Genomic DNA, 288,358 nt, shown 5'->3' with positions numbered 1-288,358 from the left:
CAAATGAAAGTGGGCTCCGTCGCTAAACCAAACCATAATGAGCATACTAATTCTCATCACGTCCACCGGCCAACCGTGCAATTTGAATGTCCTAACGCAAACCATTCGGAAGTTATGACGATTTTATTTCATGTAGTTCAGAAATTGTGACCCTGTAATCGGAAAAGTTTATTGGCGGGCCTCCATTCATTCATGTATTAGTACAGTCTAAATAAGGATCGAAAGCCTCGTTTTCATCCGCGAGACAGGTTTCAGTTGTCACTACTCCTGTCTTCAGAAAGATTACGCAATCCGAGTAAGGGGCTGGAAAATGCGCACTGGCAGCATTTCATAAACCGCCTCCAGCCTGTTGCTAGCAGTTTCCGCCGACAGTGTCCACCAGAAGCAAAACAGGCATCCAGTTCAGAGTCAGTTCGACAAAAGACACACACGGAAATGAATGGAATTTACTGGCTTTAATTGCACGTCTACAAGTCCACGTCGTTCACTGAGCGTCGCTTGCAGCCGACTGCTTCGTTCCCCAACACAGTTTGGGGCCCGTACCTGCTCAGCACTTGCACACTCGCGTGACTTCAAGACTCGTGATATAATTCTCTTTCAATCACCGCGCTTTTCAGAAATTTGAAGTCGACTGCGACGAATTGACCTACCCCAAATCGATCGCTTCATATGGAAACTGCTGCCTCCGTCACAACCTAAATTCTGCGTAATAAAAGTTTACTCCCGTGTAACATGTCACATCTTTCGGCGAGTGCACAAAACTGCTTTAAATCGTCCGTTCATTTCCACATAAGTCCTTTTACTTGCATTTAGTTTATCATCTTTCTTCGTGTAGCTAAAGTTTTCGCTTTAGGTTCCTTTTTTATAAATGATCCCTAACTGTTCTACCATGGGTTGGAAGACGGAACCGTCTCTTATTCGCAGTGACGTTGTAAGTAGGCTGTTTAGGTTTTTCTATTGGTAACGCCACCTCTGTATGAAAATCACTCGCTGTGCTGTGTGCAGTCTGTGGCTGCATTGCATTGTTGTAATACTCGCCATTGTAGTGTTAGGCAGCTGGATGTGAACAGCGCGTAGCGTTGCACAGTTGGAGGTGAGCCGCCAGCAGTGGTGGATGTGGTGAGAGAGATGGCGGAGTTTTGAAATTTGTCATGAACTGCTATATATATTATGACTATTGAGGTAAATACATTGTTTGTTCTCTATCAAAATCTTTCATTTGCTAACTATGCCTATCAGTAGTTAGTGCCTTCAGTACTTTGAATCTTTTATTTAGCTGGCAGTAGTGGCGCTCGCTGTATTGCAGTAGCTTGAGTAGCGAAGATTTTTGTGAGGTAAGTGATTTGTGAAAGGTATAGTTTAATGTTAGTCAGGGCCCATTCTTTTGTAGGGATTATTGAAAGTCAGATTGCGTTGCGCTAAAAAAATATTGTGTGTCAGGTTAAGCACAGTCCCGTAAAATTGTTCAACAGGGGACGTTTCATATGTCGACCCTTAGCCGAGGATACCTCACTGGAATCTTCAGATTTTTTTTCTTGTAGTTTGTGTAATTAGTGTAGTTTTTGTTTATTGCCAGCGCGTAATTATAGAGAGAATTTCCATTGTAGTTGTAGTTTTTCATTGTTGTACAGTAAAACAGTTGTGGCATGCATGTAGATTTGCACCAAGTATTTCGCAGCTGCAATTAACTAGATATTATTTTCAGTGCTATGTTAATGTGTTCCCCTATTTTTGCTCTTCAAATTGTGTTTTTCTGTGTTGTCGTGTGAAATATTGTGACAATAATGGCGTGTGAAAAACGTAACACTAGGCTCCAAAGTAAATTGAGAAATGACAGCGAAGACGAAAGCAGTGTGTTAGCGCCACCGTGTAATGAATTAACTAATATTCAAAGTAGTAATTTGGTAACTGTGCATAGGGAAATGGAGCGGGCGGCAAACAATGGCGTGGACAGTGAAACAATTAGTGAAGAGGGAAGCATTATCGATCGATCGGTCGGCAACAGCTCGCCTCAGGAATCGGGAATGACAGGACACAATTTTGCAAATACTGTAGATTCAGGTTTTGGGTCCTCACCGTTTTCTCAAATAAGTCAAGACACATTTTCTGCTTGTCAAAATGTGAATGTTGCCGGTGCTACTTCACTGCCGAAAAGCACTGAGGAACGTGTTTCAGACACCAGTGCATTGTTATTACAGTTAATGCAACAAATGGGACAACGGCTACAAAAGTTAGACACAACGCTTGAACAAAATCAGAAACAAATGGAAAAAATCAGAGTCAAACACAGCAAAAGCTACAAAAGTTAGACACAATGAACAAAATCTTCAAAAGTTAGACACAATGGAACAAAATCTTAAAAAGTTAGACGCAATGGAACAAAATCTTCAAAAGTTAGACTCATTGGAGCAAACTCTTGAACAAACACGTGAGGATTTAACTACTGAGTTACATCACATTGAATCGAAATGTCAAAAAGTCTGTAATGACATAAAAACACAAATTTGTGAACATTTCCAACCTATTTTTTCGCGTCATGAAAATGCACTACAGAATCACGAAGCAGCCATAAAAGAACTGCAAACTACTGTTCATGAAAATCATGAGACCTTGCAAGCTAAATTTGACTCAGTTGCATCTACCGATTCGGTTACGCAACTTGCAAAAACTCAGGAAAACTTGAAGGACACAGTAGATTCGATTTCAACACAAATGGACACTCTGAAACTTGGTTCAGAAAAACACACTGAGGAAATGTGTTCACTATCGGAGAAAGTAGCCGAACTTTCGGATCAGGTCACTAACTTATCTACAAAGGTAGATGATGATCTGAATGACACAAGACCTGTAGCCTTCACTGACACAGAAGAGTATGAACAAATTAGAAAATTCAAACAAAATCAAAATCAAATCAATACACAGTACAAAAGAGAAATCCGGGAAGTACAAGATCATTTGGCACAAGTAATACAAGAATTACATATTTCAGAGGACACCCGCGCTCCAGTACGGGAAGAGGGACATAGAAATACGGAACAGACACAAAATAACAACACAGGGCACTTCGGAAATTATGAAAGAAATTGGCAAGGTACACCGAATTTTGAGATGGAACGGCCGACACGACCTAACAATGACCGATATGCGACTCGCCGACATGATGATTTTGACTATAAGCTGTTCATTACTACACGTAAATTCAAAACATTTAAGAATTCTGGCAACGACATTCATCCACAAGCATGGCTCCATCAATTCTCTCATTGTTTTCCTCCCAACTGGTCATTAGAACACAGATTAGAATTTATGTGTGGCTACTTAGAGAATGAACCTGCTGTAAGAATGCGATCGGTCATTCACGATTGTCACAGTGAAGGAGAATTTTACCATGCCTTCCTCTCAGCATATTGGTCTCAAGCTACACAAGACCGAGTAAAACATAGCATCATGATGATGAAACACTTTGAACAATCTGAATTTTCCAGTCTTGTCAAATATTTTGAAGACATGTTGCATAAGAATCAGTATCTTTCAAACCCATACAGCCCCTCAGAACTCATCCGCATTTGCTTAATCAAATTACCTGAACATTTACGACATATTATTTTGGCAGGACGTTGCAAAGACGACATTGAAGCTTTTCAGGGACTGTTACAAGAACTGGAAATTGACACTGACAATCGTGGAACGCAGGAGCACAACAATTACAGATCACATCCGTCGCAATTCCGCGATGAAAGAAATAATAACTGGACACGACAAGGCTATTCTCACAACACATATCGTGACCAAAACAGACACCACCCGTATGACAACCGTTGGCAGAGTAGTAATAATTACAGGGAAAGATCACCTCTCCGTGGTAGTGACTATCACAGAGACAATCAGAGAAACAGACAATTTGGGAACCAAAATAATTATTATCAAGGGAGACAGAATAACTTTAGACGCAACGGTCCAGCGCGCAGTTACGATTCAGGGAGAAATTCTCCACCACTTAACCGACAAGAAAGAAACTACAGGAACTACCGACATGACGACAGACGATGGGATCGTAACGACAGACCTGAATTGCATCAGAACTGGCGGGATTTAAACAGGGCAGGGCCCTCTCGTCACGGTGAATTTGTAGAAGTTAGGTCTCCAAATCCCAATAACGACGCGCGCCAACAAAGAGACAATAGGCAATGACTCATACTGCAGGCAGCCACAAAAAACACGTATGAAACTAACGACGCAGCTGCCGTAGCTAGTAATTACGTAAAAATGGAAGACATTAGGGACATCTTACTCCAAGAACACGGCGTAAAACATAACAACATTGCATATCCTGTGATTCACATTACAGTAAATGACGTAAAATTTACGGCAGTACTTGACTCTGGCAGTCCCGTTTCAGTAATTAGTGAAACAGCCTTTAGCAAATGCAACAAATCGAACGATTGCCCCACACTTCCGTTACGTAAGATTAAATTACAAGGTGCAATCTTTGGAAAAAGTGTAGATGTACGCCAACAAACCAATTTAGAATTCTTTTGCCAAGGCCACAGCTTTTCTATGAACTTTCTTATTGTTCCATTATTGTCGACGGAAATTATATTGGGAGTAGACTTTTTGAATGAATACAAAGCAATCTTAAACTTTCATGATGCTGAAATAAGTTTAGAGAAAGAAGGTAAGTCAATAGCTTTGAAATTTGAAGATTGGCTCTCAAACCATGACGAGGCAATTAATCGGCTTTACCTCCTGTTAGACAACAGTTCGGAGTTTTCTACGGAACTAGACACTAACAATCACTCTGCAAGTACTGACAGGGATGATATCGACGACATATTTGATATTAATGAGTTAATTCAAAATAAAATTCAAACAATTGAGAACTGTAATGACATTGATAGGCAGGACCTTTTTGAGATTTTACTAGCACATTCCACAGTTTTTACTCCCAAAACAGGAACAATCAAGGGATTTCACTACCAATTTCGTGTTCGTGAGCATACGAAATTTTGTGTTAGACCATATGTAATTCCAGCACATTATAGGGACCGTGTTAGAACAGAAATACAATCTATGCTTGACGAGGGCATTATTGAGCCTGCAGTAAGCTCATACAACAATCCATTACATGTTGTTGAGAAGAAAAATGGATCGATCAGGCTTGTCTTAGATTCGAGACAAATCAATACTATCATTATTCCTGAAACAGACAGGCCGCAAACATTGGAAGAACTTCTTCAAAATTTTAATGGTGTAAAAGTGTTATCTTCCATTGATCTCAGATCCAGCTTTTATCAGATCGAACTTCATCCAGAATGTAGAAAATACACAGCTTTCCTTTGTTTCGGTGTTTGTTATCAGTTTCGGAAACTTCCCTTTGGTTTGAACATTTCTTCAGCAGCATTCATTCGCGGGCTAAATTCCATATTACCTGAGTTCTTAAAACGTCACATCACCTTATATGTGGACGATATTCTAATAGCAGAAGCTTCATGGGAACAACATAATCGCATCCTCAACAGTTTGTTACGTATTTTTGCAGAATCTGGAATTACAGTTAACTTGGAAAAGTCTGAATTCGGTAGGTCAAAGGTGAGGTTTTTGGGACATATTATTTCTTCTGAAGGCATTCAGCCGGATCCTGAAAAGTTAGAAGCAATCAGAGCCATTCCAGTTCCATCCACAAAAAGACAAGTCCGCAGTTTTCTGGGTCTCGTAAATTTTTACCGTCGTTTTCTGAATATGCAAATTCTTGTTACACCAAAACTTTGTTCTCTCACTGGAAAAAACACTATTTGGAACTGGGACGAACAAGCACAATTGGAATTCAATTCTTTGAAAGAATCGCTTCTTAACGCGCCAATACTAGCTCATCCAGATCTATCACAAGATTTCTGCCTTAGCACAGATTCTTCTAAAGTCGGACTTGGTGCCCATTTATTTCAAGAAGCCATAGAAAATGACACTACTGTTCAGAAAACCATTGCTTTTGCTAGCCGAGTGCTAACAAAATCTGAAAAAAATTATTCCGTTACTGAATTAGAAGCTTTAGCTATCGTTTGGGCATTTAACAAATTCCGTTTCTTTCTTTCTGGTAAGCACGTAAAAGTATACAGTGATCATCGTGCATTACAATTTCTTATGTCTTCAAAATTAAATCATGACAGGTTAAAACGTTGGGCATTGTTTCTGCAAGAATTCCGCTTCACAATAGTCTACATTCCCGGCAAGGAGAACATTGTTGCGGACGCACTGTCACGCGCACCAGCTGGGCTTGAGAAAAGTAACATAGAAGGTAACCTCGAGAAAAATTTCAGTATTCTTTACATTCAGAAAGTCGCCTTTGAAAACTTCATCACCACATCTTTAAAGGACATTGCTCATGAACAAGATAAAGATCCGATTTGGAAAGACATCAAAAGCAAATGGCATGAAAAGACACACACACAGATTCGGCATTATTATCTGGTTAGAAACAACATACTGTTCAAACGCTGCACTGTTGATGACAAGCTATGGGTACTTTGCATTCCTGACGATTTTGTTAATAAGCTCGTTTGGTACATTCATTTCAGCTACGCACATTTTGGTCCACGAAAATGTTATCATATTCTTCGAACGACTTGTTATTTTAACAATATGGAAAAGAGAATTCGAAGAGTCTTGTCTATTTGTAAACTTTGTCAAAAGGCGAAACCATCTACTATCTCACATCGTGCTCCGTTGTTTCCTATCATTCCTTCTAAATTAAAAGAATTTGCTGCAGTTGATCTATTGGGACCCCTTGTCAGAACATCGAATGGATTTTCGTACGTTCTAGTCGCTGTTGAACTTACTTCCAAATTTGTTTCTTTCACTCCGTTACGTAAAGCCACTGGACGATCTGTATCCAACGCCTTTGTTAAAAATTTCTTACGTGAAGTTGGCCACGTTGCTAAAGTCATTTCAGATAACGGACCGCAATTCAGATCTGCTGTTTGGTCACGCATGCTTCGCAACCATAAAATCAAACCTGTTTTTAGTTCATTGTACTCACCACATTGTAACCCCTCCGAACGGATTATGAAAGAAATCAATAAGCTTTGCAGACTTTATTGTCACAGAAAGCATCAGCATTGGGACAGATATTTACACTTATTTCAAAACGTGCTGAATGAAATGCCTCATGATTCCACTGCTTTACCACCTACTTTTGTACTAAAGAATGAAGAACCACCGAACAGAATCAGAGAGCTTGTACCTTTCCCGAATACACGTAAACTTCGACACAAAGATATAATTGATTTGGCTCTTAAAAATATAAAATCTGCAGCAGACAAAAGGAGAAAACTACACGGTAAAGCAAATGCAAAGAAATTGTATATTGGTCAGAAAGTTCTCATTAAAGCTCATTCATTGTCACATAAGAAGAAACACTTGAGTCACAAATTCTTTCTAGTTTACAATGGACCTTACAGAATCCGACGTATACCACATGATAATTGCGTTGAAGTTGAAACTCTGCGTACTAGGAAGAGTAAAGGTTTACACCACATTTCACACGTAAAACCGTTTATTGAGAGATAATGTGCTTTTTTAACTTGAGATTTAATGCAACATTTTGGTTCACTTGAAAATACATTCTGGATTTAAAGTACTTTCTGTGAGATACCAGATGACACAGTGGTTAGTTTATGTGACAGCTACACGATTTTTATCACGACGCTACTAATGAGTGACAGTTTACAATGTTGCTGTTGCAGTGTTTCTGTTTTATATCTGCACAGTTTTTCTGTATTGTTCTGGAAAGTAAAACATGTTTTAGTAGTAACTTTTGTGGTATAGCAACAATGAGACAGCCTTTTTCGTGGCACAACAATACGTTACTGTACAGTACTTTCTTCATCACGCCAATAAGCGTAATAACTACGATATCTATACAAAAAGCATTTCACTTTTGTTTATCAGAAGTACATTGACTTCTGCAGAACTTAGCTTTCGGAGGACGATAACTACGACACTTCCACAGAATTATCTTACAGCAAGATGCACATTTAGCGCTACAGGACACGCATTTGAGAGATTAATTTTGTACTTATGCCATTTATTTTTCAAGATTTTTGAATTACAAAGAAAGTTTTCCATGATACATTTCATTCCATTGCTGTAATCTGTAACACCTGAGGGTATAATTACATTAATCCTCAGGGGGGTACACGCTTACTTTGTGTACCATGTGTGTGGCAACCACAAGGAACCCTAGCTAATATGGTATTTGCTTATACAACTTTACACATCGGTACCATATTTCTCTAACACACAAATTACACAGCTATCTGATCATGTAACTGAGAGATAAACATTTTTTTTTACTACATTAGTGACAGATGTTTACGTAATTACACAGTTGAATAACTTCACACGTTTGAAATTGCATTTTGTCAGTACTTTGTGAACTGTTCATATTTTTTTGGAACCATTGTGATACTATGAGAACTTTGAATGATGTATTTGGTATGGGATCATGATTTTAAAGTACGTTTGAGGCAGATGACACTTTTGACATGAGCAGAGAATTTTTTTAGGTTTTGAAATTATTGGAGGAAGCTACGACGATTTTGAGATTTGACTGAGGTGTTATGATGTTATTTTTACGACGACGATGTGTATTATGCTGCTGAGGTATGTTTATGGTCAAGAAGCTGATGCTATATGAGGAATTTGATTATGCTACATATTTCATATAATGAAATATTAAAGAAGCGTCGACGAATATATATATGTGTAATAAGGTAAGGAGTAATGAATAGAAGGTAGGGACTCTGACTGGTGAAAGAGGATGTTGTAAACCGAGAATCGTACTTTAAGATTTATGAAATGTGTGTAAATGCGTGAATGTATCACAATGCTGGCGAAAATTTTTGGACACTGTTATATTCATACGATTTTGTTTCTACAGATTTGTAATGCAAATTCTTGACCTATGAAATTTTTATATGAGACTGTCGCTGTAGCGAAAACTGCTGTCGTAAATATTTCGTTAAGAAAGGTAAGTGACCATGAAGTAATTTGTTGTGAGCGGGCAGGTGTGTCAGACGCCTGGAGAAAAAGCCATTATTGCGAGCCCTTTTCAGTGGCACAGGTAGAAAAAAAAAGGGAGGCCATTATCCTCGCTATTGACGTTCCTTTGTAGAGAGCATCGCAAAAACGACACGGTCGAACTTGAAAACATATGTTTACACTGTGGAGCTCTTAATTTATGATATTTACAGAAATGCCTAATGAAATGACGAGAAATATTTTTACACCTGCACACCTGATTATGACAAGCGTCTTTCTACGAGAGTTGAGAGAATTTCTACTAACTTATGAAATGTCACATGACTATTGAATGATATTTTTATGCTTTGGTTTGCGTAATTGCTTATTTCATTTAATATCTAGTTTCTAGCTGCACTGCAGCATTGGTAAAAATAAAATTTTATAGATGTATTAATGTAAATATTTTCTGTCTACAGATCGAGTAAATAATAATTTTTTCAAAAAAAATGAGGGGGCACAAAAAGACATTTACCTTCACAGGAACTGCATACATAATTTTCTTTTCTAGTACTTAGTAATCTTTTGTAGAATTAGTTTTTGTGGTGCACCACTTTAATTACTTAGACATTAAGATGTGATTATACATTTCCCTTATCTGCATTGTTATCTTTAGTGTACTATTTTGTTTGCTTGAGCTATGTCATGTTTAGGTATTTCATTTTCTGCTGCTGTTTGCCAGGCATAGTGTTGCTGAATTTGAATTTGTGTTACTCTGCTAAGCCAGATTTATTTTTCTTGTTTGCTGCACATTGCCTCATATTAGTTGTAATGTGAATTGCTTGGTAATTTAGATTTACTGTAGCTTGCTTTGCAAATTTCCATTTTTTTGTCATTGCTGTTTGTGTTAATTGATTTGTGCTGCTGCATTGCCTCGTCCCTTAGTTTAATATCTGAGCTCAGTAAATTTAAGTTAGCTTAAGAGGGGGTAGACTATATAAGACACTGAGCTGCGATGAATTTGAAGAAATGCACTGAGAGGTTATACGAGAAAAGTACAGAAAGCAGGTATAGATAGGACTTTTTGGAAATAATGAAGAACAAAGGGAGATCTCCGAGAAGTAAAGAAAGTTTTGTTTGCAAAATACTGCAGTAAAACAAACACTGTCCTTTCCTTGTGTTATCCCACTATGTGTTCGTGTACCCTTGTGTATTTGTGTTCTTCCTGTCTTTATATGTTTATCTGATAAGACTTATGTTGTAGAATTTTCTAATACTAAGCTACATTCACTATGATGAGGAATACTGTTATCCTCAAATATAATTTGCATTAATAATATGTTATTTACCTTGTAAATATGCTTAGACATTATTTATTCTGTTTTGTTTTAATGCTCATGTGTGAAGTTGATGTTTCGAAAATTTATTCTGATCTTTTATGTATCTACTTATCTCATTATTCCTGTAACACTGATGTATATGTTAATTTCTATTCTGTTGTAAAGCCTGTACTACAAATGTTATCTGTATTGTTATGTTCTTTAATGATGTATTTTGTACCTTTGTAATTGTATTCTTCTGTTATAAAATTGTAATTGACACCAGTTCATCATATTATTAACTTGTAAGTTACATTTCACTGCACACGTTTCTGTTGGTCATAGTATATGGACAATATGTGAGAAGTAGGGACTGTTAGTGTTTGCACGTGTGTTAATAATTCAGCAAGGGACTGGATAACAGCATTCCTGGTTCTAAGGACAATTAAAAAAAAAAAACTTTGTGAGTGCACAAGTGGTGGTTTATGGACTTGCTATATTGTCCGCAAGACTCTTCGATGGTGATTGTGCAACTGCACAGTTGCAACAGATGGCTGCTGGCCGTCTCTACAAGGACTACAGTGGGTCTGCATCTTTGATGGCCCACCAATACCGTTATCTCTACAAGGATTATAGTGGGTCTACATCTTTGATGGCCCACCAATACCGTAATCTCTACCAGGACTACAGTGGGTCTACCCTGTGATGACCTACCTACCACTATTCTTCGAAACTTCGACTGACTCTGCGGTGGGTTTGCCCTGTTGTGGCCCATTACCTGTCTGCATGTCAAGAGTCAGCACTGTCTTTCCGTTGGAAGGACAACACTACTTCTTCAAGACTGCATGGAAATCCACTACTTCCGTGTGCATTTTCTTTTACTGCTCAGACATTGAGAAAAACACTGCTATTTTTCTGTGATGAACGATCAGGACTGTCTTTATGGACTGTGAGAAAATTTTAGCTTTTGACCAACATTGTATTAATAAGTGTGTGCATTTGATATCTTTCTTGCTGTAATTATGAAAAATTTTTTCAAATCTGTTTTGGTCAGTGCCCAAAAAAATTTGTAAAATTTTTTGTGGGGAGCATGGGGGCTATGTAAGTAGGCTGTTTAGGTTTTTCTATTGGTAACGCCACCTCTGTATGAAAATCACTGGCTGTGCTGTGTGCAGTCTGTGGCTGCTTTGCGTTGTTGTAATACTCGCCATTGTAGTGTTAGGCAGCTGGATGTGAACAGCGCGTAGCGTTGCACAGTTGGAGGTGAGCCGCCAGCATTGGTGGATGTGGTGAGAGAGATGGCGGAGTTTTGAAATTTGTCATGAACTGCTATATATATTATGACTATTGAGGTAAATACATTGTTTGTTCTCTATCAAAATCTTTCATTTGCTAACTATGCCTATCAGTAGTTAGTGCCATCAGTACTTTGAATCTTTTATTTAGCTGGCAGTAGTGGCGCTCGCTGTATTGCAGTAGCTTGAGTAGCGAAGATTTTTGTGAGGTAAGTGATTTGTGAAAGGTATAGTTTAATGTTAGTCAGGGCCCATTCTTTTGTAGGGATTATTGAAAGTCAGATTGCGTTGCGCTAAAGAAATATTGTGTGTCAGGTTAAGCACAGTCCCGTAAAATTGTTCAACAGGGGACGTTTCAACGTAATAGATTTTGTGGGGGACTGCTACCAGCAAGTAATACTGCAGAGCCTGGGCTGGGAACAAATACTGCTCATCTTACACTATGTGATCAAAAGTATCCAAACACCCACAAAAACATACGTTTTTCATATTAGGTGCATTTTGCTGCAATCTACTGCCAGGTTCTCCACATCAACGACTTCAGTAGTCATTAGACGTGAGAGAGCAGAATGGGGCGCTCCGCGGAACTCACGGACTTCGAACGTGGTCATGCGATTGGTTGTCACTCGTGTCATACGTCTGTACGCGAGATTTTCACACTCCTAAAGACCCCCAGGTTCACTGTTTCCGATGTGACAGTGAAGTGGAAACGTGAAGGGATACGTACAGCACAAAAGCGTACAGGCCGACCTCGTCTGTTGACTGACAGAGACCGCCGGCAGTTGAAGAGGGTCGTAATATGTAATAGGCAGACATCTATCAAGCCATCACACAGGAATTCCAAACTGAATTAGGATCGACTGCAAGTACTATGACAGTTAGGCGGGAGGTGAGAGAACTTCGATTTCATGGTTGAGCGTCTGCTCGTAAGCCACACATCACGCCGGTAAATGCCAAACGACGCCTCGCTTGGTGTAAGGAGCGTAAAACACTGGACTATTGAACAGTGGAGAAACGTTGTGTGGAGTGACGAACCACAGTATACAATGTGGCGATCCGATGGCAGGGTGTGGGTATGGCGAATGGCGGGTGAACGCCACCTGCCAGCGTGTGTAGTGCCAACAGTAAAATTCGGAGGCGATGGTGTTCTGGTGTGGTCGTGTTTTTCATGGAGGGGGCTTGCATCCCTTGTTTCACGTGGCGCGATCACAGCACAGGCCTACATTAATGTTTTAAGCACATTCTTGCTTCCCATTGTTGAAGAGCAATTCGGGGATGGCGACTGCATCTTTCAACACGATCGAGTACCTTTTCATAATGCACGGCCTGTGGCAGAGTGGTTACACGACAATAATATCCCTGTAATGGACTGGCCTGCACAAAGGCCTGACGTGAATCCTATAGAATACCTTAGGGATGTTTTGGAACGCCCACTTCGTGCCAGGCCTCACCGACCGACATCGATATCTTTCCTCAGCGCAGCACTCAGTGGAGAATGAGCTGCCATTCACCAAGAAACCTTCCAGCATCTGTTTTGAACGTATGCGTGCGAGAGTGGAAGCTGTCGTCAAGGCTAAGGGTGGGCCAACACCATACCGAATACCAGCATTACCGATGGAGGGCGCCACGAACTTGTAAGTCATTTTCTGCCAGGTGTCCGAATACTTTTGATCACATAGTGTATTTATGACACTTAGTCAGAAAAGCCTTTTGAAGCAATTAATGTATTTCTTTCGAGAAACGACGTGGAAATACCTCGATTGTGGAAACTAATTTCGCTTAGAATACCTTTTTTTAATTATTTTTAATTAATTAATTAAAACATCGATAAAGATGTTTTGTAATACTTTCCCTAGACAGCATCCAATTTCAGTTTGGTAAGCCTATGATGAAACGGAATCGTTTGATATACATCACTATGCCGTTCTGTTTGATTTTTATCTCGGTACTTTTCTAGTTTTTTTCCTTGTAAGTTTTTATACCGCTACCCCTCCTTTTTCAGTATGGTGAAACAGTATATTACAAACACGATTTTCATGCGATCAGAACGGGTGATTTCTGAGGGACTTGGATGGACTCAGCTTTGTGTATAGATAGCCACCAAGATAAGTGAAATTCCATGATAGTTAACTTCAGTCATTATACACATCGTAATTCTAATGGATGGCTTTTCTGACGTCACTGGCCACTAGATTAAAAACATATCCTCAACTGCAGGGTGGTACTTTCTCGGCAGGAGCATTTGTGTAGACGCTTGTAGAGGGGAAGGTGGCAACACTGACTGAGGCAGGACGATATTTCACCGCATTGATCTTGTATCTGAGCCATCTACCAGATGCGGAAGTCTTCTACCCACGTCACAAACACCCAGAAGACAGTGGAACAGTGTTGGTGTGGGGGCTATTCATAAATTACTCTCTGGATGGCTATTAAAAATAGTCAAATGCTTGTAGCCTCCTGGCGCTTGCGTGACTGGAAATGGACACTGAACTGTCACTTTACGTCAGTCGGTTCTCTGTTTGTCAGCTTGTGAGCAGCAAGCGACTGAAATGGACGGGGTTATTGTGTCTGCCACCAGCCGCGAGGTACGCTCTCCCATTCGCTTCCTGCAGGTAGACGAACGAAGTCAGTGCCGCCGAGATTCATCGTCGATTACGTCTTGTGTAGGGGGGTGGGGTCATGAGTGAATGCCGAGGAATATTGAAAGCTGGTCGCACAGATGCACATGCTGAAAACGATCGAGGAAGACATTCAGATGTCCGAAAGTTTGAAGATGTGCCTCAGATTTCAAGTACAACCGTATTTAACAGTGTCCCTGAGTGGTTTTGTTAGCATAAGTTTTGCGCACGATGGGTACCAGAATACCTACCTGATATTCAGAACGCCTTTGGCGTTGACATTTCTTCAGAACTGCCATGAAAACAGGGAGGAATCTTTTTTTAGATTCAGGACTAGACATGGGCGGAATACACGAACTCAAAGTAAGGAACAGTCCAAACAGTGTATGCACGCTTATTCTTCCAATAAGCCCAAAAGATGCAATCAGACTCTATCGTAACGCAAAATGATAGTTGCACTTTTTTGGCATCAGAAAATAATTTTGGTAACAGATTTCATGAAAGTAACGTGTAGGAATAGTTTGGTATCAACGGTTTATTGTAAGACATTCCAAACTCCCAAGGTCCGTCCAAAACAAACGGTATGAGATGATTACAGAAGGAACGATTCTTCTTCACGACACTGCGCGATCCTGTACTCAGAAGGGAATTCTCAGACTTTTTGGCATGGAGGTTCTTCAACATCCTCAGTATACTGCTGATTTCGCACCAAGAGATTCTCATCTCTTCCGCAAGGCTGAGGCCTGGCTGGTTCCTCAGCACTTCACGACGGACGAAGACCTCAAGGATACTCCCAACAACAGGCTGAAGCACCAGGCGCACGATTCTTTGATGAAGGGATAAGGAAGCTGGTGACAGTATTTGGATGGCGGCTTTGTGAGGAAGTAATGGCAACATGTAAGTACAAATTGTACGTAGAGGGTGAGGTTGTATACACAGGATGACAGTTATTGAGCTATATGAAAAAAACGTAAATTAGTTACAAACTACGACGTGCACATCCTTTATTCAACAAGTAAACATCACTTACAGATATTTGGATTTAGGTCATGACATGTTCGATATGCCTGCAATCATTGCCGATGATGTGACGCAGACGAATAGCGAAATTCTACATTATTCGCTGAATTGTCGGAACATCGATGCTGTCGATGACGTCCAGAATGCTGTCTTCAACTCAGCAATGATTTTGGCGTTATTGCTGTACACCTTGTCTTCAATATAGCCCCACAAAAAGGAATCGCGTCCATTCAGATCCTGAGAATATGGCTACCAAACGAGGCCCATGCCAGTGGCCTCTGGGTACCCCACAGCCGGAAAGCGGTCCCGAAAGAGCTCCTTCAGGACATCAAACACTCTCCTGCTTCGATGAGATCGAGCTCCGTCTTGCATGAACCACTTCTTGTCGAAATCGGTGTCACTTTGGATAATGTGGATGAAATTCTAGCCCGCATCTCGTGGTCGTGCGGTAGCGTTCTCGCTTCCCACGCCCGGGTTTCCGGGTTCGATTCCCGGCGGGGTCAGGGATTTTCTCTGCCTCGTGATGGCTGGGTGTTGTGTGCTGTCCTTAGGTTAGTTAGGTTTAAGTAGTTCTAAGTTCTAGGGGACTTATGACCACAGCAGTTGAGTCCCATAGTGCTCAGAGCCATTTGAACCATTTTTTTTTATGAAATTCTCTTCCAAAACCTTCAAGCACCATTCGGTAGTCACCGAGCCATCAAGGAATATCGCACCGATTATTCCGTGACTGGGCATTGCACACCACACAGTCACCCTTTGAGGGCGAACAGAATTCTCAGCCCTCCAAATGCGCCAATTTTGTTTATTGACGAAACCATCCAAATGAAACTGGGTTCCGTCGCTAAACGAAACCGTGATGCGCATACAAATTCCCATCATGCCCCGCGACCAAGCGTGCAGTTCCAACGTCCTAACACAAACTGATCAGAAGTTATGACGATTTTATTTCATATATTTCAATAAATGTCAACCTGTAAATATTTTACCCGTCTTTTTTTCATTTTTAACGCCCAATAGGAGGTTAATTTTTGCATAACCGTCGTATCTGTAAGCGGACAGTTTTGGGGGCCGGAATGCCATAGACTCTCTTATGGACAGTTCTGTATAAAACATCAGTGTGGTACAAATCACTCCGTAGTACTCGCTCTAAAGCTACACGCCTGGTAGCAGTGGTGACGTGCTGCACTAATTCCTGCCTCGTGCAAAATCAACTGTTACCCATCAGCTGTGGTCCCAGCCAAGTCTGATCATCTTCGAAACACGAGAAGGGCGAGAATCACACAGAGACAGGTTGTTTGCGACCGTGGATAGATCCGGAGCGCAGCGCACTTGCGAAACCTGCCACTGACCTCAGAGGCAGGCGTCCTAACGCCTCCAGAGGCCGCAGCCCTTGTGTGGCCACTTGTGCGGATGACCGAACCTCCCATCTGCGCAGAGGTTGGCGTCTGCCCCGCCCGCGATGACGTAGACGGCCCGTCCGAGCCGCGACCTCTGTTCCAGCTTTTTAATTGTCCCTCTCTCAGCACCTCCCCCACATCGTCTTCACACGGCCGGCTTTGACGCGCTAATTCCCGCCAATTAAGGCAGCCGCTCTGTGCCCGGGACAAACAATACAGTCCGGGCCGAGACGCACTTAACGGCACGTGTTAGTGTGGCCAACCGGCACACACTCGTATCGCGTTGCCACCAGCCCCGTCCCACGCCGCGGTCCGTCCCAGCAAACTGCTCGTCTTTAATGAAACTTCCTGGCAGATTAAAACCGTGTGCCGGACCGATAGTCGAACTCGGAACCTTTGCCTTTCGCGGGCAAGTTCTCTACCATCTGAGCTACCCAAGCAAGACTCACGCCCCATTCTCACAGTTTTACTTCTGCCAGCACCTAGTGTCCTACCTTGCAAACTTCACAGAAGGTTCGCAGGAGAGTAGCATCTCGTGTCCTACCTTCCAAACTTCACAGAAGCTTCGCAGGAGAGCTTCTATGAAGTCTGGAAGGTAGGACACGAGGTGCTGGCAGAAGTAAAGCTGTGAGGGCGGGGCGTGAGCCGTGCTTGGGTAGCTCAGATGGCAGAGCACTTGCCCGCAAAAGGTAAAGGTCCCGAGTTTGACTGTCGGTCCGGCACACGGTTTTAATCTGCCAGGAAGTTTCATGTCAGCACACACTTCGCTGCAGAGAGAAAATTTCGTTCTCGAAACGTCCCCAAGGCTGAGGGTAAGCCGTATCTCCGCAATATCCTTTCTACCAGGAGGGCTAGTTCTGCAAGGTTCGCAAGAAAGCTTCTGTTAAGTTTGGAAGGTAGGAGACGAGGTACTGGTGGAAGTAAAGCTGTGAGGATGGGGAGTGAATCGTGTTTGGGTAGCCCAGATGGTAGAGCACTTGCCCGTGAAAGGCAAAGGTCCCGAGTTCGACCCTCGGACCGGTACACGGTTCTAATCTGCCAGGAAGTTTCATATCAGCACACACTCCGCTATAGTGTAAAAATTTCATTCTCATCATCTTTGTTCCTCCTTTAATTGTTATTTTCCTTCCTCTGCTGTCATGGCGAGGGTGCGCTGGTAGCGCTACAGCCCTGCTTTTCAACCGAGAGAATCTGAAAAATACTTTCTAAAAATAAATGAAAATTTACGTGTGTTAAAAATGATTAAAACAGGAGCTTGTATCGTTAAGATGTCAAGTAAAATATTGTAGACTTTTTGTTTTGTTTCTAAATACAGTTACTCGAAGACAGCCTTTATAAAAAAGGAGGATTTAACTTTACCGGAAGAACAGGAACAGCAGTTCAAGGGGTGTTAAGTTATTTATTGTTACTGCTGCGTACCCAAGATCTAATGAGTTTATACAAAGAAATCAAAAATACTGACCCATTAGAACATACGTTCCTTACTAACAGTAATTTTTCCACTTTGGACTTCTGGCTAGTTTGATGCGGCCCGCCACAAATTCCTCTCCTGTGCCAACCACTTCATCTGTGAGTAGCACTTGCAACTTTCGCTCCCAGTTATTTGATGGCTGCATGTCAATCACTGTCTTCCCCTACAGTTTTTTCTCTCCACAGCTCCCTCTAGTACGATGGAAGTTAATCCCTGCTCTCTTAACAAATGTCGTACCATCCTTCCCTTCTTCTTGTCAAGGTGCTCCATATACACTCCTGGAAATTGAAATAAGAACACCGTGAATTCATTGTCCCAGGAAGGGGAAACTTTATTGACACATTCCTGGGGTCAGATACATCACATGATCACACTGACAGAACCACAGGCACATAGACACAGGCAACAGAGCATGCACAATGTCGGCTCTAGTACAGTGTATATCAACCTTTCGCAGCAATGCAGGCTGCTATTCTCCCATGGAGACGATCGTAGAGATGCTGGATGTAGTCCTGTGGAACGGCTTGCCATGCCATTTCCACCTGGCGCCTCAGTTGGACCAGCGTTCGTGCTGGACGTGCAGACCGCGTGAGACGACGCTTCATCCAGTCCCAAACATGCTCAATGGGGGACAGATCCGGAGATCTTGCTGGCCAGGGTAGTTGACTTACACCCTCTAGAGCACGTTGGGTGGCACGGGATACATGCGGACGTGCATTGTCCTGTTGGAACAGCAAGTTCCCTTGCCGGTCTAGGAATGGTAGAACGATGGGTTCGATGACGGTTTGGATGTACCGTGCACTATTCAGTGTCCCCTCGACGATCACCAGTGGTGTACGGCCAGTGTAGGAGATCGCTCCCCACACCATGATGCCGGGTGTTGGCCCTGTGTGCCTCGGTCGTTTGCAGTCTTGATTGTGGCGCTCACCTGCACGGCGCCAAACACGCATACGACCATCATTGGCACCAAGGCAGAAGCGACTCTCATCGCTGAAGACGACACGTCTCCATTCGTCCCTCCATTCACGCCTGTCGCGACACCACTGGAGGCGGGCTGCACGATGTTGGGGCGTGAGCGGAAGACGGCCTAACGGTGTGCGGGACCGTAGCCCAGCTTCATGGAGACGGTTGCGAATGGTCCTCGCCGATACCCCAGGAGCAACAGTGTCCCTAATTTGCTGGGAAGTGGCGGTGCGGTCCCCTACGGCACTGCGTAGAATCCTACGGTCTTGGCGTGCATCCGTGCGTCGCTGCGGTCCGGTCCCAGGTCGACGGGCACGTGCACCTTCCGCCGACCACTGGCGACAACATCGATGTACTGTGGAGACCTCACGCCCCACGTGTTGAGCAATTCGGCGGTACGTCCACCCGGCCTCCCGCATGCCCACTATACGCCCTCGCTCAAAGTCCGTCAACTGCACATACTGTTCACGTCCACGCTGTCGCGGCATGCTACCAGTGTTAAAGACTGCGATGGAGCTCCGTATGCCACGGCAAACTGGCTGACACTGACGGCGGCGGTGCACAAATGCTGCGCAGCTAGCGCCATTCGACGGCCAACACCGCGGTTCCTGGTGTGTCCGCTGTGCCGTGCGTGTGATCATTGCTTGTACAGCCCTCTCGCAGTGTCCGGAGCAAGTATGGTGGGTCTGACACACCGGTGTCAATGTGTTCTTTTTTCCATTTCCAGGAGTGTATTCCGTTCCTCGTCCATTCTGTAGAGAACCTCATTCCTTACCTCATCAGTCCACCTAATTTTCAAAGACGTCTCAAAGGCTTCACTTCTTTTCTGCTCATCTCACTGTCCATTTTCTACTACCATACAACGTCGTGCTCCAACCGTACATTCTCAGAAATTTCTTCCTCATATTAAAGCCTATGTTTGATACTAGTAGACTTCCCTTGTCCAGGAATGCCCTTTTTGGCGGAGCTATTCTGATTTTTATGTCCTCCTAGCTCTATTCGCTATGGATTGTTTTGCTGCCTAGACAGTTTAACTCCTGAACTTCATCTACTTCCCTTTTCATCAACCGTGGTGTCAAGTTTCGCGCTGTTGTCATTTCTGCTACTTCTAATTGCTCTCATATTCCTTCGATTTACTCTCAGTCCATATTCTGTACTCATTAGACTATTCATTCCATTCAACAAGTTCTGTAATTCTTCTTCACTTCCACTAAGGATAGCAATGTCGTCAGCCAATCTTATGACTGATGTGATTTCACCTAGAATTTTAATTCCACTCTTTTTATTCCCGTCATCGCTTCTTCGACGTATAGATTGAACAGTAGGACTGAAAGACTACGTCCTTGTCTTATACCTTTTCAATGCGAGCACTTCGTCTTTCGCTCCTATTGTTCTCTCATGCCTCTTGTACACATTGTATAATATCCATCTTTCCCTACAGCTTACCTTTATTTTTCTCGGAATTTCGAACGTCCTGCATCATTGACGTTGTCGAGCGCTTTTTCCAGGTCGAAAAATCCTATGAACAGGTCTTGATTTTTCTTTAGTCTTACTTCTATTATCAACTGCAGCGTCCGAAATACCTCTCTAATGCCTTTATCTTTTCTAAAGCCAAAATGATCGTCATCTAACGCAATCTCAATTTTCTTTTTCATTGTTCTGTATATTATTCTTGTCAGCAATTTGGATGCATGAGCTGTTTAACATGATTGTGCGATAATTCTCGCACTTGTCAGCTCGTGCAGGATTCGGATTTGTGTTGATGATATTTTTCCGAAAATCAGATGGTATGTCGCCAGGCTCATGCATTCTATACACCAAAGTGAGTAGTCGTGTTCTTGCCACTTCCCCAGTGATTTTAGAAATTCTGTTGGAATGTTATCTATCCCTTCTGCCTTATTTGATCATAAGTCCTCCAAAGCTCTTTTGAGTTCTAATTCTAATACTGGATCCCCTATCGGCTCCTGTTTATTATGCTACCACGCCACCAGACAAGTCTTCTCGAGGCTTGCAATGTACTCCTCCCTCCTATCCGCTCTCTCCTCTGCATTTAACAGCGGAATTCCTGTTGCACTCATAATGTTACCACCCTTGTTTTTAATTTCACCCAAGGTCGTTTTGACTTTCCTAAATGCTGCGTCAATCCTTGCGACAATCCTTTCTTTTTGGATTTGTTCACGTTTTTTGCGCAGCCATTTCGCCCTAACTTCCATATACTTTCTGTTTATTTCATTCCTAAGTGACTTGTATTTCTGTATTCCTGAGTTTCCCTGAACATTTTTCTGCTTCCTTCTTTCGTCGATCAACCGCAGTATTTCTTCTGTTAGCCATTGTTCCTTTGCAGTTACCTTCCTTGTACCTATGTTTTTCTCTCCAGCTCTTTGCGACTCATCATTTTTTAAAGATGTCCATTCGTCTTCAAGTGAACTACCTACTGAGCTATTCATTATCGAGTATCTATAGCCCCAGAGAACTTCAAGAGTATACCACTTTTTTGCGCACTGATTCTTCCTGACTACTCTCTTAAACTTCAGCCTACTCTTAATAATTACTAAATTGTGATCTGAGTTTATATCTGCCCCTGGGTATGCCTCACAATCCAATATTTGATTTCGGAACCTCTGCCTGACCGTGATGCAATCTAACTGAATCTTTACTGTGCCTCCCGGCCTTTTCCAAGTGTACCTCCTCCTCTCGTAATTCTTGAACAGAATATTCTCTATCACCATTTGAAACGTATTGCAGAACTCAATTACTTTTCTTCCTCTCTCATTCTTGCTACGAACCTCAATTCTCTCGCAACCGTTTCTTCTACTCCTTCCACTGCAAACTTATTTCAATCCCCCTGAGTATTGGATTTTCATCTCCCTTTACGAAATGAATTACCCGTTCAATATCTTCATATACTTTCTCTGTTTCTTCATCTTCTGCTTGCGACGTCAGCGTGTATACTGGAACAAATGTTGTCAGCGTTATTTTGCTGTCGTTTCTGATGAGAATAACCCTATCACTGAACTGTTCACAAAGACTCACTCTCTGTCCTACATTTCTGTTCATAACCTGATAGGTAATAAAAGAGGAACATACCCGTGTAGGTTGTCGTTGCTAAAAAACGCCAGTGTACTACATAAAAGCCTCGTCCACATACTGGGACAAAATTACTAACCGGATTTGATAATACTGAGCACTGTATGTTGTTGGAATACAAACACGTCCACAATAATTCCGAGTACCACTAGGAAACAGTTTAAAAGACTTTTGCATGTTAGGAAGAAGACTAAAACTAAACTAAACGCCGTGTGAACAGGCCTTGGAAGGCCCAACGGTACCGATCGGCCGCCGTGTCATCCTCAGCTCACAGGCGTCACTGGATGCTGATGTGGAGGGGCATGTGGTCAACACACCACTCTCCCGGCAGTATGTCAGTGTACGTATCGGAGCCGCTCTTCTCAATCAAGAAGCTCCTCAGTTTGCCTCTCAAGGGCTGAGTGTATCCCGCTTGCCAACAGCGCTCGGCAGACTGGATGGTCACCCATCCAAGTGCTGGCCCAGCCCGAGAGCGTTTAACTTCGGTGACCTGACGGGAACCGATGTTACCACTGCGGCAAGGCCGCTGGTCAGGGACAAGATTAATTGTAGTAAATTTTATTTGCGCTGCATTCTCTAGAAATTCTCACAATGTCCTTTGTGGACAGTGTAGGGTATAATTATAACAAAATCACAGCTTACGCTTTTGTTTTCATGAAGTTTGCATCAGTCGCACGCAGAAGATGTCATTTGTAAAAATAAAACACATATTTTAACCAAGATGACCGTCGAAGAGTCTCTTGTGTTCTATGTAAGCGCCACAGTATTTTCTGATTTCCTGTATGTATTTTAAAAAAGGGTTGTATCACGAAGGAGGCCAAAATGAAATTATCAAATAATTACAGTACTAATCAGTTGGCATGAAACTGTTAATCTCCCTACGCCATTAACAGCTGACAGATAATTCAAGAACATCAACTGACTATACACTGAGGTGACAAAAGTCGTGCGACACCTCCTAATAGCGTGTCGGACCTCCTTTTGCCCGGCGTAGCGCATCAGTTCGACATGGTGTGGACTCAGCAAGTCGTTGGAAGTCCCTTGCAGAAATACTGAGTCATGCTTTCTCTACAGCCGTCCATAGTTGCGAAACTGTTGCCGGTGCAAGATTTCGTGCACGAATTAATGTCCAATAAATGTTCGATGGGATTCATGTCGGGCGATCAGAATAGCCAAACAATTTGCTCGATTTGTCCAAAATGCTCTTCAAATCAGTCGCAAACAGTTGTGGTCTGGTGACGCGGCACTTCGTCGTTCATAAAAATTCCATTCTTGCGAACATGAACGGCTGCAAATGGTCCGCAAGTAGCCATATATAACCACATCCAGTCATTATTCTGTTCACTTGGACCAGAAGAACATGTCTGTTCCATATAAACATAGCTCACACCATTATGGGGCCACCAACAGCTTGCACAGTGTCTTGTTGACAACTTGGGTCCATGGCTTCGTGGGCTCTGAACCATGATTGGACCCTACCACCAGCTCTTACAAATTGAAATCGGGACTCATCTGACCACGCCAAGGTTTTCCAGTCGTCTAGGATCCAACGAGTACAGGAGAGGCACTGCAGGCAACATCGTGCTTTTAGCAAAGGCACTCGCGTCAGTCGTCAGCCCCCACAGCCCATTAACGCCAAATTTCGCCGCACTGTCCTAACGGATACGTTCGTCTCACGTCCCACATTGATTTCTGCGGTTATTTCACGTAGTGTTGCTTGTGTGTTAGCACTGACAGCTCTACGCAATCGCCGTTGCTCTCGGTCGTTAGGTGAAGGCCACTGCGTTGTCTGTGGTGAGAGGTAATGCGTGAAATCTGGTATTCTCGGAGCACTTTCGACACTGTGGATCTCAAAATACTGAATACCCTAAAGATTTCCGAAATGGAATTCCCCACCACGCATCTAGCTCTAACTACCATTCCGTTGAAAGTCTCTTAATACCCATCGTGCGGCCATAATCACAGAGAGAACCTTTTCACACGAATCACCTGAGTACAAATGACGGCTCCGCCAACGCACTGCCCTTTTGCACCGTGTGCACGCAATACCGTCGTCTGTATATGTCCATATTGCAATCCCAAATCTTTTGTCACCTCAGTCTACTTGGTAACTGCACAAACGGCTTAAGGCAAAATAATAAGTATATTTCACGGCGAAGCCTAAGGTAATTTGAAGTTTTAAGGAGCAACGGTACAAATAGTTGTCAAAGACTCACACGTCAAGAAGAATCAAAAACTAATTTTTAGTGTCTGCACAAATGTCTTGAGGCCCAATGGTAAGTGTCATCCAGCGAGAAGCCAAAACAATTTGAAGTTTTAAGCAGTTGCTGCGCTACTGGTAACAAGTGGTTACAGGTCAAGACTGTTATGATCTGACGAAACTACAATCGTCCGGTTATAACTGTGAGTTCTTTGATTGTTTTGGGAGATGGCTCATCGGAAGTACAACATATGAAACGTTAGTTCACTCTATTACATGAATGATTAAATGATTTGCTGAACTTTCTACAAACCATTGCGACAGGAATGAGTCGTTGTTTACAGCTGTGTTTGAACAGAAAATCATTTCTTGCTGCACACAATTACAAAATCTTCTGTCGAAGTACAAGTCCGACAAAAAAATTTTCAGATGTGTGTGAATTCCCAAAGGACCAAACTGCTGAAGTCATCGGTCCCTAGACTTACACACTACTTAGCCCAACTTAAACTAACTTATGCTAAGAACAACACACACACACCTACGCCCGAGAGAGGACTCGAACCTCCGACGGGAGGGTCCGCGCAATCCGTGATATGGCGCCCTAAACAGCGCGATAGCTCCGAGTGGCACAAGTTCAACATTTACAGAAGTATAGTCCTATATGAGACTTGAATAGCATTGGTGCAATAACTAGATGATGTTGACTGCGTGATTGGAGGCAGTGTGCGATTTGTGCTTTTACCAGTGGGGGGGGGGGGGGGGGGGGGAATGTCTTAGGGGGTTAGTATAATTACATATGTTACTAGCTTGGACCGTGGCGTTACCCATGGTTAAACAGTTATTTATAAATAGATGTTAATGCCGAAACTCACTATTCACACGTATGCACTATCAGAAAAGCCATCCATTGTTATATCTTTCAAAGTACATTATAGGTAAAGCTTATTTACAAAATCATCTACATACAGGTATACGACGGGAATTCAAAAAGTAAAGGCACATTTGTGAAAAGCTGTACTTATTCTGATGATAGAAAACTGAAACATGCGTTATTTTCCTATGTAACCTCCCTGGACTTCAATGCAGTTTTCCCGACTTTTTACGAGTTTTTTATTTCTTCAGAAAATACGTTTATCGGTTGCATCTGTAACCAATTTTGCACCGCAGCAATGACGTCTTCATCACTTTCAAATCTTCTTCCCTGTAGTGCTTCCGTTAAGGGTCCAAACATGGGAAAATCATTTGGAGCCAGGTCTGGACTGTATGATGGTTGTTCCAGCACCTCGAATCTCAACTACTTTATTGCGTCGGCTGTCCGTTTAGCAGAATATGGGCGAGTGTTATCTTGCTGCAGGATGACACCTCTTCACAGTCTTCCACGACGTTTGGATCTGATTGCAGGTTTTAGTTTCGTACGCAGCACATCACATCCACCATACAATACAGACCTGGCTCTAAAGCCTCGTTTACGCTGGGGCGGCGTCTTGCAACTTTGTGGCATGCTACGGAAATGTGGCGTGCTATAAAGGCACATTTGCATGCCGTGCGTGAGTTTCCTCGGAAACGCGAAATCTTAATTAAATAATTAATCTCTGACAAATAAATAAAGCCTATGGCACAGAACTGCAGCGCTATGTCGCTGATAAAACAGAAACACAATTACGATACTCTTATGTTTGATTAAGAAGGAAGAGGTCTTGGACAAGTGGTGCGGGAAGCACGTATATTTTATTGACTGGCACACCGCCATATTTGATGTTGTATAAGAACACTGCGAGTTGCAATCCTACTAGGCACTCGTTTCTGTAAAGAATTTATATTTATGAAAGTAAGTAGAATTATTTAACTGTAGGCTTATTCGTTGAATATATCTGATTTAACTAACTGTGTAAACTTTTTATGTTTAGTAGACAGTCACCTCTGTACGACGTATTGACATGGCTGGCAAATTATTCTGATATTGAGATTTAGATTTTGAGTCCGCACCTACCGCAGCAGTCTTTGGAAACGATTTAAATACGAAGTCCGATTATTTGAGTCTTATTTCACGGTCGACTACGAATAACATTGCATTTACGAAAAAGCCATTGTCAAGCGTCTGATACCAAATAATTAAACGTCCACGTTCCAGATAAGCAAATATTAATTACAACCAATCACTATCATACATAATTAATAATTAATATTTATATTTATTTTATTTTATTTATTTTATATTGGCGACCGTGACAGGACTTGTTATTTTGTCATTTGTTACATTGTTCTCTTTGTTTCATGTGAAAAATCAACTTTCTGGACCTGGACTTGACTATATGAGAAATAACAAAAATCTGAAGATATTTGCCAATTATAAAATTTTGCGGGAAGACGAAATGAAGCTTCCAGCAAAATAAAGTAAGACGCAGCATCTTTACATTGGCAGGCTTGACCAGACGCATAATTCAGTGTATTAGCTCTTCAGTAGATTCTGTAGTATTTCTTTCGCGCGTAGCAGTTTTCAATGATAAATTTCATTCTCAGTACTTTTCCTTAAACAATAACTTCTGCAACAATACCAATACACGAGTGTACAATATGGCCGACTTCAGTACGATACGTTGTAACATGGACAGCAGCCATTAACAATAATCCCATATTCAGTTTACATTTCTAAATTAACAAACAGCCATTGTTGCTACGAGCGATTCATGCTCAACTGCATTTTATTTTAAAACCAGTGCCAAACATTATTTTCTTGAAACATATATCACGTGTGGCATGGTCATAACTAGAAAACAATACGCAAAGATGGAACAGCAAAGACATACTATTCAGACGCAATCCGACTCGGACGAGAGACAAGTGTTAGAAAATGACTTTACGACAGCAACCGGTAGTGATGATTCATCAAATATTGACGCAAGTGTTAACGGAAATTTTGACAATAGGCCGTCCACCACAAAAATTTCAAAGTCTCAGTCAGAGCCCATGTTAATACATGACGTCACGTCTAATGACGCGGCGGGGGCAGAGACCTTGCAAACAGTAAACATTGCCAACATGTTACAAATGCTAATGAAACAAAACGCAGAAAATATGGCAACCTTAAGGATGCAGAACGCGGAAAACATGGCAACCTTAAAGACACAGTTAAAGACACAAAATGACGAAATTAAATCTGATCTCATAGCAATCAAGACAGGTAATGACACTTTATGTAAACGTGTGGAACTTATAGACGCCACACTGACCAAACAGATGACTGAACTCAGTACGAAATTTTCCAAGCTTAATACGAGACAAGAAAAGACTACAAATGACGTAGCACTTTTACAGACACAAGTAAAAAACCTTAATGTCACGTGTGAAGCTCTTACTGAACAAATTCAAACATATCCTTCAGTACACGACAACCTTGAAAAACGAATTACTGACGTGCAGAATAAATTTGACGATGTTGAACAACACCTGACTGACATCTTACAATCTGATGCCACAGCTCATTTTCAAAATATTAATAAAGAATTTCATGATTGGGTAGAGAACAAAGACAAACATTTTGATAGATGCATACGTGAAAATTTACCAACAATTGTGCACGACTCCGTAGCGGAATACATCAGTAATAACAAACAGCTGATTAGTGACGCAGTACAATCCGTCACTGCACCCATGAGACAATTCACCGATCAACCACAGTCTGAATGTAACGAAAATATCAGTCAAAATGTACAGTTCAGAAACCAATATACATACGAGTATGACGCACACATACCGCACACAACAAACACACAAGAACAAAACACACCACAACAACACATACCACGTCGTGCAAAGACAAACACAAGCTATTATCATGCTAAACCACAGCAACATTATCGTAATTACTCGCCATCTGAACATTACAGTAATTATAGTGGAACAAATCCATATCATAATGCAAAGGAAGAAGAAAGCTTAATAAAACACAGGCAGTTTCAGACTTTTATCCCAGAAAAACGAACCATTCATCCGGTGATTTTTCTTAAATCTTTTAGTAACGCATTTCCACGCACTTGGAGTGACCGGAAAAAGATTTCATATATTGTCGGTTACATCCAAGGCGATGCAGCTGTCTGGGCATACAGTCAAGCTGACGTATGTACCACGTACAGTGAGTTTGAGCGTGCCTTTCTGAACAAATTCTGGTCGCAATCCGTCCAGGAGCGACTCAGGAGACAAATTTTAGAACCTGAAACTTTTAATAGTAAAAATGGTAACTTACGCAGATATTTTGAAAAATACTTGAACATGGGACATTTTTTAGACGAACCAGTCGCAACACGTGATATACTCCGTGCGTTGAAGGCCAAATTGCCTTTCAACATTAAAGAAAAACTCTTACATATTCCGGATGACGATCCAGATTATTTTTTAACAGCTTTAGATTCGGTCGACATGTTACTAGAAGATCAGCGCTTCGCGCGGCAAAACAGCAGCCACAATGTTTATACTAGTGGTATGCAAAACATGCAGGCTTGCCAACTCAATTCTGGCGCGCCCACAGTTGGATACGCGGTACAGCAAAAACAGCAAACTCACATGCCGTCTCAATACGGAAATCAAAATCAACACGCGTATTCCAATACAAACAACAGTTACAACAGTAATAACACTCCATGCGGCAATCCATACAAAAGGCACCGCGGTAATAACAACGGTAACAACGGATACAAATGTAACAACAAAAACACAAACAGAAATAGAAATAATAATAACTACGAGCCAAGACAGCATCAAGGCTGGACTCGTAGCGATCAATACTTTCATTCAAACACTGCTTTACCACAGCAGCCACCAGGACAAAATTGGAGCATACCTTACGACCGACAGGTAAGTTATAATGCGCAACAGCAACAACAACCGCAAAAGTTTGGAGATCACAACAGGCAATATCCGAATGTGAATATAATAGAAATGACACCTGATACACAACCTCAATCTGTGTCAGTACCTAATACAAATGCTAATCCAACAAACTAGAAACAGTCACTTCTATGCCCCGGGTCGTGGCTGAAGAATTCTTGGGGGGCGACTTCAATGTTAATCAGTTATTTGACACCACAATTGAACAACAAAATAATGATATGCCTAATAATTCTAAACAAAAACTACCTGTTTTATTTATAAGATACAACCACAATGACAATATATCAGATGAACTTTTGCAAGACAGTACACAATGTCGTTCAAACACAAATGAAATTGTTTTAGCATCTACTACTGGTGTAGTAGGTGGGATTCCAACTACTATTATCTTAGATACAGGTGCAGCTGTGAGCGTTTTGTCTTTTAATTTCTATAAAAAGATGTGTGAATTGGAGCCTGTGCCTGAGTTTCCTGCCCAAAACTGTAAAATAACTACTGCTCTAGGTAATAAGTCATGTAGGGTTACGAAGCAAGTTTTTGTAAACATTAAAATAGGGAATGGAACCGTACAATGGCCATTCCTGGTTGTACAAAACCTTGTGACAAATTGCATATTAGGAATAGATATTATGAGCGAGAAGGACTGCATTATAGACTTCTCCAAAGGTAAATGTATTTTAAATGATAAAGGCAGTGTAATTATTATTGATTTGGACAGGAGAACTCTAAAGCATGACAAACACTGTACAGGATACAAGGTTCAGTTAGTACTTGACAATGACATTCAAGGCATGCAAACACACTCATCTGACACAGAGCTTATGGACTTGAAAACATTGCTTGATCATAAGATAAATGAAGCTACAGCTCTCAGTGTACATGAATCTATAAAACTACAGGAAGTGTTATCCAAATATTTACAAGTTTTTACCAAACGATTAGGTGTTATCAACACGTATGTGTACAAGATTGAAGTTAAGCCTCACAAGATCTTCTACCACAAGACATATAACGTACCGTTATCTCAACGACCTGCTGTGTGGCAAGAACTAAAACAAATCACAACATAGATAATAAGTAGTATAGAAATTTTCATTTCAGCTGTACCAGTGACGCAGTTGAAGACAGAAGAACTTTTCTTTCAACGCCGCGGCATCACCACTGAGAAGACGGAATATTAAAGTAAAATTTATGATTACGTAGCAGTGAATGATATATTAATTTTTCACGGAACATTTGTGACTGTAGGTACCACTGACTTGGTATGACACCTGACGAACCGACAGACGTCATCTGTGAAGCGTTCTTTTACTTCGAGAAATAGATTAGACGCACATCTCTCAGCAAGAAAAGCATCTACCAGTAGCCAAGGCCACACAGACACTATACACACACGCACAAAACGCGAGGAATCGAACAGTTTTCCGTCTCTTATTATTTTGAATATTTATTGAGTAGTGAAAACGCCTGGTCTTGCCTACTGATGTAATGAATGTTGTGTCTAACCTATATTAATTTCAGATGACATCACAAAAAACATCGATAAAATCCCAGCAAAACCGTTAAAAACATCGATAAAATCCCAGCAAAACCGTTAAAGAGGACGTAATTATCTGCAATTCATGTAATCAAATGTGACACAATGTAATAATTTATAGCTATGTAATGATGATGTAAACATGTTTATGTGTAACTGTATTATGTTTATGCTAAGAAAATATGTGACGTGTATATGTATGATTACTTATGTTTTTTTTAACTGATGTATAATTTAACTGTTACTATGTGAAAATTTGAACAATAACGAGTGCCAAAAAACATTGCATAGTGAACCACTGTTCACGGACATTAACGTACATTACTAAGTCTGCAACTACGCAGAAACCTATGTGAAAGAAACTGTTAATGACATTCAACATGCATCGTACCTTTGTAAACGCGATGAACGATTTCTTTGATAAGTAACCACGAACATTTAGGTGAGCTACATTTAGCAAAAAAAAAAAAAAACTGAAAATGTGAAGTGCGTAATTGGTGCATCGTCTAGTGACATTACTACAGTATCTAACTTCAAGATGTTAACTGGATTAAATGGTCACAACGTGCCTGTCCAGAAAACAACACGACGAGTGGAAGAATTTTGGTTGGAACTTCAGGGAATGGAATGTTCTCGAAATGTGACGGACACACACACCTGGACTGTCCAAGGATCGACGCCAGCTATGTGCCGTCCAAGGTTCTGCAACCAAGCTTCCACGGAATATCGAAAACGAACTGCATATGGACCAATTACTCGACGGGTCACGTCTGATCTGTAATAAACAATGCTTTTTGTCACAACGAACTGCATCACAACGACTATAATGGAAATAGGAAATGGACATGCTTATGTATCAATCACGTTGTTATACAGCGATGTTACTGTGATCAAAAAAAAAAAAAAACTTTACCACGACGACACTAACCTGTGAAAAATTATTGTGCAGCAGATGAATATAAACTGTAATAACGACACGATGTGTATAGGTCAACGCACCTGAAACAAAAAGACATTTTTCTTTGAAGCATTTCATTGCAATACTATGTAACTAAGAACATTCAACAATCTAAAGTTGTATTGTATTATAACAAATATTGTAATTTTAAAACTAAGTTACCTGTCATAGAATGTAGTCTTCATATGTAATCTTGGTGGAATATTTTCTTTGTGCAACGACTAAGAAATACGCGCGCACACGAACAATATGAACTGCAATACTGTGCCGCGTGATCTAAATTTACGATATAACGGCAGTGCCGGAGTCACACAGACGCTTCTGTGCATGCGCGCACTTTATTTTGCCAACATAAGAACTTTTACGGCGCACGCGCGTCATTCAAATTTTCTATATAATATACAGTATAATGTAAGTCATGTAAATAGTTGTAGATAACTTAGATTTTCTTGTGCCTTTAGGTGAATTGCTCGCCTGCAGGTGTGTCCTTTCGCCTCGCAATTCAGGGGGCAATATAAAGGCACATTTGCATGCCGTGCGTGAGTTTCCTCGGAAACGCGAAATCTTAATTAAATAATTAATCTCTGACAAATAAATAAAGCCTATGGCACAGAATTGCAGCGCTATGTCGCTGATAAAACAAAAACACAATTACGATACTCTTATGTTTGATTAAGAAGGAAGAGGTCTTGGACAAGTGGTGCGGGAAGCACGTATATTTTATTGACTGGCACACCGCCATATTTGATGTTGTATAAGAACACTGCGAGTTGCAATCTTACTAGGCACTCGTTTCTGTAAAGAATTTATATTTATGAAAGTAAGTAGAATTATTTAACTGTAGGCTTATTCGTTGAATATATCTGATTTAACTAACTGTGTAAACTTTTTATGTTTAGTAGACAGTCACCTCTGTACGACCTATTGACATGGCTGGCAAATTATTCTGATATTGAGATTTAGATTTTGAGTCCGCACCTACCGCAGCAGTCTTTGGAAACGATTTAAATACGAAGTCCGATTATTTGAGTCTTATTTCACGGTCGACTACGAATAACATTGCATTTACGAAAAAGCCATTGTCAAGTGTCTGATACCAAATAATTAAACGTCCACGTTCCAGATAAGCAAATATTAATTACAACCAATCACTATCATACATAATTAATAATTAATATTTATATTTATTTTATTTTATTTATTTTATAGTGCGTCGTCTTGTAGCATGCTACAACAGGCAACATCTTGCGGCGTATGTTGCATGCGGCAGGTTAATTTACACCAAAGCAACAGAATTTGTGCCACACGTGTGTCGGTCTTGCAATATAAAGGATGATAAAGTATCGCAGCGGCGGCCTACTTGGTACTCGCACATGCAGCTAACAACGGAATTGAAAGCCAAAGGAAAAGAAAAGGATGGTGGAAGAGAAGAGTATTTAAAGAAGGTCCACGAAATAGTATCCTAGGAACTAGAAGCAGACGATGGTGCGTTATTTAGTAATGTGTGCTTTCGTCCCAGGCGCGTTAGTCCGCGCCATACCGTTGCCAAAAGGTGGCCTAACGGTAACTGTTCGCACAGGTACCGGGCCGGTCACCACCCTGTGTCAGGGCCCGGGGTGGGACTTTCAGCCCCCAGCTCACCCAACTCTGCGGTACGACTGCTCCGGTATGACTGCCACACTACTTCCCTCGCAAGCTCGCAAGTAAACGGATGACGCACCTTAGACGAAAGCAACAATGACAACATGAGAATGATGATTTAGTTCTAAATGTTTTGAAATGCTTAACTACTACATAACACTTTTTCAAAATTAATAAGAAAATATATTAATAGTATTAATAGTAAGACCGTATTAAAAACTTTCGGTGTTTGGCACCACAAATTTAAATTATATGTCAAGTTTTACTCCAGTGCGTGGGAAATAAACATCCCAGGTTGGGATGCATAAACTACAGCCAGAGGAGGGGATGGTCTGATGCAGAGGGGGGGGGGGGGGGAATCCCCCCCCTGCAAATCGCACACTGATTGGAGGTCTCCAGCTGGGGCTGAGCGAGACCATGCTTGGCTCATCATCGACCTCCGTGTGATGGTGCTGCTGCGGCGCTAGAAGAGAGTGTGTGGCTTTAGGAGTGCCTCCAATTCGTCACTGCGGACTGCAGCGACTGCTGCGTGGCACCACCATCTTTGGACGATACCACGAACACCTATCAAATAATTATTCTTACCAACTATACAAATGGCTTAAGGCCCAGTGACAAATATCTACCACAGCAAAACCATTCCAAGTAATACATTTCTGCGTATAATTTTCGTTAAGGGATATGATGCCTTAGCCATAAAGTCCACTTTGCCAAAAAAAATCCGACCAAACTTACGTGGGCAGAGTTACACTACAAGATATCTTAAGTTGTACCTCCAGAGTATAACACATTAGATACGACAAAATCCGAAAAATTATAGGAGAAATGACACTATTCTCGCTGCGATAGATAGCAAAATACAATATATGACCATCTCCAACTAATGGGTGATAACCGATGCCTAAAAAGAGTCTATGAACGGACACTATCTGAGCGAAGTAAAGCTGACGTCCAAACTTTTGTTTTTGCACGACAATTCCCAACTTCATACAGCAAACCGCACTAAAGAACTCCTTAATTCATTCAAATGGTAAATTTTCCCTCATCCGCCCTACAGCCCGATCTTGCACCAAGCGACTTCCACTCGGCCGGCCGCGGTGGCCGAGCGGTTCTAGGCACTTCAGTCCAGAACCGCGCGATTGCTACGGTCGCAGGTTCGAATCCTGCCTCGGGCATGGATGTGTGTGATGTCCTTAGGTTAGTTAGGTTTAAGTAGTTCTAAGTTCTAAGCGACTGATGACCTCCGATGTTAAGTCCCATAGTGCTCAGAGCCATTTTTTTCGACTTCCACTTGTTCCCCAAGATGAAGAACTAGCTTGCAACGCAGCGCTTTGATGACGACGCGGAACTCCAGGCGGGCGTGACTCACTGGCTGCAGTCTCAGGCGGCAGAATTTTACGACGAAGGTCTTTCAAAGCTTGTCCACCGCTATGGTAAGTGCCGCAATGTGTTTTGTGACTATGAGGAAAAGTAGTATGTCAGTCGCTCTTCCAGATGTATGTAGTAAAATGTATTTCTCGTACTTAGTATTTTTTTAATGCCGAAACGTTCCCACTTTCTCAATAGCCCTCAAACTACTCTGAGAAACTTCACAACAAAACAATAAGCATCCTCCTATCTCCGGCAGGAAAACGAGAGATGACACAAAATGCAACATAAGCTTTGTTTACTTACATTGCCAACGTCTAAATCGATAGGTAATTTTTCAGTCAAAATTATAATTTTAAAACACCAATTAACGTCACTACCTAGGCGACTGTTCATATTTTGACATCCCCAGTAGGAGATGAACGACCAAAAAGCTTATTGCACCACTTAGTCAGAACTCTATAGAAGAGTTGCAGGTACGTCGTCAATCAACATCTGTCACGTTAAGCTTCGAACAATGCCCTGCCACCCCTACACAGGGTGAACTCCGTGGAAAATGGTGTGTTAGGAGCCTGCGACACTTGTACGCCTTCAGTGTCCTGTCAACGAAAAATGGGACTTTGAGCTGATGTTTCACTGTCCCACACCACACGTTTAGGCCGTGTCCTACGTGAGCGACAGAAGCGCGCGACAGCTTCAGGCGACAAAACACAACCGCAGGTGTAGTTACGGAAGTGTCCTACGTGAGCGACATCTGTGTCGCTGCCTGCCTCCCGCTGAAAAATGGCGACGTTTGAATTCAAACCTGTTTGAATCTTGTCGCTGCAGCACGCGCACCACACAGCGACAACCACGTGTCTTCTCGGCAAAACAGTGGAGCGCACGCGATGGCAGCTATGAATTACTTAACATCCGATTTTAAGAAAACTATTCGGTGAAAAAATTTGATTCTTCCGCAACCTACAGCTTGATATTTTTAAACGATAAAGGTCTGAATTTATTTTCGCTATTCGTTATAGTTACTGTGCTGCACGAAATTGAGTACATGGCTGCACGAAATTTTTAAGACTTTACAGAGGTAAAATCATATTGCGTAGTCTTTCCGTATAGTTCATTTAAGGCCATACATTATTGCGTATGAAATGAAACCAATATATCCAAATTGTATTTAAAGTTGAAACCTGAAAGATATCTCTGTTCATTCTTGAGATATTGGTTGCTATAACCGCGGACGGGTCGCTCGCGGCGCGTCCGAACCTTTCCTGCGCGTTCGGGAATCAAGTGGTCGTAAAAATCGTCGAATCTCATAAAAGATTCAAGATATCGAAACGACGAATTTTGGAAATTGTAGCACGCAGAAAGAACTATTTTACCATATGATTAACACACAATACGTTTTTGTAAACGCGTGAGCAGAGCGAAAATAAGACTCCCTATAACTCACACCATGAGATTTTGTCCAAGTTTTCATAGCCAAACAAAGGGAGAGAAACAGGTAAACGGGGTATCAAAGTGACCAGCATGACGTCTAGTTTGGCACGAAAATATTTAACTGCTTGAAAGTAATCAGGTTAATTAACGACAACTTTATTAATAAGCTGAGGAAAAATTGAAATATTTCACGAAAAGCTGCTGTAAATGAAGTGTCAAAATTTCATATGTGCAAGACATAAAAACGTACATTGGTGCGGTATTTAAATGTCAAAAAGGCTTCCTTAGAATCAAGTACGTTAGGAAGGCAAATAAGGAGTCAGTAAGATCATGCTTTCTGAATAAAACTTTAAATTGGTTCAAAACGGCTCTGAGCACTTTGGGACTTAATTTCTGAGGTCATCAGTCCCCTACTACTTAGAACTACTTAAACCTAACTAACCTAAGGACATCACACACATCCACGCCCGAGGCAGGATTCGAACCTGCGACCTAGCGGTCGCGCGGTTCCAGACTGTAGCGCCTAGAATCGCTCGGCCACTCCAGTTGGCAACTTGAAATTAAAAAATGAAAGAAATCAGTTAAATATTGTATGAAATGATTTATGTAAAAGAAATAAGTAGATTAGAGAAACGTTCTACGTGCCTTTTAATGATGCTCGAAATCATGAACAGAAAATGAGGTGCACCAAATGTTTCCCTAATATTTTTTTATTTCAGATTTTTAGACAAATCATTACACAAAACGTTTGACTTTCTTATCAGAAATTTTGTAAGCTTTACTTTTACAGAGTATTTAGAGTAATTGAAACGCTTGGCCTTAACACTGACTGCTGATGAATTACGTTCCCAACATCAAATATCTGTAAACTTTTGTGATTCATTGTAATTTATTAGGAATTGAATTTTTGTGATATACTGGGACAGGTGTTAAGATGAAGCTCTTTGGCAAGCCCTTAAAACATACTTAACGATGCAGTGTTAACAGTATACATACAATTTAGTGTACAGAATTGTAATTGAGTCAGAAAAAAATGTAAGAACAACATGGGATCGAACCCTAGACCTTCATCCAACACGCAATGACGAACTGTACATTACCCCTGCACCACAACTATTTTTTGGCTGTCACTTTATGTAATTTTGTTTGTATTTAGCGTACTTATTCATGTAGTAATCATTCCTCCACAGTTATTGGCTGTTAAAAGTTCTTGATCATGTAAAAAACATTCGTATTTAATTTATTGATGAGATATTCGAATGGTCCTCTGTTCATTCACGAGTATTCGAAGAGTTTGATGATCTTCGTAGTTGACGATATTTGCGAAATTCTCCATGGCGATTCCTCCCTTTGTAAATTTCATGCACAGCATTCCTTTTCGCTTTATTTTCTTAAGTAAACCTAATTCTGTAGCCTTACTCTCCAGCTACAGTATTCTACAGGTTAGGGACGCCGTTTTATAGATACAGCTGGTTGGCTCTAAGCAGCCATATTGTAGCGCAACATGGTCGCTCGCACGCAGGACACCCAAGCTTTTTGCCCGATGCTGCTGCTTGTCGCAGGAGCGTCGCGTATCCAGAAGTCGCTCGCTGTCGCTCCTTCTGACGCTCACGTAGGACACGGCCTTACACTCCATGGACACTGACGTTCCACCTGACAAAGCCAACTGAGATTGTCAATAGATCAATGGTGCATGTTTCGGCGGTTTACCTGGCTGCGACTGGTAAACGTGGCTTCATCACTAAACAAAACGTATCATATATCTGGAGTATCCTGTCTTAATGCCCACGTAAAGCAGTTAACACGATGCCCATAATGGTATGCAAGCAGCTCTTGATGGAGAGAGATTTGATAGGGATGAAACCTACATTGATGAAGAATGTGTGGGATATGACTCACGCCACTTTCTCGTGCGACTACGCGGGAGTTAGGGTGCAGATCAATTGCAATAGCAGCAAGAAAATTAATTCCCCCTCTTCTGTCGTCATTTTTTTCCTTCTATTACATTGTCTAGGTGTTACACTGCCAGTTTGCCGTTGATAAATCACTTCCGAGATGGCTGACGTCTATTGGGATATCTTGCTGCATACACCGTACAAGAACGAACTGCGTTCTCCATACACTCTCCATACACTGTGACCAAGTCGGCCTTTTCTGTATTTTTAAATCTCATAGTCCACTCACCAGTTGTACTGTCACACACTGACTAGCAAGCATGAAGAGCACATAAGGTACACACACGCACTCTGTAAGCAAACGTAACTAAATCGACCCTAGCAACTACAAAGGCTGAATGGCAACGAACAAGTTCTGGTGTGAAAACTTTTCAAAATACGACATCTCGTAAACGACTCGCACTAGTATCCTGCAATAAACACCACTGACTTCCTAATTTACCCTAGTTTTAGTCTGTTAATGTCAACAGCGATTGTTCCGTTTAAAAAACTGTATGTTTTCACAAAATATACACTTTCTATGCATTATTATTAACTGTTTATTGGCTAACAATACGAGCTCCTGACTACCAAACCACTCTGTGAAATGACACTTTCCGTTTCCGCAATATTTGTTGTGTAAGTCTTAGGTGATTCGCCACGTATATGACTTTCTAGCCGACTGCGCAGTCAGACATGTTTTTTTTCCTAAAATTAGGATATTTATATTACGCATTCCAATCCACCGCCTATATTCGACGTTAGCGAGCAATAACCACTCACAGACGGCAGGTGTCTTGAGATGTCGAGAAGCATCGAAATGGGAAGCTGACACGGAAAGGTTGGCGCCTTGCTATGTCGCAGTACTGCCTATTCTTCACATTTTACTGTCCCTCTTAGTACATACTGACTAAACAAATATCGAATGACTATGTAAAATCCCATTTTAAAATCAGTTTGTTTGTAATGGGACAGAAAACGATGCTTTCTATCACATTAAAGACGTAATGAGCATCATTTGCTTTCGGTCCACACTAGTACGAAGTTGTGAATATATACCAAAACACATTATTACTATTTTAAGACGGGCACACAGTATCTCCGTTCGCTAAGACAATCGTAGGTGCCTGGTTACTTTTAATCAGATAGTGCTTGCTATCACCAAATGATGAGTTTTAGTGTATATTACAGTCAACGTAAAGATGTTTACTGTACAGGAGAACTCCTCTATCAGTAGTAGTATGTCAGGGTGATTGAAAGTTAATAACAGCTCCTATCATCGGGAGTTAGAGAGACATGTAAAGCCTATACGGTACCCCAAGCTATGCTCAAATTACATGCGGAAATCACATGACAATTCGTCTAGTAGTTTTCGACATTGGCTTGTTCAAAGACCGATAGACACAACAGTTTTACAGATTTAAAAATTAGTTTAGATTTATGTAGACTGTAGCTTCGAGCGGAAGTTAGAAGTGGCAGATAAAACATTCAGAGAAGAGAGGAGCAGAACTATTTGAATGCTGCAGAAGAATTCTGAAGATTAGATGTGTTTATCGGGTTACTAATGAGGAGGATCTGAATTGCATCTGCGAGAAAAAAATTGTGACACAACTAGAGTAAGAGAAGGAATCATTGTTTTAGTACTTGAACTAAGGGTAAGGAGGCAAAAACTACAGGCAGAGACCTAGTCTCCAGTACAGTCATGGAATATAGATATTTATGGAGTGAGCATTCGGATGCGCAGAACAAGAAATCTGTCCGCAACATCTCCTGCTGCTCAAATCACGTGGTATTGGGACGGTGCATGTTAGTCAGTATAGCGCTTAGCGTATTTTGCGTGTTATCACTTCGCTAGAACTGATAGACCACCTTCAGAAGTATCCTGAGTCTTTGTTTATGCGTTTTATAGACATCTTAATAATTTTATACCTGGACCTGAAATAGATTTAAAGGTGTGAAGAGCAAGGGTGTTGTGCTTTTTCGTCACAGTATCATAGCACAGTTCCACTTTACTTACGTCTTTTCAGGTGCGGGAAAAGAACCGACAGCCAATAATACCTTTTTATGTTTTCTATTGCACTTATTCATGTTTTCGAATCTCATTTCTAATTAATTACGTCACAATGACACTGTATTGGGGACCAATTCATCACAGGAAAAGGGGGGGGGGAGAGAGAAACGCATTTGAAGCAATGAAATAGTTACTGTAAATAAGCAATTTTTGTGTTTTGACTCTCTGTTCATCTTTCGGGAAACTAGAATACAAAAATTATAAAATGTAGGAAACAGTCTCATGCAGAAGTACTTAGGTACGCACAAGGGTTTGAGGACCTGAATAAACTGGAGGAAGTTAATCACAATGTCTTATATAAAGTTTATCTGCAAATGAACATAGCACGAATACGTAAAGACTGACTGACAGCTTAAACGCACTTGCAAATTTATCTAGCATTTCTCTCGTAAGCCGATGGGCAATGCACAATGGCTGTTATTATTACTAAAACGTGTAGAAACGTATGTAAAAACAGGTGAATACGTGTAATATTAAAGTTTCGTTGTTACGTTTTGTATTATCGCGAAATATGGGAGAGAGTGTCACTACAATGATACAGGATTTGGGCTGGACATCATTAACAGAAAGGTGTTTTTCGTTGCGAAGGAATTCCAATCACCAACTTTCTCCTCCGAATGCGAAAATATTTTTTTGACACCGACCTACAAAGTGAGAAACGATCACTAAGTTTATTGTAATAGAGCTCGGACGGAGAGACATAGGTGTTCGTTCTGTCCGCGCGCTATACGAGACTGGAATAATTGAGAATTGTGAAGGTGGTTCGATGAATCCTCTGCCAGGCACTTAAATGTGATTTGCATAGTATCCATGTAGATGCAGATGTAGAAACTCACTTAAATGTCGATAACCTGCCATTGTAGCAGCAGTAACCGATCTAACAACTGCGCCAGACACTTGTTGTCTTATGTAGGCCTTGTCGACCGCAACGCCGTATTCTGCCTGTTTACGTTTGTCTGTATTTGAATACGCATGCCTATAGCAGTTTCTTTGGCGCTTCGGTGTACTTGCTAACACTATTGTGTCTACGTTTATTGTAACACGCAAAGTAGCAGCAAGTAATTTCGTTTGCGACTGCGAAATAAGTTGGTTTATTTTGCATTGTAACGAACTTCAGCCTAGTGCTCGGTGTCGCCAATATCTTGCGTTGTAACGAATTTCAGCTCAGCGCTCGGTGTTGCCAAGACGCAAGCAGCGGGTTGCGGATCGTCGCGGAATCGCTATTCCTTCCCGGCGTTGTCACTCGATCCGGCATAACGGGGGTGGGGGCCGTATCTCGCTCGTGTGGCGACCGTCATCTGAGACTCGGGTCTGTCTCAGGTAGGCCTACCTGTTCGATCCTGTGCGGAGCACTGCTACAGTAGCCCTTCCTTCAGCCAGTTCTGTGTATCGCTCGGAAGTTCTGCACCCTGGATGGAGATTAGTCTACATTCATTCAACAGAGGTATCGGACGTTCCTCAGAAAACTGCAGATCACCAGCACCGCCCGTGTTACATATTATTTTACTGAGTATAGGATCCACCGAAAACTTCACTCTACATCTACATCTACATCCATACTCCGCAAGCCACCTGACGGTGTGTGGCGGAGGGTACCTTGAGTACCGCTATCGGTTCTCCCTTCTATTACAGTCTCGTATTGTTCGTGGAAAGAAGGATAGTCGGTATGCCTCTGTGTGGGCTCTAATCTCTCTGATTTTATCCTCATGGTCTCTTCGCGAGATATACGCAGCAGGGAGCAATATACTGCTTGACTCTTCGGTGAAGGTATGTTCTCGAAACTTTGACAAAAGCCCGTACCGAGCTACTGAGCGTCTCTCCTGCAGAGTCTTCCACTGGAGTTTATCTATCATCTCCGTAACGCTTTCGCGATTACTAAATGATCCTGTAACGAAGCGCGCTGCTCTCCGTTGGATCTTCTCTATATCTTCTATCAACCCTATCTGGTACGGATCCCACACTGCTGAGCAGTATTCAAGCAGTGGGCGAACAAGCGTACTGTAACCTACTTCCTTTGTTTTCGGATTGCATTTCCTTAGGATACTTCCAATGAGTCTCAGTCTGGCATCTGCTTTACCGACGATCAACTTTATATGATCATTCCATTTTAAATCACTCCTAATGCGTACTCCCAGATAATTTATGGAATTAACTGCTTCCAGTTACTGACCTGCTATTTTGTAGCTAAATGATAAGGGATCTATCTTTCTATATATTCGCAGCACATTACACTTGTCTACATTGAGATTCAATTGCCATTCCCTGCACCATGCGTCAATTCGCTGCAGATCCTCCTGCATTTCAGTACAATTTTCCATTGTTACAACCTCTCGATACCAGGTCATTTATGTATATTGTGAATAGCAACGGTCCTATGACACTCCCCTAAGGCACACCTGAAATCACTCTTACTTCGGAAGACTTCTCTCCATTGAGAATGACATGCTGCGTCCTGTTATCTAGGAACTCCTCAATCCAATCACACAATTGGACTGATAGTCCATATGCTCTTACTTTGTTCATTAAACGACTGTGTGGAACTGTATCGAACGCCTTGCGGAAGTCAAGAAACACGGCATCTACCTGTGAACCCGTGTCTATGGCCCTCTGAGTCTCGTGGACGAATAGCGCGAGCTGGGTTTCACATGACCGTCTTTTTCGAAACCCATGCTGATTCCTACAGAGTAGATTTCTAGTCTCCAGAAACGTCATTATACTCGAACACAATACATGTTCCAAAATTCTACAACTGATCGACGTTAGAGATATAGGTCTATAGTTCTGCACATCTATTCGACGTCCCTTCTTGAAAACGGGGATGACCTGTGCCCTTTTCCAATCCTTTTGAACGCTACGCTCTTCTAGAGACCTACGGTACTTCTCGGGAGAAAGAAAAAAAAATGACAGTCGTATGGTATTGTTGGCTAGGAAACCGCGGGGGCTTTTATCGTCGCCCAACTGGAAGACTCTTCCTTGCTCCGTCCAATAGCCCCTTTCCTTGCGTTGTGTGGGACTTTGAAATGGATCGCCATCGGTCAAAAACGTAGTCACCCAAGTGTGCACGTGCAGATGATTCGTTAAGTCTTCACAGCTGGCGCAGCAATCGAGTCACGTGTTCAGTCGCCAGCACACTGCCTATACGTAAGCATAAGGCAGTAGCGATCGGTGAGACTTTCCTTCCGGCCTGTGTGGCCGAGCGGTTCTAGGCGCTTCAGTGTGGAACCGCGCGACCGCTCCGGTCGCAGGTTCGAATCCTGCCTCGGGCATGGATATGTGTGATGTCCTTAGGTTAGTTAGGTTTACTAAGTTCTAAGGGACTGATGACCTCCGATGTTAAGTCCCATAGTGCTCAGAGCCATTTGAACCATTTAGACTCATGTTTCACATGAACACTGTACGTAAACATGGGTGAATATATGCACGTGACAGTGCGGCAAAAAGGTGCAGTCTGTTTCTTATAACATTTCATAGCATGTAACACTATCTGAATATGAATCATTTCTTCTTCTTTTCGCTGCATCACGTGTGACTGGTTCGAACTTTTACCGAACCCTCGAACCTGATGCAGCTGATTATGACTTTTAAATCAGCTCCCAATCTCCACTATTACCTTAAGTTCGGAAACACATTATAACGTAACTAATCAATACATTAAATTAGTATTATCACTGTCAAGACAACACATTTTTAACAGACGTAACTATACACCCAGAAGGTATGGGGAAGAACTGTCACATCTTAGCTAAGTCAAATTTCCATCTCTTGTTTCTTCCATTAAATACACTTTTCAACTTAAATTAAAATACATTCACAACCTATTATGTATGTCATTACTGTCATTACCTAAGTTAGCAACAAGTTTAAACACAATTGCTTATCTGTGTATATATATTATTTGTTTTGTTTTTTAATGTTTTGTAAAATTTTCAACAAAAAAGTATCTGTACAACGGAACATGTAAAATCACACAATGTATGATCTGCTATGTAATAACAGGCAGCAGGTCTTTACTTAAGAAATAAATAAGTGCATAAATAATAGGCGTGTTTGACCCTGTCCACGGCTATAGGGCGTGTCAAATTGCTGGATGCGTTGGTGTTTCGCGGCGGACTGTTCAACGGTCTACCAGCCAGCAGTGGTGTAACACATGTTGCCACGAAACATGACGTCAGAATTGTGGTTGGACGACGATCCTGACTGAAAGGAACCGGAGACACGTTTCAGGCTCGTAATTCAAAATCGCATCCAAATTCCACAGGAATTGCTCCAGTCAGTGACTTCATATCCATCCCAACCTGTTAGGGTGGGAAAATGCATGCAGTGAACATTTCGAGTCGGTCACCTGACAGCCATTGTTCACACGGGCAAAGTTCATCGGACAGCGAAGTTCAACGCACTGGAGGAATATGAAACTGGTTTTCTGAACACTCTTCCCACCCTACTGCATCTCGATTGGCCTCTAAAATCACTTGACTTGAGACCCATAGAAAATCTATGGGACATGTAGGAACTGCGGGTAAAACGCCTCATCATCATCCTCACAATTCGTTGGAATTGCGCGACCAAATCCTCAGCGAGTGGCTTAACCTGATTGCGACGTACCTGTACTGCCTTGAGGACTGACTTCGTAACCGAATCTAGACGGCTGTCAAGTGCAGGGTCGGAATTGCACGGTATTACACGATACTTGCAATTATTTTTCCAGAGATGACTAATTTTTTGTCCTCTGAGCTCACCTATTGACTGTAGGTGACTGTAACGGCTATGGTACAGTGTCAACGTCATGTCTGTGCCGCTTGATGGGAGACAAGCGAGGGGGTAAAACCCGGAGCCAGCCCTCAGCCTACACCTCTCGAACAACATCGAGGGGGTCGCCGAGCTTCACGTCCCCATTCTACGGACAGATCACCACCAACAGTGTCACGTGACCTCACTTCATAAGACAGAGCCAGAGATTTGGAATTTTGAACAAAATGTTAGCTCAAAATCTTATCCCACCATTTCTCCTGCCCTTGCCGGTTAAATACCGGCAGGTACAGTTTCTCCACCATTAGTATTCGAACCGACTTAGCTCCGACTCGAACGCCATGGCACAGGCGTGCATTATCGACCTCAGCGACGGTGGCCAGTATGTAGGAAAGAGTGCTATGTGCTCAAAGAAAGTTACTGGTATCTATTGGATCTCGGCAAAAGATCTGCATGGTGATAGTACGTACTACTATTCCTTCTCTGACTAGAATCTTTCGTTGCTTGGTGGCAGAACAATTGCATAGCCAAGGAAAAAATGCACGGAAAAAAATGCGATTGCTCTACAAATATTGGATTATTATGAAACTTATGAAATTATTTTCAAATTGTCAGGTATCTAATGATAAACTAATTAGCAGAAAGCAACTAAAAAACCGCTATTTTGTTGGTTTTCCCCCTGTAACTTGCTAGGTATGTAGTAAAATATAATGTTGTGCACTACATGCAACTAAAAATTTAATATCCTTTGACTTCATGATTACGAGTAATTAGTTTCATGGGAACAGGAATTTGTGGATATAAGACGTTGAAAATTCACCTTCACTGGGTTGGGGTTAGAAACAATCACAGGATTGATTTATTGCTGGGATGACTGGATACTTCACTTTATGTACGAAATAGATTACTTGCCATGGCCCATATGTGAGTAATGCTCGATAGTATGAAAGTCATGTAAAGTCGAATTAGCATGGAACGGTGCGAATCTTACAAATCTGAGTGGCTGGAGAGCTACGCAGATGTCCTGACAAATCCCAGATGTCTGATTTTTAACATTTTGCGAAAGACTGTTTAGAAAGTCGGAAGAGGTGGTTATCAGGGAGGAACTTGTCAGACTTCTTTGGTCCCCTAAGTGTTGATTTGATAAAGATCCTAAAAACAGAATAAGACAAATCCCATATCGGTTAAAAGCTTCCCGTTCCACTCATGAATGGAACGCAGTGAAGCACGAAAATTAAAAAGTACGTCCCGAACACGCTTCGTACTAATTCTCAGAATTTAAAAACAGATCTTTTCAGTTTTTAAATTAATTTTATCGTGTTCCGTCCGGCCATCTGTGCTAATACTGTTTAGTTACTACGCACATGAAATCTGACACAAAAACAAAGACTAATACCGAACTTTTAAGATAGTATCACAGGGAGAGCCTCCAATTATTACGAAGATATTTTTGCGCAAAGTGAAAGAAGTGTGTGCCAAGGGAACCTTAAAGTTTGAATTTGCGGGTCGCGGAGCTTTCACTCACAGTTTTCAGTTCCCCTGGAGGTCGCCTGGAAATACAACTTGTAAAATATTATACGCCTTCCAGCAAATGGTCAATGAAGCGTTATATGAGTCAAATTGTATTCCTACCTAGCGTTCAATGAACGAATAATTTTAAAGCGGTCAATATTCTGAACCTGACTTACGGGGCGGCTTCAACAGCGGCCCACACGAAGTTCCCGAACTGACACTGCAGAACCTTCTGCTCTACCTTTGACATTGCTCTAAGTCTCCCTGAAACGCAGAAACAACTGCAGGTATACATCATTGCAATGCGTGGAGTGTGATACTCCGAGGAGAACGATGTGCGACGGCGGCAGGAAACTGGAATGTCCACCGCTGCGCCGCCCGTTGTGGCCGAGCGGTTCTAAGCGCTTCAGTCCGGAACCGCGCTGCTGCTACGGTCGCAGGTTCGAATCCTGCCTCGGGCATGGTTGTGTGCGATGTCCTTGGGTTAGTTAGGTTTAAGTAGTTCTAAGTCTAGGGGACTGATGATCGCAGATGTTAAGACCCATAGTGCTTAGAGCCATTTGAACCATTTTTGTCTACCGCTGCACCTACACAGATAGTGCGGGTAGGCACGAGCTCTTATGTAACACACAGCCCCAGAATGCGAGGTGAAATGCGCTCTCTCCGGGCCGTCTCTAGTATCGACCCGTGATCGTTGTGCAGCTCTGCCGAAGGATAACGCCGGAGATTCCGTCCTCCGACCCAGAGGAGATGTGGAACATGGCCGCCCGGGGAGGTAGCTTGTGGTGAACTGGCAATGAAGCGGAGGGCTGTGAAGGGACAAGTTGCGGGTGGAGATTTCTGGCTGTGTGCCAGATTTACACATGCTCATCCGATCGCCTCACAATCCAGCTCAACAGTACAACAAGCTGCAGTGGCTACAAGTGCTAGAGACAGGATGCGCGTCACTTGGGCAGCAAGTGACACTGACAAGGGGATAACCCAGTCACACTCTGAAATTTTTCGTTTAGGAAGAATACACCGAAACAAATGCACTGACATAATTTTACCTGCTAAGGCGTGCTGTAACTATTTTAAAAAAAAAAGTGCCACAGGAAGAACCGTTTATAACAGGGGTTTGTACAGCCCTTTCTGTCTAGCGCACCAATCAGGGATTAAGCAGAGGCAGCCGTGACAAGATGACGTAGCGCCGCCAAGTCCAAAGTGCACACACACGCGAGAATTTTTGGCACCTCAGTCATACCACAAAGTCTCAAATCATGAATTTTTTGAATAGCTTCTACTTCACATAGACAGCTAAACTCTTGGAGCTGTGATTGTTACATAAGTGACTAGCGGAGGAAAGAAAATCGAGGCAGCGTATGATGTTCCATTAACGACGACTTCCATCAATCGGGACTTTAATTTCTTGCCAATTTTTTTATAACAATTCCTGCAGCACAGTTCTTACGGCAGTATTTGAATCGTGTATATTTTGCTAACAATGAAACAGTTCCTTGCTTATTCACCGAAGTCATCACAAAAATGCGAAGTGACTAGCGGATGACGTAAACAAACATTTTGCATTCACCAGGCACCCCTGATAAAAGACAGATTAATGCATTCAGGCACTTCACTGTCACTGCAAGTTTTATGTAGACGTAGCTGGAATGTTGTACAAAATGGTCGCATTCGTTGTTCAGCTTACTGTGCTACGTATCAGGCATAGTTGACCAAATTCGTAAAATGTGATGATACAAACTGACAATACAGAAATGACTGAAGTTTAAGGTTACTGTTCCGACCAGGCCAACAAAAGCGATGAATTATTTTCTGCAAGAAGACCTTACGGGTGTAACATTGAACATCATTCTCTACAGATTTTCCATATTTCATTTTCTTTACTTTTTGGTCCTAATACGCCTTGATGTTCTTGAACACAGATATAAATCTGCGGAAACACTAATCGACTGATGTGTGCCATGGTAAAAGCGACTCTGCCTTTTTTTTTCGCTCGAAATTCGGTTGCACGACACCAACTGCCTGGCTTTATACGCGACATTTTAGGGGGTGACATGAACTTCCGTCTTCATGTTGTAAGTAGGCTGTTTAGGTTTTTATATTGGTAACGCCACGTAGCGCTCTGTATGAAAATCGCTGGCTGTGCTGTGTGCAGTCTGTGGCGGGGTGGCATTGTTGGAATTTGCTATTGTAGTGTTGGGCAGCTGGCTGTTAACAGCGCGTAGCGTTGGGCAGTTGGAGGTGAGCCGCCAGCATTGGTGGATGTGGGGAGAGAGATGACGGAATTTTGAGAGCGGACGATCTGGACGTGTGTCCATCAGAGACAGTAAATTTGTAAGACTGGATGCCATGAACTGCTATATATATTATGACTTTTGAACACTATTAAAGTAAATACATTGTTTGTTCTCTATCAAAATCTTTCATTTGCTAACTATGCCTATCAGTAGTTAGTGCCTTCAGTAGTTCGAATCTTTTATTTAGCTGGCAGTAGTGGCGCTCGCTGTATTGCAGTAGTTCGAGTAACGAAGATTTTTGTGAGGTAAGTGATTTGTGAAACGTATAGGTTAATTTAGTCAGGGCCATTCTCTTGTAGGGATTATTGAAAGTTAGATTGCGTTGCGCTAAAAAATATTGTGTGTCAGTTTAAGCACAGTCATGTACAATTTTTCTAAGGGGACGTTTCAATGTCAGCTACGAATTTGTCAACAGGGTGATTCAAAATTCATATCACCGGCAGCTAGGAGTAGTAGAGGGGACTTTGTAGATAAGTTTTGATAAGGAACCCATGCCCGGATATGAAATAGGTCTGAAGATTGGGTCACTTTCTAATCTTCCACCTGGCGGTAGGCACACGAGCAGAGAAGAGGATGGCATCGTCAGTTTCGGGCGTAGTTTTGATGTCACGCGACACCTTCATCCGACTACGGCAATGGCTGCGAGGAATTGGTGTGTCCAAAACTAGGAGGGTTAGCTATGGTGGCCCATGCACGCGCTGCACTTTTGACTGTGGGCATCCTTCGTCTCGTAGAACAGGACTCGAGGTCGAGTATTCAAAACATTGTCCGTGCCACGTGCTCCTACAGCACGCAGGTCAGAGGGCATTGTCTCTGCTGTGTGCGTACCGTGAAGCGGGAGATTTCAACGTGATACGACCTTCAAACTGATTTTACAATCAAATGGTACATTTCTGATCATAGGTTCTCATCTACTAAGCCTCCTCTAAAACCTAGAGGACTTAAATGGAGTTCTGAGCCACCCTGTATAGCTTTATCTCTTAATGACATCTCCTCTACACATTTACTTGAAGTACGACGCGTAATTTTGCTTCCTCCGTATAATTTCCTGAATCTGTTTAACCAGGTCGAAGAAGACTTGCAATTCAGAGCTCCAGCCTTGCAGATTCGCCTCGGTATCAGTGTATTGACTCTCACGAGCAGTTCCGAATCTTTCAAATAGCTTTTCTTTCACATTTCTTAGAGTTTCATTTTGGCACATATTTCGCGCGCCATGTAAATTTTTCTTCCAGTTACACAATTCATTTTCAGATTTTACTAAATGAAACCGGCTTTGCACACAACTTAAGTTTAATTGTTTTCTCTTTCCTTCGTTTAACCAGGTCTACAGTCTTACTTTGTCACTGAAAGTTCTTACTGTACTTGTTTTCTTTTGGCTTGGTTCAAATGGCTCTGAGCACTTTGGGACTTAACATCTGAGGTCAGCAGTCCCCCAGAACTTAGAACTACTTAAACCTAACTAACCTAAGGACATCACACACATCCATGCCCGAGGCAGGATTCGAACCTGCGACCGTAGCGATCGCGCGGTTCCAGACTGTAGCGCCTAGAACCGCTCGGCCACCCCGGCCGGCCTTTTGGCTTGGTAGGAACCACATTTTTGTTCTGGTCTTTAATGGGCTAAACAATCATCGTTCGAACCACAATCCATTGAATCGTCAGAGTTATTTAACGCTTATTCTAATGTTTCCAGAGTTCCTAATGGAATGCCAACATCATTCAAATGAATTTCCAGGAAATTAACTAATATATAACACACATGTAGGTATTCAGGATAAGTAGGTGATTTCGACTGCATAGGATGCTCTTCATATTTCATTTTGCAAAGTTGAAAACATTAATTGGATATCACATCACTGTTAAACTCTGGAAACTGCACAAAGACAGATCCTGTTAGTAAGTATATATGAAGAAAATGACAAAGGAAATTAATTGAATTTTATCACCATTGTTAACATTTAGGCATAACACAAAGGTGACTGCTAATTATTATGGATATCAAAGGAGTTACTGATTCGAGTGAATAGTAAGTGTGAACAATCAGAGTAACTATCAAGGGAAACTGGAGTTCTCTTGACAAACAACGAATGAAGTGTGCCGTGCTATCTGTTTATCCATGTGCTATCAACCAAGGACATGTGCCCACCGAATTGGACATGCGCTCTCTATGTACATTACATTACACGGCACGCGTGTACATTACTCCAGCTCCCTGGCGAGCTACGAAATTGACAAGTTTCAATTTTTTTTTTTTTTTTTTTTTTTTTTGAGAGGGCTTGAAGTGTGTCTTAGCAGCTAAAATTCTGCATTGTGTTTCTTTCGGTATATTCTTCCTGTACAAAAATTTTTAGGATAGGTTTCGACTTGTGAGCGCCAGGTATTGAAACATATAACTCTTCAGACCCCTCACGTGTGGGAGACATGGTCTTATAAAGGGAATGACTGCATATCACGATGCTAGATGGTGAATACTACAGAATTATTAAAATGTGATTTCTGACGTTCCACAAGGTAGTGATCTTTATCTGTTCCTGCTGTTTCTAATCTATGTAAACGATTTAGGAGACAATCTGAGCAGCCGTCTTAGGTTGTTTGCAGATGAGCGTATCGTCTAGTAAATTGCAAAACGAGTTAGAAAAGATATCTGTATGATGCAAAAATTGGCAATTGACCCTAAATAACGAAAAGTGTGAAGTCGTCCACATGAGTGCTACAAGGAATCTGTTAAACTTATGTTATGCGATAAACTAGTCAATTCTAAAGGCCGTAAATTCAACTTCAAATTACAATTACGAACAACTTAAATTAGAAACAACACAGATAATATTGTGTGGAAGGCGAACCAAAGACTGCGTTCTGTTGGGAGGACTCTTAGAAAGTGTAACAGATCTATTAAAGCAACTACCTACACTTCGCTCGTTCGTCGTCTTTTGGTATACTTCTGCGAGGTATGGCGTCCTTGTCTCATAGGATTAACGGAGCACATCGAGAAAATTCAAAGAAGGGCAGCACGTTTTGTATTATCGCGAAATAGGGGAGAGAGTGTCACTGACATGATACAGAATTTGGGGTGGACATCATTAAAACAAAGGCGTTTTTCGTTGTGGCGGAATCTTCTCACAAAATTTCAATCGCCAACTTTCACCTCCGAATGCGAAAATATTTTGTTGCCACTGACCTACATAGGAAGAAACAATAGTCGTAATAAATTAAGGGAAATCAGAGCTCGCACGGAAAAATATAGGTGTTCGTTTCTTCCGCGCGCTGTTCGACATTGAAATAACAGAGAATTATTGTGAAGGTGATTCGATGAACCCTCTGTCAAACACTTAAGTGTGATTTACAGAGTATCCATGAAAATCTTGATGTAGATATAGATATACAATAGAGAATACACCACCCCCACAAAAACACTAGGTACCCCCACCGTGTAACACTGCGTCTAGCATCGATAATGGCTTCACTTTAGCAATGAAGAGAGTCCCCAAGTTTCTGCAGATATTCCACACCCAGCTGAATCCACCCATTAATGACACATGCTGTTCCAAAATAATAGTCCCAGATACACTGAAGAGCCAAAGAAACTGGTATAGGCATCCATATTCAAATACAGACATATGTAAACAGGCAGGAAACGGCGCTGCGGTTGACAACGCCTCTATAAGACAAGTGTGTGGCGCAGTTACTAGATCGTTTACTGTTGCTACAATGGCAGGTTATCAAGATTTAAGTAAGTTTGAACGTAGTGTTACAATCGGCGCAAGAGCGATGGGACACAGCATCTCCGAGGTAGCGATGAAGTGGGCATTTTCCCGTACGACCATTTCACGAATGTGACGTGAATATCAAGAATCCAGTAAAACATCAAATCTCCGACATCGTGCGGCCGGAAAAAGATCCTGCAAGAACGGGACCAACGACGACTGAAGAGAATCGTACAGGGTGACAAAAGTGCAGGCCTTCCGCAACTTGCTGCAGATTTCAGTGCAGGGCCATCAACAAGTGTCCGCCGGCCGGAGTGGCTGAGCGGTTCTCGGCGCTACAGTATGGAACCGCGCGACCGCTACGGTCGCAGGTTCGAATCCTGCCTCGGGCATGGATGTGTGTGATGTCCTTAAGTTAGTTAGGTTTAAGTAGTTCTAAGTTCTAGGGGACTGATGACCTCAGAAGTTAAGTCCCATAGTGCTCAGAGGCATTTGAACCATTCTTAAACAAGTGTCGGCGTGCGAACCATTCAACGAAACACTGTCGATGTGAGATTACTCGTGTACCCTTAATGACTGCACGACACAAAGCTTTACACCTCTCCTGGACCCGTCAACACCGACACTGGACTGTTGATGACTGAAAACATGTTCCCTGGTAGGACGAGTCTCGTTTCAAATTGTATCGTGCGGATGAACGTGTACGAGTATGGAGACAACTTCATGAACCAATGGACCCTGCATGTCAGCAGGGGACTGTCCGAGCTGGTGGAGGCCCTGTAATGGTTTGGGGCGTTTGCAGTTGGCGTGATATGCAACCCATGATACGTCTCGATGCGACTGTTGGCAGGTGACACGTACGAAATCATCCTGTCGGATCATCTGCATCCATTCATGTCCATTGTTCGTTCCGAGGGATTTGGAAATTCCAGCACGACACGTCCAGAGTGGCTCCAGGAACACTCTTCTGAGTTTAAAGATTTCCGCAAGGCACCAGACTCCCCAGTCATGGACATTATTAGGCCTTGCAACGTGCTGTTCAGAAGAGATCTCCACCCTCTCATTATCTTACGGATTTATGGACAGCCCTGCATGATTCATGGTGTCAATTTCTCTCCAGCACTACTTCAGACAATCGATTCCAATCCAAGTCTTGTTGCGGCACTTCTGTGGGCTCGCGGCGGTCTTACACGAAATTAGGCAGGTATACTAGTTTCTTTGACTCTTCGGTGTATGTTCTGTGGGGTTGTGCCAAGATAGCTAGGCGCATTAACGGTCCATTTCCGTGATTCGGGGAGGCGAATTTGCCCCGGACAGAACCTGCCTCCTGTGTTAGTGACGAGGGCTGCTGAGCCGCACAGTGTGAATCTGGTTTTTAGACGGTTTTCCACATCCAGCTAACTGAATACCGGGCAGGTACCCACGCACTGCGTCAGATCACGCTACGTGAACATTTACAATCCTTTTTCACAATTGTACGAGGATTGGAGCGTTAATAGTGACAACTATTTTTTTACAAATTATACAAAAGAGACACATGTTTCGGAGTTTTCCTGTTCTTCAGAGTGGTCAGCAGCACTATGTATAAACCATGGCCAGTGACGTGGAATTCGTAGGATACTGTTAGCAGCGCCAGTTGTGTTGGTAGTCCGAGTGGTTTGCTGCCCGAGGAATTTCTTTGACATTTCTGAAGCGAACGCTATTAAGTGTTTTTTTCTGTCTAGGAAAGAGGTTGAAGTCACAAGGTCATAAAGCTGGGGAATTTGATGGGTGGTACAGCACTTCCCAGTCCCATCGATGGAACAAATCAGTCACAATTTACGCCATGTGCGCCCTAGCATTATCTTACAAAGCTATGGACGGGCGCTGCAGGAAGTGTCACCGCTTTTTTCTCTAAGATGTTTATTTTTTTGGAATACTGCAGCTTGATTCTTAATATGAAAGAAAGAGTTTATGGCATGCGCTTGAGAACTGTTACAGAGATCCGTCGGGAGAAACAGACCGCTCAACCCGAAGTATCAACACAAGTGTCGCTGCTAAGGATATCCTACGAGTAGCACATCGGTCTCAACTGATTATACACAATGCTAGTGACACTACTTTGAAAGACAATAAAACTTTGAAACAATTCTCTACCTTGTATAAGTTGTAAGTAAACAGTTGGCACTATTAAAGTTCCAATCCTCATACATAGGATGTACTCTAGATGCAGACTGACGGAGTACACGAATTCCGTCCCAGAGGTAGTGGTGGCATCGAGAAGGGTATCCGACCACCAACTGCCACTAACATCGGCCGGTCCATATAACAACGCCGAGCCCGCAGAGAAATGCGAAAAGGCGAAAGAAAAAGATTTTTTAAGGGATTAAGTGCGGAAAATTTGTCGAACCAGACGATGTGCTATAGGGCACTAGAGGATACGTCTGACCAGGAATGTGTGAGTGCTGCCCTGTAAACAAAGCTGTTATCATCTTCCAAGCCGTGAATCACCACAGTATACTCATCACGAAGATTTAGAACATAGGGAAAGAGTTACCCATCGACAATGTTGACGTAAACACCCTTGTTTCTGTTTGATGGTGACTCGAATGAGTCGGGTCAAGTCATGATACGAAAAACACTTCCAGAACATGACAGGACCACCTCCGGCATGAAGAAAAGCTTCCACATATTGCAGGTCAATCGCTTCATTGGGTTCGCTAGTGTACTCGACACTTCGCGCCGTGGGAAAATTGCGATTCGTCGGTCATACCACACTCCTCCGTTCAACTGCTGCTCAATTTCCGTGTGTTTGGTCTACCAAAGGCGCGCAGCTACGTGTACCGCTGTGAGCAATGGCCTCTAGCAAGGTACCAGGCTCAAAAAAACGTTCAGTGCACGCAGTTCCTATTGCATTGTATGCTAGGAATCTGGTTGTGGCAGACGTGCATTCATTGACACCAGCAATTGCTGTTGGGCTTGAAATCGACTGTTCATGACAAAGTGTGACACTGGTCTGCGGTCCCTGTCGGTCAGGATTTTCTTACGCATTGTTCTTACGTCATGTTACATGGCTCTGACTGATACTCTACTCTTCGCAGACAAGTTGGACAGTAAGCGTCGAAACTCCAAGAAAACTGGAGAGCTACACCGTCCAGGCACATTAAGCTGACCACCTGTCAGAAGCCTGAATAACCATCTTTTGCAGTGCGGAGCGCTGCGAGACGTGTGGGAAGTGAGTCATCGAGGTTCTCGAAGGCAGCGGCAGGGACGTAGAGCCATGTCGACTCCAGTGTCGAGGCCAGCTACTCCAGGTTTCTCAGTCGAGGCTCCATGGCGCGAACAGCCTGATCGAGGTGGTCGTACAGATTCTCGATTACGTATAAATCCGTCGAGTTTGGTGGTCGGGGGAGTACCGTGAACCAATCCTGGTGCGCTTCGAACTACACACGTACGCTACACGCTGTGCAACACGGTGCTTTGTCCTGCTGGTAGATGCCATCGTGGCGAGAAGAAACAAACTGCATGTATGGATACATGCACACTTGTGACGATCCACTGTGCCTTCCAGAATGAAGAAATCAACCACGTAACGCCACGAAAACATTCTCCAGGCCATAACGCTCCCTCCTCGTTAGCCTTCAGACATTTAACATCAAGGGTACACGAGCGAACTTTCGGTTTCGAAAGCCCGTATCGACTATGTTTCATTGAATGGTTCACACGCTGACACTTGTTGATGGTCCAGCATTGAAATCTGCAGCAATTTGAGGAAGGGTTGTACTTCTGTCACACTGAATGAGTCTCTTCAGCCGTCGTCGGCCCTGTTCTTGCAGGATCTATTTCCGGTCCCATCGATATCGGGAGATTCGATGTTTTACCGGATTCCTGATAGTCACGGTACGCTCGTGAAATGGCCGTGTGGGAAAATCCTCACTTCAGCTCTACCTCGGAGATGCTGTGTCCCATCGCCCGTTCAAACTCACTTAAATCTTGATAACCAGTGACCGATCTAACAACTGCGCCAGATACTTGTTGTCTTACGTAGGCGTTGCCGACCGCAGCGCCGTATTCTGCCTGTTTACATATCTCTGCACTGGAACACGCATGCCTATACCAGTTTCCTTGGCGCTTCAGTGTACAGATGATATGCAGCCAGTCGCTTTTTTAGAAATTTCTCTATCGTGTTAGCGTGTGGCGGGAGTTTAGAGCGGCCGTTTGCCGCCGCAGATCACTTGACTGGCGGTTGCTACGGGGCCGTGGCGAGCGGCTAGCGTCTATGCAGCATTGGAAAAACCTGAGCACTTGGCAGGACGCGTATGGCCGTGCTTGGAGAAATTTATATGCCAGAGTATAAGTTGATCGGGGTGCACTCAGCCTCGTGATGCCAATTGAGGAGCTACTCGACCGAATAGTAGCGGCTCCGGTCAAAGAAAACCGTCATAACGACCGGGAGAGCGGTGTGCTGACCCCATGCCCCTCCTATCCGCATCCTCACCTGAGGATGATACGGCGGTCGGATGGTCCCGATGGGTCGCTTGCGGCCTGTAGACGGAGTTAGTTTTTAGTTTTAGTTTAGAGTATAAGTTGATAAAAACAGAACTAAGAGTGACAGGGAGGTGCGAATTGGCACTCATGGACAGAAAAATATGTAAAACTAAACTATCTATACGAGCCACAAAAATATATAAGAGTTTAAAAGTTATTGTTGTCTTAAAAATTGTATATTTATGGAAGTTCAAAAGCTTTGGCCGATTAATATAAACGAAGTGTGTACAGATGCGGCTAGTAGAGCTGCATCGAGCAATCATAGCCGATTTAGCACAGTGTGTACCATTTTTGAATGAGAGGTCGGAATATGGGATTCGACAGAGAGAAACTGTGTTCTTTTGTAATAAATAAATGTAAAGAGACGAAACTAGCGGCAGCATTCTAAAAGTTTAAAGAGATAGATGAGTAATTAAGTATGTATTTTTATTTGTTTATTTATGTTTAGTATCAAACATCTGGGAAAAGCAAAATCATCCCACAAGAACATTATTTGTGAAAAAACTGTGGCAGATACAAAAAATTGGACTTTAAATTGCTATTGCCTGGAAAATTTCCATATTTTTCAATATGTCATACATGTTTTTGTGTTTAGTTTTAGAATATTCACAATCTTAGTCAAACAATGTTTTGTGTTCGGCAGTCGTTTCGAGGGTGCATAGAACGGCCATCTTTGAGGACAGTTGGTTCTGAGCAACGCTAAGAGCAGGACGTACCCCGAATCTGGTGGGGGTAGTAGTGGGTTGGTAGTCACGTTAGAAAGCAATCAAGTGGAGCGCAATATAGTGGTTTAGGACAGCAGACAAGAGTGTATTTTGTGAATTGTGAACAGACCGTCGAGTGCCGTGATCGCGACATATGAATTTTATAGTGAAGTGTTGTAGCATCAGTTGTTAAAGGCCGCCCTTACGTAAAAGCCCCTCAGACTGCATTTTAAGTGTTTAGTGAGTATACTGAAGAAAAATAAACTACTTGTTCAAATTATAAATCAACGTCAGTGACTCAATATTTCAAATTTCATTGCAATACCTGCCTGCATTGTTTTTTTTATATATTTTACTTCAGCTTAAAAACTGAGTTTACGACAGGCGTGAGCTGGCACCCTACGGCGAAAAACGTAGCCAAACATTGAGACAAGCCACATCTCTGGGACACTCAATTAAGCTGAGTGTAACAAATATATTTTTTTTTTGTGCCATAGCATTTGGGGGCTCAAGCAAAACTATTCAAACTGCAATGTTAGTGCCCAGTACCGTCGTAACCGTTAATTAGTTTTATAGCCCCTGCAGACCTATCATCAGTTGCAGATGTTACAGGAACATCATTACAAATCGAAAACATCGTTACGTTTTATGTTTCTTACACGACATTACCTCGTAGTATCGGGGACAAACAGTCTGACGGTGCACATATTGCCGGCGCGTTGCCAGCGGTGGGACTGCGACGGCATTCACCTTGCCCGCTGGAGCAGCAAGGACGGTTTCTCCAGCTCCAGCTCGCTTGGATCAGCTGATCTCATGGCCGCAGCTCGCCTCACACACCTGCACCTGCCGCCAGATGCTGGCTAACGGCAACTCCAGCGCCGAAGTCCTGCGATGAAAAAGAGTACCCTCGAAACCGGCGGGAGCTACTTAGACAACGAAGACAATGCAAGCTGGAATCCCACAAGGTTATGTACCAACTGCGACTATGTACAGCAGAACTGTGACTATGTACAACATTTACATCAGTGTGTAGTTTGCACAGAATGCAGTTGACGCTGCATTATTCGTGCATTTATGGTATCACGTAACAGCATCACTCCTTTTGCGCAGATTTGGTGAAGTTTATTCCGTGTCCCACAAATAATAACATACCACGAATGTAGCCCAGTTACAGAAACAAGTAAACATTATCACCACAAAGCATAGAAAAAAAGGGAACACTAAACAGTGAAATCACTGAACCTTCATGACAATACAAAAAGTAACAATCTGAATATTCCGTGGTCACTTAATATCAAATATCTCGCTATCATGCTAAATCGTCTAAACTTCTTGAAACACAATATTAACTGACAAAGAGAAAATGGCTCCAAATGACAAAAGCACTTCCTCTTTAGTACAGAACTGGAAATTTAAACAAAACTACGGCTGTTACTGTGCCTCGCCTTTCTTTATATTACTATTTAAACACACATCATCAGTAAACTTTGTACTTAACACCTAGTTGACGAAGACTTTCAGTCAGGTACGTACAGCAGTTCGGCTTGACCGTTTGAGTGTTCCCTTCCAGAGCCGTGAGACTCTACGAATTTGAATTATGTTAAAAAAGTAGTTACATTAACTTTCTGCGAGCTCGGAAGTAGAAGGAGACAAAATTTCAATTGTTTTACCTATTACCAGTTCCAAAAAAGTTCCTTGCCTTCACAAGAATTAACAACTGGTTTATTATCTCTACCAGTGCTTTTAACTATCGATCGGCTATTCATTTTATAGTGACCCTGCTTAGTCTTATTCCACATAGAGATGAAAGAACAGCCTTCAGAAGACTATAATTATTTATTTTTCGCCGGCCGAAGTGGCCGTGCGGTTAAAGGCGCTGCAGTCTGGAACCGCAAGACCGCTACGGTCGCAGGTTCGAATCCTGCCTCGGGCATGGATGTTTGTGATGTCCTTAGGTTAGTTAGGTTTAACTAGTTCTAAGTTCTAGGGGACTAATGACCTCAGCAGTTGAGTCCCATAGTGCTCAGAGCCATTTGAACCAATTTATTTGTTTTTCTGATCGCAAATACAAGACTGAAGGCAGAACGTCTAACTCAATAAACAGAACGATAATCGAACTCTCAAAGAATAATATAACTGTCACAGCAGAAGCTCCGAGGAATAAACTGGCGACGTTCACTGTGTGCTTTTAACTCGCGTGACAGCAACTCCCACAAGTTCAAACATCAATAACTCCAAAATTCTCAACAATATTTATAAATTTATAAATTATAGAGCGCAGCAACCAGTCGTCCTTTTTTTTTGCAGGTTTTCTTTGGCAAATCCAGAACTTGGCTAGTGCCTATCCATTATCAATGCACTATTTCCTAGTCTCGGTGCATGACAGAACCCTGTTGTGTGGGCGTCAGTCACAGTTCTTTGAACAATACTCGATCATTTAAAAAAATCAATCTTCTCATTATAAAATTAGATTCAGATTCAAATTACTATTCCAGATATGCGTTAACTTTAGAAAATCTTGATGGATAAACAAATAACTTCTCACTTCCACCGTTGCATTTTCAGACAGCGTAATTTTTACATGAACATCGATGTTAGTTGTATGAGGTCAAACGAGAACTAATTAGTCATCATTACATTTTCCATTCACAACACTGAACGTCCATTATTATGTTTATCACAGGCAATTAATTCCATTTCATTTTATGTAAAGCAGAGGGCGACAACAAGCCCACAGAATTCTCTTCCGCGCAATGGCCTTCACTTTGTGAACAATACCGAGCTGCCAACGACTGATACGGTGTCTCTCTCGACGTGAAACAGGCACAAAAAGACATTTAAATACACAGTTCAGACTTTGCACCCACACAAATAACATTAACAATAATGTTAGTAGATATTTGACGTCATATAAGTATAATGCAGAGTGACAATTATTGAGCTATATGAAATAAAGTCGTCATAACATGTGCACAGTTTGCGCTAGGACGTCCAAACTGCACGGTTGGCCGGCGGGCATCTTGGGAATTAGTACGTGCATGCATTGTTTAGTTTAGCGACGAACGCCAGTTTCATTTGGATGGGTTCGTCACTTAACAAAATTGGCTCATTCGGAGTACTGAGAATCCCCATTTCGCGATCGAAAAGTCTCTTCGCCCTCAATGGGTGACTGTGTGGCACGCAATGTCCAGTCACTACTGAACGGTACGTGAAAGTTTTGGAAGATGATTTCATTCCCATTATTCAAAATGACCCTGATGTGATTCATGCAAGACGCAGCTCGACCCCATCTAACAAGGGAACCTCCCCATCGCACCCCCCTCAGATTTAGTTATAATTTGGCACAGTGGATAGGCCTTGAAAAACTGAACACAGATCAATCGAGAAAACAGGAAGAAGTTGTGTGGAACTATGAAAAAATAAGCAAAATATACAAACTGGGTAGTCCATCGGCAACATAAGCAATATAAAGGAAGATGTAAGCACACGAGCGCCGTGGTCCCGTGGTCAGCGTGAGCAGCTGCGGAGCGAGAGGTCCTTGGTTCAAGTCTTCCCTCGAGCGAAAAGTTTACGTTCATTATTTTTGCAAAGTTATGATCTGTCCGTTCGTTCATTGACGTCTCTGTTCACTTTAACAATTTTAGTGTCTGTGTTTTGCGACCGCACCGCAAAACCGTGCGATTAGTAGACGAATGGACGTGCCTCTCCAATGGGAACCGAAAACATTTGATCCAGTAAAACACGTCTTATATATTCCATACGACACTGGTGACGGCATGTGCGTCACATGACAGAAATATGTTGTCGACCCACCTAACTTGCACACTTGGCGAATGGGTAAAAAGATTCTTGTACCTTGCCCGATTTAGGTTTTCTTGTGGATGTAATAATCACTCCCAAAAAAGTGATGAAAACATAAGAGTGTGTCACATAAACTGCAACAAATGAATGCAACAGTTTCACAGTCGCACAGTTTCCTCTGTGCTCTCTCAAAACATATGTTTTTAACGTTTTCAAATTTTTCCGTGTGTAGACCGTCAGATCCTGTATATGTCCAAGGAAATCTGAACATGTCCTGGAATTTTGGAGAGCGAAGTTGATTATGTTTGAGTGCCTGAACTCTGATAATTGTCTGAAAATAAAAGTTTTCACTCAATGGAAGACTTGAACCAAGGACCTCTCGTTCCGCAGCTGCTGACGCTAACCAAGGGACCACGGCGCTCCTGAGCTCGCATCATTCTAAAAGTTGCCTATCTCGCACATGGACTACTCAGTTTGTATATTTTGATTATTTTTTCATAGTTACACACCACTTCTTCCTGTTTTCTCGATTGACCTGTGTTCAGTTTTTCAAGGCCTATCCACTGTGCCAACTTATAACTAAATCTGAGGGGGCTGCGATGGGAAGGTTCCCTTGTAAGCATTAGAGCGTCTGATGTTCTGGGGACCGTTTTCTGGCTCTGAGGTACCCAGAGGCCAGTGGCATGGGCCTCGATTGGCCGCCATACTCTCCGGATCGGAACACATGCGACTCACTTTTGTGGGGCTATATTAAAGACAAGGTGTACAGCAATAACCCCAAAACCATTGCTGAGCTGAATACAGCCATTCAGGAGGTCATCGACAGCATCGATGTTTCGACGATCAGTGGGTCATGCAGAATTTCGCTATCCCTCTGCGCCACATCGGCAATAACGGCAGGCATATCGAACATGTCATAACCTAAATCCGAGGATCTGTACTGGCGAATACATGTTGAATAAAGTGTGTGCACGCCGTAGTTTGTAATTAATTTGCGTTTTTTCATGTAGTTCAATAACTGTCACCCTGCATATGACTCCTCAGTGAGAGGCATTTCCTCGACAACTCAACTAAATAAACAGTCTGACGAAAGAAGTGAAACACCCAAAAGAGACGGTTGGGTGTCAATGTAGCTTACACACCACTGGCAGGCAATAAAATGATTAGAGTTGCAATTCTGTATGGCAGGTGTAAAGAGGAACAGCATTAGTGTTGTTGCCGTTTAGCGTTGTTGCCATGCCTGGAAGGGCATATAAGGGGGAGTACAGCGTCACATGCTGAGTGATCACTGTAGACGACACGGCGATGCCGTGTAAACGTGCGAAACAGCATTACCAACAGGTCACAGAGTTTGAGACGCACGTTGTAGCCACGCGGTCTAGGACGCCTTGCCACGGACTGCGCGGCTCCTATCGTCGGAGGTTCGAGTCCTGTCTCGGGCATGGATGTGTGTTTGTTTATAAATGAATCTTCTATTAGTGTGATGATTTTTCTTTATTTTACTTTTCGCACGACGCGTTTCGGGAAATGATTCCTATTTTCAAGTGCGTGTTTTGTGTGTATTAAGCCATTTCTATTGATGTTGTCAATGTGTGAGAGTCTGATTCATTTCGTTGACTTTTACTGCAATATATAAGAAACACGCGATTTCGTAGTTGGGTATCAATTCTTTTGGTGATATTAGTGGCGAAATTTAGAAGAATTTGTACTTACAGATAAATAACCTCTGTACAAAAGCATATCATAATCTATGGAAGACCTATAATGTTATCTCTGTGGACTACCTGTAAGAAGATCTTTGTAACTGTTTTGTTTATATAAGATATTTTCGATGTGTTAAGTGTACAAGAAGTTGTGTGTGATGTTTAGTGTGTGTGAGACTCTGCACAAATGGACTGTAAGTACATATTCTTCTAAATTTCGCCACTAACTTCATCAAAAGAATCGATAGCCAACTAAAAAATCGCGTGTTTCTTATATATTACAGTAAAAGTTAACGAAATGAATCAGACTCTCATATCGTGTAGGGTCCCCGTGAGCATGCAGAAGTGCCGCAACACGACGTGGCATGGACTCGACTAATGTCTGAAGTAGTCGGAATTTGATGCTTTACCGGATTCTTGATATTCGCGGTACACTCGTGAAATAGTCGTACGGAAAAATCTCCACTTCATCACTACGTCGGAGATGCTGCGTTCCATCGCTCGAGCGCCGGCTGTAACACCACGTTCAAACGCACTTAAATCTTGATAACCTGCCATTGTAGCACCAGTGACCGATCTAACAACTGCGCCAGACAATTGTTGTCTTATGCGCCGACCGTAGCGCCGTATTCTTTCTATCTACATGTCCCTGTATTTGAATATATCAGTTTCTTTGGCGCTTCAGTGAGTCTGGAATGGGTAATTACGGTTTTGAATGGCGTAACTGGGGAGTAAGCGATGAGGATCTTCAAAATTTCCTCTGGAAAGCTAAAAATCATGACTGTACCATTTCACTTGTCACAGCAGCTGTTGAATACAATCCGCTAGGTACAGTAAGAACTGACCATGCTCTTTCAGGAGCAACACACCTGGAAGCTTTGAAACATAACGAGAAGGTTGATCGAAACAGAAGTATATTGAAGAGACTTACTTCGACCATTTGCTTTTTAGCATGGCAATAGTAACCCCTTCGTGGTAATGACGAATCTGAGGTGTCAGTAAATAAAGGAAGTTATTTAGAACTTCTGGATTTCTTGGCAGAAGAAGAACCATACATTAAACTTCATTTAGCATCCGATGGAGTATTTAAAGGCATTTCCTCTGACACACAGAATGAATTAACAGCTTGTATTACCGATGTCGTTAAAGAACAAATTTGAGGTGAATTTAAAAATAGTCCTTTTATTTCAGTACAACCCGACGAAACAACGGATGTCTCAACTACAACTCAAATGAGTGTAATTCTTCGGTTTGCAGCAAACCAATCAGAAGAAATACAAGAGAGATTCGTAGGGTTTTATGATGTATCCAAACGCCGGAGTGCACTTCTTACAAGTGCTAAGCAGCTGGAATGTTGATGAAAACAAATTAGTATTGCAAACATACGACGGTTGCAGTGTAATAGCATCATATGGTGCCCATTCTATTGTGAAACAAGTATATCCTCATGCTCTCTCTATACACAGCTATGCACATCAGTTGAACCTAGTCCCCCTTCATACTTGCCAAAAAAAAAGAATACACAAGTAAAAATTTTTGTGACAGATCTGTCAGGATTTACCGTATTTTTTAGCCGTTCCAGTAAAAGAAATGAACTTCTGAGGGAAAGGGTATTGAAACAACCAAGTCCTTGTGAAATGAGGAGGACTTTTCATTCCCGAGCATACAAATCATTGCCGGCCGCGGTGGCCGTGCGGTTCTGGCGCTGCAGTCCGGAACCGCGGGACTGCTACGGTCGCAGGTTCGACTCCTGCCTCGGGCATGGGTGTGTGTGATGTCCTTAGGTTACTTAGGTTTAAGTAGTTCTAAGTTCTAGGGGACTTATGACCTAAGATGTTGAGTCCCATAGTGCTCAGAGCCATTTGAACCATTTGAACCATTTGAACCATACAAATCATTATTCTTCACTATACACACCTGAGAGCAGAATTTAATGATATGATAAACAATGAAAGGTGAGATGATAATTTTTGGTCAAGCAATTCGATACCGGAAGATCAAACTCTACTTTTTCTACTGCAGCCACACAATTCGATTTTCCGTCATATAAGTTTCATGTTTGACATCTTGCAAAGAAAAACTGTGGAAATAAGACCCCTAAGTTCGAAGTTGGAAAGTGCATTAAGGCTACTGAAAGATTAAGATGTGAGGAAATTATTCTGAAATGCTTAGTGGAAAATAAGAGCCTTATAAATTCAGCAGGAGTATCTAAAATTAATTTTAACGGAACTCAAGCAGGTGTTCATAAATTGAGAATGCTAGTATTCGATATAATTGACACAACAGAAGTAAACGTGGAAACTAGAGTCCAAGACTTTCATGAAACAGATTTCACAGAATTTGTAAATGAGAGAATTTTTTCAGGTTATAGTAAGCCAAACAATTTGTCTATACAAGAAGTTCAAAAAACACTTAGAATGTGTATTTTCTTTAACCGTGAAAAACTGAAACAAGAACTTACGTTTGCTTGCAGCAGTGACAATTAATAGTTCAGGACGTCATTAGATCCATTATAAACTATGGATTAAAAAACGTGTTCTGTGAATGTGTGAAATTACTCTCGTTGATTTTTGCAATTCCAGCAACCACAGCGTCTTGCGAAAGAAACATGTGTATATTAAAACGCATTAAAACCAACTTTCGCAACATAATGACAGACTGTCCAATTTGGCGATTTTGGCTATAGAGAGTGGACTGTGAAAATCTTCAACCAAACGGCTGGTGTTAATATCTCGTTTTATCAATGTTTACGCCTAGAAAAAGGACAGGGGGATAGACATAACTTATAAAAAGATGTAACGGTGAGTTACTATGTGTTAATTATTAATGTGTAGCTGTTTGATATTTTTATGCAGTTGTTTATCACTGAAAGAGGTGGCGCAGTGGTTAAGACACTAGATTCGCATTCGGGAGGGCGACGGTTCAAACCGCGTCTGGCCATCCTGATATAGGTTTTCCGTGATTTCCCTAAATTGCTTCAGCAAATTCCGGACTGGTTCCATTGAAAGAGCACGGCCGACTTCCTTCCCCATCTTTCCCTAATCCGATGAGACCGATGACCTCTCTGTTTGGTACTCTCCTCAAATCAACCAACCAACCTTATTTATAACAATTTCTGTAGTAGTTTTAGTTTTAGTGGTGGTGGTGGTTAGTGTTTAACGTCCCGTCGACAACGAGGTCATTAGAGACGGAGCGCAAGCTCGGCTTAGGGAAGGATTGGGAAGGAAATCGGCCGTGCCCTTTCAAAGGAACCATCCCGGCATTTGCCTGAAACGATTTAGGGAAATCACGGAAAACCTAAATCAGGATGGCCGGAGACGGGATTGAACCGTCGTCCTCCCGAATGCGAGTCCAGTGTGCTAACCACTGCGCCACCTCGCTCGGTTTAGTTTTAGTAGAAGTATGTAACTAAGTTACTTTTTCGGCATTTCTATTTTACAAGCTTTTGTTTTTAGATTTTTTTTCTCTTTTGAAATTCGTAATTCTCAGCGTACCAAAGCCGAGCTTCGCCTCTGGTGGCAATAGAGATGGGACTCCGACACAGACACATTGCTTCTCGCCATATGTCAGGGAGAGACTGTAAATGGGTCACGTTCAACCGAGCGCTGATCCAGTGCACTGTCTGACAGCACGTGCTCCATACCCATATTAACTGAATTGAATCCAGAAAAGACAGCAACCCATTTGTGATTGCGGAGCTAATAGGTAAGTACTGTTCGAAGAAAGCGGCGCTGTTGTAGCGACTAGAGCATCTGGCTGGGGAGAGGAATAACTGTGTTCGATTCCTAAATGCGTTTTCGTTTTTTGTTTTCATTATTTTGTATTTTACCATATCGAAATTGGTACGAATGGAGTGGGGCGGCGGGTAATACTCAAACGGCCTGAATTTTTCGTTATGTCATTATGAAAAGACTCTCAAATTGTCTGTGCATGCTATCCACCTACCTTTGTGGTCGGCCAGCCAGGAAGCAATGGGGAGCATACCGACCATAATTTACAGTCTGCAAGTCCACATTACACTTTCTGCCCACTCGAAGAAAATGTTCCTACTTGAAACTTCCTGGCAGATTAGAACTCGGGACCTTTGCCTTTCGCGGGCAAGTGCTCTACCAACTGAGCTACCCAAGCACGACTCACCCCCCGTCCTCATGGCTAAGCAATGTCGCCGCAATATCCTTTTTTTCAGGAGTGCTAGTTCTGCAAGGTTCGCGGGGGAGCTTCTGTAAAGTTTGGAAAGTAGGACACGAGGTACTGGCAGAAGTAAAGCTGTGAGGACGGGGCATGAGTCTTGCTTGGGTAGCTCAGGTGGTAGAGCACTTGTCCGCGAAAGGCAAAGGTCCCGAGTTCGAGTCTCGGTCCGGCACATAGTTTTAATCTGCCAGGAACTTTCATATCAGCGCACACTCCGCTGCAGAGTGAAATCTCATTCTGGATGTTCCTACTTTCACACAGCGGGCCCAGGAACTAAAAGCCGGCACGGTAGCTCAGCGTGTTCGGTCAGAGGGTTAAGTGCCCTCTGGAATAAAAAAAACTGAGTTAATCGATCAATAACGAACTTAAACGTATGTCTTACGACGTCCGCCTCGAGCAGATGCAACGAACAAAAGCGAACAAAATGAGATTTAAAAAAAAAAAAAACTTTACCGGCAAGGTAGCTCAGCGTGTTCGGTCAGATGATTAGCTGCCCCCTCTGTAATAAAAAATCTGAGTGAATGGGTCAATAACGAACTTAACAGGCGTCAGAGGACGTCCGACACGAACAATTGCAACAAACTATAACGAACAAAATGAGATTACAAAAAAAAAAAGACTACAAATGAAAGTTTTGAGTTTTAACTGACTGAGATATTCTGTGAAAGTTCACATGTACAAAATATGAGTCTTCGTATTGTAACTGATATGCCTATGGGAAACAGCGCTATTAACAGTTCAGAGCCGACCTCTATGGGAAGTCCCAAGTAAAATGGTCTTTCGTCCTGACTTCGAGTCACCAAAAGTTAATGGCTGGCCTTAAAACTGGAAAATAATCTAGCCACTTGCCACTCTTTTTAAGTGTGAACTACAAGTTCTCAAATCATTGCAGGTTAGTTGGACCAGCTGGCCGTCCAAGTTTAACGCGCCGATAAAGCAGTTGTGCCGCATTATCGCTGAGTCTATGTGCTTGTAACGCAACATAAAACGTATCCTTATGAGCGTATTTAACCGTACTGGACACAGCTTGACTTCCGCTCCACGTAAATCGAAATCCAAGGAGATTCAAGAAAACGCGGAAGAATACATGGTGTAGTGTTAACACCAGGTTTATTCTTATGACGAACACAGTATAGCATGGAACACCAAAACCCTCGCTCTTCTTCGATGCAAGGCAATTGTATCGTCCGCGGTGCGTCCGCAGCTGGAGAGCACAGGACGTCAGAGGAGCTTCCGCAACGCCAGCTGCTGCTGTTAGGCCAGGGGTTGCGAGGAGGCCGAACGTCAGCGCCTGAAGACGCAGCTGCGCCTGGTGCCCTGCACCGCGGAGTACAGTTAGTTATCAGTTGTTACTCCGGCGCCCGTGTTTACGCATCGGCCGCCGTGTTGTGTCTGTGTGGCACGCACGCATCAGGAATGCCAGGCACGCGCACGTCACGCGTCACGCACCCGGGTGCGCCCTGCTCCGGACAGCACCAGTTTGCTACGGCTGCGGCTACGGCTGTGACGTCACGGCGCCCACCTGCTGAATGAACCAAGCGCGACGGTTATTCAGCTCAAGTGTGCTGCTTTCTCCCACATCCACATATACGGAGCTGCAAGGCGAAAAGTTCTCCAAAATTAATGTCGATATGTCGATGGAGCTATGTGTTGCTGTTGTTGCTACATACTGAGCACTTTCTCACTTTTTTTTTTTTTTTTTTTTTTTTTTTTTTTTGTTCCGGCCGAAGTAGCCCTGCGGTTCTAGGTGCTGCAGTCTGGAACCGCGAGACCGCTACGGTCGCAGGTTCGAAACCTGCCTCGGGCATGGATGTGTGTGATGTCCTTAGGTTAGTTAGGTTTAACTAGTTCTAAGTCCTAGGGGACTAATGACCTCAGAAGTTAAGTCCCATAGTGCTCAGAGCAATTTGAACCATTTTTTAACTATTTTTTTTATTTCGTCTACTATCATTACTAGACCGCGGATTTTAGGTAAAAACCTATTTTGTACCTGAGTTCCTATTTGCATAAAAATTTGTACTTATGCGTTTCATGACTATTTACACTTAATGGCGTTAATTCTATAGGACCTAAAAAAAGCCTATTTCGACGTTAGTGCCTATTTTTGCCTATTTCGGCTTTAATATTCTAAAAAGTGCCTATTTCATCATATAAGACAGCGGCTCCAAGTTTTTTCACACTATACGACAGATGGAAAAAAATATTTTCCTGCCCAGCGTGCAGCAAGGTGGCTCATGCTTTGTATTTGCCAAACACTTCGGTCTTTTTTTATTTTTTTATATTGCTATCCCTGTTAATACCAAATACTCTTTATAGGTGTTTTATTATTCATATATAAAAAATAGATCACGGATCTTTAGGTTAAAACCTATCTTTTTTCCTAAGCTCCAATTTGCATATAAGTTGGTTGGTTGGTTATGAGCACTATGGGACTTAACATCTACGGTCATTAGTCCCCTAGAACTTAGAACTATTTAAACCTAACTAACCTAAGGACATCACACAACACCCAGTCATCACGAGGCAGAGAAAATCCCTGACCCCGCCGGGAATCGAACCCGGGAACCCAGGCGTGGGAAGCGAGAACGCTACCGCACGACCTATAAGTTGGTACTTATGCGTTTCATGACTAACTAAACTGAATACCGTTAGCTCTATAGGACCTAAAATTGCGTATTTCGACGTTAGTGCCTAATTTTGCCTATTTCGGCATCAAAATCCTAAAAAGTACCCATTTCGTTAATCTGACATAGAGTTCTTGTGTTTTCAGAGATTAGAAAAAGGAAGTAAACTTAGGGCTTTACGTCTCGTCAAAGGCGAAGCTCCTTAGAGACTGTTTACAATTCCTTTGCTTGCCTTACTACCAACAGCACTCGGCACGGTTGAATGGTCATCCATCCAAGTACGCGCCGAGCGCGAAAGTGCTTAACTTCGGTGAGCGAATGGGAACCCGTCAAAGATTTGAGTTACACATTAGAATCGAACATGGGAGTACTAAATGTTATATTTGAAAATATTTCTTTCGTAGGATTCTGGTCAGCTGTGTATTTTCGCAAAGAAACGGTTTCATAGGCCTTAAGCTGAGCACGGATTAAAAAATCACAATGTTAATCGTAGACGCCCTCTATAGCTAAATTACTGCCCTTCGCGCATTTTCTCGCTGCTGTTTACAGGCAGTCCTATCAAACTACTCTGTTTCGTGATTTTCCGCTTCGAAAAATAATTTGCCAGATGTTTTCATCTGAAGCACCGGTAGATTCCATTCGCTTGTTCAGAAGGGGCGGCCATATGTCCAGCAACGAGTACGGTACTTCCCCTACCGCTCCCATGCACAGCTGTAAAAAATAAAAAAAAACAGGTCATCGTTCACTTTTTCCCAGCGAAAACAAATCACTACATTGTGTAGCGACCGACGTGTTAAGTGTTACTGACGTTCTAAGTGCAAAGTAAATTCTAGTTTCTGTGTGAGAATACTACGCCATGCCGAAAACAGCTAGTTCAAAGTCTACTCATATAAGGCAGTGGATGCAAGATTTTCCGCATTATGCAATAGATGGGAAAATTATTTTCTGCCAAGCATGCAACAAGGAGGTTAGGTGATGTTTTTGTTAGACTTCTTATTTTCCTGTTACTTAGGATTCTTTTTTATCGCTATCCTTTAGTAATACGAAATACTCTTTATATGCGATTCTAAACTGCATTTCCCTTTTCTCTCGTGTTATGTTTCGAGAGTTAAGAACTCTCACTTAACTCAGCATGCAGATGGAATCGCACATAAAGCTAATGTTGAACGAAAGTCAAAATTGAAGCAAACTCTTTTAACCAATAAATCTGGTGAATCCTCCGAAAAAAACAAGTTCTGCAGTGATTTGTGTCATGCACTTGTGGCAGCAAACATCCCCTTTCGGAAACTAGAAAACCCCATTTTCAGGAGTTTTCTTGAGAAGTACTGCCGTCAGTCTATTCCTGCAGAGTCAACTTTACGTAAGAATTATGTGGATTCAGCTGACAATGCTGCACTGCACAGAATCCGAGAAGATGTTGGAGAATCTTGTATATGGATTTCTGTGGATGAAACTACTGACAGTCTTGGCCGTTACATTGCAAACCTGATTACTGGCAAGCTAGATCCAGATGCTCCATCCAGGGCTCATTTGATTTACTCAAAACGGCTTGCAAAAACTAACCAACAAACAATAGCATAGTTTGTGAACAATGGTCTTAAGGTGCTATACCCAAACGGAGTGGATGAGAATAAGGTGCTTCTGGTCGTCACTGATGCTGCTGCACATATGATAGCGGCGTTCCAGCTATTAAAAGTATTCTACCCATTGCTGCTGCACGTAACTTGTAGTGCATGGGATCAACCGTATAGCAGAGCAAGTAAGGCTACTATTTCCTGAAGTAAATAAAGTAATATATATGGTGAAGAAAATTTTTGTTAAGGCACCATCAAGAATACAGGCATTCAAAGAACAGCTTCTAGATGTCCCATTGCCGCCAGAGCCTGTTGTCACACGCTGGGGCACGTGGCTGATAGCAGCAGAATACTATAGTTCGCATCTCTCAGCTGTCCAGAAGGTGGTTGAAAATATACAGAAGGATGCTGCATCCGTAACTGCAGCAATGGAGTTACTCAAAGATTCTTCTTTAAAACGGTACTATCTTACATTAGGGCCCACTACACATTTATGGCAAGAATACTTTCACAATTAGAAGGTTCAGGGAGACCTATCTACGACAGTATTTCTTTGCTTGAAGAAGTCAAAATGAAAATTAACGAAGCGCCAGGTGAAGTAGGGGAAAAAGTACGGGCAAATATGCAAACGGATTTGTAGAAGAACACTGGCCTGAAGGAGCTGTGTGCAGCTATCGACATACTTAGTGGAAAATCCAGCACTCCTGACTGCAGCATTCCTGTCCAACATGTGCTGAAAATTAAGTACGCCCCTGTCACATCTGTTGATGTAGAACGTTCTTTTTCAGCGTACAAATTGATTCTCACTGACAAGCGCCACAGTTTTTCACTAGAAAACCTAAAAAAGATTTTGGTTATTTATTGTGAAGCTAACTATGGTCAGAATATGTGAAACTACGAATGTATTAATTAAACCATTGCCACATCTTTTTCATGGAGATCTTTATCTTGCAGGAACTCAAAAATATTTGGAGTTACGTTCAACATTAATGTTGTAGATTGCTGTGCTCTGTAACTGTGTAAATATTCATTCTCCTTGTTTTAATGACTAATAAGATGTTCATACTGTCAACACTGTGTATTTTAATTTATTTTTATTTTCTCTGCATCATTTTTATTACAGCCTATTTTAGGTTTTATATAGCCTAAATGAACTACTGAAGGAGCCTATTTTAGGTGCCTAAAACACACTTTTTTACGACCTAAAAATCCGTGGTCTAATCATTACTTGTATTTTTCTTGAATGCAACCCACTATTTCTTCATCTTTTCTCTGAATGGTCGCCGCGCGGAGTGACCGCACGGTTTGAGGCGTCATGTCACGGATTGCGCGGCCCCTCCCGCCGGAGGTTCGAGTCCTCCCTCGAGCATGGGTGTGTGTGTGTGTGTGTTTTGTTCTTAGCATAAGTTAGTTAAAGTAGTGTGTAAGTCTAGGGACCGATGACCTCAGCAGTATGATACCTTAGGAATTCACACACACATCTGCGTGGTCTTTGTGACCGATTAGTTCCCGTTCACCATTTTTTAATTTTTTTTATTTTAGTTGAAACAAAGCACATGGAGCAGACATTTACTCAGAATAGCTGAGACTGAGGGAGAACAAGCCACATCCATGACAAACTGGTGTGCAACATATGTGAGGCAGATGAAATGACCTCCGACTTCAAGAAAACTGCAATAATGGCAATCCCAAAGAAGGCATGTGTTGACTGGTGCAAATATCACCGCGCCATACGTTTAATACCTGTACGTCTTGACTGCAACATACTGCATAGAATTACCTGGACAAGTCAGGCAGAAGCCGACCCTGAGTAAGATCAGTTTGTTTCCCGAATAAATGTAGGGACACGCACCACTTTTCGCAGTGTTCACTAGAGCAAAGCCTTTGATATTCTGAGCGCTGATAAAATAGTGGGAGCGACACATTATTTACAAGTACTATGGAAATCGGACTACACTTCAAGGAGTTGATGAACAATTTAAGGTTGGGTTGTTTGGGGGGAGGAGACCAGGCAGCGAGGTCATCGGTCTCGTCGGGGAAGGAAGTCGGCCGTGCCCTTTCACAGTCACCATCCCGGCATTTGCCTGGAACGATTTAGGGAAATCACAGAAAACCTAACTCAGGATGGCAAGACGCGGGATAGAACCGCCGTCCTCCAGAATGCGAGTCCAGTGTGCTAGCCACTGCGCCACCTCACTCGGTGGACATGGAAGATAAGCAGGAGCTGATACGGGAGTGAGACGGAACCTCAACCTAGCCCCCAAATTATCGTGTCGTGAAACCAAAAAATTTGCAAAAGTAATTAAAGTTTATGTAGAAGAAATAAAGAGTTTGAGATTTGTCAGTGACATCCTAATCCTGTCGGAAAAGTATTTGGAAGATCAGTCGAACGGAATGGATTCCTCAAAAGAAGTTGTAAAATTAACGTCAACAACAGAAGAGCAAGATTAATGGAATGTAGTTGAAGAGTTAAAGTGAATCAGATGATGCTTTAGGAGTTAGATTAGGAAATGAGACACTGAAATAAGTAGATGAGTTTTGCTATTTCGGCAGCAAAATAAGCGACGATTGTCGAAGTGGAGAGGACGTACACGGTCATGTAACATTAATGTAAGCACCGTCTATGTTCGACATCAACGTGCAATAATCACTCACTAGGCGGCACCACTATCTGTGGGGGGTATATAAAACGTGTCTGGGGAACGCGGAAAACAGTGTAATCGTTGTCGCAAAGTGGAGCGATTTATCTGTCCTCCAAAAGGGGGTGATCATTGGCTTTCGGGCTTAGGTTGGAAACATTATTGAAACGGCTAAGCTTGTAAACTGTTCAGGTGCCGCCGTGGTTAAACTACACCGCGCATGGCGGAATGGCACTATCCAAAACCGGCACTGAAGCAACTGTTGTGCACCATGGGCCAAATACGACAGGCGTGAACAAAGGCTCTGCAGGAATGTATGGGCGAATAGGCGTGCAACTGTTGAGCAAGTAACCGACCAGATAAACCAAGGGGCTACCAACAGTGTCTTCAAAAATGGTTCAAATGGCTCTGAGAACTATGGGACTTAACATCTGAGGTCATCAGTCCCCTAGACTTAGAACTACTTAAACCTAACTAACCTAAGGACATCACACACATCCATGCCCGAGGCAGGATTCGAACCTGCGACCGTAGCGGTCGCGCGGTTCCATACTGTAGCGCCGAGAACCGCTCGGCCACAACGGCCAGCTCACCAGTGTCTCCTCAACTGCTGGTCAGCTGGTGTTGCTGCGTGTGGGCCTCCGCAGCCGGTGTCTGGTTCATGAACCCACGCTAATCACTGTTCATCTACGACGAAGGCTGGTATTTGCACGCCAATACCACAGACGGGGCCAATAAGTAGCGACAGGTGGCATTTTAAGATGAATCACTTTTCTATGTTCGTACGGACAGATGCTCGTTAACGGGTACAGCATGAAACATATGACAGCAATTTTCCTGTAACATTCGTGGGATGGGTCCAGGCCGGGACCGTTGGTCTGGGGAATGATTTCGTGGCATTCCCTGCGTGATCTCGTCATTCTGCGAGGTACAATGGATCAACACAAGTATGCATCTATCGTGGAGGATCATTTCCACGCCTACATGCAGTTTGTTTTTCCTCGTCACAATAAAATCTACCAGCAGGACAGTGCAGAATGAGTTTACCGTACTGCTCTGGTCACCAGACTCCCCGGAGTCTCTGGGATTACCTCGATCGTGCTGTTCGCGCCATGGATCCTCAATCAAGAAATCTGGCGCAGCTGGCCAGGGCACTGGAGTCGGCGCGGTATCACATCCAGAGGGGGCAGGGGAGGGGAGACGTTGTCCGACCTCGAGATGAACGGTCGCTCTTTCCGTATTCTGTCTAAGATGGCTTGTGGTTCGACTCCTTGCTTAAAGATTTGTGACTTTTCCTCTAATTTAGGTGGTTCCCATGACGTGTTGTAAAGGAATTTTTAAAATACCCTGGCACTAAACAGCAGAACACGGAGGAGCAGTTAGCGGGAGTAGCGATTGGAATATCTGAATTCTGGTCCTCAAGCTTGAGAGGCACCCGCATGCCTTGCTCATACTGTGGCATCAAGCAGTCAGGCCTGCAAGATGAGTGGTCTGCCAAGCGAGTGGATTCATTTTTTATTTATCAAGTAACATAAGCTCTAGTACTCACAATTAAGTTACAAATTATTCTCCTGTTTGAATATTAACCAACGGAAACGGATAACGCACATCTGACTATTAAAAATTTACACAACTCTGATTGTTCACTACGCACTGACAATACCACATTTTCTTTCTTATTCAACGGCTTTGATCAACACGTGGCCATCGCACTGAATATGAATGGCGCACACATTATAAATTCTGGGTATCATTGACAACATACTATTCCAAGGAAAAGGCCACCAATCTTTTTCTTTTCACTATCTTATTTGTTCCGCTAAATTCTATAACCTAAACACACAAATTCTATAACCTACAACAATAACACATGAGTTATTCCGCCCAGTGGCATGGCTTTACATTGGTGATTCTCTGTCTTATGGTCTCGTAATTATTTAACGCTACAGTGCACTTTCTGGATAGGATGGTGGATCTTTTGCTATATCTCACACTCCGACTCTCACACCCATCATCACGAAACTTTCCTCCAGACCGAGTGGTACAAAAAGGAACATTCATAACCCACTGCCTCTGAAACTATCTTGTTACTCTCCCATGCCAACCACACATACCTAAATTTCATTAAATACATCACACTGGCAACATACAATACAAAACAAGGAATAGTCACAGCCCTATAATCATATCACTTTCAACTTTCCCACTTCAATTAAAATTCATCCCAGTTTCACGCGACACTGCCCCACTTCGTAACTTTTCTTCCCAACTACGAACTCTGGAGGATATATGCACGTCTTCCTGTGCAATGCAAGCCAAGTGGCGTTGCTGGATAGACGGCTGACTCACCTTGCTTCACTCTCAGAGTATTATAGTTTGAATCAAGCGTCACACGGAAACACAACACGCAAAGTAATATTAAGAACATATTCATCACACACGCGAGTCCTCAACTGATACCATGGACGAGTACTTTTCTTTATCCTTTGTCTCATACACAGATTGAGACTCACACAGTACTCACCACGTGGAAGTACTCGTCTCTAATTTCAAGTCCTGCACACGCCATTTCTTAAATATTTCCAACTTATAGTACACACGCTAGTAATTCAGCTTAACTTAAGCACTCGGAAGTATTTCAACTTATTGCTACAGGTGGTTTCATTGTGACCGTTGGTCACTTCCGAAGATTACTACGATCCCCTTAATATTACCTGCCTGACATTTAATTCTCCCCACAAAAGTTCCTGAAATAGAGAAATTATTATTCCAAACTACTCTTAAGTATTTCACATGCATACCATGTCTCCACTCTTTTGTCTTTACGGAGCACACCTAAGACAGGTCTTACCAACACTAGATCCAGCGGCAGAGTGCTGAACCATGGCCGATCTCGCACCTCCGCCAAGGTGGGGGAGCACCATGCTACCGTATTGGTCAGCCACATTTCAGGCAGCTCAAAGCTCAGGTAAATTTCATCTCTTTGGTTCCACCGAAGGTGACCAAAAGACCGTCTCAAAGAGGATCATATATTGCACATTCACTATCTGCAGTTAGCAGACGACCATACATTCATTAATTCATTTCACAAATCTCACCAAATTGGATGTAGGGATTTATTTTGTGGGAGTGCACATGTAATCAATTAAATAAATAAATTGTCATTCCTTCCTACACTGGTATCCGGCTTCGCTGTATTAATTGAAATTGAGTTATTATTAGAAAAAAATATGTTGTTCTGACAAGAATAACGAAGAATGTTGAGCTCACTTGCTCAAAGGTCTGAAGGCGGTTTTGCGGAGCTGCTTGGAGCTCGCAGGACTTTGAGTTGTTCCGTAGCCATCGACTGCGTAGGAGCCAACTGAAGCTGCAAACCTGGCTAAGTCTAACTGAAGCCAGTAATTGACCACAGCGTGCTGAAAATTTATGTGAAGACTCTTTAAAAAAAGCTTTTTTAAATAAAACAATCTTGACTACATCTTTATTCTTCATGTCTATGTATTTACTTCTCAAAATAGTCATCCTGGCGACGAACACGTTTCTCCCAACGAGAGTTCAGTTTGTTGATACCGTCACTGTAGGATCTTCGCTTCATTGACTGAGCCACAACCCACCTCTGCTCCCACCACTTCATCATTATCGAAGTGAAGCTCCCAAAGTTGTTCTTTAAGTTTGGTCTAGGGGTAGCGTCTTTGATTCATAATCAAAACGTCTCCGGTCCCGGGTTCGATCCCCGCCACTGCCTAAATTTTGATAAATAATCAGCATTGGCGGCCGAAGACTTCCGGCATAAGAAGTCAGCCTCATTCTGCCAACGGCCTTGTCAAAGAGGGCGGACGAGCGGATAGAGGTTCAGGGCACTCTCTTGTCCTACGGGTGGGAAATTGCCCCTAAAGGCGGAAGAATCAGCAATGATCAACGACATGAGGATGCAGAAGGCAATGGAAACCACTGCATTAAAGACACGTAACGTGTATCCACAGGACATGTGGCCTGTAATTGAAGTAAGTGTCATGATGATCTCTCCATTGGCAAAAGATTCCGGAATAGTCCCCCATTCGGATCTCCGGGAGGGGACTGCCAAGGGGGAGGTTACCATGAGAAAAAGATTGAATAATCAACGAAAGGATAACGTTCTACGAGTCGGGGCGTGGAATGTCAGAAGCTTGAACGTGGTAGGGAAACTAGAAAATCTGAAAAGGGAAATGCAAAGGCTCAACCTAGATATAGTAGGGGTCAGTGAAGTGAAGTGGAAGGAAGACAAGGATTTCTGGTCAGATGAGTATCGGGTAATATCAACAGCAGCAGAAAATGGTATAACAGGTGTAGGATTCGTTATGAATAGGAAGGTAGGGCAGAGGGTGTGTTACTGTGAACAGTTCAATGACCGGGTTGTTCTAATCAGAATCGACAGTAGACCAACACCGACAACGATAGTTCAGGTATACATGCCGACGTCGCAAGCTGAAGATGAAGAGATAGAGAAAGTGTATGAGGATATTGAAAGGGTAATGCAGTATGTAAAGGGGGACGAAAATCTAATAGTCATGGGCGACTGGAATGCAGTTGTAGGGGAAGGAGTAGAAGAAAAGGTTACAGGAGAATATGGGCTTGGGACAAGGAATGAAAGAGGAGAAAGACTAATTGAGTTCTGTAACAAGTTTCGGCTAGTAATAGCGAATACCCTGTTCAAGAATCACAAGAGGGGGAGGTATACTTGGAAAAGGCCGGGAGATACGGGAAGATTTCAATTAGATTACATCATGGTCAGACAGAGATTTCGAAATCAGATACTGGATTGTAAGGCGTACCCAGGAGCAGATATAGACTCAGATCACAATATAGTAGTGATGAAGAGTAGGCTGAAGTTCAAGACATTAGTCAGGAAGAATCAATACGCAAAGAAGTGGGATACGGAAGTACTAAGGAATGACGAGATACGTTTGAAGTTCTCTAACGCTATAGATACAGCAATAAGAAATAGCGCAGTAGGCAGTACAGTTGAAGAGGAATGGACATCTCTAAAAAGGACCATCACAGAAGTTGGGAAGGAAAACGTAGGTACAAAGAAGGTAGCTGCGAAGAAATCATGGGTAACAGAAGAAATACTTCAGTTGATTGATGAAAGGAGGAAGTACAAACATGTTCCGGGAAAATCAGGAATACAGAAATACAAGTCGCTGAGGAATGAAATAAATAGGAAGTGCAGGGAAGCTAAGACGAAATGGCTGCAGGAAAAATGTGAAGACATCGAAAAAGATATGATTGTCGGAAGGACAGACTCAGCATACAGGAAAGTCAAAAAAACCTTTGGTGACATTAAAAGGAACGGTGGTAACATTAAGAGTGCAACGGGAATTCCACTGCTAAATGCAGAGGAGAGAGCAGATAGGTGGAAAGAATACATTGAAAGCCTCTATGAGGGTGAAGAGTTGTCTGATGTGATAGAAGAAGAAAAAGGAGTCGATTTAGAAGAGATAGGGGATCCAGTATTAGAATCGGAATTTAAAAGAGCTTTGGAGGACTTACGGTCAAATAAGGCAGAAGGGATAGATAACATTCCATCAGAATTTCTAAAATCATTGGGGGAAGTGGCAACAAAACGACTATTCACGTTGGTGTGTAGAATATATGAGTCTGGCGATATACCATCTGACTTTCGGAAAAGCATTATCCACACAATTCCGAAGACGGCAAGAGCTGACAAGTGCGAGAATTATCGCACAATCAGCTTAACAGCTCATGCATCGAAGCTGCTAACAAGAATAATATACAGAAGAATGGAAAAGAAAATTGAGAATGCGCTAGGTGACGATCAGTTTGGCTTTAGGAAAAGTAAAGGGACGAGAGAGGCCATTCTGACGTTACGGTTAATAATGGAAGCAAGGCTAAAGAAAAATCAAGACACTTTCATAGGATTTGTCGACCTGGAAAAAGCGTTCGACAATATAAAATGGTGTAAGCTGTTCGAGATTATGAAAAAAGTAGGGGTAAGCTATAGGGAGAGACGGGTCATATACAATATGTACAACAACCAAGAGGGAATAATAAGAGTGGACGATCAAGAACGAAGTGCTCGTATTAAGAAGGGTGTAAGACAAGGCTGTAGCCTTTCGCCCCTACTCTTCAATCTGTACATCGAGGAAGCAATGAAGGAAATAAAAGAAAGGTTCAGGAGTGGAATTAAAATACAAGGTGAAAGGATATCAATGATACGATTCGCTGATGACATTGCTATCCTGAGTGAAAGTGAAGAAGAATTAAATGATCTGCTGAACGGAATGAACAGTCTAATGAGTACACAGTATGGTTTGAGAGTAAATCGGAGAAAGACGAAGGTAATGAGAAGTAGTAGAAATGAGAACAGCGAGAAACTTAACATCAAGATTGATGGTCACGAAGTCAATGAAGTTAAGGAATTCTGCTACCTAGGCAGTAACATAACCAATGACGGACGGAGCAAGGAGGACATCAAAAGCAGACTCGCTACGGCAAAAAAGGCATTTCTGGCCAAGAGAAGTCTACTAATATCAAATACCGACCTTAATTTGAGGAAGAAATTTCTGAGGATGTACGTCTGGAGTACAGCATTGCATGGTAGTGAAACATGGACTGTGGGAAAACCGGAACAGAAGAGAATCGAAGCATTTGAGATGTGGTGCTATAGACGAATGTTGAAAATTAGGTGGACTGATAAGGTAAGGAATGAGGAGGTTCTACGCAGAATCGGAGAGGAAAGGAATATGTGGAAAACACTGATAAGGAGAAGGGACAGGATGATAGGACATCTGCTACGACATGAGGGAATGACTTCCATGGTACTAGAGGGAGCTGTAGAGGGCAAAAACTGTAGAGGAAGACAGAGATTGGAATACGTCAAGCAAATAATTGAGGACTTAGGTTGCAAGTGCTACTCTGAGATGAAGAGATTAGCACAGGAAAGGAATTTGTGGCGGGCTGCATCAAACCAGTCAGTAGACTGATGACAAAAAAAAAAAGTTTGGAAACAGCTGGAAATCGGCTGGGGCCAAGTCGATACTGTACAGAGGATTATCGATGAGAGTGAACCCAAGGCGTCGGATTGTTGCTGATGCCGCAGCGCTCGTGCGTGGTCTGGCATTGTTGTGCTCAAGGAGAGGATGCTCCACGTGCGAACGAACGTTTTCTGCGGTTAGAAGCTCTATTATAGCTCGCTGTTTCTCACGCACCGTCATATTTACGTTACACACCGTCATGTAATGCGCTACAATTCGGATCTCTCTAGCGACAGAGGGCTGTAACTTTCGTCACAGAAACGGGAAAGTCGACTGAGAAATACACATGACGTGTAATACCTCAACGGACATTGAGAACAGAACAAAAAGCCCTGAGACAAGCCCTCGTACATTTCTTTTCGTGCACATAAAAACTGTCCGGTTTTTTCTGTGTCTTTGATCTACTGACTTGAAGTGCAATCCTATTTTCTTTTTATGAAAATTATTCAGCATAAGTCTCTCTGTAGCAACCGACTAGAGGTGCTGTACTAATTTTCGTAGTGTACGTTTATCAGTCCATTGTTCAGATCTTGGAATCTTTCTGAATGCACTTGGGGCATTAATCGTTGTTATTGTGGCACTGGTAAATTTAACCCTGTCTCGCCGATGAAATCTGACGATACTTAGTACTACAGTGTCAAGAATTAATTTGATTGACGCGACGGCGCAGGGTGGCCATGGGGCGATGCGGTTGTAAGCGACTTCTTTCGCTGATGCATTAAATTGCCGCAAGATGCTTCCAATGAATCTTCCCCTGGAAGATTACTTCTGAATGGGCTGGCCTACATTATCTAACAGTTGTGACCAGTATTGGCGCTTGACGTGCTTCGCGTCCGCGTAAGTTCCGTTTCTTCTTCTAATATTCATATATGTTGACGACACGTTAGTAGTGTCGCATCACGGTGAAGATGATAACCCATCTGAATAGTCCATGGACATCGAAAAGGAGGGATGCCTTCCATTTATGGGCGTTTTCGTTCGGCACAAAGATGATGGCACTTTGAGACATGTAGTATATCGAAAACACGTAGAAATAGCTGCCACCACCCTTCCCATATGATGAATGTTCTCAGAGCTTTGGTTCACGGAGCAGACGTCATTGCTGACTAGAGCATTCTGCAGGACGAGCTCCAACACTTAGAGAGAGTTCCTGAAGCCAACGGATTTCCTCCACAGCACGTAGGTAAGGAGCCGTGAATGAAACCAAAGTTGAACATAAAAAACACAGAAGAAGACGAAGAAGACACAGAAATATTTAAATCCATGGTTTTCTTGCCATATGTGGGAAGCCTATCCTCAAAAATAGGATGAAACCTCAGCAAACACAAAGTATAAGTTATTTTTCGCTCTCCACCGAAGACAGCAGCACTCTTAGGTTCCGTTAAAGATGGTTTGATGCTCCGGAAGGTTGGGATTTAGAACAACCCCCGCGAGCGAGGCCTTTCATGCACCGGGCAGTCGACTCGTACCGTCTGTGATAGACGTGCCGAACACCATACGTATTTCCGGCTCCTGCAGCACAATAAGAAGGCGGTGGCAGAGCGCTGTACTGATCACTGTACTCGTATGTTGTCCGACAATGTCAGATTTCCAGCGTCGACTTCATCGCTCTGGGACTCGGTGGTGAAAGAAGCAGCTGAAATTCATTTGGCGACGAATTTAATTAATGGAGAAAGATTTCAGGGCTTCCTTTAATAAACTTGTAACGACGTCGCCATAGTGCAGCTCATAGTCATACATCGTCTTCCCAGCGTGTATCGACTGCGTAGCCACAGATCTAATTTCACGCAAATGTGTGCTTCTTTCTCGCCGATCAGTGTCTATGGCGCTTGTGTATCTGTGGCCGCATGTGCAGTGGCATGGTCCTCGATTTTAAAAGAACGGAACGATCACTGGAGCGTCAGTCATTCAGCTCACTCTGAAGATGGTTGAACGATATACGTCCAACATATTCGAAGAAGAAGCGGTGCAATTTATGCGGCTGCACGTCCGAAGTTCAAAGCAACAACACTTGCGCTTGACTGCCCATGGCGTTGTCAATCAAGGTTGTCAATCTAGATCGTTTCGTTGTAGGTGTTCGAGGTTAACATTGCTTCCACTGAAGTCTCCCCATTTAGAACAACCTTGTGATTAATAATCAAAATAGGTACAACCTAGCTTTCGTAAAACAAGCTACAATGATCAATCGAAATACAGGATGTATCAAAAAGAATCATCCGATTTGGCATGTCTATAAACATATACAATTAATTTTATTTTTTGATGAACGGGAAACTCAAAAAGTTTTTTCATACCTTTTCATGGGTGTTGAATATTCCTCCATCGAGATGCACGGCATATGTCAATGTGGTATTCAAATTGTTCCCACACTATAGCTAGCTTACAGCTTCGACAGGCGTTGTTATGCGATGTCCCACTTCATTCATTATTGTTGGTAACGGCAGCACTTAAACAGAGTGTTTTGTAAACCCCCACAAGAAATAATCACCTACGGTCAGGTCCGGTGACCTTGGAGGCCAGTAATGTAAGGCTGAATCATTTGGTCCACTGCGACGGATCCATCGTTCAGTAATCCTTTGACTTAAAAATTCCTGCACTTCCAGATACCATAGTCCTTTTCCCGTGAAACTGCACAAAACACATTAAATTTTGGAAAGTCCCTCTGATGTTGTACAACTTCATGTGGTTGTTCCGTACACAATATTTTCAAATTATGACTGTTCACCTTTCCATTTAAATGGGATGTTGCTTCGTCACTAAGCACTAAATGTGGAAGAAAACTGTCATTCTCCATCTTGACAAGAACGAAATTACAGAACTCCACACGCTGTTGTTTGTCACCTTCTGGAAGAGCTTGCAGTATCTGAATTTTGTGTGGTTTCACGTGTAAACGTCGACACACACGCCAGACTGACATCGGGAGAATGTTGAGCTGTCGAGCTGCACGGCAAACGGATTTCTGCGGACTCCTTGTGGAAACTATAGGGGATTCGTTCGACATCTGTGTCAGTCACTCGGGGACGGCCCGGCGATTTGCCTTTACTCAAACAACCTGTTTCTCGGACTTGTTCATGCCACCGTCTAGTGCACTGTGCTGTAGGAGGATCCACACCATACCTAGTACAAAAGTCGCGCTGAGCAGTTATTATTGACCCGCAATGCGCAAAACGTAGAACACAAAACGCTTTCTGTTGTCCCGACACCATTTTCCATGCGGGAAGCATGGAAAACTCGAGAGTTTATTCTTCCCAACAGCACGTTGTTCAGGCGCATATCTCAGATAACATAATAGTTATGATTTTTTTTAATCGGATGATTCTTTTTGATACACCATGTATTACGACATCCTGATTCACACTGTGGTGGCCCATCTTCAGAACCCAGTAAAGCCGCAGTTCTGCGTGGCATGGATTCGACAAGTCTTTGACAGGTTTCTAGAGGTACGTGGCACCGAATGTCTATGCGCAGGTCATGCAATTCCCTTAAATTACCATCCGACGGTTTGCGGACGAGGCGCCCCATACTATACCAGGTGTATTCCATTGAGTCCAGATCAGTCGGCCTTTATGGCCAAAGTAAGTTCACTATCATGCTCCTCAAAACAATATAGCATCACTCTTGCCTCGTGACATGGACAACCACTCCGCTGGAAGGTGCCATCACTACTGGGAAAGGCGTCAAGCATCAAGGGCTGTAGGTGGTCCGCAGTAATATTAATTCAGTCAATGCCTGTCACGGTGCTTTCGACTACTACCACAGGTCCGTTGGAAGCCCAGGTGAACGTACCCCGGACCATAATACTGCCTACATCCGTGGAGCGGTACATTTTTCGAGCAACCGTTTCTTTGGATGAAGGCGTATCCGCACCTGACCATCGACCTGGTGTAACAAGAAACACGATGAATATGACAAGGCGACACGTTTCTATCCATCCATGGTACAATAAAAATGGTACAGTGTCTACTGTAGTCATAATTGACGATGACGTTGGGTCAGCAACGGAATACATACGGGTCGTTTGCTGTGGAGAAACAGTGTTCAGCAACATTCTCTGAGCGGTGTGCTGTGAGACGGTTGTGCAAGCACTAACACTGAACTCTGTCGGGAGATCGTCGTCTATCCTGCTTTACAGAGCGTTCGAGCCCCCGACACCCGCGTTCCATGATGATCTGTAGACACCCACCACCTGGTCATCTGTTCGTGCTTTCACCGGCCTTCAATCACCTTACATAGATGTTCGCGACTGCAGCACGCAAATAGCCGGCCATGTACGCAGTCTCCGAACTGTTCGTCTCCGGACGCCGAACCCTAAAAATCTGCATTTTGTCAAAGTCTCTCGTGCCATTAGATTTCCCCATTTGCGAGCTGTTGTCAGCGAATTTCGCCATTTGCGGCCCATATCGTCTCCAGACTGATTCCACACTCGTCTCTGCTCCACTCCCACGCTTTCCTCACAGAGTTAAGTGCCCTCAACAGCAGCAGGTGGCATTCAATCTCGAGGTGGACAGTCGTCATAATGCATACCGGCTCATGTGGATCTACGTAAACACACATATACATATCGAACGATGACAGGCCCTGCATACCATGCGCTGCTTCCACGAACTGCCTCTATACCTTTCGGTTTTGTGCTCGGTTCCTCCAGGCGTCTTCAACCCTCAGGGTTGCCATGTCCTTCGCCAGATCATCCATTCAGCGCTTTATTCGTCGTCCCGTGGTGGATCGGTTGTTTGGTTTCCCGTCAAGTGCTTTCTACACCTGTCTGCCTTCTGGAATACCGACTACATGGCCCACCCATTGGATTCTTTTGTGCTACAGCCTCTGTAGGATTGTTGCTTGTTGCATCAAGAGGTGATTTCCTCATTCTTCCTCCTCCTCCGTTCTTCCTTATCTAAAATGGGTCCCCATACGTTCCTCATTGCCCTTCTTTCAAATATTAATAACGAAGTGAACTTTGAAACGTCTGCCAAAGGACGATACCTGTATAAAGGGGGTAGAAAGTAGGGTGGGCAGTGCAAGGTAGAAAGGATCGTTAGGATTTAACTTCCCGTCGACATCAAGAACATTAGAGACCTTCAAGGATGGGGAATGAAACTGGCCGTGTTCTTTCAAAGCAACCATCCTGGCATTTGCCTGGGGCAATTTATGGAAATAACTGAAAGCCTAAATTCGTATGGCCGGACGCGGGTCTGAACCGGCGTCGTCCCGAAGGCGAGTCCAGTGTGCTGCCCACTGCCCTAGCTGGCCACATCGCTCGGTGTGGGGAGTTCAGTGGTAATGGCGACGAAAGATTGGATGGAGACAACGTGAGGGGGGGGGGGGGGGGGGAGTCCGTGATTGCTGTTACACGATCTGTCAGCGCCTATCGATTGTCCGTGGTCGACCACAACCTGACCTCACGATTGGTGCCAAGGGCCTTTTCAGTTCGCCTCGCGGAAGAGTCGTCTGCCGACGAACCTTCAGTTGTCTCTTTAGTGCAGGAAATGCAGTTTCCTACCAGCTTTTACACGAAATTTGCAATTAATGACTTTACAAATGATTGTACTTAGTGATATTACAACAAAAAATTAAAATTTAGAAATAACATTTATAAATATTGCATTGTGATATATCTGGGGTTTCTTCCAACATGTGAATGAAAGCTTATAACGGCGGAACATTTCAGTCGTAACGGAGCACTGTTGTAGCTCCTTTTCTTTCGTTCTTCTTCTTCTTTTTTCCCTTCTTCTTCTAACTTACGGTGATCTTATCATGTTTTCAGTCAACTGCCAAATAATTCTCCATAACTGTTATAGAATCTTACTGTCTGACGTTCTAATTCTGTCAGTAATACCAACTGAAAACGGCAGAACGGCTGTGAATCATGTGAGTAGCTGTGTGTCTGATCGTCCAGTTGCTGCGTTGTTATTGAATCGTGGTGATCGCAGCTTTCGCGGCCTTATCATTTCGATTATGTCAGTTCAGTTTGGAGTAGCACGGTCTATGATCGCAAGTTTCCGGATGTAAGACCAGATCTGTGGGTTACAGTAATAATGGGATCAAATTATTTACATATGAAAGCTGTGGTGAGGTGGATGTTGCATTATTTTTCGTCGACTGCTATTCTTTCTTTAACGTCCATTTCCTTTACCTATGTTTCAGTTCCACTCCATTTCTTTACGCGTTATGAGTCCCACAAATTACTGTTACCACAATGGCCTCAGTTGTGATTCACTGATCCTGTACGCAATGGCTACTACATCTTTACGTTGTGTGAAGTGTCCAGCCTTTCATTATTCTACATAAAGACTTAATTAACAATCTCCGAACCAAGTGGATAATTTCTTTCGACATAAATGTTGTTGTTGCCATGTTCAGCCCGAAGACTGCTACTCGATCCTGCGCAAGCCTCTTCATCTCCGAGTAACTACTCCAACCTACATCCTTCTTAATCTGCTTACTATATTCGTCTCATGGTCTCCCTCTACGATTTTTATTCCCCACACTTCTCTCCAATACTAATCTGGTGATTTATGGATCTCTCAGAATGTGTACTGTCCCTTCTTTTAGTTGATTTATGCCGCAGATTTCTTGACTCCCCAATTCTGTTCAGTAACTCCTCATTAGTTAAGTGATCTATCCAAAAAATCTTCAGCATTCTTCTGTAGCATCACATTTCAAAAGCTTCTATTCTCTTCTTGTTTAAATTATTTGTCGTCCACGTTTCACTTTCATACATTGCTACATTCCTTCAGAAAATGTTCCTAACACTTAAGTCTATATTCGAAGTTAACAAATTTGTCTTCGTCAGAAATGCTTTTCTTGCCATTGCCAGTCTACATTTTACATCCTCGCTACTTCAGCCATCATTTATTTTACTGCCCAAATAGCAAAACTCACCTACTGGTTGAAGTGTCTCGTTTCCTAATCTAATTGCCTCAGCATCACCTGATTTAATTCTATTACATTCCATTATCCTCGTTTTGCTTTTGGTGATGTTCATCTTATACCCTTCTTTCAAGACGCTGTCAATTCCTTTCATCTGGTCTTCCGAGTCCCTGGCTTACAAAATTACAATGTCGTTGGCAAACCTCTTACTGTATATGCAGTAACATTTGCTCGTATTTAACGGTCTTAGCTTCAAAAACATCTTATTGGTTGTAAGACAATTACTCGTGGGAGTTGCTTATCTCCTACCGAGCGCCTCCACGGATGGCGGATAGGGGGATGCTCACCAGATATGGTGGGTACCGGGGAAGCACAGTAACCATGGTGGACCAGAACCAGTACCAGGGACACAACAGTTCTTTATGTCAGTGGCAGCTGATTAATTTGCTTTGTGGTTAACAACCACAGTTGTAACACGGAGCTTGGTCCACTCGATACTGATAGCGTCTGACAGTCAGATATGAAAAGGTGTTTTAGAAAAAAAATTCCATCGTCCAACCTAGGAGAGAAGGAGAAGGCTACATCGGATTCTGCACGTAGTCAACTAGGCAACTCAAATGAATCGGAGCATCTGAAATCACCCAACTCTCATCAAGCGCATAATGCCAAATTAAACATAAACAAGTTAACTACGTTGCAACACATAACATAAAGTCTTTACTGAAAACTGCAAAACTCAAAAACTTCACTAATGAATTGGACAGACAAACGTCATAATAGCAGGAATCCAAGAAATGAGAAATATAAGAGGTGATCCATTTGAATCTCAAGGTTATAAAACTTATAATGGAAAACCAAGACAAAGAGTTTTGAGACGGTGCTCACAATTCAGGGCAGGATTTATAGTAAATTTGAAAAGCTTAGGTTCAATAACGTATTTTAAAGCTATTTATCCACGAATTACAACTTTAACTCTGAAAACCACAAACAAGATATAAACTATCATAAACGCCAATGCCCCTATCAATGAGAAAAATTTGCTAACAAGAACTACGGTAGAAGTTGAAAAATTCTGGGATCTTTTGGATCAGACAAAAAATCAAGTCAGTAAAAGCAAGGTAAAGATCTTAATACAGGATTTTAATGCCCAACTGGGAAAGGAAAATAATTACAGAGAAATAATTGGAAAATGGGCTCCACATAAACAAACTAATAGAAACGGACAAAGGCTTATGGAAATTTGCATAACTATGCGCTCATCACTAAGTCTAGATATTTTAAAAGAAAACCAAGCAAACTTATGACGTGGAAACATCCTGACTGGACAAGAGAAGAGTGGCAGCTGGACCATGTCTGCATGGACAAATTCTTTCATAAAGAAATTCGAAATGTTAAAGTAGTGAGAGGAACAGACACAAGTTCATATCGTTAATCGGTAAAATCAAAATCAAATTCACCCCATCAAGGAAAAAACGACAAAGAACAGTCGGAGAGGAAAGAAAGTATGACCCACATAAATTAATGAAAAATGACAAGTATCAACAAAACACACAAAATATAATAGTAACGGATAATCTTGAGGTACTAATACCAATTTTAAAACAACATACTGAAAATCGGCCCCAGTAAATCAACGTAAAAGACATGCATGATGGACTACAGAATGTGACGAAATTCATGATGAAAGACATCAAGCTTGGGCAAAATCAAACTCACAAAGTAAAAGAGAATGCAGCTAACCTCAAAACCATCGGCAAAAATTGTCTCGAATTATCAGCAAAACAAATCGATAATATCAAAAGGATTTTGAATTCCATTGAAGAAAACTACTCCAAAACCAAGTACAGAGATTATTTTAAGGCCTCTGATAAACAATTACGTAATTACAATCCTCCCACACTATTGCAGAGAAATAAAGATGGAAGACTAGCCCATAATAACAAGCAAAACGCAGAAATCATGGCAGAAGTAATCAACAAGCTCTTGAACTGTGATGAACCCGAAAACCTTTTAACAATGGACACAGGCACCATCGTAAAAACCATACTAGAAAACATAAACCTACCTACAGTATAAAAAATAGAAATTGCACTTACATAAATGAGAATCTACAAAGCTGGTGGGGAAAATCAAGTGTTTGCGGAAATTTGGAAATATGCTGATAAAACAAATCAGACATCTTTACATATTAGTTTACAAAAAATTTGGGCAACAGCAAAATTCCCAGAATACTGAACCTCAGCTATATTTAACCCACTTCATAAGAAAGGAGACAAATGAGATCCAGACAACTATAGACGAATCTCGCTCTTGGACTGAACCATCAAGATTTTTTTCCAAGATTTTACACAATAGGATCAAAGAACAACTGGGTAAGGAAGTGGGGAATACCAAGGAGGCTTCAGACCTTGGAGAAATAATTACTCTGAAATTAATCAAGGCTTATTACCGCAAACGAAACAAGCCTCTCACTAATAACATTTATAGTTTTCTGGATCATTATGGGTATAAACTGGTTTAAGGCAGGGAGACGGTCTGTCACCACTTCTATTCAATTGTGCCCTTGAGTACATAGTGAGGAAATGGTACAAGGACAATCTGAAGAACATTAAGTTTGGAACACAAAAAGATGACATAAAGTTTAACTGTTTAGGATTTGCTGATGACCTCGCTCTTCTCGCCAACAACATTCAAAAAACCAAGCAACAAATACTATCACTACGGGAAATAGCCAAGAGTATTGGCCTTAAAATATCATTTGAAAAAACAGAAATAATGCTAATGGAACCGTCACCGCAAGCAAAATTAGAATTGGAGAACATAAGAACTGATGAAGAATTTAAATACTTGAGCGAAATAATAACGCACAACCTGAATGAGAAACCATCATGGCAGAGTAGAATAAACAAATTGATTATGATACCGAGAGCACATATAACAAAAGGTGCCTCTGAATAGCCAAAAAACTGAAACACTACATACAGTCACACAGCCGCAAATAACATATAGTAGTGAAACTGTACTTAAAACAACCAACACGATCTCAAGGAATGAAAAAGTATTGGGCCAACAAAAAAAAACAGAAAAACCTTATTCATAATATTGACTAAAGTGGTCCAATGTCCAATGTTGGCCACAAAATAAAAAAATAACACTAATAACTAAACATTAATGTTCTAACAGCTGGGGCGCCTTTTTTTCTAGATTTAAGTTATTTTTCATATTTTTATTCGTGTTTGCGTTCTTACAAATCATAAACTGTGACTAACAAAGAGGCAACGTGCCAAAGATAAAGTACCACAGCAAAGAACTGTAAGTTAACCAGAGACATGACGCAGAATAGGCCATAACGTCCTTAAACTATTTCCTTTGTAGAAATATAAATGTGACGGAACAAAGTAAAATCATTCACTTCTCCTCTAGCGATTCCTAAGAAAATTGGCGTTTTTATCATTCATTGTTGATTCATGTAAGCGTATTCAAGCTGAAAATATAATTTCAAAGACAAGTAATACTTAGATTCGTATGCGTTTTTTTAGTGATCCTGAGTCATATTTCATTTTCAAATAATTAGTAAAAGTAGCCTTCAGCATTGTAACAACTGAAGCTATCGCGGGAAAAAGTTTTGGTCACTCTCGCCGAAAATTAGTGAGTCATCTTTTCTGATCAGCTACATCGACAATTAGTGAGTGCATCTTTTTCAAATTACATTAAAGAAGACCGATCATTTTCTGTTGGCGACACGGCGATTACTGATTTCATAATTTTAGAAGGTATCCCATACGCCGAGGTTACTCGAACTTTGGCTTAGAGTGGACCTGTCACAAAAGACAATAACTTTTATAATGCAATATAAGAACATGTAGTGTACAAGAGTCTAATAGTATTCAGACTTGATAAATATTTTTACTGCACTACGTCTTAAAATATCCAGAGATCATACACTGAGGTGACAAAAGTCATGGGATACCTACTAATAACGTGTCGGACCTCCTTTCGCCCGACGTAGTGCAACAACTCGACGTAATATGGACTCAACAAGTCGTTGAAAGTCCCCTGCAGAAATATTGAGCCGTGCTCCGTCTATAGCCATCCATAATTTGAAAAGTGTTGCAGGTGCAGGAGTTTTTTCATGAACAGACCTCTCGATTATGTCTCATAAATGTTCGATGGAATTCATATCGAGCGATCTGGGTGGCCAGATCATTTGCTCCTAATGTCCAGAATGTTCTGACAAGGCACACTGTCACCCACAATACTTCCATCGTCGTTTGGTACCAACACGTCCAAGTAGCCGAACACAACCATTTTCAGCCGGTGATCGGACCAGAAGACCCATCCCACTCCGTTATGTAGCCACCACCAGCATGAGCAGTGCCTTGTTGACAACTTGGGTTCATGGCATCGTGAGCGCCACGTTAGAAGCCTAGCATCAGCTCTTACCAACTGAAATTGGGACTTATCCCACCAGACCACGGTTTGTCAGTAGTCTAGAGTCCAACTCACATGGTCACGAGCCCAGCAGGGGCGCTGCAGGCGACGCAGTTGTTTTCTTACGAGTAGAGCAGTAATTTTTTTTTCATATTCCAAGTCTCGCACTGTATTTCATATCACGTAACGTTTGTAATGTACTTCGGTACTGAGTTTTAGTTTTACGCTTTTCATTAAGCACACGATCAGTTTCCTTCGGCATTTAATGGATTCCTTTTCTTTACTTCAAATTTTGCATTCCGTGAAGTTTTATGTTTTACATCGCGACACTCTTCACGTGCACAAAACAGCGCCAACCGACACTCGGTTTCACTCAGCAAATGAATACGTTACCTAAAGTACACGTTACACGAGAAGAAAGTTTTTGAAGTCAGTCTATTCAGCTCTATCATACAGACAATATTTTATAGAAAGCTTAATACACACTGAAATGCCAAAGAAACTGGTACAGGCGTGCGTATTCAAATACAGAGTTATGTGAACAGGCCGAATACGGCGCTGCGGTCGGCAACGCCTATATAAGACAACAAATGCTTGGCGCAGTTGTTAGATCGGTTAGTGCTTCTACAATGGCAGGTTATCAAGATTTAAGTGAGTTTCAACGTGGTGTTAGAGCCGGTGCACGAGGCACGGGACACAGCATCTCCGACGTAGTGATGAAGTGGCGATTTTCCGGTACGAACATTTAACGAATGTAACGTGAATGTCAGGAATCCGGTAAAACATCAAACCTCCCGACATCATTGCGGCCAGAAAAAGATCCTGCAAGAACGGGACCAAAGACGACAGAAGAGAATCGTTCAACCCTTCCACAAATTGCCGCAGATTTCAGTGCTGGGCCATCAACAAGTGTCAGCGTGCGAACCATTCAACGAAGCATCATCGATATCGGGTTTCGGAGCGAAGGCCGACTCGTGTACTCTTGATGACTGCACGACACAAAACTTTACCCCACGCCTGGGCCCGTCAACACCGACATTGGATTTGTGATGACTGGAAACATGCTGACTGGTCGGACGAGTCTCATTTCAAATTGTATCGAGCAGATGGACGTTTACGGCTATGGTAACAACCTCATGAATCCACAGACCCTGCATGTCAACAGGGGACTGTTCAAGCTGGTGGAGCCTCTGTAATGGCGTGGTTCAAATGTTCAAATGGCTCTGAGCACTATGGGACTTAACATCTGAGGTCATCAGTCCCCTAGAACTTAGAACTACTTAAACCTAACTAACCTAAGGACATCACACACATCCATGCCCGAGGCAGTATTCGAACCTGCGACCGTAGCGGTCGCGCGGTTCCAGACTGAAGCGCCTAGAACCGCGTAATGGTGTGGGGCGTGTGCAGTTGGAGTGGTACGGGTCCCCTGATACGTCTAGATACTACTCTGACAGGTGACACATACGTAAGCATGGTGTCTGATTACCTGCGTCCATTCATTTTCACTGTGCATTCCAACTGGCAATTCCAGCAGGACAATACGACACCCCACACGACCAGAGTTCCTACAGAGTGGCCCGAGAAAGAAGCGCCAAAGAAAGTGTATAGGCATGCGTATTCAATTACAGAGACATGGAAACAGGCAGAATATGGTGCTGCGGTCGGCAGTTATCAGGTTTTAAGTGAGTTTGAACGTGGTGTTATAATCGGCGCACAAACTATGGGACACATCATCTCCGAGGTACACAAAGCCTTACGCCTCGCCTGGGCCCGTCAACACTGAAACTGAACCGTTGATGACTAGAAACCTGTTGCCTGGTCAGACGAGTCTCGTTTCAAATTGTATCGATCTGTTGGACGTGTATCGATGAGGAGACGATCTCGTGAATCCATGGACCCTGCATGTCAGCAGGGGACTGTTCAAGCTGACGGAGGCTCTATAATGGTGTGGGACGTGTGCAGTTGGATATGGGACCCCTGATATGTCTAGATACGACTCTGACAGGTGTCACGTACGTAAGCATCCTGTCTGATCACTTGCATCCATTCATGTCCATTGTGCCTTCCGACAGACTTGGGCAATTCCAGCAGGACAATGCGACACCCCACACATCCAGAACTGCTACGGAGTGTCTCCAGGAACATTCTTCTGAGTTTAAACACTTCCGATGCCCACCAAACTCCCCAGACATGAACATTATTGAGCATATCTTGGATGCCTTGCTACTGCTATTCAAAAGAGATCTCCACTCCATCGTATTCTTACGGATTTATGGACAGCCCTGCAGGATTCATGGTGTCGATTCCCTCTAGCACTACTTCAGACTTTAGTTGAGTCCATGCCATATCGTGCTCGCGCTGCCCCTACACGATATTATGAAGAGCCAAAGAAACTGGTACACCTGCCTAATATAGTGTAAGGGTCCCGCGAGGACGAGGTAGCATAGACTCGACTAAGGTCTGAAGTAGACACACACCCACCCACACACACACACACACACACACACACACACACACACACACACATATATATATATATATATATATATATATATATATATATATATATATATGTGTGTGTGTGTGTGTGTGTGTGTGTGTGTGTGTGTGTGTGTGTGTGTGTGTATGTGTGTGTTACGCGATAATCGATAAACAGTGTAAAAAAGTTGTTCTGTCGGGTAATGCTGTTAGCAGTCGTCTGCTACTGGTTGAGCTTTTCGTTTCGAGCCCTCGTCTGCCGGCAGATGCCACTCAGAAACGCTGCGCCTCCGTCCATTGGCCGGCTGTTTGACGGGGTCAAGACGGCTCTGCACCGAGGCATCCTCGTCCAGGAGGCCAGCAGAAGGATGCGTGACGTCGGCTCGTTAACGGTCGCCGCATCAGGGAGCAAGTGTTTCCGGACCTATCTGGATCGTTCCTCTTACGAGAGATGCGCGCCTTCCGTCCAGCGCCGCCGCAGGCGTTCCAGTTGCTGCCATTGTCCCTGTTCTGGAGGCTAAAGTAGACCGGCGTCGCTGCAGCCTCTAGTGCAGCGCCGAATCTTCAGGGGTTAAGAATCCTCGCTTCCACAATGAACTTAACTGTCTCTGAACTAATGCGTGCAAACTCGTTAACTTCACAATCTTTGACTTCATTATGTACTGTGCCGTCATATTTTGGAGCACCTTCGCGCATATTCGTAGCTTTAAAAAGAGCAACCGGAACGACGAACAGTATCAGTTCGCGAACCTCGTGCATGCTGTTGTCCAAGCGAATCGGAATTGTGACTGATACCCCTGCACACACCGACCGTCCAAGTCTTTGTAGATAACAACGTGGACGCATTTAAAACGGGCTGCCACATTCACTCTGTGAACACTGGACGACAAAATTACTTACACTTGGAAAACACTTCTATAAGCAATGTACAGAGTTATGTACGCTGTTGTGTAAGCTCTTCATTAGCAAGTTACATTAATGGAACCGAAATCTAAGAGCTGGACCGAGTGCCTACAACATCTCCAATTGCCACGTTCCGATTTGAAGCTTGATTTCAATTTTGTTAGATAACAATAATTCGCACACTTTTTAGAGGTTGTCTGGAAATTCCTGTCACAAACTTATAGGACTTGTTGAGGGGGAGGGGGGGGGGAGTACATAACATTTTGATCAGGAACCCAGGTCGGGAAATGTACCGTTTTCGTGATACAGCCATTTCAAAATATGTTAGGTAGGTTCACAATAGGGTAGTCATGGTGGTAGTGCTGTTCGCTCTGAATATCATGGTGTTCGTAAATTCCCGTTACAGATGGTTCAATGGCTCTGAGCACTATGGGACTTAACATCTGAGGTCATCAGTCCCCTAGAACTTAGAACTACTTAAACCTAACTAATCTAAGGACATCACACACATCCATGCCCGAGGCAGGATTCGAACCTGCGACCGTAGCAGTCGCGCGGTTCCGGACTGAAGCGCCTAGAACCGCCTAGCCACCGCGGCCGGCTACCGTTACAGAATTCTAGGACTTGTAGACGGGAGTGATTACATAACATTTTAAATAGTAATCCATGTCCGGAAACAAAACGTTTCTGTGCAACACACGTTTGAAAACATGTTTGCTAGATAGGTTTGCAACACGGTAATTATGGCACCAGAAGGTGCTGGTTGTGATACCCAACGCACGTGCAATTGCTCGTGTGCACATTGATTGGTTCCCTTCGACATGATGGAGTGCGGTCTTTTCCAAATCGGATATGTAGCATCTTCTTGGGGCACCACAAAAGCTTTTCATAACGATCTTGATCAAGGCGACGAGCAGCTATTCCGTTAACCGTGAACTTTGCCGTTCAGAAAGATCGTGCCGGTGTGATCTGCAAACGTGTAGTGAACCATGTTGCTCTAACACTCCCAATCACGTGAATGAGGCTCGATCCAGATGAGAGAGGTAGGATGGATGTCAAATGACATCAGCCAGGCCGACGTAAGCACCCCCCCCCCCCCCCCATAATTAACCTGTTGCAATCCTACCTAGCAAACAGGTTTGCAAACGAGAGTTGCACAGAAAGGTTACGTTCCGGACATGGATTTCTATTCAAAATGTTATGTTATGTAATGACTCCTCTCTACAAATCATAGAATTTTGTAACGGTAGTTTACGAACACCATGTATTCAGTCAATCAGAGCGAACAGTATACGTAAATATATTTGCTGTTTGTTCGACAAGCATTTTACCGTCAACAGTTTCAGTTAGAACTCGCATTTGTCACTATTGCTACAATACCATTTTCACTATCGTCAATGTCATTTTGGATTTTCCCCCATACAACCAACAAAACTTTAGATGAAACGTTTTACTGGGGGTCAGATATTGAACTATATGAAATGAAATTGTCATAACTGCACTGTTGACCGCGGGGCATGATGGGAATTAGTAATGTGGATATGGTTTGGTTTAGCGACGAACCTTCACTTTAATTTGGATGGGTTCGTCAATAAACAAAATTGACAATGGTACGTGAAGATTTTGTAAGATGATTTCATTCCCATTATCCGAAGTGACCCTGATTTCGACAAGATGTGATTCATACAAGACGGAGTTCGCCCCCACCGAAGCAGGAGAGTGTTTGATGTCCTGGGAGACCACTTTGGGAACCGCATTCTGTGGCTCCGGGGGAAACCAGAGGCCACTGGCAAGGGCCTGTATTGGCCGCCATATTCTCCGGTTCTGAACGCATGCCACTCGTTTTTGTGGGCCCATGTTAAAGACAAGGTGTACAGCAATAACCCAAAAACCACTGCTGAGCTGAAAACAGCCACTCAGGAGGTCATCGACAGCACTGATATTCCGACACTTTAGCGAGTAATGCGGAATTCCGTTATTCATCTGCGCCACATCACCTCCATTGATGGCAGGCACATCGAACATGGATAACCTAAATTCGAATGTCTGCAATAACGTTTTCATGTTGAATAAAATGTGTGCACGCCGTAGTTTGTTACTAATTTACGTTTTCATTCATATAGTTCAATAATTCTCACCCTGTTTATGACAGCCACTATTTCGCTCCACTCACACGCGTTTGTTAACTTTAACCACATAAGTCGCTTTAAAGCAGACCTCTTCTTTTCATCTATACTACCAGATGTCTTTCTTTCATCACGTCCCCATGGTTTACTTATCATCTACATCAATTGCACATTGTGCTTTCATTAATATCTCGTGTAAAGTCGTTCGTGAAGGTTCTGACCGCCTCCGCTAGTCTCCAGCGACCGACTGACAACATGGAAACTCATAAGCGCTCCAATCAAAAACAAGAACGAGCAGTTCGCATCGCCCTACCAAATCACTTGGTCCCCATAGATACAGTACGCTCACAAGGTTCCATTTGCAGTAGGCTTGCAACATAAACCCCAGATTTCCAAATCTAAGTTGAAATTCAAACTTGTGGCACACTACTTCTATTCTGTATTTTCGCACAGTACTTTACAGCCTTGCACTGTAACGTATTATTTGATCTTTTACATACCCGCGTCCAGGATTCTGGGTGGCGTGCCGGCCCTGGATCCAGTCAGGCCGATGGATTAACGACGAGGGTCGGTGTGCCGGCCAGCCAGCCTGGATGTGGATTTTAGGCGGTTTCCGATATCCCATTAGGGGAATAAAGGACTGGTACCCACGTCCCGCCTCTATTGCACGATTCGCAAACATTTCGAATATATTCTCACACTTTCCCAAGGGATAACACTAGAGGCAGACAGATGGAGGACACACACTCCATCCCAGGGAAAGGGTGAGGAGAGAAGGGAGGGGGGGGGGTGAGGAACGAAGTGTATGCGACCATGCTGTGTCAAAACAAACATTAGTAAATCCAGAAAACAACATGCTGATCCCCTGAAGATACGGAGTAAGTCCAGGAAAAAAGGAAAAAGGAGTCTCTTGTATACTGTTGTAAACCTTTGTAGTGTTTTCAATTTCTATAGCCTTCTTGTTTCGGTTTTTAAATTTTTTATCAGGCTTCTATGAATTACACTGCTATTTCCCCGTCCTGTGTCTAATTCACGATATAATCGTACAAACTGTCAACGGATGTCGTTACGATCGTGTTCTGCACGGAAGATGGCATTTCGATCAATGGACCACGACGCCAGCAATATCAGGGCAATTATCAAGCGGGATAGGGTTTGCACGGTAGTCCCATATCCACAGTCGCTGTGTGCAGACGGTGCATTATGGCACAGAGAAGGCGCTTGCAGACTCTCTGCTGTGGAGGGTAATGGGAAAAATAGATCAAGAGAGTCACAAAGTGATGTAACCCGATGGCTTAATGTGCATCGTTCTGTTGTTTCTCGAATGAGGTGACAGTTTATAAGGACCGAAACTGTATCCCAGAGACCAGGACAGGGCCAACCACATGTGACATCAGAAAGAGTGGCCCGCTTTTGGCTGCACGGGCACGACGGTGTGGCCTTAGTACTGTACTGCAACTGGCATATGACCTCGCAGCATCCCCTGGACGTGTTCTGGCGAGGCAAACGGTGTACAGAAGACTTCAGCAGATTGGACTTTATTGTTGGAGATCTGCTGTCTGTGTACCTCTGGCGTGTCTTCACAGAAGGGAAAGTCTAAAGTGGTGCCGTCTACATACCACCTGCACAGTCGAACGATGGGCCAATGTTCTTAGCACGGATGGGTCCCGATTTGGTCTTGAGAGTGGTTCTCGACGGAACAGGAACACGATTCCGGGAACCAAACATTGTACAAAGAGACCGATATCGAGGAGGATCCATAATGGTGTGGACAGGGATTATGTTGACCAGACGAACACTTCTTCATGAAATTGTGCGGGTGAATCAGCAGGATTTAACTGCTGTCAGGTATCTTGAGCAGATCTTGGAATCTCAAGCGCGATTGTTGCGAGGTGCTGTAGGCCCAGATTTCGTATTGATGGACGATACTGCTGGACCTCAAAGAGCAGAACATGTCTGAGATGCACTAGGAAGATGGGTTACATCACGTCAGCATCCACCAACCACTCTCCAAGACTTTTGAGATGCTCTGCAGGAAGAATGGGCGTTATTGCCTCAACATGAGATTGAAGACATCATTCGCAGCATGTCCCGTCGTTGTCAGGCCTCTATTGGTGCCAGGGGTGGTTACTCCCCATGCGGAGAGCATTAACCACTTGTCGAAATGCGTGTAAATCCGTTAAGTCGGAAAAAATTAAGGACATTTTTGTCCACCGTTATGCATGTTGCAGTTCATAACGTTCTGTATTCCTTACGTTGTTTCCACTTTAGTACCACCTGTTTAAACTGTTCTGAAGCAAAATAAATTTCCGTTTGATGCTTTAATTTTGGACACCACTGTATGTACTGATTCGTCTCATGATTAAGTAGCTTTGGCTAACATGAACTGAGGGAACTTGACGATCAATGAATTAAACTGAGCAGAAGAGACCTGGCAGATCCGGGTAAAGTCGTCACGTGCAGTGGTTTGAAAGCGGCTTAGGGTCTCAGTACGAAGTTCCTAGCAAATGGCCAAGTATTTGGCCATAGTTTACATTCGTAACATTTCTGCCTGTCACGAAATAGAAGCAACTGCGGTTACTTTGAAAGGTATCAGAAACTCCCTTGGAATACGCAAAATGGCAGTATCTACAGTTACTGCGGTGCATGCCTTTTCTATCTACATTACTATGTAAATAACGATTAACAGAGCAATAACTGTACCATTAAAACACACACACCGTTGGATTTTGTGCTAGACAACTAAGAATGGTGATGTCTGTGCACAGTGCTTCAAAAGTCTGCAAATACATGATTATTCCAAGTGATGGGAATAACCCCACCACTTCTGCTGACAGCATTGACATGTACTATAGATGGCACATTGTTTAACATATCAGAAATAGTTATAGATGAGCTAATTTTTTCCCAGGGGAAGTGTTTAAACTCAGAAGAGTGTTTCTGGAGCCACTCTGTACAATTCTAAACGTCTGGGGTGTCGCATTGTCGTGCTGGAATTGCCCAAGTTCGCCTGAATGCACAATGGACATCAATGGATGCAGGTGATCAGGCAGGATGCTTACGTACGTGTCAGCTGTCAGAGTCATATCTAGGTGTATCAGTGGTCCCATATCACTCCAACTGCACACGCTCCACATCATTACAGAGCCTCTGCCAGCTTGAAGAGTCCCCTGAAGACATGCAGGGTCCATGGATTCATGAGGTCGTCTCCTTATCCATACACGTCCATCCGCTCGATACAATTTGAAACGATACTCGTCCGACCAGGCAACAGGTTTCCAGTCATCAACGGTCCAGTGTCGGTGTTGACGGACCCAGGCGAGGCGTAAAGCTTTGTGTCATACAGTCATCAGGGTTACACGAGTGGGTCTTCGGCTCCGAAAGCCCAAATTCGTAACGTTTCGTTGAATGGTTCGCACGCAGCATTGAAATCTGCAGCAATGTGCGGAACTGTTGCACTACTATCAAGTTGAACGGTTCTCTTCAGTCGACATTGGTCCCGTTCTTGCACGATTTTTTTCCGACCGCAGCTATGTCGGAACTTTGATGTTTTACCGGATTCCTGATATTCACGGTACACTCCCCTACTTCATCGCTACCTCGGGAATGCTGTGTCCCATCGCTCGTGCGGCGACTATAACACCACGTTCAAACTCGCTTAAATCTTGATAACCTGCCATTGCAGCAGTAGTAACCGAGCTAACATCTGCGCCAGACACTTGTTCTCATACATACACGTAGCCGACCGCAGCTCCGTAGTCTACCAGTTTACATATCTCTGTATTTGGTTGAAATGGTTCAAATGGCTCTGAGCACTATGGGACTTAACATCTGTGGTCATCAGTCCCCTAGAACTTAGAACTACTTAAACCTAACTAACTAACCTAAGGACATCACACACACAAACACACCCATGCCCGAGGCAGGATTCGAACCTGCGACCGCAGCAGTCGCGCTCTCTGTTTTTGAATACGCTCGCCTATACCAGTTTCTTTCTTGTGGTAGACTATGGAGTGTGTATCTGGCCAACGAGTTTTCAGTAGACGTTGCGCTTCCGACTTACACCACTTACAACAACTGATCAAAATGTAGTGGACATTAGTATGGAGTGTTCCAGTCTTCACCTTTATGAGTGCCTGATACCTGATGGAGACACTTTCAGTGGGGAGTCTGAATGTCTGTGGAGAAGTGGCAGCCCATTCTTCCTCACGAACCGAAATCAGAGAAGGTCGTGATGATATTCGATGCTGGAGTGCGTGGCAAAGTTATCGTTCTGACTCGTCTCAAAGGTGTTCCCTTGGGTTTAGGTCGGGGCTCAGGGCAGGTCAGTCCATATCAGGCATTTTATTATTCACAAACCATTGTCTCATGGTTGCTGCTTGATGAAAGGTGCATTGTCATCCTGACACAATCATCGTCTATGAACTGTTCTTCTGCTGCACACAATACACAATGCTGGTAAATGTGTTCATATCATTCCAACTTCATTCCTTTCTTAAGCTCAGTAAGCGGGCCACATCCTGACCACGAAAAGTACCCCCAATACTATAACACCACATCCTCCGTATTTCGCTGTTGGCACTAAACATGATAGCAGGCATCGTTCTCGAGACACTAGCCAGATCCAAAGACCTCCATCGGATAGCGTGATTCATCTATCCAAACGAGTGATCCAATGTCCAGCGACGTCGCTCTTCACATCGTCTCAGGCTTCGCTTGGCCCCGATTACAAAAATGTGCTTTCTTAGAAGATAGATTAAGGAAAGGCAATCCTACGTTACTAGCATTTGTAACTAAGGGAAGGCTTTGGACAGTGATGACTGGAATACTCTCTTTCATGTTCTGAAGGTGGCAGGTGTAACCTACAGGGAGCGAAAGGCTATTTACAATTTCTACAGAAACCAAATGGCAGTTATAAGAGTCGAGGGGCATGAAATGGAAGCAATGGTTGGAAACGGAGTGAGACAGGGCTGTAGCCTATCCGTGATGTTATTCAATCTGTATATTATACATCTACATCTACATTTATACTCCGCAAGCCACCCAACGGTGTGTGGCGGAGGGCACTTTACGTGCCACTGTCATTACCTCCCTTTCCTGTTCCAGACGCGTATGGTTCGCGGGAAGAACGACTGTCTGAAAGCCTCCGTGCGCGCTCTAATCTCTCTAATTTTACATTCGTGATCTCCTCGGGAGGTATAAGTAGGGCGAAGCAATATATTCGATACTTCATCCAGAAACGCACCCTCTCGAAACCTGGCGAGCAAGCTACACCGCGATGCAGAGCGCCTCTCGTGCAGTGTCTGCCACTTGAGTTTATTAAACATCTCCGTAACGCTATCACGGTTACCAAATAACCCTGTGACGAAACGCGCCGCTCTTCTTTGGATCTTCTCTATCTCCTCCGTCAACCCGATCTGGTACGGATCCCACACTGATGAGCAATACTCAAGTATAGGTCGAACGAGTGTTTTGTAAGCCACCTCCTTTGTTGATGGACTACATTTTCTAAGCACTCTCCCAATGAATCTCAACCTGGTACCCGCCTTACCAACAATTAATTTTATATGATCATTCCACTTCAAATCGTTCCGCACGCATACTCCCAGATATTTTACAGAAGTAACTGCTACCAGTATTTGTTTCGCTATCATATAATCATACAATAAAGGATCCTTCTTTCTATGTATTCGCAGTACATTACATTTGTCTATGTTAAGGGACAGTTGCCACTCCCTGCACCAAGTGCCTATCCGCTGCAGATCTTCCTGCATTTCGCCACAATTTTCTAATGCTGCAACTTCTCTGTATACTACAGCATCATCCGCGAAAAGCCGCATGGAACTTCCGACACTATCTACTAGGTCATTTATATATATTGTGAAAAGCAATGGTCCCATAACACTCCCCTGTGGCACGCCAGAGGTTACTTTAACGTCTGTAGACGTCTCTCCATTGAGAACAACATGCTGTGTTCTGTTTGCTAAAAACTCTTCAATCCAGCCACACAGCTGGTCTGATATTCGGTAGGCTCTTACTTTGTTTATCAGGCGACAGTGCGGAACTGTATCGAATGCCTTCCGGAAGTCAAGAAAAATAGCATCTACCTGGGAGCCTGTATCTAATATTTTCTGGGTCTCATGAACAAATAAAGCGAGTTGGGTCTCACACGATCGCTGTTTCCGGAATCCATGTTGATTCTTACATAGTAGATTCTGGGTTTCCAAAAACGACATGATACTCGAGCAAAAAACATGTTCTAAAATTCTACAACAGATCGACGTCAGAGATATAGGTCTATAGTTTTGCGCATCTGCTCGACGACCCTTCTTGAAGTCCCACTACCTGTGCTCTTTTCCAATCATTTGGAACCCTCCGTTCCTCTAGAGACTTGCGGTACACGGCTGTTAGAAGGGGGGCAAGTTCTTTCGCGTACTCTGTGTAGAATCGAATTGGTATCCCGTCAGGTCCAGTGGACTTTCCTCTATTGAGTGATTCCAGTTGCTTTTCTATTCCTTGGACACTTATTTCGATGTCAGCCATTTTTTCGTTTGTGCGAGGATTTAGAGAAGGAACTGCAGTGCGGTCTTCCTCTGTGAAACAGCTTTGGAAAAAGGTGTTTAGTATTTCAGCTTTACGCGTGTCATCCTCTGTTTCAATGCCATCATCATCCCGGAGTGTCTGGATATGCTGTTTCGAGCCACTTACTGATTTAACGTAAGACCAGAACTTCCTAGGATTTTCTGTCAATTCGGTACATAGAATTTTACTTTCGAATTCACTGAACGCTTCACGCATAGCCCTCCTTACGCTAACTTTGACATCGTTTAGCTTCTGTTTGTCTGAGAGGTTTTGGCTGCGTTTAAACTTGGAGTGAAGATCTCTTTGCTTTCGCAGTAGTTTCCTAACTTTGTTGTTGTACCACGTTGGGTTTTTCCCGTCCCTCACAGTTTTACTCGTCACGTACCTGTCTAAAACGCATTTTACGATTGCCTTGAACTTTTTCCATAAACACTCAACATTGTCAGTGTCGGAACAGAAATTTTCGTTTTGATCTGTTAGGTAGTCTGAAATCTGCGCTCTATTACTCTTGCTAAACAGATAAACCTTCCTCCCTTTTTTTGTATTCCTATTAACTTCCATATTCAGGGATGCTGCAACGGCCTTATGATCACTGATTCCCTGTTCTGCACAACAGAGTCGAAAAGTTCGGGTCTGTTTGTTATCAGTAGGTCCAAGATGTTATCTCCACGGGTCGGTTCTCTGTTTAATTGCTCGAGGTAATTTTCGGATAGTGCACTCAGTATAATGTCACTCGATGCTCTGTCCCTACCACCCGTCCTAAACATCTGAGTGTCCCAGTCTATATCTGGTAAATTGAAATCTCCACCTAAGACTATAACATGCTGAGAAAATTTATGTGAAATGTATTCCAAATTTTCTCTCAGTTGTTCTGCCACTAATGCTGCTGAGTCGGGAGGTCGGTAAAAGCAGCCAATTATTAACCTAGCTCGGTTGTTGAGTGTAACCTCCACCCATAATAATTCACAGGAACTATCCACTTCTACTTCACTACAGGATAAATTACTACTAACAGCGACGAACACTCCACCACCAGTTGCATGCACTCTATCCTTTCTAAACACCGTCTGTACCTTTGTAAAAATTACGGCAGGATTTATCTCTGGCTTCAGCCAGCTTTCTGTACCTATAACGATTTCAGCTTCGGTGCTTTCTACCAGCGCTTGAAGTTCCGGTACTTTACCAACGCAGCTTCGACAGTTGACAATTACAATACCGATTGCTGCTTGGTCCCCGCATGTCCTGACTTTGCCCCGCACCCGTTGAGGCTGTTGCCCTTTCTGTACTTGCGCAAGGCCATCTAACCTAAAAAAACGCCCAGCCCACGCCACACAACTCCTGCTACCCGTGTAGCCGCTTGTTGCGTGTAGTGGACTCCTGACCTATCCAGCGGAACCCGAAACCCCACCACCCTATGGCGCAAGGGAGTAAAGGAAACAAAAGAAAAATTCGGAGTAGGAATTAAAATCTGTGGAGAAGAAATTCTGTCAGAGACAGCAAAGATCTGGAAGAGCAGTTGTACGGAATGGAGTGTGTCTTGAAAGGAGGATATAAGATGACTATCAACAAAAGCAAAACGAGGATAATGGAATGTTGTCGAATTAAATCAGGTGATGCTGAGGGAATTAGATTAGGAAATGAGACACTTAAAGTAGTAGACGAGTTTTGCTGTTTGGGGTGATGGTCGAAGTAGAGAGGATATAAATTGTAGACTGGCTATGGCAAAGAAATCGTTTCTGTAGAAGACAAATTTGTTAAGATCGAATATAGATTTAAGTGTCACGAAGTCTTTTCTGAAAGTATTTGTATGGAGTGTAGCTATGTATGGGAGTGAAACATGGACGATAAATAGTTTAGAGAAGAAGAGAATAGAAGCTTTCGAAAAGTGGTGCTACAGAATGATGAAGATTAGATGGGTCGATCAGGTAATTAGTGAGGAGGTACTAAACAGAATTGGGGAGAAGAGGGATTTGTGGCACAATTGGAATAGAAGATGGGATCGGTCGATAGGACATGTTATGAGGCGTCAAGGGATCACCAATTTAGTATTGGAGGACAGCGTGGAAGGTAAAAATCTAAGAGGGAGACCAAGAGATGAATACACTAAGCAGATTCAGAAGGATGTAGGTTGCAGATGAAGAAGCTTGCACAGGATAGAGTAGCACGGAGAGCTGCATCAAACCAGTCTCAGGACTGAAGACCACAACAACAACAACATGAGTAGCTGCTCGACAATTGTACTCCATTCTTTTCAACTCCCTACGCACAGTCACTGTGGTAGTTGGATTAGTGGTAGATCTTTGGAACTAACGAGTCGTTGCTTCCGCTGATTCTACGTCATAGTAGCCGAAAGCGGGACTTCCAGTCACACAAATAACATCGTCGCCACTCCTGAAATGTATCTGCGGCGCTGAACTAATGTAGCATTAACACCCCGACGGCGCTCTACGAACTCGATAAGGGCCGGCCTCGTCTTTACGCGATGAAAAATGGTTCAAATGGCTCTGAGCACTACGGGACTTAACATCTGAGGTCATCAGTCCCCTAGAACTTATAACTTCTTAAACCTAACTAACCTAAGGACATCATACACATCCATGCCGGAGGCAAGATTCAAACCTACGACCGTAGCGGTCGCGCGGTTCCAGATTGAAGCGCCCTGAACAGCTCGGCCACTCTGGCCGGCTTATCAAAATTTAAGTGAGTTTGAACGTGTTGTTATAATCGGCGCAAGAGCTATGGGACACACCGTCCCCGAGGTAGCGATGAAGTGGGGATTTTCCCGTACGACCATTTCAGGAATATCAGGAACCCGCTAAAACATCAAATCTGCCACGTCGCTTCGGTCGGAAAATGATCCTGCAAGAACGGGACCAATGACAACTGAAGAGAAAAGTTCAACGTGACAAAAGGGTAACCCTTCCGCAAATTGTTGCAGATTTCAGTTCTGGGCTATCAACAAGTGTCAGCGTGCGAACCATTCATCGAAACTTCATGAATTTGGGCTTTCGGAGCCGAAGACCCGCTCATATACCCTTGATGACTGCATGACACAGAGCTTTACGCCTCGCCTGGACCCGTCGACACCGACACTGGACCGTTGATGACTAGAGATCTGTTGCCTGGTCGTACGAGTCTCGTTTCAAATTGTATCGAGTGGATGGACGTGTATGGATAAGGAGACTATCTCGTGAATCCGTGGACCCTGTGTGTCAGCAGGGGACTGTGGAAGCTGGCGAAGGCACTATAATGTTGTGGGACGTGTGCAGCTGGATATCGGACCCCTGACACGTCTAGGTACGACTCTGACAGGTGACACGTTTGTAAGCACCCTTTCTGATCACCTGCATCCATTCATGTTCATTGTGCCTTCCGACGGATTTGGGCAATTCCAGCAGGACAATGTGACACGCCACACGTCATGAATTGCTACGGAGTGGGTCCAGGAACACTCTTCTGAGTTTAAACACTTCCGATGGCCACCAGACTCCCCAGACATGAACATTATTGAGCATATCTGGGATGCCTTGTAACGTGCTGTTCAGAAGAGATCTCCACTTCCTCGTACTCTTACGGATCTATAGACAGGAATGCAGAATTCATGGTGTCAATTCCCTCCAGCACTACTGCAGACATTAGCCGAGTATATGCCACATCGTGTTGCGGTACTTCTGCGTGGTCTCGGGGGCCCGACATGAAATTAGGCAGGTGTACTAGTTTCTTTGATTCTTCAGTGTATATGAGGAATTCAGGACCTCATTTGGATCGAGAGATGATAACGATCTTATCATTCAGTATGTTCTTGACATATAGTAGTGGCCACTGTGTAGCAATACAGGTAAAGGGTGGTCTGGAACCAGATACCCGGTAGGTAGTATTTATGTCTGTCACCTACCAGTTCTGTCGTCTCTGTCTATGTCTGTTAATGTGAGAAATGGCGAGTTGCACAGTGTTTCGGAGCCGAAGTTAAACTATAGGTCTTCCTCCTACTGGCTGGTAAATCACGCCACAAGTCGGAAGAAGACACGGCTTACCACCTCCTACACCACAAAGTCTAGTAAAGTACTGTGGCGTCAAACCATTCTTCGGATTAAGGAGAGCTGTACCTTAAGCACAGGAGGCGCAGATGTTATTTTACTAGACAACGTGATTTTCCTTAGAAACGTGACCGCTGGCTTTCCAGTAAGCACACCCACGTCCATTTCCGGTGTGGACGAGATTTGCGTTTCCGTCATTGCACAGGACTCCCTGCTAACTGACTGCGTCACTTTTGCCGCTGCTCAGCTCCCGGAACTGCGCGGCAGGTTCGGTCCAGTTCGCGGCAGACGGTCGTCGTGCACAGTGGCTGCACTGACGCAGGCGGGCGCTGGCTGCTGGGCAGAAGGGCGCAATAAACACAGACAGCCGGGGCGCCGCTCGTTGCCTCACCACTGCTGCCTGCTGCCGGGGCGGAAGCTACAGCTGTCACTCGTCCAGCAGCACTTGGCAAAGTGTGGCTATTAATGGGGATATGAAACGCAATAATCGCACGGGTAACAGACTTCCTTTAATTTGTAGGATACTTGGAAAATACAAATAGTCTACAAAGGAGACAAGTTACCAAAAAGCGGATAAAAATTCACTTGACGCCTTCCTGAGAGACAATCTCCACTCATTCCAAATTAACAATGTAAGTGTAGACCAGATGTGGCTTCAATACAAAGAAGTAGTATCGACAGCAGTTGAAAAATTTATACCAAATAAATTAACAAAGCGCGGAGCTGATACCCTTTGGTACACAAAACGTGTTATAACACTTGTAAGAGGCATGCGCTGCCTGCGATATGCAAGGTATAATAGAATCGCTGACCAGAGAGCAGTGTTGACTGAGTACGAACTGTGAAGCTGTAGCAGTAAGCTGTTGCTTGTCGCTAGTCTGCGCTTGTCTGCTGTCTGCTCTGCTCTGGTGTATCGTGTTGGCTGGGCCGGTCGCGGTGCAGCGATGCCGGAGCCTGAGTATTATTGTATAAGGTAAAAAGCAGCCTCGCGCATATGTAGTAATGTATGTGAATTCCCATGTAAATCTTTTAAAAAATGTCCTAATAATATTCTTTGTGATATAAAGAATTTAAAGAATTTACTAATTTCTCCAATCCATGATTATTCCGACTGTTGCAAAAGAAAAATCAGTTGCTTCCTTTCATAAATCACAAATGTATTGGCCAGCATTGCACAAAGCTGTGCCGGAAAAATTTTAGGTAAGAGCAGATATATTCGCCGTTTTTTATTGAGGTAAGAATTTTTTTTTCTTTTTTATTCAGAATCATCTTACAGGTCCATGACGCAGCACTGCTGTCGTCCTAAAATTTACCAGGTTACTGAAATATTTTTTTTTATTTCGGGGTTTAGGAATTTTTCTGTTTCGTATTTACATTAAATGAGAAAAGAATTTTGTGGGTACATTAAATGTGAATGCATTTCTGCACGGAGATTATAAATGGGAACCAATTTTGTTCTGAGGTTACACTAAATTAGAATCACATTCATTATTCATATTAATATTTATTATTCATATTTAATTTATTTAAACATTTTTTGTGGGGAGGTTACACACTGTTACAGAAACAAAGAAAAAGCATGCCAAATTTAAACGTACCAAAAATCCCCAAGATTGGCGATCTTTTACAGAAGCTCGAAATTTAGCGCGGACATCAATGCAAGATGCTTATAATAGTTTCCACAACGAAACTTTATCTCGAAATCTGGCAGAAAATCCAAAGTGATTCTGGTCGTATGTAAAGTATGCTGCAGCAAGACATAATCGATGCCTTCTCTGTGCGATAAAATGTAAATACTATCGACGACAGTGCTGCTACTAAACACATCCTTCACCAAAGAAGACGAAGTAAATATTCCAGAATTCGAACCAAGAACAGTTGACAACATGAGTAACTTAGAGAGAGATTTCCTCAGAGTAGTGAAGCAACTTAAATCAGTAAAACCAAGTCTTCTGGTACAGAGTGGATACCAATTAAGTTCCTTTGAGAGTACGATGATGCATTATCTCCATACATAACAATCCTATAAAACCGCTCGCTCGACAAAAGATCCGTATCCAAAGACTGGAAAGTTGCCCAGGTCACACCAATATTCAAGAAAGGTACTAGGAGTAATCCACTAAACTACAGGCCCATATCATTAACGTCCATATGTAGCAGGATTTTAGGACATTTATTGTGTTCGAATATTATCAATCACCTCGAAGAGAATGGTCTGTTGACACAGAGTCCCCACGCCCGGGTTCCCAGGTTCGATTCCCGGCGGGGTCAGGGATTTTCTCTGCCTCGTGATGGCTGGGTGTTGTGTGATGTCCTTAGGTTAGTTAGGTTTAAGTAGTTCTAAGTTCTAGGGGACTGATGACCATAGCTGTTAAGTCCCATAGTGCTCAGAGCCATTTGAACCATTTGACACAGAGTCAACACAGATTTAGGAAACATCGTTATTGTGAAACACAATTAGCTCTTTGCTCACTCGAAGTGTTGAGTGCTATTGACAAGGGATTTCAAATTGCTTCCGTATTTCCAAATTTCCAGAAGGCTTTTGACACTCTACCAGACAAGCGGCTTGGAGTGAAATTGCGTGCTCATGGAATATCGTCTCAGCTATGTGACTGGATTCGTGATTTCCTATCAGAGAAAAATAATGGTTCAAGTGGCTCTGAGCATTATGGGACTTAACATCTGAGGTCATCAGTCCCCTAGAACTTAGAAATACTTAAACCTAACTAACCTAAGGACATCACACACATCCATGCCCGAGGCAGGAGTCGAACCTGCGACCGCCGGCCGCGGTGGTCTAGCGGTTCTAGGCGCTCAGTCCGTAACCGCGCGACTGCTACGGTCGCAGGTTCGAATCCTGCCTCGGGCATGGATGTGTGTGATGTCCTTAGGTTAGTTAGGTTTAAGTAGTTCTAAGTTCTAGAGGACTGATGACCACAGATGTTAAGTCCCATTGTGCTCAGAGCCATTTGAACCATTTTTTGAACCTGCGACCGTGGCGGTCGCGCGGTTCCGGACTGAAGCGCCTAGAACCGCTCGGCCACTCCGGCCGGCCCTATCAGAGAGGTCACGGTTCGTAGTAATTGAAGGAAAGTCATCGAGTACAACAGAAGTGATTTCTGGCGTTCCCGAACGTAGTGTTATAGGCCCTCTACTATTCCTTGTCTGTATAAACGATTTAGGAAACAATCTGAGTAGTCCTCTTAAGATGTTTTTGCAGATGATGCTGTCGTTTATTGTCTTGTAAGCTCATCAGAAGATCAAAACAAATTCCAAACCGATTTAGAAAAGATATCTGTATGGTGCGAAAATGGGCAGTTGGCAGTGAGTAATGGAAAGTGTGAGGCCATCCACATGAGTGCTAAAAGGAATCCGTTAAACTTCGGTTACACGATAAATCAGTCAAATCTAAAGGCCGTAAATTCAACTAAATGCCCAGGAATTACAATTACGAACAACTTAAATTGGAAAGAAGACGTAGAAAAGTGTGAGGAAGACAAAGACTGCGTTTTATTGGTGGGACACTTAGAAAATGTGATAGATCTACTAGAGGCTGCCTACACTGCGCTTGTCCGTCCTCTTTCGGAGTACTGCTGCGTGGTCTGGGATCCTTACAGATAGGATTAACAGAGGACATCGAGGAAGTTCAAATAAGAGCAGCAAGTTTTGTAGTACCGCAAAATAGGGGAGAGAGTGTCACCGACATAATACAGGATTTGTCATGGACGCCATTAACACAAAGGCGTTTTTCATTGGGACTCAGTCTTCTCACGAAATTTCAATCACCAACTTTCTCCTCAAAATGCGAAAATATTTAGTTGATGCCGTCCTACATAGAGGGAAACGATCGTCACAATAAATTAATGAAATCCAGAGCTCGCACGGAAAGACGCAGGTGTTCGTTTCTTTCGCACGCTGTTAGAGTGTGGAATAATAGAGAATTATTGTGATGGTTCTTCGATGAACCCTCTGCCAGGCACTTAAGTGTGATTTGCAGAGTATCCATGTAGATGTAGATACGAACCATCCTCAATTATTGTCCAGACCCAGACAAATAGGACTAAATGAGGATATTGAACTTATACAGAGTCGGGCGGTATGTATAGTCAGACGTCTCTTTGGTCCGTGTCATAGAGATGGAGATGCTGAAAACATTGAACTGACAGATGCCTGAAGATAGACAACTATTCGCGAAAGCCTATTTACAAAGATTCAAGAACCAACCTTAGCGAAGCATTATCCCTACAGAAGCCGCGAAGACGGCATTAGACTGACTACAGCTCCCACAGAGACATTTAATAAATGAGACTATCCACGTTCCATACGCGAACAGAACGCCAAGAGGCCTTACTTAGCTATACAGTCACAACTACCCTCTACCATGCACTTCACATGCTTTGAAGTGTATGGATGAAGATATAGATGTAGTTGTAGAACCAATGAGATGCATCTCACGAAAACTGTAAGTGGCGGAGGCGAACAACAGCGTTCCTCATAAAATTATGAAGAAATAAATTGGATGCAGCCTCATATGTAGGGTGAAAACCCTCATAACATAGGTTGCATATCACCCTCAGTCCCACATGGATCGATGCATCGAAATAGTGTTGCTCAGTATAGTTAGGATTCCTAGCGAATGACGAATGAACTGCTGGGGGTGGGTAACGGGCCACAATCATAGTTCCAGTACAAAGTGCATTGACTCTACAGTTTTAAAATCTCGCTATTTTTTAAACTCGGAGAGAGCTGACGTTTCGTCGAAATGCTCAACAAATCGCTGTAGAGCAATCCTAGTGGTGCAAGGTGAGGCATTATCGTCACCGAAAATGTAACTTCAAAAAGAAAGAAACAATTAGAGTTTAACAACTTGTTGATGAAGTGGTCATTAGAGATGGAAAAAAGCTCACATTGCTGAAGGTAACCCTTTCCAGAGGTACCATCCGGACATTTCCTTTAAATGGAGATCTTCATAGATCGAACAGCAGCAGATTAATCAAGAAATATTTTACCGTGCGTTAAAAAAAAAGTAAAGGAGCGTTAAAAAAAGAGGCTCATCTTCCAGGAAACGGCGAACGTAGAAACAGATAAGACGACCGGCGTCGGCTCTATTCTGAGGAATTCCGAATCCGACAAATGCCACACACTGAGAGAAATGTCTCGAGTAAATAGCCAACTCAACTAATTTTGGCAAGAAAATGAGAAAAATAGTGTTCCGCAGTCTTAGATTTTTAGCTGTCGTAATTGACCAATTTCTCAAGTCGCAGATAGGTCTTCTACCTATATGTCAGACGTAGTTCCCGGGGAAAACCTTTCAGCTCGGTGCTGCAGGGAGTAAGAAAGCATCTATACTTCGTTCAACATAAGAATAAACCTGATGTAAACAAACACAAACGCGATGATTCGTCAGCAGCCGTAACTCTCGTACACTGTTGTTGTTCCGCTCTTGGAAGTAGGGACAACTTATGTATTAGTTATCATATTACTGTATCACTCTAAATGAAACTTTCAGACACTCTGATGTATTAAAAGCCAGCAACGTTTTACTTAATCATACGTTAGCTACGGTATTTTTATTTAAAAATCGTGACCGTCACGGTTTCTGTAAACGTCACTTGTGCTCTGTTCTCGCTGTTCAAAGGGGGGTTCAAAGGGTTCTGAGCACTATGGGACTCAACTGCTGAGGTCATTAGTCCCCTAGAACTTAGAACTAGTTAAACCTAACTAACCTAATGACATCACAAACATCCATGCCCGAGGCAGGATTCGAACCTGCGACCGTAGCGGTCTCGCGGTTCCAGGCTGCAGCGCCTTTAACCGCACGGCCACTTCGGCCGGCGTTCTCGCTGTTCATACGTACCGTGAAAAATGGAGCACGCTTCTTCCTGTTTCGTAGTGAAACACACAAGCGGAACACCGTTAATGGCGAGAAACAAGTTGTTAACGTTTTTCACAAGATTACAGCGTTGACGTTTTTTGAGAAACACCATATAATAAAAATAAGGGAGGGAATTTTAACTCCATGCATGGCGTAGTCGGCAGCGCCGTGTGTGCTAGCGGGCGACTGCTCGAAACTGGTTGTGGTCTATAACCTTTTTTGTTCCTTTTGAATACCTAAATCATTTAAATATTAAATCCATCAAATATATGATGACTAACTCATAATTAAACATCATTATTAAAGAAAAATGCACCTTAATTATCGATATTTTATAAAACATTGTTAAAGATTCTTGAATTTAAGAAACATTACACAATTTATTTTTTTGGAGATAAATGAAAAATTATATACTCTATGTTTGAATACGCCCATAGTTTTGTAGTACAGATGTGGTCTCACACGAGCCAGAGTGATAAGCCTCGTAGAAACATGGAAAACAGTAATTTTTACTGCGTCAAGCACACTGTACAAATGCTGCAGTTTTATAGTTGTCACCTTATCACTGCAATCTGAAGCCAACGGAAATTATCTGGAACCAAGTTAAGGTATTTGTCACGAGAAATAACAAGACATTTAAGCTTCCAGACGTACTGGAACTAATGCACGAAGTTTTGTGAGACGTCACTGCCGAAAGATGGCGAAATGCAAAATGGTTCAAATGGCTCTGAGCACTATAGGACTTAACATCTATGGTCATCAGTCCCCAACACTTAGAACTACTTAAACCTAACTAACCTAAGGACGTCACACAACATCCAGTCATCACGAGGCAGAGAAAATGCCTGACCCCTCCGGGAATCGAACCCGGGAACCCGGGCGCGGGAAGCGAGAACGCTACCGCACGACCACGAGCTGTGGACGGCGAAAAGCAGACAGCACTTCTTAAAAGGGGAGGAGGAAATGTGGATATTTTGGTGGCTTGGGATTCTGTTGCTGATCTCCTCGTCATCAAGGTAGCAGTACAGAAATGTATTTCTCGGAGTCGCATATGGAAGGAGTTCAGAGATTACCACACGACTGACCGTAATATCTTCAGTGGCTTCAATACTTAACTACATGGTGAAATCCCAGCAGTGCGCTTTTATGTCTCACATACCTCATGCAGAAAAATTACCCCTGTTAAAGTCAAAATTTTCATTACTCTTTTTTTTTTATTACGATACCACGTTGGCTAAGATGGATAGCATGTTATGATTGCCGGCCGAATTGGCCGTGCGGTTCTAGGCGCTTCAGTCTGGAACCGCGTGACAGCTACGGTCGCAGGTTCGAATCCTGCCTCGAGCATGGATGTGTGTGATGTCCTTAGGTTAGTTAGGTTTAAGTAGTTCTAAGTTCTAGGGGACTGATGACCACTGATGTTAAGTCCCATAGTGCTCAGAGCCATTTTTTGTTATGTTTTCCGCCCGGTCACCTAGGAAGCGTATGGCCTGAGTTCTACCATATACAGTTTCCTTCTGTTTAAAAATTGAATGACAGTCAGAGCTACATTGTTCTCTGCTCTTCTCTTTTTACGTCCGTATTGCAATTGTTCACATCATTGTAGTTTAGTTGGATCACTTGCCTGGCAAGTGCTGTCCAAGTTAAATGCGTTGGGAAAGCTGTTGCCCCATACTATCGCTCAGTCAACGTACGCGTAATGCACAGCACAAAACGTATCCTCGTAATCGTACTTGACTGTACTCGAGACAGTTTGGCTTCCGTGAAACGAAGTCCAGTGAGGCTGTGTAACCCCAGTTCGTCTAAGCACCTCTGCTTAGCCCTGAACTGGTAAGTGTTACTCCGTGTACCCTGTCCAAGCTCACAGAACCTTTTAAGAGCGTAGTTAAGCCAGCTAAGATTGCAAACCTCAACGAGAAGAAACAGGGTCGGCACCAGTATTGCTCTTCCTAGATTTTCAACAGCGAACTGGAACTGGTCAGCCAATCTGACTGCTGATTGAATACTTAATACATTTTAGTGAAGATCAATTATTGAACTTTTATTGAACAATTATTGAAAAATGTAATATTGCATAAATGGGACTGGTGAAAATAAATAGGCGGGAGACGAAAGATTACAATTGACATGATTTATTTCTAAGTTCATACGTAAATGGGGAGTACATGTGCGGTTTACACGCTGGTGCCTGCTCACTACTAGCGTGAAGTGCAACTAACATTTATTGAAGTCAGATTCGAATAAAGGAACGGAAATTAGGACACGTTCACACACTTTCATACAACAGGACAATTACAACAATTTAATACATAATCCTGAGCACAAGTCATGGTAGCTCTCTTTAGTCTCAATAAGTCTGCACAACACGCTCCTACTATTTGATCGAGGGCCCCCAGGAAAGTGGCACAAGGACATGAAAATTAGGTGCGGTCAGTTAATCATGAGGAAAGCAGTTTGTTTAAATCGAATCACACCCCCAATTTAATGAAAGATATCAGACTCTGATACGCTACATAACACGAGGGGAAACAGGTATTTCAGTAACACCGAATTTTCTACAAGTATTCACCGGGACAAGGCAAGGTAATACACGTACAAGAATTCATTCACACCACACTTTCGTCTAATCCGGATAACTACTAATACACCAAGCCCGCCTAGCACCAACTACTCCTTTCCGCCTCTTTGTCTGGACCTGTAAAGTTTCGTTCGGTGGGGTAGCTCTAAAACAATTCATCTCGAGCTACGAATTTCAACTATTCGGTATTTGAATAATAAATCTTCAGTTAATCTGAAGTGACTTTAATATTTCACTATGTATTTACATTATGATCAATCGCGCCTAACACAATGCTCTAAGCAGAGCGTTCCCTCAACATAAGTACTCACCAGCCTCAAGACAGACAACGACAACTGATCACGGTCTCGTTCTGCCCAAAACCTACGTTGCCACCACCCAACGCCGGAACCAGTCAAATGCACAGCTTCCTCGACCAACCTGACAATAGCACCTGAAGCTTGAAGGGGGTAGACCTCTCTGTCAGGAACGCAGAGACTGAGACACTGAAAGTTGGCCATCCTACACCAGAGCAGAAGACAAGCAGCTTCCCGTCTGCTCTGGGCAGACGACTCTGTATCCACGACTACTAATTACGGCTACCAATAACTTCAAAATGGTTCAAATGGCTCTAAGCACAATGGGACTTAACATCTGAGTTCATCAGTCCCCTAGAACTTAGAATTAACCTAAGGACATCACACACATCCATGCCCGACGCAGGATTCATACCTGCGACCGGAGCAGCCGCGTGGTTCCGGACTGTAGCACCTAGAACCGCTCGGCCGCAACTGCCGCCACCAATGACATCAAAACACACAATAAACTAATTATTCATTCTCAGCGCATACATACCTACTAACACTGAGAGAGGAGGGTGTTGTGTTGGCATAAGAGCCAACACCGTGTTACGAAGGGAGGCCGCAATGCACGCGTTTTAGCTCACGCAGGCTGGTGTGAGGAGGGAAGAACTATACTGACGTGAGGTCTGGAACATGACAAGGAATTAGAATTCAGAAAGCGGACGTAATTAGTTTGATACTTAATTTTAATCCATTAACGATGAACGTCGCTCTTGACGGTACATGATTCACAATGTCAATATCAATAGTAACTGAATATGGCGCCTTGCAGGTCGCAGCAAATGACGTAGCTGAAGGCTATGCTAAACTGTCGTCTCGGCAAATGAGAGTGTATGTAGACAGTGAACCATCGTTAGCAAGTCGGCTGTACAACTGGGGCGAGTGCTAGGGAGTCTCTCTAGACTAGACCTGCCGTGTGGCGGCGCTCGGTCTCCAATCACTGATAGCGGCGACACACGGGTCCGACGTATACTAACGGATCGCGGCCGATTTAAAGGCTACCACCTAGCAAGTGTGGTGTCTGACGGTGACACCCCACAGGGAACATATATCTACATAATGTAATTATGATACGAAATTTCAACTCGATCATTGGGTAACGTTCACAAACGACATCCTATACTGGCGTCAAACATGTACAGTCTCATCTATTGCGTCCTGCTCAGCCTCCTCGAGGGAGTGCGGGAAACATTCAGTGAAATAAGACATGGAAGGTTTCCGTGACACATCGTCACAAGCAACAGCTTTATGGAGCGAGTCCATTGAGTCGTTTCAAGGTTCCAGCAAACGCGGAAGAAAATATACTGTTAATGTTAAATGAGGTTCATTCTTATGATGAACGGAGTATAGTGAATGCTGGTCTATCCGTTTTATTACGTCTACGTTGTTCTTGACACTGCGCGGTCGAGAAACAGTTGTCGAGATCGCTTATCTTGTGTGCCGATGGCGATTGTCCTCGCACTTGTTTCCTCACGCAAAGGCGCCGCCGCCGCCGCAGGAGCCAGATAGCCATCAGCAGGAGATCATCCGGAGCAGAACCGCCATCGGCAGTCGCGCGCGTGCCAGACCAGCCGTGAGAAAGGAGCGGTCGCCTTTCTTTGCGTCACTGCGCGTTAACCTCCGGAAATTGTTTCGACCTAGGCTCGCAGACGTGGCGTGCGCTCTATTGTGGGACCGCGGCGAAACAAGACGCCCTGTGAGTCGTAAGCCTGTTGAAGTGGAGACGCCGAAGCTCCGGGACTCAGAGTTGACAAATATGGTGGTGCTCTCTCGCGAAACAGAGCTTCCCCAGTACAAAATACAACAGGGATCGTAAGATGGCCCTAGTTTTAACTAAAGTGGTCGCAGAATATAGGTTGGAAACGTATCTAAAACTCAAGCAAGCTTAGTCCCTCACAAAAAACTTATTGCTCTTCGTTGCAAAAACTCTCCTTCACCCTTAATCGTAAAGGGCACAGAAAAAACTTCTTCCTCTGTAAGGAACCTACTGATAATTCTGCTCCAACGCTTGCACACAACCGCCAGAGCCACTTCATTGAATACAGAAATACACTGCTGGCCATTAAAATTGCTTCACCACTAATATGACGTGCTACAGACGCGAAACTTAACCGACAGGAAGAAGATGCTGTGACATGCAAATGATTAGCTTTTCAGAGCATTCACACAAGGTTGGCGCCTACAACGTGCTGACATGACGAAAGTTTCCAACCGATTTCTCAAACACAAACAGCAGTTGACAGGCGTTGCCTGGTGAAACGTTGTTGTGATGCCTCGTGTGAGGAGGAGAAATGCGTACCATCACGTTTCTGACTTTGATAAAGGTCGGATTGTAGCCTATCACGATTGCGGTTTATCGTATCGTGACATTGCTGGTCGCGCTGGTCGAGATCCAATGACTGTTAGCAAAATATGGCATCGGTGGGTTCAGGAGTGTAATACGGAACGCCGTGCTGGATCCCAACGGCCTTGTATCACTAGCAGCCGAGATGACTCGCATCTTATCCGCATGGCTGTAACGAATCGTGTAGCCACGTCTCGATCCCTGCGTCAACAGACGGGGACGTTTGCAAGACAACAACCATCTGCACGAACAGTTCGACGACGTTTGCAGCAGTATGGACTATCAGCTCGGAGACCATGGCTGCGGTTACCCTTGACGCTGCATATCAGACAGGAGCGCCTGCGATGGTGTACTCAACGACGAACCTGGGTGCACGAATGGCAAAACGTCATTTTCTCGGATGAATCCAGGTTCTGTTTACAGCATCATGATGGTCGCATCCGTGTTTGGCGACGTCGCGGCGAACGCACATTGGAAGCGTGTATTCGTCATTGCCATACCGGCGTATCACCCGGCGTGACGGTATGGGGTGCCATTGGTTACACGTCTCGGTCACCTCTTGTTCACATTGACGGCACTTTGAACAGTGGACGTTACATTTCAGATGTGTTACGACCCGTGGCTCTACCCTTCATTCGATCCCTGCGAAACCCTACATTTCAGCTGGATAATGCACGACCGCATGTTGCAGGTTGTAACCTCCCCCTCACTTATCGACTTTAATGACAGTGAAAAATTAAACCGCGTGTACCCAATGGAAATTTGGGAAAAGCAATCGTCACCGAAGTTAATCTGTCGGTAAAGAGGGAGGAAAGGGTTACATCTAGTTGAAAGGAAAAATGCAAATGAAACTGGTGGAAATTAATTTTGAAAAGGGGTAAAGTTAATAAAGAAAGTAAATGTGCGGCCGTTACGTTAACAATTAACTAGCGGTAATTAGATATTTGAGATTTGGGGGAAATTACGGTCGCCAGTCCTATGGACAATTACTATAGTAACTGAAAAAGAAAGGTTATTACACATATGATTAGCACTAGAAGCGTGGCAACTGGAGGTTGACATGTGTAGTGTGAAAACTGAAAGTTTGTCAGAAGTAATAAATTTCGCTACACTCTGACTTAATTTAGCAAAATAATTAATAAAATCGGAAAATTCTAAGTTAATTTAGTGACTGAAATTAATAGTGAGCTTTGTTTCTGAAGCACATCGAAATTCAGTAAAATACGGTTAGTCTTGGGCTACCTCAACAATCATCTCGAAAGCTACTTGAATCTACGTAATTTAGAAATAAGAGATTTAACTTTGAACTTGAATTAAATGATTCTGAACAATTGACAACAGTAAAATTTAGTACGTACCAAGCTGAGCTGCAGTCACAGGTAAGCTAAAATATGGTAACAAAACTCGCACTCTTAATTTGTGCTTGTGTAATCTAAATATTGTAGCCAGCTATGAATACTTTAACTGAACTTTGAAATTAAAGCAGCGAAATCGAATGATATTGCTTTAATGCTGGCGTTTGAATTTCAACGACACTCAGGTTCATTCCGGAAAAGGAAGGGACCCTGCTTGGTAATGCAATTGGGACAATGAGCAACAAAGGTTCATGCTACATTGCTGTAATATGGTGAGAAAAATTTAACAGTTTGAAAAGCTGAGGTCTGCCATACAGTTCCAAAACTTTACGTGCTACCAGTCTTCCTTGTTGGTTGATTGAAGGTTTGAAGTCGTCGATCGAAGAGGTGGCGACAGTCACTCATTGTCGGCCGCCGCTGTTGCAGAAGCTGGATGTTGACGCGCCTTTTTCTCGACACGGTCACCAGGCGAAACGGGCTCCTGATGTGCGCCAGCTAATGCTTCCCGTCCGCGACACCGTGTCAGAAACTATCATAGCAAGTCGAGCGCAATTACGTACTGCCAAACCCCGAAAGCGCGGCAGCTCGCGGGAGCGTCACACAATACACCTGCTCCACTGCACTACTCCAGCCCGACTCCCTCTCTGCCCGCGCTCCACGCGGCAGAGTTAACACTACCAAAGATCCTAAACAACTTGGTTCTCTACACGACCTATCGATGTAATCGTTCGATAGCATAGTTTTCCCTAGGCCAGACCCAGCGTAAAAATACAAATAATCTTTACACAACAAACCAATTATACATCGACATAAATGCATATATATACAAATAGTAAAACAATTACAATATACAAAGACACAGAAACGTCATATCTTCAGGTAACAAAATAAGGAAAAAAATTTATAGTACAATAGATGGAAATACGAGGATATGCATTTCCGGCGTTACAAGGTCCTTTACGGGCCTTTCTGGATACAGAAAATGTTCGACTTCTGCCCTAGCCAGCACATTCTCCATATCTCTCACCGATTGAAAACGTCTGGTCAACGGTGGCTGAGCAACTGGCTCGTCACAATACGCCAGTCACTACTCTTGATGAACTGTGGTATCCTGCTGAAGCTGCATGAGCAGCTGTACCTGTACACGCCATCCAAGCTCTGTTTGACTCAATGCCCAGGCGTATCAAGGCCGTTATTACGGCCAGAGTTGGTTGTTCTGGGTACTGATTTCTCAGGATCTATGCATCCAAATTGCGTAAAAATGTAATCACATGTCAGTTCTAGTATAACATATTTGTCCAATGAATACCCGTTGATCATCTGCATTTCCTCTTGGTGTAGCAGTTTTAATGGCCAGTAGTGTATAAAAATATATTTCGCCTCGAACTTAAAATAAGCTCGTAGAGACATTAATACTCCCCATCCTTGATTGTAGGGACCTTGTAATCAAAGGACTTTCGTATGAGACCTCACGACGGCTGCAACTGGGGATGAATGCTTGTTTGCGGTACATTGCTGATGTTCGCTATTTCGACCACACACTGAGGTCACAAAAGCCACGGGATACCTCCTAATATCATGTCGGACCTCCTTTCTCCTCAGCGTAGTACAGCAACGCCACGTGGCTTGGAATCAACAAGTCGTTCGAAGTCATCTCCATAAATATTGAGCCATATTGCCTCTGTAGGCGTCCATAACTGCAAAAGTGTTGTCCGTGCAAGATTTTGTGCACAAACTGACCTCTCCGTTACATCCCATAAATGTTCGAAATGATTCGTGTCGCGCGATCTGGTTGGCCAAATCATTCGCTCACATTGTCCAGAATATTCTGGCACGACGCATTGTCACCCACCAAAGTTCCATCGTTGTTTGGGAAGACGAAGTAAATTAATGGCTGCAGATGATCTCCAAGTAGCCGAACGTAACCATATCCAGTCAATGATCGATCAGTTGGGCCAGTGGATCCAGTCCGTTCCATGGAGACACAGCCCACATCATTATGGAGCCACCACCAGGTTGCACAGCGCCTTGTTGACAACTTGGCTCTGTGGCCTCGTGGGGTCTGCACCACACTCGAATCCCGCCATCAGCTCTTACCAACTGAAATCGGGACTCACCTGACCAGGCCACGGTTTTCCAGTCGTCTACGGTCCAACTGATATGGTCACGGTCCCAGGAGAGGCGCTTGCATACTTTGCCTACTTTCATTCCATAATGTCATATGGTATAATATTTTGGGGTAACTCTTCAAGTCAAACAAAAGTTTTTAGAGTCCAAAAGCGTGTAATACGTATTATTTGTGGAGTAAATTCACGGACGTCCAGTAGAAACCTCTTCAAAGGGCTGGGTATACTAACTACTGCCTCTCAGTATATTTACTCCTTAATGAAATTTGTCCTAAATAATATATCTCTTTTTCCAACAAACAGCTCAGTTCATACATACGATACCAGGAACAAAAGTGATCTGCACAAGGACTTAAAAGCACTTACTTTAGTTCAAAAAGGGGTCCACTACTCAGGAACACTCATCTTCAATAATTCGCCAGCAAACATAAAAAAATTTAGTTACAAACAAAGATCAGTTTAAAAGGAGCCTGAAAGACTTACTAGTGGCCAACTCCTTCTACTCCATTGACGAATTTTTTAATAGAAACAAATGATGTATTGTATGTACTCATACTATTTGTATTCTTGTTTCAGCTTAAAAAAATGATGTACTGTATATACTCATACTATTAGTATTGTTATTTCAGCTTTAAAAAAAATTGACATGTTCCACATCCACGAGGATCTCCTCACCACGAATCTATGGAACGAAAAACTAATCTAATCTAATATCGTGCAGTTAGCAAAGGTACTCGCGTCTCTCGTCTGGTGCCATAGCCCATGAACGCCAAATTTCGCCGCACTGTCCTAACGGACGCGTTCGTTCTACAACCCACTTTGATTTCTGTTATTTCATGCAGTCTTGCTTCTCTGTTACAACTAACAACTCTACTCATAGACCGCTGGTCTCGCTCGCTTAAGTGAAGCTTGTCGGCCAATGCGTTGTCCGTGGTGACAGGTAATACCTGAAATTTGGTATTCTCGGCAAGCTCTTGACACTGTAGATCTCGGATTATTCAATTAGCTATTTCCAGAATAGAAGGTCCTATGCGTCTAGACCCAACTACCATACCGCTTTCAAAGTCTGTTAACTGCTGTTGTGCGGCCATAATTATGTCGGAAACCTTTTCACATGACTCATTTGAATACAAATGACAGCTCCGCCAACGCACTGCCCTTCTATACATTGTGTAAATGCTGCTACAGCCATCCCGTAACTTTTCTAACTTCAGTGTACTTAACTATAGAGAACCTACTCCACTTTCGTACGAGAGCTTACGACAGCTGGAACGTTCGCTGTCCTACCAACGAACAACTATCACGAGTACGTGTCACTATGCGCAGAGATTATCATAACAAGATTTTGCTCTATCGTCGTCTTAGTCATTAGACTCTCTCTAATTTATCTTCAACTCTTACACTGCTACCTGAACAGCACAGCAGAATGTTCTCAGAAAAGTAGAATTCTCTCTGTACCACTACACAATACAGTCATCTTCTCAAAATAACTTTCTGTATTAAGAAACCGACTTTGGAAGGACCTGCCTAAAAATGTAAGAGAAATTAAAATATTTCCAATCTTCAAAAGACAGCGAAATGCCCACTCTCTATCACAAGAGCTTGTTCTTCCATGTACTTGTCTGCGGCCCACTCTCGTTAACCCTCCCTCCCACTCTTCCTCCCCCCTCTACTTCTCGTGTTATCTACAGAGTCCTCTAATGAAACTCTGTTTCTTATTAACCGCTGTCGTCACTGTCATTTCAGCCTTCTCCTTTTTAATTATCCTTCTGTTTCTGATAATATTTAAGACGGCTTTAAATATGGTAAACTAACCAATAAAGTGGGCAACTTTGTTACTTGAGTATCAGTTCCTGATAACAGCTTGTTGTGGCTTTCTACTCCTAAATACTGTCGGGTCAACGTTGAAGACATGGTTCTGTTGCAGTTTGTTTTGGCATGATGCTGACATTAATGGTGGAAGCTACAAGTGCATGTATCACACTTGAGCTGCCCACAGAGCCATTTCTCTCGCACGTGGAAAACCCAGATTAATCGGAAACCTTCTGCTACTGCTGAACAAATTTGAAGAGCTAACGGAAGATAAGTTGATATAAATAAGTTATATGCGCAGACAAGTCTACATAAGAGTTAAACTTAAAAAAAAATTTCTTGGACCATTGGAAAGCAAAAAAATCATTTCCGTATATTATTAGGATAACTTTGTTACAACACACATAACTGCAGAAGCAAGAGTGGCAATTCAAACTGTATAAAAAAGTCTCATTAATAAAATTAGGAACATCTGTGGATACTTTGGTAAAAACAACCAAGTTTTATTTCGTTTTATAAGTTTGTTTTCAAATGTAACGTACAGTTTCTCACAATACTGTATTAAATGTGTTATGACTTCGGTTTTCTCTTACGACTGAACTTATAAGTTACCTTCCTCACACGATGTTGTGTTAAAAGTAAGTGTTGTGACCTGTTTTTTCTGACGCGGTTCCGCTGAACAGGTGCGTAAATATGTCTATAAAAGTTTTATTTAACTACCTTTCTTAATGCAGTTTAGTTTTTCTCATTCTCATTTTGTTTCAGTGAAGACAGGTCTGTAATTACTTCCGTTTTAAGAAAAGTACAAAAATAAATCTCAACAAATTGGTTAAGTTTGTGACAAATGTTTTTCTGTTTATTGATAAAACAAAACTCAGAAAACTGCCAAATGTTTAACGAAGCTATAAGTCTGTGTCATAAGGGAACACTAGGTGACCCCATGGCTTTGAAGATGACCTTAACCCCACTTTCAGTGTCTTGGGAGTCATGACACAATGTTGTCTTGCGCTGGGTGTAACTTTTTGACAGTCCGTATTCCATATTCCGAACACGTCACGCCTAATAATTTTATGCCATAAAAATTAAAGCATGAAGGTTATAAAATTCCGTGTCGTTGAAAGTTAAATGCTGCAGTACATATCTTATAACGTTACGTTGCAAAGAGCGCTAAAAGTATCACAATATTGAAGCTTTGAACATGGCTGCGTTGTCAGCGACCGTAACAAGGTAAAATTAAAACAATTGCAGTCCTCGGTCGCGAAAATGAAGTCTTTTTTACTTCGGTTTCGGCAACTTCTAAGAGTGTCTTCATCAGAAATAAAACATTTAAAACTGGCATGTCACGTATAAAATAAATATGGAGCGATAACGCTTTAGCCACAAAATATTAAAATAGAAAACATAGAGGCAAGCCTCTAAGGGCTGCACCACATGTCAAGCTGCGGTAAGAGTCTGATGCCACCGCAGCTCGACATGGGGTGCAGCCCTTAGTGGCCTGCCTCTATGTTTTCTATTTTAATATTTTGTGACATTGAATCTAACCAAAAAAAATTTTCTATTCCTTTCTTGGGGCCCATCTCCTGTCAGATCCAACGCCTTCTTCGTAATAAATACAACTGCAACGTTGCTTTTCTACCAATAATAATCTAAAAGAAAACTTCATTTATAATTTAAAATTGGCTCGCTCTCATTTAGAAAGTTCTGGCGTCTATAAAATTTTCTGCGACACCTGCTCTTCTTACTACATAGGACAAACAGGACGTGCCTTTACAACCAGATATAAAGAACACCTTTTACGAAAAAATGGCATTAACACGCAAAATTCGTCTTTTGCCGACCATCTTCTGATTACAGGTCATCCGCCTAAAGCTATTTACGATATCAACATTTTGCACACCGAGAAGAAAGGGCGTAGATTAGATATTCTTGAAGAATTAGAGATTTTTAAGCACCTTTCTCGAAATGATAGCCTCATTCTCAATGAGCAGCTGCAGTTCCGTAACAAAAATTTCTTCAACAGTATAAAGCCGTTACTTGACATTTAATTTCAGGTTTCCTCGTGCAGTTACCGAAATGTTTTTTTTTTCATCTAAGTCAACTCTTTTTTTCCCCTTTACTGTCATTTCCATTCCCCATCAGGGGCGGGCTGGCAGCAGCATAAGCGCTGCTCTTCAGGCAAGAGACATAAATGGACAGGAAGACATTTAAAAACAATGTAAAGGAGATAACATGGCAGAATATAGAAACAAAAAAGACGGAACAGAAGAAAAGAAGGCATATAAAGCGGTGACTGTAAATCGGAGACAAAAATCTAAAATAGCATGTTACACAAAAAAAAAAACGCACACACTACATTAAAAGGCACCAGGCAAAGTACGGCTGGAGCATGAAAGTTCGTAGAACGAGTAAAACAGCCACGTGACGGACGGTGTAGCAAGGAACTGTCATGGACGAAAAACAGGTCGAGCACACAATTAAACCCACATCACTAGATGACACTGTATAACGGCACCGAAACACAACACTAATGCAGCACACTGATAATGAATAAAAACCTGGGAGGATCGGCAAGGGGGAGGGACAAGGGAAATGGGAAGAAGGGAAAAGAAGGCAAGGAGGTGGGGAGAGAAATGGGGATGAGGGTGGCGCGCCGAAGGAGGGCTGGGGAGGGAAGGGACGAGAGAGGAACACAGCCAAGGAGGGGATGCAGGGACTCAGGGAGGGAAAGAGGAAAATCCGCTCTGGGAGAGGAAAAAGGGGGGCCTGGGGAGGGGGGGAACAAGGCCAGGTCACAGTTGGAAGGAAGGGTAGAAGTCACAGCGAAGTTCAACATCCTGGAGGGGGAGGTGCTGGAAATCGCCCTGATGAAGGAGATGGAGGGTGTGGAGGTGAAGAGAGGGAGAGAAACAGCGGTAGAGGCGAGGCACCGGGTGGGGGTGAAGAGGAAGGAGGAAACCAGGGGGTGGGGGGGAATCAAGCCTGCAGACAGTATAAAGGATGCGGAGATGTTGGAGGAAAAGGAGGAGATGGGGGAAGGGGACGAGGTCATACAGGAGTTATGTGGGGGAAGGAAGGTGCATATGGAAGGCAAGGTGCAGTGCATGGCGTTCAAGGATTTGGAGGGCCTTGTAAAAGCGGGGGAGGGGGGGGGCAGAGATCCAGGCATACAGGAGTTTCAGGAGGAGGCGGCGGATAAGTCAACGAATAATTTTTCATTTATTAAGTGGTTTATTGGCTGTATTTCATTTTATATCGTTTTCTACAGGCTGTGTCACTCAGCCCTTTTTGTATTTTCTATAGTGATGTTTTTATACTTCAAACTGTACTTCTAAACTCTGATGTAGACAAAATGTTACATTATCTGTCACTGTTAAACAAAATATTGCCTTTTACATAATGTAGCGAATAATGTCCGTCATAATATTCGTCTGTCCACATTTGAATGTTAAATAGCCAAGTTGTACTTGCGGCTACCAGATGGCACTCTCGGTGCAATGTTCACTTGCCCACAGTTGTTAACGCGGGCGCCTCAGTCTGAAGCACGACATATGTGAGCAGCCAGCAGTGGCTCGCCTTCCAAACATTTTACTTTAAATTGTGACTAAAGCTGTTTCGCTTTATATTTATTTCATATGTGACTTTAAGTACTGCTTCTTTTTGTACAGTTAATCAGTTTTCAAACTGTATTTCTATGCTTTTACCATGTTACCATGTCTGCTGTTGTCATATAAAACTTTGCCTTTGAGTTCAGGTACTAAGTACTGTCTATATTTTAAATGTTGAGTAGCCTACTTATATTTACGGCTACCAGATGGCATTCTTGGTGTCATGTTCACCTGCCCGCACTTGTTAACGCGGGCGCCTCAGTCCGTTGCTACCTGTGGCTTTATAAATATGAGCAGTTCATAGTGGCTCGCCTACATACATTCTTTTTTTTTTTAATTGTAACTAAAGCTCTTCTGGCCTGTTATTTATTTTATACGTGACATGTAAGTAATCTCTCTTCCTTGTATTGTTAGTCAGTACCTACACTTTTATATAAAAAAAATTATTTTCCCATAAATTTGTAATTCTGATGAAGGCACTCTAAGAAGTGTTGAAACCTGGCTAAAAATACTAAAAATTGTGACCGAGCGGTCATTTGTTTCAGCTTTAATGAAATATTATCTTTCACAGCTCACCGTGCCGCTTGTAAGGCAGTTGTCGCAGCCATGAGTTGCCGGCGAGAGGGTGATCTGTTGAGCGACAGATGCCGCAGACTGTTGGCTTGGGGGCTGCGACCGACGCTGGGATTTATCGCGCCACCGTAGCCGACAACTGGCGTGATGATTCGTAGCGGTGAGGCGGCAGCTCATGCCTTGTAGACATTCCGTATGCGTCCATGGATTTTACCTACAAATTATGACAGCCTCGACCAATGGGACATTCCCACCTACTATTAAACGACTTATGCTTTTACACGATCATCTTTTTCTTCAACACGGAGATGTACCTCTCTGCACGAGCTACACGTTACACCTCACACGCCACACTTTAATTTGCTCCACATTAAATTTATAATAGTCATATACTGAATAACAAACTCGAATTTCTGCTATAATGTGCGTGTCAAACCAATGTGTTGTGGTAGTCAACAGGCGACAGTATTTCCCGCACGAATTCTCGCAAAAAATGGCGACTCCTTTGCATGTTATCTATGACCTAAGCAGCATTGGCCACTGTATGTATATAGACTTTCTAATGTGACCAGTAAATGTCGCTGTGCAACATCTGAAGAGTGAAAGTGGAAAGCGTCCCAAGTTCATCAATCTATATCCACATCTACGTAGATATTCTGCAAATCACACTTAAGTGCCTGGCAGAGGGTTCATCCAACCACCTTCACAATAATTCTCTATAATTCCAACCTCTAACAGTGTGCGGGAAAAACTAACACCTATACCTTCCCGTACGAGCTCTAATTCCCCTTATTTTGTTGTGATGATCGTTTCTCCCTTTCTAGGTCGGCGTCAACAAAATATATTCGCATTCGGAGGGGAAATTTGGTGATCGAAATTTCGTGAGAAGATTCAGCCGCAACGAGAAACGCCTTTGTTTTAATGATGTCCATCCCAAATCCTGTACCATGTCGGTGACACTCTCACCCCTATTTTGCAGTACTACAAAACTTGCTGCTCTTATTTGAACTTTCTCATTGTACTCCGTTAATCCTATCTGGTAAGGATCCCACAGAGCGCAGCAGTATTCGAAAAGAGGACGGACAAGCGTAGTGTAGGCAGTCTCTTCAGTGTATCTGTTACCTTTTCTAAGAGCTCTTTGAGTAAAACGCAGTCTTCGGTTTGCCTTCCCCGCAACATTTTCTATGCGTTCTTTCCAACTTAAGTCGTTATAATTTCTAGTTATTTAGTTGAATTTACGGGTTTTAGATATGATTGATTTATCGTCTAACGGAAGTTTGATGGATTCCTTGTAGCGCTGATGTGGATGACCTCACACTTTTCGTTATTTACTGTTAATTGCCAATTTTCGCACCATACACATATATTTTCTAAATCGTTTGGCAATTGTTGTGATCTTCTGATGAATTTACTAGACGATCAACGACAGCATCATCTGCAAACAACCTAAGATGGTTGCTCAGATTGTCTCCTACAGCGTTTATATAAATTAGGAACAGCAGAGGGCCTATAACACTACAATGCGAAACGCCAGAAATCACTTCTATTTTACTCGATGACTTTCCATCAGTTACTACGAACTGCGCCCACTCTGACAGGAAATCACGAATCCAGTCAAATAACTGAGACGATATTCCATGAGCATGCAATTTTACTACAAGCAGCTTGTGTGGTACAATGTCAAAAGCCGTCTGGAAATCTAGAAATACGGAATCAATTTGAAATCCCTTGTCAATAACACTTCGTTTGAGTAAAGGGCTAGCTGTGTTTAACAAGAACGATATTTTCTAAATTCCAGTGTTTTCTTATCCAGGAGTATATTTTTTACATCTTTTTACAAGAAAACAACAAAATTAAGTCCATGAGGAAGTCCATCATTATTGACTTACGCTTCTTACACAATTCCATTCTTGGGATCAAATGTGGCAAAGGTTATTGTAAAATTCCTTTTGCTGTTGAATACGTGGCAGCATCATCTACAGATTTCTCTGTTTTGCAACTGATGCACACGACTGGCCTTTCAAATGAAGTACGACACAGCACACATCTGCCACTATCTTTCCCCTTTTAAATAGTTGACATTTTTCGCGGGATCTCATTCACTTAGGTCACACTGATCACAGTGCCCTAGACACGCAGCAACTGTGACTTGTGATTGTACCCAATAGCATCCCACACCATAAGGCCTAGAGTTGGCGCTGAATGTCTTGTTCGAATTCAGTCACTGTGATCCAGCTCCTCCTGCCTGCGGTGAAGCAAAATGCGGCCATCATTTTCAAACAAACAGAAGCCGGAATGTTCCGAAAACACTCTCTGATGCCGTTCCTGACCCCAGTGATGTCGTTCCATACACCATCGCTGCGGGCCGGTGTGGCCGAGCGGTTCTAGGCGCTGCAGTCTGGAACCGCGCGACCACTACGGTCGCAGGTTCGAATCCTGCCTCGGGCATGTATGTGTGTGATGTCCTTAGGTTAGTTAGGTTTAAATAGTTCTAAGTTCTAGGGGACTGATGACCTCAGATGTTAAGTCCCGTAGTGGTCAGAGCCATTTGAACCATTTGAACAACATCGCTGTCTAGCATGTTTCTGCAGGCCGGCCGTTGTGGCCGAGCGGTTCTAGGCGCTTCAGTCTGGAACCGCACGACCGCTACGGTCGCAGGTTCGAATCCTGCTTTTGGCATGGATGTGTGTGATGTCCTTAGGTTAGTTAGGTTTAAGTAGTTCTAAGTTCTAGGGGACTGATGACCTCAGATGTTAAGTCCAATAGTGCTCAGAGCCATTTGAACCATTTGAACACCATCGCTGTCTAGCATGTTTCTGCACACTCGTTAAAGGTAGGCGAATAAGCGGACGATGTGCACGTAACCCCTGCCGTAATAAACGACGACGGATTGTCACCCCTGATGTGTACCACGTGTTACACTGTTCCACTGTTGCGAGCTGTAACACCCCAAATATGGAACCCCTAATGAAAGCCCTTTGGTAGCAAAAGAAATAGCAAAATTAGTTATCCTGACATTGACGGGAGCTACTGACAACAAAATTAACACTATTGCAAGTTTGACTAACAGGAATACTATGTAACTACCAACGTTTATTATAAAGAAAGGACTAAATGAAAGACTATCAGATGATACAAAGCCTGAAACTTTAAATAAATAATTCGAAATATATTCTTTACCAATGTTAAAGCCCGGACCATAAACAGATCAGAGATAACATTTATCCAAGAAGAGAGTTGTAGCCGCGTCGAGCTGTAAGTTGGCTGCGACTACAATGTAACACTGCAATGGATATGTTAATTCAGTCTCTCTTGTAGATGTCGCAATATTGAACGCTACTAGATTGTTTCAAACCGATCTAAAGTTTTAAATGTCTTCCAGTACCGACTTGAAGCACTAGTCAGAATTTCGAACTGAAGTAAAATAACATTCTCGGTTTAGCCAGGCAACGGAGCAGCTATTGTATGTGAAAGAAAAGTAAATCCTGTGATACCTGATTAACGCTGGGACTTAGCCTTCGTCATAATTGATTGTCATGAACATCAAAGGACGCAGCAATACAGCAACCGCCGACATAAACTCTATTATTAACCTTGAGTAGGAAACAGCTACACGTGATCACGAACAACTTACTGTTACGCCGTGTTGTCGGAAACTGAGGTCAATGTCAGAATCGCTGATGCAAATAGTTTCAAGGCCGTGAATGACAGACCGGCGAGTTTTCAGTGCAGGTTTAAATAATTACGAAGTTCAAAAACGGTTCAAATGGCTCTGAGCACTAAGGGACTCAACATCTGAGGTCATCAGTCCCCTAGAGCTGAGAACTACTTAAACCTAAGTAACCTAAGGACATCACACACATCCATGCCCGAGGCAGGATTCGAACCTGCGACCGTAGCGGTCGCGCAGTTCCAGACTGTAGCGCCTAGAACCGCTCGGCCACTCCGGCGGGCAATTACGAAGTTCAATAGACTCCAATATAACCTTAATGCTTCGTGTCGGCTACGTCATTTAATGGAAATTCACAGTGTAATTATGAAATTAACTATTTCTTGAGAGAACGCAGAAGTTAAAGGTGATTTAGTGATTTTATTAACAGTGAACAGCAAGTTTACACCAAAATACGACGGTTTCTGTACGATGTCCGAAGAGTATTTTATCTCTGGAATTACGTCGTATTAGCTGTTGACGATGCTATATTAATTAATAAATCAACATCCTCGCGAAAACTATGATGTCGCATTGGCTTGAGTGATGGACTTTATAATTCAAGATATCCTATTATCTGCGTTTGAACACGCATTCGCAAACCGGGCAGTTATTAAGTTCGCGTAAGCTTATCAGCCTGTTGAGAAAACACGAAGCATATTTGGTTAATTGTTTCAGGAGTTGCGGCGGTACCGTGTGGTGCAGTCGCTGTGGGTTCGAAGTATAGAAGACCGACTGACTTCGAACCCCAGTGCTTCAATTTTAAACAAGGGATGCTTACACATTCCGGCGTGCTGCAACATCGATACGTTGATATCAGTCTAAGGGAGATAGTGTCTGAAACTAATCAACCAAGGGAGGCGTTTGTTTTTAACAGTTACAGATCGGAGTCTTGGCGATCGATGAACATTGTTCCATGTCAACCAGACTGGGACAACCAACACCATCGAGCAGACACAAATAAAAACGCCACAGAGCCGAGGAGACGCAGATCAGTCTCGGGGGGTGGTCTGGGTGATGCTATCTGACCCATCGGCCTTTCGTGAACCATTCTGCACTCACCCGTTGCACTGCCAACACACTTGGTCCTACACGAGCAGCAATTTCCCGGACTGATGCATCACATTCCCGTAAGCCAATATGCGCCCTCTTTCAAACTCACTTATCTGATGGTACGGTTCGCGCATACGTCTGCGAGGCCTCCTGCAGGCCTGCTCAACTCACACTGACCCATTACCTTCGGTTTATAGCGACAACGAGAGCGCCAGGCACATATTACCGGTAGGTGGTGTTGCGCTGCGATATCGATGTTGATCTTGAACCCGCAGGCTACATGGTTCAAACACTAATCATTTGTGCAGAGCATGCTAATGTACTTGTCCTGTGACTGGAATGGATTGGATTGTTTGGGGGAAGAGACCAAACAGCGAGGTCATCGGTCTCATCGGATTAGAGAACGACGGGGAAGGAAGTCGGCCGTGCCCTTTGAAAGGAACCATCCCGGCATTTGCCTGGAATGTTTTAGGGATATCACGGAAAACCTAAATCAGGATGGTCGGATGTGGCATTGAACCGTCGTCCTCCCGAATGCGAATCCAGTGTGGTAACCACTGCGCCACCTCGCTCGTTTTGTCCTGTGAATATGAACATCCTGTCTGTAGTCGCTGAACGTATTCTGTTTTTTTTTTTTTCTGAACGGCATTGTACAAGTAAAATTACATTTCTGGTGTTATGTGTACATCATCTGCATCTACTTCTATACTCCACAAGCCACCTTGCGGTGTGTGGGGAGAGTACGTTGTGTACCACTGTCAATGCCCCCCTTTCCAGTTCCAGTCGCGTGTTGTTTGCGGGAAGAACGACTGCCGGTAATCCTAACTTTATTTTCGTGGTCTTTTCGCGAGAAACATGTACGACGAAGCAGTATATTGGTTTACACTTCTGGGAAAGTGCGCTCTCGGAACTTTACCAGTGAACCACACTGCGATGCAGAACGCCTCTCTTGCAGCGTCTGCCACTGGTTGGTTACCATCTCTGTGACGTTTTCGTGTTAACTATATGAACCAGCAACGAAGCGCGCTGCTCTTCTTTGGCTCGTTTCTATTTCCTCTGTCAGTCCTACCTGTTACGGATCCCAAACTGGCGAGCAGTATTAGAATATTGATCGAACAAAGTTTTTTTAAGCTACCATCTTTCTTGGTGGACTACGTTTCCTGAGGATTCTTCCAGTGAATCTCTCAGCCTGGCATCCGCCTTTTCTGTGGTCACTTTAATGTGGACTGAGCCATGCATGGCTCGTGTTCCCTCCATCGTGTATTTTACACCCTGTTTTTAATGTACTTCCACCTCACTACGTTAATTTAAATTACTACTGTCTCTGAGTTGCTGCTTTGCCTGACCGTGGCTCTGAGCAGTATGGGACTTAACTTCTAAGGTCATCAGTCCCCTAGAACTTAGAACTACTTAAACCTAACTAACCTAAGAACATCACACACATCCATGCCCGAGGCAGGATTCGAACCAGCGACCGTAGCGGTCGCGCGGTTCCAAATTGTAGCGCCTACAACCGCTCGGCCACCTCGGCCGGCTTTTGCTTGACCGTGAGCGACGTTAGCAGCGCGTATTGATATATCCCCTCTCGTAGTATCTTTACTCGACTGCTATGACTTCCCGGTCGTTGTCTGTCGTAAACCAGTTCGGGTCGCGAGTTCGGGTCTGCCAGTCAGTTGGAACCCGTCTAGAGCACAGTCAGGACCTGCCAATCGGGGAGTTCCAATGCGGCACTAGTGCAGTTGGGTTGGAGCAGCAGTGAGGTCTGCGTCGACATGGTTCGCTCGACCATTGCCGCCACGCATCACTTGAGGCGGGCCGCGGTGTTGGTGGATCGTCGGTCGGTCGTACTGGAGACGCGTTTTGGTTCGCCGATCGTTCATGGGTTGACTGTGTGTATGTGTCCATCGACTCCCGATTTGTCTCCATGCGTGCTTAGTTACTGTCGTGTATCATTCAGGTCTTCGTGCAAGTGTTTTCCAGGTTGCGTGTGTCGCTGGCGTTATTTCCACTGACGACGATTTTAGATGTCGACATTCGGGAGTGAGTCGGTCGGTTGCTGCGGGCCAGGGAAGTTATCTCCGCTCGGTGCAGTTGGCTGGCTCAGCTGGCGGTCCCTGCGCAGTGTCGGAGCGTGTGTGGGGCTGTCCGATCGCTACGAACTTCATGGTTCACCGAACCAGGATGTCAAAATTGAGCAGTGGTTTCAACTACCCAAGCCACGTCCATTCATGTTGTGGTGGTTAGTGTAGGTGGTTCGCTGCTGGGGAGGTTTTCCTGTGAGCAACACCGAGTGTTTCTATTGCTGAAATTTAGCCGCCATGCTGTACATTTAACTATTTTGGGTGACTACAATTTGAGTGCACCAGCGGAATTTTCTGCCTTGTGGCCGTTAGTGTTCCGGTTACCTACCGTGGCCACTAACGTAATTTCAGGCAGCGTATTCCTCACCTGTTGTCACTGTCCAACAAGGTGTGTAATTTTGACAGCTCATACATACTTCATTGTGGATTATCAACTTCGTAACCTTTTACGTTTGAGTTCTCATGTGCTGATTGATGGCAAGCAAGTCGTTGTGTCGGTCGGTCCGTGGCTGTCCCCTGGTTGGGTTCCGACGGATCAAGTGTAGTTGCGCTCACTACCTGTCTCACCTAAGTGAACCAGGGCAGACCGACCTCCCTGGAGGCACTGAGTGTTGTCTTTATTGTCTTTCCCACCGGTGTTTAATTATCTGTTTTCAGCTACTTAAAATTTAAGGCTTATGGTTATAATTTTTTAAAAATGTTGGAAAATTAATTGTGGGCTTTCAGTCTTGCAACTTATTCTTAAAATTATCTTTCAAGCTTAAATACTGCGGCCTTCTGCCTTTAAAGGATTACGGTAATATTTTTTAAAATTTTGAAAATTAATTGTGGCCTTCATCCATTGGGATTGCACCTTGCATATGTTTGTTCTGTCTACTTGCCTTGAGGCTTTCCACCTACCTGTGATATATGTTTTTTTTAATTATTTTATTTGCTATTTCAACTGCATTTTTATCTTGTTGATTTTTAAGATTTCTTGTTTGGAGGCCTTCAGCCGTGAAAGAGTTGCATTTGATAAAGGTTCGGTTATGTGCCGCTTTGGTTTAAAGGTGTTATTAAATTACAATAAATTGCAATTTTGAGTGAACCTGACCGACACCTTATTTGGCCCTTTCCACAATCCTAATTAACTGTTCTGCCCTGCGGGATTAGCGGGCGTCTCATGGACGTTCCACTGCAAATAGCTCAGTAGACCTGCTCCTTTATATCCTATGGAAGTAACTGCTTCCAGCGGTTGCTCTGCAATTCTGTAACCATACAGTAAAGGGTCTCTCTGTCCGTGTAGTCCAGATACGCTACATTTGTTCATGTTGGAGGTCAGTTGCCACTCCCTGCACCAAGCGTCGATCCTCTGATCCTCCACAGGTCTTCCTGCATTTCACTACAATGCTCTAACGTTGCGACTTCTCTGTATACAACAGCGACATTTGCGAAAAGCCTCAGGTAACTTCCGACGTTATATACTAGGTCAGTTACTGGTCCTATAGCACTTCGCTCGACCACGTCCGAAGTCACTTTTGTGTCTGAAGACTTCTCTGCGTTCGGAATGTCATCCCGTATTGTGTTTGCTAGAAATTCTTCAACTCAGTCACAGTTGATCTGATATTCCGTACGCTCGTATTTTGTTCGTTAAGAGGCAGTCGGGAACAACTATATCGAACGCCTTTCAGATGTCAAGGAGTGCGGCATCTGCCTGGGTGCATGTACCTACCGCTTTTTGTGTCTCGTAGACGAACAGAGGGAGCTGGATTCCAAACGATCGTTGTTTTAGGAACCGACGTTGGTTCCTACACAGGACATATTCGACCTCCAAAAATGTCATAATTCGCGAGCATAAAATAGGTTCAAAAATTTTATTTAAACTAATATATTATAGAGATTGATATAGATACAATCACATGGTTTTCCGCTCTATCAGATTTTAACTCAACTGCGAAGTTAAATGACGATGAATTGAAAATCTTCAGTTCGCAAGGAAATATAATGTGTTTTGGGAATAACTGGCTTGGCTTCATATTTTCGCGGCCGTGTAAGTTCGAAACATTTCGAGTGCAATAACTTTAATTCGCATTAGACAATCGGAGTTTTTAATTAAATGACGAGCAAGTTCTAAATAATTACTACAGTTCATAGTTGTTTCGCTGAGATGGTCGCAATGAGAGCTGTGAAACTTCGCCCAAGCCGTTTATTGCGATTTGCACAACACTTACTCAGTTTTCCACTTCTTAATCTCCTAATAACATAAGAGAGAGATTAATGTTAAGAAATAATAAAACGATAGTCATTTCTCATGTCAAAGAGATAATTGTTTGCACTTTTACAACGATATAGACATCTTAACAGAACAAGGCCAGGAGGAGGAAATATGAAGAGAGAAGTGAAAGGTGAAGGACGCCAGATAAAAGGTTAATATTAATTTTACAATGGCGGTTCTGTCACTCACTCTCTTCCTCCGAAGTTTAACTGAAGCGATTTTTATGATTTTATGTTCTAAACCCGTAATTTCTTTTCTTATCATAGGTAGCATATTTTGTAGTCAATTATAACTGTTCTAAAAAGAAATAAATTTCATTTAAACAAGAAAGAAAAAATACTGCTTTGTTTCTATGTCACTGGCGGCGGTTTCTATATCCGAACACCGGTCTGGAAATTAAATACTTCATATGCAGCTCATGATATTAACAAGACGTCTTTTAACAGAAACGGAATATGACAGAGAGAAGGCCGAAATAATGAATTCCGACTTCCGAAATACCTCACCGCAGAATACCGTAATACGGCTTCTCCTTTCAGTCATCGCACGAACGCCGAATAGGCAGATATTGAGACAGTGATCGCGGAATAGGAAAGCAACCGCAAGCACTTAATGGTGGAACGGCATCTGGACCGGTTGACTTACCTACGAGATCCTACAGAGATTATGCGAAATCATTTGCCGCTCTAGTAGCAGTTACCGTAGGTTACGAGAGTGGCGAAGGGCACCAGGAAAAAAGCGCAGAACACCCACGTTTTCAAGAAGGGTCATAGGTCAGACGCACATAACTATAGGCCTATGTCGTTGACGTCAGTCTCTCCTAGGATTATAGAACATGTTTTATGCTCACATATTATGACGGTTCTTCTTCTCTGTAAACTTCGACATAGAGTCCAGAAACAGAGATATTCAGAAACGTATCTCGCCCTGTTCGTCCATGAGATCCAGAGTGTCGCAGACAATGGCGCCCAGGTTGATACCGTGTTCCTTGACTTTAGGAAAGCATTTGATAGTAATAGACCTCTCGTCCTGACTACAATATTCATTTTGTTTCTTTCATCCTTACCCCTTTCGGTATTACGCCATTTTTAAAGGAGTAAAATCCTGTTAAAACGAAGTACTGCTTCCGATTTAATCGTATTGAGCGTAAGTGCAGAAACCCTTACGAGTGTAAGAAATAAAATTAATACTGTGGTGAAGACGACAGTTTTATTACGACCACTGTTCAAAAAATTCCGGAACTTTGTCCACAAAATTTTTCTATTCTTACCTTTCACTTATTGTGTATGGCCCCTTCGAAATACTCTCCCTCACAGCTGATAACCGCTCCCAACGCCGTTTCCACTTTCGAAAGCAGTCTTGGTTCGCCTCTTGCTGGATCGCGCGAAGCGCCGTCTGCGAATTTTCTTTTATCTCGTCTATCGTAGCAAATCTTCGCCCTTTCAACGGGGTTTTCAACTTTGGAAATAAAAAAAGTCCGCAGGGGCCACGTCTGGAGAGTAGGGAGAATGAGGCTGCACAGTGATCAAACAAAACCATCAGCATGGCTTTGACATTTGACCTGCCCTGCTTTTTTTTTTTTTTTTTTTTTTTTTTTTTTTTTTTTTTTTTTTTTTTTTTTTGTCTTGGAGAATCGTTCCCGGCGCATTGTGAAGATTGAAGCTTGGCCTCAACATCACAACCGTAGACCCACGTCTCATCACCAGTTATGATTCTCGTAATGGGAGCCGGAGGTGCCTACGCTGCCCATGTTAAAATCACTAAGTTTGAGGAACATTTATGAATAAACTAACAAATAGAAAAAATTGAATTTTTTTTTACATATAGAGTGGTTTAGTATTGCAGTTATGACAGAGGCATTTTGGAGTATCTTTTCTAGTTTCCTTCCAATTATTTTTTTTATTAATGACCCAAGTTTTTTTTACAAATAATTGCTTTATAATTAAACTGAAATGAAACTACTGAACATATTGCCAAATGGCTGTGTTACAACGTAAGTTTGACCACTAGGAGTGCTGTATAAAAATTTCATCTCTCTAGCTAGAGTGGATTTTGAGAAAATGTTCCTTATATTCGAAAAATTCTAATTTACGGGAAATGGCTATCAAAGTTTCTCAATACATTCCTGCACTATAGGATGGATTATCAGGGTCTTCTTCTTCGTCCTCCAAAAGCTTCCTCTTCTGTCTTCTTTTCTGGCCTGTTGTTCCATCATACTTCATATGCCTTTCTCTTCTTTCTGCCTTTCTCTGTCAATATTTCTTAGTGCTCGTACAGTGTTCAACCCAGCGGTAAATCCTAATGCCTTCAGAACTTCACACTTCACACTGTTCCCATGGTTGTAGATTGCTATTGCATCATAAATGCCAAAGTGCTGTGTTTTTATGCTTACAAACACCCTTTTAGGAATCACTTTCCAAATCAAACTGTTTACGCTCTCATTAGGATTCTGCGTCTTTCCGTGTAGACATTTGTGTAACAATTCTGGCTGTGCTAAGTCATGAAAAGTTGGTTTTATTGTTCCCTCCTGATTCTTGTACATACTGCATATTACCCGCTTTACACAAGAAGTATAATACTACCAACAACAGGCGCAACACTGAACTAATTCGAAATGGTAAACAGCAAAGAGACGATGTTCCGCGCTCTTATTCATTGTAGTATCGCAACTTGGTATTAGTGTTAATTTTCTTTTCCCTACTTTCTTCCTCTTCTTATATACACGGTTACTAAAACGTGGCATCGTAACCAGAATAAAAGTGTACGACAATATTAAATGGAGCAAGATGTTCGAAATTCTGAGGGAAATGGGAGTAAGCTGTAAGGAAATACGGGTAATATTTGTCACAGAAAACAATGTAGCCAACCCTTGCACACTCGCTGTATGCGTAACATAAGGCGCTGTATGCGTAACAGGCCGAGAAAATCCCAAGCAGTTCGCCAGGAAGTCACGAGAGGGTGTTAGATGCATTCAGCGGCCGCCATTTCCTCTGCAGGCGTGGGGGAAAATGGTAATAACTCCACTTCTAGGGTGAGTAGAACAATAATTCAAAGTTTACATTAAAGAGGAATGTTCCAATTAATTTTCGGTAGCAAAAAAAAACCGTAATTTTTTGGATTTGACCACCTCCGACTCCCCTTAAGGAACATCTCGTTCTCATTTTCACAGTCCAAAATCTCTTCATAGACTGCGAGGCGAAGGTCTTTCTAGTCTTGACTCATATATCGCGGGACGAACTTGGTAACAAAACCATGGATTCCAAGATGCTGTGTCAGGATTTTATCCGGCTGAAATTTTACATTCTTCTGCAATCTCTCGGAGAATCAGTCTTCGATTGGCGAACACAATTTTGTTGACGTTCCTGACATCAGCGTAGGCTTTCTGCATAATTTGGTATGTGTCTGTAAAGGTTTTCTTGAGTGTAACGCAAAATTAAATGCAGACGAGTTGCTCCTCTAACTCTGCCATTTGGAAGATCGCGAGCCGGCTGGGATGGCCGAGCGGTTCTAGGCGCTACAGTCTGGAACCGCGCGACCGCTACGGTCACAGGTTCGAATCCTGCCTCGGGCATGTATGTGTGCGATGTCCTTAGGTTAGTTAGGTTTAAGTAGTTACAAGTTCTAGGGGACCGATGACCTCAGAAGTTAAGTCCCATAGTGCTCAGAGCCATTTGAACCATTTTTGAAGATCACGAACTGTGCGGCACAATGTTCTACTCAATACAGCACTGAACAATAACTAGCAGGCATACAACAATGAAACTTCCCGCAGCTACACATCAAACACAGGCATGTGCAGAGATGCCAACCACATTTCATTCCAGCACACCACTGGAGCGAGATAAAGAATGTTCCGGAATTCTTTGAACGGACGTCGTATAACTGAAGAATATGACCGCCACGTTTCGTAAAGTGTGTGTGTTGGGGTTTGTGGGCGCTCAACATCGAGGTCACCAGCGCCCTACGTTTCGTAAAGCTATTCTGCAATATGCAAGTAGCATTTGATATAAGAATCATCTGCAAACAACCAAGGCATGGAGATTAAATTTTGTTTCGATGGAAGTCTCTTTAATCTGACAAGACTTAGTTCGGAAAGACGTACCAAGGTTACCGGGTGACAGAATTCATCTCCTGCTCTACCACTTGCAGGTTGAGCACTTCTATATTTTGGAAGTATCTTCAGAATGAGACTTTCACCCTGCAGTGGAGTGTGCGCTGATATGAAACTTCCTGGCAGATTAAAACTGTGTGCCGGACCGAGTTTCAGACGTAGATTTTTGTTGTCTCGGGCGACGACTCATCCATAGAGCACTTGCCCGCGAAAGGCAAAGGTCCCGAGTTCGAGTCTCGGTCCGGCACACAGTTTTAATCTGCCAGGAAGTTTCAGATGTAGATTTTTGTTGTCTCGGGCAACTGTGCGGTGTGTTGGTACTGCCGGTCTCTGGAATCGTGCCCAAGCTGTCTATCAGCTCCAAGAACCGAGTGTGACTGTTGTACTCGGAGGAGTGCATTAGCCCTGACCGAATTGATATTGCTTATTCGATGGGGCACTCTGTCCCCCTTCAGACTTATCAGTGGTGGACGTAAGTCATAGTGGAAACACAAGACGTGTCGGCAGTTGTCTGGCTTCCGTGTGGCACGACTGGTACTGACATGTTGTGATTGTGTAGTTGTGAGATTAACTAGGCCTCTTATCACCGCGCAGAGAATAAGAGAAGATAAGCTTTGTCTTTTAAATCTTAGGGTACTGTTTTAGTGTACTCTTGTTGTGCAAGGTCTAATGCGTGAAGTACTCAAGGTGGCGATGTATTTGACAGAATCATTTTAACGCGCCCGTGTTATTTGCATGTCATGGATTCTTGAAGGCAGTACATTTCAACGTGTTGGTAGCAATGTACGAATATTTGTCTGAGGCTGATTTGCTGAGTAATTGACATGATGATTTTCCTGTCAGATTGATTCTAATGCATTGATGTTAATTATTAGTTTTACACACTGAGAATTGTTACATTTCAAATGTTTCGTTAATCTATTTCTCATGCTTATGAGATTAATGCTGACACGAGGAATGAGCAGTGAGCCGTGCTGCGGCTCGCGTTGCTGCTATTTGTAGGTTTCCGCCCTCTGGTGGAGGCCAGACGATATCGTTTAGTTGGCATGGTTGCGGTTGTTTGTCTTCTTCTCGTCTTGACCGGCGCCATTCGTTTCGCAAGCGTTGCCCGTCCGCTAGTGGCAGCAGTGGCGGATATCGATATGTAGTAACTGTTGCCCTATCTTTGGGGCGACGTCGTTGATTTTCCGGGTCATGTGAGTGGCCAGTTCGGTCGGGTACTCAAGAGGAGCCAGGTTCGCGCAGTGCCAAAACACGTCGGGATCACTGGCAGCAGGCATGGACTGCCGGATGGAAGGGCTGTGGTCACGAGGGTGCACGACCTCGTCGTAAACCGGATCCAGCAAGCTTTAAGATGAGTGCATTTCAATCCAAGTAGAGAAACCCCAACCATTGTGATATCTCGCAATTCTCCAATGACTTGGGTTCGTGTTGCTGCTCGTAGTGTCGCCGAGGCGAAGAGCAGCGAGTGGAGTGCTTGGGGAAGACGGATCTGATTTGCTTTCCTCGACTTCTTATTACTATTTACTGCGTTCAACTTGTTACAATTTATTAAGTTCAACCAGCGGCAATTTTTCTTGCCTGTTGGTCGCTAACGCCCCAGTGACCTGCCCTGGGGGCCAGTTGGTGATTCTTCTACTCTGGTGGTAGTGATTCTTTCTCGTTCTGGGCGCTCTAAGCACAGTATTCTGGGGACGTAGTGCAGACCGCCGGTTCCGGCTTTGGCGTATTGTTCCATCGTTGCATTTGGTTTATAGGACGTCATGTAGCTTCAGCAAGATTATCATTAGTCATTCGTTAGACTGCCACTAGTCTGAGTTACCATCTTGTGAAGTGAATGCAACTCTTGGCTGCCTATCTCATCGCTTGCGAAAGTGTCAGTTGCCGGACCTTCTCAGAGGTCGATTCCTGGAGCATCGTCTGTGGCCCTTTGGTTCTTGTAAGACATGTGTGTTCTAGAAGGAGGTCTGATGGCCAGTAGTTCAGTGTAATGCTCCATCAGTGATGCCTTCTGCCGTGTTTGTGGCGACTTACCTTAATAATTCAATACCTGTAAGTTATAAATTGCAGCGAGTTCTTAAACAATTCTTAATTTATTGCCATTATTGGCGTGTAAGGCCTTCAGCCGTGATTGTGGTCATTTGCCTTAAAATTCTAATTTGGTTTTTGTATTTACGCAGTAAGCGTTTCAAACCTTATTTACTGCCATTCCTGGCGTCTGATGACTTCTGCTGTGTTTGTGGCGACTTGCCTTTAATATTTCAATACCTGTAATTGGTAAGCTGCAGCGAGTTTTAAACAATTCTTAATTTATTGCCATTCCTGGCGTGTAAGGCCTTCTGCCCAGATCACAGTGGCTTGCTTTTAAAACATTATCTGCTGTATCTGTATTTAATGGTGATTTGACAAATTGTAACTCACTGAAAACACTGTTATTTACACAGTTGTTTATTCCTCCATTAATAACCTGTGGTATTTTTATTTATTGTTGAGTCTGGAATTACTGGTTTAAAATAAATTGTGTGTAGCTGTAAAAGGCAACCAACAGTAATTGATTACGGCCCCGTCCAAAATCGTAACCGAATCCTGCCTTCCCTTGAGTACAGGTTTCAACGAACTTTATGGCCTGTTGGCTAGTTTCTTGTTATTGCCAGTTAATGTTTAATTGTCTGCTGCTGCTGGCGTTACTCAGAGAGTTTATGATTGATACATTGACAGATCGTTTGGATCTGCTATATCGGTGGTTATTACGAGGGAAAATTAGAGTCTTTGGCCTTATTTTGCATTAGCCAAAGTAAGGTATATGCAGCTAATGACAAATATACATCCTATTCTACGTACCTTACACTACTTTTCCACATAGTTCCCACACCGGTTCACACATTTGTCCCACTGCAGCACTAAATATGAGATGCCCCCGAAGTAAAACTCGTACGGCTGACCATGGAAACACCATCAGACTGCTGTTTTGGCTTCATAGTTACTAAGCCGTGGCGCCATTAAGTTAGTAGGCTGTTCTGTATGGCGCGACTAGCTGAAGGGTAATATCAACTATCTCTCTTGCGGCCCCTTTGCCAATATCTATGAGGAAGAGTTGGTATCTGTGGGTTGTGTCCTCATAAGCTCTTTGCTTATATATAAAGTGGTCCAACTAAAACATTCATATTTCTTTACGTACTACACGAATATGTAATAAAAAATGGGGGTTCCTATTTAAAAAAAAAACGCAGTTGATATCCGTTTGACCTATAGCAGCGCCATCTAGCGGGCCAACCATGGCGCCATCTGGTTTCCCCCTTCAAGCTAGACAAGTTTCGTTCTTTGTAGTTTTTTCGTTTGACGCTTATGTCGTGAGATATTTGGCCCGGTCACGATAAATGGACCACCCTATATAGGATGGCTGGCTTGAGGGAGGAAGCACCAAGTTGTTTGGGGATTGGCGGTAGCGTCGCGACAAGAGGTGGTCACGGGGTCAGAGAGGCCGAAGCCACGAGCTGCGCAAGGAGGGCCTTTGAAGAGGAAGGATACCGGAGTACTTCACCGGGGTCAGCGTCGACCACAAGCAGCAGGCCGACATCCCGTCTGGTAGTTGACAGCATTTGTGTCGGACGACCGCTCGTGGCTGGCTGCCCCCTTCTACCTGGTTGTCATCGGCACCACTCAGCAACCGCCACGACGCACCGTGGATCCATGGAACTGATAGCTAATAAAAGGGAGTAACGCTCTGTAATCCTCGTGGTGATTGGTGTCATTGTTTACCCGACATCCAAATTATTTTCTAGTTTGTACCCGACCCTCAGAGTTTTACTCGGCCGGCTCTTTGGTCGTAAATACAGACCGTAGTATTGTGCTAGACGCTATTTGTCGTTTGAAAATTTGTTCTGATATTATATTGCCCTTCCTTTATAGTTCATACCCGATCATTAATGTCTTAATAAATCAGCTCCTGGTCGGAAATACAGTCGGAACAATTGTACCAAGCCACAGGTTGCCGTTAAACAAACAGGTGTCTTGTGGTTAGATTTAGATGTTAACTGGTTCAATTCCTTGAGATAATTGTATTTGAGATAATCTGAACTACCTGTTGTACTAAGCTGTGCGTTCCTGCCTTTGAAATACCGGGTCATTTTTAACTGAAACTTGTGGTTCCGCCCAGTGAGTTCTCTTGTAATAAGTGCTAATACGTAATGTTTTAAAACGTTCCTTCAGAGCAGCCTTCATAACCGAGAAGCAATTTAACTTTTGACATATTAACAGCCAACTGTCACCAGGGCTTTAGTTAGAATAAGACTGTCAAAATCGACGGGTTGGGATCCAGTCGCACCGTGTTGCTGATTGAACTGAAAAGGTTGCTCGCTTTGACGCAAGCCTTATCATTGTCACAATTGTTTCCTAATTTGTTTAATCTTTAAGCATAGGTGTGCATATTAACCCGGTAGCTTTCGACATAGTTTCCAAATGAAAAAAAATTTCGTCATTTGTTTGAGTAATTGAAACACTCTTGTCATCAAGATTATTTATGTTTTCATGTGTTGCAGAAGGGCATTTAATAAGAGAAACTGTGTCCATCGCGGTAGTAAACACCGCTGTTTCACCCGATAATGGGCAAGCTGCAGGTCCGAGCCCATGTAATTATTGTCATGTTGTACTTGTTTTGGTTTCTCTTGTAAAAGCGTATTTATTTCACAAATTTGTTAATTAGTAAAGAAAACAAATTTATGATTATATATATTGTTAAATAAACGGATTGTGTGAAAGAAAGTTACTTTGGTGGGTCCTCCCTTCCATGTTTTCCTTAATGCCAGTAGATACCACGTTTCAGTTACTTGTGAACTGCTGGCCCACCAGGAACTTCTCCAGCAGTCTGAAATCACTAGGAGCGAGATCTAGACTGTATGGATACGTTTCCGGAGCTCACAGTGAAATTTCCGGAGCTTTTCGGCAGTTCTGATGACCGCGTGTGGTCTCTCATTGTCGTTGAGCAAATCACATTGTCCACATCGAGAGTCCCTCAGCGCCTTCTCCAGATGGCATCCCTCAGACTTGACAGTGTGGGACAATAACTATCTGCATTAATGGTTACACCCTGCGGCACGAAATCCAGCAAGAGGGGTCCACGTCTATCTCAAAAGGCCATTAACATCACTTTCCCACCAGATGGCACTGAATGGAATTTTTTTTTTTTTGTCACAGATGAACCTGTATGTTTCCACACCATGGAAATTTGTGGTAAGTTCTTATGGGACCAAACTGCTGAGGCCATCAGTCCCTAATCCTACGCACTACTTAATCTAACTTAAACGAACTTACACTAAGGACAACACACACACACCCATGCCTGAGGGAGGACTCGAACTTCCGACGGGGGGAGCGGCGGGAACCGTGACAAGGCGCCCTAGACCGCTCGGCTACCCCGCGTGGCAAACACACCATGCTCTGCTGCTTGGATTCCGGGGTGAAATGCAGAATCCACGTTTCACCGCCAGTAACAATGCGGTCCAGGAACCATTCCAGATGGTTATGTGAAGACATCATTCGCTTGCCTTTCATCATGTTATCCAACTGCTTAGGCACCCACTGACATGAAAGCTTCCGGTGTCATAAGGACCTGTGAACGATGTCGTAAGCACTCCCATGCCATATGCCAAGTTCCGGGAAATTGCCGTGATGTGCACACACCGATCTGCTTTCACCATTGCATCCACGCGGGATATGTCGTCAGTCAGCGACGAACACACCCCGACCGCTATTGTCATGCAAGACTTCATGTCCTTAGTCGAACTGACAACACCAAAACCTCACAGTTCTTAAATCGTGACAGTTTTCCCCGTATGAGGGCTGAATTTCCCTGTAGATCTCGATGGGCTTTCGTCCCGTGCTCCTTGGAAAACTAATCACACTTCGTTGCTCTAACGCCGTGGACGTGTGAATCACAACCGCCGTCTTTAACAACTGACAGCAGCGCCGTGTGGCGGAGCTACCGGAAGATACGGCCAGCAAGGACCAAGAAACGTTCAACGCTGGGAATGGATATGTTGACTTCGCATTTACAGCCATAGTTTGGCTAAGAAATTAGGGGCAAAGACATTGTAATTTGCCTTCGCAGTTACCGTATTTTTATATCGGCTCGGGTATTCATTCTGATCCATTAGTCTTCTCGGGTCCATTCTGTTTTTATAAAATGTGGCATTTTATTGGTGTTTTCCTAAGGTTGTATCAACTTGGAATATGTAATAAACTTATTCCAAAATGGTATTCCATCTCAATCAATCACTCCGCGCCTTTACATCCACCTTCCTGTTACAAAATGATGTAGTGGATCACGTCCGATGCCTCATGAGGGTGTCCACAAATGATGCAGTTGTCTAAAAGGCAGCAGCCCCAGAAGATTGTAGCGAACTCTAGAAAGACTTGAAGAGGATCCATTATTCGTGCCCCGATTGGCATTATACCTTGGCCGCAAATAAGTGTAACGTACTGCGTATAAATAGGCGAAGACGTATATAAATGTTGGACTGCACGCAGTAACTACCGTAAAATATCCAGAACTAACCATTTGCAGCTACCTAAAGAGTACTGAATGTAGAAAAAGCAGATTTGATGTTCGTTGTAGGAATCTTAAGGAATTATAATTCATCCTTGAAAGAAGAGTTACAAAACACTTGTTCGATCGATTCTCGAGTATGACTGAGGAGCGGTACGTCTCGTAACTGGATCATTTAGTCGAAGTGAAAACGTTAAGGCATGATCAACAAAATCCACTGTCAGATGCTAAGAAAGAGCCGTTGAGTATCACGGAGAGGTTTACTCTTCAAATTACGAGAAAGCAAGTTCCGGAAAAAGTCAGTCAATATATAAGTTTCCTGTCACATATGCCTCGGGAAATGATTACGAGGAGAAATTACAATGCGGAGGTTTACCGACGCGCCATTCGTGAACGGAGCAAGGTAGGAAGATCAGTGTTCAATGTTCTGTCGACATCGAGGTCATTAGAGACGGCGCACAAGCTATGAACGTTTCATAGACAGGGAAGGAAATCGACCGTGCCCTTTCGAAGGAAGCACTCCTGCATTTGCGTGGAGTGATTTAGAGAAATCACGGAAAACCTACACCTGGATGGCCGGACGCAGATTTGGACCTTCGTCAACTGCTTCAAATGGTTCTAAGCACTATGGGACTTAACATCTGAGGTCATCAGTCCCCTAGAATTACAACTACTTAAACTTAACTAACCTAAGGACATCATGCACATCCATGCCCGAGGCAGGATTCGAACCTGCTACCATAGCAGCATCGTGGTTCCGGACTGAAGCGCCTAGAACCGCTCGGCCACAGCAGCCGGCGGGCCTTCGTCCTTTCGTTTGCGGGTCCAATGAGCTAACCACTGCGCCACCTCGCTCGGTGTCAATGGAGCAGGGAAGTGGGGAAACGATCGTGCTAACACAAGTACCCTCTGCCACACACTGTCTAGTACAGATGTACATGTATGTATACAGACTGAACCAACTAAAATTTTCATCGCAAATATTGCGGAAATGGAAAGTGCTATTGATGTGCGGGTTTCACAGCATGGATTGGTAGTTAGGGGCTCGTATTGTTAACCAATAAACAGATTGTAGTAATCCTTAGAAAGTGTATTTTCTGTGCAAACATACACTTTTAAATGGAACACCGACTATTGACGTTAACAAACTGAAAGTAGGGAATGTCCGTGGTTTTTGTCACAGGATTCTAGTGCGAGTCTTTCACGAAATAAGGTATTTTAAGAAGTTCCTACACAGACACTTGTACAGTACGTGTGGCAGAACAACAGAAAAGGGTACACTAGTTATTTCGATTCTGACCAGTAACGAGACATCTAATCATCACACGTTGTGTTCAGAATGACCACCGGCTGCGACAATACACGCTTCTAGTATGTTAAGGAACGACTGCTTTACACGTGGTAGTATTTGATCGGAGATGTGCGAGCAGGCTGCAGTAGTACGTCGGTGCATATCGTCGGGTGTAGTTGGTATGTCCTTATAGACATCGTCTTCCCCACAGAAAAAAGTTCTACGAGCGTCAGATCCGGGGAACTGGCCGGGCAAAGTACGGGTCCTCTGCGACCAATCCAACGATTTGGAAACAGTCCGTGAAGACACGCTGTAGTACTTCGTGTACTATGATCTGCACAGCCATCAAGGTGATACCACAGTTTCCCCCGAGTCTGCAGAGGAACGCCTTCTAGAAAATGGTTCTGAACACTACGGGACTTAACCTCTAGAGGTCATCAGTCCCCTAGGACTTAGAACTACTTAAACCTAACTAACGTAAGGACATCACACACATCCATGCCCGAGGCAGGATTCGAACCTGCGACCGTAGCGTTCGCGCGGTACCAGACTGTAGCGGCTAGAACCGCTCGGCCACTCGGGCCGGCGAACGTCTTCTAGCATCCGTGGAAGCCGGTCTGTTAGAAGGCTGCGATACTTGTGCGCATTCCCGTCTATGAAATACGCGCCTTTGAGCTGATGGTTCACTGTCCCACACCACACGTTTACACTCCATGGATGCTGACGTTCCACCTGACGAAGCCAACTGGGATTGTCAGCAGACCAATATCGGATGTTTCAGCGGTTCACCTGGCCATGATTGGTAAATGTGGCTTCATCACTAAACAAAATGTATGATATATCTGCAGTATCCTCTTTTATGCACACGTAAAGAAGTAAACACGATGCCCATAATCGTATCCATGCAGGTCTTGATGCAGAGAGATGTGATAGGGCTGGAACCTATTTCGAAGTATGAAACATGGGACACTTGGCTGACTCACGCCACTTCCTCGTGCCACTGCGCGGGAACTAACGTGCGGATCAACTGCAACAGCAGCAAGAACATTAATTTCCCTCTTTTCTGTCGTCACTTGCATCCTTCTGTTACGTTGTCTAGATACTACACTGCCACTTTCACTTACTGGTTAAAGTGGATGATAAATAATTGTTAAGATGGCTGACGTTTATTGGGATAGCTTCCCGCATGCACCGTACAAGAAAGCTCTGCATTTTTCCCATACTCTCCATACACCATGAGCATGTCAGCTTTTTTTCTGCATTGTTAAACCCCATCTGCAGCGTTTCTCAATAAAAATAAGGTATTTTATATTATTATTGGTTATATAGATATGAATTAATTAAAATTGAATGTTAATAGCTTTTATCTCTGCTAATAAACATGACTTTTGAGAAAGCATTGAATAATTGGTAAGTACTGGTTGAGAGCGCTACATGAATGTTTCTCGCTTTGCTGGAGGCAGTACTGTTGAAATGATAAAACGTGTCACAGAAAAATTTTTACTCCCTTTTATAATTAAGCTGAACTCTACCTCCAGCATCGTCATTACGTCAGACCGGCGAGTGCGTTGGTAGACTATGTTATTTGGAGGCCAATGACCGATCTGAATATTACATGGTTCGTGTAATAACATTGCCTGGATTTTGAAAGCAAAAGATCGATGCAACCTGAAACTAGACTATAAAAATACACACTACAATCATATATAACGTGAATAGTAAGGGAAGGGATCTTCAAATGAAACACGGCTACTTAACATCAAATTAACATAGTTATTCAACAAAAGCGTACAAGTGACACACAGCTTATCTCCATAGCGGAGGACGAAACAGAGAGAGCGCGAACGAGTCGCGTTACTCTTTTTTATATCGTTTGACAAACGAATGTACCTACAACATTTTGTTTCATAATCTCCTTTACACTTTTTAATCCAAAGATACTTCTTTACAAAATAAGTCATAAATAATTAAAAATACGTCATGTTATTGGTAGATCGTTTCTTTCAGTTAATAGAGAAATTTATTTATACATGGTTAAAACGATTTATAATATTTTCAAGCATTAATACAAACTGGGGCTACTTTGTTGTACATTTGTAATGTAACATTCCACATCGACCACTTACGATGTACTGCTTGGATTGTCAGGCAGTAACTAAGGCATTGCTCCATTTGAAAAAGTGTATGTTTGCACCAAAAATACACATTATAAGCGTTATTATAATCTGTTTAATGGCTAATAGTACGAGCCCCTGACTACCAATCCATTCTGTGAAAACCGCACATCAATAGCACTTTCCATTTCTGCAATATTTTCGCTGCGAGCCTCAGGTGATTAACTCTGTACATATTTTGTGTTAGCGTGCGGTGAGTGTCATAATGACTCAAAACTCATTCGTAGGATTCAACATACAGTCCTCCACCTTCGATTATCCGTAAGATTTCGATACAGATCTGCAAAAGGCTCCTAGTAATTAAAAAAATAGTTTACAGAATTTCGAAACAGGTAAGCAATTGATCTGAGGACTTCGATACAACAGAATACAGCTCTTTATGAAGAGACACCATCAGAAACAAAAATAACGTCCAGTATAGATCAAGCAATGTCACAGGATTGTTACTGCTAACCATTCTACAGCATGTACAGTGAAAACATTGCTCAACCTAGCTGCTTCCGTAATGCTGGCAGAATCAATTATCAAGATGGTTCAAATGGCTCTGAGCACTATGGGACTTAACTTCTAAGATCATCAGTCCCCTAGAACATAGAACTACTTAAACCTAACTAACCTAAGGACAGCACACACATCCATGCCCGAGGCAGGATTCGAACCTGCGACCGTAGCGGTCGCGCGGTTCCAGACCGTAGCGCCTAGAACCGCTCGGCCACTCCGGCCGGCAATCAATTATCACTCCGCAGCATAGTGTGCACCGATTTGGAATTTTCTGGCTAATTACAACTGTGTGCCGCCTCGGGCTTCTAAGGTAGGACCTTCGTCTTTCAGAGGCAAGTGCTCTGCCGGCTGAGGTATCCAAGCACGTCTCACGACCCGCCATCCAAAGGTCCTGGCCTACCACACGATTGTAATCAGCCAGAAAGTTTCACTAAAACTATATATTAAGGCGGAGAATAAAACTATAACAGAAAATAAATAGCTCATAAATGACCAGACCAGACTGGCAAATCACACGAGCACGCACGCATACAAGCGCACACACAGGCACACACGACGACGAAAGTATACTTAAAACATCCCATCGCGAGGTTGGCAGCACTCTGAATCCACACGAAAAAGAAATTAACAGACAAAAATATAGTGCTGAGTACAAAGCAGATCAAGCCGCTGCGAAATTTGAGCGAAGATAACTTGGGTGTGAAGTTTTACGAGTAGTGAAACGCAGAGAACACAGATTCGGAAAAAGAAAAAGCGGGTGTCTAAGAACCAGAAAAAGCACAATGTATGAAAGTTCAACCAAGTTTTTTTCGATATTAACTTCTGCTAACAAGAAGTGGATAAACCTGGCGATCTCAGAAAACGCAAAAAGGAATATTAAGTATCATTTGTAAAATCACAAGGAAAATCTGTTTTAATGTATACGTAGCAAATTGTAGAAACGTATTGTGTGAGCTATTATATATAATTACAAAGGCACTACTAAAGATGCTTTGCAAAATAAAAGCGAGACGCGCCTGGTGTAAAACTCTCAAATTGCAGAACACTTAGGGGGAGTTGGAATGCCATATGTCAACCATGTTAAATTTTGTTAATTTCTGCATGTATTTCAGCAACCAGTGTAGCAATGGACATAAAAGTTTTACTGGACATCACATGTTATGTTCTTAGTGCACTGTACCAAAATTGTGACATTTCAGGCTCTGAGTTGGGAAACAAACTTTTTTAACCACACATTTAAAATTTTATATAATTCAACGTAATTTCTCAAAACAAAAACGTTCAAAATGTTCAAATGTATGTGAAATCTTATGGGACTTAACTGCTAAGGTCATCAGTCCCTAAGCTTACACACTGCTTAACCTAAATCATCCTATGGACAAACACACACACCCATGCCCGAGGGAGGACTCGAACCTCCTCCGGGACCAGCCGCACAGTCCATGACTGCAGCGCCTGAGACCGCAGGGCTAATCCCGCGCTGCCGTAATTTCTCCAAAATAAGTTTAGTTACACTTTACATTACGTTTTTAAATACAGAAGACTCTGCGTATGTATGTTGTAACTTCCTAAAAATCTGAATACTCTCCTCTAATTAGTTTCTAAAATTAAGGGAAAAATACTATTGAAAACGCAAATTTTCAGAAACAGCTACCAATGTTTGAAATGGCTAATACTTACTTAATATATGTTTCATTTTCTATTTTCTCTCATTCAGAATCACCCTACACCATACTCTGTATCATCCTCTTGATCATTTTCCAAGGATCTCTTTTGTCCTGTCTGGACTCCTTAGTGGCTGGGTACTGTGCTCCGTCACATTTGTCCATCCGTTGAAGTTCACTGATGCAATTTGCTCCAGTATTAATTCCCGTACCAGTGTTGCTCTACCAGTGTTGTTATAATTAAAAGCAATAACATCAACACAGACCAACATTTTAGTGTCTTCATAAAAAAAATTCGAGTAGATAAGAGACTGTTGAAAGACTGATTTGGATTCTAAGTCTGTCCATGTAGACACTTCCTAAACAAGTCAGAATGTGTCAGGTCTCTGTAAATGGCCTTTGTGAGTTTTATGACTACTGTTGGGACCAAATGTTTATGACTCTATGAAATTGCTATACATGTACCATGGCAAAGTTGATTTATTGCTTTGACATCTGTTGACGGTTTGTGGAAGGAGGTAGCCCGTACTGCCTACTTCACTCTGAACAAATCATCGGCGTTATTTCTAATGGCCATCCCGCAGCGTTGTTGTAACTCATCAATAATTTCGTCTGTCAGCTTTCCCTTTATGGTTTTACCACCAGACACATCTTCAATCTGGTGTCCATCTTCTGGACGAGGCCCAGAAATTACAGATTTTTGATACTCGTATCACCATAATGTCGAACAGCTACTATGCTGTTTTATGCTTTCGAGTCCCCATCACCTAAGAAAGTGAAGAACCAAAAAATTTCAACAGCTTCAGAGACCTCCATTTCAACACTTGTTGCTTCATACTTCATATCACAGGTATGTTCTGCTTTGTGTTTTAACATATCTATGTACGTGTGTTTATAATGCGAAACTCTACGATGTTTTCGACAGTGGTACCAACAGAAAGAAGGTAATTTCGTCTTTGAAATACTGCAATCGACAAACGTCTTCATGCAAAGTTGCCGACTTTATTTGGTCTTAAAGTGATGCAAGTAAAATATTTAACATTTGACACTCATGCAGACAATGCTTTTAGAAACTCAGTGCTAATTTATAAATAATTTACGTACTGTTTTATTAAGAAAACTGCACATTTTATAATGGGATAAAATGCAAGTGCAAAAAATTTTTTTGGTTTAACTCCCCGTAAAACTGAAAAATACAAACAGAAACTGTAAGGGGCAGTCAAATGAAAACCGCACACCCGCCACAACAGGACGATGGAAAACTAATCATCACACGTGTTAAGACACTTATCCCACTGGGAAACGAGACGATCAGTTTCTGTTTCGCAGAAAGTGGTCGGCTGCTGACGGATCTACTCTTGCACTTCCTTGTCTGTCTGAAACCGACGTCCACGCATGTCTTTCTTCAGGTCGCCAAAGATGTCAAAATAACACGTCGGAAGATCCAGGATAAAGGAAGGATGTAATAGTGTTTCCCAACCAAATCGCCGAAGCGTAGCCTCCGTCCGATCGACAGTGTGGGGGCGGTCGTTATCGTGCAACACGACGATTCAGGCCGACGGAATTTCGACACCCCGAGGGTAGATGGCACGCCCAACACTGGAAACACTCAATTTCTACCGCCAGTGAAATCTAGAGCTGTTCATATAATCTCCAGTAACATCGTGATGACCTCCTCCTTCGACAGCAAGAGCTCTCTGCTCGTCGAGTTCCTCGATAGCGGAACCACAATCAATGCGCAGCGCTGGGAAGACACTTTGCAGAAACTGTGACGTGCCTTGAATCCAAACATTCAGGAACGCTGTCGGATGGAATCATTTGTCGCACGATAACGCCCGCCTCCACAATGCCAATCAGATGAAGGTTATGCTTAAGCGATTTGGTTGGGAAACACTGCTACATCCTCCTTACAGCTTATTTATTTTTATTTTATTATCCATCTTTAGGCATTAAAAAATGCAATTGATGTCGTCATTTGTGTACATATACAGTTTACATAACTAACAGAAATGGTGTAATATATTGTAGATCATTACTGTCTAATAAGATACAAAAATTTGTCCTTGATGCTGCACAAGGTATTTGCATTATATTTACATGTATAAGTTTAATCTAAGTGAAACTATATTAGTACCGGTACTTAAGATCATCTTTAGTTCACATTATAAACTCTTCTATTGTATAAAAAGCTTTTTCTCCAAGCCATTTCTTTGTGACACTTTTAAACCCATTCAGTGACACATTATGTGCCTCTATTGTCAACATGTTAAATAGTTTTACTCCCATATACCTGTAACTATCTTGAGTTTTCTTTAGTCTAGCAACTGGGATGTCAATTTGCTGTTTTATACGTGTGTCATGGTGATGGATAGATTGTCGTAGTTTGTGACTGTGTTGGTTTTCTTTTGTGTGTATCAGACAACTTAGTATAAAGAGAGCCGCAACTGTTAGTATTTTTAGATTTTTGAAATATGGTCTACAAGACTCGTTATTTCTGACTATGTGGATGCATCTGACTGCCTTCTTTTGCCAAATGAAGACTTGTTTTGCTCCGGGTGAGTTTCCCCACAACAAAGTGGCATATGTTAAATGGGTGTGGAAAAAGGCATAGTATGCATTGAGTAATAGCTTACCACTAACACATGACCTTAGTTTACCTAACAAATATGTCACACGTGCTAACTTAGTACAAATATAATCGGTATGACTCTTCCACGTTAATTTTGAGTCAAGATGGATCCCAAGTAGTTTAGCTGAGACACAATCAATCTTATCACTCTTAACACACAAGCTAAAGAGAATATTTACAGTTTTATCATGATTTGTATGCAAGTCATTGAGTTGGAACCACTTGATGGCTGCTCTGAGATGAGCCTCACTTTCCTCGTTTAATTTTTGTATATCTTCCCCTACTGTAACAAAAGTTGTGTCATCTGCATAGAGTGTGGATTTACATAACATGGTGCTGGGCAAGTCATTTACATATATTACAAAAAGTAAAGGTCCAAACACAGAGCCATGTGGCACACCCTGCATGATATCCAAGACATTTGACCTCATATTGTTAAAATGCACAATTTGTTTTCTGTCGCTCAGATAGGATCTGATCAGAGATAGTTCTGAGCCTCTAATACCATAGCAGTGCAATTTTTCTAGCAGTATCCTGTGACTGACGGAGTCAAATGCCTTGCTGAGGTCCACAAGAGTGGCATTAACTGATAATCCTGATTCGAATGATGACAATATATATGAAACAACATCTTCAACTGCTTTTGCCGTTGACAGGCCGGACCTGAAGCCATACTGAGAGTCACTAAGAATATTATTCATGTCCGCAGCTTGTGGTCGTGCGGTAGCGTTCTCGCTTCCCGGCGGGGTCAGGGATTTTCTCTGCCTCGTGATGACTGGGTGTTGTGTGATGTCCTTAGGTTAGTTAGGTTTAAGTAGTTCTAAGTTCTAGGGGACTGATGACCATAGATGTTAAGTCCCATAGTGCTCAGAGCCAGAGCCAATATTATTCACAGACATATGTTGACTGATTTGGAGCTGTATGCAATATTTTACTACTTTTGATATGATGGGTACAAGGGAGATTGGACGGTAATTATTAGGACAAGACTTGTTACCTTTCTTGTGCAGTGGAGTAACGACTGCCATTTTTAAGGATGAAGGGAAACAGCCACTGACAAACATCCGGTTCATAAGAGAACAGAGTGGATGTGCCATTCATCTGCTATTTTTTTATTACAAAATGTCTTCTGATTTTCAGTAACTTAATTTTGCTATTGCAGTTTTAATATCTGTTACTTTTACTTCTTTCCATTTAAACACAGGAACCATTTCCTCAAAATTTTGTAGAAATGAATTTCTATTATTTGAGATATGGTTGTTGTCACATTTATGAATATGTTCATTTGCAGCACTGTTATTCATACTGGCAGCATTAATGAAGAAGGTGTTGAAATCATCCGGTGTGATACAAGCATCACATTAATTATTTTTGTTAACATCTTTATTTCTAACCAGATGAGTCTTGATAACAGTCCAGGCTGCTTTGCATTTATTTTGGTACTTATTAATATAATCATCATTTGCCTTGTACTTGCTTAACCTAATTTCTGCCTTGTATTTATTCCTCAAACTTATGTAGTTTGCTTTTTCGGCTTCACTATTTTTTGATTTGTCATAGGAAATCATTAACAGAGTTCTGAGCCTTTGTAGGTCAGGTGTGAACCAGTTATGCACTGATGTGAGACCATGTTTCCTCATAGTTCCCTTATTTTTTGTCATTACTTTAGGGCAGCAAGTTTTAAATGTATCTGACAATGCACTAATGAATAATGTAAACGCTTTTTCAATATGATTACATTCCAGCAGAATGTAATTCCAATTCGTCATCTTTATTTGTGTTCTGTAGCTATCAACGTTCTCTTCATTCAAAAGCCTAATGTACTTAATTTTATTGGAGACATATGCTGGCTCTTTTGTTATCAATTTTAACCAAATACCTTTATAGTCTGATAAAAAATGAGTATTGAATAGCCCTAGTTCATACCGATTTGTCTCAACATTTGTGATTACATTATTAAGGCAGGCAGACTGTCTTGTTGGGTTTTCATTAATGCAGTGCAGGTCATGTGATCTTAGCATATTCAGAAGATTAAGTTGTTTAGGTGTGTTCTGCCTTATATCAATATTTATGTCACCAAAAATTAAAATCCTATATTTAGGCCACTTATCGAGGTGTAGTATCAGTTTCTGTAAGGCCTGTGCAAATACTTCAACATCATTATCAGGTGTGCGGTATACAGACACAATTATGAGTTTTAACATGGGCAGTAACATTGCTGCTATTACCAGTACATTTTCTATACAGTAATCATTAACACTAAGGTCGCTGTAATCCAAGTCTATACCACTACTAACATATATAGAGACTCCCAAATAGTTGTGTGTTGGTCTACAATAACCTGTTACTAAATCAAAACCTGGCGGTACATATAACTGCAGTTGGTCTTCACTTAACCAGTGTTCATTGATACATAATATAATATTCTTGTTCACTCCTAACAAAAAAAACTCAGGTCCTCAGTTTTGTTTCTTAATGACCTGATATTTATATGTCACTAAGAATATTATTCACGGACAGATGTTGACTGATTTGGAGCTCGGATCTTTCACCGTTTGATTTTCACATCCTTGACGACCTGACGAAAGAGATGTGTGGAAGTCGGCTTCAGTCGGTCGTGGAAGTGTGCGAGAGTCATGGGTCCGTCAGCAGTGTACCGCGTGCTGCGAAACAGGAACTGATCGTCTCGTCTCCCAGTGGGATAAACGTCTTAACGTGAGTGGTGATTACTTTCGAATGGAACCATTCCACGGTCCCGTGGTGGCGGGTGTTCGGTTTTCAGTTGACTACCCACCGTAGGTAAGACTGTTTATTCATATTTATTAATATTTTATCCTCAGTCACCTGTGGTTATTGCTTTTTGACCGTTTGGAATCGATTTCAGACCGCAAAGGCTTCACCTTCAGACACATAGCGTAATAATCGATGTCTTATTCAACATAAAGTTCATTTGGTATGGCCACGCTATGACTCAATATCAGTTAAAAGATTAACGAAAGCCGCGGAGTAGCCATGCCGTATGATACTATCTCAGTATGACCTGATGCACTTGTTGATGGGTAAGATATCAACTACTAGCTACAGTCATCGTATGTTTTTGACAGAACGGAAATACTGAACTATGGTTAAGTGTGGCAAATTTTTCAATACCACACAATACTACAGTTCATACAGGAAAATGTAACAACGGCAGAAAATATACTATGCCGTAAATACACACAACAGTGGTGACAAAATTCAAAGACGAGAATTCGGTACCTGCTTTCCACTTTCAGATCTGCTTTAGTCTTCTTTCAGTTGCTGCGAATGCCGCACGGTGTGCAGTATTTATTGTCAGGAAATTCTTCGACTTTTAGTTGAGCAGCAGCTCAGCTATTGTCAACTTAGCCCTATGGAAGGAAACAGCACGTCGTTAGTCGTGTACTTGCAGATCTTGTAACGCTATCGAGAACGGTACTGCACTGGTACACAACGCAACTATCAAATGATGGCGAGAATAAGCGACTTTCTGTAGCCGTAGCACATGCGAAGGAATGCGGAAGTGCAGCCTATGTCTCTTCCTTGCACTGGTGGCTGATGGACTGCATTACTGCTGTATTTATGGTAACAAGCACAATCCGAAGAAACTCTGACGTCACAGCTCGTAAGCGCCGACACGTGGCAGCGCCTAAAATATGCATTTCCAGAGAAAAATTCCTTCTCAAAAAATGGCGAATTTGCGTCCCTCACAACATATTTAGCGTGGTTTTTAATACGCCATATATGTACATGATCTAGTTATGACTGTTTCGGATGACCTATTGGTATACTGGGAGGTCGCGTCGTTAAGAAATACAAAAAGAAACTTTATGACCACCTCTTTGTGCAAACATTGCTACCTAGTTCTGAATATGAGTACAATTAAACTACGAGCTTAAGAAGTGAGGAGGAGTCATATTGTTTGATTACGCAATCAGCGATTAGCTGCTTGAGTCAATCGCAGTCGTCAAGGAGTTTTTGTCTGCAGCGATTTAAAATGGAACTACGACATAGATGTAGCCGTGAGCAAGGGCTTTATGCCAGCATAGGATTTATCGGGGAAAAGAAATTTTGAATCAAAACGGTTAAATTTTTTGTGAAATAATTCTTCTAAAAGTAAGGAATAAAACAGATTAGAGAAACATTTGGAGTGCCTTTGAATGATGCTCGAAATCGTGTACAGCAAATTAGGTGCACCTTACGTTTCTCTATTTTATTTCTCACTTTTAGACAAATCATGTCAAAAATATTTGACTGGTTTCTTCCGTTTTTTTTTATTTTCAAGTTTTTTTCAGAAAGTATGAAATGCAATATATTTAAGTATAGATCAGTATTTATTATTATTAGGAATATACATATCAAGAGAAAGCAGAGAAGTTTCAATTTATTCTGTAGTTTAATATTTATTTCATTTTTTCAATTTCAAATAAAAATTTCACAATTTCTAACCAAAGTAAATTTTTCCGCGCAAAATAGTTTGGCCTTTGAAGAGATGAACTTTTTGACACTTCATTTACATAGCGAGCAGCAGTTGTTTGTGTAATATATAAATTTCCCCTCAAATCGCTAATTAAGTTTTTCTTGATTACTTTACTTGTTTTCGAGCAGTTATATGTTTCTTTGCAAAAATAGACCTCACGCTGGTCAATTTGATACCTCATTTATCCATTTACCACTCTTCGCTATGAAAATTCGGAGAAAAATCCATTATGTAATTCCTGGGCAGTCTTGCTTGAGCGCAGCGACTATAAACAAGAATGTGCAATTCACATAAGAAGTAAGTAACCTGCGAAACCACCATTAGACCAGTTACTTAATATTATGTGTTTGGTACACTTACCAACTCAGATTAGTTTAAGCTCAAAGAAGAACCAGCACAAGTTGTTACGAGTTTTAAGTCGGCGCGAGTACCTCCCACAGATGCTCAACAATTTACGCAGACGTTGTGTTGCGTTAACGCACAAAATACCCACAGACCACATTCAGATGCAATGGATGGAACACATGACTTTCTCTAACTTACATGTTACGTACTGAACATGAAAAAAGACGTATGCAGCGGGTACCGACTATGGGGAGAAAATAATCCTGGTGCACCATCCATCCTCTTTTTCATTCTGCACAATTCCTTGGATATTACAAATGTGACATAAATTCCCATAACATCTCTTGCTTCTAAACGCATTCCTGGCATGGACTCGACTAATGTCTGAAGTAGTGCTGGAGGGAATTCATGAATCCTGCAGGGCTGTCCATAAACCCGTAAGAATAAGAGGGAGTGAAGATTTCTTCTGAACAGCACGTTGCAAGGCATCCCAGATATGCTCAGTAATGTTAATGTCTGGGGAGTTTGGTGGCCATCGGAAGTGTTTAAACTCAGAAGAGTGTTCTTGGAGCCACTCTGTGGCAATTCTGGAAGTGTTGGTGTCGCACTGGCTGGCTCTGAGCACTATGGGACTTAACATCTGTGGTCATCAGTCCCCTAGAAATTAGAACTACTTAAACCTAACGAACCTAAGGACATCACACACATCCATGCCCGAGGCAGGATTCGAACCTGCGACCGTAGCGGTTACGCGGTTCCAGACTGAAACGCCTAGAACCGCTCGGCCACACCGGCCGGCTGATGTCGCACTGTCCTGCTGGAATTACTCAGGTCCGTCGGAATGTACAATGGACGCGAATGGATGCAGGTGATCAGACAGGATGCTTACATACGTGTCACGTGTCAGAGTCGTATCTAGACGTATCAGGGGTCCCATATCGCTGCAGCTGCACACGCCCCACACCATTACAGAGCCTCCATTTGATTAAACAGTCCCCTGCTTACATGGAGGGTCCATGGGTTGTCTCCATACCCGTCCACGACCATCCGCTCGATACAATTTGAAACGAGACTCGTCCGACCAGGCAACATGTTCCCAGTCATCAACAGTCCAATGTCGTTGTTCACGGTCCGACGCGAGGCGTAAAGCTTCGTGTCGTACAGTCATCAGGGATACACGAGTGGGCCTTCGACTCCGAAAGCTCATATCGATGATGTTTCGTTGAATGATTTCCACCCTGCACTTGCTGATGGCCCAACACTGAAATCTGTAGCAATTTGCGGAAGGGTTGCACATCTGTCACGTTGAACGTTTCTCTTCAGTCGCCGTTGGTCCCGATTTTGCAGGATTTTTTTCCGGCCGCAGCGATGTCGAAGATTTTGTTTTACCAGATTCCTGATATTCACTGTATACTCGTGAAATGGCCGTACGGGGAAATCGCTGCTTCATAACTACCTCGGAGATGCTGTGGCCCATCGCTCGTGGGCCGACGATAACACCGAGTTCAAACTCACTTAAATCTTGATAACCTGCCATTGTAGCAGCAGTAACCGACCTAACAACTGCGCCAAACATTTGTTGTCTCATATAGGCGTTGCCGACTGCAGGTCGTATTCTGCCTGTTTACATATCTCTGTATTTGAATACGCATGCCTATACCAGTTTCTTCGGCGCTTCAGTGTATAATCATTCCACTTTAAGTCGCTAGGTACGCATACTCCTAGATACTTTATGGAAATAACTTCTTCCGATGTTCCTCCTACAATCGTGTAATCATACGATAATCACTCTTTCTGTCTGTTTACGCGCAATACGTTACATGTGTTTGTGTTGACGGTCAACTGCCACTCTTTATACGATGCACCGATCCTCTGCACGTCTTCCTGCACTTCGTTACAATTTTCTACCGTTGCGACTTCTCTGTATACAACAGCGTCACCCGCGAAAAGCCTCGCGATCTTCGGATGTTGTCTGCTATGGTGAAAAGCGTGCGTCCTGTAACACTCCCTTGAGGTACGTCCGAAGTCATTCTTACGTGTGAAGACTTTTCTCCTTTGAGAATGACATGCTGTCTTTTGTTTGCTACAAACTCTTCACTTCAATCACACAGTTGGGCTGATATTCTGGACGCTCTTGTTACGTGCTGTGCTCTTACTGTTGTTACATTCATGTTTTCAATTTTTTCTGCTTGCTTAAGCCGCTATTATGACGTTAAGTATCTTTTTCTAACGTTTGCAAATCAGCCATAGCGTTTCTTTTCAGGTTAAGTAACGTGTATGACATGTGAAGTTGTCACAATAGATACTTTTCAACTGTGAAGATGATCAATGAACGGAACCGGTTGTGAATAAATACATTGTAAGACAGCGAAGTGTGTACCATGCATTTCTCCAAATGCATCGATGCTGTTGATAATCGTCTGAAAAAAAGTTTGATACTGCAGCATGACCAAGAAACTGACATGAAATGTCCTTCGAGTTTCTCCTCAAATGTTGCGCCGCTACTACACCTGAGGCAGAGGCTAAAAGTATCCGTTAGCCGTTACGATCTACCTTCAACTAGCAGTGTTTTTAGCGATTTCAAATCTGCAGCAATATTTACACTATGTTTACATTTTACTACTAATAATTCTTGGAAGCACGTAAAAAACTGTTTTCTTTCGAAATATCAACCTTGTCAAATTTTCTGTACGCACAAAATTCTTGAAATTTGTCTTATATTGTAGAAAATAATACGCAAGATGACTCTCCCGAACGCTCAACTCGGATATAAGAAATCAGTACTCATAAAACAAAAGAAAGGAGTCTCGTAGTCCATCATCCACCAAACTAACAGTTGCGAAAGGAATGAATATAAATGGAATGCTAAATGTGTGTGCATAGGATTTCGTTGTAACATGTTTATCAAATAGGCCTACTTGTATTTAGGATTTAACATCGAATTTTAACCATTCTCTCAAGGTGCGCAGTAGTTCAATTAAGTAAACAAATGTGAGGTCACTGTTGTTTTAAAATAATCGCTTTTACTCCGTTGTACCAGTTCGCAACTTGTGTACATCCTTGTTAGAGTACGCCTGCCCGTGTGCAATCTCTTTCATTAAACAAAAGGACATAAACGTCCTTCCAGTAACATAAACGCAATCGGTTCGTACAGGTTGCGTGCGAGATGGAACCGCTTAATGCTGCCCACGGATTACGCCGTGGTGTTTGGATAACTTCGGTGCGGATAGCGGCATTAAACCACGCCAGAAGCCAACAGCCGGGACAATAAACGAAGGTTGCAACTAGGCGAGGGGTGACGGAAAAGAGCGAAAAAGGACGAAGCCGGCAGGTCGCCGCTGACCGGTCCGTCTTCCCCCACCACCGCGTCGGCGTCGCGGGAGGGGGGGGGGGGGAGGGAGTGTCGCAAAGACGGGAGATACTTAATGCCCGAACCTGTCCGGATGCTACACAGTTCTGCGTGCCCCATCGCCGACGACCAGTCGCGAAACCGACGCACGCCTGACGTCTCTGTGAAGCAGCGGCCCAGAGGCTTTGCTCTCTCTCCTCAGCTGCCTGCGCCTCCAGCGTGTGTCGCGCCCACCCCCGCGGATCCTTACCTCGGTCCGTTTTTCTTGCGCGTTTCCTTATTAAGGAGTAACAAAAGAAGCGGATTATCACGCCCTATTTTTTAAATATATTGTCTTTACTCTCCTTTCAGTTAAAAACATTATTTCGGCTAGCCCTTTTTGAGACAAGCACGTGAATGATCGTGTTTCAAGTTCCCTGACATAAGTTTAGTTTTAGAAAGTTATAGACACCAGTTTTTCGTCTCTCAAGAGGTTACCCGTCCAAGACCTACGTGAATGCATTATAAAGAGTTTGCCAGCTGCAAAGAGACGACTGACAAGATCCTGTGGTAAGTTTCGATTGTTTTTCACTCATTCTAAGTTAACAGAGTTTTATAAATCTTTGGTTCTTATTTTCAACATGAAACCATATTAACTTCCATTCGGTTATTTAACTTCGCCTTAGTGTGGTGTTTTGAACGGTAGAGTTGAACGTCCGCTAAAATCTTCGAAAATAAGGACGGTGCGAAGTAAAAACTAAACGGATGAGATAGGTCATGTATTTCAGGCCTCGAGCGTACGAACTAACATTCCAGCCAGTGACACTTACCACTGATCTAATGTTACTAACACGAGTTGTACGTATAGAAAAAAGTGGTAGATTCTCGGCTAAAACTCGGTCTTTTTGTGAGTATGAGTCCGGAGATATTAGACAATCGTCGAATATCTGCTAGGCTGCGATTTCTCTGAACTGTCGTTTCGCTTTTCCGTGAAGCAAACGACCAGATGGGAGATCGTACCTCCGTAAGTCTTACGTGGTACGACCCGTGTTAGTCCTGCTTGAAGTGTGAACGAATACACTAGAACGGAAACCGAGTACACAACGTGCAAGTAACATCATTCGAACACAAAACGCAAGTGTTTTCAGTGTGCTACAGTAAGCTGAATTCTGCTGTTTCCTTTACCTACAGCCTAGTGCAGGTGATCAATACACTTCACATCGTGCTGTTAATCCGTAATAATTTGCACGACACCGTTAACTCCTATTGGGGCTGTTTAAGCACGCATTTTGTTTAGAAAACAAATGTATCAGTGATTTTTTTTTCATTGAACGGTGCATTCACTCGCACAACGAAATATTTACAACTTCATCAGACTCGTAAAAAAACTAGTTTAACACTGCAGTCAGGGTCTACTACAGTTAACATTTCCTCCGAACTGATAATGCGTCCAGATCCGACAGCATGTTACTACTGTTTCAACGGATGAAACTTTCTCACGAATTATCTGCAAATCTCAATAATTACACCTAATACTGTCGTCCAAGTCATTTTCACAATCCCGCTCCTGCTCCGGTGGGCTATTTACATCTACATCCATATTCTGCAAGCCACTTTGAAGTGCAAGGCAGTGGGTACTTCCCACTGAACTTCTTAGAGTTCCTTCCGGTTCCATAGTAAGTAGGATCCCGCGGGACAGTTGATGTATTTCTCTGCCAGATAAGGTCTTGCAGGAGGTCAGTGATGCTTACCATGGGCCAGACAGACCTGCAAGCATTCGTGATGCCATCCTTCGTATGCCTTCGATATCGCCTGTCTGTCCAATTTGGTATGAATCCCACAAGCTGTACTATGTTCTAAGAAGCGTCGCACTAGTGCTTTGTAAGCAGTTTGCTTTGTCGACTGTGTTTCTGCGCTGTCTACCACTGAGACGAATCAGCCATATATGTTATCTACGACTGAGCCTATGTGGTCATTTTATTTCATATCCGTACATATTGTTCGACGCAGTTATTTCTACGAGCCGACAACAATTGTAACTCAATGATATTTTGATTGTAGTATACCAAGATTTTAATTTTGTGAAGTCCAAAAAAAAAAAATTCTGAACGCGGAAATCAGGTTGTCAGTCTTTGCACCACTCTCAAATCGTAAGAACATTTACCTTAATTTTTTGCAGCCTTTTTAGACACTACTTCATCGTTGATAATAGTAGCACCTCCAAAACGTCTGAGGTTATTGTTAACATTGTGCCCTGGACACGGATATACAGTGTGGACAACAAGGATCTGAACACATTTCCCTGCGGCACACGTGAAATTTCTTCTAAATTTGTCGCGACTCTCCAGCCAAAATAATACGCTGCGTCCTTCTCAGTCAAATCAAGAATTTCGCTTGTTGCCCCTTGTGATCATGCTTTCGACATTAAGTTGAAGTGTGGCACTGAGTCAAATGTTTTCCGGAAGTTGAGAAATTCTTCATCCACCTGATTGGCTTTGTCTGTAGGTTTCAGCATATCATATGACAAAAGCGCAAGTTATGTTTCGCACTGTCGATGTTTTCAGAATACTTGTTGGTCGGTACGAGGACGTCATTTTGTGTGAGATACTTCATTACGTTTGAGCTCAGAAAATGTTTTAATATTTTACAACAAACGCATTTCAATGATATTGGGCGGTAGATTTGTGGATCAGTTCTGCTACTAGCCGGCCGGAGTGGCCGAGCGGTTAAAGGCGCTACAGTCTGGAACCGCACGACCGCACGACCGCTAAGGTCGCAGGTTCGAATCCTGCCTCGGGCATGGATGTGTGTGATGTCCTTAGGTTAGTTAGGTTTAAATAGTTCTAAGTTCTAGGGGACTTATGACCACAGCAGTTGAGTCCCATAGTGCTCAGAGCCATTTGAACCAAGTTCTGCTACTCTTCTTGAACACTGTGTGAAATGTGGTTTCCGCCAACCACTGGCCACTGGTTTTTGTTCAGTGGATCTATGGTACGTTACGTTTAAAAGAGAACCTAACTCAGTCGCGAATTCTGTGTAACATCTGACAGGTATTCCATCGGGTCGTGGATCTTTACTTATTTTAGTGAGATTAGATGTTTCTAAACACTGCTGAGACTAATATAGTTATCACTCACCTTTGTACGGGTGCGACAATTAAGCCGGGACGACTCAGAAGAAATCAAGTAGATTCGTTGTTTCTAGATTTTATAAAAGTTCTCACCCGAAATATGTACTGATACGGAGATACAGTGCCGATGGATCCCGCTGCTATGGAGCAAACACCCGCCGGTGGTGCTGTCACGTTGGTGTTTAGCGTGGTGTGAAGCCTTCCGTCTGTTTACGTCTTCTATCTGCAAAAAAAAAAAAAAAAAAAAAAAAAAAAAGAGCCTCTAAGCACTATCGGACTTAACATCTGAGATCATCAGTCCCCTAGACTTAGAACTACGTAAACCTAACTAACCTAAGGACATCACACACAACCATGCCCGAGGCAGGATTCGAAACTGCGACCGTAGCCGCAGCGCGGTTCCGGACTGAAGCGCCTAGAACCGCTTGGCTACAGCGGACGGCCTTCTTACTGCAGAATTAGCAGGAATCGTGCCGTGTGTCGACGTACAGTGCATAATATGACAGCTCATTAATGTCTGGAAGTTCTCTCCGGGCAGACATGCACAACAAGAACGAGAAGTTAGGTATGCTACTTCCGTAAACTGGTTGTCAGAGAAATTGTGTCAGAACAGTACGAGCGTGTCCAGCGCTCCAGGCACCTGCACGCACTATCAGGACACTAGTGTAACGTGCTGGATGACGTCAGAGGACGAGCAAGAGGACTGCAACGGACACGGCTCACGGAGGACATGTTGTGTCTGCGTCGCTTATCGATGAGCACTGTGGCTCGAGACGTTTCGCCAAGGAATGTGGGATGAGCCAGCATCTACATCTACACCCCACCAGCCGCCTCATAGTCTGTGGCTCAGGATATTTTGTGCAGCTCCCTACTTGGTTGCTTTCCTGTTCCAGTCGCTACTTGTGCGCGGGAAGAACTCTCGCCGGAAGCCTCTTTACCAGCCCGAACCTCTCTTAATCTCGACTCTGTGGTATTATCGCGAAATATATGTAGGTGGAAGCTATATATCGGTTGACTCTTTTAAGAACGTACGCTGTCTGAATTTTAACAGTAACAACGCCGTCGTGCATAAATCTTCTGCTGAAGCGTCTGTCGGTAAAGTCCCTTCAGTATCTTCGTGTAGCTTTGACGCTTGCCAAAAGAACTCGTAACAAAACACGCTGCTATTCTTTGAATCTTCTCTGTTTTATCTATTAATCCAAACTGGTAAGGATCCCATAGTGACGAGCCTCGTTCACGTATCGGTCTAGCAAGAGTATTTTTTTTCTTTTTTTTTAGTAACCTTCTTCGCGAGTAGACTACAACAATTCTTGAAACTTTTTCCTGTGAATCTCAGTCTCGCATATCCTTTTCTATGATTATTTTTATATGGTCCTCCTATTTTAAAACGTTCGGTGTCCATTGTCCCAGATATATAATTAAGGTAGGAGCTTGAAAGTGACGGGCAACGGCCTTGCCGCAGTGGATACACCGGTTCCCGTGAGATCACCGAAGTTAAGGGCTGTCGGGCGTGGCCGGCTTTTGGATGGGTGACCATCCGGGCCGCCATGAGCTGTTGCCATTTTTCGGGGTGCACTCAGCCTCGTGATGCCAACTGAGGATATACTCGACCGAATAGTAACGGCTCCGGTCAAAGAAAACCATCATAACGACCGGGAGAGCGGTGTGGTGACCACATGTCCCTCCTATCCGCATCCTCTTTGAGGATGACACGGCGGTCGGATGGTCCCTATGGGCCACTTGTGGCCTGAAGACGAAGTGCTTTTTTTAAAAGTAACTGATCGGCAACTCCTTAATCATACAGTATGGGTCACTCTGCCTGTTTATGTGCACAATACGCTGCGTTTCATTATGTATGGGATTAGCGGTCAGTCTCTGTACCTACTGTGGACCTTCTACAGTTCTTCCCAGAATTCGCTATAATTTTTTATCGTTGTAGTTAGTCTGTATACAACAGCATCGTCTACGAAGAGCTTCAAGGGACTTCCGACGTTATCTACGACGTCATTTATATAGGGTGTCCCAGAAATGTTGCGACAAACCTCTAGGGGAGGTGGAGCACATCGTAAGAATTGAGAATTGCACAGCACCCCATGGCCGCAAAAGTCAGGGGTAACTGGTGGCAAAGGTCGAAGATCGGAAAGGAAACGGGAGAGTGATTCATTTGAAACATTTTTTTGGACATAATGAGTACACATGGTGTACGACAAGAATACAGCTCTAACGTTACAACAGAAGCTCGAAGTCCGCACCACCATACGCCACACAATGCCTGTCACCGACGAAGCATTGACTGACGGACACACTCGAACACTCCGGGAGGTTCTTCGATTATAGCAGCTGCAGCTGCGCAGACAATTCTTGCGACGAGATCCGTTCCACACTCGAAAGATTTCATGACTCCCCACAGAAACAAATCAGGGTACGGTAAACCCGATGAGTGAGGGGGCGGCCCGCCGCGGTGGCCGTGCGGTTCTGGCGCTGCAGTCCGGAACCGCGGGACTGCTACGGTCGCAGGTTCGAATCCTGCCTCGGGCATGGGTGTGTGTGATGTCCTTAGGTTAGTTAGGTTTAAGTAGTTCTATGTTCTAGGGGACTTATGACCTAAGATGTTGAGTCCCATAGTGCTCAGAGCCTTTTTTTTTAGTGAGGGGGCGTCTCCCTCTAGAACTCTCGTGTACAGCACCACCCGACGGCGCACGTCGTCGTTTCCTGTCATGGGTTGCTATGCAGTTCTCATCCTTATGACGTACCCCACCTTCCCTAGAAGTTTGTCACAACATCCGACCATGGGTTTCTATGCAATTCTCATCCTTAAGACGTACCCCACCTTCCCTAGAAGTTTGTCACAACATTTCTGGGACAATCTGTATACAGGATGTAAATTTTAAGTTGATAAACCAGAATAACCCAAAAAATAAGCTTCAAACGAAAAAAATGTGTAGAATCCAAAGTTGATTATTTTGTAGGGGGACATCTACTGGTGCTAAAATGAGCCCGCCAACCCAGCCCCCTTGGGGTGGGGCGGGAGGCAACTTTAAAATTTCAAATGGGAACCCCTATTTTTTATTGCAGAATCAGATTCTACATAAAAAACTACATACATTTTGTCTTAAAAATTGTTTTGATTCTTGGTAGTTGGCGCTGTAATTCAATAAAATCCATGTTCTCATTTTTGCTTGTAACATGGTTACGGATAAATAAAAAATGAGTTCACTCGTTAGTAAGTAGGATGTCTGGTTAGTTAGTTAGCTAGTCAGATGATTTGTTTGATAATTAAAAGTTGTGTGGCCTCATGACCACGAAACAAACAAAACTTATCCGAATCTACGGAGCTGGCCGGAGTGGCCGAGCGGTTCTAGGCGCTACAGTCTGGAACCGCGCGACTGCTACGGTCGCAGGTTCGAATCCTGCCTCGGGCATGGATGTATGTGATGTCCTTAGGTTAGTTAGGTTTAAGTAGTTCTAAGTTCTAGTGCTCAGAACCACTTGAACCTTTTTTTTTTTAATCTGCGGAAAAAAATAATACAGTATTTGGGTCAACATTTGTAAAACTCTGATTCCTCTCTCTCAAACCCCACCCTATGGGGAGAGAGGGAGAGTTTTAGTTTTAGCGTATCAAAATTTATGAAGTAAATAAGTATTTTTTATTTATCCGTAACCATTTTCCACGCAAGAAAAAAATGGTTCAAATGGCTCTGAGCACTATGGGACTCAACTGCTGAGGTCATTAGTCCCCTAGAACTTAGAACTAGTTAAACCTAACTAACCTAAGGACATCACAAACATCCATGCCCGAGGCAGGATTCGAACCTGCGACCGTAGCGGTCTTTCGGTTCCAGACTGCAGCGCCTTTAACCGCACGGCCACTTCGGCCGGCCCACGCAAGAAAGAGAACATGGATTTTCTTGAATTAAGCGCCAACTACCAAGAATCAAAACAATTTTTTAAGATAAAATGTACATAGCTTTTTATGTATAATCTGATTCTGCAATAGAAAATGGGGGTTACCATTTGAAATTTTGAAGTTGCCCCCCATCCAAACCCCCGGGGACTTGGGTAGCAGCCTTAATTTAGCACCAGCAGATGTCCCCCCAGAAAATAATCAACTTTGGATTCTACACATTTTTTCGTGTGAAGCTTATTTTTCGAGTTATTCTGGTTCGTCAACTTAAAATTTACACCCTGTGTATTGTAAACGGTATGAGTTCTATTACACTTCCTTGAGGTACGCCCGAAGTTACTTTTACGTCCTCCGTTTCATTTTTTAATGCACCGCGTTTTCAAAGGTCGGGATTTCAAACGTCGTATAGAGTTTTTCGATGTGCTCTTGGGCGCTTGAGGGACGGCACTACATTTTTCATGCGTGAGCTCTTTACCGATGAAGCAACACTGACGAACCGTGCTAATGTAAATCTACGCAAACTGCATTACTGGCTAACCCCTCGTCAGGTATGAGTACATCGCGAACGGTCCTGCAGAATAAACGTGGGGTGAGTCGTCGAAGAAAACTTCCGTCGTGGAACCTTCCATTATCCCAGAAATGTTAAATTTAAATACACACGCAGATAGTCCTACAAACTTTAACTGGGATGTAACCGGTTCAGATCTTGGAGCGCATTTCGCAGATAATTTTGTGGAAAATTTCAACACCAGAATTAACATGAGTTAAATCACTACTTTTGAACAATTTTCGAATGCTGTTACATTAGCTGCAGAGTTATATTTTTCTTAAACGCGTCAGTGACTTTAATATCTGTGTTATTATAAGATTTAAGAGTATTAATAAGATACATCATACGGAGTGTATTCGGAAATACGTAAGTGCCTCAATGAATGTTTGACTAATGGACTCCAATACGTTATACAGGACGGCGCACGTTCCGCAGAAACGAAACTAATATCGGGTGTGGCGCAAATAAGTATATCAGGACCTCTGATGTTCTCATTATGTATGAACGATTCATCAGAGAGGCTCAGCAGCACTGCGACATTGTTCGCTGACGATCCCGTTCTGTTCACGAAAGTATCTCGTACTTGGACCATAGTAAGGAATGTGGACAAAATTTCCCCGCCATAATGAATAGCCATTCTGTTTGTAAGTAGGCTGTTTAGGTTCTTATATTGGTAACGCCACCGCCACGTAGCGCTCTGTATGAAAATCACTGGCTGTGCTGTGTGCAGTCTGTGGCTTGGTGGCATTGTTGGAATTTGCTATTGTAGTGTTGGGCAGTTGGCTGTTAACAGCGCGTAGCGTTGCGCAGTTGGAGGTGAGCCGCCAGCAGTGGTGGATGTGGGGAAGTGAGATGGCGGAGTTTTGAGAGCGGATGATCTGGACGTGTGTCCATCAGAAACAGTACATTTGTAAGAATGGATGTAATGAACTGCTATATATATTATGACTTTTGAACACTATTAAGGTAAATACATTGTTTGTTCTCTATCAAAATCTTTCATTTGCTAACTGTGCTTATCAGTAGTTAGTGCCTTCAGTAGTTTGAATCTTTTATTTAGCTGGCAGTAGTGGCGCTCGCTGTATTGCAGTAGCTTGAGTAACGAAGATTTTTGTGAGGTAAGTGATTTGTGAAAGGTATAGGTTAATGTTAGTCAGGGCAATTCTTTTGTAGGGATTATTGAAAGTCAGATTGCGTTGCGCTAAAAAATATTGTGTGTCAGTTTAAGCACAGTCATGTATAATTATTCTAAGGGGACGTTTCATGTTTAAATATGGATATATACTGCATAAGGCAATGCCTAAAACATAAAAAACAGTACGGCATCTGATTACAAGATTAGCAGTGAACACTTGAAGTGCGTCACGGCGTATAAGTATTTAGGAATGTTAAGAAGAGACATGAAACAGGGCAATCACGCAAAATCACTACCATGGACGGCACTCGAAAGACTTCGATTTGTCAGAACGGTTCTGCGAAAATTCAATGCGTCTGTTAAGCAAGAAGCACAGACGATCCCAGAGCGACAAATCGTCGAGTATTTTTCCTGTGTCTCGAGTCTTTATCAAGTAACCATGACAACAAACATCGAAAGAATTCCGAGACGCGCTGCTAGGATCGTAACAGCTACTAATGGACCATCCGAATGTGTAACAGAAATGCTCGGGTAACTTAAATGGGATCCTTGGAAGAAAGACGGCGTAGTTCTCGCTGAACCGTGTTGACTAAATTTCGCGGAACTCTTTTGGAGTACGGCCCTGTGACCACTATGCTTCCATGGTCGTATATAACGTATAGCGATCATGAGAATAAGAAACATCACACCGCGTAGACAGACATACAGTCAGTCATTTTTCCCTCGCCTAACACACGAACGGAGTAGGACATGATATCGATAATATTGATATGATATATCATCCGCAATGCACTGTACAATGGGTTTCGGAACAGATGTGTAGAACCATAAAACAAAATTGTGTGCCCCACTCGAAATGGTTCAAATGGCTCTAAGCACTATGGGACTTAACATCTGAGGTCATCAGTCCCCTAGACGTAATACTACTTAAACCTAACTAACCTAAGGACATCACACACATCCATGCCCGAGGCGGGATTCGAACCTGCGACCGCAGCAGCAGGGCGGTTCCAGACTGTAGCGCCTAGAACCGCTCGAGCACTGTGCCCCACTGCGTACTACCGCTTCTGAATACCTCGTTTTGACATTTCGAATTGTTTGAGGAATCAAAGGCATCTTTGCGACTCGTCCAGAGTACATGCGCACAAAGCTACATACTCACACACAAGCCTCCAAATGCCTTTTTGCCCAGTCGAGATGCTGGCGCCCTTTCTTATCTAGACGAATTCTCACAACTCACGCAAAACGCAATGGTGAACGCTTTTTCGCCCCCGTGTTAACTAGCGAGATAATGCCGGCAACTGAAGACAACTTTCAGAAAGTCACGCGTGTTCAATAAAAAAACAGCAGAAAATTAGAATCTAAAAAGTCAGTCCCTAATACACGTAGAGACTTCAGAACATGTCGTCCCACGCAGCATGAGTAACACATTGTCAGAGGAGACTACATGCTGCGGGTATCTTGCAGACACAGTCGTGCTGCGGTACGGATAACGAACGGGTGCATCACAGCTTGCGAGTGGAATAGCGCGGCAACTGACGGGTTAATCTGTGAAGAGGCCTGTGTCATAAAGAAGGGAGAAGAAAGTCAAATACAAGCACGTGAAATGAAGTTCCTTAGGTCAGCTCTACAAAAAACTAGGAGAGACAGAGCCAGGAATGATTATGTAAAGGGAGACCTGCAGGTGACATTGACTACAGAGGATAGGATGAGTGCTTTGATGCTGAAGTGGTTCGGTCACGTGAAGCGAATGCACCCGACTCGAACCCCACGCCAGTATTTGGAGATGGGGTTACCAGGAAGGAGACCAGTTGTGCGGCCTAGAGGGGTATGGGCAAGCCGGGTTAAGGAGGATCGCAGGAGGAGGGGAATGGCATGGGGTTTGATTGGGGAGGGGGGGGGGCTGTGCAAGGGCAGGCGCCAATGGAGGAATATTGTTCACCAAGTTCCTATCCGGCTCGCTGGAAGGAAATCCTGATGATAATGATGGTGTTTGGTTCAAGCGCAATGTCGCTTCAAGCAAGGATAGCATGGTGCTATAATGACCCTTGGCCCGTGCTGGCGGCCAGAATGGCATGGTGCCATTATGTCCCTTGGTCCGTAGTGCCGTGTGAGAATCGTGAGATCAATCAACTAATCAGTTCAACGACCATTCTATTATTATTAGTTTAAAGTTAATATATACCGCGAGGTGGCGCGTTTCGCCTGCGCAAGCGAAATATTCAGAGTGAGTCACCTAACATTACTGCTGGATATATTTCGTAAACCACATCAAATACTGACGAATCGATTCCACAGACCGAACGTGAGGGGAGGGGCTAGTGTAACTGGTTAATACAAACCACAAAAAATGCACGGAAGTATGTTTTTTAACACAAACCTACGTTTTTTTAAATGGAACATCGTTAGTTTTGTTAGCCCATCTGAACATATAAACAAATACGTAATCCGTGCCGTTTGTTGCATTGTAAAATGTTAATTACATCCGGAGATATTGTAACCTAAAGTTGACGCTTGAGTACCACTCCTCCGCTGTTCGATCGTGTGTATCGGAGAGCACCGAATTACGTAGGGATCCAAAGGGAACTGTGATGGACCTTAGGTACAGAAGAGACTGGAACAGCACATTACGTCCACATGCTAACACCTTTTTATTGGTCTTTTTCACTGACGCATATGTACATTACCATGAGGGGTGAGGTACACGTACACACGTGGTTTCCGTTTTCAATTACGGAGTGGAATAGAGTGTGTCCTGACATGTCAGGCCAATAGATGTTCAATGTGGTGGCCATCATTTGCTGCACACAATTGCAATCTCTGGCGTAATGAATGTCGTACACGCCGCAGTACATCTTGTGTAATGTCGCCGCAGGCTGCCACAATACGTTGTTTCATATCCTCTGAGGTTGTAGGCACATCACGGTACACATTCTCCTTTAACGTACCCCACAGAAAGAAGTCCAGAGGTGTAAGATCAAGAGAACGGGCTGGCCAATTTATGCGTCCTCCACGTCCTATGAAACGCCCGTCGAACATCCTGTCAAGGGTCAGCGGAATGTGCAGGTGCTCCATCATGCTGATACCACATACGTCGACGCGTTTCCAGTGGGACATTTTCGAGCAACGTTGGCAGATCATTCTGTAGAAACGCGATGTATGTTGCAGCTGTTTGGGCCCCTGCAATGAAGTGAGGACCAATGAGGTGGTCGCCAATGATTCCGCACCATACATTTACAGTCCACGGTCGCTGTCGCTCTACCTGTCTGAGCCAGCGAGGATTGTCCACGGACCAGTAATGCATGTTCCGTAGATTCACTGCCCCGTGGTTTGTGAAACCCTCTTCATCGGTAAACAGGTACAACTGCAACGTATTCTCTGTTAATGCCCATTGACAGAATTGCACTCGATGATTAAAGTCATCACCATGTAATTGCTGATGTAGCGACACATGAAACGGGTGAAAGCGGTGACGATGCAGTATGCGCATGACACTACTTTGACTCAGTCCACCGGCTCTCGCAATGTCCCGTGTACTCATGTGTGGGTTCATGGCAACAGCAGCTAACACACCAACTGCACCCGCTTCTCCTGTGACGGGCCTTTTACGGACCCGTTTGCGTGCTACGACCATACCTGTTGCATACAGTTGGCGGTAGATGTTTTGCAATGTGCGGCACGTTGGATGCTCTCTGTCCGGGTACCGTTCTGCATACACACTGCAGGCTTCAGCTGCATTTCGTCGACACTCGCCATAGATGAGTACCGTCTCCGCCTTTTCAGAGTTCGAATACACCATGGTCACAGTTCCTACAACACTACACTATCACAGACGTCTGGTAACACGGTGTACTACAGTTTGTCTGCGTGCGGAGACGAATGCAGAATAACAATAGCAGCAAGCACTACATGCGGACACTGCGACAGCTATACCAAACCACAACAGTTCACTACAGCCACACTCGTAAACACGGTCGTCATCGTAAAAATGTCCCTGCAGATGCTGCTCGCCGACAGTGGCCCGTGTTTGTTACAACACGCAACTGAACGTCGGAGGTTTCAAGCGTCAACTCTAGGTTACAATATCTCCGGATGTAATTAACATTTTACAATGCAACAAACGGCACGGATTACGTATTTGTTTATATGTTCAGATGTGCTAACGAAACTAACGTGGTTCCATTTAAAAAAACGTAGGTTTGTGTTAAAAAACATACTTCCGTGCATTTTTGTATGGTTTGTATTAAACAATTACACTAGCTCCTCTCCTCACGTTCGGTCTGTGGAATCGGTTGGTCAGTATTTGATGTGGTTTACGAAATATATCCAGCGGTAACGTTAGGTGACTCACTCTGTTTATTCCTTGACTTAACGTTGCTCCACGGCGAGCGAAGAAATGTAAGAAAATCGGGATGTGACGGGACTTTGTTGCGAGACAGGATAACGAGAGGACGTGTATGATGAAGTGTGTGCAATGAAACGGTCGTTGTTAGCCGCCATATTGTATAATTTGAGTTTTTGGAGATTCACAAGCGATATGTAACGTTAATGTGAAGTTCAGTAACAGCCATAATACATTCTGTTGCATTTCAAAGGTGATTTCGCGTATTTGTTTTTGATCAAAAGATTCTGTGATGTACGAAAAGCTTGCATAGGATTCGAAAATTTGGTGGTCGACGTTTGCTGTAGAACCTGATTCAGTAACACGGTCTTCTAAAACCTCATTTCACTCGCAGACAATCATTGAATGACCATATGCGAATGCAGTATTCCAGTTGGAGAAGACCCTATAAAAATTTTCTTTCTCTTACGTTTCAAGAATTTTACAGGCAACCGTTGGAGTCGGCGGCTGCTTCTACACCAAGAGGGTAACTTGTCTACTTGCACGAAATTACGTACGCTGTGGGAGTAATCGACGCCGCCGCTCAGGATACTGTCCTTCACAGACATACAAACAGAGACACTACACACACTAGTTCAATAACAACGACTTCAATATTACCAGCTTAAAAACATTAATTTCTTCTTTTGAGCAAAAATATTGTAGTGCCAACAAATTTGACCGCTCAGACGTGGCTGATACCCGCCACACAGTCCAGATCTCGCACAACGCTATTCCCATCTTTTCAGCAAGCTGGGAGAACATCCGGGGGAAAGAGTTTCCAACAATTAGGACGTTCACACAGCGGTTTTCGAATGGCTCCGTGACCAAAGAGCGGCCTTCTGTCGTCGAGGAATTCAACGATTCGTAGAGCTTTGAACAATAGTGTGAGGTCACTGCGTCTCTTTGGATTGTACTGCAGCATTCCATAAAAGTTATTTGGCCTCCTATGATAATGTGTAACTTACCTTCCCATCTCCCTTAGTAAATTCTATTACACTGAGACATAAACATACAAATTTATACAAGGTAGTAATACACAACAACGTGATTAAATTGTTTTGCGTGTCCGGTGTCTTCCATTTCCCATGACGAAGAGAATAATATCGACGACAGTTTCCGTAAGTGTCAACAGATGAGCGGAAATACAAATAAATCTCTTGAGGATAAACCCAGCAAAAAGAGCACATTAAAACTGTACTAAATTCTAGCTGCACGTGTGCTGATATACAGGGAACAAAATAGTTAGGAATAATAGAAAAACGTAATTAATAGAGATAAGGTTTTCAGGGCGAGGGACTAGAATACCCACAGTGCAGGGACCAGAACGGCAGCTTGCTTGTCTTTGATTCTAGCCTTTGGATTATTTGACTAAGTTTGTAAACGGTTTCAACAGGAAAGGGAGAGAGAGGGTGAGACGTAGATATTTGTATGTACGTATGATAAACCCCTTCCCTCGAAAATTTATCTCCTTCATACCTCCTCTGTGTTACCACAGACGACATGTCACTGATCTCATTCGTAGTAAGATTGGAGTACACGAGGGGTGGTGCCAATTTGCTTCCACCGCCTTGAGTGGGATGCATAAGTTCTAATAAATGTTCACCAATCTGCAGTCCTCTACAGTTGTTGTCCCCTGCGCAGAAAAAGGCACGTAGGCCGTGAATACGTTATCTTGAAGCTGTAAGAAACTCTTAGCGAGGGACTGATACGTCAGAATTAATTAAATTTTCAATTAGTTTGTTTATACGGGATGCCACTTGCTTTTTATTAGCAGCATACGAGAAACTGCACAATTAAATTCCACTTTTGAGTCACAAATAATTTCCATTCTTCAACAAAATAATGAACAGCGTATTTCCATAATAAGTATCACAGTGTTCTCAACGATATGTCCAAATAACCATAAATTGGTAATAAAGTCTTAACTGACACCGACCGCGGCAGATAACATATCCGTCCTCCGAGGCTGCCGAACCAGCTCTGATCTTACAGCCGAGCCACTTCGTCCGCCATCCAAATTAGGCGAGAACCGAAGATCACCGAAGTGCTTCGTCTGCCTTTTCATTTAGCAGTTGTTTATTATTCTGCTGGTTATTAGCCGGCCGCGGTGGTCTAGCGGTTCTAGGCGCGCAGTCCGGAACCGCGCGACTGTTACGGTCGCAGGTTCGAATCCTGCCTCGGGCATGGATGTGTGTTATGTCCTGAGGTTAATTAGGTTTAAGTAGTTCTAAGTTCTAGGGGACTGATGACCACAGATGTTAAGTCCCATAGTGCTCAGAGCCATTTGAACCATTTTTTGCTGGTTATTAATACTTGTGAAATAATAGAATGGTTGCAAGCTACCGAGAGATGCTTTAATATGACATCCAAGTGAATGCGCTGCTTAGTTTTTCTAATATTAATGGTAGATGATTATCGTTTTGGGGCGCAACTTCCCAGCGCAGCAGCCAGTCGCAGAGAAGGTACATAATTTAGGCGGTCGTTCTCACGATACTCTTACCGAATAAGCCATCTGTCGCCGGTACCTTATACCACATGATGGCATCTTCCCACTGCTGCCTTCTCAACTGCTCTAAGAAGATCTTCTTGCACCTGAATATGATAGCTGCAAATCCAGAAATATCACAGAACGTCGACTTGTTGCCTTTAATTGGACTGACTTTTCTTCCGGAATGGTAGTGCCCGATGGGGCGGTTACCGTAACACAGATGTTTCTTAGGTCTACAGGCGTAGCAGATACTAGTGGGCCGTAACAGATACATGCTGTGAAAAGGGTATCAGTATTGCCTCGGTTTCATAATATCCTTCTTCACCATGTCTATTCGTTGCAAGTGTCAAACGTTGTCCGTTTTCAAAGGATACGTGTGACGTAACGTGTGTAGAAACAAGGAATCGACGTCATTGTTGACTGGAAACCCGTACTGGTAGGCTCAGCCGCCTGATGGCAAGGTTTCCTTTCTAGCGCAACCTGGTAGTTTTGCTTCGCAAAGTTGAGAGTTGTTCCTTAGGCGCCGGCCGGTATGGCCGAGCGGTTCTAGGTGCTTCAGTCTGGAACCGCGTGACCGCTACGGTCGCAGGTTCGAATTCTGCCTCGGGCATGGATGTGTGTGCTGTCCTTAGGTTAGTTGGGTTTAAGTAGTTCTACGTTCTAGGGGGCTGATGACCTCAGATGTTAAGTCCCATAGTGCTCAGAGCCATTTGAACCATTTGTTTCTTAGGCGTATCTGTCTACAGTAGGCAACATTGAAGGCTGTGTCTGGAGTTTAAGTGTCGTATTTCATGGCGACGGGAGAGAAAGGAGAGGTTGCAACACGGTTCCGGCTCACGCGTACTCCTCTCAAATGGCAGCAAGGTAAGTGGCAAGGTTAATGTAACCATCCGACCGTCGGATCACAACTGGAAGTGTCACTTTGTAGGACGCAACAGAGATACACGCAGCTGAATCCGAGACAAAATGGTTCAAATGGCTCTGAGCACTATGGGACTTAACAACTGAGGTCACTAGTCTTCTAGAATTTAGAACCGCTTAAACCTAACCAAGCGAAGGACATCACACACCCATGCCCGAGGCAGGATGCGACCGTTGCAGCAGCGCGGTTCCAGACCAAAGCGCCTAGAACCGCTCGGCCACAGAGTCCAGCGAGATTTGTTTCACAGTATCGAAGTTCAAGAACTGCTCATAACTCCTAAGCTACGCGGTTTAGAGCCCATGTTTACTTCTTTTTTTTTTTCGAATGATCATTCCTTACATATCATTGGATATTGACCATCACTTCTAAAACGCTGTATAACATCTATTTAGGTTAATTATTTTATGAATGCGTGGTGTCCGAAAGAGCAGACACCACGCATTCGTACAAATGATTCGCGTCGATGGACAATGAATGCAGAACCTTCAATGTGGATGTACAATATCGTTCGACTTCCAGCTGGAACCTAAAATTAGCAAGCAAGGAGAACATGGGGGTGGGAGGGGGGGAGTGCGGATAGTTGGCGCTGGGTCGAGAACGTGGGTCGGCAGGGGAGCGTGCCGAGGTAGTCCGAGCATTTCTGGTGAACACTGTGTCTCGATCGCACAGTGGTTAACGCAAGTGCCTAGCAAGCAGGAGATCCAGCGTTCGACCCCGGTCCGGCACACGTATTCACTCGTTGACGCAGCAGCTGATATCGTTTGTTCCTTCCCTTTAATTTATCATCCCCGCACATCCATCTTTAGATTGCATAAGAGGTGATTTTTGCCGACCGCGCCGGAGGCTGTGGCCGAGCGGTTCTAGGCGCTTCAGTCGGGAACCGTGCTGCTGCTACGGTCGCAGATTCGAATCCTGCCTCCGCGGTGGTCTAGCGGTTCTGGCGCTGCAGTCCGGAACCCGCAGGTTCGAATCCTGCCTCGGGCATGGGTGTGTGTGATGTCCTTAGGTTAGTTAGGTTTAAGTAGTTCTAAAGTTCTAGGGGACTTATGACCTAAGATGTTGAGTCCCATAGTGCTCAGAGCCATTTTTGAATCCTGCCTCGGGCATGGGTGTGTGCGATGTCCTTAGGTTAGTTAGGTTTAAGTAGTTCTAAGTCTAGGGGACTGATGACCTCAGATGTTAAGTCCCATAGTGCTTAGAGCCATTTGAACCATTTGCCGAACGTTCTGTCTTCTATCGCACAAACCCACTTTCTTGTTATTTTTCCTTGCTTTTTGGAGAGCGGTCAGTGTTTGTAGAAAACCACCCGCGTCCTCAAAACTAGATTGTACTGTTCTGCATATGTACAGCCGTAGAGAAGCGATGCGCCGCACCTGGCCGCTACCTGCCTTCCGGCGCGCTCTTGAACTGGCCTCGACTCCTCACGCAGGCGCGTGCCTGGTGCGTGCGCCAGCTGTTCGGAACGTGTGCCCAGCTGTCAGCAGTGCCTCTGCGCGACCTCGCTTCACCTTTTCTAGGTCTGCTAGCACAGAATAACGTACTCCAAACGTCACATTACTGCTCAAGTGAATGATCAAATGGCTCTGAGCACTATGGGACTCAACTGCTGAGGTCATTAGTCCCCTAGAACTTAGAACTAGTTAAACCTAACTAACCTAAGGACATCACAAACATCCATGCCCGAGGCAGGATTCGAACCTGCGACCGTAGCGGTCTTGCGGTTCCAGACTGCAGCGCCTTTAACCGCACGGCCACTTCGGCCGGCATGAATGATCACCATATCTTCAAATCGCTTTAGCCCGTTTTACATGAGCGACTTCCTGGCCAAAATCGCCTACTCGAAGTGCGTGCGACTTTCGTGCCCGAGTGTAAAGCAGCAACCAGCTGCGACGCGAGTGTGTTTGTGACTTCAATGATCCGTACATCGTGCCGAGTGCGGAGTTCTAAGATTTCGAGTTTGCTGCACGCTGCGCATCCGAAGGACTACAGCGGCGTCTGCTGACACGGGAATTTATAACCTATTCTGGTCAAGCTCACTCGTACTATAGAAATGATTTTATGCTTTCGTCTTTTCTTAATCTTTGTTATGCTGTTTGCTTTGTTTTCGTAGCACATTAAAAAGTTACACAACGTCCTCAAATTTTTTCCTACCTGTTAGTGTTCTGCTACAAGAGAGGCGAAATATCCGGAAGCAAAAACCATTTACGTTTTACAGAGGAAAAAAACCTGCACTATGCACGAATAAGAACGTAAATATATAAACGTGTTTTATTGAAAATTATTTCAACTGTGAAAAAGTCAGACTTAGTGAACGAGAAAAATAATTTAGTTGTTATTTGGTACTTAGCAAGAAAACAAGATACAGATGATAAAGCAAAATAGCGCTATTTACAGCGTACTACATATAGTATGATGTGTTTGCAAGTGTACATTTTCTCGAGAAAATACATGTATATTTTCTAAAATGGTTGGGTGACACTTTTCCTATTCTTTCAGGAGTGTACAAAATTATAGAAACGAAATGGACGTGTGGCCTTTTTGGCCGGGAGGCCCCAACCGGGGAAGTTCGGCCGCCACGTCGCAAGTCTTATTTCAGTCGACGCCACATTGGACGACTTGCGTGTCGGTGATGATGACGAAAGGATGACGAGGACAACATTACACCCAAATGTTCAAATGTGTGTGAAATCTTGTGGGACTTAACTGCTAAGGTCATCAGTCCCTAAGCTTACACACTACTTAACCTAAAGTATCCTAAGGACAAACACACACACACCCATGCCCGAGGGAGGACTCGAACCTCCGCCGGAACCAGCTGCACAACACCCAGCCCACGAGCGGAGAAAATTTCCAACCCAGCCGGAAATCGAACAAGGGCCCGCTGTAATATAGGCAAACATGTTACCACGCAGCTAAGCAGGCGGGCAAGGGGACAGAGAATTTACCACATGACCTTCGCCACGAACTTCCTCTATGAATTCTGATTTGCTCATTAATAACCTCTATTGTCATTGTTCATTCCTACGTTTTCTCACTATGTTTCGATTTTTACGTAAAAAATATAGCCTCTCGTAGCGTCACTTTTACCATTCAAAGCTCTCACACTTTTGACGCTGACGTGTAAACGAAAATGACTACTCAAAACAGACGAGAGTCGGTACGGGAACGAAACGCTGCAGTATACGCTCTTGTCTCGAGCAGTCAGTTGATCGCGTAAAAGGAGCTTTACTGCAGCTAGTGACCCGTGCACTCGTATGGATGGCCGCTGTACGTTACTCAAGCATCGGCAGTCGCGTGGAACATCTCCTCCCCCTCTTCACGCGTAATGCGTGCGCGGCGCGAACGACGCGCATCTCGAGACGTAAACAAAGCAATTGAGGCCAGACACGCTGGAGCAGGGCACACGCATTTCCACACGCGCTTTGTCCGGTTGGCGCTCTGTGTACGTCAGACCCACATCTCGCTTCCTTTCGTCATTTTCCCTGCGTCCACCATATCAGCCGTATTCGGATTCTTCTCACGTGCGACAGCAGTCTTCACCACAGCATTTCGTCAGAAAAGCTCAGACTGTGTCTCCATCTACATCTATACGCCGCAAGACACCTTACGGTGTGTGACGGAGGGTCCTTTGTATAGTAGTGTCGCCTTCCCCCTTTTCGTGTTCCATTCGTTAAAGGTGCGTGGAAGTAAGCCACCGCTTGAGTTTTACCTTTCACGAATTTCTCGTCGTGCGCATTCCGAGAGACGCATGTACAACAATGCAATGTGTAGCTCAACTCATCTTGCGATGTGTGGAATTCTAACAGTAAACGTCTCTGCAATGCACTACAACTCTCTTGTAGCGTGTCCCATTGCAGTTCGTTGAGCATTTCTGTAACGCTCTCCCGCTAACGAAACGATTCCGAGAGAAGACGCACCGCTCTTCTCTCTCTCTCTCTCTCTCTTTCTCTCTCTCTTTCTCTCTCTCTCCCTCTCTTTCTCTCTCTCCCTCTTCCATTAATCTAATCTGGAAGAATCACAGATCGACGAGTAAAAATCAGAAATCAGCCGAACCATTGTTTTTTCTAAGCCACTTCTTTCATCAATGTATTAAATACAATTCTTCTTATCCCAGCATATCTCAGTCTGACACCTATAGCGAGAAACAGAACTCCTCCGACAAAATTTCGGAAGTTGTTGAGGGATATTTGCTCAATATCTTCGTATAAGGGACCTATCGTTTCCCGTGGTTCTTTACAGAGTAATTTTGTAATTACGATTTATTCGACTTTGTTACCATAATTATCTTTGTTTCTGTGAAAATACTTTCACAACAGCGACAAAGCCTTTAGGCAGCCATCGAAACGTAGTGACACGAAAGGCTGTGGTTATTCGCGGGCGGCTATGTACAGACGCAAAACTACTGTGACGTGTTTGCCTGCGATAACAGCTGAGCGTAGCACCACTGCATTCAGTGCATTGATAGATGAATGCGTATCGGCCGATTCTTTATAGGTAAACCGACCCGTTCTGCTGTGTATCACTGTTAACGTGTAACTAACACTGTCGGAAAATCAAACCCGAGACGGGACAGAGTCGTAACGAATGCGTGCTTAACGACCAAGACTAAAGCAATCCTTACAGTTATGAAGAGCAAGTACCGTAACAAGTTTCTTTCCGAACAAACGCACAGCGCGTACCGTCGACATTTGCACTTCTGTGCGGATACAATATTTTCAATTCAATACCGCTGCAAGTGGGAAGAATGAAACTAAATGCAATTCCTCTGTAAGGAGCCACAAGAAAACGCGGGTCCCTTGAACCAAAATACTCAGAAAATATCGCAGAGCAACCTCTCACATTTTGCCAGTGGAGTTCTTGTTTACCCCGCACTTTTCTTATGATTAGTTTTATGTGATCATTCAATTTGACGTCACTTTGGACACTTACATCTGTGTATTTTGCTATAGTTTCTATTTCCAGTGATTTACCGTCGGATCTCTTGGCGTATCTATGCGCAGTCCGTTACTTTTATTCAGGTTCGGTGTCAGCTGGCAATCCATGCACCAGTGGTCGACCCTGCAAACAACAGCATCGTCTGTGGAAAACCTCGCAGAGCTTACCACGTTGTATATAATATGTCCTCTCGTTACGAACGACGTGTTGAGTCCCATCTCCATCTGCTAGGAAGTTCTGGTTCTACCCTCGGTAAGCTCGTATTTTGTTCCCTAACAGCATTGCACCTCTATATAGAATGCCTTCCAAAATTAAAGGAACACGGTATGAATACAGAACTGATGGGGCAGCTAACAGATCATTTACTTCACACTTACACGGCGACCATCATACTTGTTAATCACGGGTTTTGATGAGTCTTAGGTATGCTGCAAAGGAACCTGCCCCGAGTACCTGGCTAGCGGCTTTCAGGCGACGGCATGTACTTTTCGAGAAAATCGAGGTTGAATTTTTATGCATGTCTCGTATACCCATCACGTTAATCACACACTGAGGTGACAGAAGTCATGGGATGGCGATATGCACATATACAGATGACGGTAGTGCCTCGTACACAAGGTATAAAAGGCCAGTGCATTGGCGAAGCTGTCATCTGTACTGAAGCGATTCGTGTCAAAATGTTTCCGACGTAATTATGGCCGCTCGATGGGAATGATCAGACTTTGAAAGCGGAATGTTAGTTGGAGCTAGACGCCTGGGACATTCCATTTCGGAAAACGTTAGAGAATTCAATATTCCGAGACCCACGATGTCAAGAGTGTGCCGCGAACACCAAATTTCAGGCTGTACCTCTCACCACGGACAACGCTCGAGACCATATAGCTTGGACCCTAGACAACCGGAACAAGTCACTTTGCAAGATGGCGGTGGCAATATGACATTAGTACAGTATTTACCCTGCGCCAGAGAGTGCACGATAATTGTGGAATGCAGATGTAGACGTAGATGCGGAAAGTTCTGTAAATGACGTGTTATATACACCTGTGAGATGCTATATATAGCTATATCCGTTTACGCCCGGATGGAGTGTGGTGATGCGTAAGTACCGCAGCAGAGTCATGCGTCCCTGCAACCACCTCCCCCCCCCCCCCCGCTCCCAACCTCTTTTCCTTTCCCCTTCCTATTTCCTATTGCGAACGCAAATTCCCCGCACGAAACAATATTGCTCTTTGCTCTTACGTCTCCGAGTCCCTTTAATGTTTGTTACCGTGCTGGACATTTAGTCAGATGATGTGTTTGGAGCAGGAAGTAGTGTGTTTGTTGGCAAGTCTCGTAACGAACGCTCTCAGAACGTACAGTGTAACCCTCACAAGTTTGTTCCCACGATCTCCGTTATGTGCAGAAGTCCGCTGCCAGAACCGACGCGCTCTAGCGATATGCGATACGCCAGACAAATTACACGACGTGTTGCACAGTTGCGAAAACGCATCCTTGCAGACATGAATGAATTCTCGACACCGCGAGGCTCTGCCCTTAAGGGTACCCGGCCTCGACTTGACCTGCAACGCAGGATTAAGGCAGCCACCGCTCCTCGCCAGTGATATCCACCCTGCAGCTACCTAATCGATCTTGGAAAGACTCCAGCGTCTGATCACCGAGACGAAAAACGTACACCGCCAGCGCTCAGCACAGCGCGTGCAATTACATCCCTGCAGAAATCTCGGCAACGACAAAAGAAGCTAACAGTTCAAAACTCCGTAGGTCAACAATTTCACTGAAATAAACCTCCCTTAATACGAAAACCAGTGTAGTTTATTTACTTTATCAGTTAAACCTCAGACGGTCTATCTCTTCCGTCAATACCCAGAGACGAGACAGGAGGAAACAAAGCAAGTAAAATGTTTGTTATTCCAAAAGTAATCGCCATAACGCCGGGGTACAATCATAGTTCACTAGGCAACTGCAGAAATTTTACTATGACTATGCCTCACAGCGGAACAATTGTACAAACAGTTAAAACGATTTCTTTTGAAATAGTAAACAGTTCGCTTGCTTTCTCCCAACTGTCTCTTTTTCATTTGACTGCCCCTTATAGATTAAGCTGGTCAATGAGTTTCCGGATAGAGTTACTTGCCGACATTTTTAGCACATTTTCGTTCAATATAAGATACCTTCCCTACTCCAAAACTTTCTTTCTTCATAACCATTGTTAAATTATTTCTTCTTGGACTGGTGTATTCATACTTTCATAAATTAGATACTGCAGATAGCAAGGTTTCACATGCCAAGTAAAAACTGCAGGAGGAACGACTGACTCTGCGAATGAAATTTCGAGTAGCTGGAAAGCAGTAATGTTAACTGAAGCGATAACATTTTGAAACTCTGAAGAAAATGGTTCAAATGGCTCTAAGCACTATGAGACTTAACATCTGAAGTCATCAGTCCCCGAGACTTAGAACTACTTAAACCTAACCTAACCTAAGGACATCACACACATCCATGCCCGGGGCATGGTTCGAACCTGCGACCGTAGCAGCAGCGCGGTTCCGGACTGAAGCGCCCAGAACCGCTCGGCCACAGCGACAGGCTCTAAAGAAAAGGCCGGCACGTGGGAAAAGCAACTGGACGATCCGTACAACGGAGCAAGAGGGCTGTGAATCGTAATTAGGGACGGGGGGGGGGGGGGGGAGGCAGATGTCCATCAAGGAGGAGTAGGTCTCCCAGTAATACGCCCGCTGGTTAATAGTGTACCCAATGATTTGACGCTACCCACTCAAGTACGGTTAGCCCGAGTCGACGAAATGCTTTCGGAATATGTAAAAGTACTAGGGCGTATAGTAATTATGAGTTACTTCCAGCTGCTAAACAAAATCTGTTGTACACAGAAGACCTACCATCAGATTGCCCACTAACTATTGTCAACACAGGTGTGCCTCCATAACTGGACGGTCAACGTGTCTGATTGCCACGCCGAGGACCCGGGTTCCGTTCCCGGTACTTCCAAGCTGGAAGGACTGAACGCGGTCCACTCAGCGCCGAGAGAGCAGAAATAGCAGCTCCTGCGTCTGCGGAACTTATGACGGCCGGGAGAGATCTGTGTTAACGCCGTGCACCTCCACACCGCATGCGAATGACGCCACGTAGCAGAGGAGTGCTACCGAAACACCACTCTGATATCTCAAGCTTGTAAACTGCCGGCAGTATTTATATTCGGACGTAATAGCAGGACACAAGAGCAGTTCTGACCATGAGCACAGGACTATGAGGCGGAGTACCGAAGAGGTACGCAACCTGCATACCATTTGTGGAACTTGTGAAAACTACAGCCTGAGTGATATGGACTAAATTGTTTGAAATCAGTTGGAGATATGCGGTGCAGTACAAAGAAAGGCGAGAGATTTTAAAGTCCCAGACGAGAGGAATAGAGTCGAAAAATAATCAAGAGGTGCTAACTAGTCCCTGTTGTGAAAGATGGGTCCGTGTTACCAACACAAGTCACAGAAGACGCTGAAATATTTGCGAAAGCTGTGCGATGCTTTAGTGTTCGGCTGATGTTAGTTAGTTAGTTAGTTTCATGTACTATGGATCATTTGCACGATAAATAGTTAATAACGTGGAACGAGACATTTCACATTCACATCGCAAATTAATCTGTAAATGTGGGTACATGCTGAAGATTCATAAGTATTTTATTATTATTAAATATGCAGATGGGAGTTAGTAATTCCTACCCACTGCCTTTTACACATCGTAATAACAGATATTGTAGATTGAAAAAAGAGCTGTCAAGGAGAAACTTTTTCAGTTTCTTTTCAGATTTTACGTTCCTGACTGTCAGACGTTTTATGAACTATCAAATGTTTTACTTGCGGCATTGTGCACCCCTTTTTGTGCTGAAGACAACCTTAATGTAAAGCATGTCGTTTTCTCTTCTGGTACTATAATTACGTAAATCACTGTTCCTTTTGAACTGTAGTGGATTATTTACAACGAACTTCATGTGGGAATAAGTACACTGTGAAGCAGCAGTCAGAATACCCAACTCCTTAAACAGGTCTACAAGACGACCGTGAGTGAGCACCGTGTGTTATTCTTACAACACGTCTCTGGGCACTTTCTTTTTAAAAAATGGGTACACCAAAACGTTATTCCATATGACATTATTGAATGATAAATTCACGATTACAGACGTGATTAGCCAGCTCAGAGGTATAAGAATTAAGAAAAGCCAGGATTCGACATTTTCTGCCAGTCGACACAGTGCAAAACGCGATCGTTCGCTCCTCGTATATTCAGAGCCACATTTGAGCGTAACCAGGTGCGTACGACTTCTGTAAAGTTGTGACAAACCTTCGTTTCCGTAGCACATTAACATCTGATAAAGAAAATACGTTCTCGTTTAATTTGTGCTGTAGAATGAAGAAGATAGATAAACGTGTATGTTACGTTTTCAAAATATCGCGGATGCTTTTCGTTATCTGTTACAAACTGTTTTCCAGTGTGAGACAGACCAAAGCGGCATGGGGCAGTGGTTAGCATGCTGGACTCGCATTCTGGAGGACGATGGTTTAAAACCCCGTTCGGCCATCTAGATTTAGGATTTCCGTCATATCCTACATCCCTCCAGGCAAATGCCGGGATTGTTCCTTCGAAAGGGCACGGCCGATTTCCTTCTCCACCGTTTCGTAATCTTAGCTTGTGCTCCGCCTGTAATGTCCGCGCTGACGACGGAACGTTAAATTAATCTCCCTTCCTTCCTTTAAAATTGTAGCACTACCGAAGTCGACATCTACAAAATATGGTTTGGTACAAAAGTGGAAAAGTTTGATGCAGCGAAATCCAAGCTGAGTTTAGGTCGCACCTCCTCGACTTTTTAGCAGAAAGGTATGCAGTATTGTGCTGCATTTCAATAAGCTAACCTTAGCAGTTCTCCTCGTACCTCCACGTCTAAACTGAAGAATTTCCTCATGGCTCACTCCTTCAATTCTGCCAGAGACTTCCTGGACAAAAAGTAAGCTAATTCCTGCCTCATATTTTTGATTATGCTAGTATACACGCAGCATCACGTCGTCTGTATTGGATTCGTGTTCACTTTATTTTATCTAATATTAACTTTTCTAGTGTTAGTTTCATGTACTGATTTGTTGCATGACCATGGGCATTTTCTACTCAGTTCTTTCCTACAGAACTATACATGTAAAATAAAATAAAATAGCACAGGAGGGGTAACCGGGGTTAACAACCCCATCGACGGACGGATTACTGTCGCCATTGTTACATGCCCTTACACACCGAGACACTGAGGACAGGTTGGGAGTTTAATGACGAATTCTGAGTCAGACTCTGGTCATCAGGGACTTTATGCCCCCAGCTCTCCTTCCCTTGCCGGGCAAATACTAGCGATGAAAAATTTCTTGCCCTGCCAAGATTCAAACTGGCCGCCACCGACTCGAATGCCACGGCACAAGGATGCGTTACAGACCTAGGCTGCAGCTTGAGGTGAGATTAGACTAGCAGCACTGGCATGTAACCACTCACTCTTCTCATAATTCACACGAAAGTGGAAAATTAGGTAATACACAATTACTGGGACCAGAACAAGTATCATGTGCCATGCCCTTGAGAGTAACTAGTGCAGTAATACCCGGCAGTAACTAGCAGAATAATTGTAGATATATGAGAGGTACAAGCCATACGTCCAGTACGGAAACAATATAAAGATAACACCAAGCCAGCCGAGCGGTTCTAGGCGTTAAGTCTGGAACCGCGTGACCGCTACGGTCGCAGGTTCGAATCCTGCCTCGCGCATAGATGTGTTTGATGTCCTTAGGTTAGTTAGGTTTAAGTAGTTCTAAGTTCTAGGGGACTGATGACCTCAGATGTTAAGTCCTATAGTGCTCAGAGCCATTTGAACCATTTGATAACACCAAAATAAGGAAAATATAACAAATAAATAACTTTTCACTTAGCCCCTGTTCTAGGTCCAGTTCCATCCCTGGGCTGTTGGTACCTAACTGTACAAGCATAGGTCTCCGCAAGGTGCAGCAAGAGGGCACTCGTGGCCCCTGCCGCCCCCTTGGAATATGGACTCCAGAGTTTTTATTCATTACTGAATCTACTACCTACATTGCTGAGGACTCTCCGCCAGCAGCCGAGGATCCACGGAAATTTCCGGTTCTCAAGCAACAGCGAAAAGCTGGTGTGTTTGTTGTTGACAGTGTGTGGACAAGGTGAGGACGTCCGGCAACGCGGAAGCTTCAGCCAGACATCTTGTTTACAGTGTGGGTCACAGCAGAGTTGCGCAGGATGGCGCAGGCAGGGCAGGTACGAAAGAAAGATCTGACTACAGTGTGCCAAGGCAAAACCTCTGAAGAAATTGAGGTTAAACTCAATAAAGACCTTGATACTCTGTAGAAATATTACACTGCATGGACACTCCATCCTAATCCAATTACAACACTCATAGCTGCCTGCAAGGGGGCAGTATATAAGGCAGATATCTGACAATAATGCTGGACCGAATGCTGTCGCAGAGATCTCGCCTTGAATGGGCGAAGTGGAATCTGGAGAGCCGTAATTCTATTTTGTCCAAACTGGTAAGTACTTCATGATGCTGTGACACAGACGCGTTGGGGACTTCGGCTGTGGTATTGCTGGAAGTGTGACAGAATATTGTTCATCAGTTTGGTATAACAGGCCCCTGTAGCTATTAGAGATGTCTCACTAAGGGAGTTAATGAGAATAATGTGGCCTACACACTGCACATGGCTTCCTGGCTAAGGACACGTCGAACCTACTGAAGTTTTGAGAGCCACCGCGCGGGATTAGCCGAGCGGTCTCAGGCGCTGCAGTCATAGACTGTGCGGCTGATCCGAGGTTCGAGTCCTCCCTCGAGCATGGGTGTGTGTGTTTGTCCTTAGGATAATTTAGGTTAAGTAGTGTGTAAGCTTAGGGACTGATGACCTTAGCAGTTAAGTCCCATAAGATTTCACACACATTTGAACATTTTTTGAGAGCCTTACAAGCAGCTAAAGTATACACTCATCAGTCAGAACATTATGGCCACCGACCTACCATCGATATAAACCCGTCCAGGCGATAGCAGCGTCACGTGACGAGAAATGATTGCTAGTCAGACACAGGCACGGTGCAATTAATATTAGTGAGCGTGCTGTTCGTGTGTAGAATGGGGAAGGTCAGCGATGTATCTGAGTTTGCCCGAGATCAGATTGTGATAACCCGGAGGCTCAGCAAGAGCATTTAGGAAACTGCACCAGTTGTGGGGTGTTCGAGGACTACTGTGGTGAGTATCTTCAACACGTGACGAAGCCAAGGTGACTCCACGCCAAGGCAATCTTGACGACGTAGCTTGGGCGGCCACCCGTCCTTACAGATTTCGGACGTCTAGGCTGAGCAGACTGATAAAATAGGACAGGCGGAACTAAAATCGGACTTTAATGCTGGACAGAGTACGAGTGCGTCTGAACATACAGTGAACCGAGCACTCCTAACGATGGGCATCCGCAGCAGGCGACACATACAAGTGCCGATGTTAACACCACGACATCGGCAACTACAACTGAAATGGGGACGCGACCATCGGCACTGCACGTTGGCGCGGTGGCACAGCGTTGCATGGTCTGCTGAATCCCGATAACTTCTTCATCGTGCAGATGGGAGGGCGCGAATCCATCCTTCTCCAGGGGAACAGCTCCTTGACACTTTACTGCGGCACGGAGACAAGCTGGCGGCGGCTCCAATATGCTCTGGGGAATATTCACGTGCGTATCCCATGGATCCAGTGGAGCTCGTGCACGGCACCATGACGGTCAAGGATTATCGTGCACTGGTTGCAGGCCACGTACACCCCTTCATGACGATCGTGTTTCCCGACGGCAGTGGCATTTTTCAAACAAATAATGCGCCAAGTCACAATGCCAGGAGCGTGGTGGAGTGGTTCGAGGAACACAGTGGCGAGTTCCAATTGATGTGCTGGCCCCACATCTCGCCAAATCTGAACCCAATCGAACACATCTGGGATGTGATTGAACGTGGCGTCAGAGCTCATCGCAGCGCAATTTACTGGAATTAGGTGACTTTTGACTGCATATGTGGTGCAAACTCCTTCCCGTGACCTACCACGGCTTCATTGGTTGAATGTCACGACTCATCGCCACTGTTATCCGTGTCAAAGGTCGACACACCGGCTATTAGGTAAGTGGTCAGTGTACACGAACAGCTCTCATCCTCACATGCACCAGGATCTCTCAGGCACCAACCGCCTCAAATCCAGCTCCGATCTGTGGTGGACATGCAAGCAATAGAGAACTTGATATCTCCTGTTCCCTTCGCAGAAACACTACTTGTGTGAGATTATTCTTCTAAATGCACATTTGTCGCGTCCCCATTGTTCCTCTTCATGCTACTGAATCATGCCTCTGTGGCCATGCGATGAAAAGTGACAAAATGGTTCAAATGGCTCTGAGCACTATGGGACTCAACTGCTGAGGTCATTAGTCCCCTAGAACGTAGAACTAGTTAAACCTAACTAACCTAAGGACATCACAAACATCCATGCCCGAGGCAGGATTCGAACCTGCGACCGTAGCGGTCTTGCGGTTCCAGACTGCAGCGCCTTTAACCGCACGGCCACTTCGGCCGGCGAAAAGTGACACAAACGCTTTAGGCAAACAGAAATAGTGGCCAAGCACGCCGATATGGACACCTTTCAAACTTTGACACAAGCGTGAGATGAACCGTGATCTGAGACATAGCCAAACATTGGACTAATATGCTGGTCGGTCCAACTTGTAAGACGGAAGGCTTGAACCTGACTGTAAAACTATGGGTGGCATTGAATGGAGGATCCCCATTTTATTCAGCTTTTTAAATTTTTATTTTGTACTTTGTGAACTATATGGAGGGTTTTGTGATACTACGCGACTAGATAAATAACAATGCAAAATATAGCCATACTGGCGGCCAGTGTACTGGGCAGGAGAAAATAACAGCAACCTTCAGCCATTGTATGAAAGCACGATACAGGTGCAACAAAAAAGAGTTATCCACCTAAAACACAGTTGCCTGACCCTAATAGCGTACACAGTACGAGAAAAAAAACACCGTAAAAATGCAACTAAAGTGCACAGAAGTCGTCGTCATAGTATACAGTGTGTGTTAAAGTAATAGCAACATCGAAATAATGGACTATAGGAAAACATATAGGACACATCACAGTAACATGGTAATTCGAGGTGATACACGTTCCTCTGCACATTCCGTTGCCCTGCACTATGTGACAGTGTTTCCAGCCTTTCGAAATGCACACGACGTGATTTTTCGAGATAAATTTTGTCTGGAATCTGGATGAGGTAACGCATAACCCTAAAAGGCCTCTCTTTTCCGAGAGTTTTTCTGTAGTGTTAAGATTTCAGTGATTTCAGTGATAGATAAATAGCAGCTACCAAATGGAGGTGAAAAAGCAGCTTCTTTGTTCCAAGGTACTGATTTTCAGATTTTATTTTTTTTTTTGTTTGTTCGCCTCATGTCACGTGCGTACGTGTGTGTGTGTGTGTGTGTGTGTGTGTGTGTGTGTGTGTGTGTGTGTGTTTGTCGCTGTGTACGCCTGCGAGGGCCAGAGCAGGCAGCGGCGCGGAGCGCAGCAGTGGTGTCGGTTGCCTACCGCGGAGGCGCTGAGCAGTGGTGCTTACGTGTGTGGCGTGTTGCAGGAAGCCGGAGAGCGTGGCCCCGCAGCTGAGCGCGCCGTCGCCCGCGCTCTTCACCTCGTGGCGCATCTCCTCATCTGACCGACAGCGGCGGAGAGACTGCCAGGGCCGCTAGGCATGCTGGGAGCCGAGCAGTCCACCATGTCCAGCTCTGAGGCGGGAGCTTCCGCCATGCACGTAATGTCGCACGCACTTCACTGCCCTGCATCTATTCCATAAGTACACTTGCCTGCGACGTGATTTCCGTGATACTGTTCCTGTCTTCAACAATCTACTCTAAAAATGTTTTGCGTGTGTGGGCTTAGACAGGTGGGAAACAAGTCTTAAAAAATAGCTTAACTCTGAGGTGAAAAGAAAACAATAACCAGAATAAAAGCAGTCTACAATGAGATTTTCACTCTGCAGCGGAGTGTGCGCTAATGTGAAACTTACTGGCAGATTAAAACTATGTGCCTAGCCGAGACTCGAACTCGGGACCTTTGCCTTTCTGGGGCAAGTGCTCTAACTACTTTTTTTGTTTTTTATTGTTTTTGGTTCATTTATTGTTTAAAAAAAAGTTGTAAATAAGAAAAGATGGCGAGCCGCTAATGGCTGCTCGTACCTTTTTTTACGCCTTAACCACTTTTTTCTTTTTTTTCATTTTCCCTTCCTTTATTTTATTTTTCTTTTTTTTCTCTATTGTATTATTTTTCCTCTCTTATTTTAAAGCCCCTTAGGAAAACGGAACTAAAAAAAAATTAAGTGCCACCGCCACTTTTCATCCTATAACAAAAAAAATCTGGTCCACTTCAGGCGCTGGCTCCTGACTAATCCTACCCCAGAGAGCTGCCTATATAACAGGGGAAATATGGGAAATCAAGGTGATGGCTATCCTTACAAACAAGGCAAAATCTTCCTGTTTCTGAATTTTATTTTTATTTTTATTTTTTTATTTTTTATTTTTATTTTTTTGTTTATTTTTGTTGAGTGATTAATCAGAGGCCTTCTGCGCCCCGCTGGTAATATGTTGAGTCATGTCTTCTCGAAATTGATGTGTACCGTTCAATTGTTCAGAAATGTTCATTGGTTCAAACAGGAAACCTTCTTCTCTCTTGGCTTAACACATTCCAGCTGCGAGGCGGGTCGTGAAAAGCACTCCCAAGGAAGTTCGAGAAAAATTGTCTGTATTTTGGGTGACGGACAACGACATAATGACGCTCACTGAGGAATGTCCAAAAATCTAGTACAGAGTCTACAGTTTGTCCAAATAGGTAGTGAATGGCATGTCCGCGAATCCAATTCACAGCATTGGTCTTTGTCCGAGGAAAAGAGTCACGTTCCGGAAATAATAATGAAAGGGGAGTAATCCGATCCGGAATGTCCCGCGTTAGAAAAGCTACAATACGACGAATCAATTGCCAAACCTCCGCTGCTGGTCCGCAAACAAACCGATGTTCGTCATTGTCTGGCACTCCACACGTGGAACATAGAGGTGATTGGGCGAGATGGATACGATGAAGGCGAGATTGGTTGATTTGCTTACCATTGACAGTTAGGTATCAGACAGATTGAACATTCGTGTCAAGGTAACAGGCGAACACCGCGCGCCATACATGACGTCAGTCAACCTGGGGGAACTTTTGTTCAATCGGGTTAGGAGGACGACCTAATTGGAGGACACTGTATACTGTCTTTGTCTTGAGTAAAAGCTGTCTTGGTAAGGTGAGGCGTAGATAACTGAGTTCAAGAAAGAAGTATCCTATATAATGGAACTGGTACGGAACATCCGAGATCATCACTGGGGCTGACAGTGAGACCGGCGTATATGCCGACAGGAGGAGACCAGTGAGGCTCGTTGGGCAACGTGTCCATACCGTCATCTGGGAGCTGACAAACAGGGCGCGAGCTCCATCCGGCACGTGAAACAGACCTATCCCACCTCGTTCACGGGGAAGAGTAAGGGTTGCATAGTTAACTTTGAACAACAGCCCAGAGCTGACGAAAGATGCCATCGCTGCCAACATGCGACGTGCCACAGTAAGCGGGAAAGGTAGAACTTGTGCTACATGGGGAACTCGGGATGCGATATATATATTGACATATCGAGCTCGTTGGATAATATCTAGGGATCGAAGGCGATGGTCATAAGACCTGCTCTGATCATTAAAAGGAGGCGTCGGCAGTTGATGATGGCTGAACGCCGGAGATCAGATGAAAAATCGATTCCCAAACAGCGAATGGTATCAACGGTGGTGAGAGGTGTAACGCACTCCACGGGAAGTCCCGTGCCAATGTACATAACTTGTGACTTACGTACGTTTAAAGAGCTACCCGACGCCGCACCATAAGTCGCTACCCACGTCAAAACAGCTTGAACATCGTCGGCATTACCTAAACAGATGACTACATCCTCAGCATAGGCCGTGCAACAGAATCGGTAGCGATCTATGGACAACCCTACCAAACGTTGTCTTAGTCCACATAGCAAGGATTCCAAGGAAAAGGCGTACAAAATCGCTAAAAGTGGGCAATCTTGACGTACGGATCGACCTATTTTTATCGGAGGAGTGAGTCTGCCATTGTACATAATCCTGGATAAGGCACCCCGCAGAAGGCGCATCACTACCGTGATAACGCCGACTGGGAAACCCATATGGTGGAGAACGGCCGTAAGGAACGAATGGTCAACCCTATCAAAAGCTTGACTAAAGTCCAAAGACGCAAGTGTCCCAGAGAGGCGTTGTGCCTAGGTAACGGCGATCATATCCCTGTAGCGGCATAAAGCCGTCCGGATATTATTATCCCCTCCCAAAGATGCTTGGTCTGGCGACACAACATATCGGGCAACGTTTTTAAGTCGTGCCGCCAAAAGGCGAGTGAAGATTTTCATATCACTGTTAAGGAGGGTTATGGGCCGATAATCACTGATATTGTTGGCACCATGCGGTTTATGTACAGGAATAATAGTTCCTTCCTTGAAAGCGTCCGACACAGGTACTTCCGGAGACATCAGTTCCCGACAGATGGAGGTGAAGGTGGACTCCAACAAGTCACGGAAGGTGCGATAACATTCAAGGGGAAGACCGTCGGGTCCTGGGGAGCGATTGATGGTTCCTGCCCGGATCGCATCGCGGACTTCATCATCAGTCACCTCTGACATCAAGTCAATCGCCGCATCTCCTGGGATACCACCGAAGTTGAGCTGTCAGACTTCCTCGATCAACTCTGGGGAATGTGGAATTGCGGCGTAGAGCTGCTGGTAGTGGGCGTGAAGCACATTCCCTATTGCAGATTGGGTTACGTAGCGACGCCCTTCTTGGTCTGTTAGGACGTGAATCAATTTTCGGCGTCGATTTTGGCGTTCTTGGATGATATGGTACATCGACGGATGTTCATGAGGCATGCGATCAGCAGTACGAGATCGTACTATCGCTCCTTCCAAATGCTTTCGCATGAGATTGGCGATTTGGGGCTTAGCATGGTTCATCTTTGTATGGCGCTCAGGGGAAGCTGGCATCGTGGAGCATTCTCGTAGGATCCTGTAGTAAAAGTCCATAGTGCTCTTCCTCCAGGCGACAACATCTTTGCCATACCGGATCAAAGTTTTTCGAAGAGCAGGTTTTGCACACTGGATCCATCAGGATATGGTAGACGGATACGTGGGACGGCGTCTATTACATGTGATCCAATTGTCTTCTATTAGAAGTCGACAGTCAGGTGAATTAAGAAGTGCCGTGTTCAGTTTCCATAAACCACGTCCGTGACATACTGCCTGTCTTGTGAGAACAACATCAAATAAGTAAGCCTCACGATCTGAGAAAGCAACAGGCCAGATTTCAGCCTGTCGAGTGTGTTGAATTAGGGATCGCGAGATGTAGATGCGATCCAGTCGGCTAGAGGAGTGCTCAGTGTAGTACGTAAAGCCCAAAAGATCACCGTGAACATGTGTCCACGTGTCGACAAATTGTAGCCGCGTGACGACTTTTTCCAGAGCTGCGCGTGGTGAGTGACGCGGCAATTGATCCTGAGGTCGCTGGGTGCAGTTGACGTCTCCACCCATGACCCAGTCATCGTGTGGTCCCGTAAAAAGGGGTGTAACTTCATTCGCGAAGAAGGCATTGCGTTCACGACGGTAGCTGGAGCCCGACGGCGCATAAATGTTGACGACGCGTACACCAAAGAGAGTAAGGGCCATACCTCTGCCATTGGGGAGGTATAGGACATCTTCGGCAGGAAGACCTTCTCGTAAGATGATGGCAACACCACTACCGGTGTCCGAAGCGGGAGAAAGATGTGTCGTGAAGCAATGTGGCGGTGAAAAATCGGCCACATGCACTTCCTGAAAAAGCGCAATATCTATGTCCGCATCATAAATCATATCACGGAGCAGCGCTAGTTTGTGGGGCGCACGAATGGTCGCGAGGTTAATCGTTGCGACGCTATAATGCTGGTGTTGGAGTCCCACAGGCACAGGTGGGGCTCCTTCTTCAAGAGCGAGAGGTCGTCGACCTTGCCGGTCCGCTGAAGAGGCTGTGGAGACTTTGCGGGCGCGGGCGCAACCGATGAGGGCGCTCCATCTTCAGCACCGTCCACCCCAGTCCCTTCGATCTCCACGTCGCCTGACCAGGAGACTGATACTGCGGTAGGGCATCGGCTGTGCACATCATCCACGAGGAGAGGAGACGTAGTTTTCGGCTCAGCGGATAGGCTCTCTTCAACCCCGACCTGTGGGGGCGACAGCGCCAGTAAGGAGGGGTGTTCTTTGCCAGTGGTCGCCTGTGGCGGGTCGTTCGCATCAGACTTTGGGTCATCAAAGAGCGGTTTGTCGTCATCTTCGGGTCTGCATCCCTGTTATCCATCCGTAGAATGGATTCATCAGGGGGTGTAGCTCCGATCGTGGCCATCAGAGTATTTGAACTTAAGTCCATTGGCATGTCGGCGAATAACATCTTCAGACACCTCGGTGTTTGTCATTTTAATATAAACGACACTACTCGTGATTAAAAATGGATTCCGAGAACGTGGTTAGGACCTAAACGAACTTCTTCACGTAGGAACGTTTCAACTTCATGTGCACGTGGTCGCGCATGTTCAGCTGGGAAGGAAACTTTAAGGGTCGCACGGCGGTAAGCGCTCGACATGTTGTTCACGGTGGACGGACACAAGCCTTAAAGCTACGACGCGGAAGTAAACAACGCCGGCAGCGGAGCACTGGCCGGCGCGCGGGGCCGTCCGCACGCTGCCACGGCTGAGAGCCGACTGAACAACTGAGCTACCCAAGTGCGACTCACGTCCCGCCCTCACAGCTTTACTTCTACCAGTATCTCGTCTCCTACCTTCCAAACTTTACAGAAGCTCTCCTGCGAACCTTGCAGAACTAACACTCCTGAAAGAAAGGATATTGCGGAGACATGGTTTAGCCACAGCCTGTGGGATGTTTCCAGAATGAGATTTTCACTCTGCAGCGGAGTGTGCGCTGATATGAAACTTCGTGGCAGATTAAAACTGTATGTGGGGCCGAGACTCGAACTCGGGACCTTTGCCTTTCGCGGCAAGGTTCCGAGTTCGAGTCTCGGACCGGCACACAGTTTTAATCTGCCAGGAAGTTTCATAAAAGCAGTCTGTCCGAAGGAGCACGCCCTTCATCATATGTGGAATCAAACTCTGCTACTGGTTAACATTCAGCACGGTGTTCCTCTGCTCCATGCGTTGCAACATGTTGGGTCCTCCTTGGCATACTGTGCAGAAACTGTTCAAGATGTTTCTGGTCAAATCAATCACATTCTCCTGAAATCAACCACTGTGTGCAGAAAGTTCCTGCTACGATGTACAGCAACTTTCAACAGGTCGCAGGCATACTCAGTCTTATTCGCATCAGCAGATGCCGTAGACCATACCATTTGGTTGACTGATGCCTCCTGGACGCATATATTCACGAAGTGGGCGTAGTAAATTTATCCTTATCATCTTGAAAGAAAAAATCTTAGCCACAACGTTCGGTATCGGCTGGACAATAGGCCTGAGGATGTTGTCCCACTATTCAACAGCTCTTAAATAACCCTCGACACATAATGGAGACTTAGAAGCGAAATTGTTCGTTTGGAGACTATTGCACGTTGTCTGGTCGACACACATCTCCTAGTTGCCTCCAAAAAGGGAGCACGCAGTTCTGTTCCATTCTGCTGGAGGTACCTATGAGCCACAATTCGTAGGTTGCAGTCGTCAGCTGGTGTTTTTGACAACAAGTCAGCCTTCCAATGCCATGTGTCTCACAACGGTGGTCAAATATACGAATGACGTCACTGTGGTGTCCACCCAATTACGAGGCAACATCACTTCTTGACCACGGTTCTTGCCATAAAGTAACAATACGCGCACGGTCTGACCTTTGAATGACATTTCAAGGTGTTTTGGCAGGCCGAACAGAACACAAACCGCAATGTCCCGTTCACGACTGAAAATAGTCTGCTACACAGAATTACATTGAGGATGTAGGTTTACATTCATTGTCATTACCCAGGTGGCTGCATGTAGCAGTTTCATGTAGTCAATTATGAGGCTGACGCGAAATATTTTTTAGTTCATTATATTTCCCAGATGAGAAACAAAGGTACTTGCAACAACATACATGGAAATCATAACAATACCTAAATTAGACTTACGAACAACTGCAATAGCTGTTTCGGTTGTATATTGAGAACTCAACTCCGTTTTGCGAAAACTATATCGCCTCTCTTCCAAATAACCCTATTTAAGTTCCCCGAGCGCCTCTGTTTCACTTTCAGATGGATCATAACGTCCTATTACGTTCCTAACAGCGTACCTCTCATTTCATTATATGTGTGATGTCATGCCTAATTCATAAGGTCTTCAGATACTTGAACAGTGATCTGTAATTGGTCACGTTAGTCTTCTTCATGCTATTTCCTTTACAGATCTATAACACTTTCCCAGAACCCTTCCAACAATCTTACATCTCACATTCACCTATCCTAAAACATACTTTCAATGGTCATCTCATTTCAGAGGGCTCCTTGGCATTATTCTTAAATACTTGCATGCTGTTACATGCTCAAACTATTCACAACTAACTTGTAATCAGATACTATTATGCCAGCATTCTTAGTAATGTAAACAGTATTTTAGTGTCTTGTACTTCTTTTTGCCTGAAAATGAGGCCCAAAGGATCAGAATGCGTCGCAATTAAATTAATATAATAAAACTAGCAGTCCATAAAAATGACTAGTTGTGGTATTACGGAGTGTGGTAAGTTTCACATGCCATCCCTAGCTAAGAACATTGTGTAACAGCAGTGGCGTAGTGTCAGATGATCGTACATGTTCCCAGTTTCCTATAGACACAGTTCTGCTGCGGAATGGGTAACAGAACAGGTAGATCGTAGTGTGGCCTGGCAACTGGAAACGTAATCCAGAGTTGAAGTAAGCGGGATAGTACGATTCGCGTAGGCAAAACGTTTAAACTGTACACAGATTCGCTGTGAAACTATGGCGATATATGGAACAAGTGAGCTGTCGTGACCAGCAGTAGTGAAATGGTGCCAACAATTTCACCAAGGCCGAGGGTGATGGTCGTCGGGAAGCCCAGATCTTGCACATACGCTTTCTATCTTTTTGGCAAGCTAAATGAACATCTTGAGAGAGAGAGAATGTTAATACAGCTGTTGTCGAATGCTCGTGAAGAAGAAGAGAATTTTTATAGTCGAGATATTAAACGATTATAGAACGCCCCGACCGCTGCTTCCGGAGACTTGGTGACTATGCTGAAACGTTGTGTCACTATCCGTGTCATTTTGAAGAGTACTGCAGCATTCAATAAAAGTAACTTGGCGTGCCATAGTAATGTATAACTCACTTTTTGTAGTGCCTAGCCGGCCGCGGTGGTCTCGCGGTTCTAGGCGCGCAGTCAGGAACCGTGCGACTGCTACGGTCGCAGGTTCGAATCCTGCCTCGGGCATGGATGTTTGTGATGTCCTTAGGTTAGTTAGGTTTAAGTAGTTCTAAGTTCTAGGGGACTAATGACCACAGCAGTTGAGTCCCATAGTGCTCAGAGCCATTTGTAGTGCCTTCTTACAAGTGGGGTGTTTCAAAGAAGTGTGACATATATCTTCAAGAGGTAATATTGGTCAAAATTACAAGAAAAATTCATATAGTGTTAAGCCCTGAGTAAGCTTCATTTGTTTGTACTATAAATTGATTCTAAAATTCAGTTGCGTAGTGTTTTTGTTGGTTTACCTTCTGTCAAACCCATTACTGCTTAGTACGAAGTCTATTATTTTTTCAGTCTGTGATCGGTCACGAAATCAAAACCACAGTGAAAATTCGGTGAAGCTTTGTGCAGATGTGTTGCAGAGTTTCTAGTCTCCCCGTCTATTGCGTAACGTCGCAGTTTTCAGTTCTGAGCGCACAGTGAGCAGGTAAAGATGCCTACAACAGTAGTGTCTCCCACCAAGTATGAAGTGTGTGCTGAGGGATTTTGCCTGGTTTCATGCAGCCCACATAACGTTACTGTCATGCGTTGCCTTCTTCAAGAAAATTCTCAGCCGAATTTGCAGGTGCAAGAATGACACCCCTGCAGTATTTTCGATGGGAAGTATTGGATCACCCACCATACGGCCTGGACTTGGCTCCCTCTGATTTTTACCTCTTTGTGCTGGTTATTAGGGTAGCATTTTGGCACATACAAAACTCTGCAGACCAATGTAGGGAAGCGTTTTGTGATGGCCTCATGATAAATTTGCAAAAATCATACCTGTAAACAAAAAACATGCGAGTATAGAAAATTATATTTCAAGTAGAGTTCCTTAATCGTGACAGTCGATCGAAGATAAGGAACAAAATCTGCAAAATTGTAAAAATCGGAAAATATTAAATGATAATCTTGTAGGGCTTAAAAAGATCTATGGATTGATTTTTTTTAGAAATGTCGACTAATATGTTACATTTCCAGATATGCTGCAAAAACTGTTAAAAATCTCGTTAGCGTTCACTTTCCCATACTTGCTATTTACAGTAAGTATAGGCCGCAGTAAGTCAAAAACGGACTGGTTTGAAAAATTAAAAAATTAATTATTTTTTTACGATACATAGATTTTTAAAAAAATGCGCTGTCGATAACTGGGTAGACCTTCTCGACAAATGTCCCTACAGTGACTATTTTCAGCTTATTTTCTTCATGCCATTTCCCCCTATTCTGCCGCCCGCTCCAAGTGGCGTAGTCCGCACATCATAGTACTTATTGCTTGAAAATATAAAGCATTCAATATTAACCGCTTTCAAGCACCTAGCTGTAAAATGTTGACTGTGTTCACTAGATATTTTGAAAAAAAAGTTATCTTGGCTCCGGAAGATCATATAATTTTTTTTAATCCGTGAAAGAATGTCAGCAATTTCTTTCTTTCATTAAAAGTAATTTCCATAAAAACAAAAGAGCAATTTTTTCGAAGTCTTTTTCGACCCTTACAATACATGAAATGGTAAAAATTATTTACTAGAGCGGTACCGTAACTCTTTGCGATTGTAAGGCCATCTGCAGAGATCTTTTAGTTTTCCAAACAGTTTCCTTTCTTGATTTACCACGGGCTGTACTTAAAGCAAACAGCAAGTATGGCAAAGTGAGCGTTAACAAGATTTTTAAGGTGAACGTTAACGAGATTTTTAACTGTTTTTTCGGTATACGCCGAAACGTCATAAATCAATCGGTACTTTTAATAAGTCAGTTGATCGATCTTTTTGAACCCTTCAGTATTCTCATTTAACGTTTTTCGGCTGTAGCTATAGTTGATTACGTATCTGAGAAAAACAGTTTTCTACAACTTTGGTGATTTTTTTGGCCATCTTGCATCGAGTTTCATGAAACAGGAATTCTATTTAAAATTTAATTTCCTATATGCTCATATTTATTTTCACTTACTGTTCAGGTAATAAGTTTTGCAATCACTTCTCCGTAATGCTTGGACTAAGAGGCGGCTGCTTTCTATGAGGATGGTGTTGGAAAGTTGGTACAAAGCTACGATAAATGTCTAAGTCGGAGCGATGACTATGTAGAGAGGTAGCTGGGAGGTGTAGCTAATTATTGCAAACAAAATATTTTTGATTTTGACTGTGGTTTCCAATACGTGATCGATCGGAGGTTGAAAGAAATAAGTCACCTTATTGAGCTGAGACTTCTCGGAGCGCACAGCCGGCTTACGCTCCGTCGTGTCCCCAGGTGCCGGCCGGCCACGAAGGCCTGGGAGACTGGCCGGGCCCCGGGGGCGGCAGCTGCAGGGGCGACGAGGGCGACGCGCTCTTCTCGTGGCAGGACTACAGCGTGCTGGCCACCGTGCTGCTCGTGTCCTGCGCCGTCGGCATCTTCTACGGCGTGCGCGAGTGGCTGCGCGGCCACCGTGAGCAGGCGGGGCAGGATGCGGGGGCGAGCGCCGGCGAGAAGGGGGCTGCGGGGGCGGAGGCGGGCGCGGGCGACGCGGGGCAGGCGGCCGCCGACTTCCTGCTGGGCGGCTCCTCCATGCCGCCGCTGCCCATGGCCATCTCGCTCGCCGCCAGGTCCGTGTGCAACACGACAACTTCTCTGTCCGACTACACGAGGCCTCAGTTAAACACCATTCACCTCATCACACATTTACTTTGTCTAATCACATTACACCTGTCAAAAGCCTGCGCATCCACCTTTTTCACTGCGGACCGCTTTTAGATATTCAGGTAGACAGTCAGTGAGGTTCTGGAAGGGACCTACAGCGATGTGGAACCATTCCGACTCCAGCGCCGTGGCCAGCTCCGCTGGGTTTATCGGTTGAGGGTTCATGGCACGAACAGTTCGATCGAGGCGGTCCCGTAGATTTTCGATTAGGTTTAAATCTGACGACGTTGCAGGTCAGGAGAGTACGGTAAACTCATCATGGTGTTCTTCAAACAACGCATCTACACTGCATGCTGTGTGACACGTTGCATTGTCCTACTGGTAGATGCCTTCGTGCCAGGAGAAACAGACTACATGTAGGTGTTGTTCCCAAGGACAGATGCATACTTCTGTTGATCCTTTGTGCCTTTCAGAATGACGACACCTGCCAGGGAATGCCATGAAACATTCCCATAACCCCCCGACCTCCTCCGCCTTGGGTGTTTGTATTCCTACCGGAGCCTGTCCGGAGTCTTCTGACTCGCAACAGTCATTCCAAAAGCGCAACAATTTTCTGTAGACCAGTCGCAAAATAAGTGTTGCTTACAAATGTTTTCGAACTAAAAGCCTTCGCTATCTTACTATACTTTCGTCACAAATGATTCCACATGTATACATGTCAGACAAAATCTGAATATGATAATTTACAACAAATTAAACTTTCGAGTGTTAACTAGTTCCATTAAAGGCCAAGACAAGGCACCGCGGTCTTCTCAAGTAGCGTATATGCACAGTTAATACAAAAACCCGTAATTCGTAAAAAACAAAAAAATAATATCTAACTGTATAGCCCTAGTATTGCATTATTGACGAACATCCAGACCATATTTTTGAGAGCACGTCTGGAGTCAGTGCCTTTGCCGTCCAGGCTGGAGGCAGGTAGACGGTTTCGTCCACTCACAGTGGACATTGGACACCACTGGTTCAAAGCGAGATCCATACACCCATTACGGCGGGTCAGTAACTGAGGCATAGAGAAAGTGCAGTGCAGTACTCTCGGCGAAAATCACGCCGCACAGTTCTGACTGAACTGCATCTATTGAAATGGAGAAAGCACGACGCATGTTGTTGCTGTTTTATTGTCGTCCTGACCCTTCGCAAGTTGGATAATAAACGAACGAGATAGGGAGTGAGATGTGCTAGTTACAACGGAACCTGCACTCACATGAACCGGGAGCTTAAGAAAGGGTGTTGGTTTAGATGCGCAAATCAATATTCACGCCAAGTGACAGTCTTCGTTCATGTAGAAGACATACCCTTGTGAAACTGGATGGGTCTTTATGAACCATTGTGTATTTTTGCGTGGCAATGACACGGTTTATCGTCAGAACTACCGCACGTAGGGCCTAAAATTTCTTACGACTGACTCTCGCACTGGTGGCAGATAGGATCAACCACCCAAGCCACTTTACAAAATCAACATTCACATAATTTTATCCGCAACCAGAATAATACTGTGACGTCTGAAGTAACACTAAGAAAACTTTCATGCGCAAGGACGTACGACAAACTCCATTCACGTAACAGTATCACATATTCAAGCAACGCTCTTGAAACCATTACAATTAAATCACCGGTTCTATAAAATAAAACTGTCAACAAAAGTAAGAATCCATATACTCACGCAATTGTGTGAGTACAGTTACTCATCATTCATAGTCCATAGTCACACAAAACACCAACATACACAAACAGTACTTCATAATTTCAATCACTTTCCTTAAAGAATGGTGGTTGGCAGAGATGGTTTATTGCTGATGTTTCATTTATTATCAAAATAGCTACTAAGTACAACGCAATAAAAAATAGTTTTAGAGACATCATAAATTTTACAACGGATTTTACACTCAAAGACGAGAAACACGATGCACCGCGAAGGAATTATCCGAATGGGACGGAAATCAGTAGATGTGACTACATGTACAGACAAACGAATGATTACAATATCGGAAAAGTTAGATGATTTATTCAAGAGAAAGAGCTTCCTAAATTGAGCAAGTCAATAACGCGTTAGTCCACCTCTGGCCCTTATGCAAGCAGTTATTCGGCTTGGCATTGATTGATAGAGTTGTTGGATGTCCTCCACAGGAGAATCCTGCCAAATTTTGTCCAATTGGCGCGTTAGATAGTCAAGACACCTAGATGGTAGGAGGCCCTGCCCATAATGCTCCAGACATTCTCAAATTGGGAGAGATCCGGCGACCTTGCTGGCCAAGGTGGGTTTGGCAAACAGGAAGACAAGCAGTAGAAGTCCATGCCGTGTGCGGGAAGGCATTATCTTGCTAAAATGTAAGCCCAACATGACTTCCATAAAGGTCATCAAAGTAGAATATGGTCGACGTACCACTGTGCTGTAAGGGCGCCTCAGATAACCAAAGGATATAAATTATACCCCAGATCATCACTCCTGGTTGTCGGTCCGTATGGCGGCGACAATCAGATTAGTATCCCAGTGCTGTTCGTTCGTGATCAGGACTCAGTTCGAAGCAGGATTCATTACTGAAGACAGTTCTACTCCTGCCAATGAGATTCCATGCCGAAGACGAGTCTGGAGATGCCCCAGACAGCGGTGGGATACCAACCCGACTGTCGCCCTCCATACGACCCAACAACAAGGAGTGATGATCTGGGGTGCCATTTCTTTCCACAGAAGGACCCTTTTGGTTGTCATTCGACGCACTCTTATAGCACAACGGTACGGCGACGATGTTGTCCTCCCTGATCTGTTGCCCTTCATGGTAAGCTGTCCTGGGCTCACAAAATGGTTCAAATAGCTCTGAGCACTATGGGACTCAACGGCTGAGGTCATAAGTCCCCTAGAACTTAGAACTACTTAAACCTAACTAACCTAAGGACAACACACACATCCATGCCCGAGGCAGGATTCGAACCTGCGACCGTAGCGGTCGCGCGGTTCCAGACTGTAGCACCAGAACCGCTCGGCCACCTACGGCCGGCCCTGGGCTCACATTTCAGCAAGATAACGGGCCCCTGCTCACGGCGAGCGTTTCTACTGCTTGTCTTCGCGCTTGAAAAACCCTACCTTGGTCACCAACGTCGCCGGATCTCTCCCAAATTGAGGACATTTGGAGTGTTATGGTCATGGTCCTCCAAACAACTCTGGATTTTGACAATGCAACGCGCCAATTGGACAGAACGATGTTCTCCTCCCCGAACTGTTGCCCTTCATGGCAAGCTGTCCTGGTCTCACATTTCAGCAAGATAACGGCCACCTGCTCACGGCGCGCATTTCTACTGCTTGTCTTCGCGCTTGAAAAATCCCTACCTTGGTCACCAACGTCGGCGGATCTCTCCCAAATTGAGGACATTTGGAGTGTTATGGTCATGGTCCTCCAAAAAACTCTGGATTTTGACAATGCAACGCGCCAATTGGACAGAACGATGTTCTCCTCCCCAAACTGTTGCCCTTCATGGCAAGCCGACCTGGTCTCACATTTCAGCAAGATAACGGCCACCTGCTCACGGCGCGCATTTCTACTGCTTGTCTTCGCGCTTGAAAAACCCTACCTTGGTCACCAACGTCGCCGGATCTCTCCCAAATTGAGGACATTTGGAGTGTTGTGGTCATGGTCCTCCAAACAACTCTGGATTTTGACAATGCAACACGCCAATTGGACAGAACGATGTTCTCCTCCCCGAACTGTTGCCCTTCATGGCAAGCCGTCCTGGGCTCACATTTCAGCAAGATAACGGCCACCTGCTCACGGCGAGCATTTCTACTGCTTGTCTTCACGCTTGAAAAACCCTACCTTGGACACCAAAATAGCCTGATCTCTCCAAAATTGAGGACACTTGGGGTGTTATGGTCATGGTCCTCCAACCAACTCTGGATTTTTACAATATAACGCACCAATTGGCCAGAACGATGTTCTCCTCCCTGATCTGTTGGCCTTCATGGCAAGCCTTGTCACCAAGATAGCCGGATCTCTCCCAAATTGAGGACATTTGGAGTGTTATGGTCATGGTCCTCCAACCAACTCTGGATTTGGACAATGTAACGCGCCAATTGACCAGAACGATGTTCTCCTCCCCGATCTGTTGCCCTTCATGGCAAGCCGTCTTGGACTGACATTTCAGCAAGGTAACGGCCAGAATCTGGCACGACATTCTTCACGAGGATAGCCAACAACTCTATCAATCAATAAGAGCCAGACGTGGACCAATGCTCAATTTGTGAATCTCTTTCTGTTGAATAAATCACCCAATTTTTCTGAAATTTTAATCGTCTGTTCGTCTGAACATGTGCATCATACCTACATATTTCCATCTCATTCGGATAATTCCTTCGGGGTGCGTCTTTTTTTTTCTCTTGGATTGTTAGAGTGTATTTGTACAAGTGTAAACGTAAGCCGTGCGTTGTGTGAGCGTTTGTCGTGTGGCCGGCTGGCCGTCGCAGCTTCGTGACGGCGGTGGAGCTGCTGGGTAACACCTCCGAGATGTACCTGCACGGCACGCAGTTCTGGATGTCGTGCCTCGCCTTCCTCATCGTCGTGCCGCTCACCTCGCAGCTCTACCTGCCCGTCTACCGCGCTGTTGAGGTCACCTCCGCCTACGAGGTTCGTACTTTGCATCTCCAGCTACCTGTATCTACACTGACCTAACCAGTTTGGGTGATGTTACCTAGAATCTCAAAAAAAGCTTTAGATCAGTCTACATGTGTACCACACCGAACACGCGGCTGAGAGTATATAAAAGCTATCACAACACTGCGGAAAAAAATTCTGTCACAATTCGAATTTCGTGACCTCAAGGGGCAATAACTGTGAGAGGTCTTGCGATAAGATTTTGTTACGATACTCTTTTGATTGCCAGATTCGTTTCATTCAGCATCTTACTATGATCTCTATGCGGAATACGGATGGCGAACACGCGCTGTGTTGATGACTGGTGTCTGTAATGTTCACGTACCTCATCTGCTGCGACACGCTCAGCCACGCATTCTTCTTCCACCTACAGCGTGTTGTTGTTGTTGTGGTCTTCATTCCGAAGGTTGGTTTCATGCACCTCTCCATGCTACTCTATTCTGTACTAGCCACTTCATCTCCGAATAACTATTGGAACCTTCATCCTTCTGAATGTGGTTACTGTATTCATCTCTTGGTCTCCCTCTATGATTTTTATCTCCCACACTTCCCTTCTCTTAGTAATCTCTTGATGTCTCAGAAAGTGTCTTATCAACCGACTCTTCTTTTGGTCAAGTTGTGTCACAAATTACTTGTCTCCCCAATTCTATCCAACACCTCCTCATCAATTACATGATCGACCCATTTAATCTTCAACATTTTTCTGCGGCACCACATTTCGAAAGCTTCTATTCTCTTATTGTCGAAACTGCTTATCGTCCATTTTTCACTTTCATACGTGACTACACTCAGCACAAATACCTTCAAAAAGGACTTCCTAACACGTAAATCTATATTCTAGTTAACAAATTTCTCTTCTTCACGAACACTTTTCTTGCCATTGCCGGTCTGCATTTTATATCCTCTGTAATTCGGCCACCATGAGATAGTTTGTTGCCCAAATAGCATAACTCTTCTGCTGCTTAAAATGTTTCCTTTCCTAATTTAATTCCCTTAGCATCACCTGATTTAATTCGACTACATTCCATTATCCTTATTTTGATTTTGTTTATATTCATCTCATATCCTCCTTTCAAGACACTGTCCATTTCGTTCATATGCTCTTCCAAGTCCTTTGCTGTCTCTGGCAGAATTACAGTGCCATCTGCAAATCTGGAAGTTTTTATTTCTTATTCATGGACTTCAATTCTCAGTCCAAATTTTTCTTTGGTTGCCTTTACTGCTTGTTCAATATACAGATTGAATAACATCGGGCACAGGCTACAGTTCTGCTTCACTTCCTTCAGCATAATTTCCTATGATTAATTAACGTATACAAGTCTGGCGGAAGCCCATTCTACAGAATGAATCACATGAACCGCTAGTAAAATTCCACGTCTTAAAATACAGGGAAAGGAGCCCTGGACAGTTCACACACTAGTGTCATTTGTTAGTTGGCCTTAAAAATCGCCGTTTCCTAATAACAACTGATAGCCAGTAGTCATCTCTCCTGATGTATGGAGTTCGCAGTGCATATGATTATTTTTCGTCGAGATGGACACCGTTCACAATAGTTTTGTTCACAAGAACGTACGTGGCCGGCGCGACGGGGATGAATGGAGGCTCCACGACACGATTATGAAGCAAACGTGCAGCCAACCGCAAAATGTTATCATTTACCGTACACTATGTCGTACATCGAAATTTCGCATGCAAGTACCACGACCTTATGTGCTCTTATCTCCCATGGCCGACACAATCTCGACGACATGGCAGACGTACTTGAAAGTCAATAATATTTCTCATTAATAAAAAAACAGAGTGAGGCTTGTGTAGTATTCTACATCATTTATTATTTAACTAAGCGCTTTTCAGCTGCCACGCCATCGTAGGGTTGAAAGATAAATATATATCGTAGTAAATTTTGTGAGAACAAAAATTTTAAACTAGGTGCATCTAAAGAGTCTATCAATTGTGTGTCAGAGATACCGGTTATTTACGTTAAATGTAAAACTGAAAGGAGAAGAATTACTTCCATAATACACAATTTGGTACTGAAAGATGAAACACGCTTCCTTTATTCATCATTTCTTACTGCGGATACTGCAAATAAACCCATACAGACTAATTTCAAAATTAGCCTTTCTAGTTATATGGCGCATGTTTTACTTTATTTGAGCTACTGTGATTTCACTTGCCCTATAATTTTACTTTTCACAATCAACACTGTTTTATTTACCAATTTAGTTTCATCAAGTACCTCACTTGTAATAGCCTTTCTTAACTGACTGTTATCTTGTGCAATATCCTCAAAACACGTCACTGAAGTTTACCCTGTTTTGCTCAATGTATTTTTCTTCTCTGAACAAATATTGCAGTTTGTTGCGTACACTGTCTGACGAAAGAATGCAAGCAAGCAGAAGCAGAAGTGGAGGCTAAATGAAATTTCAGGGTTTACAGGGAATGTGAACTTCTTTCAGTGATTAGAAAATCGGGTGAAATTACGAAGTAATTGGCTGTATGACCGCACTGATCACTAGACAGTGCACGCCCTCTGGCCTGTTCGAAAGAGTGCCGAAAAGCCATTCTATCCTCTCCTGATGCCCGCAACTGTTGTAACTGGTCCTCCTCGATCTCCTGGCTACTTGCACTGACGTCCGAGCTGGTCCCACGCTTGTCCTGTCGGGGACAGATCAGGGGATCTTGCTGGCCACGGGAGTACCTCGACAACAACAAGTTCATAGAGATACAAACCATGTGCGGACAAGCATTGTCCTATTGAAAAATGGCACCACGATACTGTCCCATGAAAGGATGGCTGTGACGCCCCAGTTCCCTCAGTCACTACCAGCCTTGACCTGACCTCATACCCAATGGGCCCCTACACCATGAGGCCATAAGTAACAATGTTCTGCGTCTACAAAACACTGGAAGAATGGACCTGTCTCCAGGGTCGCCGTCATACTCGCCGACATTGATCATCCAGGGTAATGCAGAACCGCGCCTCAACGCTGAATACAGTGGACGCCACTCATCAGGAATCCATGCTTCCCGCTCACGGCACCACTCCAAACGGAGCCTTGTGTGTCGTGTTAATGGTAGCCATCCCATGGGACGGTAATTCCCTGGTCCGGCTGCTACCCGTCTCCGATAAGCGGTGCGGGGTGACCCAGAATGTCGCTGAGTGCCCATTAGGTGTTCTCAGACGGCAGCCGCAGATGAGAAGACGTGACGTGCTTGGTGCACTCTTCAGCGATCGTCCCTTGTGTGTTGCTGAGACGTGGTCGACCAGAACCTTGGCGATGAGTACGCCTGCCCTAACGCTCCCGGGCAGTCCAGAATTGGGATACTATGGCGACTGTATGCCCCACAAATCTGGATGTTGTACGATTCGACCAGCTGGGCAAATGGAGACCCGCAATGAGCCCCATTTGAAGCTGAGTGAGATTCTGATAATGCTGTCTCATACGAGTACCGGGCACCTTTGTGTCCATCACAGTGGTTACTCAAAATCTGACGCTGTTCAGTTCTCTTACATTCTTTACCAGGCCTAGTGACAGCACTAAACACGAACCACATGGAACGTTATTTCTATTTAGAACTGCAATTTCCTTTACCTTTAATATAAAGGGAGTGGAAGGACTTGACCCATACAGTGACCATTTCATTTCAACATATTTATTTGCATCATAGATAAATCATTAAGAGAATTACAATCATAAATCAAATAATAATTTCTTTAAGAAACGCCATTCAGGCAAACTTTACAAACTGCATGTTATGTAAAACCACAAATGAATTAATCTCTTTGCAAACATTTAAAAAAAAACGCCACTCGAGCCAAGTAAACCATTTAAAATAAACTTCACATCAAATAACCAGGAAATCAATTATTATTTCCACATAGTTTGAAAACCGCCCCTCCCGGGCGAGATATTACCAAACAACTTTACAAGGTTATAGACAGTTTGATCAATAATAACCCAGTTACTTCCCCATCAAGACTGGCATACGCCACTAAAGCTGAATTGTACCGCAATTTTAGAAAACGGTTTCAATTACGACACATTCTTCTAGAAATCCCTCAAAATTCTTAAGGCAAATATTTAAAACATTTAACCCGGGCAACGTTGCAGAGCCACCACAAGTTTTAGAAAACTGCAGCTTGTACAATAACTGAGGCCCGAGATTGTGAGGCCTCGGCCACGAACGGTGGAGGCGACTGAGTACTTATCTTCGAATTATGATGTGGACTCCGTTTGTACTTCCACCCCGTTCAGAACACCGAAATCGGAACCAAACAGCACACGCGAGCTCAGGCGAAATTCATCGCCCGTACGCCCGCTAGTAACTTAAAAGGGGAGGCTCTGCGCTTCGGTGGCCCACTGCTTCCGATCTCTGAAACATAAGTCAGAAGCGACAACAGGGAATCAAACAACCCTTCCTTTTCCTTAATACTCAGACTTACACAGAAAACTACTTCGATAAAATTGACAATAATAAAACTGATTTCATTCCTTTAAGCACAACCACGTACACGAATGATGCAAACGGAACTGGCTCATTAAAACCCAAGCATCACATGGAGCACATGGAGCCTGTAAGGTACCACACGGCAATCTTTAGACACAGAATATAGGTCGTTCGGTAAGGCTGCGCACACGTATCAATGTTTTAGACACTTGCCAGCTGAAGTAAGAACAATACTATTAAGGAGCGAAGCACACACTTAATAAGAGGCATGAAATACCACATCACAGTCCTTGCAACGCTTTGCTGCCTCAAGAGCAATCATCATTATATTTCACTAATCGTTGTTAGGACTTGAATTACTTAACTTGATGCCACCTGCTGGATTGATATGGCGAAGACGTTGCTTAGTCCGATAGTAACAGCGTGTTCCTTCACGGAAGCGAGCACATGCATAGCTTCATGAGGTTGCCAAGAAGCCACAGCGCCGGCCCGCTGTTACTGACGCCGGTACGATCAAGCGCTAACTGCCGCTCGTACTCAGGCACACCGTGCTCGCTGTCGTCCCTCCAGCGTCTCGCTAATACGCGCACTTCTGCGTGCCGTGCCCAGCGTTGTTCGTCCTTTTCCACCCCGTACTGCCTGAGCCGCCCCGGACTCCAAAGACAAATTTAGCAAGACGGACTCGCTAGTGCCTAACCAAAGATAGCCTTGGCACCAGTCCCGCCACGGTTCACCGCACTAATGTACTGTGAAGCCAGTCCTGCCTGTCACAGAGAACTGCAATTCTAATAACTCAAACACCCGTCGATGGTGTGTATGTGTATGAAGTTACGTTGACATCGATGTCCTGTGCGAGCTTCACTTTTGTCAACTTCCACGGCCGCTATCTGCATTATTGCTGATATTTGATTTACGGGCATAAGGCAAAATTCTCTGCCTAACGTTTTAATTCCGTAACTGTTTTCTGAACCGTTAAAGCCTCTGATGAAGTCTCCAGTAGTGGACGACGAAACGTTAGGCAGAGGGCAGAGAATTATGCCTTGGACCACGGCCTTGTGTCATAAATCAGATATTAGAAATACAGTTTTACTTTTTTTGTCCCGCGATGTATTTAAGTAACAGTTCACACATTTATTTCAGACGGAGCACGCACATCCAGTAATTGAATGTGACATCCCTTAGGAACGTTGCGATCGTTTGGAACAGATCGCATTGGACATACATGAGGCGTTATCACGTCCGGTCGCTGTAATGTCCTAATACTCATTACTTTATAACCATAACTGCTGCTTTCAACAATTCAGTTCGCGTTTGCAGAGGGAGTACGGTATCGACACGGACATCGGGCGCCGATATGACTGTACGCTTGTAAGCCTTATGTTGTTATACACGTGTGTCTTTCCAAGTTTGCTTCCAGAGACTGTAAAGTGTGGCGTGTTGCAGTACCTGGAGATGCGGTTCGGGCGCGGCGTGCGCAGCCTGGCAGCCGCCATGTACGTCGTCCAGATGACGCTCTACACCTCCGTCGCCGTCTACGCGCCCGCCCTAGCCCTCAGCGCAGGTGAGATGCTCATTGCAACTCGCGCACAAGGCACAGTGCGGTTATAAGAGTCGAAGGACGTGACGGGGAAGCAGTGTTTGAGAAGGGAGAGAGGAAGCGTTGTAGCCTACCTCATGTGTTATTCAGTCTGTACATTGAGCAAGTAGCAAACGAAATCAAGGAGAAATTTACAAAGCGAATTATAGTTCAGGGAGAACAAATTAAAACTTTAAGGACTTTCGATTACATTGTTAGTCCGTCAAGAGAGGGAAAAGGTCTTGGTAGATCAGTTGATCGGGATGGACGGTGTCTTGAAATCGACAAAGGTAAAACAAGGGCAACTGACTGTAGCTGAATTAAATCATACGATGCTGAAGGATTAGATTAGAAAATGAGACGCTATAAGTAGCAGAAGAGTTTCGTTATTTGGACGCCAAAATAACTGACGATGACAATGGGCAAAGTAAAATGGATATAAAATGCAGACTGGCAACACCAAGAAAAGCATTTCTGGAAAAAAGGAATTTGTTAACATCGAATATAGATATAAATTCAGGAAGTATCCGTCTGGAGGTATCTCTCTGTAGAGTAACTTTATAAGGAAGTGAAATGTGGACGATAAACGGTTCAGACAGAAGATCATACAATTATTTTGAATGTTCTGTTGCAGAAGACTGTTCAACATTAGATGGGCAGATTGAATAACAAATAAGAAGATACTGCATGAAACTGCAGTAACCAAAAACTTATGACACAATTTGGCTGAAAGCTGGGACTGGTTGATATGACACATCGTGAGGCATCAAGGAATCGTGAATTTGGTAATGGCGCGGTGGTAGATGTAGGTTGCAGTAGTTATGCTTAGATGAAGAGACTTGCACAGGATAGACTAGATAGACTAGCTAGGAGAGCCGTATCTAACCAGACTGACGCGACGACATCTAGATGCGGCATGTGTCTTCCTTGTGCATATCTCACAAATAAAACAGGGGAAAAAACGTCCTGTGAGTTGGTAAGAAACACGTTTTGTCTACCTAGAAAACGCGTTCGGTAGCGTAAAATGATGTAAGATGTTTGAATCTCTCAGAAAAAAAATAGTCATACAGAAACACGGGTAATATACAGATAGCTACAAGAGCCAAGAGGGGGCAACAAAAATAGAAGACCAAGTAATTTGTGCATCTAAGAAACAATGAAGCAAATGAAAGAAATGTTATAAATGCGACTGAAACCCAGGGTGAAACGATACAAATGATAAGATTTACTGATGACATCTACATCTACATCATACCCCACAAGCCACCAAATGATGTATGGTGGAGGGTGCTTTTTGTACCACTGAGCCCTCCAACCCTGTTCCACTCGCGAATAGTGCGTGGGAAGGATTGTCGGTAAGCCTCTGTATTGGGTCTAACTTCTCGGATCTTCTCCTCGTGGTCTTTATGCGAGACGTATGTAGGAGGAAGTAATATTCTGTCCGACTCTTCCCGGAAAGTGCTCTCTCCCTGATCCACAACGCCTCTCTTTTAGCGTGTGCCAATGGAGTTTGTTGAGGATCTTCGTAACACTCTCTATCCAGCTAAACGATCCCGTGACGAAACGCGCCGCTCTTCGTTGGATCTTCTCTATCTCTTCTATCAGTCCTATCTGGTAGGGAACCCAGGCAGATGAATAATACTCAATAATCCGTCGAACAAGCGCCTTATAAGCCACTTCCTTCGTGGATGAATTACATTTCTTTAAGATTCTTCCGATGAATCTGAGTCTGGTATCTGCTTTTCCCACTGTTTGTTTTATGTGGTCATTCCACTTAAGGTCTCTCTGGATAGTTACGCCCAGATATTTTGCTGCAGACGCTGTCTCCAGCTGTTTGTCATCAATATACAGCAGCGCATTTATTTTCCTTTGTACGCGCAGTACTTTACTTTATTTACGTTCAGAGTCAACTGCCAGAGTCTGCACCATTCACCAATTCTCCGCAGATCATTCTGCAGAATCTTACTATCTTCTGGCGTTGATTCTTTGGTATAGACAACTGCATCATATGCAAATAGCCTTAAAGAGCATCCGACGCTTTCTACTAGATCATTTATATACGAGGGCGGTTCAGAAAGTAACCTCCGATTGGTCACAGTGCGGGTTGTGGGGGGGAGTAGCGACGCCATCTGTGCGTTCACGCACTCAACAGGTCAGTCGGCATCAAGCCGTGGTCGAGTGAACGTCGTACCTGCGCTAGTTTAGTTTTTGTGGCGGTTTGAAATGTGTGCTGCAATAGAAAACCCCGCCAAATGTGAAGTGCGTGCTGTCATAAGGTTTTTTACAGCCAAAGGATATTCTGCAGCAGCTATTCATCGTGAGCTTTGTGCCGTGTACGGACCAAGAGTTATGAGTGAAGGAGTTGTCCGTGAATGGGTACGTTTATTTAAAAGTGGACGAGAAAACGTTCATGATGAAGAGAGGAGTGGTAGACCATCATTGGTGACTGACGAACTCGTTCAGACAGTTGATGCAAAAGTTCGTGAAAATCGACGTTTCTCAATGTTGGAGTTGTCTACTGGTTTTCCACAGATTTCTAAGACTCTCTTGTACGAGATAGTGACAGCAAGATTGGGTTACCGTAAGTTCTGTGCACGATGGGTGCCCAAAATTTTTACCGACCACCACAAAACTCAAAGAATGGCCTCTGCATTAGACTTTCTGTCACGTTATGAGGACGAAGGAGAACCATTGTTAAACAGAATCGTGACCGGTGACGAAACCTGGATTAAGTACGTGAACCCTGAGACAAAAGAACAATCAAAGATGTGGGCACATTCAAATTCGCCTACCAAACCAAGAAAAGCCTCGCAAGATTTTTCTGCCAGAAAACTGATGGCAACGGTGTTTTGGGATGCGAAAGGGGTGTTGTTGGTTGAATTCATGGAACGTGGTACGACCATTAATCAAGACGTGTACTGTGAAACAATAAAAAAGTTACGACGGGCTATACAGAACAAACGCCGTGGTATGCTGACTTCCGGTATCGTTTTTTTGCACGATAACGCCCGTCCTCACTCTGCTCGCAGAACAACGGCCCTTCTTGAGTCCTTCAAGTGGGACGTTATCAACCATCCACCTTACAGCCCAGACCTGGCGCCAAGTGATTATCACCTCTTCATGCATTTGAAGAAATGGCTCGGGTCACAGCGGTTTGATGACGACGAAGAGCTCAAAGATGCGGTCACAGGCTGGCTCCAGGCACAAGCGGGTGATTTTTATGCAGAAGGAATTTCAAAGCTTGTGAAGAGATACGATAAGTGCCTCAATTGCTATGGAGACTATGTAGAAAAATAGTGCAAAGATGTAGTTGTAAGATGTATATATTAAAATATTTTTATTTAACTTGGTGTATTTTTTTAAATCAACCGGAGGTTACTTTCTGAACGGCCCTCGTATATTGTAAACAGCAACGGTCCTATCACACTTCCCTGTGGCACTCCGGTTATTACCTTTACATCTGTCGATTTTCTTCCGTAATCAACGCTATCCTCAGCGAAAGCGAAGAAGAATTAATGGGCCGGTTGAATGGGATGAACAGTGAACAGAGTACAGATTGAGAGCAAACCGTAGGGAGACCTAAGTGTTGAGGAGCAATGGCAGTGAGATCTGTGACAAGCTTAACATTAAAATTCGGGACGTTTTAGTACACGAAATGAATAATTTTGCTACCTTTAAAGTAAAATTACACTTGACGGACGAGGCAAGGGAGACACAAAGCGAAGACTAACATATGCATAGAAGACATTCCTGGCCAAAACAGTCCATTAGTAACATACATCGGCCTTAATTTGAGGAACATATTTCTCTCCGTTTGACCTCGTTGGGAATCCTAATATCGAGCTCCTCGATTTTTCAAAATTCTTGCAAAGACCAGCGATCTATTGCCTATCATGTACTTATTCAGTCTACTGTGTCTTTTAGAGCAGGCGTAAGAGAAAAAAAGAGAAGGAGGCAGACGAGGAAAAAAGATTAAAATCATAGAAAAATACATCGTTAGAAGTATGAACAGACGAAAAAGGGATGGTGTAGAAGTAAGGTAAGGGTCACGAAAAGCAAGAGGAGGAGAATGGAAGAAAAGAACAGAAAAGGAAGCGTTGGAAGAGAACAGGCATGGAGAGAAAGAAGAAATGGACGGATATAGGGAGCAGGCATCGATGTAAGAGAAGAAAAGAGAGTAGGAGAAAGAGTGGGGTAACTAAGAGTGGAAGAAAAGTAGAAGAAAAAGGAATAGTTGTCAGATAATGGGGTGTAGCAGAAGACTTGTGAGGAACGATGAGAGAGAAGGACAGATAGAAGATGAGAATAAAAAATAGTGGAAATAGGGAGGAACTAAGAGTGAGAATTAGGAGCAACAACGTAATGTGAGACTTGCATCCTCGGAGGCTGCAAATGTTGGTCCCCTCAGGATGGACTCAAAGCTCCCGTTTGATGTCCATGGTTTGTTGTTTGTGAAGAACTGGGAGGAGTACTTGACGCACCTCATGTTGCGCCTCCGCGGTAGCTCTGATTCTGTTCCAAAGTACGCCATGTAGCAGTAATTACGAGAACTTTACATTTTATGGAAAACTGCTGCTTGATGTGCAACAACAGTAGAAAATTTTTAGTTTTATGCTATGTTACAAGTGTGGCTGGGCACGCTACTTTATTAACATGACGGTGTCCACGTGTTCCAGTGACTGGACTTAACGTCTACCTGGCCGTTACCTGTGTCTACGCAGTATGCATCATCTACTCATCTCAGGTCAGTCTATGTATCAATATATTTAGGCTGTAAGTGCAACAAAATCAGTTTGCTCCTTTTATTTTCTCATTATCTTCCTCATGTACTCATTCTGTTCTCTTATTCTTCCGCTACAACCTGCTTTTCTATCCTTCTCCTCTTCCACCTCTCCTTACTAGTAGTATTCTGCACTACCTTCTCTTTGTCTTCAGCTCTTACCTCGTTTCTTCTCATCATCTATAGACTATTCCATCTCTTTTATTTTTTCTTCGAATCAACACCCTACATGCCTTCTTACACTTTCCCACTAACTGATTGGTCAGAAACGACCAAGCTGATTTCGAACTGTTTACAAATACCACATAAATTATCACTACATCGTGTTACTCTTACAAATTACTGCCTGAAGATAGGCTAGTTTCTTTAATTAAAGTTTATCCGCATGCTGGTTTACATTAACAGAATAACATTCAGTCCGATTTTGCATCCAGGTGCATTCGTTGCTTGTTAAATTCTTCTAAGTTGAACTGAAAATCTATCTTTTATATCAACATGGTTACATACGCTTTTTGAGCGTTATTAATACCGTCAAAGTAAATCTTGATTGTTTAAGCTGTCATATGTGTTTTGTTACTCAGAAACAAAGAATTTTTTTAAGTGTCTTTCAGCAATGAAATTAACAGCGTTTTTTTAATTAATGGCCATTTACTAACGAAAAACTTCATAAAGAAGTAAATTTATTTTGTAGCTCTTGCTATATGTCTAGTTAGCTTCAGGAGATCAAGTATAATTCTCACATTTTTTGTCCAGTTAATGTTTTTGTTTAAAGACAGAATTTGTTCTCTGTAACATTACTAAATGAAAGAATGTAAATTAAACTTACGTTCTAACATAGTTATTGTTAAATTTAGTAACTCCAAAAATGGACAACTTCATTGGTCCTAAGAATGTACAGTTTTAAATTCCAGTTCTTATAGTTAAATATACTTCGAAATTTTGAATATATATTTCTTTTTCTACTGTGTTACAGTTATTTTTTAAAACGCAATTATAATTGTGCTTTTTCTGTGATATTAACAGTTATAAAACTGACGCGGTACACTACGTATATTGACAATATTTTTCTAAACTGGTGATTTTCAGACACGAAAATGTATGTTTCATAGAGAATTAGCCGCGAGGAAATAAACAATAGAGATCCGGATACGTATAAAATCGTACGAAATGAAAACAGACCTCAACATGCACGTACAGATTAATTACTCATGTCGGAAAAGAAGCACGTTTGTAATGTTGTTCAATTTACAGCATGTAATTGTGTTTCTCTTCAGTAATGAATTACTCGATAATGTGTCTTGCTTTGGATAAATCTGACTTTGATAACAACAAAAAATCGTAATAACTTTTTCGTAGGACTACTGAAACTCGCGATTGGCCGTCCAACGAGATGGAGAACCTCCGCTGTTCTTCAGAGTTGAAAGACTTTGTTCATGTTATTATATCCAACATTGGTATTTCGTGATGCGCTGTTGACTGCCAAATCGTCAGGGGTCATACACTGAAGAGCGAAAGAAACTGGTACACCTGCCTAATATCGTGTAGGGCCGCCGTGAGCTCGCAAAAGTGCCACAAGACGTGGCATGGGCTCTACTAATGTCTGAAGTAGTGTTGGAGGCAATTGACACCATGAATCCTGCAGGGCTGTACATAAATCTGTAAGAGTACGAAGGGGGGGGGAGGGGGGGGGGGAGGGGGAGATATTTTCTGAACAGCACGTTGCAAGGCATCCCAGGTATGCTCAATAATGTTCATATCTGGTGAGATTGGTGGCCAGTGGGAGTGTTTAAACTCAGAAGAGTGTTCCTGGAGCCACGCTGTAGAAATTCTGGGCGTGTGAGCTGTCGCATTGTCCTGTTGGAATTGCCCAAGTCCATCTAAATGCACAATGGACATGAATGGATGGAGGTGATCAGACAGGATGTTTACGTACGTGTCACCTGTCATAGTCGTATATAGACATATCTGGTGTCCTATATCACTTCAACTGGACACACCCCACACCATTACAGAGCCTCCATCAGCTTGAACAGTCCCCTGCTAACATGTAAGTTCCATGGGTTCATGATGGAAACCAGACTCGTCCGACGAGGGAACATGTTTCCAGTGATCAACAGTCCAACGTCGGTGGAGACAGGCCCAGGCAACGCGTAAAGCTTAGTGTCTTGCCCTCATCAAGAGTGCACGAGTGGATTTTCTGCTCCGAAAGACCATATCGATGATGTTTCGTTGAATAGTTCGCACCACGGGACTGCTACGGTCGCAGGTTCGAATCCTGCCTCGGGCATGGGTGTGTGTGTTGTACTTAGGTTAGTTAGGTTTAAGTAAGTTCTAGGGGACTTATGACCTAAGATGTTGAGTCCCATAGTGCTCAGAGCCATTTGAACCATTTTTTGAATGGTTCGCACGCAGACACTTGTTGATACCGGAGCATTGAAATCTGCAGCAGTTTGCGGAAGGGTTGCACTTCAGTCACGTTGAACGATTCTGTTCAGTCGTCGTTGGTCCCGTTCTTGCAGGATCTTTTTCCGTTCGCAGCGATGTCGGTGATTTGATGTTTTACCTGATTCCTGATATTCAGAGTATACTCGTGAAATAGTCGTATGGGAAAATCAGTACTTCATCGCTACCTCGGAGATGCTGTGTCCCATCGCCCGTGCGCCGACTGTAACACCACAGCCGGCTGGTGTAGCCGTGCGGTTCTAGGCGCTTCAGTCTGGAACCGTGTGACCGCTACGGTCGCAGGTTCGAATCCTGCCTGGGGCATGGATGTGGGTGATGTCCTTAGGTTAGTTAGGTTTAAGTAGTTCTAAGTTCTAGGGGACTGATGACCTCAGATGTTAAGTCCCATAGTGCTCAGAGCCATTATTTTGTAACACCACATTCAAACTCACACCTCGATAACCTGCCATTGTAGCAGCAGTAACCGATCTAACAAATGCGCCAGACACTTGTTGTCTTATGTATATAGGCGTTGCCGACCGCATTGCCGTATTCTGCCTGTTTACATATGTCTGTATTTGAATACGCATGCGTATACTAGTTTCTTTGCCGCTTCAGTGTAAGAGGCTTTGAACTGGCACGTGAGCTAACTGCCACCGCATTTTCATACCAGTAGTGGAAATATCTTTGGCGTAACTCATGATAAGAGATAAGTGTGATGGATCTCAGGAGAATGTAGAGTTGTGTTGGAGTTGCTGCAATGGTGCACACTTGACAAGGGATAGGATGGAACCACGACATAGCCTTCTCCTCGGGGTATTAAGGGGGATTCGTCTGGCATCGTTCATTAAGATGCACCAAGAGACAGTACCAGCCACTTAATTGGTTAGCGTTCCTGCCACGGCACAGAATGGTCCCATTCCTCGTGCTGTGTGAGAGTTGTGTTTTAAGCGCCTCTGTTGAGGTGAAGATGACAGCAATGGAAGTATGCACAGTATGGTGACAGTTGCTCGATGATGATGAGAGAATGGAGAGCAGAACATAACCCACTCCCCTAAAGTGACATCAAGAAAGTCGCCGGGCTTACCGCCCTCATCCAACGGACGGATCACTATCAACAGTGGCACATGCCCTCACGCCATAAGACATTATGGAGTGGTTTGTAAATACTTCCCGCACTTTGGCACAGACTCTCATTATAAGGAACTGTACGCGAGCATGTCTCCTCTTTCCGGCGGAATACTGTAGGTGAAAAGTTCTTCCACCTCCAGTACTAAAACCCGCTGCATCGGAGTAGAGTGCCACCATGCATGCGTCTGTTAACGAGCTCAGCTCCTTTAGCAGAACCTCCAAAAGGCAGCGGGCAAATCAGGGGAGAGTTTGGTTAGATCTTGGAACTTCACAGCAAACATAAACATAGCCAAAGCTTTGCAGACAAACAAAAATTATGCGAAGCGAAATGTAGTGTGAGGAGGGCTATGCGAGAGACGTTCAGTGAATTCGAAAGTAAAGTTCCATGTACTGAATTCGCATAAAATCCTAAGAAATTTTGGTCTTATGTCAAAGCGGTAGGTGGATCAAAACAAAATGTCCAGACACTCCGTGACCAAAATGGTACTGAAACAGAGGATGACAGACTAAAGACCGAAATACTAAATGTCTTTTTCCAATGCTGTCTCACAGAGGAAGACTGCACTGTAGTTACTTCTCTAGATTGTCGCACAGATGCCAAAATGGTAGATATCGAAATAAATGACAGAGGGATAGAAAAACAATTAAAATCGCTCAAAAGAGGAAAGGCCGCTGGACCTAATGTGAAACCAGTTCGATTTTACACAGAGTACGCGAAGGAACTTGCCCCCCTTCTTGCAGCGGTGTACCGTAGGTCTGTAGAAGAGCGTAGCGTTCCAAAGGATTGGAAAAGGGCACAGGTCATTCCCGTTTTCAAGAAGGGACGTCGAACAGATGTACAGAACTATAGACCTATATCTCTAACGTCGATCAGTTGTAGAATTTTGGGACACGTATTATGTGCGAGTATAATGACTTTTCTGGAGACTTGAAATCTACTCTGCAGGAATCAGCATGGGTTCCGAAAAAGATGGTCGTACGAAACCCAGCTCGCGCTATTCGTCCACGAGACTCAGAAGGCCATAGACACGGGTTCCCAGATAGATGCCGTGTTTCTTGACTTCCGCAAGGCCTTGGATACAGTTCCCCACAGTCGTTTAATGAACAAAGTACGAGCAATTGGACTATAAGACCAATTGTGTGATTGGATTGAAAAGATCCTAGATAACAAAACGCAGCATGTCATTCTCAATGGAGAGAAGTCTTCCGAAGTAAGAGTGATTTCAGGTGTGCCGCAGGGGAGTGTCGTACGACCGTTGCTATTCACAATATATAAAAATGACCTTGTGGATAACATCGGAAGTTCACTGAGGCTTTTTGCGGATGATGCTGTAGTACATCGAGAGGTTGTAACAATGGAAAATTGTACTGAAATGCAGGAGGATCGCAACGAATTGACGCATGGTGCAGGGAATGGCAATTGAATCTCAATGTAGACAAGTGTAATGTGCTGCGAATACATAGAAAGATAGTTTCCTTATCATTTAGCTACAATATAGCAAGTCAGCAACTGGAAGCAGTTAATTCCATAAATTATCTGGGAGTACGCATTAGGAGTGATTTAAAATGGAATGATCATATAAAGTTGATCGTCGGTAAAGCAGATGCCAGACTGAGATTCATTGGAAGAATTCTAAGGAAATGCAATACGAAAACAAAGGAAGTAGGTTACAGTACGCTTGTTCGCCCACTGCTTGAATACTGCTCAGCAGTGTGGGATCCGTACCAGATAGGGTTGATAGAAGAGATAGAGAAGATCCAACGGAGAGTAGCGCACTTCGTTACAGGATCATTTAGTAATCGCGAAAGCGTTACGGAGATGATAAACTCCAGTGGAAGACTCTGCAGGAGAGACGCTCAGTAGCTCGGTACGGGCTTTCGTTAAAGTTTCGAGAACATACATTCACCGAAGAGTCAAGCAGTATATTGCTCCCTCCTACGTATATCTCGCGAAGAGACCATGAGGATGAAATCAGAGAGATTAGAGCCCACACAGAAGCATACCGACAATCCTTCTTTGCACGAACAATACGAGACTGGAATAGAAGGGAGAACGGATAGAGGTACTCAAAGTACCCTCCGCCACACACCGTCAGGTGGCTTGCGGAGTGTGGATGTAGATGTAGATGAAACTGTAGAAAGCGGAGGTGGTTGGCAATTACTGCACGACACTAGAAGAACAGTCTCACAGTCGGGAGGCAGAACTCGCTAGGGTTACTAGTGCACCGGACAAATTCCACTTATCGAGGTTTCAGATTTAGAAGCAGCTCCTCCAGAGCCTGGGCTACCGTGTGGTGACGCGGCGCTCTGTATTGCAGGGCGGGATGCGCGCCGTCATCATCACGGACACGTTCCAGGCGGCCGTGCTGATGGGCTCCATCTTCGTGGTGCTGGCGCTGGGCAACGACCGCGTGGGCGGCCTCTCCGTCGTGTGGCAGCGCAGCTCCGTCACCGAGCGCCTCGAGTTCTTCAAGTGAGTCCTGATAGCGTGCGGCCAGTCGCCTTAGCCACTCTTAGCCAACACTGTAGCCCACCGAAATTCTAATTGTGTCTTCTCCTCTTTGTTTAACATCTTCCTCCTTCCCCTTGGCTTCCACCTCCATCACATTCTCCTCTACCTCCGTCATTTTCTCCTCCATCGGGCGCTTCACGTCCACTTCTACCTCCACTGTGCCTACCGCCAGTACTGAAACACGACATCACTCTGCCGGCAGCCTCAACCCGGACCCGACGGTGCGCCACAGCTTCTGGTCCGTGGTGGTGGGCGGCAGTTTCTACTGGGCCACCATGTTCTGCTCCAACCAGGCCTCCGTCCAGAAGTACATGTCTGTCGCCACCATCAAGCAGGCCAGGACGTGAGTACAAGCTTCTGCACTTAATCGACTTCTTCATTGCCGTCACCTCCTAGCGTAGCAAGTGTCTTGTGGTGCAGTACTCAATAGGGAACCACATACATTACTGCAAGTAAATGTATTGATCAATTGTAGTTCCAATAAAACAAGGAAATAAAGGGGATTGAAAATGGTGTGAAAAATTCGATTTCTTGTTTCTGCTTAAAATTATAATATGGAATCTGCTCTTTAATTTTACATGCGGTTTACTACTTTTGCTGAGCTAGAACTACGTTTAATCAATCGTTTATTATTATGATGCACAATGACATTTCTTGATGGAAAATCACCTTTGCTCACTTAAAACGTTTTGTCTCTCGTGCCACGTAATATACAAGGCTGTACTTTCGCATGCATATGTTGGCGCCCATTTAAGTGGTTGTTTGTCCTCTTTTGATGCGAATATTGGTGGGTTCTGAATGCCGCCATTTTCTCAAAACTTTGTACAATGCATATTACTTTTTTCTTCCTCAGTAAGGGAAATTAACTGCATTTTCATTGTAAGGCCACTATGACCAAGATCTTAAGAGCAGCCAAACCAGACTGGATGCAATCTGGATTCATGTCCCACGGGGTGGCACACCAAATGGCCCGTGGTACTCGAGTTTTACAGACGACATGCTTGCACAAAACGTCTACTGATCAGCATCCTCTTCAAAACTTATAACCTACAGATGCTGGCTTGGAGCTAATGAAGCCCGTTTATAGAGTAAACCCTGATCCGTTTAAAGATGCCTGGCAGGAAAACTTCACAAAGTCGTTGATTCTTTCAAGAGCGTTACTTAGTCACGACCCCCAAGAGCGTATTTGTTTGATATCAGACACTCAAGAATGAATTAAATAATACTACCATCGCCTTTAACGAGACAAATGGGTGAGAAAAAATGTGATGGAACAACTACGAGCACGGGTTTCCTGGAATACAGCAATACTTCTTGACGATTTGGAATCAGCAATCAATAACAAGAGCAAAGCTACAAAACTATAAAATATGACCTAGTGGGCAACATACACGGACAGAAGAAGACGATTTCGTCAGCATAGAACAGTAATTAATAGATAATAATGAGTTAAGTAGTGATGCATTTTAGCTGTTTCTGGTGCTTGTAACTATAATTTTTGTTTATATTTTTCAATTGCTACTTCCGGAAAACTGCTTGTATTTGTCAACTGAATCGTTTTCTAGACATAGGACTATTTTACCACAAGTTACGAGCATTATTGGGGCACTGTGGGCAAAGAACAGTAAGTACGCTCTACTAGGTATAGCATCTACTAATCAATAGTGACATATGAAAATTTGTACCGGGCCGGGACTCGAACCTGGATTTCCCGCTTATCGCGAGCGGTCGTCTTAACCATACGTCACTATCGGGTAGTAGATCTATACGTAATACAGCTGAAATCAAGGCATTCGGAGTCAGCGAATTAATTTCGAAAAACGTTTCGTACAGCTGTGGATCAAGAGTGTCTGTTCCTTCATCTGAATAAGTGCCCCGACGAGCGGGAGCATTATGGCCAGTGTCCGCCGCGATACCGAAAGCCGGCTGTTGGCGCTGCTAGCATGTGACGTGGTAAGCGAAGCATCGAGGTCTACGAGAAAGACAGGCCGCGGTCACGAAGGTAGGTGTGATCTCGCTCGCTTGCTCAACTCAACAGACAAACTACGTTTCTGCACCTGTTAACTCTTTACTAGGTATGTGCGTACAAACGAAAATTGCATCTTCTACAGGAATCCGCTATTATGGAGTCTTATTGTTATTAGCCCTGCAATGATGGGAAGTCCATCGGCCTACTTATAATCTGTCACGGCTGTGCTGGGGTACAATAAAATTAAAATCGTGCCAAAGTGAGTATCAGTTGCGTAAGGCACCACTTCTTGTATGAAATGAAGAGTGTTAAGCAGAAGAGACTAAATGCTATAAACAAACCGTTATATCATTAACATCGAGTACTGATCTTAAATTAAATTTTGTTATAGTGCTGTTAATCAGTAAGACTTCATATTATCAGATTCCAGTAGAAGATGCAATATTCGCTAGTATGTACACGCCCAACTGTGAGTTAACAGGTGCAGAGCGTAGTTTATCTGCTGAGCTGAGCGAACGAGCTAGCTCAGGCGTACCTTCGTGACGCACGCGCCGAGGCCTGTCTTTCTCGTAGGCCTCGGCGAAGAATGTAAGCGGAGCAGGGACGTGTGGGGACTCATTATTTGGCCCGGCGCCTGGGAACGACCAACGCGGAAGCAGCGAACATCGCCGGTTGTTCGCGGGCTGCTGTTGTGAACACCTACGGCAATGATTGATGTACGGTGGAACCACGAACAGACGACAAAATTTCGAAAGCCCGCGCCTCATCACAGAGCTTGGAACGCAGAGGTTTGCCGACATTGTAAAGCATGACAGGCAGCGATATGTGGCACATCCGATGACCGACTACAGTGCTGGTACAGGCACAATTGCTTTGGGGCATACAGATCAGTGCATACTGTGCTGCAGACACCCATATGTTTGCTATGGTGTCCCAACGACATAGTCAGTTACGATCTCAGTGGGCACGGGATCACGGAGACCGAACTTCAATGGAAACGTACCGCTTGGTCGGCTGAATCATGTTTTTGGTCACATCAGATGGATGGCTGTGTCCGGCTATGCCATCCTCCAGGCGAACGGCTTCTCGAAACGTGCACCACAAACATGCACCACGCCACGGACACAGGCCGGTAGTTTCAGTACTATGTTATGAGGGGCACCCACTTGGCATTCCACGGGACCTGTGGTAGTAACCGAAAGGACCATGAGATCTGTGGACTATTTCAACGTCAGTTCGGTCCACCTACATCTCTTCGTGCTTCATGTCTTTCCGACGGCGATGGCATCGTCATCCAGGGTAACTGTTGGCGTCACAAGGCCAGAATTGTGCTACAGCGGTTCCAGGGGCATGACAGTGAAGTCAAGTCGACCTCATGACCGCCTGATTTCAACCCAATGGAAGACATCTGAAATCCTATTGGGCGCCAGCTCCGCGCCCACAAAACACCTGCACGGAAATAAATGGAATTTTGTGGCCTGTTCGGAGACAGAAATCTGTTGCCACATACCTTCGAAAACCTACCGCTACATAGAATCTACGCTGTGTTCTGCTGCAAAGGGGCACCAACACTCTATTAATCATGGTTTATCCGTGTATATTTGATTTATCTCCTTTGAAGGAAACAAAAAGTTACCACAACCGGGATAAAAAATAGTTTAAAAAATTTATCTCATTTTCTACAACGTAAATCTTTAGAAAAGAAAGTCAATAACAATAAGAAGCTTAAATGTACACCAAGCACAATTTTCAAGCCTCTATTTTTAACAGATCCTGAAATAATGGGTGAGGAATATTGCTTTTTAACAGTGTCTCCAAAGGCTATTTACACTGGCCTTAACAATTCAGCGGTACATCTCAGAGTAACTTGCCTTATGTGGGTTATCAAATTGTATATTAATTGTTCCATAAGAGCTCCTGCATAGTTACGTGGTACATGACTTATGTATGTCGTGCAGATGAGAGTTGTGTCACCGCCGGTAAAGCCATTATGGTATCAACAGGTAGCCTTCATCTTCCGCCACATCGCTAGTGTGTATGCGCGTGTGTGTGTGTGTGTGTGTGTGTGTGTGTGTGTGTGTGTGTGTGTGTTTGTGTTTGTGTGTGAAAGAGAGAGAGAGTTTGCGTTTAAGGCACTCAACAGCGAGGTTGTCACAGACCACGTGAAAATTATTAGGAACGAATGTGTTTAAAATGTCCAAAGCTTCATTAAACAAGTAAGAGTAAGTCCGAAACTATTACACTTACTCGCTCCCAACCTTATCCACTGTTACCCGTACAAACAAACTATGTCACATATTTTAAAAAGCGTAAAAATGGGCAGATGTTCTAAAACTGGCAATGAAAAGACATGTAACACAAGTGCAAAACTGAAATAATGACACAGAAAAAATTTGACTGGATGATCACTTATGGAAAATCATGGATGAGTGAGTCACTGTGATAACACATTAAAAACTCCTCCCCCAGATTTTTGGGAACAAATCGGACATTTCACAAAACATTAAAATACTACCACATGTGTTTAATTTTCATTTAAATCAGTGGGCACATCTGTCGGTAAATTAGCTGCTCCTCTCTTGTCGGAAAACAAAAGACGTGATGCTCTGTAATTCGTACGTACCATACAGTGGTTTGCCTTCCCACAGGAAAAAGAAACCATGCGTCATAGGGCTGTGTCCAGTTCGAACACGGGTCAGAAGCGCCTCATTCAGTGTGCGTGGCTGGAAGGAGGCATATGTGTAGTGGACTTCACTAGGCGCAGCTTCTTGTCTGTCACTTCCAGCCAATCTTCTTCCCGTCTACCGACGGTGCTGCACATCAACAGTGGGGCCATCGAATGTAGGAGGGATTATCGCAACACGCATTCTTAGCTGCTACATCCGCCAGTTCGTTTCCCTTAAGACACACATCCCTGGTACCCAGCAGAAAGACACCTCCTTCTCCAGCCTATGTGAGTGGGGAAGGGTCCTTAATATCCTGGACTACTTTACTTGCTGGCTATAGATGTCACAGAGAGTTCAGTGCACTCAGGAAGTCAGAAAAGACGAGAAATTTGGCAGTCGGCACACACCTCATATGCTGCTGTGCTCTCAGGATCCCGTACATTTCGCTATCGAAAATGCTCAATTGTTGATGGAATCGGATCTCGAGGACCTGATCAGCGAAAACAGAGAAACCAACGGAGTCCCCTCCTGCGTAGAATCATCGTGAATACAGCTATACCGCTGTAGTGTTCATTTAAAATATCATAAAATATTGTACTGGACACAGATGCAGGAGTGCAGCGTCCGCTGTCTAAATATATAGTGCACCTCTGCAGCAACTTGGGTGGCAGTTGGTGTTGAACTCGTTCCCCACCAAGTGACTCCAGTACACACACTGTACGCGGATCCCAAACGGTTTTTTCCTCGTGAACGACTGGAGAAAAGGCGTCCCATAGCTGGATGGACAACAGTACGGTATGCTGCTGAATTGGAAGGAGCGAGGACTTGACGTACCGTGAGGGTTTGCCTCCGGTTGGTGAGCGACGGTTCCCCAGCCGCAGCACAAACACTGGGTATGGGGCTGGTCCTATAACCACCCGCGTGACGGTAGATATCATCAATGATCTTCAAGTAAGAAGGTCTCGCTGATCCGTATACCGTGCACCCATAGTCCGGCCGCGATCTCACGGCTGCTCTATGCAAATGGAGCAGACGTCCCCTGTCCACTCCGCAAGACCTATGGCACTTTCTATGTCCAGTGCTTTCTCGATCCTCATCTTCAGGTCCTTCAGGTATGGTAACCACGACAGTTTGTAACCAAAAATCAGGCTCAAAAACCGCATTGATTCTTTCAAATAAAAAACGATGTGGCTCATATGCAAGTGAGGTAAATTAAAAATAAGACAGAAACGATTAAACTCAAAACACACACACACTAAACTGCAGGGAAGTTAAGACCCGTCTTTGGAGCCCACTTCTCCAACCTCTTCACTGTAAGTTGCGCTGACGAGCTGTTGCAGTGGTGTAGGAGGAACAGAAAACTGAAAAATCTTCCACAAATAAGAAGCACTGGACAGGATGCCTTACCGTAGATGTTATGGCGTTACTGGCTGCGGCAAAGAGGGTGACGCTTAAAACGCTCCCCTGGGGAACACCACTCTCCTGGTGAAAACTGTCTGACTCGTCGTGGGAATCAGCCACGATGTTGTAAAGCCGTCAGGCCGCGGATCGCCCATCGCTCTGTCTCTCCACGATTTGTATGTCCACAGAGCACGACAGAGTAGCAACACGCAAAGAACTGCTAATGGGCGATGATGCATGTAGCCATGTTAGATGACTGTGAAGATTACGGATGAGTCATGTCAGGCACGTCATTTCATTCCGATCTTGTGTATGTAAAGCCTCTTAATTATTCAGTTTTCCATGTTGTGCACTTTCTGGGACACCACTATTCATCGTTTTTCTGCCATTGGTCAGAAACAGTACGTTATTACAGCAGACATCAATGGTACAAGTTGTAACTGGCGCAATTTATCTTCGAGTCTCTTTCTCAACTCCCCACCCCCTCCGGCAGAGTTTGTTTCTTAGTTTTCACATACAGTCCTGGAAATGGAAAAAAGAACACATTGACACCGGTGTGTCAGACCCACCATACTTGCTCCGGACACTGCGAGAGGGCTGTACAAGCAATGATCACACGCACGGCACAGCGGACACACCAGGACCCGCGGTGTTGGCCGTCGAATGGCGCTAGCTGCGCAGCATTTGTGCACCGCCGCCGTCAGTGTCAGCCAGTTTGCCGTGGCATACGGAGCTCCATCGCAGTCTTTAACACTGGTAGCATGCCGTGACAGCGTGGACGTGAACCGTATGTGCAGTTGACGGACTTTGAGCGAGGGCGTATAGTGGGCATGCGGGAGGCCGGGTGGACGTACCGCCGAATTGCTCAACACGTGGGGCGTGAGGTCTCCACAGTACATCGATGTTGTCGCCAGTGGTCGGCGGAAGGTGCACGTGCCCGTCGACCTGGGACCGGACCGCAGCGACGCACGGATGCACGCCAAGACCGTAGGATCCTACGCAGTGCCGTAGGGGACCGCACCGCCACTTCCCAGCAAATTAGGGACACTGTTGCTCCTGGGGTATCGGTGAGGACCATTCGCATTCCATGAAGCTGGGCTATGGTCCCGCACACCGTTAGGCCGTCTTCCGCTCACGCCCCAACATCGTGCAGCCCGCCTCCAGTGGTGTCGCGACAGGCGTGAATGGAGGGACGAATGGAGACGTGTCGTCTTCAGCGATGAGAGTCGCTTCTGCCTTGGTGCCAATGATGGTCGTATGCGTGTTTGGCGCCGTGCAGGTGAGCGCCACAATCAGGACTGCATACGACCGAGGCACACAGGGCCAACACCCGGCATCATGGTGTGGGGAGCGATCTCCTACACTGGCCGTACACCACTGGTGATCGTCGAGGGGACACTGAATAGTGCACGGTACATCCAAACCGTCATCGAACCCATCGTTCTACCATTCCTAGACCGGCAAGGGAACTTGCTGTTCCAACAGGACAATGCACGTCCGCATGTATCCCGTGCCACCCAACGTGCTCTAGAAGGTTTAAGTCAACTACCCTGACCAGCAAGATCTCCGGATCTGTCCCCCATTGAGCATGTTTGGGACTGGATGAAGCGTCGTCTCACGCGGTCTGCACGTCCAGCACGAACGCTGGTCCAACTGAGGCGCCAGGTGGAAATGGCATGGCAAGCCGTTCCACAGGACTACGTCCAGCATCTCCACGATCGTCTCCATGGGAGAATAGCAGCCTGCATTGCTGCGAAAGGTGGATATACACTGTACTAGTGCCGACATTGTGCATGCTCTGTTGCCTGTGTCTATGTGCCTGTGGTTCTGTCAGTGTGATCATGTGATGTATCTGACCCCAGGAATGTGTCAATAAAGTTTCCCCTTCCTGGGACAATGAATTCACGGTGTTCTTATTTCAATTTCCAGGAGTGTATATAAAAGCCGGTCGCTGTGGCCGAGTGGTTCTAGGCGCTTCAGTCCTGAACCGCGCGACCGCTACGGTCGCAGGTTCGAAGCCTGTATCGGGCATGTATGTGTGTGATGTCCTTAGGTTAGTTAGGTTTAAGTAGTTCCAAGTGACTGATGACCTCAGATGTTAAGTCCCATAGTTCTCAGAGCCATTTGAACCATTTTGAACATAGATAACAAAAATCACCTTAGTCGGTTTCCCACTCTAGTCGGTTTGCATAGGTTCGCGGCGTCAATTAACTTGTTTTACACGAAATATGGCCTGGTCCATAACAGGCCTTTCATCGCATCTCGTCACATCGGACGTCCAGACAGGTGCTTACTGCAGTTCTAAAGGGATGCATTTGAAACCATACAGACTGACTATCGTACAAGCAATAAAAGACACTGATAAAACTGCTCGCAATAACTTCTGTGCGGATATGATAAACAGATTACATGAGGATGAACATTTCTTGGACAAAATAATATTTTCTGACCAGTCGACTTGTCACTTAAGTGGCAAGGTTAGCACACATAGCCGGCCGGAGTGGCCTTGCGGTTCTAGGCGCTACAGTCTGGAGCCGAGCGACCGCTACGGTCGCAGGTTCGAATTCTGCCTCGGGCATGGATGTGTGTGATGTCCTTAGGTTAGTTAGGTTTAATTAGTTCTAAGTTCTAGGCGATTGATGATCTCAGAAGTTAAGTCGCATAGTGCTCAGAGCCATTTGAACCATTTTTAGCACACGTAACTGTGGGATTTGCGGCAGTGAACATCCATATCAAACATTGCAACATGTTCGTGATAGCCCTAAACTGAACGTTTTTTGGGCATTGAGCAAAAATAAAGTGTACAGCCCCTTTCTTTTCCGTGAGAGAACCATCAACGGGATAATGTATTAGGATATGTTACAACAATTTTTGATACCACAGATCGATGAGGATGACCAAGAACGAAATGTTTACTTCATGCAAGATGGTGACCACCCACAACTTAGCTGACGTCCGGGATTTTCTCAGTGATCGCTTTCCAGGTCAATGGGTTGGCCGTGATGCGCCAACTGCATGCCCCCACGTTCCCCAGACCTGACACCACTCGATTTTGTTTTAATGGGGATTTATCACGATATCGTGTTTGTATCTCCTGTGCCGGCTTCTCTACCTGAACGTAGAGCAAGAATTTACACCGCCACTGAGCAAGTTACGCCTGCAATCCTACAGCGAGTTTGGGAAGAAATCGACTTTAGATGGGATGTATGCAGGATAACCAACGGAAGCCACATAAAACATCCTTAGTTTAAGGTAAAAAAACTTGATGTGCTTCGCTACAAAATAACACTAAATCCAGCTCTATATCTTCTTTCAATAAATTTATATGAATTTTTAAAGTTGTAAAGTCCTTTCTGAAACACTCTGTATATGGTTTTGTAGCCCAAAGAGTGGGGAATAAGACGGCGTATTGGAATCCTGAATAAAACCAACCTGTTTTCACAAAAGAATGTGTTTAATTACTTATTGAACGCCCCCCGTACTACTACTACTACTACTACTACTACTACTACTATTGCTGTTGTAGTTACTTACGTATTTTTAGAGTTCAACGTTGCGTCACTCAATTCTGGACGTATAATGACTGTTTCTATGATACTGTGTCATCGATTCCAAGACGTAGAAACAAATAAACAACTACCTGACACTAAGATGCATGAGATTCAACGAACCATTACTGTGAATGTTACTCTTGGCTCTTTGTTTTGTCAGGGCTTTGTGGGTGAGCTGTGCCGCCTTGGCCATCATTTTCACGGCCAACTTCTACACTGGTATGGTCATCTATGCTGACTACCACGGATGCGATCCCATCAAAACTGAGGTGAGTCTCTTCTGAATCCGGAATACAGACTTTCTCCTGCTTCCAGCTTAATAAGCACATGAGAGTATACAAGGGACTGTGCTATCAAAGGTCAGTGCCATTCTAAGCGATCCACTCTAGACTGGTTAACAGAAACGGCATGCTGTGTTGCTGTTGTCCTCTAACTCTGGACAAAAGTTCAGCAAGCCACACTTGGAGACAATTTTTATCTGATCACAGTAACTGTTAGTATTTCATGCGTGCTAAGAAATTTAGAAGCAACCCACCCACAGACAGAAGTGCTCGATATGTATAAATCTGGGACACTCATCCTGAAGCTATCAAGAAGCATTGTATGTATATTGGTCCATTCCTCCCGAGCGCAATTTGTATACCTCAAAGCCTCAGAGATGTTGTACTTTTCAACTCAACTCACCTCCCACGCATGGCTCAGGGAAATCGTCTGTGTTCTGTCTCAGTAGTGCTGGTGGTACTGTGAAGATGACCGTTAATGCCCATGAAAATAATACAGGTCCCCAGCTTCCATTGGTTCATGGAAACTTCGACTATGTCGTTCCATTATCTCTGAACCTTTAGTTGTGAAGATATGTCTAGATATTCTTCCACTGCATAGATACCCAGTTAGACCATGCCTCTGTGTTGATCTCAGCTGTCTTGTTGCAGACCATTTTGAGCAAGGTCAAATATCTCACATCTGATGATGGGATAACCGTACAGCCCGCATCTCGTGGTCGTGCGGTAGCGTTCTCGCTTCCCACGCCCGGGTTCCCGGGTTCGATTCCCGGCGGGGTCAGGGATTTTCTCTGCCTCGTGATGGCTGGGTGTTGTGTGCTGTCCTTAGGTTAGTTAGGTTTAAGTAGTTCTAAGTTCTAGGGGACTTATGACCATAGCAGTTGAGTCCCATAGTGCTCAGAGCCATTTGAACCATTTTTTTTTTTTTTATAACCGTACATGGACTTTTGAGCTCACATCAGTCCTATACGGTGCAGTGCCCACCAAAGAGTTATGCTGAAGATGCGTTTGCCTGACTCATCATATTTTCCCTGATACGTGAGCTCTGTCAGCAAAGTTGCATGCACCGCTGCCAGTCGCTCCGTGCAAACATTTCACGGCAGAGTGAAACATGGCGTGTCAATCTCTTTGTCCCCAGTATCTGTAGCTCTAGTATGCCTTGCTGACAGACTTTAATACATTTATTTTTTAATTATATATATATATATATATATATATATATATATATATATATATATATTACGTTTATCACTGACGGACCCCTCTTCCGCCGTAGGCCATCACCGCCAGCGACCAGTTGTTGCCGTACTACGTGATGCAGCACATGGCACATCTCAAGGGCGTGGCCGGCTTCTTCGTCGCAGGAATATTCAGTGCCTCCCTCGGGTAAGTTTCCCATCAATGTCACATCAGAACATCAGCTGGAATGGATGGAATGGCGCAAGGAAACAAGAAAATTTCATCTGATAATTTGTTGGGTGACTCGTATATTGGCCCTATATTCTTACTTAAAGAGCCATAACTGTTCGTCACCCATGCAAAAAAGGAACAAAAAGTTAGGACATTTTTATTTGAAATATTTAGTAACCCACAAATATACAACACAAGCAGTGATTGGTAATGATTTCGTGTACTCACAAGTGCGTTAACTTACGAGAGAACGCTGACTATGTAAACATAACAAATTGTGTGAAATATAAATAATACAGCAAAACACAGGTCCACCAATGTAAAGTTTGAATACTGGTCTTGCGCAGCCCTCACAGTCAGACAATGATGAGTATCACAGATTTTGTTACGCTAGGGTGCAAGACGTATAATGGCGGGCAGCAACAATAGAAATATTTACTATGTTAAAAATTTTAACATGACGATTTTGTAATTTGCACTGAGTAAGATTTAGTGGGTGTGGCTACTATTACAAAAATTATTAGAAAAATTCTATAAAACGCAAGAGTGAAAACATTAAGTTTGTGAAGGGCTTTGTTGGTGAGCCCGCAACAATAGTGACAATAAACGACATCAGTTAATTAGTATCAGTTTGGTCCCTGATTGCGACACTGAATTATTTTTAAATAATGTTTCATACAAATTGACTTTAATGACAAGCGTTTAACGATCTGTACTACTGATGGAATTACGCTCACATATTCGCAGAGTTATTACTTGTCAATTTTGAACTACGAAAAGAATTAATTTTAAGACTCAATGCTGAACTACTTAAGTTTCAGTACCCACTGCTAGTTGGTAAAGATAAAAGGAATGTTATTAATTACGAAATCAGCAATGCTCACACACACCATTATCGATTTATTACAAAAGAAACATCTATGTTTAAACAGAGAACAGTTACTACACAATTTGCGTATATCAGAGCTTGCTTTCCATAACAATATGTCACACCAGTTTGGCTGCGTTTTACCTCGTGGTTGGATCCCAGTGTTCCGTAGCCGCAATGACTGCCGATTCGGCCATCTTGAATTTGAAGATAGCGAGTCGAAATTCTTTACACATCCGCCAGTTTCAGGTAATGTTGCAACTATTGTCCCATTGTTATTCAAACTCCAATATTATACACTTTTGCTTTCAAGGCATGCTCAGCGTGACCATAAATTAGGCCATGTAGTTAATTATGAAGCCCGATTGTGCGTATATTCCCACTCCGTAACACTCACGAAACTATTCGTATATTTCTGTAACACAGATCACAGCACATTCAGTTACAGTATTCGATTGGAAGCACACGATCGCTGGCCACAGTTCTCGCGAAACTGTCTTTATGGGTTAAGTTGAACGTCACAGTTGACCGATTATTTTTCAGCAGTCACGGCTCGTTTTCGACGGTACACGAGCAACCGCATGATACCGCAAAGAAGTCGGACAGACTGTCCAGTATCGATAACTCATCTTCAACTCACCTACAAGCACTCGTAACAACCCATTCAACGAAATTCTGAGGTTTAACACTTACAACTGCAATTAATAAGAACAGGTGGACGAATAAGTGAATGTTATAAATGAAAATAAAAATTATTTACGTAGATTCCCCATAGAAAATGTTATAACCCTATTCCGGTTTGTAGGGAAAAAGACACCACCATCGCCTCTAACTACATCCATGACACCTAATGTCGACAAATCAGTACCTGAAGTCGTCGAAGCCACAATGACTTAAACGTCTAGTCTTACTAGCCTTCCATCTCCCTTGCTCGTTTTTACGTCAAAATTGAAAGGTGAAAAGAATGAAAAGACAAAATCCTCGCCGTTAAATTATCCCCTTCGTCCAGTGGAATGGAAATGACCTCAGGACTGATGTGAAACAACTGAAACTGCTAATGCCTCCAAAACACTCATTTTAAGCATTCCCATGCACTTGTATTAGGGGACTACCGACTCTATACAAAAAAATTACCTCGGTGGCGAAACGACGAAAAGCGCAGCCTGTTACTCCTACCAGTCACATTCCATCTTCCAGTTTAGTATGCTCCCTAACCTATCACCAAATAAACCCCTTAATAATCACTAAGTTTATGACCGACCTCCCGATTCTTCTCTCTAAGAGGATTTCAACGCACACAATGTGCTATGCCGCTCCACTAGCACGTGCCCTAACCGTCAAGTGGCTGAGAATCTTCTATACAGGATGACATACGTCCTTTTAACAAAGGGAGGATAAAGCAGTTTAGCTTAGCAACAGAATCGTCAACAACCCCGCTTTCTGCTCCCCGTCCCTCGCAATTAACAAAAGAAATTTTAATTTTACTGCAACCTCCTTGCTCGCAGTTGAGGATTTTTGGTTCTTGACACTTGACTGTATGATTACTGTGGAAAGAATTACCTGTAAACAGCACACACGAGCGCAAAAGTGGGAAGTCAGTAGTTCTGAAACATGTCAGTCATCCAATCGTGTCAAGCTCTGTCCCAACTGCAGTTGCAGGCCTTGGGTGGTCCAGGCACCTTGCAGCCTGGTCTGACGTGACGCTCCTGCCACATCATACACCCTCAGCTGCGTTCTCTCCTCTTGGTGCGTGGGTGGGAGTTTATGTAGCGCCTCTGGATCTTATTTAACTTGACATTCGTTTCTACACAGAATATTTCTGCATTTGATAAGGCGTCTTAAATAAGATCCTAGTGGAGCAACGTTGTACAGTCGAAGCAATGCTTTTGTTTTCCAAAACGATTGTGTGGCAACGAAAACCAACAGGCAGCACTATTACTGGACACATGATGGCCTCGTTTTCCCAGTAGATTTCCTGAATACTTGTGTCTCACCCCATGAAGGCTCCAAAAAAGGCGCCCGGAGGCTAACCTTGGCTTTAAACCGCCACCTTCAGCCTTCGTTGACTGTCCCTGCCCTCCTATGTTCAGCAGTTAAACTTGGTCACTTAAAACACGCATAACAGTCTCCTCTCTGCCCTCTAAACTGATTCGATTCAGGAGGATACTACTTAAAATTTACAATAGGACTCTTATTTGAATAATTTAGCCAGAAGCTAAACATATCACAGTTCAATTGAAATGGCTGTTACGTTATGAAGTAATGAGGTAAATCCATGTAGGCTTGATATACGTGGGCGTTACTGTATTAGCGTATAGGGAGAATACCACGTGATATCAGCGTTCTACATTATATGACATATCTCGTACAAGTCATTTTTGCTATACACAGTCCATCCAAAAAGTTCTGAGACTGATTTTATTCCCGGCGTACAAGCGACGTCAGCGCAGTTAACTGCAGTGGCAGGCTGAGCCACCAACTGTGAACAAGAGATGAGTGTTCGACCAGCCAGTTGTTTGTGGGAAGTGCTAAGTAGTCAAAGTGCAGCTGAGGTGCGTCAATGTTTTTGTGGCACAAATCACAATGGAGCAACATCTCTAAATCAAGTGTTCCGGACATTCTCCAGAATATTTTGAAAAATAGAATGCTGTGCCCAAAGTTTATCCCACACACCTTGACTCCCAAACAAAAACGAGGCCTCGACGCCTGCCGTGACTTGATTGAAATTCAAATGCAAAGAATTATTTTCTGGATAAAATCATCACGGGTGACGAGACTTCATGTTATCAATACAAACCTATCCCAAAATGACATTTTAGAAATTCAAGTGAGAGATCAATATTTTGACGACATAACCGGCGTTCAACCCAGTGTGACATGTGAGTTGAGCAGCATCTCAAATAAGTACGTTTCTGATAGTTTCACTTTGTTGCATGAACGTTCTGCACATTGTACACAAGGGGGGGGGGGAGAATCTGTATGTAGAATGAAGCAGTAAAATCATCATCTTAACTTTTACGAGGTATACTTCCACGCTGTGAAGTCCGAGATAGACAGAGAAATATATAACGGAGACTTTACCTTGTGCTGGCAGCTCTTTCGTTTACATCCATAGATGGTGTCAGCATCATTGGCATCCCCTGTGGCACCCAGCACCACACCAAAACACACCACACCATACCCTACCACATCACAACACACCACACCACATCACACTGCACCTCATCACACTGCACCACACCACACCACACCACACTGCACCACATGACACCACACCACACCACATCACACTGCACCACATCAGACTTGTATTGGGGAGGACGGAGATTCAAATCCCCACCCCACCATCCTGATTTAGGTTCTCTGTGATTTTCCTAAATCGTTTAAGGTAAATACCAGGATGGTCCTTTTCAAAGATCATGGTTGATTTCACTATCCATTCTTCCTCAGTCTGAGCTTCTGCCCATCTCTAACGACCTCGTCGTCCACGGGACATTAAACCCCCTATCTGAGTCTCCTCAGCCAACATCACAACTCCAAAGCACCACTAACGCCGTGACACAATAACCCCACATCACATAGTCAACATCACAACCCCATGTCTGTGTGTTCCCAGCCAACACCTCGAAACAATGTGTCTGTGTCCCCACCTGACACGACGACTCCATATCTGTTTTCTCTGGCCACCACCACGACGACATCCCTTTTGTCCCCAAGCAACACAACGGTAAGATGGCTTTGTACATCCCGCAAACACCACAATTCCGTATCCCCATGTTTCCACTTAATAACACGAGGCCATACCCTCACGACCCAGCCGACAACAAGCCACGACAGCTCTGCGTCCCCAATCAACACCGTGGCCCCATAGTCGTGGGTTCCCAGATCACGACACGACATTCCCTGCCAGCGAGGCGGCAGAGCCCCGGCACTGCAATGCCGGTGTGTTGCAGCACGGTGGCGGCGGCGCTCAACTCGCTGGCGGCGGTCACGGTGAGCGACTTCATGCTGGGCGCCTTCCCCGCCATCAGCATCGCGCCAGAGAAGGCCGGCACCGCCGCCAAGTGGGCCTCGGCCATCTTCGGCGCCATCAGCTTCGCCCTCGTCTTCGTCGTCGAGCGCCTCGGCGGAGTTCTCCAGGTGAGTCCAGTCCTCGCACTGCTCGCCGTGTCTAGCTCGCACTTAACTCTGGTCTCCACTTTCAAATACATTTCGACACCCACCGTACCTGCGTGGGAAGGAGAGTACTTCGTATCAATATAAGCTTCTTCCATACCCATATCGAGCTAGGGAAATATGATTCTCCAAGTGCGTTATCTGTCTTTTCTCATCCTCATGGCCGAGGATGGTGGGAGCACAATGTTGCACAGCCTTCCTCAAATACGGATTCCCTAAATCTGTCCAACGTGGTTTCACGACGACTATGTCGCCTTTTACAATGTTCCCTTTCCTACGGTTTACTGCAGTATAAACACGTTTCTAAATATGCAGTTAAAACACATACCTTTTAACAACAGACACGTCTTCTACAGTACATTTATAATATTATCGGAAAGGATGACATTACTACCAGTTCATAATGCAATTTCGACGAAAGACTGTTGTTGTACTCATCTGTATAACAGTTCCAAATACGAGGCTCAATTCTTCGATGTACAGGAGCGATGAATAAGTCCAGGTTTCGATTATCCATGCCAGAGAAGCATTTCTTCGACCTGAAGATGTGCTGATTTATTTCACATATCTGATTCTTATTGCCATTCCTGCATTTCTGACAAAAAGTTCTTTTCACACTAAAGAAAACTTTTTCATTTTAATATCTGTTCCCAAAATCTCGCATATAAACTTGAGAAGAAATCTTTTCACATACATCTTTCGAGAGAACTACGTGAGACAAAGAGAAAACGCTTCGCGCACTTGTCTCATACCTCAACAACGACTGCCGATTGTGGCGCGCTGTTTATTTTGTATCTTAGATCATGTCTTTCTGGAATGTTACAGAAATGGTAATGATTCAAATTACAGTATACTGTCATTTCCTGTTTTTCAGTAGTGAGTAATTTAAGCGAAGCTACATTTTTTTAAGTTAATTAAAATGCAAGGATAAATTTAGTGACACAGTTTGCTTTAAATTAACTCATCATCATCATCATCATTTAAGACTGATTATGCCTTTCAGCGTTCAGTCTGGAGCATAGCCCCCTTATAAAATTCCTCCATGATCCCCTATTCAGTGCTAATTAAATTAACTAAAAGTAAATTTTAAGAATTCGAAATATGTCGCGTGCTTAAGACAATGAATATTTGTCTTTTTCTACCGTGTTATTGTACTTATGAGAAATTAAGCCTGTTTCGAGTATATGATAACAATTTTATACTTAATGAATAAATCATTTTCATGAACAATTACGTAATTGTCCATTGTCAGTAATCTGAAATAATGTACGTGCCTTTTGATATCTCATGTGAAGTAGAATTTATAGGATAACTAATTTTCTTAGCCCGAGATTAGTTCACAGAAATGTGCAGAATTATCGTTATGTTGTGTGCCAATTTGGAAGAATGGGGAGTCTCATCAGATGTACCAATATACAGGGTGTTACAAAAAGGTACGGCCAAACTTTCAGGAAACATTCCTCACACACAAATAAAGAAAAGATGTTATGTGGACATGTGTCCGGAAACGCTTAATTTCCATGTTAGAGCTCATTTTAGTTTCGTCAGTATGTACTGTACTTCCTCGATTCACCGCCATGATTTCATACGGGATACTCTACCTGTGCTGCTAGAACATGTGCCTTTACAAGTACGACACAACATGTGGTTCATGCACGATGGAGCTCCTGCACATTTCAGCCGAAGTGTTCGTACGCTTCTCAACAACAGATTCGGTGACCGATGGATTAGTAGAGGCGGACCAATTCCATGGCCTCCACGCTCTCCTGACCTCAACCCTCTTGACTTTCATTTATGGGGGCATTTGAAAGCTCTTGTCTACGCAACCTCGGTAACAATTGTAGAGACTCTTCGTGTTCGTATTGTGGACGGCTGTGATACAATACGCCATTCTCCAGGGCTGCATCAGCGCATCAGGGATTCCATGCGACGGAGGGTGGATGCATGTATCCTCGCTAACGGAGGACATTTTGAACATTTCCTGTAACAAAGTGTTTGAAGTCACGCTGGTACGTTCTGTTGGTGTGTGTTTCCATTGCATGATTAATGTGATTTGAAGAGAAGTAATAAAATGAGCTCTAACATGGAAAGTAAGCATTTCCGGACACATGTCTACATAACATATTTTCTTTCTTTGTGTGTGAGGAATGTTTCCTGAAAGTTTGGCCGTACCTTTTTGTAACACCCTGTTAACATAAAGATGTGTAAAATGTGAGTCACACAATTTGTAGCTGAGTTGTAGTTAAACTATTACTACAAAAGAAGGTGGTATCGTAAATTTAGGTTATCTTTAGATGTTCTGTAAATGTTGGTGTGTTATGCGTTCCCTCAAGAATACACATTCCAGTTTCTCAATAGTATCTGTTATAGTTTCGTATGGGCGCTACCAGCCAGTTACGACCCTAGCCCCGTAGCTCAGAATTCGTTCGATTTCAGCTCTCTGCCTGCTTGACAAGGAGCTTTCTACCTACTTCACAAGGAATCCAAATGCTGGAACAGCACTGGAGAATTGGTCGAGCTAGCACTTTGCAGACGATTTCTTTCGCAGATGCACTGCACGCTGGCAGGAACCTCCCAGCAAATCCAAGTCTGGCATTTGTCTTCCCGTAGTACATTTTTATCTACTCGTCCATGAATATCACTTCTTAATATTAGCTCTTAACATTGAAACGACGTGATGTGTCCCACTCTCCATATATGCTGTAGTTGTATAATCGTCTATTCGTTCTTTTAGTTATCGGCATTATTTTGTATTGAAACGGAGCTGTTACTCATTAAAACAAGTAGAAATTTTGAGCCTCTGCATTTTCTTACGACATTATTTTCCTGTAGACAATAGCATCGACAGCAAACAGTCTGACACTGCGGACTGCCCACCTCCGTGGCGTGCTATTGTGGCGCTCTGCCTCTACCAGGCAATCTCAGCGAGCAGGCTCCGCTTGACGGTCCGCAGTACACGGTACATTCAGTCGGAACACACACCCATCATAAACGATCAAGGGGTGCAAGTTCGACCATGCCATCAGTATGTGCGTATACGCGCGCATGTGTGAATATGCGTGATGAGTGTGGCAGGGGAGCTGGGATGCCTACGTCTTTCTAAATTTTGGAACAATATGTTTGTTACTCTTGCTTTTTAATGAGAAGTTTAACAGTTTGTTATTTCGAAGCACAACATTCTCAAGCTGCGTCCACGAGTCGATACTTATTTATAAATCGGTAGCGAAAGTATTATTTTTTATGTTAATGTTAAACAACAGAACATAGCTTCTACATGATTTATTAATAAGTAAAAATAATTACTATTGCAATGTATACAGTAACTACTGCGAATATATAAAAGTCTGTTATACTGCTTTCGTTAATGCTTCCAGATGCTACTCTGAGTAAAATTTGTTAATACTGATGTTCTTCAAAGCATAGCAGTGTCTGATGAACGTGCGACATTCTTGTTTCTGCAAGTCTGATCAGCAGAAGTGAAATGATTGTAACGCGGCCATGGAGTTTTATAATTTACATTCCTTGCGTGCTAAGGATTGGTGACCACAGGCGAAAGTCAAAAACAAGTTGAAGGAGTAAGGTTCTTTAGCGTGTCTTGTTTTAAAAAAAAATCATTAAGACTAAAAAGATATATAATATAATCAGTGCTGACGGAGGTGTGATGAATAATTTACAAAGAGGTCTACGGATCCCTTTTATTTGTATAATACGTTTCATAACAAATAACCTGCCAGTGTTAAAGAACCACATTCCCACATATGCACACTACAGTACCATAAGCAAAAAAATACACATAAACGAAAAATTTCTAGCAAAATTATCGAGAATGAATTTTCACTCCGCCACAGTCCCTATAGGGGTAAGAAATTACTATGCTGGGCTTTAAATTCAGATTAATTGCCATATCTATTACGTGAGAGAAAAGCACTAACTCTATGTACTGAATTTTAGTATCAATAATACAACAATCTCTGCATGAAATTCTTAGCTTTATTTTACAAAATCTGTTCGCAACTTTCAACAGTTAAGTTTCCACAGATATGTCAGTTAAATTCACTTGAAGTTATTTCACTCAAAATTACGATCACTTTTAGCCACTTTTTGCTGGAAGTGCAGTCGTGCTGATGAAATAATCTTGTTCTCTGTTTGTCTGTAATGAGGTCGCTTAGTGTACGTAGAGACTTAGAAACTACGTTGCACGTGTCGTCCCACGCGAAGACCATTGTGTGGCAAGAGTAGCGCACACTCACAAAGTGTCTACATGTTCCTGTTTGACTCCAGACACTGTTCTCCTGCATTACGGAAAACAAGTGCATCACAGTATAAGTGTGTGTGTGTGTGTGTGTGTGTGTGTGTGTGTGTGTGTGTGTGTGTGAAAATGCGCAGCAACTGGAGAGGTACTCCAAAGCTAAAGTATGCGGAACGGTACAATTATTGAGGGAAAAACGTCTAAATAGCACATACATTCACGTTGAAATTCTGGCGGTATGTGTACCAAATGCAGTATAGCGTCCAGCCGTAGTCACATGCCGACAAGATGACCAAGGCTGCGCAGATGTGAGTGATGCCGGTAGGAAAGTCCATATCTAACACCGTATGTTGTAACCTGCCTACTCGTCAAATATGGGGTGCCTCGGAAACCTGCTTCCTCGGGTCACTAGACAACAATTAAGGCAAATTGTATTAACGAATTTTATTACAGAGAATAAATCACAATACTTAACGTTGAGAAATACATAGATGTGTCGCAAGCAAAGGGCGATATGCAGTACAATCTATGTTCTTCAGTATAACGATTCCAACACAAGTGAAGTAATACATTGATGCCTCTATCCAGGGCGTTCGTCTTGACGCTTCTGTAGAACTGGGCTGCGACCAGTCGCGTGCAGCGCTTATGTTCTCTTCGCGTAGAGGGCGCTGCCGTCGCATTGTCGTCCTGAAGAGGGGGCGGTCAGCGTGCTTTTTGCTGACGTCTTCCTTCACAGCCCTCTCTGCTCTAACGTTCCCGACTGGCGTGCAGGCGCTTTACTTCACGCCGTAACACAATGTGATTTCCATCTTTTTAGCAAGCTGGAACAACATCTGCGCGGTAAACAGATCTTACAACAATGAGCACGTCCACACAGTGGTTCTCGAACCGCTCCGTGACATAGGACCGTATTTCTATCGTCGGCGAACTGAACGATTGCTACGACGTTCCGACCTTTGTTTACAGACACTTGGTCACTATGTTGACATATATCTGCATCACTTTGACGTGTACCACAGCATGCAATAAAAGTTACTTGGCCTTCCTTAAAAACGTGTAGCTTACTTTCTGACTTCCTCATCTACGTGATTACTCTGCTATTCACAATAAAGTTCCTGGCAGAGGGTTCAATGAAGCACCTTCAAGTTGTCTCTGTACCGTTCCATTCTCGAACGGCGCGCGGGAAAAACGAGCACTTAAATTTTTCTATGCGAGCCCTAATTTCTCTTATTTTATCGTGCTGTCATTTCTCCCTATATAGGTGGGTGCCAACAGGATGTTTTCGCATTCGGTGATTGAAATTGCATGAGAAGATCCCGTCGCAGCGAAAAACGCCTTTGTTTTAATGACTGCCACTCCAAATCACGTATAGTGTCTGTGGCACGATCTCCCCTATTTCGCGATAATACAAAACGAGCTGCCCTTCTTTGAACTTTTTCAATGTCATCCGTCAGTCCCACCTGATGCGTATCACACACCGCACAGCAGTACTCTGGAATAGGGCGGACAAGCGTAATGAAAGCAGTCTCTTTGGTAGACCTGTTGCACCTTCTAAGTGTTCTTCCAATGAATCGTAGTCTTTGGTTTCTTCTACCCGCAACATTATCTATGTGATAGTTCCAGTTTAGGGTATTTGTAATTGTAATCCCTAAGTATTTAGCTGCATTTACAGCCTTCAGATTGGTGTGACTTTTCGCGTAATCGAAATTCAGCGGATTTCTTTTAGTACTCACGTGAATAACTTCAAACTTTTCTTTATTCAGGGTCAATTGCCACTTTTCGCACCATAATCTTATCTAAATCATTTTGCAGTTCGTTTTGGTCATTTGATGACTTTACAAAACGGTAAATGACAGCATCATCTGCAAGCAATCTAAGACGGCTACTCAGACGACCTCCTATGTCGATAATATATATCAGGAACAATAGAGGGCCTGTAACACTTCCTTGGGGAATGCCGGATATTACTTCTGTTTTACTCGATGACTTTCCGTCTATTACTACGAATTGTGACCTTCCTGACAGGAAATCACGAATCCAGTCGCACAACTGAGGCGATATTCCATAGGCACGCAGTTTGGTTAGAAGACGCTTGTAAGGAATGATGTCAAAAGCCTCCTGGAAATTTAAAAATATGGAACCAATTTGACATCCCCTCTCGATAGCACTCATTGCTTCACGTGTATAAAGAGCTAGTTATTTTTCACAAGAACGATATTTTCTGAATCCATGCTGGCCATGTGTCAATACATCGTTTTCTTCGAGGTAATTCATAATGTTCGAACACAGTATATGTTCCAAAACCCTACTGCTAATCGACTTTAGTGATATGGGCCTATAATTCAACGGATTACTCCTATGCCCCTTTTTGGGAATTGGTGTAACTTGAGCAATTTTCCAGTCTTTAGGTACGGAACTTTCTGTGAACGAGCGGTTGTATATGATTGCTAAATAGGGAGCTACTGTATCAGCATACTCTGAAAAGAACCTGACTGGTATACAATCTGGAGCGAAGGCCTTGCCTTTATTAAGTGATTTAACCTGCTTTGCAACACCGAGGATATCTGCTTCTATGTTTCTCATCTTGGCAGTTGTTCTTGACTGCAATCCAGGAATATTTACTTCGTCTTCTTTGGTGAAGGAGTTCCCCTCTCAATTCTCTCTGCTACAATGTTTTTCTTATCTCGGCAGGCATTGCACGCTCTGACATTCTCACTAAAGTTACAGCTGGCAACAGAAGGAGCCAAATACTTAAAAGTACAGTCTGAAACGCTGGTACAGTTTACTCATTTATCCATTTCCAGGCAAATCAAAATGCATAGAGAGAGTTGACTTTATAAAATGCTACTGCGCCGCAGTTCCACGCACTGTCGGCGTCCACAGCAGCAATGAATCATTACGTTTCGCGTACTTGAAGGACATATCCGAGCAAGACGCCCTGTAGTGTAACATTCCACTGACCCCAAACCACCGCCGTTTGCGACTTCAGCGGTGTCAAGCGAGAGCTCATTGGAGGGCGGAATTGAGGTCTGTTCTTTTTCTGATGAAGGCCGGTTCTGTCTCGGTGCCAGACATGAGTGGGTGTTGGTTAGGCGACCGCCTATAACCAGCCTATCTACAGCCTAGACACACTGGACCTACAACTACATCTATCGTCTTGACTGCGATTTCGTATGACAGCAGGAGCACTCTCGTGGTCGCACCATGCACCCTGACTGCTGATCTGTACGTCAGTCTGGTGATTCGACCTGCTGTGCTGCCATACATGAACAGCACTCCAGGAGGTGTTTCCCAACAGGATAGCGTTCACCCATATAGCACTGTTGTAACTCAACATGCTCTACAGAGTGTCCTTATGTTGCCTTGGCCTGCTCGATCATCAGATCCGTTTCGAATCGAGCATGTATGCGACATCATCAGACAACAACTCCAGTGTCATCCATAGCAGCATTAATTTATCTGGTTGTTTAATAACGCTCGCTGTACTGACCGATCAAGTGCAACAGACACTGAACTCCATCCCTCACACTGACATCCGGTACCTGTACGACGCAATGCATGCATGTTTGCATCCTTGCGATCAACATTCTAGTAATTTACTACGGTTGTTAATGTACCAGCATTTCGAATTTTCAGTGGCACTTCTCTCGCGCTTCATTTACCTGTGATCTTGCAACTGTAATCACCTGAACATGTTACCAAGACAAATGTATTTCTGAAGTGTCATTACTTTACATTAATTATTTCTTGGTCTTGGGATTTTTTTCGACAGCGTATTTTGTGCACAGCCACGGTCTCAAAAACGTCGGTTCTCGACAGAATAGGAGGGAAAATGTTTTTGTTCTAGGTGCCATCAATACTGCGGTATTACGTTTTATTTGAGGTAATACAAGTACAGAAACACAGCATTGCATTTTTAAGTTGTAGAACTGTAATCAACAAAAACTGCGTCTCCTATCTTTTAAATTTTGGAACTCCAGAGGTACGTACATCTTGGTGGAAAGACCAAGCACCATCTGCTAATGCATATTTGGAAGATTTCCTCCGTGGTTTGGCACCAGGGTCAAGTCCAGGGACATGTAGGAGACTACCGAGAACCCAACACCAATCAAAATGCGTTATGTGACAAGATGGCGCTTTTCTTATACTACTGGAGAAAAATAGAATATTACTATTTGTATAAATTACACACAAAGTCCCTTTCTTTTGACAAATCATTTAAATCTGACATTTGATTAACATTTTCACTGCACAAAGGCGCATATACTAAGACAGGTCTAAGCAAAGTTTACAGTAAATTAAGGACATAGTACTCATGTACCCATACTGTCGTGGCATGATGCACGGGGACAGGTGGAGCTGCTTCGTACAGCAGTAGCACATCGATTTCCACCGATTCGAATGCTCCGTGTAAACGAGTAGACGAGCTGGACTGAAGCTTTAGCGGCCAGTGAAGAGGCACATCATTACTCCACGCTGGGCCATTGTCTGGTCATGTCAGTCGTCACTGGAAGCCGATAAGATCACTGTGTACTCTTGCCAGCTGGGACAGTAAATGTGAAACACCTTCTTTTGTCCAAACGTGAGCGAATTCTGATACGTAAAAGTGATATTCTGCAGCCTTGCACAAAATTGGTACTGTTTTGCAGCTTACTGACAACGTCTGTTCTCCGTCTGTTGTGGCAGGTGGCGCTGAGCTTCAACGGCATGGTGGGCGGAGTGACGCTCGGCATGTTCTCGCTGGGGATGTTCTTCCCGTGGGCCAACAACAAGGTAAAGACCTCCTGAGGCCATTTATCTAGTTTTTATTAAAAATGAACTCCTCCAACTGTACTTAAGATTTCATATTTATTTGGCTACTAGTTTCGACGTTGCGTCAACGCCATCTTCAGGCCCTATATAACACACCATACACAAAACAAACAATGTTAGACATCAGTAGTCTGTGAGCTATTGTACAAAATAAATATACAATATTATAAACATATTATATAAAGGATGACTTCATTAAAAGTAGTCACATTTCGTTCATTTTCATTAAGATGCAATTTACCTTGACATTAGCAATTTATATGGTACAAACAAGTACAAATGAGGTTATATATATATATATATATATATATATATATATATATATATATATATATATATATATATATATATATGGAACCAAAAGTACCATTTCAATTTTGGTGGCATGTTAGCTTACATTTATCTTGTTGGAATGAGTAGATTCATGAATTGACTCATGTGTATTTATTCTACACCATTGACTACCTTTTAATATATTAACTGGGTTCCATACCATTCTTCCAGTTCCTCCTCACTTTTGTTTCGTATCGTTATGATTGATGTTGTTTAAGTAACCTATTTACTTTGTTACTTTATAGTGATGACGATACAGTGTTATGCAAACGTTTCTCCTTTCCTCGTTTCCCACCCCTCACTATTTGAAACAATGGAATCATACCTTACATAGTCTGATTGGCAATGCATATTTTCCTTCCCGTTAGTTAAATTGTGCACACAAAGAAGGGTTTATTTATTCGCTTTTAACACAATTTTAGTACTGTTTGATGCCTATGTTATTATCTCTAAGAGTAATGGTTTGTCACCTAGACTTACATATACCCCCATTTCATTCAAATGTCTGGTATTGATCTGTAATGGAAATAACCGTGTATATATAACCTCATTTGTACTTGTTTGTACCATATAAATTGCTGATGTCAAGGTAAATTGCATCTTAATGAAAATGAACGAAATGTGACTATTTTTAATGAAGTCATCCTTTATATAATATGTTTATAATACTGTATATTTATTTTGTGCAATAGCTCACAGACTACTGATGTCTCACATTGTTTGTTTTACGTATGGTGTGTTATATAGTGCCTGAAGATGGCGTTGACGCAACGTCGAAACTAGTAGCCAAATAAATATGAAATCTTAAGTACAGCTGGAGGAGTTCAATTTTTAACAAAAATTATACCAGCTGATGTCCCACCATCATCCAATTTAAATACGGATGTACGAAGGTATATCTAGTTGTCTATGTACACTCGCAGGTTCTACAGAAACGTCTCAGTAGAACTGTAAAACGCCGCAAAGCAATCCCTCAACAAAAATAATGTGTATTTAAACAAGTTACTGCGCCGGCCGAAGTGGCCGTGCGGTTAAAGGCGCTGCAGTCTGGAACCGCAAGACCGCTACGGTCGCAGGTTCGAATCCTGCCTCGGGCATGGATGTTTGTGATGTCCTTAGGTTAGTTAGGTTTAACTAGTTCTAAGTTCTAGGGGACTAATGACCTCAGCAGTTGAGTCCCATAGTGCTCAGAGCCATTTGAACCATTTTTTAAACAAGTTACTGGAATGAAGCCGATTGGCGCCTTCGACAATCGCCGATATTTGGACAGGTGAAAACCTCGCCATTTTCGAGTCACAGCAGAAGGGAGAGAGCATTGAGCCTTGTGATTTAAACTCTTCGCAGGAGGGACTGCACGAACCACGAAACCAATTGACAGGGTATGCAGAAACATACCATACACTATGAACAACTAGCGGCACAACACATCAAAAGATGACTGACGTCAGACGATTGATAACGTAATATTAACCGACAACGGGTATCCCTCTGTCGTTTGGTCAGGGAGAGAGCACGATTCCAAGCAGAATCAAGATCAAAACTTCCCCCTTCTAGTTATAAGATCACTTACTACTTTCATGTCAACAGCTTGCTTGCTAACACTATCCCAGTGAAAATGAGCGTTTGGCGTCATTGGCCGGGAGGCCCCTTGCGGGGCAGGTCCGGCCGCCGTGGTGCAGGTCTTATTACATTCGACGCCACCTGCGCGCCGGATAGGGATGAAATGATGAAGACAGCACAACACCCAGTCCCTGAGCGGAGAAAATCCGACCCAGCCGGGAATCGAACCCGAGCCCGTAGGACGGCAATCCATCACGCTCACCACTCAGCTATCGGGACGGACCACTATCCCAGTAAAAGGAAGTGCACTATAGAACCTCTCAGTTGTTATATTCCAGCAGAAGATGGGTACCGAGAGAGGTGGCGCGGTGGTCAGCACACTGCACTCGCATTCGGAGGACGACGGTTCAATCCCGCGCCCAGCCATCTTCATTTAGGTTTTCCGTGATTTCCCTAAATCGCTCCACGCAAATACCGGATTGGTTCCTTTAAAAGGGCATGGCCGAGTTCCTTCCCATCCTTCGATCAATCCGGACTTGTGCTCCGCCTCTAATGATCTCGATGTCGACGGGACATTAAACTCTAATCTTACTTCCTTTCTTCTCTAGAAGATAGGTAGCAATGAAATGTTCTGCAATAGCAGATTTTCTCGGCTGTCGTAAACATGTGTGACGCTTATGCTGTATGCACTGGTCCTCCGTGGTCCTTATGATCTAACTGATGTATGATCTGCCACAACTGCTGGGGATACTGCAGAGACTGACCTTAACGCGAAACAAGATCACCCTTTGCACAATCTGAAAGGGCCCTAATCCTAGATGGTGGTCCAAACAAAGACACTTCACACCGTGTTTCCTCAGATTACGGCCAATCTTGTTCGAAATGCGCGCCTTGTTTGTATCGTACTACATCCATTCTGGTGAAAGGTAATTTCAACGTGAGTTAAAACAGCTGGCAAACTTTCAGGGTCTGAGATGACGCGCACACTCTATGAAGGAAGGCACATGGTCCTCCCATCTCATGAGTTCGATCCTACAAACGGCAAGTGTCGAAAACATTATCTGGCTGTGCTCACAGAACTTATTTTAAGCTCAAATAGTGACTAATACTTTGGTTATAGCGCCCAAAGTATAATTTAGACACGCGGTTTAGTTCAGCACCAAACTTTGGTACAGCGATTTTTTTAACCCTATTCGATGTTTCACTATACCTATGTAGGTGTTCACGCTTCAACAGTTCCACAGCTTTGATAAATGTCAAAACAAGAAGACCCATAAATTCGCTTGTTCGCTGTGTAAATTGACATTTATTGCTGATACGTCTGCAACACGCAACACACAATAAACCTGTACCTTGTTGCCATACAGTGGTTGACCATGGTCCATAAATTGCTATATCCACAATAATAAGCACAATGGTTAAAAAACTACGAGGATTGGTCACAATATCTTTGGGAGAACGTTGTGCCCGGTACAGCTAGGAATATATTTCCTCACGAAGACAGAAACTGCGACCTTGCTCACCTATGCACATCAGCTACACACATGACTTGATTGTGGCATTGTTCAACTATTGGAACTTTGCGAGTCCTCTGTATTTGGGGCTGGCGTTCACTGCGATATGAGTAATGGCGACAAATTCTCAACAATGTATTTTACCGGAATTTGTGCCACTCTTAACCCATCTGTCAACGACTGAGGAGTGTCTCAAAGCGTAGTTCAGTGACCAGGGATGGACTCCAAACAATGGGATAGTGGCCGTTAAAGTGTATCTGCGTCCCATCCGAGTATACTGCATCCATTTCGCTTCAAGAACCACGGGTTAGTCTGGCGTCTGCGTTGTGGCTACACATACGGTATGGTTATCCGTATCGCTGAGGCACGCAAGCCTCCACACTTCGACAACTTGCATTATTCGTGGAGAGGAAACTGTCTGTTAAGCTGTATGAAAGAAAATTCATAGCTCTGAAACTCGCATTTGTACCACATACCTTGCGAATGTAACCTGTCGTATTTTGGAAAAACATAAGAACTGTTTAACAACAGTTATACCCTTCTCGAATGGCTGACTAAACCAGCTGTTTGAAAAAAAGAGTCGTATTTCAGAACAACGAAGGAGTACTGATGAAATAAACATTCATCCAGGACCAGTTTTGATCAACGAATCCTCATCAAGTGGCATAAAACTATTGACACAGACTGCGCATCAAAAATAAAATAATGAAAGATTATTTCATCAGTAGTCCTTAGTGGTTCTGAAGTATGAGTTTTCCAAATGATTTAGAGTTGTGGAGCTTTAATCAGCTTTCACCCCACCTATGATCATGAAATAAAATACTAAGATTCCAACTTCGTGATGCAGGCACCAAACTTCTGGGTCAGTGTAATTAAGGAAGGCAATCAAGATTAGACAGGGGGATAATTTAATTGATACCAGACAACATATTAATGCCAAGAACATACTCAGGCGACTCATACCACTTTCACGCTGAAAGACAAAACAGGTTTGAGGTTTCACGACAAATGGCACTGGGTGCACTTACTACTGGTCGGTAGCCTTCACATGTCCTATGTTTCTCCTGACTGATACTGAATTGATACGTCTGCCTGTCTGGCAGGGCAGAATGTAAGTTCGGTTTGAGAAGATTTTTATTGGGACGGTGGGGGGAGGGGGGCGGACAGGGGGCTGGAGCATCACTGATACTCTTGATCAAAGCCCTCCCCCTACTCATAGATAGTCGCATATTAAGCCCTATTTGTGGAGGGACATTTTCTTTACTTGTAACTTATTACAGTTCGGCACTTTCTGTTAGTTTTGGATTTCTGTTGAATGTTTTACTGTTTAATGGCCCCAACAAAAAATCACTACAGTGGTGCGCAACGTATCCTGTCCACAGTTTGGTTGGTGTCTAAACTGCGAGCAGTGGAAGCTTTGTTCGACTGCTATTGATGACAGCCAGGAGCGATGTATAAAATAAAAATGTTGTGTGACTAGGGCCTCCCGTCGGGTAGACCGTTCGCCGGGTGCAACTCTTTCGATTGGACGCCACTTCGGCGACTTGCGCGTCGATGGGGATGAAATGGTGATGGTTAGGACAACACAACACCCAGTCCCTGAGCGGAAAAAAAACCTCCGATCCAGCCGGGAATCGAACCTGGGCCCTTAGGAGTCACATTCTGTCGCGCTGACCACTCAGCTACCTGGGGCGGACAGCGTTGTATAAATATAGTGTAAAGAGAAATGGCAACATGAATTTTGCTGCCTGCTGCAGACGCAGATTTATGGGAGGGTGTGAGTGAGCGTTTCGCTGCATGTTGTGGTGGCCGTCCTCAGGGCGCGCTGCTCGGGGCGCTGGCGGCGAGCGCGCTGGTCGCCTGGATCGGCGTGGGGGCGCAGGTGTCGGGCGCCAACCAGGCGGGCGACGCCACCAAGTTCACCTCGGCCGACCTCTGCCCCGCCTGCAACCTCACCGGCGACGCGGCGCTCGACTTCACCACCGCCTCCAGCATCACCACCGCCGCCAGCACGCTGTCGCCCGCAGCACCAGAAGAGCCGTAAGTGAAACTGCATCCTGAACAGCGGCAAACCCACGCCTCGCATACAGCGTGTCCATACTGTTTCCCTATAATTTCAAAACTATTAGAGACAGAGAGCGTCGTGATTTCTTGAAAAAGTTTAGCAACTCTCAATGCGTTTTTTTCTGTTCTGCCACACTTTCAATATGTGCCTCCCCACCCCCCACCCCCCACCCCACCTCTCTCTCTCTCTCTCTCTCTCTCTCTCTCTCTTCGTTCTACATGTCTAAAGGAACAGATGCTGTAAAAAACATTAGTCTCGTACATGGACGAAGCGATAAAAGTAATATCGAAAACGCAGTTTTTTATTTTTTTATTTATTTATATCATGTTCCAATACATTGCTCCATTACATATTTGCAATACTACATGTATTTATTGTGTATGTGTGTGTGTGTGTGTAGTGGTGTGGTGTGTAATGATGATCATCATGATGACATCAGTGATAGTAGTGGTAGTGATGGTGGTGGTGGTGGTGGTGGTGGTGGTGGTGGTGGTGGTGGTGATAAGAGGAGGGAGAAGGTGAAACCTGGTGCCAGCACATAGCCTACTCCTCAAGAATAGCACCAAGGGGGCCACCAAGCTTAACATCCCCATCCAACGGACGGAGCACCATCAACACTGTCACATGCATTCACTTCATGAGACAGTGTGGACGTGTTTGGTATTTAAACCAGGACATTGGCGCAAAGTCTGGTGATAAGGAACTTTACGCCATCACCACTCATCACTTTGCCAGCCGAATACTGGCAGCGAAAGTTTTTCCAGCGCCAGGATTCGAACCTGCTGAACCCCATGCCAAGCATCATCACTCAAGCGTGCGTTAACGTCTTCAGCAACGAAGACGAGTATTGGAACACGTAGTCTCATTCTCGCTATTGCAGGAACACAATGTAATGTTGCAAGCATAAGGGATGTAGGCTGTATGGCATATGAAAGTCTGGATCGGTCCAAGGAGCGTGCAAGGAGAGCCGAAGTGGTCGAGGCGTCCGCATACTGTAAGCGGGAAATCCAGGTTCGAGTCCCGCTGTAGCATAAATTTTCATGAGTCACTAACAAGTAATAAGCCTACATCTATACCTAATAAAGTTGATGTCAAAGTATTTGTGGTCAGCGAATAAATATTGTAACGTGCTCCATCCGTTGCTCACATATTGGCCAACAAAAAGTTTCTATTCAAAGGCTGTACAGAACAGAATCGGTATGCCAATCAGGCAAAACTGCTGTGAGCACTGATACAATCACCCCACTGACGCACCAGATTGAAGATAACCATTTGGTGAAACACCGTATCCTGCTGCATGAAGAAGTCCGTAACTGCTAGCTGCACATCCTTTTCCAATTTGAATCATCGATCCTTCAAGACCTTCATTAAGGTACCAGTACTGAAGGCGTGGTAATTGCATGGGAAGAGACCAAGATTATAGAGCACCTGTTCGAGTGTGTCCCATTTTAGTTGGCGTAGCTTGTCCGTTATAACATTTGCAACATGAGGACTTGTGTTATCGTGAAGCAGTAGCACTGCTTGTTGGAGTTTTCCCAGACGTTTCGCCTTGACTGCATGTATTCTTCACTCTCTACATATGGTTGTCCATTGGCAGCCAAGAAAAGAATAACAGCATGTTGGTCCTGTTTGGACGCATCTGGTAATGATATAGCCACAGTTCACATTTCCGTATTTACCACACACACACGCACATCGGAAATATACGAATGCCTCACTGTTTCCTTGTCTGCATGTCAGTGCTTCTATACCCGCATCGGAATCGCGCTAAATTGCATATATGCTGCAGCAACACCCTCAAACAGTTTGATCGCCCCTCATAGAAAATCAAGGCGATATTCGAGTTCTGCCCATGTACTGGTCAGCATTAGTGCTTCACTGATTTGTGGACAAAGAGTGGCAATATTATTGACAGGTGCTGTGTGCACGTGATCCTTGTCATAACCTCACATAAAGAAGTCTAATGGTATGACACCTGGAGAGAGCACGGGCCATGCAATGGGACCATCAAGACCCAGAGCCACTTCACAGGAAATGTGTCATTCAGCGTATCCTGCACGTTCATTCTCCAATGTAGTGGAGCACTGTTATGCTGGAAGATGATGCACGGCTGTAGTTCTTCGATCTGTGGTAGCAGGAACTGTGCAGCCATTTTCAGGTAAATATTTCCCGTTATGATGCTCTCTGCGAAGAAAAATAGGTCTAGCACCACATCATGCACTGGGCCACAGCAAACGTAAGGCTTGCCAATGGCCTTGCCGCAGTGGTAACACTGGTTCCCATTAAATCATCAAGTTAAGCGCTGTCGGGCCTGACTAGCATTTGGATGGGTCACTGTCCGGGTCTGCTGAGCACTGTTTCATTCAGCCCTCGCGTGGCCAATGGAGGAACTACTTGACTGAGAGGTAGCGCCTCTGGTCACGAAAATTGACAACGGTAAGGAGAGCAGTGTGCGGAACACACATTCTTCGATACCCGCACCCAATGATGTGTAAAGACAGAGGATGACACCGTGGTTCGGTCGTTACCGTTGGGCCTTACATTACCAGTTCGTATGGAGAAAGACAGAGAGAGAGAGAGAGAGAGAGAGAGAGAGAAATATTAGGCTTAGTCTTCAGAGCTGTGTCTGAGATACTGCGTTGACGATCAACAGCCGTTTTCAACTAAGAACGAACTCCTAAATTGCGATTATGGTTCTACATCAGCTGTCGAATATTTCAGAACAAATTAAAGTTTGTGCTGCGTTCGAGTCCGGGTCTGGCATAAAATTTCATTTGTTCCAAAATATTCCAGAGCTGATGCAGAACCACAGTCGTAATTTCCAAGTTCATTCTTAATTGTTGTTGTTATTGGTCTGGTGAATCTAATAGAACATGTCCCAGACGTGTATGTGCAGTAGTTTTCCAGAACATCCAGAGAAGCAAAGCTTATTATACAAGTACATTTGTTTACTTTCCATTAAGAATACAGAAACGTTTAAGTCATGTTGACAACCGTTACCGAGTTGTTTCAGTCGTTTCCTAACCTTGAAACGAGTTAGTTTTCTGTATTGTTCAGTCAAAGAACATATTAACAGTGTATTCAAGTGAAACCACATAGTAACTGTTGCAGTTTGTAGATCATTTATGTAATAGGGATGCCTTTCATATTTACGACAGAGGAATACGCCGATATGGTGTTTATTTATGGCAAATGTGATGGTAATGCTACGGCTGCAGTTAACGAATATCGCGTACGTTATCCAACTCGGAGGATTCCGAATGCACGACCCATTAGTGGAGTATTTCGAATGTTGCGGGAGACAGGTTCTCAACCTAGTGTTCATAATCAGTACGAGCGCTCGATACGTGAAGACGATGATGAGGATATTACGGATGCTGTTCAACGTAGCCCAGGTACCTGAACACGACGTATCTCTTAACGATTAGGCATTTCTAAACCTAAGATTGTGATGAGGCACAGTTTACTCGAGATGGTATAAACAATTTACATAACGAGCACGTATGGTCTGAAGCGAACCCACATGCAACAGTGCAACGCAATTTTCAGCAGCAATTTAGCATAAATGTGTGGACTGGTATAATCAACACACGCTTTATTGGGCCATTCATTTTTCCCAGGACGTCTAATTGGCGAAACATACAATTCCTTCAAGAAGAAATGCCCCGCTTGCTCGAAGACATTCCACTTGCTACATTCAACATGACGGCGCGACTCCACATTTCACCAACGCCGTTACTACACATTTAAATGAACATTTTCCCCAGAAATGGATCGGTCGTGGTGCTACACGTCTGTGGCCGCCCAGATCGCCCGATTTAACACCAATGGATTTTTGGGGTGAATGAAAGACATAGTTTATGAGGACAAAGTCGATACATGTCAGGCATTACTTGCTCGCATTATGAATGCAATAAGAACAACCCTGTGAAACTGAAACGAGCAACAAAATCTGCTCATACACGTGCACACATTTTTGAACATTTACTGTGAATGTATTGTGAAATTTTATGTACACTGTACAACTTCCTTGCCGGCCGCTGGTGGCCGAGCGGTTCTGGCGCTACAGTCTGGAACCGCGCGACCGCTACGGTCGCAGGTTCGAATCCTGCCTCGGGCATGGATGTGTGTGTTGTCCTTAGGTTAGTTAGGTTTAAGTAGTTCTAAGTTCTAGGGGACTTATGACCTCAGCAGTTGAGTCCCATAGTGCTCAGAGCCATTTGAACCATTTTTTACAACTTCCTTAACATGAACTTTGTTTTTTTTTTCGATTTAACATGAATTTACGTGCTATGGTATTAATAAAAGCAGATTATCTGACACATTCATAAAGTTTCAGTTAACGTTATTACCATCATTTTTCCAAAATTAAATTCTCTACAACTTCTCTTGAAAACTGTGCAATTGTCTGGACTTTAAAAAAAAAGAAACAGAGCCAAGTAGTTAATAAATTAAAAATTTTACGAAATTACTTCTTTGCTTCTCTAGATGTTCTGGAAAACTACTACAGATACACGTCTGGGACATGTTGTATTAGATTCACCAGATCAATAACAACAAAATAAATGGAAATCGTACTTTACTTTAACCTCGTACGGTTTTCTAATGGCTTCATATTAGCGAAGTTGCTAAATTTCAGCCATAATCGTTTCTTACCCGTAGCTCCGTAACCAAACATTTGCGGACCTATGTTAAGATGAACTTTTTTCTTTAGTTTTACTTGTAGAATAGCATATTAAAATATTTGCATACCTTCGTGAATCACCCTGTATATGGTTTACCAAAAATCCCGAATAGTTCTTGTCTGATTTACTTTAAATTTTTTCACGATACTCTAACAGCCATTTGGATGGACATAAGCTACATATTTTTAATATATATAATATATAAATACTGTATGCTGGTAAAATATACAATAGTGAATGTTGTTAACAAACAGGAAAGATGTATATATGGCTTATCGGCTTATGATTAGTATACTATTACAGAATTTGAATATGCAGTAACAATTAAGAAGGCTCGACGTCAGAGAAAGGAGAGGAGGGGGAGGGGCGGGGGAGGAGTTGGACACAGAGGTGGGAGGAAATGAAGACAGAAACCGGAAAGCAGGGGACTGACAGAGAGAGAGAGAAGAGAGAGGAGGTGGACAGAGAAAGGAGGGAGAAGATGATGGGCAGAGAGAGGGGGTAGGAGCAGGAGATTGACAAATAATGGAGGATGAGGCGATGGACAGAAAACGGGGGGGGGGGGGGGGGAGGAGATTACAACGTATGTCCAATTCCCATACATGTTAGAAACGTATGATTTCTGTCTCCTTTCTTTTCCATTTAGCCAGATTGAGCCACAGCAATGCATGGCGTGGAATAGCTAGTAGTCGTAGTAGTAGTAGTAGTAGTAATATACTTCACTATTGACAGGACCACCATCACCACTAGAGCTAACGTAACCCAATACCTTCACTTACATCAACAACTACGACACCATTAATACTACCATAACTCCTACAGCTACCTATGAGTCATCTACACAAAATTGGTACAGCAATTTCCCTTTCATCCAGGTTAGTGCGGACCCGAGAATGCACGGATAACCATAAAACTTGGGTACTCCAAAAAAGCACATTTTTACTCAAACATGTTGTCTACTGGGTTTACAAAATATGCTAGATGTCACATTTGAAAGCCCACTGCAATACTTAAAGCATTGGTTGCCGGAAATTGAGAACTTATTCACGAAATTAATCTTACAGCATGCTTTGTTTCGTTTCACCTGCTCTTAGTTCATTTTCGGTAATTTACTCTGTCTGTTATTCGTTCACTTCTTTTTTCTTCCATCGACGGTTCTCATTTATCCTGGAGAATCAAAATATCTGTAGTTTCACATTAACTTTGTCCTGCACACTCTGAGGATAGATCGACGCCTCTCAGGGGCGCAGTGTGCGTGGTAACGGGTTCCTCGATGGCCTAGTCTTCACTTTCTTCCTCTACCGAACACAATGTGTTCATCATATGTGCACTTAGTTACTCAAATCCCCGTTCATAGGCATCACTATTCAACCACTCGCAAGTATTTTCGTCATTTATGTCTTCACGACCAGAAGACTGGATTGTGCATGAAAGTATTCGGTCGAATTATAACAGAGTAGTTCAGGCTTGGATTCTTTTAATTTCTTTTTTAATCCTCATAGTACGTGCGGATAATTAATCAGCTGGACAATCCAGAAGCTGTTTCTCAGCTCAAAATGTACGATATTTCTCCTCCCAAAAAGCACCTGTACCAGAGATCTGTTATTTTGAAAATATCAAACGATATATTTCGGAATGAGTTTCCACTCTGCAGCGTAAACTGCGCTGATTTGAAACTTCCAGATAGATTAAATTTTTTGCGGAACCCGAACTTGAACCAAGAACAGTAGTCCTCCAAGGTATGAAGGGGCATCCAAAAATAACGGGAATTTTCGTTATTTTGCATATTTATTGAAATGTACATTCATAGTATTTTAGTCCTCTCCAAAGTATTGTCCATGTGCATTACTGCACTTGTCCCAACGCTTTTGTCACTGTTGAAAACTGTTCTGGAAATCCTGATGCTGGATACTGTTCAAAGCTGGTACTATGTTTTCTTTGATGTCATCCAGATCACTGAATCACTTTCTTTTCAGAACTTTCTTTATCCATAATCCGTGAAAATAAAAAAGTCAGATAGAGCCAGATCGGATGCTGTGTGAGGAGCATTGACGTGGTGGAGCAACCAGTTGCCATTTCTCTACGTTATGGCCGTTTTCGTCACCCACTCTCTCGTAACCTTCGTAAAACATTCAGATAAAAATATTGGTTCACAGTCTGTTCTGGAGGGAAGAACTCCTTGTGGACAGTGCCACTGACATATAAAAAAAACAAATCAACATTGTTTTCACATTCAATCACACTTGACGTGCTTTCTTGGGTCGTGGTGACGTTTGAGTTTTCCACTGGCTCGACGGTTGCTTCGACTCTGGAGCGCCCGTAGCGCCAACTCTCATCGCAATTTCTTTAAGAAAATTTGGATTGTTCTGTACTTCACTCTGCAAATGGCAGCAAACATTAACGTGGTTTTCTCTTGGATCATCTACAAATAAGCGAGGAATAAATTTCTCTGGCACCCATCTCATGTGCATATCTTCAGTTAAAATTGGCTGGACCGTGCTCCATGACACTTTCGTTTCCCCAGAAATTAGGTCAATGGTTCTTCGACAATCTTCCTCAATTGTACGTTTTATTGTGACAATGTTTTCGTCATTTCTCCCTATCGAATGACGACTGGGGCGTGGCATGCTTTCAGTTGTCATGTTACCAGATTTGAAACGGGAAAGCCATTCGTAGACCTGTGATTTCGCCGGCCGGTGTGGCCGAGCGGTTCTAGGCGCTACAGTCTGGAACCGCGCGACCGCTACGGTCGCAGGTTCTAATCCTGCCTCGGGAATGGATGTGTATGATGTCCTTAGGTTGATTAGGTTTAAGTAGTTCTAAGTTCTAGGGGACTGATGACCTCAGAAGTTAAGTCCCATAGTGTTCAGAGCCATTTGAACCTGAGATTTCTCAAAAGTGTCATCATTAAAGGCTGGTCGAAGCATCCCAATGGTCTCGGCTACAGTTTTCTCTAACACAAAACAAAATTTCACACAGACTCTTCGCTCCTTCTTGTCGACCATGTCATTAACTACCTATGCTGTTTGCAGAGTGTTCGTGCTGTACCGGCTGTCCTACCTGTGGTACTCGGCCATCGGCTGTGTGACGACGGTGGTGGTGGGCCTGGTCGTGAGCCTGGTTACGGGTCCGCGTGACCCCACCACAGTGGACCCAGCACTGCTGTCACCGCCGGTGCGCGTCCTGCTCGACAACCTGCCCAAGAGCCTGCGCAACCGCCTCAGTCTCAGGGTGAGTAGCCTCCTCCTGAGGGCGCCAACACGGGCACACCAGGCGAGGGATTAGTCGCCCTAGGAGATAGCCCCCTAATACTGCCTCTAGTCCTGATAAGGACCTAGTGAGAGAAAGAGACACCAAAATTTCTTCAGGTATGCCAGTTCCAGATGAGGCCCCTCATTGATGAGTGAGTTCTGTGAAGCTACCAAGTTGTTGAGATGTTGATTGCTAAGTCAAACACAGTGCCCCAAATACAATTTCGGAAAAAATCGCAACACAAAAAATAATTAATGTAAAGTGATGAAATTGCAGGAATACATTTGTCTACGCAACGTATTCAACTGATTAACACTGCGACATCACTGTTTAATTTAAGTGCAAGATAAGCCATTGCAAATGTGAAATAGTGTTACATTAATAACAAAAGTAATGGCTAGAATGTTGTATACAGGCAAGCAAACATGCATGCATTGTGTTGTACTGGTGGCAGATGTCAGTTTCTGGGATGAAGTTCCATGCTTATTACATTGATCAGTCAGTACAGGGACGGTTATTGCTGGTTGTGGATGATGCAGGGTTTGTCATCCGATGATGACCCTTATGTGCTCGACTGGAGATGGATCTGGTGGTGGACCAGGCCAAGGTAATATGCCAATATTCTGTAGAGCATGTTGAGCTACAACAGCGGTATGTAGGAGATCGTTATCCTGTTGGAAAACATCCACTAGAATGCTGTTCATGAATGGCAGCACAACATGTCGAATCACCAGATTTCTATACAAATTTGCAGTCAGGATGCATGGGATAACCACGAGAGTGCTCCTGTTGTGATGCGAAATTGCACCCCAGACCGTAACTCCAAGTGTAGGTCCAGTGTGTCTAGGTCACAGACAGGTCGGTTGCAGGCCATCAAATGGCCTCCTTCTAACCAACACACAGCCATCGCTGACACCGAGGTAGAACTAGCTTTCATCGGAGAACACAACAGATTTCCACCCTGCCCTACAATGAGCTCTCACTTCACGTCACTGAAGTCGCAAATGGCGATAGTTTTGGGTCACTGGAATGCACATTACAGGGTGCCTGGCTTGGAACTGTCCTAGAAGTAACCGATTTCTAACAGTTTGTTGTGTCACTGTGACACCAACTGTGGCTAAATTTGCTGCTCCCGATGCCTGAGTTAGACTGGAACATGCATCGTTACAATTAAGTTGAGTTTATACGACTGCTTATAATGTACTAATGATGGCTGCACTATCAGTTGAAATCTAGATCTGCGATACAATAAAAAAGGCAGATGAAATTACGACTGATGCTGACCTTTCTGTCCTGGATTGCATCATGATCATGGGGTACAGTAATTCCTGTGGAACTGAACATGATGTTGCTAGCATATTTTCATCATTGGTTGTAGGGATACTTTAATTTTTTATGTATCTTTTTCGCCAACTTTATCAAGAAGTTGGTAATCAGGTATATGTTTACATAAGAATGATGGCAACAAAATCTCAAATTTCTGATATTTTGTAATTAGTGCAGTCCTGAAACTAATGAGCTAGCTCATTAACTCCTGATAACCAAAGGCCTGCAATAAGTAATAAAATTAGTTTTGATAAGCCGTGGATCAGTAATTGAGATTTTTAGGTATTGTGAATATGCCACATAAATGAAAATACTGAAGATACCACAAAATTTGCAGAAATTAATAACTTTGGGGGGAAGAAAAACATAATAGCTGGAAGGAATCCACCTGCTTTGATACAACACATCACGAAGCTGTAGAAGAATGGGCAACATTTGGCAACTGATAACACTGCAATAAACTCCCGGGTTCACTTACATGGTAATTTGAATGAGTGGGTCCAAGTCATGGGGAGAAAAATGCCTCAAAAACTTCACAGAACCACATCCAGCCAGAAGTACACTATCTGCACACTGGGCTGTTTACGCATTGAACGCCTTGCTTCATTTGAAAAAAGTGCTAAATCAATGTTCATCAGACCACACTGGACATCTCCAATCAGCTACTGTGTGGCTACTATGCTCTTTGTCCCAACAGAAATGTGCAGCTTCATCTCTTGTTATAAGCAAAGCCCTTTTGCAAGATACCCAGATCCAGATTCCCCTTCATATGCAGTGCTCTATACAATTTTCAATTGGAAACTCATTTGAGTGGACTTGCATTCACTGACAATGACAAATCCTCTCAGATATGATACTGATTAGCACTGATAAGGTGTAACACTTATCTCTGGTCGACATCAGTTATGATTGTTTTTCTTTCTAAGACGTAAGTCTTCTAACTGGTTTAATGTGGCCTGCCACGACTTCCTCACTTGTGTCAAATTTCTCATCTCCGAGTAGCAGGTGCAACCTATGTCTTCAGTTATTTGTTGGGTGTATTCTAACCTCTGTCTTTCCCTTTTGCCCTCAGACTTTTGAACATCTTGCAGTATTCACATTGTCAGATGCTTTATGCTTTTTCTAGCTTGAAAAATCCCGTGAGCATATCTAAATTTCTTATCAGTCTTACTGCCACTATCAGTTGCAATGTCAAAACATGACAATTCCTTCATGCCATTATGTCATATCTCCACATCAACGTGTCTTACTGCACTGATTACACACATCTGACTGGCACACATGTACTAGTTCACTGCCAGGACAGCTCAGCAGTGGAGGATAACACAGAAGCAGGATGCCAGCTCCACATCGTTGTAGCACTCCCAATCAACCAGTGTGCTCTTTTAAGGAGGCAAATTATATTTTGTCTGGTGATGTTAAGTTAGGATGGAGACACTTGGTCAAGAGGCAACCAGAGTGAATACTGTTTGTGGAAAAATCTTAATCATGAGTATCTGACTAGGAAGGGCAGGAAAAATGGTGCCTTACATTTTTGATCACCAGACTGAGTGCCGCTGCCCTGGGCTGAATCCTGCATGGAGCATCGGAAGGTATGTGAGCAAGCTGTACAGCCTCCTCACTTGTTGTCTCTAACTCCTCACTTTCCTTTCTTCATCAACAACAGCAAACATGGCACTTCTCTGTAATCATAGCTGATACAAAAAAATGGCTCTGAGCACTATGGGACTTAACATCTATGGTCATCAGTCCCCTAGAACTTAGAACTACTTAAACCTAACTAACCTAAGGACGGCACACAACACCCAGTCATCACGAGGCAGAGAAAATCCCTGACCCCGCTGATACTTACATAAAATGGTAATAATTAATGCAAGGCACTCAAATCACAAGTAACAATACTGACCATGGAATTGAAAAAACAAAACCATTCCAATACAGACAGGTGAATACCAAACTGAAATCTCAGCCAGCAATGTCACATATTTATATTTCACCTTACATTTATCATGAACCCCCACAAACATCCAGTAAGTGACTGGAAAAGTGTAGATTTCTCCTGCTACTAAAATAGCTAATAAACATTATGTACAAAATTATAGACCAGTATCATTAAAATGTTCCGTTGTACATTTGTAAATCATACTCCAAACTCTGCTTTACTTATGTACCAGGTACCCAGAGAGAGAAAACTTCTCTCAAAAAATGAGCACACAATTTGAAAGTATCACTTTTCTAAAAGCAGTTTATGCTATTCACTCATGAAACCTCACATACTAAGGATGTAGAAAAACTGCCCAGGTACAAGTAGGACTCATATAGTGTGGGTTATGTAGTAACTTGATCATGTATATAGATAGGTCATCCATTTTGGGAATCTAGGGTCTCAATGATTTTTTCCTGTTATTGGCAGTGATAATGGCAAGATTCCAAGACTTGCAAGAATGTTTTAAATTCATGTTTGAAGTAGGATAACAAAGGTCAACAGAAATACTTTTTCATGTGTATAATCACAAATAAACAGCCATTTACTTATACTGTGAAAGTTTTCTTCTTGCCCAATTTTGTGATTCTAAACTGATGGGAATACCCTATAGGTTTTGATCAGTGAGTTTGCGAGTACCAAAATATGTGAAATAAATAGCTGTATCATCTGATTGCACTGACTTAGAACCAAACATTTATTATACCATCACACGACCGTAGATCTCAGTATGTGAAATAAATTCCAACTTGATATGTCTACCTGTTCACAAAAAAAGGAGTTTTGAACAGTCAAACAGACAGACAGACAGCAAAGTGGTCCTATAAGGGTTCCATTTTGACCAACTGAGGTACAAAACAATAAAAAGGTGCAGAGACAGAGTTCTTAAGTGTGCAGATGCCATCTGCATTGTACTACAGTGTCAATGTATATCAAAGTCACAGCCATATCAAATATCTTCACATATATTTGAGCTACTTGAAGAATTTTTGACCCTGTAATAAAGTCCAGTACAAAATGGTGAGATGTGAGAGGTTGTTAGAAAGAAGCACAGAAAGTAGGACAGCTCTTGTTCTCAGTACCTGGTGTAACAAAAACAGCTTTATAAACTCTGGGCTGCATTCCTCACAGTAATGAAAGAGAAAAATACATATAAACAAATACCAGAAAATACTTGATTTTTTAAGTATGAATGAAAGATCACTTTTCTGAAGATTATGAATTTAATTAATGAAAGGAGAAATATATAAAAATGCTGTAAATCAAGCAGGCAGACATCTAAAATATGAGACTGACAGAAAGGGCAAAATGACAAACAATGAATGGCTAGAAGGGATGTGAAAAGCTTCAGAAACATATTTGAATGTAGGAAAGGTAGATGCTGCTTATAGGCAAATAAGAGAGAGCTTAGGAGGAAAGAGGAGCAGCTGTATGAACAACAAGAGCTTAGATAGCAGAGCAGTACTAAGCAAAGAAGGGGAGGATGAAAGTTAGAAGGGTTATATAAAATGTCTGTACATAGGAACGAACTTGAAGACAATATTATGGAATGAGAAGAGGATTAATATGAGATGGGGGATATGGCACTGAAAAGAATCTGAGAGACCACTAAAGCATCTAAGTCAAAATAAGCCACCTGGAGTAGATTGGAACCCTTTGCAATTTTTAAGATCTTATGGAGAACCACCCATAACAAAACTATTCCTCCCAGTGTGTAAGATACATGATACATGCAAAATACCCCCAGATTTCAAGTACAATGTAACAATGCCAGTTCCACTGAAGGTATCTGCTGACAGTTGTGAATATTACCAAACAATTACTTTGTTATTGTAGCAAAATATTTACAGAAGGAAATGAAGGGTAGTATAAGCCAACCTCAGGGAAGACTATTTTGGGTTCTGGAGAAATGTAGGACACCAAAAACTGAGACTGACAGAAAGTGCAAAATACAAAGCATAGATGGCTAGTAGAAGCCAACCTCAGGGAAGATTACTTTAGCTTCTGGAGAAATGTAGGACCACATGAGGCAATAGTGACCCTACAAGTTATATTAGAATTTGGACCGAAGGAAAGCAAACCTATATTTATCCATTTGCAGTTTCCCTTTCAAAAAGCATTTGACAATTTCAACTAGACTACAGTCTTTCAAAATTCTGTATGTAGTAGGGAAACAGTATAGGGAGCAAAACATTATTACACAATTTTTATAGAAATGAGACCCCTGTTATGAAAGTTGAGGAACCTGATAGGGAAGCAACAGTTGAGAGCATAGTGAGACAGGGTTGTAACCTATCCCTGAAGTTATTTGGTCTGTATATTGAGAAGCAGTAAAGGAAATGAGACAGCTATTTGGAGATGGAATTGTAGGTCAGGGAGAAGAAATAAAAACATTGGGGTTTGTTGCTGGCACTGCAGTTCTCCAGGAAAAGACGACATATTTGGAAGATCAGTTGAAAAGACTAGATACTGTCTTCAAAGGAGTTTATGTGATGACCATCAACAAATATAAAACAAGTGCAACTAAATTAAATCAGATGATGCTGAGGAATTGGATTACAAAATGAGCCACTGGCAGCAGGAGATGAGTTTTGTTATTTGGGTAGCAAAATAACTTACTGTGATTGGTGAAGACACTAAGTGCAGACTGGCTATAACAAGAAAAATACTTCTGAAAAAGTGAAGTATTTCAATACCTAATATAAATTTAAGTGTTTAGAAGTCTTTTCTTAAGATTTTTGCCTAGAGTGTAGCCATGTACAAAAATGAAATGGGAATGATTAACAGTCCAGACAAGAGGAGAATGTAATATCTTGAAATTCAGTTTTACAGAAGAATGTTGAAAATTAGGTGGGTAAATTGTATAGCTAATGAAGAGGTAGTGAATCAAATTTGGGAGAAAAAAAAGTTTATGACACAACTTCACTAACAGAGGGATTGGTTCATAGGGCTTACACTGACACATTAATGAATCATCAGTTTGGTGAGGAAAGTGTGACAGGTGAAAACTGCAGAGGGAGACTTGACTACAGTAAGCAAGTTCCAGTGGAAGTAGGTTACAGTGGTTACTCAGAGATGAAGAGAGTTGCCCAATATAGACTAGTGTGGAGAACTGCATCAAACCAGACTTCAGACTGATGACCACAACAACAATAGAACATGTTATGTAGTTAAGTCAGAAACCAGCAACAAATATTTCAGCTGTCCTCCGTGTACTTAACCCTTGCATACATGACAGGATCATGGACTGTCACACCCCTCAGTCACCAATGGATGCGGTTGACTGATTTTGCAGTCTTCCATGAGATATCAAAGAAGTGTAACTGCATAGGAGTGTCTACTGAATAAACCAATTGTTTTATCCATAGGTAACAACAAAAATGGTTAAATTCTGTGAAACATGCACTCCACAGAACAGGTGGTGCCTCCATACGTATCATTACAACAGGTAACATATAGTACATTTCAAACAGTGCTGGAGTCACATCAGACACGCACTACATGTTTCCTATTATTTGCAGGGGCACACCCTTCTGTAGGGTGCAAGCTTGTGTAGATGCTGAGAGAGGGACATTGAACATTTGTTATCAATTTCTAACTTGAAAATTTAGTAAACTATTCATTCATTATTAAGTTGCAAATCAGGTACCAGTACCTCCAGAGATTGTTTATATAGTTATTTTCCTTGTTTTGGAAAGAGTAAATCATACTTCTGATACAACCTGTATACAACTTCCTGCATAGTGTGCACAAAAACTCAGATCATTTGATGACAGTTGAACTGTATGCACAAAATTAATATTCTTAACAAGGCAGTTTTTTTATTTAGCTCTGAGTGCATTGGAGACACTTTATGCAGAATGTTCAGCCGGTAAAATAAAGAGCAATTTACCTTATAGAGCATCACACCATGACAATAAGCCCAGTGGCAGTGTGCATAAATATTGTGTGACATGTATGTGTCGTGTTAGTCTTTGATTTTTCAAGTTAGTTTAGTATTCTATGCCTCATGTATTAAGAAATCTGACATACCTATACATTAATATAATGTAATATGTGAAAATAAATTATTAACACTCAGATGTTAACTACATCTTACATCATTACGCTGGCTCCGACGCACCGTATCACATCGCAACAAGTCAGCTGCATCACATTTATTTTCACACTCAAAATGCCAGACTCAACAATAAATGTAGCACCAGCTGCAAGCAGTGGGATCAGCAGAATTGTAATCAAACCCCCATGATTCTAGCAAAATAACCCTGTATTACAGTTCGCACAACTGGAAGGCCAGTTCATGTTATCACAGATGTCATCAGATAAAACCAAATACAGCTATGCCATCACACCACCAAATGAAGATCTAGCTACGGAAGTGCAAGACATCCTCACTCCATCCCTGAACACTGAACAGTACGTGTCTGTTAAAAATGCTTTAGTGACATAGATATCTCAATCATCAGTGAAGTAACTGGAAAAACTTTTGCGAAGGAATAACTCGGTTATCATGCCCATTGCAGCTCCTATGACACCTATCCACACTGGCGAGTAATACAGTCAGTGACGATGTACTATAATACATCTAGTTGTCCTCACTACCTACCGATACACAGAAAATTTTAACAGTTTGCATTGCTGATTTGAATGTGCTAGCACAGACAGCAGACAGCAGTGGAAATGTATCCAACTGCAAGCATGTCAACATTAGTTTCACAATAAGATAACATGCCTGCACTGACTCTTCCATCCCTGCAGTTGCAGTTAGCTGAACTGACTACACAAATCACTACACTGCAAACGACACACACTCATAATTGGCTATGTCATCGATCATCACGAAGCTGCAATCAATCACCTGTCATGCCATATATCTGCCAGTACCTTAAGAAGTTTGGCAGCAATGCCCAGAAATGTATGCCACCATGCAAATGGAAACATGATACAGAGTGCATATCTGCAGCAGCTACACCTGACAATAGCAGACATTGCCTTTTCATCATGGACCATGACACAAAAATACATTATTTGGTACACACAGTGGCGGAACTGTCAGTGCTCCTGCCAACCCAACTACCACACCTTAACTGCCTATTTGCTGCCAACAACTCCAAGATCAAGACATATTCGGGAATCTGACATATCTATATATGCAAGTATTAATGTAATGTAATATGTGGAAATAAATCATTAACTCTCAGAAGTTAACCACAACCTCAGATGTGGATGAATGCAAGATAATCCAAATGACATTAGCAAAAACTCCTTAGCTTTTTAGTACAGCATTAGTAATATGAATTTGGAATCCAACACATCTGTTGTACATGTAGAAGTACAAATTAGCAAGAAGTGAGACAAGGATATAAAATCAGTTTTATGGGCAAAAGGGCACAAGTAGATGATTTACATTTACTAGAACACTATTGTGAAACAGTACACATACAGAGGAAACTGTGTACCAGGACCAGTCAATTCTTTAGTGTTGCTCAAGTACTTTGGGTCTTAACCAGGTCATGTTAAAAGAATGAATCAAATAAATTCAGAGGTTCAGTGCAGTATTCATAACCACTACATCCTGTCAATGTAAGATTGTTACAGAGGTAACAAGGGCATTATACAGGATCATTGGAAGAAATGACTTCCTCCTCATGAATTCTCTTTGGAAAGATCAGACAAACAATAGTTGAGACAAGCCAGCAAACTACTGAACTGTCCTCCTACCACTAGAATATACCTCACAAAATGATGGTAAAAACAATACAGGAGAGATTAAAACCCATATGAAAGCACCACGTAGTCAAGAAAGTAAATAAACTCTATTATGAAGTTATAACTACAGTAAAACATGTTTAGATATCTACTAACATTGAACTGTGTTCTTGCTGCTAGGCATATCCTGTTGATCATTATTTTCTGCAAGCACCAGAACAGATTGTAACTGTCCAGAATGATTCTATTTTTCCCATACTCCATTCATGAATGGAACAAATAAGATTCAAGATGAATTATACAAGGTATACTTGGCCAGCATTGCCCAGTGGCTCCAGAGTGCGTATGTAGAGAAAAGCACATGTCTTAAAAAAGACACATATTCTGATCACCCAAACTCCACAATTGTCATCACCCATTTAATATGGTGTACTGTCTATAATCACAACTTATTAAACTCTGATTTTGTCACACTCCTTCTAGTCACATTATTGTATATCTTTATTTCTTGATTTTGACAATGTAACTTTCTTTTATAGGACATGTCCAAGCGCAGATTCTCCACTGTGCGACCGCCTTGCGTCTCGTCCATATACCGTGGTGGCATCATCAACGCTGGTATCTCTCTGGATGATGAAAAGCCAGTGGTGCCACCCTCAGCGACTGTAACTTCCTCACAAGCACCACCACCGGCTTCAATGGGAGGTGGCAGTCTGAATGGAATGCCACAGCAAATGCAGCCAGATGGTTCACCACAAAAAAAAGTATCATCTTCCAATGAAAACAATGGGATGTACTTTGCTAAACTTTAGCACCAAAGTAAAATGATGGTGGATGGAATCATATACCCCAAGCATTAGAGGGCTAACTGAAAATGCACTATCTGTCATGCTAGCCATGTATAATTGTCGTCTGAGAGTGCACTCTCTCTTGACATATAAAAGACACGTGACCACTGTGAGGGAGAGGACACAATGAACAGGGCACTGGCTTTATTCTGAGCACACCTTAAGCAGCTAATTAACAAAACTCATTAGTTTCTACTAGGTAGAAATTCCATTGTACCATCCTAATCCTAGTTACACTCAGCATTTGGCTCTCCCTCTACAGTTCCTGTTAGTTCTCATCAGAGCCAGTGGTAATGGTTTATGGGACACTTTTTATGCTTTCTGATCCAAATTAGAATGTTTGACAACAATTTAGTTGTATTCATTCATGAAAAATTACTGCCTCAAGTATGCCATGGCTCTCTGTATGTGAGAAATGTCAAATAGCTTCTTCTACCAAATTTGCCATAACTGTTTTGTTTTCAACACATCTTTTTTTCATAAGAATGTTTCTGTAAGCATAAAAAATGCTTTCAAGATATACTCTGCTTGGGTAACTTGTCTTACATACATATACATCTTCAAGTAACTTACATATTTCTTTAAGAAGAGGAGTCATTTTCTGTAGTTCAATTTTCTCTTGTGTGGCCATGAACAAAAACTGAATTCCTAAACATGTGTAATGCTTGACTATTTGACAATTTTATACATTGAAATAACAGTGATTTGATCATAATCCATAACTAAATATCATCTTTTTGTAATTACTCCTCCTTTGCTTAAAACCATAATTAGAACACTCATTCATAGTAGGTTGTATTCTCCAATTCTATTTCACTGGGAAAGAATTATTTTTGTTGTAATTCTTTTCTCATCAAGAGGCAGACCAATTGTCTATTTCAGATTCAACTTTGTGCCTCTCAGATCTATTTCCTATTTTGAGTACCAGCAATTCATTTTCCTCATGAACAGTAATGGAGGATTGTTTTAGGTTACCTTCCATTGGGCATCCATAACTTTTGTTTATAATCTATCATGTTATATGTCAAGCTCTATATGTTGAGCTGTTCCATTTCACTATATTTCTCATACTAATGCTTCTCTTGAGCTCTCTGTTTGTGCCCTTCTTTATTAGTACCCATTGTTCACTGCCATATGGATAACACAACAAAGTGATAGTTTCGTATCAGTCATTATTTTTGCTACTTCCCTTTACTTTTTTTTTAATTTCTAAGATTATTTTAAGGTTCTCATAGATATAACTGAAATTTCCTAGATTACAGTCGATATAGATGAGTGGTTTCTAACAACCAAAACACTTGGTCAGTGGTACTGGTTCCTAGCATGTAGTAATAGCGTTAGGCAAGTTCATCATTGGGTAACACTGCTAGCTTCACTGTCGTTACTCATATGAACTGCTACGTAAAAGAGGGTGGACGCATGTCAATGATAACTGCAAATAGAATGTCAAATAGATTCATTATAAAATTGAAAGTTATCATTTCATGTCTTTATATATATATTACGAGCATATAAATGGAAGAAACTGAACTTACTATAAGTTATAAAATCAGGCATACTACACAATTTGAGAGGGTAAAATTGAATTCATTGGCTATGTCAGTACATAGGTACTTTCCATTTATACAACAGTTCTACTTATCTCCTTGGCCTCACTCATATTGCTGCTCAATTCCAAACCGTGAGCATTCTTTGTAAAGTGAGAAAAACAGTTCTAAAATAAATGAAACAGAAATTCATCAAAACAGTTTCTATTCTCTTTCTATGAAAGATTTTAATAGTTTGTTAAAAATATTATTGCAGAATAGGCCAAAGAACTATCTCTACAAATACACTTGTCGCTCATCTATGTTACCATATGTGTATCTTTGTGAAGCACTGCCTTTTGCTAATAGAAAATGTAAGTAACTATCAGCTGTACAGTTTGTAAATTTTCTGAAATTCTATAATGCACCTGAGCTTTCAGTATTTTTTCCTTGTCAAACCATGTTCATTCATCATTAACAATTCCTCTAATATATGCATATATTACCAAAGAATGTTAGCCATGTTATAAAAACAAAATAACACAGCACAAAAATTGTTCTGGATATTAAATTATAAAAAGATCAAGTTTATCTGTGTGTCTCTTCCAAGACAAACACAGTAAGAAATTTTATAAATACTATAATGTGTTTGATATGTGATGCTGTCTCCATAACCGAAGGGAACAAAATGGAAAGTATTAAGTTACATGTAATTATATCTAGAAGATTTAGAAGCGATTTTTGCATTTAGTAGAATGCTTGCATTTCAATATATGTAGCATGTAGCTGTTACAATAGAACATTCACTATGTCTAGAAAGACTATACTCACTACATAATTTAGATAGCCAAGAGTACAAATCAAATAGAAATAATATTAAAGAAATGTAAACAGTAATATAAAGTCAACTTAAAGTTTACACACTCTTTTATTGTCTTGCCATTTAGTATCAATATATGTATGCATGAAACTATATAAGACAATGTACAACCATAAAGATATGTAACAAAAATTAGTTAATAAAATTAATTTAGAGAGCATCTGTAAACACTGTTCATTTAATTGTGATTCCCAGTAAAAAAAAATCTCTGCTGCTTTTTTATTGTTATGGTACTCCCTACACTATTCAGTAGTGCTGGTATGATAATCATAGAGGGATGACACTTTCCTGTGGCCAATGGCATTAATGGCAAATAGTCTAAGTATGTCGCCAACCATATTTTATAAAACATTTATACACGGTGTCCCTCGTAAGAGTCATCAGGCTTATTTTCTCTGGTGTTTCAGTAGATATTTGCAGTTTATCTTTTGCAGTGTGTAGCTGTAGTCAGCCCACACAAATACTGCTCATCACGCCCTTCATACAATGCCCTGTGTCGACAGAGAGCATCAGTTTGTTTTCCATTACAAGCAAAATAATTTTCAACGTGGAATTTAATGTGCCCATTCAATAGAGTGGCCCAAAATTAATCTAGTGTGATATTAATTTTGTCATCTGTGAACTGTGAATTAACAAGAACAGTAAAACATGAAAAATAACCAGCACTCCAGCAGCAACCAAACAGTGTGCTGTTGTATGTCAGTAGCAGTCGGTGGGGAGAGGGGAAAGAGGGGGGGGGGGGGGGACAAGGCAGTGCTGTCGCTGCTGGAGTACTGGGTATGTGTCTGACAACTCTTAGGAGAGAGACCCTGTACGTATTGAGAAAATTATTAATAATAAAGTTTATGCAGTCAAATACTTGCATAAATCCTTTAGTGGCTAAGTTTGTTTCAACTAATAAGTCACTTTCAACAGCCAATAGATATTTCTTATCCAGTCCCTTCTATCATAACTGCAGAGAGTTACCTTTCACATGAGGCTACCACACACAACTTTTAACTTCTTTCTGAGAACCACAACCCAGTCATTCTGGCCGTCCCATAGTTGCTGACTTCAAAGTACCCACTGAACAGATCTCTGCTTTAGTTGATCACACCTGCAACATCTAGTATAAAGATAACCGTCCTACATTAAAAACATCAACCATTTCTTAGATTGTCTGAAATCTGTGTCTGTCCCACTTTCACCACACACCTTGCTGTCACAACTGATACCACCTCCCTCTGTACTAACATCTCTCATACACACAGTCTGTCTGCTGTTGAACATTACCTCAACCAGCACCTAACTGATTATATGACATACTTCCTGCTCAACTTACTCAACTTTATACTTACAACTACTTTACCTTTCACAAACAGATCATCCACACAGCCTTGGTAACCAAGATGGCTCCAAATGCCAACCATTTCATGAGTTGCCTGTAGAGGGCTTCACTGGGATCCAAAAGCATTCACCCTCTGGTTTGATTTAGATACAATGATGACATCTCTGCAATACGGATTCATGATGAGGCTGATCTGTTAAAATTTGTGGAATCTCTAAATACATTCTCCCATTATATTTTGCATGGTCCTATTACGAATTTCTTGTCACTTTCCTTGATGTTGACCTATTCCTCACTGAGGATCAGCTACACGCTCCTGCTCACATCGAACTTACAAACAAACAACAGTACTTATACTTTGACAGGTGCCATTCTTTCCATGTAGAACATTCTCTCCAATATAGCCTTAGCATTCAAAACAAACATATTTGTTCAGATGTAGATTCGTTACAGCAATATACCACCATTCTCACCTCAGCCCTCACTTTACGTAACCATCCCACAAGCCAAGTTCAAAAGCAGATTTCCTGAGCCATCACAGCTAATCATGGTACTGCTGATGTCACCAAAAAAAGTTTATGAGTACACTTCTTATAACTCAGTACTGTCCTGGTAATGAATGTATTAATCAGCTACTTTGACAAGCCTGTGACTTCTAAAATCATGCCCTGAAATGAAGTCCATTCTGTCTGACATTTTACCCACTGCAGCTGGAATAGCTTTTTCCTAAACCTGGCAGAATCTCTCATTAATTAATTCAATTTGTATTCAAGATTTTGAATAATTCATAATCATAAAAGATTTATTTCAGGATGGACGCCATACTCATAAATAGGGTATCTCAGATGAAGCACAATAGTAATATTCCATACACTTTTGTGAATTATTAACCTGGAACATTTTTCATAAATCAAACAGTAGTAAAGTCTTAGAGTCCATACCAAATAGTAGAATCTAACCTAACAGAATTTCAAAGCATTACTTATTTCAGAAAATTCACATCATGTCTTGATATAAACACTCCTACCCCAAAGTCAGCAGCCTGTGATTGGCTGACATATCGCTAGCAACTGTATGTCGGATTGCATCAGAGCTTGTGGCCAGTCAGCAGTTGAGTAACACTTATGCATTAGTAAAGTATGTGCCTAGAGTTTATGCCATTAACATCTGCATGTCTGACCTTGTTGCTTGATTAATTTCAGTGTGTCATTTTGTGTGGAATCCTGCATAGTGCTACCATTTTGTTCACATTCCTGCTTCAGCCAAAGTGAAATTCTAGACCTCAGTGTAATACATGTAACAAGTGTATCTGACAAGATCATGAGACTGTGTTGTTGGCTTTTGTGTTTAACGAATCTTGTGTGAGCCAATGCACATCCAACCTGAAGGTGTTAATGGTCTGCAAGCTACATTTATTGGACAGCATTATGTATGCTGGTAACAATACTGTAAGTCCTTTCGTGAGCACTGATACAATAATAATTCTGTCATCGTTTATTCTGCCACTCTGAACGTCAACCAAATCTGTGATATTGCCTAGTAGTTCAGTGATTCTTCTTCCTTATGGGTTTACAAAGGAGGAGGTGTGCTTCCTTTTACCCATGTATAATGTGAATTGTGGAACGGGAACTAGCTACTGACTGTTTGCCTATCAGTGACTCAACACTTCTTCATTTCAGTGGGTAGTCTCCTTTAACCCAAAAATAAAACAATGGAAAATCCTGGATGGAATAATGATGATATTATGAAGAGGAAAGATTGCTACTCACCATATAGCAGAGATATTAAGTTGTAGACAGGCACAATAAAAAGATTATTAATGACATAGACTTTCAGCCAGAAGGCCTTCACCCAAAATAGACAACATAAGCACACATATTAACACAAATGCAGCTCTCTCTCTCTCTCTCTCTCTCTCTCTCTCTCTCTCTCTCTCACACACACACACACACACACACACACACATACACACACGACCACTATCTCTGGCTGCTTGGATCAGACTGTGTATGTGCATGATGGCAGAAACAATCTGGAAATGTGGAGGTAGTTGGAACAAGGAAGGGGAGGGAGACCAGGTTATGGGTGGGGAACGTGTAATGCTGTTTGTGGGAGTATATATGAACGGGGTTATGAGAGGGTAGGGCAGCTATGTGCAATTGGGAGGTACAGACAGTGGTAGGAGGAGGAGGAGCTGAAAAGGAGGGAAGCAAAAAGACTGTAGGTGCACTTGTGAAACAGAAGGTTGTGGAATGGGAACAGTGAAGGGACAGATGACTGAAGGACAATGACTAATGAAGCATGAGGCCACAAGGGTTACAAGAACGTAGGTTATATTTCATGGAGAGTTTCCACCTGTGCAGTTCAGAAAAGCTAGTGTTGCTAGGAAGATGGCATAAGCTGTGAAGCAGTCATTAAAATGAAGAATCTTGTGTTGGGCAGCAAGCTCAGCAACTGTATGGTCCAGCTGTTTCTTGGCCACAGTTTGCCAATGACCATTCCTGCAGACAGATGACTTGTTGGTTGTCATGCACATGTAGAACAAAACACAGAGGTTGCAGATCTTCTGACTGGTTTCACTGGTAGCCCTGCCTTTGATGGGATAGGTGATGCTTGTGACCAGACTGGAATAGATGGTGGTGGGTGGGCATATAGGACAAGTCTTGCATCTAGCTGTATTACAGTGATATGAATGATAAGGCAATAGGGCTGGAAGCAGCAGCTGTGTAGAGATGGACGAGGATATAGTGTAGGTTCTCTCCTTCTCTGTCCCCCTCCCCCCCCCCCCTCCTCACACCACCTACACCTCCCAAGAGCACCTAGTTGCCCTACTATCTCTCTGCCTCATCCCTGTATGCTTCCACAAACAGCACTACACCATCCCCCACCCATACCTTGCTCTCCCTTCCCCTCCCCACACCACTACCCCCACAACCCAGATTGCTTCTCCCATCATGTGCAGTGGCTCATAACCTGGCCCCAGCAGCCAGAGACAGTGATAACATGTGTATCTGAGCTTCATTTGTATGAATTTGTGTGTGTACCGGTATGTTGTCTATTTCGGAAAAAGACCTGGTCGAAAGCTTACATGGTTAGTAGTCTTTTTGTTGTGCCTGTCTGTGGCTCAACATCTCTGCTATATGGTGAGTAGCAATCTTTCCTTTTCACAATTTAATCCAAAAATATTAGGTTGGTGCATAAGTTTATAGCATTTTTGTTTTGCATGTTGGTATTTCAGTTGTTATGAGTTTATTTATTGATCATCATTTTTTATTTTTAGCCCACTGTTGTGATTTGGGTTTACATGTCGTCATTTTGTCATCTGGGGATAGTGAGTGAAACTGTGGATGCTAGAAAATGGAGTGCCAAGTGATGAAATCAGAAAATTTCCGACATATTCTTCTGTTGGACTTCAATAAAGATGTCACAGCAGCAGAAGCAGCCAGAAACACTTGCGCTATGAATGGGGATAATGCCACTGGGCAGAGCACAGCAAGAAAATGGTTTTCTCATCCAAAGGAGGATCATTTTGACATTAGTGACTCTCCATGTTCACAAAGACCTTCGGGATTAGATAAGATCATTTCAATGCATTAATCCACAATGACCCACATGAGTGTACTCAACAACTGGCAAATGTCACAAACTGTAATCACTTCACCACTGTACAATATTTGCATGCAATGGGGCAGTTCAAAAATCAGGTGTATGGGTACTGCATGCTCCAAGACAAAATCACAAAAATCAGTGGATGGCCACACATGCATCTTTGTCTGATCATCAGCAATGGGCTCATGAAGAACACTGACCATTCCCATCCTGTGTCATTACTGGTGACAAGAAATGGTGTCTTTATGCAAACATAAGGGGAAAAAAGGAATGGCTGAGACAAAAAAAAGCACCAACTCCCAGTACAAAGACCTACATGCTTCAAAAAAAGATGTCAGGCATCTGGTGGAACTGCAACAGTGTAGTGGGCTATGAATTGCTCCCCCCAACGTGTAACCATTGCTGCTGACGTTTATTGTCAACAAATGAGACATCCTGCACAAGCAATCTAAGAATAATGACCAGAAAGACTGTGTGAAGTGATGCTACTTCATATAATGCCCACACGCATTCTCCTAGAAAAACAAAAAACATTATACAGGAGTTGGGTTGGGGAGTCATTCTACATTCACTTTATTCACTCACAGATTTTCATCTTTTGCACTCTCTATTGAACAACCTTCAAAGAACTTCCTTTCTGTATGGAAATGCACTCTGACCATGGATCACCAAGTTCTTCACCTCAAAATCGTGTGATTTCTACAGTTGCTGAATCAAAAACTTACCCCAGTGTTGGCAGACTGTTGTAAATAGTAAAGGAGAATATATTATCGATGACTAAAGTACCTGTTGTGTTTATCAAACTTATGGAAAAACACTACTAACTTATGTGCCAATCCAATATGTAGGTGTGGTAGAGCCTCCATATTTGATCTCATACCCCCTTTTATAATTCATCTCTCTGACAGCAGATTCCAGAAGATTTTGGCATCTCAGTCTATCTAAAAAACAATGTTCTCTAAAATCAATGTACTCTGCCACCTCAGTGGCACTTTTGGTGTATGTGGCATCACTGATCTGTCAAGCGTAACTGTAGAAGTTCCCTTTCTGTAGTTCAGGTCAAGAAATCTGCAGTCTAATGCATGTCAAGGCCAATGAACCAATTGCTTCAGTCACTCCAATTGGTTCCAAACCAAAAACCTCTTATCACTTCTTTGAATGGCATTTCATCAACAGCTGTGCTCGGACAGCAAAGTGTCTTCGTTACTTCCAGTTTCCAGAGAGAACTGAAAATAAGCTCAGATACCAAAAGACAGATGAGATTGGCACCAATGTAACTTTGATCTGCAGCAGGTTTCACCCTATGCTCTCAATAGCTCTCAGTATTACTCTTCACCTGAAGGCAGTTTCTCCTGGAATACACAAGGCATGCACATTTAAACCTGGAACTGTCTACAAGTAGCAACCATGGTGCTGTGGCTCTATGTAATTCTGACAAGTTCATTGTTTTAATAAAATTACCACAGCTTCATTGTACACATATTTTTGACTCCACAATCACTTTTAAATCTCCTCCCATTTTCAAGTACTCCTATCTAACATTATTTCTTCATGCATTGTGTAGACAGAAAAGTGTACAATCCCAGTTGTCAGTCAAAACGTGGACCTCCAAAAATTAATAATTTTTATTGTCTATCCCGTTCAGATTTTACGTTCAGTATTAGTCACTCTTATCAGCCACATGTGCTGTTATAGGTATATTGAATTTTTGGACCAAAGTCCAAATGTAGTACAGAGCCTATACTAAGATGCAGCACAGCCCATCATTCTTTGCATAACCAATCAGGACCTGTGATAGAGAGACCATGTGACTGTCACCCGCATCTGTCACAGAAAGACATTTGTGAATTATGCTCTACTGTGTTTTAGCTCTTTTCCAGGTCAGACAGCTTAGGTCATATGCTGCTTCTCTTTTGAATTTAATACCTGGTATGCCTTCTTTTATTAGTGTCAGTAGTGTTTAGAAACAACTGAAATTTCACAAGGCTCATGGATCCAACCAAACTGCTGTTAGATTCTGTATAGAATTTGCAGATGATTTGGTCCCCATCTAAAGCATAACATAATTCATTTCTTGAATGTGCCCAGTGATTGGAAGAAGGCACTTACCTATGAACAGAGTACAAGAGGTGATTCACAAGACTACTATCCAATCTCACCAACATCCATCTGTAGTAGAATCCTAGAATACATTCTGAGCCCAAACATAATGTGGTATGTCGAACACAGTGAACTCCAGATACATTAATCTGAACAGCACTGAATCACAGGAGTGTTTCACACATAACTGTTAAATTTTTCAATAGACTGTGCTGTCATTTAAAACAATAACAAAATAAAAATTCCTTTAAAGATAAGTTTCAGTCATTGTTGATGCAACATTGCCTTTACTAAATTTATTATGTTTGAACTGTGCAGTTTACTATTTGTAATTTAGCACTGTCATTTTAAAGTTGTAATTTTTAATCCCCCCCTCCCCCCATTTTTCTCAAATTTGTCTTTTTCTATATGCAATGTACTATTAAAGTATGCAATGGACCAAAATGGACCAATAAATGATGATGATGATGATGATGACATAAAACACTTCACGGAGAATGCTACTTGTAGTGGAGTGAAGATCAGGCCACTCTTATGCCTGATATGCCCTGGATAAAGCACTCAATGGAACACATTAATGCAGAGCTTCTCAGAGTCAGGGGTGTTCAAACATGGGTGTAACACAGAAAATGCCTCATTCTGTCATATGAGACCTAGCATGGTTTGCATCTGAATACTTCTAGTATGAAATTACCTGCATGGCTAATTATCAGAGGAATCCTGTCAAACCAAAGCAAAATCAATTCTATCCCAGTGATTTCTAATCTATTTCCTAGGCCCTTTTAGGGGAAATTCGTCCAAAAGACAAAGCAGCCAAATAAATATAACGGCAGTTCAAACAGCTACTAGCAAAACAAAATATTGCAGCTTTGACGAAGCCATAAATCTTAAAGAACACTTACTTAGTATCTTCCATCAAACTGACCATGGCCTCATTATAAAAAAGATGAACTACTAATAACATACAGAAAAATGAAAGTGCTGGTGGAAATACACAGGCTAGTAGTTCTGACAGTTTACAGGCTGCCACCAGGGAAATATCTTAAGCTTTGTAAGGCAGCTAGAGGCAGTTTGAACAAGGTGTCATGATGTTAAGTGTACATGGCAGTGAATTATTGCATGAATATAAGTTAACAGGATTGTAGAAAACTGTAAGATCAGTTAAGATCGGCCACGACAGTGGTGAATGTAAAACAAGCTTACTATAAATAAATTACTAACTAATAATAGAACAGTGTACTTTACCAACAAGGAAGTGTCGTGCCATTGCCATTAAAGTGATCATCTATGAAACCCCTATGAGACTGGGCTGGCTCAAGATTTAACAAGCCACATGTTAACCAGATGGCTATCATAATATACTCCATTCATCGTAAGAATAAACCTGATGTAAGCATTACACTATGTATTCTTCAGCATTTGCTGGA

General features: G+C 43.2%; 1 protein-coding gene and 1 pseudogene across 1 annotated transcript; one reads left to right on the top strand and one right to left on the bottom strand.

Annotated features, from left to right (window-relative positions):
* Window positions 1-108,938: 108,938 nt before the first annotated feature.
* LOC126234998 (histone-lysine N-methyltransferase SETMAR-like) lies at window positions 108,939-148,440 on the bottom strand (annotated as a pseudogene).
* Window positions 148,441-165,623: 17,183 nt separating this feature from the next.
* LOC126236069 (sodium-coupled monocarboxylate transporter 1-like) lies at window positions 165,624-280,055 on the top strand. The gene is made up of 15 exons (XM_049945123.1): window positions 165,624-166,056; window positions 196,663-196,836; window positions 206,866-207,200; window positions 211,751-211,910; window positions 217,833-217,950; window positions 222,642-222,709; window positions 228,637-228,791; window positions 229,033-229,173; window positions 238,578-238,686; window positions 239,975-240,084; window positions 244,930-245,116; window positions 254,088-254,174; window positions 259,440-259,660; window positions 267,403-267,601; window positions 277,181-280,055. The coding sequence occupies exons 2-15, from the start codon at window positions 196,777-196,779 to the stop codon at window positions 277,451-277,453; spliced, it is 2,223 nt and encodes a 740-aa protein (XP_049801080.1). The 5' UTR covers window positions 165,624-166,056; window positions 196,663-196,776; the 3' UTR covers window positions 277,454-280,055.
* The last annotated feature ends 8,303 nt before the right edge of the window (window positions 280,056-288,358 follow it).

Source organism: Schistocerca nitens, chromosome 2 (assembly GCF_023898315.1).
Source record: "Schistocerca nitens isolate TAMUIC-IGC-003100 chromosome 2, iqSchNite1.1, whole genome shotgun sequence".
NCBI lineage: Eukaryota > Metazoa > Arthropoda > Insecta > Orthoptera > Acrididae > Schistocerca > Schistocerca nitens.
The sequence above is the reverse complement of the archived record's forward strand: the minus strand, read 5'-3'. Positions and strand labels throughout refer to the sequence as shown.

Bases quoted from the DNA above. Each gene is read 5' to 3' on its own strand.
- LOC126236069 (XM_049945123.1), top strand. From the start codon at position 196,777: ATGCTGGGAGCCGAGCAGTCCACCATGTCCAGCTCTGAGGCGGGAGCT. The intron at 207,201-211,750 runs GTCCGTGTGCAA...TGGCCGTCGCAG, and splicing joins GCCATCTCGCTCGCCGCCAG to CTTCGTGACGGCGGTGGAGC. The intron at 259,661-267,402 runs GTAAGTGAAACT...TGCTGTTTGCAG, and splicing joins CCCGCAGCACCAGAAGAGCC to AGTGTTCGTGCTGTACCGGC.